General features: G+C 35.6%; 1 protein-coding gene and 2 pseudogenes across 5 annotated transcripts; all 3 read right to left on the bottom strand.

The window, feature by feature from the left end:
- Positions 1 to 54,910: 54,910 nt before the first annotated feature.
- Positions 54,911 to 177,841, bottom strand: LOC306658695 (tudor domain-containing protein 3). Of its 3 annotated transcripts, none has more exons than XM_079135884.1 (14): positions 177,715 to 177,840; positions 134,556 to 134,640; positions 129,905 to 129,970; positions 115,818 to 115,978; positions 113,516 to 113,657; positions 106,740 to 106,811; positions 102,555 to 102,704; positions 97,784 to 97,924; positions 97,179 to 97,335; positions 95,728 to 95,853; positions 86,628 to 87,478; positions 81,743 to 81,868; positions 57,810 to 57,935; positions 54,911 to 55,163 (listed from the first exon to the last, which is right to left on the bottom strand). In XM_079135884.1, exons 1-13 carry the CDS (start codon positions 177,753 to 177,755, stop codon positions 57,819 to 57,821), a joined length of 2,235 nt encoding a protein of 744 aa, XP_078992010.1. In that variant the 5' UTR covers positions 177,756 to 177,840; the 3' UTR covers positions 54,911 to 55,163; positions 57,810 to 57,818. The 3 variants fall into 3 exon arrangements, with proteins under 3 accessions (XP_078992010.1, XP_078992012.1, XP_078992011.1); XM_079135885.1 differs by lacking the exon at positions 54,911 to 55,163 and adding an exon at positions 71,534 to 71,620 and having other exon boundaries at positions 57,817 to 57,935; positions 177,715 to 177,841; XM_079135886.1 differs by lacking the exon at positions 177,715 to 177,840 and having other exon boundaries at positions 129,905 to 129,966.
- Positions 177,842 to 218,664: 40,823 nt separating this feature from the next.
- LOC306660287 (ras-related protein Rab-6A-like) lies at positions 218,665 to 219,266 on the bottom strand (annotated as a pseudogene). The gene has a single exon. The product of its transcript is annotated as a ras-related protein Rab-6A-like (transcript).
- A 9,985-nt stretch (positions 219,267 to 229,251) lies between these two features.
- LOC306660286 (NTF2-related export protein 2-like) lies at positions 229,252 to 229,796 on the bottom strand (annotated as a pseudogene). Its single transcript has 2 exons — positions 229,789 to 229,796; positions 229,252 to 229,698 (listed from the first exon to the last, which is right to left on the bottom strand). The product of its transcript is annotated as an NTF2-related export protein 2-like (transcript).
- Positions 229,797 to 288,358: the final 58,562 nt, after the last annotated feature.

Here is a 288,358-nt window from a genome sequence, read left to right as displayed (position 1 = left end):
AAGGAACAGGCCCCAAATCTAATTGTGATATAAATCATAATGCCTGTTTAATGTACAAACTCATTGAATCAGTTATTATCTGAATGAGTCCTGGTTGGGTAGAGGTGACTGTCTTAGACTTGAGAACAATTGTGGGCACACAAAAAAATAAGAATCTTAAACCCTTTCCTTTAGACCCCCTTGATTGCAGGAGCAGCAGCAGCATATCCTCTTTGGAGGAAATTAACCTACTCTTGCAGTAGAGGAATGGCTCTGTCGTCTTTTGTAGGTTAATATGAGGAATCCTAGCATCTGCAATGACATTTTCGGGCATATATCAGAGCAAGAAACAGAAGTACTAGTGTCTATGGGAATGATATAATTAATCTATTGTGGCAAATCTGCTTGACCATAATTAGTTGGGTCGTCTGGAGGCTTCTTCAACCATTCAGGAATTCACTGACAAGGAGACTAGTAGTATTCTTTGAAATCTCTGTGGTCAGTAAACTTCAACTCTGATGACATAATTGAATTGAGCTATTTGATATCAAATGACAAAGTGGAGACTTATGTCATTGTAAACAGTACTACCACATTTTCATGTAAATGAAATTTTAATGCTTTTTTAATCATTACACATTGTATACATGTACCAAATTGTGACACTGTACCCCATCAGCATGTATAATTACTACATCAAATTAAATTAAAAATAAAAACGAAGTTTATTGGAGCATATTCATTCCCATTTCATTTTATATTGTCTGTGTCTGCTTCCTTGTCACAATAACATTGAGTAATTATGACAGAAATCATATTTCCCCAAAAACTTAAATTATCCTCTCTCTCTCCTTACACACAAAAATGAATGGAGTGGCAATCAGTAGATATATATCTTTGGAGGTAATAAGTTGATTATGAGTGACCAGTATGTAAACGACAGACAGTCTTCTTAAAATGTTATTTGGTCTATTGAATTAGAAATGCTTAGATATTTTGTGTAGAAATAAGAGTTGAGTTGCTGTGGGGGGCAGAACCCGGGGCCCAGGGTTACGCCACGTGCATCCAAAGATGGCAACTGGCAGAGAGCAAACGGCGTTCTGAATATGCATGGAGAACGGCAGGAAGCGTTTACAGTTGGCTGCATGATAATCCGTTGAGCTGCCTAGCACGTGGACAGATATACTTTGTATGTATGCTCCAGCGAGTGACTGCTTGACCTTTAACAGGATTGGATGGACATATCTGGTTACAATTGCTTATGCATGAGACTGCTTATATATTGAGGGTGTTATTGGAATAAAGGGGAAGCTGCTTCATGAACTTCTGAAGAGTATGTGTCTTTTGTCCTGCTGGTCCGGCCGAAAGCGCGGGAAGGGCTTTCCGTAAGCAGAGCCGCTTGGAGCCGCTGGGCAAAGAAGCCGCGGTCTTTTGGCCGCTTGAAGCAGTCCGTTGGCAAACTTCCGCAGAATTGCCATGTTTCATTATGCTTACTCCCCCAGTTTCCTTATTTATGAGAGATTCAGAGCAACTTCATTGATTATAAGTCTGGGTTTTCTTAAGGGAGAATTCTGTAAAATGTCTACAATTCTGTACTGTTTTCCCCAGATATTTGATATTAGAAAATGTAGAAGGAAATGGGGAATGAGACAGACATCATTACCCTATGTACATGTATGATTACACAAATGGTATGAATCTACATTGTGTACAACCATAGAAATGAAATGATGTACCCCATTTGTGTACAATGAATCAAAATGCAGTCTGTAAAAATAAACATAAATAAATAAATAATAAAATAGTACCAAAAAATTCCAGGAGTTATTAAACACTATTATGAACTGAAGCAAGTACTTCACTATCCTAAAATGCCACCATATGCACCAGACAGAGAAAACCTTTCAAAAGCCAGGTAATCAATTGCATACTTACCCAAATCTGTAACCTGGTGTTGTCACTGGATCAGGGGACAGTCCCTGTACTAGTTCCACAGTTCAAGAATAGGTAATTACTAAAAATGTATTTAGAAACTGTTGTGTTTTTCACATTGGTTTTCTAAACCAGCCTCACTAAATTGCTGAGGTTAGCTTTGAACTTGTGATCCTCCTGCCTCAGCCTTCTGAGCTGCTGGGATTAGGGGCATGTGCCACCACGCCTGGCACCAGATGGACCTTAAATGATAACTACCTTATTACCAATATAATCAGGCAATGATGATAATTGAAGTTGATATTACAGATGTGTTATTTTTACAGAAGAAAATGAACACAGTATGCAGGTATCAACTTCCCATTACATTTTTTTAAAACTCAACATTTTAAGAATGTGTTTGCATTGCCCCGATATCTTACCATAGGGGAATGACAACTTTCCTCTTTCATGTAATTTGGAAGAGTCTTGGTCACCTTGATAATTCAAAAAACAACACACTTTTCCATAACATTGGTGATATTGTGATAACTGGGTATGATGGGCAAGAAATAGCAAGTATGCTACATGTCTTCCATCTTAAAGAGAACTGGAAAATGTAAAGGCACTGCCACATTGGTGAAAATTCTAGGAGTATTAAAGTTTGAGCATGTTAAGACTTTGCTATTATTTAGAAAAAAATCTTATTTGAATTTATTTTTCTTTTAATTAACCTTTATTTTATTAATCTTTTGGTTAAAACACTTAAGATATGTACCTCTTAACCAAATTTTAGGTGTACAATATAATATTGCTAACTCTAATCACAATGTTGTACAGCAGATGTCTGGAACTTATTAATCTTAAATAATTGAAACTTTCTTCTATTTAACAGCAACTTCCCATTTTCTTCTTTCACACCCCCACTTCCAGCTTCTGGCAGCCAGCATTCATTCTGCTTTTTGATTCTATGGTTTGACTATGTTAGAGTCCAAATGTAAGTGGAGTCATTCAGTATTTGCATTTGGCTTATTTCACTTAATGTCTTCAATGTTGTTGCATTTGCCAGAATTTCTTGTGTTTTTCGTTTGATTGTTTATAGGCTGTGTGTGTGTGTGTGTGTGTGTGTGTGTGTGTGTGTGTGTGTACACAATGAAGGAGGCTGCTCTCCCTATTAGAAGAATGCTGACATGTTCTGATTTTCCTAATAATGTTGATTTTCAAAAAATCTATGGGAAGTTGAAAGCTATATATTAGATTCCAGGAACTATGGTGTATAAAACTATCACATCTGGAATATTAACTTCAATTATCATCATTGTTGATTACAATTGTGATAATATAGTTATTATTCAAGATCCATCACACATTTTTCCCTCCCAAATGAAGAAACTATATACGTAAGCCACACTTACAAGCAGAATGTTCTAGCTAACTCCTTGAGGTTCAAAAACATTACAGCTTCCTTCATTGTAACTATGAATTAGAAGGCAGCACAGGGAAAAACAACTGAGGTTCAGGAGGATTATTACTTGATTTTTCCAAGGTCACAGTGCTACTAAGTGCTACTAAGAGCGATACTGGGGTATTGATGCAGTCTGCATTTTACTGTACCACACTGCCCCCTAGAGCTGCAGGAGCCTATGGCAGATATGGAGCTTAAGAGAATTTGAAATAACCAGTAGGTAACAGGCTTGAAATCTTCCCTGGTGGATCTAACGGTTATGATTGCTCCTTCCTCCCAATACTTATAACTCTTTCGTGGGTACCACTGGCTTGGCACAGAAATCTTGCTGCCTTGTGTTAATTGCCACTACAAGCAAGCTCACGCAGGCCAAGACATTCCCAAATTTTTTTAATCCACCGCAGTGCCCAAAATTGCCTTAGAGCAATATTTCTCAAACTGTAATGTATGTAGAATCACCTGTGGACCCTGTCAAAATGAAGAGCCTAACTGAGAGGATCTGCATGGAATCTAAAACCCTGAATTTTCTAAGAAGCAACCAGCAGATGCCACTCACTGCTGCTGGAAAGAGGGTCAGCCAGTGAATGGCAAGGAGCTCATTATTCTACAAATTGACTAGTTAAACTGTACTTGAAGAACAAGCCGCTGTGGGTATGACTTGAGAAATCACATTTTGCCATATATTTCATTTCTAAAATTTAAAACAAAGTGTCTCCATGTTACAAACAACCGAACTAATAAGACTGTCTAGTCATTCCTTTCCTGCTCAATGAGTCTTTGTAGATTGTTCAGTAGATAGTCATATTACTTTGAAAATAAAGCACCTAAAATAGAGTAGAATTTCTTATTTAATAACACAAAAGAACATTAACAGGTTGCTCGATTTTTTTTTTTTTTTTAAGTATACTACCCCTACTACTACTGCTCCTGTTAGTACTGATCACCCCCTCACCTGTGGCCACTATGTCCTTGGGGCTGCCAGTTGGATGCTTCCAATAAGAAACCTGTGGATCACTTTACCAATGTTCTCTGGACTAAGCACAGTCATTAGGAACATTAGCCTCAAAGACAGCAAACCTGAGTTCAAGCCACTGCTGATATTTTACTTCTCAAAGCTTCATTTCCTGTCTAGAACAACCCTAAAGCAGGACTTGGAACTTTGACACAATCCAAAAATACTTCAAACTGTAATACATTAACAAGAAATATATTCACATACCATAGAGTTGCTTTTCTCATTCACAACAATAAGGTATTTTACTATTGATTTCATGTTGAAACACAAAATAATACTTGACACAATACAACTTCATAAATACGCCTTAAATGTTGTGGTTTGAAGAAGATATCTTTGCCCAGTGTTCACCTTTGGGTCTCCCCACACTTGGCACACATACAACCTGCCATTGGACTTATATAGATGTAACTTTATCCTGCTGGTGGCCTCAGCTTCCTCAGTTACCTAAAGGGATGGAAGATACCTTCCCTGGACGTCTTCATGAAGAGTAAACACACTTCTCTCTCAACAGTCCTGGCAGCCCCCAGCCACCCTGTCTCTTCTACAGACTGTTTCTCTCCAGGCATCCTCCAAACTCTATCTTAACCACTGTCATTGAAACCCCCATCCTCACATATCTCTCTCCTTTCTAGAGAACTTTACTTATCTCTAGGTTTTCCTAATCAAAATCTGCCCTCTCTCAATGACAGCAGAATTATAAATAACAAATAAGCAAGTAAATTTACATAAACCCAGTTTTCTATAAATATTTGTGACATGAATAAACAGTTGGTCCTTCTGTCAACAAGTCAAGGCCAGTGGATCTATATTTGATCCTCTGCAACTGGCAAAATTAGATGGAGAAATATTAAGCTGGATTTTTTTTTTCTAGACCTCCTTCACAAAGAGAAGAAAAAAACAAAAACAAAAAAAAGTACCACCAACATTTAGATGACATTTGAGAAATAGTGCAGCAACCAGAACTCAGAAGTACTGTTTGAGTCTGCCCAAAGCTCACATCTACATACAATAGTTTTGAAATTGTATACAAAAACACACCCTTCAGAAATACCCTTCAGACCCCTCCTAAGTGTATTCATATTACTGCCTCACATAGGGGTTTTTATAAAGAATAAAGGAATGCCATATTTTTTTAAGAAGTTAGTACTTTATAGATATTCAATAAATGTCTCATCCAGTTCATCCAAGTAGCCTTTTCTATCCCTGAATCACAGGGGGGGTGGGGGGCGGCAAGTGTTTAGTTCACATATTCCTTGACTTTATGAAAAAAGAAAACTCTGACCACAGCAAACATTTTATATACTAGATAAACTTAGCTCTTGTAGTCCTCCAAAATCTTAGGAGAGAAGGCATGCACTTCTAAAACATTGTTGAACCACATATGATGAAATTGCATTCACTAACAAAGAAAGAAAGAATAGGAACAAAACCATAATAGAAAGCCCCATCACTGGAAAAAAATATATACAAAAAAGATCAAGGCACACCACCAAATAATAGACACTGGTAAATCAGTGATGGTAAAAAAAAAGCTACAAAAGGAACCTGAAAACCTTACCTAAGGAAAAGTGAAGAAAAAAAGAAAAAGAAAACAATGATTTTTTAAATTCATTTTTATATGTAAATAATGGGATACATCTTGTTTCTCTGTTTGTACATGAAGTAGAGGCATACCATTTGTGTAATCATACATTTACCTAGGGTAATAGTTTTTGATTCATTCTGTTATTTTTTTTCTCCCCCCACCCCTCCCACCCCTCCTACCCCTCTATAGAGTCCCTCCTTCCTCCATTCTTGACCCCTTCCCACCCCCTATGTGTCATCATTCACTTATCAGTGAGATCATTTGTCCTTTGGTTTTTTGAGATTGGCTTATCTCACTTAGCATGATATTCTCCAACTGCATCCATTTGCCTGCAAATGCCATAATTTTATTATTCTTTATGGCTGAGTAACATTCCATGGTGTATATATATATACCACAGTTTCTTTATGCATTCATCAATTGAGGGGCATCTAGGTTGGTTCCACAATCTGGCTATTGTGAATTGAGCAGCTGTGAACATTGATGTGGCTGTATCTCTGTAGTATGCTGATTTTAAGTCCTTTGAGTATAGGCTGAGGAGTGGAATAGCTGGGTCAAATGGTGGGTCCATTCCAGGTTTTCTAAGAAATCTCCACACTGCTTTCCAGAGTGGCTGCACTAATTTGTAGACCCACCATCAATTATGAGTGTACCTTTTTCCCCACATCCTCTCCAACACCTATTGTTGCTTGTATTCTTGATAATAGCCATTCTAATTGGGGTGAGATGGAATCTTAGGGTAGTTTTGATTTGCATTTCTCTTATTATTAAAGATGTTGAACATTTTTTCGTATATTTGTTGACTGCTTGTAGATCTTCTGTGAAGTGTCTGTTCATTTCCTTAACCCATGTGTTGATTGGGTTTTTTGTATTCTTGGTGTGAAGTGTTTTGAGTTCTTCGTATATTCTGGAAATTAGTGCTCTATCTGAAGTATAAGTGGCAAATATTTTCTCCCACTCTGTAGGCTCTCTCTTCGCATTGCTGGTAGTTTCTTTTGCTGAGAGAAAGCTTTTTAGTTTGAATCTGTCCCAGTTTTTGATTCTTGCTTTTATTTCTTGTGCTATGGGAGTCCTGTTAAGGAAGTCTGATCCTAAGCCAACAAGTTGAAGGTTTGGACCTACTTTTTCTTCTATAAGATGCAGGATCTCTGGTCTGATTTCAAGGTCCTTGATCCACTGTGAGTTGATTTTTGTGCAGGGTGAGAGATAGGGGTTTATTTTCATTCTGTTATATATGGATTTCCAGTTTTCCCAGCACCATTTGTTGAAGAGGCTCACTTTTCTCCATTGCATATTTTTGGCACCTTTGTCTAGTATGAGAAAATTGTATTTATTTGGGTTTGTGTCCGTGTCCACTATTCTGTACCATTGATGTACCTGTCTATTTTGGTAACAATACCATGCCATTTTTGTTACTATTGCTTTGTAGTATAGTTGAAGGTCTGGTATTGTGATACTCCCTGCTTCACTGTTCCTGCTAAGGATTGCTTTAGCTATTCTGGGTCTCTTATTCTTCCAAATGAAGTTCATGATTGCTTGCTCTATTTCTGTAAGGTACCTTATTGGGATTTTAATTGGAATTGCATTGAATTTGTATAGCACTTTTAATAGTATGGCCATTTTGACAATATTAGTTCTGCCTATCCAAGAACATGGGAGATCTTTCCATCTTCTAAGGTTTTCATTAATTTCTTTCTTCAGTGTTCTGTAGTTCTCATTGTAGAGGCCTTTCCCCTCTTTTGTTAGACTGATTCTCAAGTATTTTATTTTTTTCAAAGCTATTGTGAATGGGGTAGTTTTCCTAACTTCTCTTTCTGAAGATTCATCACTTATGTATAAAAATGCATTGGATTTATGAGCATTGATTTTATATCCTGCTATTTTACTGAATTCACTTATGAGTTCTAAAAGCTTTCTGGTGGAATTTCCCGGTTCCTCTAAATATATAATCATTTCATCAGCGAACAGGGATAGTTTGAGTTCTTCTTTTCCCATTCATATCCCTTTAATATCCTTGGTCTGTCTAATTGCTCTGGCTAGAGTTTCGAGGACAATGTTGAATAGAAGTGGTGAAAGCAGGTATCCCTGCCTTGTTCCAGTTTTTAGGGGGAATGCTTTCAGTTTTTCACCATTTAGAATGATATTGGCCATGGGCTTAGCATAGATAGCCTTTACAATGTTAAGGAATGTTCCCACTATCACTATTTTTTCCAGTGTTTTGAGCATGAAAGGATGCTGTATTTTATCAAATGCTTTTTCTGCATCTATTGAAATAATCATGTGATTTTTGACTTTAAGTCTGTTGATATGGTGAATTACATTTATTGATTTCTGGATGTTGAACCAATCTTGCATCCCTGGGATAATACCCACTTGATTATGGTGCACTATCTTTTTAATATATTTTTGTATGTGATTTGCTAAGATTTTTTTTGAGAATTTTTGCATCAATGTTCATTAAGGATATTGTTCTGAAATTTTCTTTCCTCAATGTGTCTGTCTGGTTTAGGTTTCAGGGTGATATTGGCTTCATAGAATGAGTTTGGAAGGGTTCCCTCCTCTTCTGTTTCATGGAATACTTTGAGAAGTATTGGAATGAGCTCTTCTTTAATGTTTTGTAGAACTCGGCTGAGAACCCATTGGGTCCCGGACTTTTCTTTGTTGGTAGGCTTTTGATGACTTCTTCTATTTCATTACTTGAAATTGATCTATTTATATTGTGTATGTCCTCCTTGTTCAGTTTAGGCAATTCATCTGTCTCTAGAAACCTGTTGATGTCTTCGAGATTTTCTATTTTGTTGGAATATAGATTTTCAAAATAGCTTCTAATTATGTTTTGTATTTCAGTCATGTCTGTCGTGATAGTTCCTATTCATCCCAAATTTTGGTAATTTGAGTTTTCTCTCTCCTCTTTGTTAGTGTGGCTAAGGGTTTATCAATTTTGTTTATTTTTTCAAAGAACCAACTATTTATTTTGTCAATTTTTTTGATTGTTTGTTTCAATTTCATTGATTTCAAGCTCTGATTTTAACTATTTCCTGTTTTCTACTACTTTTGGTGTTGCTCTGTTCTTCTTTTTCTAGGGCTTTGAGCCACAGTGTTAGATTGTTGATTTTTTTTCTTCTTTTATTGCATGTGCTCCATGGAATAAATTTTCCTCTAAGAAATGCTTTCATAGTGTCCCAGAGATTTTGATATGTTGTTTCTTTGTTCTCATTTACCTCTAAGAATTTTTTTAATTTCCTTCCTGATGTCTTCTGTTATCTATTCATCATACAATAGTGTATTACTTAATTTCTAGGTGGAAGTAGTTTCTGTTTTTTACTCTGTCATTTATTTCTAATTTCAATCCATTATGATCTGATTGAATACAAGGTACTATCTCTATCTTCTTGTATTTGCTAACAGTAGTTTTGTGCCATAAAATATAGTCTATTTTAGAAAAGGATCCATGTGCTGCTGAGAAGAAAGTGTATTCACTCTTTGTTGGATGGTATATTCTATAAATGTCTGTTAAGTCTAATTTATTGATGTGTTTTTGAGACTATGGTTTCTTTGTTCAATTTTTGTTTGGAGGATTTGTCCAGTGGTGAGAGAGGTGTGTTTAAATCACATAGTATTATTGTGTTGTGGTCTATTTGATTTCTGGCATTGAGAAGGATTTGTTTGATGTATATGGATGAGCCACTGTTTGGGGCATAGATATTTATGATTGTTATGCCTTGCTGATTTATGCTCCCTTAAGCAGTATGAAATATCCTTCTTTATCCCTTCTGACTAACTTTGGCTTGAAGTCCACATTATCTGATATGAGGATGGATACTCTGGCTTTTTTGCTGGGTCCGTGTGCATGGTATGTTTTTCCCCATCCTTTCACCTTTAGTCTATGGGTATCTCTTTCTATGAGATGAGTCTCTTGCAGGCAGCTAATTGTTGGATCTTTCTTTTTAATCCAATCTGCCAGGTTATGTCTTTTAATTGATGAGTTCAGGCCATTAACATTCAGGGTTATTATTGAGATATGATTTGTATTCCTGGTCATTTGGCTCATTTTTTTTTTTTTTTACACGACTTGATTTCTCATTTATTTGGTTTTCCTTTAGGGTAATTCCTCCCTTTGTTGATTTACATCATTGTTTTTCATCTCTTCCTCATGGAATATTTTGCTGAGAATGTTCTCTAATGCCAGCTTTCTTTTTGTAAATTCTTTTAGCTTTTGTTTATCATGGAAGGATTTTATTTCGTCGTCAAATCTGAAGGTAAGTTTTTCTGGATATAAGATTCTTGGTTGGCATCCATTTTCTTTCAGAGCTTGAAAAATATTGTTCCAGGCCCTTCTATCTTTTAGGGTCTAAATTGAAAAATCTGCTGATATTCTTATTGGTTTCCCCCTGAATGTAATTTGATTCTTTTCTCTCACAGTCTTCAAAATTCTGTCTTTACTTTGTATGTTAGGTATTTTCATAATAATGTGCCTTTGTGTGGGTCTATTGCAATTTTGTGTATTTGGAGTCCTATAAGCCTCTTGTACTTGATTTTCCATTTCATTCTTCAGATTTGGGAAATTTTCTGATATTATTTCATTGAATAGATTGTTCATTCCTTTGATTTGTTTCTCTAAGCCTTCCTCAATCCCGATAATTCTTAAATTTGACCTTTTCATGATATCCCATAGTTCTTGTAGATTCTGTTCATTATTTCTTACCATCCTCTCTGTTTGGTCAAGTTTGTTTTCAAGATTAAATATTTTGTCTTCGATATCTGAGGTTCTGTCTTCCAGGAGTTCTATCCTATTGGTTAGGCTTTCTATGGAGTTTTTAATTTGGTTTATTGTTTCCTTCATTTCAAGAATTTCTGTTTGGTCTTTTTTCAATATCTCTAACTCTTTATTGAAATGATCTTTTGCTTCCTATATTTGCTCTTTTAACTGTCGATTGGTGCCATCATTCGGTGTCTGCATTTGACCTTTCATCTCCTCCTTCAATGCCTGCCTTTGCTCTTTCATCTCCTCATTTTCTTCCCTGATCATTTTGATTATGTACATTCTGAATTCCCTGACATTTCTTCTGCCATGCCATCATTGGATTTTATTGCTATACCATCTAGGTTTGTTTGGGAAATTTTCTTCCCTTGTGTTCTCATATTGTTCAGGTATCTACCCCTCTAATAGTGAAACTCTGGGATATTGCAATTTCCTCTATTGACTAATATTATCTCTGTAGATTTCCAATAACTCACCTCTTAGCCTTCAGTAGCCTGAAGTCTTGGAGGAACTTGATAATGCGGTGCTCCACTAGGAAGCTGGCCTTCTAGGGGTGGTGGCCTTCAGGTGGGTATATTCCCCCAAGCTCTGAGTTGGTCCCGAGTTTCTCAATACCTCTTCTTCTTGGCTCCTGAGTCTTGTCAAAAGTCCTCTAACCTCCTATAGTTGTCTCAGGAAGGGAGCTGCCCTTCCAATGATGATGACGTGCCCTCAAGAGTAATTCAAAATGCCTGTACCAGCCTATAAAGAAGCCTCTGGCTAACTCTGTGATGGCGACAAACCTCGGCTTGGTGGTTGGACGGGGTTGTTCAGTGATGGTGTCTGTCTTTGGCCTGGTGGTTGGGTGGGTTGGCTACCCACAGCCCAGCTCCCAAGGCAGGTGGTTTGGGTGCCTACCTGCTACCTCCACTGTGCAAGTGGCCTGACTCGCCCACCAGCTTGCTCCAGGACTGCGACCAACCAGTGATGGCACCGACCTAGGTGCAGGGGTCAGGCGGGGTCACTCAGTTATGACCGAAAATCATGATTTTTTAATCGAGCAAAGTTTAGCTTACAATTTAAATTTTAGATAGGCAAAGAAGATAACTTTATCTGAAGGAAAATTTTACTAAAACAATTCATATGTAAACTGTCCAACTGAGTAAGAGTGATTACCAGCAGACAGAATCCACAGAAAGATGTCAGAGCTAATTGAATCTGTGGCAAACTAAAAACAAAAGACAGAAGAAGAAAAGAAAAGGTGGAAGACACTATATTACATGCTTACTTATCGATGAAATCACTTTTTCTCTTTTCCAAAAAACTTAGGAATTCAACTAGCAATTGCCCTTAATATACTCACTGAAAATCTAGTCAATATCCCTTTAATTAGGTTACAAACAGTAACACATAGAGGTAACAGTGAACATATTCAAAATGAAAATGCTCATTACAAAATTCTATAGCATGTGATTATATTGCTAAGGCCAGTAAGAAAGCCCAGGGGAATCAAGGTAATTTCCACATTCTATACATACATGGGAAATGCCTCGCTTGACCCTGTCCAGGAGGCTTCTGAGGAATGTATTTTATACCATGTGCAACCTAAGTTCTATGAGAACTCCTTGGCCGGTGTGCTCAGTACAGCTCCCTCCACACGAGGCACAGGACTTCAAATTTATATAAATGACAAGGCTCAGGAATGTCCTGCAGTTTTGTTTTGAGTTTTTTCCCAAAAATTCACATGACCACCTTCCCACTGAGTAACTCCTAGAGTTGTGACTTTGACATGTCACTTCCCTTTGGAGATCTTGAGGTCTTTTGGAAAACTTTCTCAAATTTTGAGCCAAGAAAGCACTGGCTAAGCACCATTAAGAAATGTTTTGTCAAAAAGGCAATCAGAAACATAACCATAGCCCAGGACATTCATTCATAAAAACAAAACAAAAGCAAATGTTATTACTAGTAATGCAGGTACTTGGTTAATGTGAATTGAAAGAAAAAACTGAAGATATCAGTCTATCTGAACCCAGTTCCTCAGTAAGGAGAAGGAATCATGCCTTTGACCTCAGAAAGGATCCCTTGACCCCAGAAGAGTTAATCAACTGCATGGTAAATTTCAAAGTTCCAGAAAATCATTCATAAGTCCATGTGAAGAAAATGACCACTATACCAACTCCTGTGTACATCTTCTCTGTTCATGAAACCAGTCAAACCAATTACAAATCCAAGTTTTCTAAGCACAGCTTGATTCTAGGGTCCACTACCCCATCAGCATAATCCAGCTGACAACTATGCAATAGGTAGGGCAAATTTCAGAAAAGGAGATCCAGATGTTGGACCAACTAACAACTGTTGTCCAGCACCCTTTGTATGTTTATATGTTTAAGAAAGACAAGCATTTCTTCTGATCAAGTACATCATATCTCTGATTCCACACAAAGCATCTGTTCACTATATTCAATATAAAGCTAAATATGTTAGAAGGATCTTGAAAATTGTCCACATTCATGGCAAAAATTTAAAAAAAAAAGCAGATAGATCTAACATCAGGTGTAAAGAAATGGTAGAAAGCAATTGCTGGTATAAAGTAGAACTCAAATGATTGAGAAAGGATGAAGAAAAGAAAAGAAGTGAGAAAGAGGGGAGGAGGTACAGGGACAAGAGGGAGGGAGGGCAGAAAACATAATGACAAATAATGAGATATCAGCCAAAGGAGAAAACCCTCCACTGGGTAATAAACAAAAAATGTATTAAATACCAAATACAAAAGCATTTGTTCATTCAACGATTGTACCAGGTGTTGAAAATATTGCAGAAGGTAGGCATAAAACAGTTAATAAGGCTTGAGCCCTGCCTCAAGCACCATGCAGTTTAATGGAGGACAGAGTATTAGTAAATGCTATGATTAGTTAACTGCCGAGTGCTAAGGGAGACTATAGAAAGCTTCTGCCCAAGCTTTGGGGTCCCAATGGTAACATTTACAAGGAAAACTGGAGCAGAAGAACAAACAAAAACTCCTCAAGTGAATAATGTGAGGCAAAAAGCATTTCAGATGGAGGAAAAATGGGTAAGAAAGTTATAGTGGTAAATGGAAATAAGCAATCATGGGTTGAAAGAAGGTCAGATCAGGTCAGTAATGTCTATGACAGGAAGCTGGAGATTTATGTCAAGTGAAGTCATGCAGGCCCTGCACAGTGCATTTGGAAGTGGGACTTTGAAGACAAAGGGGAGTCATCAGGGGGTTTAAAGAAGACATCACTTGAGGAAAATCACCATGTCCTATTCATTTTACCTTCTGAATAGCTCTCAAACTGGTCTACCTCTCTTCTTCACCACCACCAATTTTCCCTCTCATTGGGATTAACACCACAACCTCCAGCTGGCCTCTTGGCCTCCACAATGTCCCATCTCTAAACTATTTACCACAGAGAACACAGGAAACTAGCTGGAGGTTGTAGCAACAACATTGTTGAGAGATGGTTGTGGTGAAGAAGAGAAATGAACCAATTTGAGAGCTGTTCAGGAGATAAAATAAGCAGGACTAGTAGTGTGAAGGAGACAGGAATTAGGAGGTCCCAGGTTCCTGGCTTGGGCAGTTATTAAGTGGATGGTGGTGCTATTTAACTATGAGAAAAATAGCATTTGTGGAATAAGTCAAGAGTTTAATTTTGAGCTCAAGTTGCTGTAGGACATCTGGAAAGAGATGTATAGTCAGCAGTTCATTAGAAAAAATGAGAGATTACCAAGATTTCCAATTTTTTACATGTTAGGTCTTAAGAGAGCCAACAAGTAACATTGTCCTTCTTCATCCACTTCTTTATCCACTAGCAATCAAATGCAACGAGAGTATAAGTGGATTGAATCAAAAGATTATTTTTGGTTACCATTACATATCATGTTTGGGAAACGTAGGTTGCCAGTTATTACTGATTTAGGAGAACTTGAGTCTCCAAAATGGTCCCTAATGATCCTTGCAACTTGATATTCATGTCCTTGTATGTCCTCCCCTACATTGTATAGGTTGACTTACATGACTATATTAGCATTCTCCAGAGGAACAGAACCAGCAGGATATATCTTATATGTGGTTATAAAAGGGCTTTATTAGAATGGCTTACAGAATCAGAAGTTGAATAGTTCCACAATGATCCTCTGCATACTGGAAAGTCAAAGGAATCAGTAGCTGCTCAGATCAAGAAGCTGGAGCCACAGAACAAGAAGGGCCAATGATTCAGTTCCAGTTCAAGACATAACTTCCTGGGGAATTGCTGGTGAGACATCACATTGGAAGAGTGAAGGACCTGGAGTAAAATGTCCTCAGGTGATGGCAGCAGAAATTATAGCACCCACTCAAAAAAATTGAACTGGCATCTACACTACTTATTATGATTTGGATGTGAGGTGTCCCCCAAAAGCTCATGTGTGAGACAATGCAAGAGGGTTTAGGGGACAAATGATTGGGTTTTGAGAGTCTTAACCCAATCAGTGGATTAATCTCTTAATGGGATTAACTGAGTAGTAACTGAAGGTTGGTGGACTGTGTCTGGAGGAGGTGGTTTCCTGGGGACATGCCTTTGGGATACATATTTTTTCTCTGGCAAGTGGAGTCTCTCTCTTTCTGATCATCATGTGAACCTCTTCCTTCTGCCACACTCTTCCACCATGATGTTCTGCCTCACATTGAGCCCCAGAGCTGGCCTCCATCCTTGAGGAATGGAGCTTCCCTTCTATGAACTCAGACCTCTGAAACCGTGAGCCCTCAAATAAACTTTTCCTCTTCTAAAATTGTTCTTGTCAGGTCTTTTAGTCACAGCAGAAAAAAAAAAAACGATTAAAATACTATTTCCTCCTTTTTTGCCATTGGTTCCATCCAGGCCCCTAGCCCACTAGACAGTGCCACCCAAATTCAGAGGCATCTCTTCCCTCAGTTTGCTGTTCCACATGCCAGTCATCTCTGGAAAGACCCTCATCAACACATTCAGAAGTCTCTTAATCTTAGGCATTTCTTAATCCAATCAAGTTGACAATCCAAATTAACTATCACCATGACCAATGAGATACTGCAAAAATGACAAATGTGACTTTGAAGACTAATTTAGAAAAGACATTGTAACTTCTGTCTTGTCCTGTCATGGATCCCTCCCTCTGGGGGAAGCTGACAACTGGGTCCTGAAGTCATCCAAGGAGCCCTCTGGAGACCTCATATCATCAAGAGCTGAGGCCTCTTGCCAACAACCATGCAAGTAAATCATCTTGGAAGCAGCTACTCCAGCCCCTATCAGACCTCCAAATGACTGAAGTTTCAACCAATATCTCAAATGTAACCACATGAGACACCCTGAGCAGAGTCGTTCAGTCACACTGCTTCTCAATTCTCAGAGAAACTGAGGGTTAGTAAATATGTACTATTTTAAGCCACTGAATTTGAGGGGAGCAATTTGTTACACAACAATAGATAAATAATAGAGAAACATATCTACCAGGTCATAGCACATATGCTAGAGAACTGTAGGCCTCCGCAGTGGCATCCTGCCCCTATAAAACATAAGGTGGTTGTTCTCAAACTTCTGCATGCAACAGAATCATCTGAAAATACAGATTATGGACCCCACATAGGAGTTTCTGATTCAGTAGGCCTGAGAGGAACTTAAAAAAAGTGGCAGTTCTCTAGTGACTTCCAGGGATTTGGGGACTGACAAAAGAAGATGTGACCGTGAGATGGCAGTAACTTAGCAGGCTTTTCTGGGGCTACACCTAGACAAGTTTGCACATGGTATTGTCTCTCAGCATGAGACTATGCAGAGGCCATCATCTGAAATGGGAGTAGGACAAGAGATTATGTTTCTCAGCACCTCAATGGGAAGTCTCCGGGTCAGTGAGCTCCCAAGAGCAGCAACAGCTTGGAGTCTAATTTATTGTGACAGGATTTCTCTTTTCTATTGCTAACAGATGTTGGGTGCAGTTTCAGTGTATGCAAAGCAAACAACCCCTAAATGACTAAGAATGTACTTATCTGGACTATGTTGGAAACAACTGGATGTGTAGAAATTGAGCTTGGCACTACTGGACTTCCAACCTCACTGGTCCCAGCCTCTTGTGAGGAAATAACAATACAAGGCCAATATACATCAGCCATCTTTGTCTCATTTATATAACAGGTCTCCAGGAGCCGAGGGTACTGCTGGCCCAAGAACAGAGTTAGACAACCGCTGACATGGAAGGACAAGTAACATGGGCTTCTTGGGAGCACGATTATGCTGGGAGAGCGTGGACTCCAAGCCCTCTCCCAAACTGACATAGCAAAGGAAGTCTCCTCTCCTGGAGAGAAGTAAAAAGAGAGGAAGAGACTAACAGAAGTTCTGACCACATGGAAGGAAGCATTAAGAGTGAGGAATAACTGTTCTTTCCCTTAAAACTGCCCTCCAAGATGAAGACTTCATCCTAAGTAAACATATTTTTTACATTTCATTTCTGAAAAGAAGGAACTCCAAGGAGGAATCTCTGGTTTTCTATAAACAGAAATCAGTTTCATTCCTGTGACAAACAACATACTCTGGCTGTGGGTGTTTAAAGCTGTCTATATATCCTAACTTTGATTAAGAAATCTCTGACTAAAATGATTATCTTTACAAATGTTCTTAACAGATTTCACTTAGAAATTCCAAGAAATACATCTATTTTCAATGTTTCAAAAGATATGTAAATTGAGTTCTAATATTGACGTTCTTTCCCTACAATCCAGTTTTTAGTTGCTTTTATTTCTCCTTTACAGCATTCATGTCCCCGTAATCATCTGGTTCTTTCAACCATTATTTCATTCATCTAGTATTAATGACCATGTTCTATGCATTAAGAATAGCCCTGGCATCTAGGTTGGTTCCACAATCTAGCTATTGTGAACTGAGCTGCTATAAACATTGATGTGGCTGTGTTACTGTAGTTTGCTGATTTTAGGTCCTTGGGGTATAAACCGAGGGGTGGGATAACTGGGTCAAAAGGTGAGTCCTTTCCAAGTTTTCTTAGGATTCTCCATACTGCTTTCCAGAGTGGCTGTACCAATTTGCAACTCCACCAGCAATGTAAAAGTGTGCCTTTTTCCCCCACATCCACGCCAACATCTATTATTGTTTGTGTTCTTGATAAAAGCCATTCTAATTGGAGTAAGATGAAATCTTAGAGTTGTCTTAATTTGCATTTCTCTAATTACTAGAGATGTTGAACACTTTTTCATATCTAGAAGCCCTTCAACAAATGAATGGATAAAGAAACTCTGGTATATCTACACAATGGAATACTATTCAGCCATAAAGAAGAATAATATTATGGCATTTGCAAATAAATGGATGAAATTGGAAAATATCATGCTAAGTGAAATAAGCCAACCCCAAAAAACCAAAGGCCGAATATGTTCTCTGATGAGTGGAGGATGATATATAATGGGGGTGGGGTGGGGAATAAGAGAATAATGGGGGAACTTTAGAATATGTAGAAGAAAATGAGAGGAAGGGGGTTATGAAAAATGGTGGAAAAGACAGACATCATTGCCCTATGTACATGTATGATTACACGAATGGTATGAATCTGCATTGTGTACAACCATAGAAATGAAATGATGTACCCCATTTGTGTACAATGAATCAAAATGCAGTCTGTAAAAAATTAAAAGCTAAATTAAAATAATTTTTAAAAAATAGGCCTGGGTGTTTTGAGATGACAGAAATTGAAGCCACAAGAACAACAAATTTTATATATTTTTTTCTTTTTTTTTTTTTTTAACTAGAGAGAACTTACATTAAAAAAACTTGGTTACCAAGAACATTTGATCTATTCGTCTCAGCTATTTTATTTTTCTTTTCCCCTCCATTCACATTTAGAGAAATCCACTAAATTAGCATGAAAATATCTGAAGAGGAAAAGACCACAGCTCTATTTTTCCAACAGAGAAAAACACTAGCTTGAGAATTACTGACTAGAAATGTGTCACTTTACAGGGTAGTTTGAATGATAGATACTGAACTTTTAGCAGGTCTTAAACCTTTCCCTCCTGGCTGAAGTCTCCAACTGTCCCAAAGAAGCTTCAGCCTCTTCATTCTGTCAGTGTTGACAGTATTTGCACAAGTACCTACCAAGTGCCTCCTTTCCAACCTTGAACATTTCTTCTGGATTCATTATAATCAAAGAACTAACATAACCATTCAAGTTCACATTGTCACTGACCTAGTGGACAGAATTCCTTTCTCTTTATGAAGTTATAATTAAAATCTTTACAGCCATAAAGTCAAAAGAATCTGGAACAGTTAACTTTCCCAGTGACCAATTTCACACCTGTGACTCTGACATATAAAATAAGACCTCTTAAATGGAAAGTGTCAAATTAAAAAATATATGCATTTGATTATACCTCAACTGAAGTCAATTATATGTAAAAATTAAAGATTGTGGATTCTTTCCCTGTTACTGGAAGTGATCCTTGACACTCTACTTATCAATTTAAGACAAATTTGTGTTCCTTAGAAATGTTAAAATAATTTGTAAGTTAGAAGATAATTAAAATAGCCCAAAGCCTGGGAGACTACTATACAGGAGATTAAGATAACATGTTTATGTCTATTTCTTACAATAACTTGCCTTTTATTTTTCTTTTCCCTTCCCAAGATTTAAATTCTTCTAAAATGGATTTTATTATTTTTCTGCTACTGAGGCTTTTCATATTTTGTAAAGAATGCTAATGATTTGCTCACTATCCATGGCTAAGTTCCACAAGCAGATTTGGCCTCTGGCTTCCAAGATGTATCACTGTTCAATAAAACCTTTCTTTCTTTCAACCTGAAATCAATATGGATGTTCCTCTCCACCTACAATGATTCTCAATTGCAGTCTCCACACACCACCACCACTGCTAGCTCCCTATGCCTTTAACTCTCCTTTCTCCAAGACAAGAGTTGCCTTCTGCAGTGAGTCTACCTACTAGAAGTTTTGCAATCACTGTCAAGTCCCTGTCAATTGATCCCAAGGGGGTTCCCAAAGAGAAGACTATCTCTGGAAGCCACTGCTCAAGAGGCTCCTGCAAGGGTGAGGAGTGTGACCCACAGGACTCGTAACCCCAAGATTCCAGGAAGTCAAAATGAGCTGCTCCAGCAAGTCAAAATGAACTGCTCACCAGGGGCAGATGATCTCTTCTCAAAAACATGCAAGCAAGGACTCCAGGCCCCTAATAGCAAACAAAATCCAATTCCTGTCCCTTTTGAAGTTGTTGTTGGTAACCTTTGGACTCATAAAAGAAAGAACTGTCACTGCTTTTTATGGCTGATATCTCTTGCTACTGTCACCTAGTGTCCCTTAATAACTGCACTTGATTTCTTTCCAGGTAACCATGCTTTGCCCACTCTCAGTTCATATGCTTTCAAGCATATTTTGCACCCTTTGGGGTACACACAGTCAATTATGAAGACAATGGACTGAGCAATATGTGTGAAACCACGCTGGACATGGGAAATCACATAAGGGAATTTATTAAGCAAACAGAGTGTCTCCCTGCAGGGTAAGAGAGAAAATGAGAGGAAAAGAGAAAAGAAAGAGAAAGGGTGCACACTAGAGAGAGTGGAAAGTGAGGAGGAGGAAAAGCAAGTGTGTAGGAGAGAGAAGCAAGAGAGGAAAGATGGCAGTAGAATTCCGCCGGGCTAACGGGACCAATATGGAGAAGGATACTTGCAAGCTGACTGATGAACCAATAGCTAGCTAGGATGTTCACAGATTGACAAGTGGTTGGGAGGCGGGGAAAATGACTGCAACGGAATGGGCGGGGGAGCAGCTTTATACATTATAATGTGTTCTGGCTCCATTTGTACAGATAAAAAGAGAAATGACAAAGAACAGGGTCAAACCAAAAAAGTAGTGTCCAGAAACAGATAGGAAAAAAACAGCTTCCTTCATCAAGCTACACCTGAAACTAAGATTACATGCAATAGCTGTATTCATTCATTTGTTGATCAAGCACTTCTATGAACTGCCCCACCCGACCCCGCTAGAGCCAGAGGCACATGGCAGTCCTTGCTCTCAAAGCCTTCTCTGTCATGTAAAGAAGCAAAGAGCATTCAGTGGGATAAGTGTTGTCACAGTGCGTGCTCCTGAAACAGCAACCTAACGCAAAGAAAGTATCTGAGATATTTGGTTGAAGTTTTCCTGTAAACTCTCTAATTATTCTAAGTACCATCAGTACTACTAGCATGAAATGTCTGGGCAGGATGGAAACCTCACAAATCATCTCAGCTGTTCATTCAAGAAAGGACTTAAAAGCAGAACACTACAAAGATGCAGCCACATCAATGTTCATAGCTGCTCAATTCACAATAGCCAGATTGTGGAACCAACCTAGATGCCCTTCAATTTATGAATGCATAAAGAAACTGTGGTATATTTATACAATGGAATATTACTTAGCCATAAAGAATAATAAAATTATGGCATTTGCAAGCAAATGGATGAAATTGGAGAATATCATGCTAAGTGAGATAAGCCAATCTCAAAAAACCAAAGGAAGAATAATCTCGCTGATAAGCGGATGATGACACATAATTGGGGGGTGGGCAAGAATGGAGGAAAGAGGGACTGTATAGAGGGAAAAGAGGGGTGGGAGGGGTGGAGGGAAGGGAAAACATAACAGAATGAATCAAACAACATTACTCTATGTAAATGTATGATTACACAAATGGTATGCCTCTACTCCATGTACAGAGAATCAACATGTATCCCATTTGTTTACAATAAAAAAAATAAGTAGTGTTAATAATATAGACACTTCATTTTGGGATAGTGATATTACCTTTTGTATTAAATAAATGTTTATGTTTTGCTTGGGAAAAAAGAAAAGAATGAAGTTTCACACAGGAACAGGGGATACAGGTATGAAATGGCATTGGTGGACACACTTTCCTGGTGGAAAATGAACCACTGAACAAAGAAAGGGACTGGGTTTATATAAGTCATTGTAAGGAGTGGTCTAGTGAGCTTAACAGCTTTTCTTGAGCACTCAGGACTTTGGGGTCTGTTCTATCAATCAGTGAGAGCGTCAGTTTGAGGGCTTGAGAATTTAACCTTCTGGGTCAAGGGTCTGCAGACAGCATCTGGAGAGGATCTGTTTTTGAAAGGGATTAATGCCTTTTAAAGACTGTCACTGTAGGGGTGATAAAACACTTCCTCCCTATCTGCAGTTGGCATCTGGATAACCTTTTTCTGAGGAGATGAAGGCTTTCAGTGCATGACCTCCTTTTTAACTCCCTTTTCCCAGGCCACATTATCTTGGGGATTTTTCATTTTCCATATCTAATAAGTAACATGTTGGATGAGCCATCCCAACCACTGGCATCTCAATCCTTTGAACTGTATCAGGATGGTGACTTTCTCCTCTGGGTCATCCTTTTCTACGTTTTACTATAAGCTTAGATTTTACCTGGAACTTCTGTGCCTTATAAACAAATAACCAAGTATCCCACTCTCTGACCACCATTTCAATTTTCCCAGTCCTTTCATTCAGTATTTCTCCTGGGTTATAGACCTCTCTACTCTCCATCACTCCCACCTGCTTATCACTTATTATATTTTATTCTAATAGTGTATAAATAATTTATCTTCCTTGCAAAACTATAAGAGGGCACAGACTTCTTTTTTTTAACTGACACATAATAATTGGACAAATTTATGGGATAGAGTATGATTATTTCATACATGTTTAAAGGTTAGTGATCAAATTGGGGTAATTAATATTTATCACCTTAGAAATGTATCTTAAATTTTGTTTGAAACCTACAAATTCCTCTATTCTAAAATCATAATAAATTGTCAACTATTATCACACTATTTTGCTGTAGAACACAAGACTTCTCTAACAGTATTTTGCTATCTGTTACTCAACCTCCTCTCTCCCCATTCCTCCCTACCCTTACTAGCCTCTAGTGACCACCATTCTGCTTCCTTATTCTATGAGATCAACTTTTTTTTAGCTTCCACATATATAATACAGGGACTTCTTACTAATCATTGAATTCCCAGGAGCTCCCTATCATTGTGCTTGACAAATAGAAAACAATTAGATCCATTCACCAAAATCACATCTTTTATGAATCTACTGTGAACAGACACTGTGCTGAGTGCCTGGAATCTGAAGATCAGAAAATAAGAATTTGGCCCCACTGTCCTAGAGCTGACAATCTATTGGTCATGACAGAATGTACAGTTAAAGGAGGTTAAAAAAAAAAAAAAATCAAAATGTAAGTGGAAAAAAAAAAAATGTAAGTGGATTTGTATGCAAGAACTAAAAAAAGCAACTATAAGGAAAAGATCAGAGGTTCTCAGGGCTTCTGAGGAAAACCAAAACTCCCAGTACCAACAGGTAGCTAAACGTGGAGGAAAGTGGGCCAAGTCACAACCAGAAAATAAAAACAAGAGAAGGAATTAGATAAACATGAAAGAATTAAAGGAAATGAACCATGATCTGGCCAGGATTCTTATCAAGTTGGAAAGCTTGACTTTGAATAATACAGTAAAAGACTAGGACACCAGATGGGGAGGTGGATATAGACTGATTTAAGAAATGAGCAAGAGCGGAAAGGATGGGATTTCATCTTCTTATAATTTTCCTCTTGCTTTCTCTCATATTTCTGTTTCAGGAGGAACATTTCCTCCTCACATGCCACGTACTAGGGCTGTGCAAAAAGACGAATGGGAGAAAGGTGCCACCTCTCAGTATGTCATAGCTGAACGACTGAACTTTAGATCCAGCCCCAGGGAGGTAGAAGCAATGTGCTTCTATTACTAGGTGTGTGGTCTTAAGGGAATCACTCAACTGTTCATACAAGATTAGGATGTGAATTCCAATATTACTAGGAAATTATGTTGTTTAGTGTGAATTATTTAGCACAGTGCTTGATATGTTTTAAGTACTAATAAACATTTGTTCAGTTTCCCCCTTTTAACCATAAAACAGATCAAATAATGGAAAATGAATTAATTACAGTAATATAGGCAGTGTCTAGGGTTTACCTCTATATAGGTGATTTTTAATGTTCTGTTTGATACTATCACACTTTGGGATAATAAATAATGATACATTATTTTTGGTTATCATTCTATTTGGATATCATTATATTTTAGTTATCATGATTTGGATTGTTACAATAAACAGGAAAGCATTAATATGAGCTGGTCATAAGAATTTTTAATTCTTAGGCATTTCCTCCAAGTAAGATGGAGTGATTGAACCGATAGTAATTAATTCCCTGTCTCTGAGTGAGTTTTAGGAGAAACTGATTAAATAAGAACAAAACCATGCCAGGCCCAATGGCATACACCTATAATCTCAGTGTCTGAGGAGGTTGATGCAGGAGGATGGAGATTTCAAAGGCAACAGCAAAGCACTGAGCAGCTCAGTGAGACCCTATCTCTAAATAAAATACAAAATAGGACTGGAGATGTGACTCGGTGGTTGAGTGCTCCTAAGTCCAATCCCCAGTACAAAAAAAAAAAACAGAAAAAGAAAAAGAAAAACCTCACTGTATCAGAAGTGACACCCTGCTCTGATGGACAGAAGTAAAGTTCACATGGTACATAGCCTTATCCCCAAGTAGGAAATGCTAGAAAGTGTTGGAAGTCATATATAAATTATGGGGTTGTTCAGGTCATTAAGACAGGGAAGTCTTTTGAAAATTCCCGAGTGAAATTCCCCGGTTCGAGAAAGCTGGTGCCCTGTCTTGGCTCATGGCCTTAGGATCAAATAACCCCCCAGAGAGGGGCGTAACCTATCAAACACCAAACAACCTGTTTGCTGCAAGACCCCTGTCACACCAAGAAGCAAGTACTGAAACAAGACTCCTCCCACACTGAAGCCTTTGATTACTTCCCCTTAAATAAAGAATGGGGGCATTTTGTCATTCGTCCAGTTCCAGTTCCTATCAGTACTGAAAAACCCATCAGGAGCCCCACTTTTTAAATCTAATCTTTGTCTTTGTCTTTATTTCTTACTGTTTATTTCAGAACTTTTAATTTCCCAGGTAGCTCACATCTCCTAGAGCAGGAACTACTCTCCTGGGGACAAGAAAGTGCTTTGAGACCTAAGTGTCTTTGACTTCTCCTGAGCTAGAATAAGCTCCTGGAAATATAGAGCCCTCAGTTGTCAATTAGAAAGCACTGGTAGTTTGATCCATGCTATTTATTTCTTTGCTTTTTTATTTTTCTTTCTCAATAAGTTTCTTGTTCTCAGAATAATCAAATATATAAAAAATATGAATGAGAATTCATAATAAACTGTCCAATTATTTGCTCTTCCTCCTAATTTTGGTGCTATGGCTTTTTGTATAAAAGATAACTGCAGCCATCCACCATATCCTGTAAACAAATAGTGAGTAAACTGTGTTAAACCAAAATGAGTGAGAGCTATTGGGGTGCAGAGTTCTCTAAGGATGAAGAACTGCTGGAGTTATCCAGAAATTTTGGGTTTCCCAGATGCCCAGTGTAGATGGAGAGTAGTGGCCAGCCTGGTCCTCAGTTTTGCTATGCCAGTCTCTCACTTGGTGATCATAATTTTGCTATCTCATTTGGAGGAAGCTCAGATAAGTCTAAAGCCTATGAGGTTTCATATGATCCTTGGCTCATTCAAATAAGGTAACTAACTGCACATTTGCCTAAATTTTTTCTAGTTTAAGCACTAAAGGTCTTGCATCCTGTGAAATCCCTCAGTCCCAGGCAAACAGGGATGGTCGTTCATACTACACAACACAGAATGCTCAAGGACCTGTCCTTAAACAGAATCCTGATGAAGTGAAATGCCAATGGCCTAAACAGTGGGGCATGAGAGCAGATTAGACTCCTTTAACCACTAAAAAGTCACTGTACACATTCTTGCTTCTGTTAATGCAGCAGATCCTGAGGTGGAAGCAGCATTGCCTCATAAGAGGTTTGCTGAGCTGACGAGGACATGGTGGTTTTTCTCCTGGAATTTGGTTTTGAGTTGCTTTATGGAATAAAAAGAGAAGATGGGGAAAGAATTTTTGCAGATACTCACAATTAATTAGACAACCATACCAATTTAATTTTGCAATTAAGCATATCTTCTGCAAGTGAAAGACAATCAGTGAGGCAAAGCATCTGCTTAGCAGTAAGCATAGCTCTAAATCTGACTTTAGTGTTAAGACTGAAGCAGCCACTAGTCACAGAGAGGAGTTCATTAGCATCAAACCAGTCAGATTCCATTACTGTGAACTTCCACTGGCGTAAGAACAAGATGGGCATTAGCTAGTTCTTTCTAATCACTTGGATGTTTGGCAATTTTCAACATGAAAGCACCCATTGCTATAGGATCTGTTGGTCTCAATTACACCAGACAGGCAAGTGATGCTGGAACATTATTGATTTTTTTCTGAATGCCAAAAACATTAACTTCATGGTTAAGGATTATTTACCTGATAGATGTATTTGTACAAGACTTTAAAATAAAGTTGGGAGGGAGAACAGGCAAACAACCCATATAAATATACAAATAAATATTCCAAGAATATTGAAATCTCTGGATTCCTTTTTGTATTGCTTGCCTGGGATGATGTTTATCAGTGCTAAAATTCAGGGGGTAAAAAGCTTAATTTGACCTGACAACAAAAACTGGCAGCCCACAAGATAAAGAAGTCCAGGTAGTGCTTGGTAGTGGTAGTGGTCGTTTGTCTCATTTTGTTTTTTATTACAATTAGGATTATACGTGGCAGGGAGAACACATGTGTTTATCTTCACTTCCTCGTGAAATGTCACTAAACTAATTGTAAAGTAATAAAAATAGTACAGTAGTCTCATTTTGTCTGCAATTTCTCTTTCTGAGGTCTCAGATACCCTCAGAAAACCATGGTCCAAAAAAATTTTTAAAGGAAAATTCAACAAATAAATAAATGGTAAGTTTTAAAGTACATGCTATTCTGTGTAATGTGATGAAATCTTATGCCATTGTGGTCTCCTCCACCTTGGACATTAATCATCTATCTATCCGGTGTATCTACACCGTATACTCTACCCACCAGTTGTTTGTTTGATAGCCATCTCAATTATCAGATCAAGAATCACAGTTTTGCAATGCTTGTGTTCAAATAACTTATTTTACCTAATTATGACCTCAAAGCTCAAAAGTAGTAATGCAAAGGAAGGAAGCAGCAGGGTTTAATACATGGAAGGACAGATTAACTCTGGTACTGTGTGGTGATGCTGCAGGGCATATACAAAAAAAGAGCAATATAAACAGGGTTTGGTACTTTCTGAGGTTTTAGGCATCCAATTGGTGTCTTAGAACATGTCCCCCATAGATAAGGGAGGACTACTATATGCATTTTCAATGAAAATGAATACAGGAAGAGAAGTGGCAAAGAGTACAAGAGAGAAATTAAATTATGGAAGACAAAGTGAATTAAGGAGTAGTAACTAACATAGCAAAGAAAAAGGTAAAATCAAACAACTTCAAGGCAGTAATAATGAGAGCTGTGTAATCCATCCTTTGGAACAGAGCTCCTCAGTGTGGGTAGAAAGTCTCTTTCCAGAGCAAGTGAACCCCCATATTCCCTTTGGCAGTCTGTGTGGTTAGGAATCCTTCCCTTGTGCTCACCTGCAAAGAGATAAGATGTTTACTCTCTTGAATTGAATCTCACACAGCAGAGGGCTAAGGTAGGGGGATTAACTGAAAGTCTACATACAGGACCACTGAGAAACCCAAGCCCCCTTCTCCCCAGACCCTAGAAGACCAGCTGCCAGATCCCTATAGCTAAGTATTTTCTAAAAACCTAAATGTCAAACCTAAGGGTATTGAAATTTATAATTCCATAGAAAGCACAATTGCTGCCTAATGACCCCTTGGCAAAACCACCAGTCTTGCCTTTGCACATAGCGCTTACAAGCAGTCTTTGATGGTTTCCTGTATATTAATAGAAAGCCAGGAGAACATAGGGCATTTGAAAATTTTTCCAACATGCAAGAGGCAAAACAAAATGTACATACACATGCTAGGAACCAGAAATATTTCAGCTTTCAGAATTTTTTGGACTTTGTTATATTTGCAAATGCAAAATGAGATTTCTAAGTGATGGGACCTAAGTCTAAACATGAAATTAATTTATGTTTTACATATGTTTATACATATAACCTGAAGACAGTTTTATACAATATTTTTAATGTACTTGCAATTTGACTGTGACCTGTCAGGTATGGATTTTTTCTGCTTGTGATGTCACACTAGCACTCAAGAAGTTACAGATATTGGAGCATTACATATTTTCGATTTTCAGATTAGGGAATGCTTAAACTGTGTGAAATAAATAACTCTAAAAAACAAATTAATAGAAGGAGCAAAAGAAAATGAAGAAATATGAGATAGTGCTATAAAAAGTAAAAATTCAAAGACCAAGAAAGAGAACAGAAAATTTAATATATGATATATACAATTTTTTGAGTCTATAAAAGAAATAGAAAATAAAGCCATGAACTCTTCCAGAAAGAAAAGTAGAAATATACAAAGATAGGCAACAGGTGAGAAATAATAAGAAAATCTGTCAGAAAATCTATCCTAAAATATGTTCTCATGATTTGAAAGGAAGGATAAAAGAAAATGCAGAATTATGCATTGTTTCCTAAATCTTCTGCCCAGAAGTGATATATATTACATGCCTGAGTTCAACAGAGTAGGATTATGTACTTCATTTTCAGGATAGAACAGGGCCCACATTTATTTTTAGCAGAACTGTGCAGGAACTGAGTAGTGATTATTCCTTTAAATACATATGCATAATTCACTTTGCTAAAGTCTCTATGCACTAACAACTCCCTAATGCCAAGTGTTAGTTGCCATTCATAATTGCATTTGGAATTTTTATAGTACAGTATTTTAGGTTTAGTAAAACATAAATAAAATGAATTTTTTTCTATATCCATGGAAGAAAAAGGAAAATAGAATAAGAAATGAGTGTTTCAAAAAAATGAAATAAATCTTTTATCATCTTAGAAGTGATGAATACTCCTATGCATCCTTTGTATTCTCCATTTCTTCTTCATTAAGTATTTTCCTGAGTATGTTTTGTAGTGCAGGTTTATAGCTATAAATTCTTTTAGTTTTTGTTTATCTTGAAAGATTTTTATTTCATTTTCAACTTTGAAGTTTAATTTTGCTGGGTATAGTATTCTTGGTTGGCATCCATTATCTTTTAGAGATTGGTATTTATTATTCCAAGCCAGCCTCGCTTTTAGGGTCTAGGTTGAGAAATCAGTCAAAATCCATATTGGCTTACCTCTATACATTACCAGTTGTTTTTCCTCTTGCAGCTTTTAAAATTTTATCCTTATTCTGTATGTTAGGCATTTTCATAATAATGTGTTTTGGAATCGATCTGTTGTGATTTTGTATATTTGGAGTCCTATATGCCTCTTGTATTTGAATTTTCATTTCTTTTCTTAAGGTTTGGAAATTTTTCTGATATTATTTCATTGAAAAGATTATGCTTTCCTTTATTTTGTATTTCAGAATCTTTAGCAATCCCAATGAATCTTTTTTTTTCCCCCTTTGGTGGGTGGTCCCAGGGATTGAACCAGGGGTACTTAACCACTGAGTAACATCCCCAGTCCTTTTTATATTTTATTTTGAGCCACGGTCTCTCTAAGTTGCTGAGGGCCTTGCTAAGTTGCTGAGACTGGCTTTGAACTTATAATTCTCCTGTCTCGGCCTCCCATCTCTTAACATCTTTTCTCTAAGGTCAACTTTATTTTCAATATTATTTACTTTGTCTCTAAGGCCTGAAAATCTGTCTTCAAAGTGGTCTAATCTATTGGTGATCCTTTCCCTTGAATTTTAAATTTGATTTATTGATTCCTTCATTTCAAGGATTTTTATTTGATTCTTTTTTCAGAACCTCTTTTTATTGATCTTTCACTTCCTGTCTTTTCTCTCTGATTTCACTCCTTACATCATCTTTTAGCTCATAGAACAGATTAACTATGAATTTTCTAAATTCCTTCTCTGACACTTCTTCCACTGTGGTATCAGCAAAGTCTGTCATTGAAGCATTATGGGTTCTTTGGGATGGTTTGTTTCCTTGCTTTTTTATACTGTTTGTATGTATACCCATATATCAGTATAGTTCTAACTTATTCTTTTAAGTGAAGGACTACTATGTGAAGTTCCTTTCCTTAAGAGCCCTGGGTTGGGTGGATAGCTAGATAATGATATTTCAATTCAGTGTGTGACCTCTGCTGATCTCAATATCAGCTCCACTTTAAGAGATACCACTGAGCCCTATTTACTGTAATCACTTCTGAGCCAAGCATTGTACTACTCAACCTTGTAAGAACAAAAACTTGTTACAATTGTTCTCTGCAGTTCCCCAAATTCATGTATAAACCTTTAATAAAGTTCTGGAACAGGTAAAAAAATCAGTAGTTAAATTTAGTAAACTTACTAAAACTTAAGTGAGTGCTAAAAGGAGGGAGTAAGAAAGTTTGGGCAAATAGGAGAGGGAAAAAAAGACAATTAAATAAAAGAGATTAAGGGAGAGAGAGAGAGAAAAAAAGAGTCACCATAAAAGGGTAATTTACACCAAGTAAGGAGAAATAGATGAATGGATGTTATTTGAAGTAGTAGCAGATAGTATAAGAGGATGAGTAGCGGGTAAGAGACACTAGAGCTAGGAAACAAAGATAGGAAGATTGATTTCAATGAATGCTTGAAACCATTAGATAATATACATTCAAGTGGATTGGAGGTACAATGCTGACTACTGGGTTAACAATTATCATTCAAGCTAAGTAGTTATTTATATGATCAAAGTTGACACGAGGGTGCAGTGTTATAAATTGACTGATGTGATGTTGCACAAGTTCAGGCTGCAGGATCTGAAGTGCCCCTGTACCTGTTTCCCTCTGCTAGTTCCTGCTAGATCCTGGTAGTTGTCCTTGTGTGCAGGAACACTGGGTGTGGGTTTTCTGCCATGTTCTGGGTTGCAGGAGTATTCCACCTGCTGCCTCCACTCTCTGAGGTATTGTAGTGAAGGGTCTCTGGTAGTTTACCTGAAGTAGTTTGCCCTGCCCCAGGTTGTGAATGATGGGCATTGATTCCCTCTGCTTAATAAATCTGATGCAAGGTTCCACAAATATCCAAACAATGCCCTGTCACTTGCCAGTTGCCATCATGGTTTAAACCCTGCAGTTATTAAGGCTGGTATCTGCCCCTTTCTGTTACATAGCCTCTGGCAATTTTCTGCTGGGTCTCTGCACTGGATAGTCAGGCAGCCTCCCGACAGTAATGGTGCTGTAATCCTGGGGATTCTCCCTAGGCTTTTCACAGTGCCTCCCCCTGGTGCCATTGGTTGGGGCTTAGTAAATCAAATTTCCTTTGTTTGGGTCCAGAGCTGCTTGGTTGTTGCTTTTGTCTGAGTTGAGCAAGATTTTGTAGAGCTCTTTGCCCTTGCCTGGGTCACAGAGTCTAAGCAGGACTAGACATGCACTCTCCCAGTGGGTCCTGACCAACCCACTCCATTCCCCTTGTTCCCAGTGAGGGGGAAAAGGGAGGGTATTTCAGAGATTTACAGCTAGTAGTGGTCATTTTAGAATTTTCTTTCTGGCTGGATTATTAAGAGAATCTGGGGCCTTGATTCTTAAGAGAAACCAGGGGCCTTCCCTCTGGTTTAATTTGTAGCTGTTTGGGCATTGGAATATATCCTGCTGATTTAAGAGGGTGACTGGTTGGCTGCAGGCTCCTCAAGATCTCTGTGGGGGTCATTCAGCTTTCTTTTTATGATTTGGTTTTAAATGGTTTGTGCTGTTTTAAGGAGGCTTCTGTATTTTAAATTTTGACTGTCTTTCCAACTGTTTTCCAACAGTTTTTAAGTGGTTGAGCTTAAGAGAATGTCTGCTCCCCAATCTCTTTCAATCTCTCTCTGATGCTCCCTTTCCCCCATCCTCAGGTTTGAGTTAGGTCACACAGAGTTTTGATTTCTACTCTGGTAATCTATCTACCAGTCTCTCCAGGTCTCAGACTATGTAGTATCAAGTCTTAGTGCATTTATTTTGTCACCACCTCTCAATTCTGCTTTTATTAACTGCCTCCTTTCCATGTTATGAGGAGATCTAGACTTGCTGCCCAGCTTGCTTCAGCCATCTTCCTAAGTCCTGTTGTTGTTTCAAATTTTTAATTGACATAATATTGGTACATATTTGTGTAGGGAACATTCCTCAAGCTTATTTGACAGCAGTTGCTGACACAGTGGTTTAAATAAATCTAACAGTCTGGATGGAGAAACTGAGGAAATGGTAAAGACTTGCCATAGATTGTAGGCCTTTGCAGTTACTGAGGCTGAGCTACAAGCTGAGGGAAAGCCTCGCTCAACAGGCATTGCAGCAAGCTGTGATGTGAGCTCCACCATGCTGCCTCGCCTCATGCTGTGTGCTGGAGCTTTGCCCTTCCCCCAGTCCTTTGTCTCAGACTTGTTGCTGGACAGAATCACTTAGGGATACTTGGCTTGTTTACATTAGTAAAACATATAGGTTTCCTATATGTTGGTTCTGTTATGTTTTAACAAATGTCTTAACCTGATTAGATAATGTGCCTATATATGTCTTGTACAATCATAAGTAAAATTAGATCTGTGCCTTCCAAGCCTGGTCTCTGATGTCTGTGTTCTTTGGGTGACATCGTCATCCTCACCCTCAGTGCAACCTCCATTCAAAATCACTACATATTTGTGAGGTACAGTATGATAATTTAATACAGGTATACAGTATTGTTGTACTCAGTTTTTGTGTTGCTGTGACCAATATGCCTGACAACCATAACATAGAAGAGGAATAGTTTATTTTGAATGACAGTTTCAAAAGTTCAGTCTATGATCAGCCAACTCCCTAGCTCTGGGCCCAAGACGAGCAAGAACCTCATGGCAGAAGGGCCTGGCAGAGGAAAGCATCTCAGGATGTGATAGCCCCAAAAGAAGAAAGAGAGCTCTTCTCACCAGAGAAAAAATATAAACCCCAAAGTTACACCCCTAATGACCTTTTTCCTCCTGTCACATACTACCTGATTGGAGTTAGCATGCAGTTAATCAATATCATATTTATATAATTCACTTATATAACATTTTTTTCTCATCCCCACATACACTTTGCATATGCTCCATTAAGAGAAGGATATTTGTTTTATTTTGTATCTCTAGTCCCAAGAGCAGTGTCTGGCACAGCTATGTTAATGATTGAATGAATTTTATGCCACTGCCCAATTAGGAATTTCTACACCCCTCAAAGTCTTACCCAGTATTTTAGTCGGGGTTCTCTAGAGGAACAGAACTAACAAGATATGTATATGTGTGATTAAAAAAGGAATTTTATAAATAGGTTTAGATGATCAGAAGTTGGATAGTTCACAATGTCTGTCTGCATCACAGGGAGCAGGAGGAACCAGGAGTGACTCAGTCCAAGAAACTGGAGTCTCAAAACAATAAGGACCCATGCATTTCCCAGTCCAGGACTGAAGACCTGAGAAATCCCCAGAGAATTGCGAGTCCATGTTGGGAAAAAAAAAGGAGGTGGAGTCCAATGTCCTCAGACAGCAGCAAAAGATGCAACTGCTCCAGAAGAATCCAGCTTGCATTCTCAGGACTTTTTTCCTTCTTTTGTCTTTTGTTCCATTTGGGTCCCTTGCCTATTGAACAGTGCCACCCACATTCAAGGCAGTTCTCCTCACTCAATTTGATGTCCCACATACCAATCATCTCTGGAAACACCTTCACTGACATACCAGAAGTCTCTTAATCTTAGGTATCTCTCAATCCAATCGAGTTGAAAATCCAGATTAACCACCACACCTAGTAATTTGTGGGAATCTCTTGGAGTGTCTCCTATGAGTTCATGAATAGCCTGCTCAGATCTTTGCCCTATGGAGGCCTGCTGTTCATGATGATTCTTGAAGACAACTCCCACCCGCCTATGCTGTCAGACCCAGGCCACTCTAATCATTCCTTGCCTGTGCAAAAGACAAAGTCTCCTAAGACCCCTAAGTAGCAAAGCTGTGCAATGTTTCCTGTATCCCTCACCAAGTGGAACATTGTACTCTGGAAGCAGAAGAGCAAGAATTCACCCTTACACTCTGCGACTATGCTTGTCTGGAGGACACCATGAAGCCTATGGACTCTGGGTCCTACACACTCCTCTGAAACCTGGAAATGTCAGAATTCCCTGAATACATGCAACTTAGGGTAGAACAAGGATCCCTCCCCAACAAGTTCACTATTCCTCCTTTTTCATACAGTGCTTTTGAGTTATGTCAACGTATGGGTAGACAATGTAAATTTGTTACATTGTGAAGATAATTCCCTGGTTATTGAGTGCTGGCCTCTAATCAGTACTGAGTATCCAAACTGTTAAGGTTAAGTGAACAAGTCACAGATGCAACAAGTCACAGCTAACCTAAGTGCATGAAACACTTGTAGTTCCTTGAAAGAGACAAAATAAATGAATAAAAAAAATCTTTCTGGTTATACATTATTCAAAGGCAATTTGCATACATATGTGGTTATACATTATTCAAATGCAATTTTTTTGCAAAAACAGGTAAATACTCCAAACTACCCCAAAGCCAGAGGATACATAAATATTGGATGAAGCTCATTCACAATATTTTATTTAGAAATAATGTTAAGAACCAGACTTTTTCTATTTATTTCTATAAATGTATATTTGGTGTTTTTTTTCCTTTGTTGAATTACATTTAAATTCCTTTTTCTTCAAACTACTCTGACTGCAGAACTTCTGTTTTCATGAGAGGCAGAATGAGTGCATCAGACTGATTCTAGTAGCAGTGGCTGCATGACAGTGTGTTGTTGCTTCCTATCTGTATAAGAAAGTGGTCAGCAAAGAAATGATCAATGCATGAAGTGACAGATAAGCCAATTGCCCCATTCTGATCATAACACAATCATATGCATCTATTGAAATATCATACTGTACTCAATGAAAATGTACAATTAGTGTGATAATTTAAAACATTTACATACATTGAACTATTTAATGAAAGGAAAAAAAAGAAAGTGATTGAATAGGTCACCTGCATTCTATAGGGCATATGCATTCTTTTCCAGGAATACATTTTCATGTTTCATGTTTTAAGAAGAAAACATCCAATTTAAAGGGCTGGATATGACTCACTCTGAGTGTACAAACTCAAGATCAAGTAATAAATTGCCATTTCAGTTTACCTTTACAAGTTCTAAAACAACTATATAAATATAGATAATTTAAAATTCCCACATATATTATCTGTCAATACATTGTTTTGTTATGCTACACAAACATAATTGTGCTAATTTCAGACTTCATTCATTTGATCAGTTGATTGATCATCATTTTTTTCAGCACCTATTATATGCCAGGTATTGTGTTAGACCCTGAGCATGCAAACACAATATAGTCTCTGCCTTTAAACATTAGATGAATAAACCATAAAATCAAGGTGTTTTAGTCAGGTTTTTTGCTGCTATAACTAAAAGTTCTGACCAGAATGATTATAGAGGAGGAAAAGTTTATTTGGGGGCTCATGGTTTCAGAGGTCTCAGTCCATAGACAGCTGGCTTCATTCTTGGGGCTTGCCGAGATGGTAGAACAACATGGCAGAAGAGTATGGTGGAGAGAAGTGGCTCACATGATGATCAGAGAGCAGAGAGAGAGACTCCACTTGCCAAATACAAACATGTACTCCAAGGTCACGCCCTAAATGACCCACCTCCTCCAGCCACACGCTACCTCTGTCCAGTTACCACTAGTTAATCCCATCAGGGATTCACTGATTAGGTTAAGAGTCTTGCAACCCAATTAGGTCTCCTCTGAACCCTCTCACATTGTGAGCTTTTGGGGAACACCCCACATCCAAACCATAACAAATGACGATAAAAATGCTGCAAATACATAGTAGAATTCTGTATAGGTACGAAGTGAACACAAAGAAGTCAATGCTCTCTGGAAAATGGGCTAAGAACGGTTTTCCAAAGGAAATGGGGCTTGCCTAACCTGACACTTGAAAAGAGGTAGAAGTTCCACAGGGGATGGGATAATGGAGGGAAGAAGGCATTCTGGGCAAGGAAGAACCACCTCTGAAGATAGTAAAGCTTGAACAAGGGTGGCACATTGGCAAATGCAAGAAATTCACTATGCCTGCCACTTAGGTTTCAGGAGAGTCTGATGAGAGAACATAAGAGAGGGACTTGATTGTTCACAGTAAAGTTTTACTCAACAGCAAAGGGGAGTCACTTAAGGATTTTATGGAGAGGTATAATTCGATTACATGTACCTTTTAATAAGTCTTCCTTAATGCTATTTTGGAAGGCAAATTAGATCAAGACAAGGAAGGCAGGTATATAGTATATTGACTTGTTATGGTTGCCATAACAAAGTATCATAAACTTGAGTGGCTCAAACTACTAGAGGCTGGAAGTCTGAGGTGAAGAAGTTGGCAGGGGTGTTTTTTCTGAGGCCTCTCTCCTTGGCTTGCAGGTGGCCATCCTCTCTGCCTTCATATCATCTTCCCTCTGGTGCATATCTGTATCATTGCCTCTTCTTTGAAAGACACCTGTCATTGGATTAGGGTTCAACCTATGACCTCATTTTACCTTAATTCCTTCCTTAAAGCCCTATTTCCAAATGCTGTCATACTCGTAGGTAGAGGGGATTAGGAATTCAACATTGGAATTTAGGGACACAATACAGCCCATTATGACAGGTCATGATCCAGGTGAGAGACGATGAAGGACAGGAAACAGTCAAGGAGCAATGGGGATGCAGGGTGGTGATGTGCATGGGACATGTTGCCAAGGACCTGTCCCCTGGATCTGTGAGGGAAGGGCAAGAAGAATGGAGCAGGACCCCTAGGTGTCTGGTGGAATGGGGCACTCCTGAGCAGCATGCAACAGGTTGCAGGGGTGACTTTGGGTTAAGTGTAGTGTGTTTTGATACAATATATTTGATATGATCAAGTTTTTTTATCAACATATAATATGTATATATTTTAAAGTCATATAACATTTAAAGGCTTAAATCAAAGAGAAAACCATTGCTTCTTTTCTCTACCCGCTAAGCTTTCTCCCCACCCAGAAGCAATCCCTTTCACCTCTTCAGCTCATTAATCTGGCATTTTCCTCTGTGTTCCTAAATAATATTTATATTCTGCTGATGGGGCTGAGCATCACTATTCCTCTCAAGTTCAGAACTGATTGGGAGGCAGGCAAGGGTGTCAAACACCTAAAGATAAAAGTCAGTTTGATTATTGGCCAAAGTAAAAGGGTTTCCTAAGAATTTAGCTTACCCATCCAGGAAGTCACTCATCCCAACTCCCATTAAACAAAGGGTCAAAAATAAAAAGTAGAAATGAATTTGGTGATATTCTGGAATTATTATTAATTTTTATGTCTAATGATGGTATTATGTTTATGCTTTTTTTAAAAGAAAATTTTATTTTCTTTTTAGCAATACAAATAAAATACATGTGGATGAAATGATATTCTGGTGCCTGTAATAGCTTCAAATTAGCACAAGCAGGGACTGAGTGAATGTTCCGATGAAATAAATTTGGCTATCAGTTTCACCAGTAACTGGGCCCTGCACTGTTATCATTATGTTTTCCAATTTTCATATGTTAATAATTCTTCATAGTAAAATGTTCAAAAGAGAATAAAACATGATTATATTACAAAAAAAAACAAAAGATGAGTGAGTTTCAAGATAGAAGTTATCAAAAATTACAAAGCCATTGAAAAGTCAAGTAAGATAAGTTTTTAAGAAGGCATTGATGTACTTCTTGAGCAGAAACTATGTGCTGAGCACCACTGAGGGGACTGGGCACACAGTGGTGAACAAAGTGGTCAAAATTCCTGCCCTGATAGAATCAGGGATTGCTATGGCTTCTACTGCTCCAGGGACCTTAATGGAGTAACTGTCAAACAGCCAGAATTGATAGACTTATTGGGAGATGAAGTAAATACCAAAAGGCAGAGTTCAGGTTTTTAAGGGAGAACTGAAAACAATGCAGCTGCTGGAGGAGGATTTTTTTCTTTTCAGTAAGAAAGGAACTTCAGATTGAAAGTAGACTGTGGGTGTGTATAGATAAAGAAATGAAAAAACAGAAGAATAATCCATTGATTCCTGGAATAGCTGGAAAGGAATTCTATCAGCCCATATTGAAGGGATTTTCTTTGGAAAAAAAAAATAATAATAATAATAAAACGTTTTTTCCCTGAGTTTAAAGGACATGAATGCTCAGAAATTTTAGCCTGACCCAGTTCACATGCATCTTGAAGGAAATTGGGACAGATATTCTGGAATGATTGTCCTTTCCTCCAAACCCCACATGCCATTTAGATGATTCCTATTTATACTTCATTTGCTTCTTCAGAGTCCATCCCAGACTCCATGGTTTAAGTAAGTTTCTCCATATATCAGCTAGAAATTCATTCAGCTACAAATAGCTAAAAAACTCACTAACAGTAGCTTTCAAAAAACAAGGATGCTCTTTAGTGATAATATGAAGGCCCTAGGCTAGCTCGTGCCTTCTCCTCCATTATTTTTAATTGCTGTTTCATTCCCTAGTTACAACATGGCTAGTGTACCTCCGGACATCATGCCTCAAGCTGAAGAAAGGGGAAAGTACAATGCCAGGTATATCTGTCCCTTTTATCAAAGAAAGCAAAAGTTATTTTCCTGAACTCTCTGGCAGACTTCTACTTTTACATATTGGCCAAAAATATGTTGCTTGGCCATTCCTAGCTGCAAGGGAGTGTGGAAAATAAATATTTCAGTTTTCTAAACTGTGGAATAAAAGTGGTCAAGGAAAAATTAGATTAAAAATGGGTGTAAGTCGCCAGCTGAAGTATCTGCCATACCCTGGTTTCTGTTGTGGTGGATGTTGTATTTTGGTTTTTTCATTTTCTTAATTAACCACTTAAGATACTATTCACATTCCATAAAGTTTACCCTCCTAACATGTACAATTTAGTAATTTTAGTGTATCCACAAATTTATTAACTGATTACTACTAATTCTATAATATTTTCAACACCCTCCAAGGGAACCTCAGACCACTGGCAGTCACTCCTCATTCCACCCTCCCACCCGCAGTCCTGGTATATATACCCTGCTACACTTTCTCATGAGACTGTGTACTCCCTGAGAGCAGGGGCATATCTGTACCTGTCACCAATACATAGTCATCCACCTGGTATGAAGGAGGGATGGGAGGCATCTGAAAGTTTTGATGCTTCAACCCAAAAAGTGGCTAAACTTTTTAAAATAAGCAAATAGTCATGCACACGGCTTTTGTGCAGGTTGCATATGGTTTATGTAAGTTTACCTTTAGAGTTAACCATAATTTGGGAGCATGGTATCAGTCACTGTGCCCAGTGGCAGGGGAGTGAAAAAAAAGTGAATAAATTTAAGCTCAAAAGTACGAATATTGTAGGGGATCCTGAGGAATTATTGTGTTTACTATGTCAAAATGATTAAGCTTTGAATGGAAACACAATTGTCTTCTTCAGAGAGACACTTCCATAGAGATACCACAACTGCTTTAAATCATCCCTGACTATGACCAATGTCCTCACCCTGTAGAAGCAATAGCTGTCAGGAGACACGTGCCACAGCATGAGTGACAGGATGAGAGAGAAAACAACCTTGACCATTGGTTTCTCTCACTGCTGTAAATGTGCACCTTCCTAAAAAGGAGCATGATAGACAAGAGGGAATCTTAGTAAAGTAACACAGTGCTGTATCACATGACCCCCTCAAGTGCTATCTGGAGAAGCATTCATAGTCAGACATTAAAGTTTCCCCCAAGAAATATGAATACTCACACTAACTGGGCATAATTTCTATATCAAATTTTACATCCATTTGAGGTTTTGCTGCTAAATGACTTTGTCATAAATTCATCAACAAACTTTGAATTTTTGGAGATTATTTTAAATTTCAGAATTGCAAATAAAACTTTGGACTGGTATTTTCTTGAAAACCTCTCTTTCACATGCATCATTAAAGCAAAACTTGGCCAAAAAAAATGTTCGCATTTCAAACTGCATCCTAAGACAAGTATACATTCATTCCTTCTTTCCTCCATCTTTATTCTTAATTCAATAAATGTGACAACCTATAGAAAACAAGTCACTTTGACCTCTTTTTTTAAAAACATTTTTTAATTCTTTTTAGTTATATATGAGAGTAGAATCTATTTTGCATATCATACATACAAGGAGTATAACTTTCCATTCTTGTGGTTGTACATAATGTGGAGTTACACTGGTCGTGTATTAATATATGAACATGGGAAAAGAATGTTCAATCCATTCTACTACCTTTACCATTTCCATCTGACCTCCCTTCACCTCAATCCCCGTGTCCAATCAGGTGAACCTCCATCCCACCCCCGCCACTGTAAGTCAGCATCTGAGTATCAGAGAAAACCTATGGCCTTTGGTTTATTGGGATTGGCTTATTTCACTTAGCATGATAGTCTCCAGTTCCATCCATTCACTGGCAAATGCCATATTTCATTTTTCTTTATGGCTGAGTAATATTTCATTGTGTATATGTACCACATTTTCTTTATCCATTCATCTGTTGAAGAACACCAAGATTGGTTTTGTACCTTGAATTGAGTTGCTGTAAATATTGATGTGGCCATGTCACTATAGTATGCTGATTTTCAGTCCTTTGGGTATATGCCAACGATGGGATTTCCATTCCAAGTTTTCTGAGGAATCTCCATAGTGCTTTCCATAATGGTTGCACCAATTTGCAGTCCCACCAGCGATTTATGATTGTGCCCTTTTCCCCACATCCTTGCCAACATTTATTGTTACTTGTATTCTTAATAATTGCCATTCTTCTTGGAACGGGATAAAATTTCAGTGAACCTTTAATTTGCATTTCTCTAATTGCTAGTGATTATGAACATTTTTTCATATATTTGTTGACCAATAGTATTTCTTCTTCTGTAAAGTGTCTGTTCAGTTCCTTTGCCCATTTATTGGTTGGGTTATTTGGAGTGGGGTGGTGTTAAGTTTTTTGAATTCTTTAAATATCCTGGAGATTAATTCTCTATCTGAGGTGCAGGTGGCAAAGATTTTTCTCCCATTCTGTAGGCTGTCTCTTCATTCATTCTTTATTGTTCCTTTGCTTTGAAGAAGATTTTTGGTTTGATACCATCCTATTTATTGATTCCTGATTTTACTTCTTGCACTTTAGGAGTCTTGCTGAGGAATTCGGTTCCTAAGCTGGCATGGAGGTTTGGGCCTACTTTTTCTTCTACTTAAGTGCAGGGTCTCTGGTCTAATGCCAGTGTCCTTGATTCACTTTGAGTTGAGTTTCGTGCAGGGTGAGAGATAGGAGTCTAATTTCATTTTATTACATGTGGATTTCCAGTTTCCCCAGCACCATTTGTTGAGTAGGCTATCTTTTCTCCAAGATTATGTTTATGGTGCCTTTCTCACTTAGATTTCTTGATAACATATTTGTGATTTGGAGCTGGCAAAATTATGAAATGGGGGAAGTTGTGTTTCTGTAAGTCTCTCTAACTCCTTCGTTGGAGACATATTTCCCCTTCAGGTTGACCCCAGGCTTCCCTGTTGGTGATGTCTTAGCTCTCACAGAGTTGCCAGTCTCCCTCATATCATTTAGCACCATCAGGGGTGCACTATTTGCCTAAAAAGAGGATAATTCTTATCATCTGATCTAGGCTTCACATATCCTAGATACTCTAAAAGTACCAAATAGAACTTCCCTATAAGGAAGATGGGTAACTTTTCTCCATTTTAGGAATGAAGGAGCTAGGACTTTTTTAAGATGGTGGAATAATGAGGTCACTTTCCTGGCTGCTCCCTGGAGTGAAACCAAGACAGCAGATAGGCAGCTTCTCAGCTGAACAAAAAAAAAAAAAAAAAAAAAAAGTCAGGGAACTTCACTGAATTTTAAAACTGGACATTCAAAGCAGATCAGGGACTCAGGAGGTTGAATACAATAAAATGAGGAAGGAATCCCCAGTGACACAGCCACTGCTGTGGCCGGGCAAGAAGCACCAGCGATAGCAGTCCCCTTGTGAGCATAGTGGAGGGATAAGGGACTTAAAGGAACCTGCAGTTTTGGGAGGCCCAAGGTGTGACTGGGTATGGAGCCTTTAGAGGTCAAGGACATTACCCAGCAAATCTGAAAGACACACTGCACAATATCTGTGTGTGGGGAAAGAAGTTGCCATTTCTCCAGGCAGCGTGTGGAGGGCAAAAGAAGGAACCATTTTGCAACTGCCACACCAGGACTGGCAGCTGAGAAGGCCAATTCCTGGCCCCAAATATAGGCCCAGTAAATACACACAGCATGACATAGAGTTGGCCTAAGTGACCAGGAGAAAATCAAACTTGGAGAGAGGTTTACATAGGGGACAACTGGTCATGGAAACCCACCTGGCTCTAGCCCTCTCCCTCCAATTGGACTGCTTGCAAGACCTGCTGGAAGAGACACATCTGGCTGGGAATTCGGAAGGGCAGTGCAGGAGAGATTGGAGACTGAACCCAAGACCAGGTAATGTAGGGTCCAAAGGTGACGCAGAGGACTAAGAACTGGGTCCACCAACATGTAAGTGGGACCCAGGGGAAAATCCCTAGAGTACAGTCTTCCAACATGGACCAGCAAGTACTGGGACCTGGAGGTGTGCTGACTTAAAATCTCCAGACCACCTGGCATTCAGTGAAGAGCCTGGAGCCCACCTAAGCCTAAACCCTGCCTCCAGGAATTCTTCCTATGGGATTACCTCTCTCACTCCAGCAATCCAGAGAGTGGAACATCATGCTCCAAACATTCCCACCTAAAACTGCTGAGAAAATAAATTGGAGAATCTTTTTTACTCCAATGGAAAAAACTAACTTTTCATCAAGATCATTTTAAAAATTTTTTCTGATTATACATATTATTCTCTGTGACCTTAATGGGACATGGACACTTAAACATATTCATATATTTTTTTTTTTCTCATCTAACATTTTGAACCCAGTTACTTTTCATGGATTAGTTTTTTGTGAACTAGGATGTTTGATTAGAATACTTTAGTTTTGTTTTGTATTTCTTTATTTTTATTTTTAATTTACTAAATTTTTACTTCATATATATATTCATACCTATTTCCTTTGCTTCTCTTTTCTTCTGCTAACAGACAGTATCTACTGTTCTTTCACTCTTAATTTTTCACTTCTTTTCTCCTCTTCCTTCATAATCATCACATCATATATCACTTCTGTTCTCTCCCTGTCCACCATTTGAAATTACACACTTGCTGCTTTTTTTTTACAGGCAATAACTTCATATCATTTCTGTTTATTGTGATAACATTGTAGACATCATAGTAGGAACTCTTTGGTTTAATGCTGTATATTGTTTGCATTGGTTGTTACTATTTGTCTTCCCTTAAACAGTGAGATACTGGAAACCTTCAGGGACACTTTTTAAGTCCACAAGGTAGAAACTCTACTGCCTCAGATCCAAATTGTTAGATGGGTAGACACAGAAACAACATGAAAAAGCAAGGGAACAAATTGCCTCAAACAAATCAAGATACTCCAATAACAGAATCCATTGACACCACAGTGGAAGAAACATCAGAGAAGGAGTTTAGAATTAGATTAGTTAAACTGATCTGTGAAGTAAAGGATGGTATAAGAAATAAAATCAGAGAGAAAATACAGAAAGTGAAAGATCAATAAAGAGGCAGAAATTCTGAAGAAAAACAAAAGAAGATATCCTCAAAATGGAGAAAACAATAAGCCAAATTAAAATTCAATAGAAAGCATCATGAACAGACTAGATCACTTGGAAGACAGAACCTCAGGCAATGAAGATAAAATATATAATCTTGAAAGTAGAGTTGACACAGAGAGAAGATGTTAAGAAACCATGAACAGAACTTCCAAGAACTATGGGATAACATGAAAAGACCAAATATTAATATCTATCACAATAGATGAAGGTGCAGAAATACAAAACAAAGGAATGCACAATATTTTCGATGAAATAACATCAGAAAATCTTCCAAACCTAAAGAATGAAATGGAAAATTCAATACAAGAGTCTTATAGGACCTCCAAATGTACAAAATTACAGCAGACCCACACCAAGACACATTATAATGAGAATGACTAAAATACAGAGTAAGGATAAAATCTTAAAGGCCATGAGAGAAAAAAAGCAAATTACATATGGGGGGGAACCAATTCATTTCTCAACTGATTTCTTAACCCAGACCCTCAAAGCTAGGATGGTCATGGAACATCATATTTCAAGATCTGAGAGAAAATGGATGCCAACCAAGAATTTTATATCCGGCAAAATTAAGTTTTATATTTGATGATAAAATAAAATCCTTTCATGATAAACAAAAGTTAAAAGAATTTACAAATAGAAAGCCTGCACTACAGAACATTCTCAGCAAAATATTCCATGAAGATGGAATGAAAAAAAAAAAAAGTGAAAAACAGCAAAGGTAGGAACTACCCTAAAGGAAAAGCCAATCAAAGAAGAAACCAAGTCAAATTAAAAATTAGAAATAAACCCAAATGCCTGGGAACACAAATCATATCTCAATAATAGCCTTGAACATTAATGGCCTAAACTCAATAATCAAAAGACATAGATTTGCAGATTAGATTAAAAACAAGACCCAAAAATATGCTCCAAAAGAATCACCTCATAGGCAATGACATCCATGGACTGAAGGTGAAAAGATGGGAAAACACATATAATTCACATGGATTGTGTAAATTTTTGGTAACTGTGGGAAAAAAAGATGCTGTGGAAACGTACATTCCTTGTGCATTTATCAGCATAAATTTTCATTACAAAATGTACAGCTATTGTTTGCCATGGAGAGGTTATTCTTAGAAAAATTGAAAGTACACAGCACTTAAAGGGAATACATGATTTTTTTTTTTAAGTTTTATTTTTTATTGCTAGTGTATTATCTAAAACATGTTGGCGGATTTTTTTTATTTTAAAATATCAAATCTTGAAATGAAATGTATACATTTTGTGCTAAAGACAAAAAAAAAAATGAAGGAAGTTTAAAAAAAAAAAACCTTTTCATAACTGGTGGCAAGTAGTGAGGCCCATATTGGAGTCCCCTTCTCTTCCTCCCTTCCTCACACTCTATTTTCCATCCAAGCCCCTCCTTCTGCTAAAAGGCAAATGGCTTAGTGTGCCATACTGACAGTAATGTATGGAGATAGACAAGGTATCTTTCAGCACCCCTCAAATCACACTGTTTGCACCCCCACCTTCCAACACCCAGGCTCCACCCTACTTAACAGGAAAACAGAATAAAAGTACAGTTCACAGGCAAGGAGCCAGGCAAGGAGCCAGGCAGGGAGCAGGACACAAAAGAGGAAAAGGAAGTTTACAATGCAGGGAGTTTTTTTTCTAGTATTACTGCCTTTTTATGGTTTGGATCTGGAACGCTCCCCTAAGGCCCTTGTTTTGAAAACTTTGTCTATAGTGCCACAATGTTGAGAGCTAGGGCTTTGGGAAAATGATGAGCTCATGAGGACTCTCACCTCATTGGTGGACTAATCCATGAATGGATTCATAATTAAAAGGACTATTGGATGTGGTGCAAACTGCAGGCAGGGAGGACCTAGTTGAACGCATTTGGTCCTTGGGGGCATAACCTTGGGGACTATATCTGGTCCCTGGTCCCTTCCCTTTCTCTTTCCCTCTTTCTTCTCCTCTCCTCTCCTCCCCTCCCCCCCCCTCCCTTTTTCCTGACTGCCACAAAGTGAGCAGCTTTGTTTCTCTACTCCTTTCCTGCCATGATGTCCTGCCTCACTACAAGCCGACAGAGATAGGATGAGCTACTGTGGACTGAAACCCCTAACACCATGAGCCAAAATATCTTTCCTCCTTTAAGTTCTTTTTCTCAAGTATTTTGGCACAGTGATGAAACGCTGACTAACACAATGCCCATTGAGATAAGATTTGAAACCATGTCAACTAATAAGGCAAAGGCAAGTTCTAATGAGGAAAATCATTTCTACTCGACCAAGAATGGATCTGCCTGAGAGTACTACTAGTGGTCCTCTCTGCCACTTCTTTCTCTTCCTTCCTCTTGATAAAAAGGAAAGGCATAAAAAGGAGGGTTGTCTCATCCTCGCCCCAATCGAATAAGCTCATTAAGAATATGGACATTTTTAAAAAGAAAGACAAAGGCATACCTCTTCATTACCACAAATCTTAAAACAATGCTTCCTTCCAGGTTGTTGTGGAGGCAATGTGTAAAGTACAGATGATTCAAAAAGAAAGAACTATTAAGGGAGAGTCCTGGAGAAGCTAGCAGAGAGAACATGGCCAAGGAGTCCCAAAGGCATCCTCCTTCACCATGACAGCAAACACATGACAAGGTCCCATCTATCTCAGAGTATAGGAGTGAAATGTTTGTTCAAGAGACAAGTTTACAGTGTTTGTTTGACTTGGAGGGGGAAAAATAAATGTAGGATGTTTCCTGATATAAACATCCATACTTTTTTTGACTGACTGCTCTGACAAAGAAGACTTTCTAGCCTACAAAAAATGGCCAATGTTGCTAATAAATAAATAAATAAATAAATAAATAAATAAATAAATAGATAGATAGATAAATAAATAAATAAATAAATATAAGTTAAATCTACAGCTCCTAGGCTTTGAAAAAAAATACATAATTAAAAGCACAAATTCAGCATGACAGGAATTATATTCTTTGCAACTTATAAACCTCTGATAAAATTATTCTATGCCAAATTAAACACATGCTAAGAGTTGTTTTATTTTAGTGTTTAGAGAGTATGTATTATTTTATTTATTCAGGTATGGGTGATTGAACCCAGGGGTGTTTAACCACTCAGCTACATTCCTAGCCCTTTTAAGTTTTTAAATTCTGAGACTGGATCTTGCTAAGTTGCTGAGGGCCTTGCTAAGAAGCTGAGGTTGGCCTCCAACTTGTGATCCTCCTGCCTCGGCTTACCAAGTTGCTAGGATTACAGGCGTGCACTACCATGCCTGGCATTAAACAAAAATGTTTTAAAAGCATAGCCACAAAGGACTTAGAGGTAACGGGTTAAGACAAAATGAATATTAGTGCAGTGTAGAACACAGAAATTTGAGTAGAGTACACAGAAGTTCCAATGGTATGTAAATATTTATATATAATGTTTACTTTAATAGTTTTATGTTATATAGATCTAATGTGAAATAGGTGATGAAGAAATTACTTCATATTTGAAAAAATGCTAGGGGAAATTTAGAAGAACTCAGCATTTATTAAAAATGCCAAAGTTATTAATCTATGAGCTATATTATCCCAAGATCAAAAAGAAATTAAACAGAGTTTCTATTAAGTAGCAAGTTAGGTATCAGAGTTATTTCTGTCAGTACTAAAAACTGAACAGTAAATACAAAGATACAAATGGAACAGGTTCAGATGGGCAACTCTTTCCTATAAAAAGCCCTAGTCCTTTTTAGTACATGCTTGGGACTACTGATAAATTTAACAATAGGAAATTTAGGTGCATACACATACATATTCAACTCCAAACCACCAGAAGGGTTATTGTAAATGTCTAAGTTTTAGTAACACAACTGTAATGGCTAATTTGAATTGTCAACTTGATTGAATTAGATATGCCAATGATTAAGAGGCTTCTGGGTGTGTCCATGAGGGCGTGCCTAGGAATACTTCAAATGTGGGATAGTGAACTGAAGTGGAGACCCTCCCTAAGCATGGGTAGCACTGCCCAATAGGATGGTGGCTTGGATGGAATAAAAGCTAGAACAAGGAAGCAGATGCAGATGCAAGCTCAACTCTTCTTGAACAGGTTCTTGATTGCTGCTTTGATCATCTGAGGATATCAGACTCTCGTTCTTTAGTCTTCCAAAGAGGATACTGGCAGTGATTCTCCAGATAGTTTCCAGAAGGCTTGGTCTCAGACTAGGGTTGAACTGTTGATTCTTCTTGTTCTGGGGCTCCCGCCTCTTGGTCTGCACAGCTGCTGTTCTTCCAGCTCTCCAGCCTGCAGACGGCCATTGTGGACTATCCAGCTTCTGGTCGTATAAGCCAATCTAATAAATCCCCTTTTTATAATCATACTTCCTGTTGATTCTGTCCCTCCAGAGAACCCTAATAGAACAAACAAGATGAAAATAATTATAACAATATATCTGTCCTCTAAGAATCAAGTGCTTTATAAACAACGGTAATAATTTAAAGGTTACATACCTCTAAAGTGATCATACAGCTATCAATGTTTTTGATGTTTAATACAGTCTAAAAAAGATAGTTGTAATCAGCACTATATTGTTACCTCAGCCTAGAGAAGAGGGAAAAGTTGTAATGCGACTTTTTCACTGAATGCAGTAGTAATGTCTGACATTATTTCAAGAAGTTCAGTGAAGAGCAAGAAAATGCCTACATGGGATTCACAATTTTTGTAAAAACAGGGTTATTGAGGTATAATTGATATACAGAAAAGTGAACATTTAAAATGTATCATTTGATAGATTTGGACTTGTATGTGCTAATGAAAGCACCACCACAATCAAGACAATAAACACACACATGCTCCATAAAGTTCCCATCCATGATGTTGCATGTATCAATAATTCACTCCTTTTCATTGCTAAGCAACATTTCATTTAGGGAATTCCACAATGTGTTTATGCATTCACATGGGATGGACATTGGGTTGTTAGTAGTTTGAGACTATTACAAATAAAAATACTATGATTATTCATGTAGAAATATAAGTAAGAACATCTGCTTTCATTTATCATAGGGATGGGATGACTGAGTCATAAGACAGACATGTGTAACTTTTAAGGAACCATCTTACATTTCACTGGAGTGCGAGTTCCAGTTCCTCCACATCCTTGCCAAATCTTGATACATGGATCTTTTCAATTATGATCATGTTAATAATTGGGTAGTATTTACCTCTTTATAGTGCTAGTTTGTATTTCCTTAGTGATGGATGATATTAAGATAATTTCATGTGTTATCTGCCATCCTTATATAATCTTGGCTTAACTATTTGAATTTTTGTCCATTTTTAATTTCTCATTGAGTTTTTAGGATTCTTTGTTTATTCCTATTAAGTCACCAGATATGCAAATATTTGAAAATTTTTCCATTTTATTTTCATTCTCTTAAGTGTCTCCAAGAAGTTCTTAATTTTGACGAATTTGTCAATTTGTTCTTCTATGGATCATGTGTTTGGTATTATACCTAAGAGTTCTGCCTAAGGATCACAGAAAATTCCTGTTCCCAAACATCAGATATTACATTTAAGTCTACAAACCATTCTGCTGATATTCTGCCTTGCAAATTCATTTACCTTGTCTTGCCAAAACTCCCACCTCCACTCTCAATTCCAAGACTGTCAGGCACTGGCTGTGTTCCTCTTTCCTTTCCTCAGCCCCCAAAATTTCTCCAGGTAGTAATTTTGGCCCATTTTAGGGCTTGCCATCTCCCATGAGTCACTGTATATTACCTGGTGTTTGCTACCATGAATTCCAACATCTCATATTTTGTCCAGTTTTTCAACTGTTTCAAGCAGGAAGGTAAATCTACACCCTGTTGTTCTATCCTAACCATAAGCAAAAGTCTTGTGAACTCTTGGACTTAAGCAGAATTGTCTGTCTACCTTTAGTGGACCTCTAGTCATTCCATTTCTCTAAATATTGTTCCTTTCTTATAGACCCCAATGCATTTAAACCTGTGATAATTATGAATATTTCTGTACTGTTGAAACCAGCTGACACAAAAACAGGTATTAAAAATACATATATTTCTGGGCTAGGAGCGTAGCTCAGTGGTAGAGTATGGCATGTGCAAATCCCTGGGTTTGATCCCAAATAGCACCAAAGGAAAAAAAAAAATCTGCTTGCCTTTTCATGAGGGTGCCTTTCTTTATTACAGCTCTTTAAAGTTAATCATTTAAAATGCACACATACCACTTAGACCTTGTGAGGTGGGCAGTGAGTCTCACACAGCCTTTTATAAGTTTCTCACGAGGGTTGAGCCCTAGCAGTCTCTGAATTGACGTGATATATTACTTAATTTAAGGTCATTGCAACATGAAACTAAATGTAATGTCATCATAACTTTATGAAGTTCTAGTGTTCTCTACCTTGAATTATATATAATGTGTACTTGACAATATAAGCAATATCAATGTAAATCAAAATTTCAATTACATTGTTGGTCTAACCATGGTAATAAAAGAGACCATGGTATTTGAAAGAGGGAAGATGAAAGAGAGAGAGAGAGAGAGAGAGAGAGAGAGAACAATCACCATAGTGTCAGAAAATCTGTGCTACTGTGCTACCGTCTAGACACCATCACTGGTGATTAGAGATCTCGATAGGATCAGGCAGATTTCCAATTCTGGGTGGTGGAAGGCTCCCTCATGCAGATGCAGCATCCTTTGTTTTGGGTATTACCTGAGGGCTCTTTCCTTATTTGATGTTCCTTAGTTTAACTTTCCATTTTCCTTTTGGCTACTGGGTTCCTGGCACCCACTAGGCTCTGTCAGAGACATAGTTTCACCCTCTAGTGAGAGAAATCCCTAATATTTATGATAAACACCTCTTTAAGATCCACACTGTCCACCTAACAACCCCAGCTTCTCTTGGTTTCTCTAGCCCTGGAGGATCCTGAGTCTCTTGTAGAAGACACTGTGCCACCAGCATGTTTCACACTTGCATTCTCCAACGTCGAGAGGAAAATAAGTATCTGTCAAATGCATCTTTTATCAACTTGTCATTCCTCAGATTTTGAAACACTTAAGCATGAACTAGCTTTGCTTCCCAGAGGAGGACCCAAACATACATTTTATAGGCCTCTTTGACGAAAGCAGTTGATTGTGACTCTATTTTCTTTGAAGTAACATGTGAGGCCCTCCCTCCACACTGGAGGCAAAGGAAAAGGAATCAAAGGGCTGAAGCTGTACCCCCCTTAAGGGGAAGCTGCCTTGGCTCCAGGCAAGCCTGCATTTCTCATGTTGGATTCTGCCTGGGCAGGGGACTGCCTGTGCTCTCTCCCAGAGCCAGGGCTCAACTGGTGCTGCCGCCCACTGTTGTCTGTCAGTCACTGGCACTGAGCACAGAGGATCCTGAGGCATGTTGACTTTCTGCCTCTGGCTGACACCTACTTCCCTTGCTGCACTTTCTCCTCCCCACTGTAAGTAAAAACTATGACACAAAACTAAGGTTTTCTTTCTGCATTTAGCAAAAATTGAGCTAGTCCTGTATCTTTTCTATTTCTATAAAAACGTATTTAGTATCAGTGACCTTCACATTTTATTTATGCAAACATATTATCTTAATGGATATTTTTATCTTCAGTATTTTACCACAAGACATTACTAGAATGGGAGATAAGGAAGAATGATAAATACCCCAGCACATTTCTTATTCTTAATAAACAGTAAATAAACTGAACATATATTTATAGTATCCACCCTCCCCAGAAGGGACAACAGACAGGCTAGTTTCCCCAATTCCTGCACCAATATCATAATTACAGGTTATACACACAGAGGACTACGTATGTGTCAGGTTCCTGCATGTGCAAGTCACTCTAGAACATGACTATCAGTCATGTTTTCCTTCTTGTTCCTTCCATGTTTATTCCTTGCAGTCAGTCAAACTAGGTATAGGGTTAGCCATGATGTCTTAGGTGAAGAGTCACCAAGAAAGGCCCATGAGAGATGTAACTATATAGGACCTGGAGACTGGCATGATGAGGCTGGGGTGTTGTCATTGTGGCCTAAACCTGAGAGTCAAGTAAACTACAAATTCTTCATTTAATAGGACACAGGCACCTTCATTTAGTCTTAATCCTATGGAGTGAGAGTTAGCAATTAAAAAAAGGGAGGGTGAGAGGAAAAAAGAGAGGGAAAAGGGGAAAGGAGAAGGAGATGGAAAGGAGAAAGAAGAGAGAAGGGCGAGGGGGAGAGACGAGGAGGTAGGGAAAGAGGAGATGAGAATCCTCTGGCCAAAAGGATAGACAAAATTTGGTACTTTGTATGGAAGCAGAGGGCTTCAGGCATCTCTTAGAACTTATTAACTTTTAGTTTTATTTATGAATGTATACTTGTTTCTATAGTGACTCCATAAGTGGTAAATAAATAGTAATCCTAACCATCCTTCAACTTGGGTTCTATTCTGGGAAAGTGAGAAACTTTTAGAGACATCCTCAGGGGCTCCTCCATACAAATATTCAGGGTACATAGGTGAAAAACATTTTAAGATTAAAAGCGTATTTTAAAAATTGAGAACAGAAGAAAAAATAATACAATTAATTATAATAGTTTAGCAAAAATAAAAGTCAATGAAACTACATTAAATTTTCTAATAAAGATATAAAAAGAATAGGGAAAGAATACCAGGCAGATTACTAAATCAAATTGATAAAGGAAGCTTGATCAATAGCCCTTTGAAGTTGAGCATAGTAGTGCCTGCCTGTAATCCCAGTGACTTGGGAGGCTGAGGCAGGAGGATCACAAGTTTGAGTGTAGCCTCAGAAACTTAATGAGGCCCTAAGCAACTTAATGAGACCCTGTCTCAAAATAAAACTTAAAAAAAAAGAAAAGAGCCCTTTGAAAGCTGAGATTGATCTTATTTATAGCCTAGTGCCTAAAAAGTTATTACTCAGTATTTATTGAATAGATTTTTAACCATAATAAAATTATTTTTCCTTTAAAAGGAAAAAAAAATAGAACTTGAGCTTAGAATATAAGAATGGGGGGAAAATCAGAGGTTTAAAAACGGAGGGATGAAAGAAATGAAGGGTGAGAGGGAGAAAGGAAGAGGCCAGGAGGCGAAGAGGTGCATCTGCCATGGAGTTAGGAGGAATAAAGATGAGCATCATACCTCATGACAAAAACAAGTCTAAAGAAAACCTAAGGTGCTAATCAACATGACAGAATATATTCCTAGCCAAACCAAAGCTAAAACAGGAGGGAACGAAGAGGAAGAGAAAAGGACCCCAGTTGGCTCTCCAGACATCGGGGTTGTCTTCCTTTGGGGTACATCCTGCTGCATATCTGCTTTGGATCCTGGCTCTAAATCTTCCACTCTTGTGACCTAGGGTAAGTGACTTAACATTTCCAAAAGACTTCAGCTACTTTAGCTGTAGAACAGAGATTGTAATGCATATTATACAGAGCTGTGGTGAGGATTAGAAAAAATAATGAATGAAAAATGTTTACACAGTCCTGACCATATGTGGAAATCTTGGCAAATACTAGTGGTTATTTTATTATTAGACACCCCATCCACATATCCAGGCCTGTAGCTCCATTCATAATAAAAAGTTGTACTAGAACTTAGTTTTTGATATATTTAGCCAGATATATCTTGCTGTGTCAGAAATGAATTCTACCCTTTAGTGACCCAGGCAACTACCAGCAATCAGTAAGACAGATAGGCTGGCCTCACTTCTATCCAATGTAAACTTTTTTTGATTTCTTCAGGTCAAATCATATGTCACATATTACCCTACAGAACTATTTTTAGGTACTGCTGAAGAATAATAACTACTAGCCAACATTGGTGCCATCAACTGAGAGACTATTAAAGATATTGTCCCCCTGGGCTGGGGCTGTGGCTCAGTGGTAGAGTGCCTGACTGGTGCATGTGAGGCCCTGGGTTGATCCTCAGCACCACATAAAAGAATAAATAATATAAAGGGATTATGCCCATCTGAAGGAAAAAAAAAAAAAAAAAAAAAGATCCCCATCTAACAACTGCAAAGAACCAGTATTTTAAACTACCCTCAGCCCTCATTTTAAGTTCTTCTGCCTCTTACCTTGTTGACTTAGCTGTTAAATGTGTCAAAAGGGCCATGGACAACCTAGGATGCAAATTACAATCAATTGAAGATCTTTTTAAAAAATGATGCTCATACCCACCCCACTCCTGATTATGATGGGTAAAAACAAAAATACTGCTAGTGCTTTCTATTATCAACTGTGAGTTAAACAACAGAACTAAGAGTTTGTAGGTCTTGAGAGAATGCCCAAGGCCCTCTAAAATCTTAAAGACAAAGCACTACACTTTAAAATTATTTAGGCCAGAGTATTCTCTTTCCTTCCCCTTTATCCCTCCCTTCTTTTCTTCCTCTTCCTCTCCCTCCCGTTTTCCCTTCCTTCTCATTAAGTTGTTCATTTTTAGCTTTATAAAACAGACAATAGGAAGACTGTCTTTGTCCAGTGAGTGAAGAATTTTATAGCTCAGACAATGACTAACTGCAATGGACATTCTGATTCCTCTTAGCAAGTATCCTGACTTTCAGATGCATATTCTCCACCTCCAGTCTACCCCCACTGACCATCCCCATGTCTAAGACTGGAGCAATTGGATCAGACATAAAATAATCCACAGACCCTGCTGGAGTTACTGGTTCAAAGGAAGACAAGCAGACCAGTATAGGTAAATGTAGCCCAAGGAGAAAAGTTTTTTCACTTCTGAGCACCCTTCTAGAAGCAGCCCTCACTCCACCATGAGAATAGCTTTGGGAGTTGCTGGAAGCACCCCTGGCTACATGAGGAAGACTGCTATAGAAGGAATGATCCCAGAGAAAGAGAAATGAAAGATGCAAAGAATCAGTCTTTCATGACCTCTTTGAAAGATGGGTCACAAAATTAAGTCAATCTAGAAATCTACTGCATTTCTGGAAATGAAGTGAATCAGTAAATCCCCTTAATGTTTAATGAGTTTGAAATGGGTTTTCTATTACTTGCAACCAGATGCATCTACAGAGTCACTGAACATTTTATAAGGGAAGGAATAACTATATTTTAAATTGAATTACATATGAAAAATCTATTGGAATGTTATAAATGACACATTCAATTTTCAATACTTCTTTTAATATTTCTTTTTGTCATATTTAGTACTATTACAGTACTAAGGACTGCTATTGTCCTTCAGTTGTTTTTGTAAGACATGTGACAAGCTATATAAGTCAGTTATTATACTGTAATTATAGGAAAAGGCTTTGTATTCTGTAGCTGCTATTCTAAAGAAGGCAATTAGTGTGGCATTAACACCAGATAAATAAGGAAGAAAACATCAAACAAATAAAACACATAGTAAAACAATATATATAATAGCACAATGGTTTTATTGATGGCAGAAGAAAAAAATTTCTTCTTTCACTTGTAAAAGTTATTTGCTTCATTTATTTTAGTATTTTTCCTCATTCTTTATATGTTGAAGTTTCTCCCCCTATGCTTCTTCTTTCTTCGAATAAAAATATCCACCATGGCTGTATCTTACTCTGAAGGGAAAGTAGATGGTTTACCAACAGGTTTTGACCAGAATGTTTCAGTCAAGGGCTCCTTTCTTCACAAAGACTCTATTTAAAAGAGAAATGAAGAAAATGAAATTGGATCCTTAAATAAACTTTTCCATATTTTGTCAAGACACACTTCTGGTGAAACTTATTTGTAGATGTGAAGTATCTGTATAATACATCTCAAGTAGAATAAGATGGGTACCACTGTTTAATTTGTAAACTTCATCTCTATAAACCAATATATAGAGAAAATAGCAGAAGTTTTAAAACTGATTTTTTCTTTTATAAACTATTGAAGGATATCTTGGCACTGTTATTCTTTATTGCTAGTATGTTGTTTTCAGGAATTTGATTAACTAAATAGTTTTTAACAAAGGAAGACCTGAAAATTGCAGTCTACCAATGAGAAGCTATTCAATCCTACCCGCTTTCACTTTTTCTTTAAACACCTCTGAACTGCTTTTGATGTGTCACTTCCCATTGCCTACTCAATACCTTTGTTAGGTAATACTGTATATGAAACCACAAAAATAGGTGTTGACAACATAAATACATGGTGACAGACTTGTTTGCTATAGTCCTGTCTATTCAACTTCATGCATGGAAGAGTGCTTGGGCAGGGACTGGCATGGCTGCACAAAAGCAGCTCCAAAGCCTTCTGAAAAAAATAGTCCCTGGACTAGAAAACACAGCTTTGAGCATTATTATCTTCACATGATGCCACTCCAGTTGAGATGGCAGGTTTCTGTAACAGCTGTCTTCAAAGAGATCATTTCCCTGACCTGATTTGAAAAATTTGGCAAAGGGAGATGGAACAGATCATCAAACAAACATTTTAAAAATACTTCTATTACAAGATAAAATGGTATTAAAAACTGGTATCAGAACCTTGACTTGAGATCCTTAGTTTTTTGGTAGGCACACATTTTGGTACTGCAAGGAGGTCATGGAACCAAACCCTCTTGGATACTGAGGATAACTGTATTATGTATATACAATAATAATTTTCAAAGCATTGTGGATAAAAGGCACTGAAAACAATGTACAACCCCATAATGACTAGTCCACAGGGGCCTTGGTGAAATAAATTGCAACACTAGGCATCTGTTAAAAGGAATACGAAAGACTACAATGTACCAATATGTAGGAGAAACAAAACCAAATACAAGGTTTGTACTGTGTATGTAATAGTCCAAGTGTGTAAAAAAAAAAAAAAAAAAAAAAAAAAAAAACAGCAAAACAAACAAACACACCCACACAGATATCACCATAATCCTGTATATACGATCTTTCTATATGTTTGCAAAAACATCTCAATTCAGACTAACTGCATCTGAAGGGCTAAAAAACCACCAATGGGTTGAAAAACGGAGTTAACTGGGGAAAACAGAATAAGGATTACAATTTTAGCTGTGGAGAACAGTGACTTGGACCATGGTCTCTGACTGCATCAGAGCTGTGGCTGTGCTTTGCCCTGAGAATGTTCTGTGCAAAGGTCCAGGACAAGAATTCCCAGGAGCCATGGCAGTGAGCGGATGGAGGAAGTTCACTGCAAAGATGCAGAATGTTTCATGCAAAGGAATGGAACAGTCTTGACCTTGAGCTCAGACACCAGCTGCCAGGGATAGAAAATACTGAGCATAAAAGATAAGCACAATATCTTCCAAGTACTGCCACCTTCAAGCCTGCCTGCTTTGGAGAAAGTTTCCCACAAATAACCTTTTGATGATAAAACCTATATAATAAATGTGCTGTGGTAGCTCTGGGTCACTGTTCCTCCATCAGAGGTCAGTGCCCCACCTGGTCCCAGCTTTCCTTTTGTAAATGTTTGTGTGTCTTTATTAATCCCCCATTGCCCCTCGCCGGTCTTCAGGGTTCAGCTGTGCGGATCGCAGCACTCAGCAAAATGAAAAGTTTAAATGAGGAATTGAGAAAAATTTGTTTTTTATAGAACAAAAAGTTCTATAGTCTTGCAATTGAGAAGACTGAATAAAAAGAGATAGTTAAATTCAAAATAGTCCAAAAGCTGTCATGGGAAAACCGATTGCTTTTAAAAAGTTCCAAAGTATAGCATAATTAAAAAAAAAAAAAAAGGAAAAAAGGAAATGTTACCAATGATGGCATAAGTATTTCCTCCCAAAAGCATAGCAAAAAATATGGTCTTTGTTCATCGTATGCTATGCCTTGGATTGGTACCATAATTTCCTGTTTTTTTTTTTTTTTCCCTGTTGTTATTTATCTTTCTCTCCATTCTTACTGAGATGACTTTCAGATAGCACCGATTTTTGACACACTACTATGAGGGTTTCTAAGTCAACAGCATAAGACCCCAAAATTACATTTCAATAAGTAATCATGCTTTCTTCATCAACTTCCTGATTATATACAATGATATATTTTGTCTTTGATTATCTAGTCTTCTGTGTTTTCAAAATTAATAGTCATTTCACAGATTGTCATCGCTTTCAACTGAAAAAGAGAGGAGGTACAGAGAAAAAAGGGAATTAAGAATAGCACATGTGGGGAAGTTTGTGGAAAAGGAGTATATAACTATGGCATAATCTCAAATACTTTTTAATAATTATTTTAAGTAATTGTTTTTTTCTATGCATATTATTACAAAATATTAGTAATTAGACTTACATATTCAACATCGATTACACCTTTCTTTATATGGAAACCACTTCACAATGTCAACTGCTTTACCTTCTCTTATTAGTTCCGAGCCCGTGGAGGTTGGTAAAACTGCTGGGTTGGCCGAGTGGATCGTCTTGGCTGGCCATCACCTCCTCTCCGGAACTCGAGAGTTTGGTCATAGATGCCTTCTTCTTCCTATTTGCAAAAAGTAATGATTCAATGTGTTCAAAATAGCTCCAACTCTCCTAAGTTAAATACATTTTATGGCCCCCCATTTTAATGTACCCTCTTAAACTGCCCTGGGATTTGCATCTGTCAACAGAGGGAAGCATGGGGAAGAAAAACAAAAGGTAGGGATATTGTTAAAACTTGTTTGGTGCTTGGTTAAAAAAGAATGTAATTGGTAAGAGTAGAGTCAAATTTAATTTCAGAAAAGGTAACTATTTCCAAATAATTGCATGATTGTCTTACCAAATGATTGGAACCAATGTGGTAAAAACAAGATCTAATATAATAACAATTTTCTTGAATATTTGGACTTCTAACTATTTCACATATTTATCATGGAAAGGAATATTGGTAAGATATGGAAAAAGGGTTGAAGAGCTAAAGAACATTCACCAACTGTCTGTCCTCATCTGATGCAATCTCCAACATCATTAAGAACCTTACATCTAGAGATAGAGAAAAATAATGAATAGGAATATGGGGAGGTATACAATGTATATATAATGAAAGTTTCATGCAAGATAGATCACTACAGTAAAATTCAAACTATTCTCACTTTCTTTTTTACTGATCTATTAAAGCAAAAGCATGGAGAAATTAGGATAAGCAGATTAAACAGCAGAGAGAATACAGTTAATTATAATATTTGAAAAATACTTAGAAGCAACAAAATATAGCCAAGACACATTGGTTTCTTACTGAGTGCTGCCACCTTGTAATTTTAGTGTTTTTGAATGAATCCAGCTAGAAATATGTAGCCTATTGGAGATAGAAAAAATTGGCTCTCAATTTTGTTTATGGAAGAAAGAACATTTATTAAGTAGAGTTTAAATTCCAACTGAATTGTCAGAGCACAAAAATTTATATGATTTTGGAAATTTATTCTTTCTTCCACCTCCTCACTATATCTCTACATCTTCTTTCCCAAAAGACTGTTTTTCCTTTGTTTTTCTTAATGATATAAGAAATTACTGGAAATACTGAGTTCTACTCTTTAAATTGTTACAGATCCAACTATCATAATTGTACAGTCTTTTGTTGGGAACCAAAAGACGATAATTTGATCAAATATCATTATTTAGCAATTATATTTAATATTCAGCATGAACAAAACTCTCATTGTTAGGCATCCTCCACAGGATTCTTTACACAGAACCATTATGTTCACTTTATATAAAGGATATTTAAGTCCAGGAATGCTTTCTAACTTTGCCCTAACACTTCTAAGACAAATTTTGGTTTTGAATTTGAACACTGCTACTTATTTCTTTAAGTCTCGGTTTGGATATAAAAGAAATAAACCAATAGCCAAAAATCCTTGAAGACCTATCATCCAAGAAATAAGAGAATCTGGCAATGAATCAGTTCAATCTAATTCAACTGCCACCTTTTAGCGACAAAATTCCAGATGAGTTCTCTTTTTTCTATACCCCTTTCATTAACAGTCTAAAAGTGGTTAGAGTGTCAGATATTTTACTTGTAAATTAGCAAAGCAATTAAAATGCAGGAAGAAAACATGAAAGTAGGGAACAAACAGAGTAATTATTATTATTATTATTATTTTTGTCACTGTTCTGAATGATTGTCAAATATAGTTAAATTTGAAAAGGAACTATTTAATTTTATGACAAATGACAACATTTAAAGCTTTGCATATTAACTGAAAAGGATAATAATGTATTTGGTACTACAGAAAATAAAGAAATTATTTCAGGAATTGGAATGGAATATTACTTTTCTCCACACCCAGCTGCAGAACCAGCTGAAGACACCTAAAAATCTGTATTTTACCAATAAAATACACTGCTAGAGGTAGGATATTGCATTTGCTGAGTGAGCTGAGTTTATAAAATAAAAATGATATTTACTATTTGAAAAGATAAAAAATACAAAAATCTCTGTGAGGTGGTATTTTGAAACAAAACAGAAATGAGTACAAAAATGAGGCACACAACTTTCATCAATAAAACACATGACAGATAATTGCATCCTTCCTGCATATCAGCTTCTTTCTCTCAATAGTGCACATAGTGTCTGGAATGGAGACACAGACAAACTACATGTTTCCCATTAATAAATGAGGTGTGTACAGAAGTTCATTGTAAATTGGTCATTTGGAACCTGGAATGTATTTCAGTAGAAGGTATGAAACACACATAATAGTCAGGTTTTCTGTACCACAAATATTCAGGTGAAGTGCAGCTAAGTATCCAAATAAGTATTCCACTCTGGGCTGGGGGTGTAGTTCAACAGTAGAAAGTTTCCTAGCACATACATGGCATGGGTTTGATACCCAGCCCCACTAGAAAACAAACAACAACAAAATCAAACAAATATTCTTGGAGCAGTGGTACTTTGTCATTCAGGGGACATTAAACCTAAATGGAGTTGTCACTCCATCTAAAAACAGAGGACAGGGATACTGTTAAACATCATTTAGAATGCATAGGATGGCCTACATCACAAAGAATTACCCAGTCCTAATATCAAGATTTCTGAGGCTGACAAACCCTGGGCTAGGCAAATAAAGCTTCCTATTCCTAGGCAAGTGCCAGGGTAGCTTAAAAAAAGAACTCTAAAATTCAGAAAGTTTAGGTTTTCATCTCCACTCCCACCATATGCATTTTTTTTTTTTTTGGAACATTTCATTTTCTGCCTTTGCCTCTAAGTCCTAAATGACTACCCAACTCTCTATGGAATGTTTTAGGGGTAGGGAGAGTATTTGCTAATACTGTTTTCCTTTGCTCTAACTACATGTTCTTATTTACTTGACCTAATGAATCAACTTATCTTAGATTACAATTTCTTTAACACTTTGCCACAATCAAAACTGGGAAGAGACAATGATAGATTACCTGGCAGGAGCAGGGATTGGGGATGGCAATTCTCTTCATTAAAATAAACTTAGAAAATCAATGGCAATTTATTTATGTGTATGAGGGCCTCATACATGCTGGGCAAGAACTGTAACACTGTGCTTCATCCCAGCCCTTTTTATTTTTTATTTTGAGGCAGGATTTCACCAAGTTGCCAAGGCTGGCCCTGAATTAGTGATCCTCTTGCCTCCACTTCCCCCATTGCTGAGATTACAGGCATGTGCCTCTGAGCCTGGAAATACCTGTCCTTTAATAGCTATTTCATTTAGAGTTTAATAAAATATCTTCTGTTTTTTTTTAACAAATTGTGTAGTAACGATAAAACATAAGTCAGTGAATGAACTTCGATGTACTCTCAATAACCATCCTAAAAATTTAGGATGTTTTGAACAATTAACTGTTAATGAGAAAATGTCTCCTTCAGCAATTCACATATGAACTACTTACTCTATGAATTTCTAGGCTACATTTTGCCAGATTAGCTGTAGTTTATGGAACTTATAACTACTTGTAATATATAACCTAAGCAAACAATCACCACAAAGACAAATCTTTCCCCAAACATTACTCAATGTACTCCAGAGGATTTAAATATTTTTAAACGAACTATTCTTAAATTATATTAATATTCATTCATATTGCAGTAGCTGAAATTGAAAATCAAACTTGGATCTGCTCTTATTTTCTGTGAAGATCATGCATAACTTCTGTGCCTGTGAGAGCTATTATCAACACTGAACTTTAATTTACCAATTGCCTTTAAGAAGTATCTTCCACTTCAATATTTACTGTTCTACCACAAAATAATCCAAGCACATGGTAGTCTAGAACCACAGATTATAAGACAAAAGTTTTTGTAAAGAACAGCTGGTTTGACTAAGAAGTTATATGTTCAAGTAATTAGTGCCATACATGAGCTAGAATGCAGGTCTGATTGATTTACAGTCTGGTTGCTGGTGGCTATGCTCCTGAATAATCAAAGTGAGGAACACAGATATTAATTTAGGACTGGAAGGGGAATTGGTGAAAATTTAATGGAGCAGATTTATATCATTATTATTATTGTTGTTATTAATTTTGAGGTAAATGCAGCATGTTTTTCAAATTAAATATTATGCAGAATACAAATGTAAGAGACATGGGCTCAGATTAAAGTAGGCATCTTTACGAGTATGAGCAAAGTATCCTTGGCTTTCTTTTCCTCAGTGTTCCAAGTTTTGTAATTCTCAAGGCACAAATACTAAAAACTCAACCTAGTCCAACCTTTGCTATACACTGGAAACCAACTGGGTGGAGTACTTAATTGACATAAAAAAGTGAGCTAGTGAAATAGGAATTGGGATGCAGGACTCCAATTCTGAGTTTAGAGCCCTTTCTCTGTTGCCTTTGATCACAGAGAAAATCAATATCCTACCTCTGACTTCCATAAATTGATAATAAAAGCTCAACTAAATGGGAAAAAAATCTTAGACTTCATTAACATGAAAAAAACTATTATATAAGCAAATATAGTAAAATTTATATGACTAATTTTCTTAGTTTTTGAAGCTTTGAGTAAAACAAAATTCTACTTTAGAAGAAAATATAATGGGGAACTATAGTCTCCCTTTTCCTTAGAGCAACTCTAAGATCACCTTTTTTTATGTACTACATCTGGCAATATTTTATTTAAACCAAAACATTTTATGGCAGAAATGAAAAAAAAAAAAAAACACTAATTTAAAACAAAAGAAAAATCAGATTCAAAATCTAATTAGCAAACAACTCTTCCAAACTGCATGGCTAATATAATAATTTCATTCCTGTGCCAGAGGACTGAGGGACATTTCATTAAGTGTCTGATCTTTTTAAAATTCATATTTTCAAAAAGTTATACTGAAATTATGATAAAATCATATGAATACCTAGATCAAGTATTTTATTCTGTGCTTACTAAAGCACAATCTGAATAGACAACTAAACTTTAACATGAAAGAAAAGGTTAGATTTTTAAATGAACAAATATAGTAATGTTTTTCCTAAACATAAGATTAAAAAAAAAAAAAAAAACCCTTTGATACAAAGCAAACAAGCTACTTTTGAGAGTTTAGGCACTTATGGAAATTCAGCCAAGTTTCAAAAGGTTGCATCCATATTTTAATTGAAAGAATAAAGTATACATTTCAGAGTTATGTTAAGTGGCCATGCTTCAATAAGACCCCTAGGCTGTACAACCTAAAGTTCTTTGCACTGCATCACATAGTATAAACTTACATTTCTTGACTCAAAGACTTTTTCTTATTTTTAGTAGCCAAATTTTCTATGATCAATTTTATTTTTTTACTTTAAAGTTTTTTCATCTTTATCGACAAATATAATGGGCAAATAACAGTCATCAAGTCATAACTTGTTTTGATACTGTGAAATGATCACAATCAAACTAACATATCCATCATCTCACATGGTTACCATTTTCTATTTTTTGTTTTATCCTCTTTTTTTTGAGGTGAAAACACTTAAGTTCTATCCTTTAAGTAAATTTCAAGTATACAATACAGTACTGTCAATTGTAGTCACTGAGCTCTTGAACTCATTCATCCTGCATATGAAACTTTGTACCCTTTGAACAACATCTCCCTATTTCTCCCCACTCTTGTTACCACAATTCTATTCCGTTTCTGTGGATTTGACTTTTTAGATTCTGTGTATATGAGATCATGCAGTATTTGTCTTATTTTACTTAGCATAATGTCCTTAAGGTTCTATGATCAATTCTGAATAAACGGATTGCTTTAGCATTGAAGGTAGTGTAAATATCATTTAATGGTCATCTCTTGTTGAGATCCTATAGTGCAGTCCAAAGAATGAATGTATCACGTGTAAAACTGTGTACCTCTCTAAAACACACTGCCTGTCTTAGCGAAGGTTAAACAGATTACTGACATTCCCGAAGTTAGCATATTCCTGCTCTAAAAGACATTAATTTGCTTGGACTTTTCCTGGCACTGGCATTGAAGAGCTCTGTCTTTTAAATAAGGTCCAAGCCTGGGTTTATGAGTCTATCACAACCTAAGCATTTAACTACACTTCCCTATGTCTCAAATTTTTTTTCACATAGGAAATAGTCATGACTTCAGAGATTTACTAGAATTATATGATAAAAAGTTTAGCAAATAAGCCCCTTATGTTGGTTATTATTCTAAAATAAATAACTTGAGGTTAATAAAATATAAATGCCTCCTTCACTTAAACTATGCGGATTCACACATTTTGCTGAAAATCAGGAACTTAGTTCCCTGTTAACAGTATTCCTCAAATTACTTTGTACAGATATATATCACTTCTGGGCAGAAGATTTAGGAAACAATTCTGCATTTTCTTTTATCTTTCCTTTCAAATCATGAGAACATATTTTAGGATAGAGTTTCTGACAGATTTTCTTATTATTTCTCACCTATTGCCTATCTTTGTATATTTCTACTTTTCTTTCTGGAAGAGTTCATGGCTTTATTTTCCATTTCTTTTATAGACTCAAAAAATTGTATATATCATATATTAAATTTTCTGTTCTCTTTCTTGGTCTTTGAATTTTTACTTTTTATAGCACTATCTCATATTTCTTCATTTTCTTTTGCTCCTTCTATTAATTTGTTTTTTAGAGTTATTTATTTTGCACAGTTTAAGCATTCCCTAATCTGAAAATCGAAAATATGTAATGCTCCAATAAAGTGAAGAGGTCTTTGGAGAAAATCAAGAGCCAATGCAAGGAAAAAGGTTCTTACCACCTGTCATTTTTTTTGAAAATTTCTCCAGGGATTCAATAACTGCACACAAAAACTAATAATTTCACTTTACAATTCAGTCTGTTGTTACCATTTTTGTTTTGGGGGAAAGGCAATCTTTTTTTCTTTTTTCTTTTTAAATAGAGCAAAAAGGGCAAACGGAACAAAAAAGAGAGAAAACTATCAGAGGAACAAAAGTGAAAATGACCAATAAAAAGTTACACACTACTTGCATAAAATCTGAATATTTAAAGATGAAGTTAAAAATAAATTAACATGATTAATCTCTTTTAACATCTCACCTTCAGTCTGTACAATTGAAATTTTAGTAAATGCCATAAAAAGAAGCAAGCTAAAAAAGATATAAAAAGTAGAAGTATAGCAATAATGATTAATAATGGAAAATACATATATACCTATCTATGTCTACTGATGGTTTCAAGTTAACGTCCATAACTTATGTACGCAAAAGCAATGGCATCCTCAAGTATGCTAGTTGAGCAAATATATATTAAAATATTTATGGTTAAGACAGATGAGCACTTATTACAGGTATTTAACTGTTTCACTTGTAATTTATATCATTTTTACATCTTAAATTGGCTAATATAACTTAAGATGCATTGACTAAATTCTTTAACTGAAAGTAATAATTACTATAACATAATACTAGTCTGACTTTTACTCCAGAGTCAACTGGATGCATTTTATCTCACTGACAAACTGAGACAGATAGATGTGATATGTTATTGTGGCCTGTAATACAGACATAAGAAACTGAATTAGAAGAAAAATCTTTGTGTCAAATTGATAAAATACAAACCAGATCTTTGCTCTTAAAAAGCACTAAGGGTTGGAATGCAGAGGAAAAATTTGAGACAAAATGCTTCATATACTTATTAAAATAAACTGCAATACCAAATGATACAGAATAAAATTATTTGTGGTATTTTTCATCCTTCATTGAGGACTAAGAAAATAAGACAGGAGAAGAATGCAAAATTCAAACCTTTAAAAAGAGCCCTAACATAATAAACACCATTATCACATTCCATTTCCAATTTATGTCCAACTACCCATACCAATAATGTTATGCTTGCATAACAAACTATAATTAGTTCTCTTTAGTGAAGCATAAAGAAAACATATGTTTCAAGCCCCTTTATTAATTATTAAGCCAGCTAATAAAGTTTTCATTTTAGGTATGCCTAGGAGTCACTGATGTGATGTTCTCTGGAGTATAAGATTCCTCTGCTGCCCCTTGAAATAACTCTGGTGAAGTTAGCTCAAGTTTCTGTGGGCAGCCAATTCCACTGCTCTGTATTCTTCACTGTAAAGTATAAACCTGCATTTCTGAAACTTCTATTTACATTTTCCAGTTGAGTCTGTTTCCTCTACCATATAAAAGATTTTAAGTTATTTATGGGCAAATATAATCACTTTCCTTAATCTATTAATAAGAAACATTTGTCAAATACCATTATTTTCAGAATATACATCATTGTGATCATCTTTTATACAGTTTAGTATTTACTATTCCACATAATCTAGAACTCAGAATAATATTTAAAGTATGGCCTGCCTAGAACATAATATTAGTCTATTAGGCAACAAGTTTAATGTTTTTATCAGTTGCTCATCAGTATTCATTCATACTATGCTTGCCATTAAGCGAAATTCCTATAACCTACAACTCCCAGGTCCATTGTACAGAACTATTTTTTCAACCTACACACAAAGTTCTAAATTTAAGTGTTGTTGAAGTCTGTGCACTAAGGAAAGATATTTGATACAGTATCATCACTGACATAGTCTGAATAACTGTAACATTATGTCAGATATTTCTCATAAGTTATTTTGATGACTTATTAGTCTTTATTTTTGTGTAGCGAATAGAGGACTATCACCTAAAAGGGCACCATCCAGATGGGTAGTTAAAAGTACCTTAATCTTGGAACGATTTTCTAGTGAAATTTAGAAGGTGGTAAGATTGTCACAGTATAATATTAAACTATAATAGCAAGGGAATAGTAGATTAAAAGGCCTAAGTTGGTTTATTTTTTACCCTTGTAAAATAGTTTTTAGCCCCTAGAGAAATATCAGCTGATACTTCTACTCATATTTATCTTCAATTGTGAGAACTAAGAATGATTAAAATAAATGACTGAAAGGTACCTTATCAAAACAACCTATCATATATCAAGTAAGAAGTTACTGTTACACTGAACATTCTTAGGTATATCATTTCATTAAACTCATACAAAAATTCTCAGGTAAGCTGTTTCATTTACTTCCATTTATAGGTAAAGTGAAGGATCTTGCTCTATGGTGTCAGCCAGTACTAAGACTAAACATTATTTCTCAAACCTAGCTCAAAGATTTTAGGCAAGGTACTTAATATCTCTGAACCTATATGTAGTTTTCCTGGTGTATAAAATGAGGTTTCCATAGGAATCCTGTAGATATTAAGTCAGTTAATGTGTAACAAGGGATAAGCCTGGGGCCAGGCACACAAATATTCCAAATGGTAACCATGCTTAACAGAAGGAACTTCAGTCTTCACATTCTCAGCCATTTGTACTATTTTACCTCAATAAGTTCAGAAAAGTAATACCATCTCATTACTATCAAAATATACAGATTTCATTCAGTATGTTTAAATGTATGGATTTCCCCCTCTATTTCATAGTGTTCAGCTTGTGAAAAGTTAAATTCCTTTTTTTTTTAAATATTTTTTCAAAGTTTAGGAATCCTTCACAATCATTTTAGATGACTGAAGGAAGAAAAAAGGTATCACAAAGATTTTTCTCCAAGAATAATAAAGGATATGAACTTATTTCCATCAAATGTTAGTTCTCTATTTTAAAAATACATAAAACAAATCCTCTGAACTAGAAGAAAGGGAGAGTGAGCTACCAGAGATGAAGTCTACATTGTATTGCAGTTTTTTAGAGTGAGGCTTATTAAGCCTCAACCAGAAGTAAAAAGGACAGAAATTCATGATTTTCTAACACTTTATAAACTTCTTTCTTCGGAGTATAAAATGTATACTATAGTCAAATTTCACTTTCATTGTTTCTCAAGAAAGGCATGACAGTATTTTTTTTTTCAACATAGGTTTATTAAGTGTCTGTCATGTACCAGTGTGCATACATACATGTAGGAAAAAGTTCTTTTCTCAAAGAATTTGCATTTCAGTTGACTGATGAGAGACAAGATTATTATACTACAACATATGCCTGTAATATGTATAACAGAGTTCTGTGAATGCAATGACAAGGGAAATACCAGGCATCATAAGATCCTAGAGGAAGAGCATCCAACTTATCGTCTGAGTATATGAGGGGTGGGAGAGATAAAGATACATACTGGGGGATTTAATTTGGAAAGGCTGTGTCGAAGAGGAGGATGGTGATAAGAAACAGTCTTTTAAAAACTCAAGTAAGGAGGAAAAGTTTGTATAGGGTTAAACACCAATTTATGCAAAGCCCAGGTTTTGACAAGACTTGTTAATGTCAAACAGCAGGTACACTGATGTAGGACTGGCAGAAAAGCCTTGTGTCAGAGCTAAAACTGAAGTTGCTGATTTATGAAGGTTGTTATAAGCCATAGGATTTCAAAAGTGTGGAATAAAATAGTTTCCATAAGGAAAAAAAATTGGAAATCTTTATAATTTTGCAGTCAATACCATTAGCTTAAAGGAGCATGGTTCCACCATTTTGTGAAAAAAAAAAAATTAGAAGAATCAAAATGAAATTTCATTTTATTACTAACATTCAAGCAGAAAAGCAAATTTTAACAGAAAAAAATAAAGGAAAAGAAATTAGCTTGAAGAAAAGGAGGGTATGAGGAAGCAGCTAGGGTTTCCTTCCAAGGTAAGTTATTTTAGGATGGATATACAAGTCCTAATTTCAAATAGTAACTGCTTCTACAATTCAGGGTCAAAAACCATCACTTTTGGAGGTGAACAATAAGGTAGGTTGCTCTTTCCGAAGTCTTAAAGGAAAACTAAAGAAATGGAACTAACATTGATTCAGAACCCATGTGCCCAGCATTTCAATCATACAGTGATCTAACGCAACATTTATTGAGCAGTTTCTGTGTTCTTCACAATTACCATGTTTCTACAGTTATTTTTCAAAAGACAAAATGTACCTGAGGTTAAAAAAGATTACATATGCCTAGGTTATGCCACACTTATGCTCTCTCCACATATCACAGTGGATGCAGAGACTAAAGGATGAAATTAGATTGATTATGTAAAACTCTTATAAAGTTTATATAAATAAATATCAAGTACTTTCTATTTAACATTTTAAATACATAATGAAACTAATGAATTAAGGTAAATATAAAGCTCGGAGCTAATTTCTGGTACAAAAACTTAAGTGTTTAATATAGTGAGGTATTAGTATCAGTTCCCAAATGTAAATTTCTATTCTCTATAATGCCAGATGCAACATAAAATAGTTTTTCTTCTACTGGTTTGAGTCAAGCTATTTGACCATTTTATCCTAGTGAGTTATAAAGGCAAAGAACCTAGCACACAATGCCAAATCTAGCTCTCATGTGGCACTTTACACTTACAAAATGATTTTACGATCTATTGGTATTCATTCATGCTTATTTTTCTTTCAGTGGAGAAAGGAAGCTAAAGGCACTTTTTTTTTTTTACTGAGACAGATCCTACCAGCTTATCAAATACAGTAATCATCTTTATAAAACTCATCCTAGTTAAAATTTTTCCTTCCCTTGCTATCTACAGACATAAAGCACTATTTTTCCAAGAACATGACTACTTAAGAAGTATAATAAAGAAGTAAAATTCACTAAATATTGTCAAACAAATTCTTGACATTAACTGTTGTTCATTCCAATACATTTATCCTCAGAAGCTTGGATGAATACAAATTAATTGTTTTGTACACTCAGCAAGTTCCTATACTTACCTGACAATTTGTCACTAAAAACCTTTAAAAATAAGGGGTGTTCATCAATTTCATAAATCCCCTAGTAACATTTCTCTGTTTAAAGAGTGTTCATTCATGGCATGAACTGTGAGACAGGTTATTTTTCTAAACTCTTTCTCGTTTTATAGATTGTAAGTTGTCTGGGTTCTTTTTAGAAACTTTACCAATATTTTGGGATGGTAGCAATTAGAGATTAAGTGTCTATGATAGAGCCATGTCCTCCAATGACACAAGATTACTCTAAGGAAGTTTACAAATTTACTTTCTGGGTACAAAATTGTTTTTAATAAGATTATGTAGTTTCCTATTTGGATTCTGTTTTATAATTCCATGGCTAGTGGTGGACAACACTTTATAGTTGTCATACAAAAATTGTAATGACCACTAAAAAATTTTTCTCATTTAAAAGTGTTCCATGATAGGAAAATCTTTCTCCATGAATGTTGATAATAGATGGATAGGTCAGTAGATTGGATTAAACCTCATGAAATTAAACAGTAGCTTAAAAAAATAATTCCCTACCTTATTTTCTTGCTCTTTTTACTGAGATAAATCCCCCAAAGGTCCAATTTAGTAAATATCATAAATTTGTAAACACTGGCATCTTTCACATGTGTGTGCATGCACACGTACCCACACAGTGTGTCTTGCATTGCTCAGGTATCTGAATAACATTTTCAACTACTGAATATATTCATATGTGGCATAAAGATAAGCTCATGATGGCCTGAAACTTTGTTAACATTCCTGGGATTATATTAACTTTATTATCAAGTTGTAGTTTATTACTTCCAGAAATCAGTATTTCTCTTTAATTTTTAGTCAAAAAAGATGACACTGCTACTTCAGCAAGAAACCATATTGAGCATAAGTCAATGGTTTAAGGCTAAAAAAAATAAAACTCTTAATAAAATTAATCATGACATGAGTAATTGTTATTGTGCCACACAGTAATTAGGCATTAATATGGCAAGCAGTTCCTATAAGTGGCTGTTATCACTACTATTTATAGATAGCTAGGCTAAGCATTCTTAGATGGGTGTAGGGGGAAGGAAAGGCATAGACCAAGAAGAGCTACAGGCTCTTCTTAAGTCCTCATAAGGAATCCCTGATTTGAAGTCAGCTATGATCCAGAAGGCAAGTTCTACTGCTACCTCAGAAACATGCACCCTCCGTAAACTGAACATTTTCTAAAGACAGCATTGTAAATTAAGTTTGGCCGAAGGTGCGCCAGCACTTTACTGAGATGAGAGCATGTCAGATATTACTCAAAGAGTTGACCAAAGAAATAGCCATCAAGCTTCTTATCTCTTCTACAATTATTCCTCAAATTAAGAATCTAGATTTTCAGTGATACCTTGGAAGAACTTTAAATTTTGAACTATTTCCATCTCCTTTCCCACAGAGAAAATGAAAAGAATGAGAGGCACATTTATATTCTAGTTTCCCAGTCAACCTCACTAATAAATAATAGGAATAAGCTAGGAAACAGGACTTTACGAACTTCCCTCTGCCAAAATCTTTCTTCCCAACATTGACTGAATTTTCATGCACTAGAAATGCATTCTTTGAAGCACAAAATTCTGGGAAGATTAGAAAAGGGTGACAGAGTAGGAAGGTAAGAAGGGGTAACAATAATCCACATAGTATAGTGAAGATTAATCAACCTGGTTTTAAATTCTTAAGAATACTTAACTCTGAAGCATGCAGAGGATAGGAATAACTTAAGTTCTCATATGCAGAGGAAATAAGGAGTTAAATCAGCCTGGACTGCTTTACAAATGCAAAGCTGAAAACACTAGGCTACAGAAGAAAAGGGGAGGAGGCCAAGCCTATAATAAAAATTTATGTTTCTATAGATGTTGAGAGGTTACAAATCATATTTACCTAGATCATATTACTTAATCCTCACAATAACCTGTACTGAAACTGAGACCCAGAGATGTTAAGTAACTTACCCAAAGTCACACAAGTAGTAAGTGGCAGAGCCGGGACTCGAACCCAGGTCTTCTGATTCCTCCTGTGCATCTCCAGCTCCCCTGGAGCTGAAGCAGGGGCAAAAAGGGAGGTGGAAGTAATTTGCCCAAGACCAGCCTTGCCCTCTCCCCTTCTTTCAAAGGCCAAGCAGAGCAAACATTTAACTCTCTCAGTGACCCTTTGCACCAAATTCTTTCAGGATAAAGCACACAAGAATTTGAAAATGTTTCTCAGCCTTGGGTTCATGAATGGCAACAAGTGGTAAATGACATTAGAAGTTATGTTTGGCTATGCTTTGCCATTTATGTGCAATTCACTGGGATATCAAAGTATAGAAATTCTCATTTCAGAAAGTAAAATTTTAAAATTATTATTTAAAGAAGTTGGCTTACAATTTTTGTTTGGCAGCTTCAGTTAAACTTTTTAATTACCCTATTATAAAAATTATTTTGAAAAGTGCTGAAGAACCAGACATTTATCGACCTATAATCTACTGTGTGGCTACTTGTTTACCTGTCTTAATCATCTGCCCTCAAAGATTATTGTCAGTAAAACATCAAAACCATTAGAAAGGAAAAAAGTTCACATAGTTTTTTCATAACCAACTTGGGGTATTTTCAACAAGTAGCAATGTGTATGCATCATTTTTATAAGATATAAATTTTATGTTCTGTTCTAAATTATGACCACAATACTTTTAACGTAGACTTTCTTAATTTTCTTACAAGAAAATTTATAGTTTCCAAACTTTAGTCTTTAGACCAATTCCTTAATTTTTCATAAAGGAATTTCATATTTTAATTTCTCATCCTATTATACTTTAACAGGTTTTAAACACATTCAGTGAAAAAATTCATTTCTTTCACTAATTTTCTAAGAATACAAGGATACAATTCAAATGAACTATGTCCAACTTATCACTTATAGTAATAAGCCTCAATATACTTCAGCCTCTAACAGTTTTTCCATTTCTGAGAACAACTACCAGTAGGGACAAGTACAAAGTAAGCAGTTATACAAGCCAAGGCATACAAATCAACCAGGGATATCAAGGTATTTGAGAGATTTAAAGGATACTCTATTCTTCACTTAGTACCAGTCCTATCTGGATTGCAGTACATCCAAACCAATAGTTGAAAGTAATTTGACACCTTTAAGATGAATAAGGTGGCAAACATTCACAAAATAAAGAACATGAGAAGGAAGAGTGTGGATAAGGAGTGAGAGGTAGAGATGCGGAATTTTAAAAGAAAAAAAAGGAAATAAAGACTTTTAAAAAAAGGAAATAAAGGGTCATTTAAAATTATAGAAATTTAAAGTAAGAATTATCTATCTATCTATCTTTGGTACAAAAAGAAATCAAATACTTGATAAAAATATATGTATATATTTTCAGGCTTGACATTTTTAAATATAATCAAGGTGATCACCAGGACTACATCCAGTATCCAATAAATAAATACTGTCCTTCTTCCACTGTTTCAGCTACCAATGTAGTTCATAGACCAACTTAAAATTCAGATGCCTTCAACCTCTAAAAAAAAAGGTACTTAGAGTACCCATCTACTTATTATTCATATAATTCCTTGGTATTCCTACCAGTTAATATTCAACAGGAAATTCTGCCCTTGTTTATAATTATAAGTGCCTAAAAGAGGATGTTTCTTGAAATAAGAATATTTTTCCTCCACACATCTCAAGTGAACTCTGGCATTAGATCCAAGATTATCAGGTCATCTGATTTAACAAATGATATCAGGAAAATAAAAACAGGAGATATAGAGCAGTTAAAAGAATTTTGTTTTCCAGGAGGCTTTGAATAACAAGCTTTTAAATATATTAAACAATAATATACACAGGCCTCAGACATTGGTGCATTATTAAAAGAATAATACAAATGTCAATACAAAGCAAAAATTTTGGTCTTTTAGGAATCCTCTTCTCCATTTAAGAATGGAATTAACACACCAAATGGAATTAACTTACTTTGACACTTTTTTGGATTTAGTAGTCAATGTCAGCTTAATGCAAAACAGGAGTTTGGGGGACAGGGTTTTAGATTTTACCTTAGACTAGGTTACTGGAGAATAAAAATACAAAAATCCAAAGAAATGATGAAATACCTTACTGATTGATGGAACATATAAGCATCATGTGTGTTATTAGGCGAGAATTACAGGAAAAGACAACAATATTATGAAAGCTACAAAAGGCATTTTCACCAATGGCAATTTCTTAATGTTATACAAAAAAATTCCAGAATTAGATAAAATAAAATTAAAAGATCAGTGAATTGTGTATAATTACATGTATAATAAAATATTTTATGAAACTAAACCCATTGAAACAGCAGAAAGACTCCTTAAAAGGGGCATAAAATTTCAGAAATATATTTTGACCTCTATTCACAGAAAGTAAAAAGTCGTGAAATGTTGTTTGAGGAGAAGTTGCTCTGTATAGTCTTCATTTATAACAAAAATACATTATATGAGGTTTGGAAAATGTTTAACAATATATCTGAGAGATAAATCTTTACCCATTTTTTAGATGGGGAACTTGACACTAGCAAGTTAAGAAAAGAGTTAACATGTTTTCCAGATACTCACATAGAGTTTCTATAATAGGTTCTATGTGAGGCATGGGATGGGGTTGCACGAGCAAATAAGGGTTTGAAGCACTATAAAATACCTGTCCCATAGAGATTTAAAATGTTTATTGATTTGTTAGTGACTCAATTAAGTCCTATAAACAAAAAATATATTTAATTTTTAACACAGCATTTTCCAAATTTGTTTAACTATAAAACAGAATTCATGTTCTCAGAATATACTTTAGTCAACTAAATGGATGAGGTATGAAGAAATACATACCCCACAAAAAATGACTTAAGTATTCTTATTCTTAAAAATCTCTTCATTATGTTTACTCTTAATAATTATTATGAGGTTTTTTTTTAAAGCAAAAGAAATGTACTCACTGTTGCAGTACTTCCTTTCCCTTCTGAATGGAGCTCTTAGCCAATGACAGGCCACTAAGGGACTTATTTCAAGCCAAGGTGTAAAACTCTCGCCAGTAGTTCCCAAGCTTAATGGAACTGGAAGCTCTATAATACCAAAGTATTTCTCACAAGGAGATAGATCAACTCTGCTATTTTCACTAGAAGTTTAACAGTAAAAACTAATGTACATGATTCTAGAATAAACGCCATAGATCCACTAAAGTTCAGGAAATTAGGATCAGTAGGAGGAGTACTTCATTTGTACAAAAAGATATCAGAAGTGAAAAAAAAAAAAAAGACAAAAAAAAAAAAAACCCAAAACAACCAAAAAAAGGATATAATGTTTAAGAAACAAAATGAAAATGGAGAGAAGTGACTAATAAAACAAGATGATAAAAATATACAGAGAAAGAATATTAAGTAGAGATACACAGATGATTGTACAAGATTAAAAAGAGAATGAGTAACTGATAACTCATTACGGTATGCAATCAAATATGCATCTTAAGTTCACTTTTAGTCCATCATTGTGGAGGTGCACCATCACTGACTACAAGAGAAAGAACCACACTGAGGGAGATCCCATTAAAAGGTAATGGTCTATGGTTCAATAAGCAACATTGTTTTACTGGTATTCTAGATGCAGATGAAAAAGGCTCAGAAATTCACCAGAAACTAAAAGAGAATTGTATTTTTTTTTTCATTTAAGAAGTATGCCTTTTAATATTTATAAAAATCTGTAAAATATACTAACATTTACCCTGTCAAGACACATGCCCAATGTAAGACTGACATATTTGGGAACACAGAAATAAAACAAAATATCCTTCAGATTCATTTATTTTGTTACTTTTCCCTGTGTAATGAGTATATTAGCAAGTCCTGCATATAGCTGCAAAGAAAGGGTAAAGTTCAATGGAGTTGGAAAGTATAGGTTTAAAAGTCCCTTTAAGTTAAATAAATGAAAAGACAAAATTTATATTCATAAGTGTACAAACCTGGGTCTACTGAATCAAAAATGTGTAAGGAGAAAATAACTGCACCTGACAATTCCAACCCCTTTCAGCTATGACTCTCACCCATGAAAGTCCCTTATGATTACTTTAAAGGAAAAAAATCAAAATTATATAATATTCAGTATAAAGGTAAAGCATCATGAATTTACTTCTTAATTAACCAACACAACATATTCACAAGTCCATGACATTAATAAAAGGGAGACTTAGATGTTAAAAGATTAATGTATTATCTCATAGTATTGTAATTCATATGTATAATAAAAGAATGCTATAGATTTTTCAAATAATTACATTAACCTGACAGATATTACTAACATTAAGTAATTTAAGGCTTATTTTATAAACTCTAAAGTTAGAAACCCAAAGAATATCATTAAAATAACTTTAAAAAGAAAAATATCATGTCTTAGGTAATATCCTGCCATGTTATTTTATTTTGGGATTCACTTTGCTTCAGGACGGAAAAAAGAAAAAAAAATATATATATGTACATATACATATATGAAATCTGTACATGTATATATATATATATAAATAAAATTTGTACTTTTATTTGCCAATGAAGAAAAATCAGATTACCCAGAAACCATTTAAAGAAGTTTTTACATACAATTTGAAAAGATTACAATATATCAAAATTTAATCATACTTTTGTACAGGTTCTTAAAATAGTATATTATTTTCAGTATTAATTTAAATGATGAAATAAAGTATCTCTTTTGAATAGTATGGCTACATTGAAACTAAATTCCAAGATTTTCATAATATTCCATTAAAAATCTGAATTTAATTTTCAAGGGTTAGAAATGAATAATTTTAAAGTGACACACTTAAGCAAATGGAGTATATTTATGAATACATCATTCCCTCTCTATGCCAGCAGCTTTTGTGTCTCCAGTGCTTTTAGATAACTGACAATCTACTGTAGTCATTGAAAAAGGCTGAGTAATACAAGAAGAAATAATGCACATTTAATACAAACAAAGGTTATTAAAAGGAAGCCTAACAATACTACACTGTGAACTGGGGCATAGCTCAGTGGTAGAGAATGTGCTTACTAGCATGTGCAAGGCCCTGGTGTCAATACCCAACACCATAAATAAATAAATACTGACATGAAGTTGTCAGCCTATAATTTGAAAATTACCTTCTTAAATGTGTTAAACTAACCATGTACTTTTTGATTTACTCAGTGTTTACCTTGCAAAAGAAAATGGGTATCGCCCATTTCCAAAACTGTATAGTAGAAGAAAACATACTGCAGTATTTCAGTGACCTTAACCAAATTATGTGTTTAGTGCAAAAATATAATTACGATAGATTATTTGAACTAATGTTAAGAATTTATCAGCAAGAATAACACTTTCTGAACTGGATCAACTGGGTATTTGCACTTTTTATTAAACACTAATTGGCAGAAACTCACTGTTACAGAATTCTGATCTTCCTTTGAAATTAGTATTTTATATAATAACTGTCTTTAATATCTACTATAATCTTCGATATCAAAACCAAACTACTTATAGCCCAATTTTATCATTAAGTCACTGAAATTGGTAACAGGACCTATTTAAATATATTTAGGCTTTGTCTTAAAATTTTTAAGTTATATAAATTTAAAATTCTTCATCTTTTTTCACCCAATTCTTCATCTTCCATCTCATTTAAATAGGTTAGGTTTTTTTTCTGTTTTCTTTTTAATATTTTTATTAGTATAAGAATAATTCATGGTCTTTTATGAATGTTATTTGAATTTAAAAAGGCGACTTTCAAATGTGCTTTCCAAGAATATTATTATTAAAACAACAACAAAAACTGTGTGCAGTTACTTCAAAACTAAAACTTTCTTAAGTATGCTAAGTTGTAAAATATATACATTGTAATTACTAAAAAAACAATTTAATTCTTCCAAAAACAAATTTTATCTTTTAAATAGGTAATATATAGCTGGGAACAGTGCCATGTGCCTGTAGTTCTAGCTACTTGGGAGGCTTAGGCAGGAGGACCACTTGAGCCCAGGAGTTCAAGGCCAGCCTACCAATAGCCACATCTATCTTTAAAAAAAAAAAAAGTAAAAGAAAATATATAAGATTCATTGCTATACTTTCTTCCACAATAATGCCATCTTCAAACTAGGGTAGAATATATATCACTTAAACTTTCAGTAAATAAGAGAATTTTCTCTACTAGTATTTTGTTTTAAAGTTTCAAAACATAAGATCATAATGAGACATTGAAGTGGTTCATATAGTAAAAATGATAACTTTCTTACTTTTATGCAGAGACCAGATACTTTGGTGTATTTTGTGGATTTATATATACCTCTCACTTAAATAATGCCTGGCACCTAAAAGATGTACATGGAACATCTGTTGAATAAATAAATATTTTACAGAAAAATACTTAGGAAAATCACCTAAAAGACAATAATAATCTCCCTATCAACCATTACCTACACAATCATAATTTTTCTAGTTAAAACAACAGTTGAACAGTGATCATTTTCTGATAGTAATAAGCAGACACTATAAACTTCTAAAAGTTTAGACACCAGCATGTTTTAAAACACTTCTCGGGACATAAAACTCTCAATAGAATCCAGGTTCTCAATGTGCATGGAAAATTAGGACTCAATAGCATTATCCCAGGTTTAGAAGAACAATTCAGTAGCAACAGCACCCGAAACACACAAAAGGATTGTCAAAGCAGCAGTGCCAAGGAATGTTACAGTGCTTCCAAACTGCCGGGGGCATCTGTTTATTGGTTTTATAGTAATAGTTTTAGAGTTAAAAGGAGCCAGTTGAGAAAGGGTCATAGTATTTTTCTCACACAGTAGATAGATATATAAAATAATACTATGTTTCTCCATTTATGATTTTATAAGATATACATGAGACTCTATAATGCTTCATTTAAGGAAAACGCTACAATGTTAAAACACTCAATCTTTAAAAAAACAAAAGCCAGAAAAAAAATTAGAGCATCTACCCAATTCACAAAGAGCTGTAAATTTCACATTACATGGATAATTAAAAACTTTACTACAATAAAGGCAGTAAGAAAGAATGTTTTATGGTAGTTAAAAGAACCAGGTGAAATCTAGCTAGAATGATAACAACAAAAACAAAATTGAGCATGACTTACCAAAAAGTTCAGTCAATCATTTTGGAGGAAATAAAGTCTTTAATAATATTTAAAGCATGTATTTTGGCCATCTAAAATATCATCCCTGAATATGTTCTGGAAATAAAAAGTGTCTCCAGGGAAATAAATATTTGGCCTATAGACATACGTAAGGTGAAAAATTCCTAAATCTCACGAGAAAAACATTAGCATTTTGATTTAAAATATTTACTTGATTTTTATTTTAATTTTCCATACAATAGACTATTAACTTAGTCACTAAGTCTCTTAATATTCATGCTTTTTATTTAATGCTTGATCCTTATACCTCTAAGAAACAATACAAGCAACTGACTTCTATAATGGCTTTTGGTTTAAATGCAGGTTTTTTTCCTTTTCTTCCTTTTTTTTTTTTTTTTTTTTTTTTGGAAACTACTTAAAAGATCTTCACTAAATGAACACTGGTACATTAGGGAAAACTGAAAACTTAAGAGTTTATCCAAAAATCTTGTGCCAATAACAAACATAAATCTTGATAAAAGACACAGTATCATTTCACAATAAAAATACTAATGCATATATGTAGTGCAAGAGTTAAAAAATAAAAAAATTCCACAATCCACAGTGTAAATCAATAATTGTGCTAAGGACTTTAACAACTTCTTTGCACCTTTGCAGCCCTTTAATTTTACTAGTATGATTTATCAATTACAGTTATCTTCTTACTGGTACAGTGAAAGCTATTTTTTGATAATTTTGTACATCTTTGATTAATTTAAACCATGTTATAGTCTCTAGTCACAAAAATAAAAGTGCTCACAGACCACAATAACACTGTCAGCAGCTAAGAGAATACACACTAACTTTACATTACATGTATTGACATTCACATACATTGTATTTCTGCAGGGGCTTTTAATGTATATATGCACACATACACACACATATATTTTTTTTAATGGAGACTGATGAAGAAATGTTAAATTGGTGGCCTCTATATTTCAAGAAGGAGATGTTTCTCTCGACCAAGTGAATTAATTATTCATGCACATAAAGAAATATTCATTTATGCAAAATTATAAACCATTAAGAATCACTTGATTATGTATAAGCAGAATTAAAGATACAGTAACATTTCCAAAAGATTTAATGATTTATCCTGCTTCTATCTGAAAAAAATATTTAAAACATCTTATAAAAGACTTTTTAAATAAAATATAGGAAAAGAAAATGAGTTTAAAAATAGCAAAATAAATCATACATGAGTATTCACAAATGGATAGGCAAAAAATAAATGAAATATCATTGTTCAGCATAAAATCACTACATGGGCTATAATATCTGATAAATTTATTTTCCAGCTAAGTTTGCATAGACCTAAAATCAAGGATAAAGCAATGAGGGCTATTAAGGGGAGAAAAGGAAAAGTCCCTGACTATAGAGAGCTCTGAACAGAAGAGCTACAGAGAGGAATAACAAATATGCTCCTTACTTATGCCATACTGGAACATCAAAAGGAAGGTGAGAAGAAGCAAGGTAAGAAAACTAAATTTTTCTTTAAGGAGAAAAGAATTAAATTCTTACTAAGTTTATAAAATTTAAAAAAGCTAAAAAAATAATAATTCTATTTCTGATTCTTAATTATGGCTAACATCTATTAAGAGTATATAGTGAATAGCAAACCAGAACTAAATGTCAAGAAATATAGATTCAATGAATAATTACTTTCATCATCAAAACTGGACTAAAATATATTAATGGGAAAAAAATAGAATGAAAATAGTCATCATATGAGAACAACTAGAGTAAAAATATGGTTAAATCAAATATTTCGAAGAAAGGCATAAATTTTACATTGATGGTATTTCAGTTTTTTTAGAAAAAAAAGCAGTTAAACTTTATAAAATGAGAGCAAGAAAAAGTATCTCTTAAACATGTAAACCATTAGTAATCTTACACTGTAAAATATAAAACAATATTTTTTAATATTTTTCTAGATGATTATCTAGATGATTATCTAGATGATTATCTAGAAAATGATAGTTTTTCTAGGGAAAAAAAAAAAGGCAGAAAATAAAGATCCATGGCTCCTACCATGATTATTGCTATTAGGTTCCATGTTGTTGTTTTATTTACATTTGAGGGTGGGGGCACCAGTGAAAACACAAAAGACAAAAACTAAAAGGAGCTCATGAGAGAGCAATGTATTTTCAATGATAAAGGCTATTTTCTGAATATAATTTTCTGGCATATTTTGGTATTTTAGGGAAATAGGAACAAAACAGGCTTACAATAATAAATTTATTAACAACTACCCACAAAGAGACATAAGAAAAATAAGAAAAATTTATGCAACTAACTCTAACATGTCTTATACCCAGGTTTTTGCCTAAGTGTGGCTGAAAATCTATATAAAAATCATGTAAGTTCTAAATAAAATGGACTCTAAATGAGGCCAATAAGCTCTAAATTATACCATCAACATTATCACACAGCTTTGACAAATATTTGGCAATAAAACTAATCAAATAATTATTAAACAGATATTTATTTTTGATCTATACATATATTTGTGTGTATGTGTGTGTAGGGGGGTAAATGCAGTGTGAATTCATTTAAAATTTAAAGTTTTTTTTCTTAATTTTACATGTAACTAAAAGAATAAGCAACATACATGTATCCAACAGAGATTCAACTATGACAACTGCTGGACATAATTTAGTCAGTTTTAAAATAACAATTTGGGAAAGAAGAAAATATGCATAAAAACCCATTTTACAAATACAAATTTTTGGCAAACATGTAAATAAGGGTACCTATTTCCAAAGTAATACAACAGCACATTATACAAGAAAAGAATTCCAATGCATTCATTTTTATTTTAATTCGGAGTAATAATTAAATTAAAATATTATTTTGGGGTAGTCAGTTTAAAACAACGTCAAAATATTTTTCCATTTGCAAATTTTGTGTGACTATGACTAATATTTTAGAGCTATATGTTTTCTTCAAAATGGATTATGCCTTTGTACAGAATTTGGATCACGTACCCATGCCTCTGTTTGAATGGGCTTGATATTGCTTAGTAGAACCTCTTCATAGTTTCCATAATCAATAAATTTAACAACTGCTGTCATACCAGAAGAATGGAGAGCTTCAACTTCTGCTCGGTAAAACTGAGAAGGGAAAAAGGAATTTTAAATATGACAATCAATGCTGCCCTCCAAGGCAATGTTTAATAGAAATACAAATTTCCAAGGTGTATCACTGTATTTTTCAGAAAAAAAAACAAAACAAAACTGAAAAACCTACCATTAGTTTGTCCTCTGACTAACACTGAAAGGTAATACACATATACTAATGAGAATATATTAACAAGCAATTTATTTTAAAAACAAATATATAACAAAAATAAATCACATAGAAGAATAATCATTGATTCAGTCATCACAAATGGCTGGAGTAAGATAAGGATACCGACTAAGGAGTAAGGACTTAACTCAAATCTGGAAATTGTTGGGTTTGAGAGAATCTACCCCAGTGTAATCTGCCTCTGAGAACCTGATGCATATTAACAAACTTATAAGGAACTGATTTATATAATAATTACAATTAAAAACTTATTTGTTACAATACTCATGATAATTGAGAGTAGGTCATACAATAGAGCACTTCTTCGACATAGGTCAATCCATTCAGGATCCAAATTGTACATCTGAATGTTTAGTGAATGTGAAATAAATATGAAAAATACTTTGCTTTTAGAGAACATTTTCTTCAAGCTAAGACAGTTGGATGCTTGACTGTAAAATATCTACTAACAATATCTCTTGAAAAGCTTACCAGAATAAAGGCAATAAAAATCACATTATTCATGTCCTTCTTAAAAAAAATGTTACCTTAAGAATATCAGGAAAGAATTGGCTTTTAGCTAGTATATTTAACTAGTATATTTCATATTACAAAAGTGTTAAGTGAATCCTTGGTATTTTCTTCCCAGGTCTGGATATTAGCAGGTTAGTCACTGTTGGCACTCTCTTAAAAGTCTTTGGTATACATAACACTCTCTCATTTCCTCCTTTTTCAGCCTCACATTCTTGTGTTCTGTGAAATATGTTGCACATATGCTTCAATTATGAATTTCTGAAGTTATATGTCAGTTCAAGTTAGTTCAACAAACACTCATAGGAAGACAAATAAGCCCATATGAACTTACAATGTAGTATTCTACTTATTTGTTTTGTATCTTCAGCTCCCCAAAACTGAGCCGTAACATGGAGGTGAGTTTTAAAAGGTCTCACTTATGAAAGCCTACCCCAAATATAGCCAAATATTTAATATAAAAAATACCTATACTTTAAGAAAAATGATCCATACAAAAAAATAACTTTTATATACATATTATAATAAAGGGGTAGAGATGTGGCACTTAAAGCTGAGGAGCTCAGGAAGAATTTCCTGAAGTAGATGGAATGGACTGAAGGTTGAAGAGCATTTAACCAAATAAAGAACTGAGACAGGTACACCAGGGGAAGCTACAGAGACATAAAACATGAAGCTGAGAGTAGAAAATTAAAAATAGTTTCAAATTAATTTTGATGTAAGAAGATGGTTCAACCATCTTCTGATAAGAAATGTGAGGAAAATACGTAAGGATCAGATAATGGAGGGTCTGTATGCATGCGCAAGTCTGTAACCAACAGGGGAAAGAGTTTAAGGTAAAAGAATGCTATAAAGAAGAGGATCATAGTGGTGGCAATATTGATGCCAAATTTAAGATAATAGGGTTTAAGGCAAGGAAACTAATTTGAAAGCTGTTAAAATATTCCAGGTCAGAGAGGAGAAAGAGCTGAACTAGTTTGGCAGTCTCAATGAAGAACTGCCCACCAATTCTCAGATCCTTCTTTGGAAACAACGCTAGAGAGAAGGAAAGATATTATAAGGAATTTTTAAACAACAGATCACACTGACTGATTATCTCTAAAATATCATTACAATGCAATTACAAAGATTATAGTTTCTTACTGACAGTTATGATCAACTCCTTTTCTCAAATTTCCACCCATCTCTGGTTAGAAATTGCAAAGTTTTCTATTCTTTACAACACATTTAAAAGCTACCTCTTAAGTTATACGGTTTCAGAGGGTAACTAATTCTCTCTTTCAAGGGCGACTATTGTTTATCTTATTTGCAATATTTGAATATCATCTAGTAAGAGTCTACAGTCCTTATCCTAAACTGAAAGTAATTCTTAAAAAAAATTTTTTTTAAATTTTAAAAAGTAGTCACCTTAAAAGAATACTCTAAGAATATTCTCATAGCTTGAAACATTTTGGGTATTGTTAGGTTCTATGTTCTAAAAGGTTCTTTTTAAATTTTTTATTTATATTTTTGGTACTAGGGATTGAACCCGCAGTGCTTAACCACTGAACCACATTCCCAGTCCTTTTTTATTTTTATTTTAAGACAGGGTCTCTCAAAGTTGTTGAGGTTGGCTTTTAACTTTCGATCCTCCTGCCTCAGCCTTCTGAGCTGCTGGGATTATAGGTGTGAACTACCAAGCTCAGCTCTAGAAGGTTTTGGTATTAATTTAAACCTATTCAGCTGAGGTGATGGATGAATTCATTATTATTATTATTATTAATTTTTATAGATAATTAAAATTAAGATTAAAACTTTATTAATAATCCTATCAGGTATTTGGAGGCATTTGGGTGATAGCACACACAGTCAGAAGTATCTTAAAGCACCTGGCACTTAGCAACTACTCACAGTGTTTTTGTTCCATACTCAGTTAATATTTGTTGAAGGAATTTGTCTACTAAGTCCAATTATCTGAATAGACACAGACCTGTTACTCCTGTTGCTTCATATGTGTGTGGTCAATCATATATATTAATTTTTTCTCTTTCTTTTAGCAGGCACACAGAGTAACAAGGAGATATCTGTATCCCTGTGGAGTGTTGGTTTGAAGCTTTGCTTTTACTCCCACAATCTTTGCGAGCTTTCAGTGGAAAGTCTGAACATTCACCAGCCAGGTCATCAAAAACTTCACATTGTCCCTATAGGAAACATGCTTCTATTCTCACTTTAGCCTTTCACAAAAGCATCTGTCACAGTGGGCATTCCCTTCCAAGAAGTCAATGTTGGTTTGATAAAGACTAAAAACTTTTTCTTGCCTCTACAATGAAGGAGAAATAACTAAAGGTAAGGAACACCACCCCCACTACCCAATTCAAACAGTTCCTTAATTTTAGAAAGTATGTGGTCTGAATTGGTGGAATCAGATTCTGGATAGTGCAGATATTCTACATCTGCTTTCTAAGCCTCCCTGACAGCCAGAGAGTGGCCATTTGGAATAGTTCCAAACAATGAGATTTAAGTCAAGTCTTGCTGATATTCCTGGGAAAGCTTTTTACTTTTCTAGAAAAAAAGGAGACACACACAGTCTCTTCCTTCTACTCTTGAACAAAGACTGGACATCTAGAGAGCTACTTCTAAACAAATACTATCCCACATTCATATAAAAGCTTTAAAAGCTAATGTCATCTAGATTTCCCACCCTGTCCCACTCCTTGTTGTCATTATCAGGTAAGGATTAGCACCGTGCTTATACATTATAATCATTGAATATAACAGGACTTGGTTCCAGATCCCAAGTCTTAAAGCATCCTTGTAAAGGATCCATCCAGATTCCCTTATCTGAATTTCAGTTCCTTGACAACTTCAGTTACCTTTACCTCCACTCCCTTCAGTCACACACTTTCATGGACATACACTTAGTTTATCAATTAATACTACTCTAACTATGAAATACTTATTTCAAATATTTCAAATACTTTCTTTTGACATGAGCCTCTTATTCACCCTGTTTCCCCATTCTATAACTCCCTTACACCTGTTTTTGCTAGTATATGCAGACCCTTCACCACTCTTATTTTTTTCTATTTTAAGTGTCCCCACCTAAGTTAAGTAATCAACAGTCAATAATTAAGAAAACCCTATGCTGTGGGGAGGAGTAAACTAGGTATAATCCTGCCTTTAAAGAACTTAATATTCAGGCAGTTGGGAGAGATACCAATTGAGGAATCAAAACCAAAAATATTTACAAATTGTGGTAAGTTTTAAAAAGTGAACAAAGCATTGAGAAGGAGAATCACTTTCCAGGGAAGATCACAGATGATTCTTCTAGGAGCTGATGTTTAGGTCAAGCCCTCAAGGATGAGAAGAGAATTTGGTTGAAAACATGTTGGGCAAAAGGGAGAACACACAAAATACTTCTCTCTGAGGGGCCTTCTGTTCATGCCTTTCCTGTTTTAGTGTGTTGGTCTTCTTGCTCTGGTTAAGCTCTTCCTTGATCTGTGAGATTCCTGCTTGTTCTGATCTTATCTTTTCCTTTTCTCACAACTTCCTTCTTTCCCTTTCAGCTACCATATAATGTAAAACTAAAAAATCTAAATTACTGGTCTAATAAATATTAAATTACTTATTATAAAGTAAATAATTAATCATACGCTCTTAAGTTTTGTTTAAAGTAGCTTGAATGTGTAAGTTCTTTAAATGAAAATCTGCAGAATTTTATACCACACTACAGACTTGTTCCTTATGAATCAGAACAATTTTACTAGCAAGAAAAACATTTATAAGTCAGCAAATGACAAGTAAAATAAAGTTGGACTGTACTTAATCACTTTCTGATATGAAAGCTAAAATCAAACCTAACTTAACCAAGTCTTATGGAAAAGATGCCTTAGCATCCACAAAAAATATTAAATATTTTTCTTCTATTTTATAAATTATCAATCTGTTTAAAGGCTTTCAACAGGCACAAATACAGAACGAAATGCATAGTTCCAAGTGATGACTTTCTATAAATTCCCATCAGAATGTTACATTTGAGAATATTAGTACTTAACATGTTTACATTATTCATACCTTGTTGTCTTCCCAATAAAGTGCAAAACATTCATCTCCAGGTTTCCACATTTTTGTATATTCCATAGGGATAGATGATTCTAGCACTTTTTCAGGCTTAATTGGGCCTGATCTTCTTTTGGGCCCACTATTATAAAATATTTTCTCATCATAGTGTGTAGATGTGACAGGTCCTCCTGGCTTAATTGGTCCTACTCGTCTTCCTTTCAGTGGCATTTCTGTCTCTCCATTTGGAACACCAATGAAACTATTAGCTCGGACAGAATTCTGGTAATCAGTATTTACATTAAAATGTTTTTCAACTTTCACACCACTGAAAGTTTCATTGTTTATTGTTCGTGATTTCCTGTCATAAAAATGATCAGGATTACCTGCTTGGTTTTCTCTTTTCCCACGTTTTTGGTTATTATAATCTATGGATTCTTGAGGAAGTGGATTTTCTTTTGCCTCTGCATAAGATGGACCTTTTCCTGATCTGCTTGGCATAGAGTTTTCTCTTTTTTTAAAAGCACCATCATTGTGCTGAGAGCTTAGAGGATATGAAGCATCTTTAGTTCTATCATATCTAGAATACGGTCGATCACACTTGATTCTCTCTTCAGCCCATCCTTCAGATCCTGAAGAAGTACTTGGTCTTTCAGAAGCTCTATTTCTAGGTAATCCACTACCTTCTAAAAGTGACTTTGAATTTGGGGTGTCTCTTTGAAAACGAGGAGGTTTTTCATTTCGTGGCTGCCTGGTATCACTTCGAGGAAGATGTCTTGGTTGATTATTATCTTTTACTCCATTTTGTTCAGTATTTGACATTCTATATTGTCCCTGATGAAATTGCTGCAACTGTGACTTAGGTTCTGAAAGATAAAACACCAAAAATTATATTCATGCAAAATTATTGAACTATAATTGTAATATCTTCCTCCATCTTTCCACTTCATTATTTTAATTCTTCACTTCCTTAGAGTTCTGTATTGCTAACATATGATTGTCCTAGTTAGCCATACTGGAGAAGTAAAGTGATGATATGAGCTAAGAAAAAGTGGTAGATAATCAAAGTCACTTATCTTTGTTGCTGAATGTTTCCATTTTTATAATAAAGTTATCTATATAAGCTATTGTGGTAATTCATGTCCCAAAATGTTAAAGAAATAGAACTGCAAATTGCTAACTCAGGAACGACTACTGAAACTGCATAACACTTGTTCATTTTTCTGAATCCTGCTGTAATTTAGAAATTACAGCTGTCATTATCAATCATAGTAGAACATTTGCAAATATGTTCCTTTTTAAATCTTTCAAGATCTGAACTGCTGTTTATAGTTAAAACAGATATGGTATTATAGAAAAATAATTTCTTCATCTATCAAAGTAATTAAGAGCAGGTACTACTTAAAAATACAGAAAAAAAGCATCAAAAACATTACTAAGCATAATAATACAGATAATGTCTAACATGAAACCAAAAGTAGTAGAAACATGGTAAATACATACTAATAGATAATATGTTAATGGCTATATTTCATGTAGTCATTTTAATTTTATTTCAATCTGTTCCATGTCTTATACTTTCTTCCTCTTTTGTTTCACATACCATGGATATAACATTACTATCAAACACACTGATTTGTCTTTGGTGAACAATGCTTCTTTTGTCCTACACCATAAAAAATGCAGATAATTCTTTTTCTTATGTTTTGGCCCTGAGTACTGAACCCAGGGGTACTTTAACACTGAGCTACATTCCCATCATTTTATTTTTTTAATTTTGAGACAGGATCTCATTAAGAAATATTTATCATATTGACCTGAGAATTTTCAGTTTTTTCTGTTTTCTAATATTTTTCTAAATTAAACATCTTCTGCTTACTTTATTTCATTTACTCCTTAGAACCACCCTAAAAGGGCATTATTATTATCATTATTTTACAAGTGAAAGAACAAAGTAAGGTGTCTCAATTAAAGAAGTCCATTAGAAGATGATGAAACATGAATTAAAGTGAAATCTAACTGGAGCTAAAGGCCAAGATTTTTCCTCTATGTCAAGCTGTCTATTCAGGGGGGAAAAAAAAAGGAAAAACAAAAATAAAATGTAACCAACAACATATTAGCTACAATTTTTCCTATATTTGTTCATTTTGGTAAGATATAGAAATCACAATGTTAACAATTCTTGATGGACTGAAAAATAAATTTGGATACTAGGACTGCCAAAATTCTGACCTAAAATTAATAATCTCTTTTCAATAACTGCAGTAAAACTAAAACCTATGACAACTGGCCTAGTATTTAGAAGCTCACAAAGTGGCACTTAAAGATAGTATAGCATCTACCATAGGTGTGCAATTTAGTAGACACTATAACTGTAGACAAGAAAATTACCTTTTCTGAACCTCATCTTTAAGATGGGGATTAACAACAAAGTATATATTTTAAAGGCTTGACTAAGTTAATATATATACAAAGTTCTTAGAATTATATTTGCCTTTAATCAAAGTAACTTTCAATAAAAATGAGCTATTATTTGTATGACTATTATCATTATAACTACAATTAAGCAAATAAACTTAATGGCAACCAGAAAAAAAAGAAAAAAAAAAAAAAGGTAACTGGGTCATAAGGTACTTCCTTATTCATAGTTTCATTACCACAACCTTCTCCTTTACTTAAGATTCTAACCTTGCTTTAGTTTTTGTTTTTTTTTTTTTCTTGTTCAAAGTAAAGCAGGAAGAATACTTTAATGAAACTCCTTTACTGCCATGTTATAAAAGTCCTAGTATAGAGAAAATTTAGATACATTAGAAAATCAAGAGGAGTTGGGGAAAAAAAGGAGTTGAGACAAACAAAAAAGAAAATCAAATACTGTTATTCACTTAAAATATATTAGAAACATTCTCCAGATTAAAAAAAATATATAGACAACCTTTAAAATTTTTCTAGATAAAAAATGCTAAGAAATTTTGGGAAATTTAAAAATTAAATAGTCCTATCCTAAGAAAAATGTCTTTCTAATTTCACTTTTTAACAAGTGCATGTAGATGTGAGTGGTTATTAATGTTTTCCATGTATTACAAAATTAAAATAAAAACTTTAAAAAATACTGTGGGGAAGGCAAGAAGAGCAATAACCCATCTCCCCCACCCATACAATCAAACTGTCATACTATGCATATATATTTTAATATTTTAATTTTTTGGTAGACACACTACCTTTATTTTATTTATTTTTTTGTAGTGCTGAGGATTGAGCTAAGTGCCTCACATATACTAGGCAAATGCTCTACCACTGAGCTACAATTTAATATAGTCCTGTTGTGCTATATTAAATATTATTCTTTATTACTCTTTTCAAAACAATCATCTCAATGTTTACATTATATTTCATCTACTGGTATTCTCCACCTTGTCCTCTAACCATGCTATTTTTCTAAGTCTATAATCAGTGGTGTGCTATTGCCAGACTGAATATCTTATATAAGAAAATGTGTGAACTGGTTGTTAAACTGCAGATATCCTGAAATCGGCCATGGTGGAAGTATTTATACCACAGAAATGAGCAAAAGCTGAAAGTCAGACATCCCTTGCTTTTCACTTCTATGCCTTCTCTAAAAGTCAGCTGTGACACATACACCAGCACACTGTTGATGCCTAGGAACCCAGTGAATACTTTCCATCCTTATTTCTTAGCATTTTCTTCATATTCCTCCTCTCATCAGCTGCTTTCTGATCTCCTTTGTTGACTCTTCCACCTTTACTTGATTTCTAAATTCAACTGCCTGCTTGAAAACACTTCTTTTCTTTTGGGGAGGGGGGTGCTGGGGACCGAACCCAGGGCCTTGTGCTTACAAGGCAAGCACTCTACCGACTGAGCTATCTCCCCAGCTTGATAACACTTCTTGATCTTTGAAACATCATGTTTTAAAACTGAACTCCCAAAATAAATAGGTAGATATGCAGCATGGTAGAAAGAGTTCTGAGTTGGGAAAAAAACAGATAAGGGTCCAAGTCCCAATTCTTGGGCTCTATGGGTAATATATTTTCTTTCTTCAAGTCTGCTTGTTTATATGTCAAATGGAAATAACAATATATATTTTGCATTTTCATGTGATTAAATGAATTAATAGTATATAAAGCATCGACCACATTTCCTGCCAGAGTAGATGCTCAATAAATTGTAACTATTATTTTAATTTGTTTAGTAAATGTGTAAAGGAATGGATAATAAATTGAGGAAAAGAGAAGAATGGCAAAAATGAAAAGTAGGCTCATGTACTCTAGTATTTGAAGAAAAGCAACATGCTATCTTTCACAGAACTAAATATCAAAGAAAATTAATTATATATCATATGCTATGAAAGAAAACAATTTAAAATGCAGATTTAATATGCAATTCCTATAATAGTAAGCTTCTTCAGGTTACTAATGTTCAATTATATCAGCTATGGCATCTATCCAGAAAATTTCAAAACTTCTAATCAAAGTATATTAGGATCATTTTGAATTCAAGAGTGTCTCTAATAATATGCCAATAAAACCGTGAGCTGAAAGGAACACAAAGAACCTAACAAGCTAGGAAGGGTGGTGCACACTTATAATCCTAACAACTTGGGAGGCTGAGGCAGGAGGATTGTTAGGTTCAAGGCCAGCCTGTGCAAGTTAGCAAGACTCTGTCTCAAAAACAAAACAAAACAAAAAACTATGGGGGGAATTCCACATCCTGTGTGGATGAGGAGAAGAGTGTTTGTCAGAGGAGGACAGTGTCCGTGATCAATTATACTAATAAACTTATCTAATCAATAAACACAAGGGCCAATTCTTTTCTCAAATGGAAGGGGGTGTGACGGATTGGGCCATACCAGATTTGGCCTCCAAAATGAGTCCCACAGGTAAAGGGGAAATTTCTGGAGGGGCTGCTTCTGTGAGGAACACGACAGGGTAGAGTCAGGGAAACCATTTGCTTAGAGAATTAGCATATCCTTGGGGTGAGCCATTCTGTACAGGGCCACTTACTCCTTGGCTATCTGAAAACAGTCTCCCATGATGTCAGTTCCTGGGAGCCAGACCTCAGTATTCCATGGCTCAGCCAAGCCTGATTCTGCTAAACATGGATGGTTCCCCACACCAAGCCAGAACAAAACAAAACAACAACAACAACAATACCAAAAAACAGCTGTAGCTCAGAGATAAAGTGCTCCTTGGTTTGATCCCAGGTAGTGCCAGAGAGAGAGAGAGAGAGAGAGAGAGAGAGAGAGAGAGAGAGAGAGAGAGAGAACATATATAATATATTCTCATGACACATGATAGAGACTAATTCTGTAAAACTAAGTCCTTTGGGGGTAGACCCTAGTAAAGGCTGAAGATGTTTATAGATTAGTGCTGGATGCTAGATACATTACTAGTCTAACAAAACATCAACATTTATAATATATTTGGAATAATTAAGATTTCTAAAATCAGCATCTTATAAATCACAAATTCCTAGGCAATTAAGTATAGCATTTAAATTATTAAGTACATTTTAAAATATTTACAAAGCTGAAATATACTATGATAAATCTTAAAGCAAAATACCAATGGCAGGACACAGCTTTTCATTCATATGCTCCCCCCCACCAAAGACGACTCTAGATGAGGCCAATTTTCAGAGATTATTCCCGATATGACCATTATTTAATATAATGTTAACCAAACTTAGTGACATCTCCTAACAGGAAGCTGGCATCCTATTAGTCCACTGTCTTGGAACTGAAACCAACTAACTAATGTAGCTAATGCTTTAGAAAACCTGGTATGAAAATGATGAAAATGTCAGGACAATGGAAAGTGTTGGTTATTTCTTACAGACTTCAATTACAAGAAAAAAAAGAGTTGGCAAATTTGAAACCAGAGAAGGAAAAGAAACTTATAGCTCAGAAATGTTCTTTTCTACTACAGTGGTGCCCCTTATCCACATGAGATATACTCCAAGATCCCCAGTGGATGCATGAAACCATAGATAAAACTAAACCCTATACCCTATATATATACCATGTTCTTTCCTACACAATTTAAATTAATAAATTAGTCACAGTAAGATATTAACAGCAATCACTAATAATAATAATAAGCTATACTGAAATTGCCAGTATCACTACTCTTGCACTTTGGGGCAATTATTAAGTAAAGCAAGTGTTGCTTGAACTCGGGCCCTATGGTCCTACAACAGCAGATCTGACAACTGAGATAGCTTCTAAGGGACTAGCACATATAGTGTGCACACAGTGGACAAAGGGATGATTTTGTTTCCTAGGTAGGATAGAAAGGGATGGTGTGATGTTTCATCATGCTACTCAGAACCTTACTCAGTTTAAAAATTCTTATATTTCATATACACCTTATATATACAGGTCAAAGTTATATATTTATTGCAATACTGAAAACTGATCCCGGGGTACTTCATCACTGAGCTACATCTCCAACCCTTTTTATTTCAACCTTCCTGAAGTAGCTGGGATTAAAGCAGTGTACCATTCTTAGAAGTGATTTTATGCAATATTTTTATCGCACCTACATTTTAAAGGTGACCTGTTACATGAAGTCAGAGCAGAATTTTCCATTTGTGGCATTATGTAGCACTCAAAAGATTCAGATTTTGCAGCAGTTAAGATTTCAGACTTCTGAATAAAAGATGCTCAATCTATGAGACAACCACCCAGGTCAAGACTTATGAAGCTAAATCGTGACTTCTAGGGGAACCAAATTAAACAAAATCCTTTGAGAGCTTGGACTGACACGAAATACAGAAGAAAAGTTTGATTTTCAATTTTATTAGAGAAATAACTTTCAATCCCCACATATACACATCACTGAATCACAATTACTTCTTTATAATATCAATTTCTATAACAGACCCAAATGATGATGCTGATATGAACTATATATCAATTACAAGATAACTCTTCATTATCTGTTTATGAGGCATTTAACCATTTAAAATTATGAAGATTGCCCTGAAAAGCTTCCTAGATTTTCCTGAGAAAATCTCCAACATTTTCTACTATCAATGAAGATTTAACTTTAGAATACAAAATTTATGGAACAATGACCAAATTCTGAGGAAAAAAAAAACAAAGTGGAGATTCAATTTTTACAAAACTAACATATATTTCAGGATTCTATTCCATGAAATCTTAAAATGGGTTAAAAAATCAATTCAGTATCTGTGTCAACTTTTTTTTTTTTAACCAAAACCCAAGCTTACCTAAGAATGTGGTGACTTAGTATGAGTGGGTTAGCAAAAGAAAGAGTAACAGAATTAAATCTGGCAAAGACACTTTAAGGTTGACAACATGCAAAGTTTTTCCATCAATCTTGTTACCTTTATTGTACCCATGAAGACAGGACAGAGAATATAAAAATCATCTACAAGCACAACCACCTTCTACCTATATACTTATAAATTTATTATATAGCTGTTTGTACTTCTGCTAGTTGTCATGAATCTCTTCCATGTGATGTCATCATAAAAATTAAAAGGGGCAGAAAAGCAGCTACTGATAGAATTAGTTCCAGGTCATACAAATATTTTGCAATAATCAAATAGCAAACCAAACAGTAGTCAATTGTGCTTGATTAACATATTAAAAAAATAAAAACTACATGGTCTTATTTTGTCAAGTAAACTTTTAAAATAAAGGACTAAATATCAATATAGGTTATAAATATACCTGAAAACTTACTGTTTAGTTTGCATGATAATACAAATCGCAAACTAAATGCACAAAAGGGATGTTTATTTAAAAGGATTTTATACTTAAACTAAAAAAAAAAAGAAAACCAAAAATACAAGGGCTTAGTGGAAGGGACAGGAAGAGGGGAGCAGAGGGGAGAGGGGAGGAGAGGAGAGGAGATCCGAGTAGGATACTATAAAAAGAGGTTGGGACAAGAATATCAAGAAGTCCCAGTCAGGAAGAAGTGAGAGAGACATGAAAAAGCAGAAAAGATTCTCCTGCTAGCTCTTCAGAAGCAAATACCAAGACTATTGCCTAAGTATAATCCATGTGGCAACAATTTGAGGGACAGCTTGTAAGAACTGAAAGCAGTCTTCTGAAAACTGACTTTGGGGTATTCATTATGTAGCAACAGAAAGAAACCAAGAAAATACTGCTCTTCCATGTTACTGCTTATAATTCTCCTGTACATTAAACATCTGCTTTCTCAAACAGTATGTGCCTTTTCTATATAATGTAGCAAAAAAAAAGCTTCCATTTTCATGAAACCTGAATAGTTCAAATCTGAAAAGAAAAACAAAACAAACAAAAAAATCCCATATTACCTCCAAGCTTAATTGGTTGGATTTTAAGTCAAAGAGAGAAACTGGATTTAAAAGCATATTTCCTTAATATTTTGAAGTCATATTTTTTAAACTTACTCTTTGGAAAATATTTATCATATTCCATTCTTAGGAAAAAATACATATTTAACATACTTTCATGAGTATGTTATTCACTGAAGTATATCATATTAAAAAATATATTACAATGTGAAAGCATATTCTCTCAGTCTGAACATTTTTATACAACATATAATGTGTAGAGAAAGAAGACCCAGACCAATTTCCCAATCAAAATAAAATGTGGGCTGGGGTTGTAGCTCAGTGGTAGAGCACTTGCCCAACACGTATGAGGCACTGGGTTCGATCCTCAGCCCCACATAAAAATACATAAATAAAATAAAGGTATCGTGTCCACTTACAACTAAAAAAGTATTAAAAAAATAAAAATAAATAAAAGGCATAAGAACATATAACCATAGTTTTCCAAAATAATAATCTGTCTACATACCTAAATCTACTATCAATTAGGAGTAAAGTTGGAAAAAGTTGTTGCTATAATTAATTATCATACAATCAGGGGCAAAATAAGTGCCATTTATGTTTTCAGAATGTAACAATTCAAATTTTCTTCTGTGCTTTTGTCAACCAGAAAATGCATTAAATAAGTTTCTAAATATGCAGAAGTTCATATCATCAGTTGCTTTATTAAGTCTTTTTGTATAATTCCAAATAAATTATGGTCTTTGAAAAGAAATCTATTTTTAAAAAAGGAATCTACTTTAAGTTGGCCTACCTTCCACATTCAAAGTCCCCATTTTAGATTCCAGGAAATCAAATAACGTGCTTGGTGCCGATGGCCTTGAATTTCCTAGGTCTTCTTCATCTTCAGATCTTACTCGACCCCTTCCTTTTCCTCTACCTAAGATTTAAAAGTAAGACATACAAACATATGTATGTGTGTGTGTGTGTGTGTGTGAGAGTGTGTGTGCATTTATTTATTTATATATATTGTATATGGAAAAACAGAAGGAGAAAAGAGCACTGAAATAAAATCAGCAATCATTTCAAGCAGGATATTACATATATTTCTTTTCATATTTTCTTTATACTCTATTTTTAGTAATAAAAAAGCTTTTAAATGGTTATATTAAACAGTACCTTCAACCAATTTTGTCCCATTGTCCCAGATGTGTTAACATCTATAAAAACTACTAAGCAACAAATAAATCACTTATGGCAACTTTAAAATAATTATTATGTTCACAGAATTGAAAACTTGTGACTTAATGGATTAATCCCTGAAATGAGCTATCTAGAAACCTGAATTTCTTATAAGAATTATTTTTTAAAGAAAAAAATTATATATAATAATGATTCATTATTATATTCATACATGCATATAATTTGGTCAATCTCATTTCCCAGTAATTTCTTTTTCTCTCCTCCTCCCTCCCCAGATCTGCCTGCTCTGCCATACTGATCTCCATTCTATTATTAACATTTTAATATATGGGATTAATTTTGATAAATTTGTACATGGACACAGCAAAGTTTGGTAGATTTCATTCCCAGAAATTCCAGATTCCCTTCCTTCCTCTACTCTACTGGTTCTCTATTTTCATGAGATTCCCTTCTTCTCCCCCACTTTTAAAAATTATTCTTCCTCTCTCTAGCTTTCGCACATAAGATAAAACATTTAACCCTTGCTTTTCTGAGAGTGGCTTATTTTATTTAGCATAATGTTCTCTAGCTCCATCCATTTATCAGCAAATGACAATTTCATTCTTTATACCTGAATAAAATTCCATTGTAACCACAGATTTTTTTTTTATATGAAGGAATGAGATTTGAAAAACCATAATACCTTTGACCATGTAATAATTAAAGAATAACATTAAATAAAATTTATTTTCCTCTTAATTTTAAAGTGTACAAACTGTTAAGTTATTTATATAAGTGGAACAGATTTAGAAATAATTAATAGAATGAGTCACTTTATGTCATATTTTCCCTGCTACTCATAATAATCTTGTTTAAATAAGGCACCATTAGACATACTTTGTAAAAACAGAGAGACTCAAAGTAACCTGCAAACATCTCTATGGTTCCGAACTCATGATCCTTCCATTTACCATGCTATGTAAAGTTAGAGCCCTCACAGTGATAAAAGTCAGCCTCTTTTATAACATATATTACTCTGAAAAGCAAGTAATATTAACAGGCACACTGCCTGTTAAGTTATACCTCTTGGAGGTGGACCCATAACAGGTTTCTGTTTATTGCCATTAAGAAGTACATTCAATGCTGCCTCTAAGTTGTTGCTATTATCCATAAGAGCTTGCCTTGATGCTTCCTTACTGAAGCCCATTTCCGTTATGTGCTTCAGTGCCTTCTCATCAACCTGTAAGGAATAAAGATAAAGCTATGCTGATAGTCTGTAAATAGAGTGAGGTATGCATTTTTAACTATTTACTGTTTTTTAACTCAAAATTACATCTCATATTTATGGGAAAACTATACTAATACAACATTCACTTGCTATTTGTTCATGCTAATAGTCAAGAAGAATCTGTATGAAAATGTATTGTGCCTTGAGTACTCTCTAACTTAACAAGTCCTATTGCAAAAGTAAAGAAGAAAATTTTACATTAAAATAAGACCTTTGAAAATAATATAATGAAGAGAAAACTACCCAGTGAATATTTTTCATGGTAAAAAATGAAAAATTTTTGATATTTCTCCATCAAAAAGAAGAATTATAATTTATATAGCACTTTTCCAAAAACTAAAAGACAGATCAAGGTTATTTTTCAAAAAGTTTTAATTTTGTAGTTGATTCTTTATCTTACCAGTTCTCTATAGACACCTTCATGCTTCCCCTCTGATTTGGCTGACTTTTCTTTTTGTACAACTTCCCTGTTTCGATTACCAACGGTACTCATATTGAGATTACTTCTGGCACTACCACCACCTCCTCCAAATGTCTTGGTCTTCAGAATAAGAAAAACACAAAAGAGATGGAAGTAAGCCACATTTAAAAATAGCCTTAAAAACCAAGTTACTATTAAAAAATCTGACAAAATTAAGTATAAAAATTTCTTAATTATGTTTTACATGGAAAAGTGAAACAGCATGTTCTTTTCAAACGGCACAGATCCTAGACAAGTGTTAGCCATCCTTTCTTCTCACAAGTCCAGGTCAGGCAACACAACATTTACAGATTAAAATCTTTCAGTTTCTCCGAGGAAATCAACTTAACTATACAACAATATAGAAGAAATAAAATAAGCATTATAAAGATTTGACGTCAAATGAATCCAGTATAAAATTTATGACTGGTAAAATTGGAACTGTGTTCTAAATTCATCTACAAGTCAAGGTAGCAAGGTAGTCAAGGTAGCAAGGTTCTAAACCTGTATAAGAATCAGTTAAGGGCTGGGGATATAGCTCAGTTGGTAGAGTGCTTGCTTTGCAAGCACAAGGCCCTGGGTTCAATCCCCAGCACCGCAAAAAAATAAATAAGAATCAGTTAAGTTATGTCCATGGTCTACTAATATGATCTATAATCTTAGAAAGTAAACAAAAATATAAATTTGAACACTGGATTGAAACTACTAATTTATTATTTACATTAATCTTATGTCATTTCTTATCAAATACATGTAAAAATCTTTTAGGTCTATATTCCTTATTCTATCTCACTTATTTGAAAAACTATGTATAACAAAATTCAAAAATTTAATTTAATCTAAGTTTTGTCTTTTCAAAACTTATGAAAAGATGACCATAAAGAACTTTGTTTTGGGAAGATACAAATTCATGTATAACATTTATAGCACTACCTAAACAACAGCAAACTATATATATAGTTAAATAATACTTTAAAGCTCTGACAGTTTTAATAAAAAATGGAGGTTAAAACTTTTTATTAGATATTTTATTAGCAATAATGACCAATATTTTAAACTTTTAAAATTACAGTAAGAAAACATCAGATATAAATGTATGCAACACTAGGAAATTATATTGAATCATAAAAAATAGAACCTGAAAAAGAGAAAAATCAAATTAGATGAACATTAAAAGATAACGCTAAATATTTCCATTGAGTAGCTGCTACTCCACAATATTTAAATTTAATTCAAATCAAAATTAATTTTTATCTCAAAAGACTAAAGTCATTACTACATTTATTTAATTTCAGGGTTGTGGAATTCCAGCAAAAAAGAGATCTGAAGCCAGTTATGGTGGCACACACCTATAATCCCAGCTACGTGGGAGGCTGAGGGAGATGGACTACTTTAAAAAAAATAATAATAAAGAAAGAAAAAAAGAAATGCTTTGATAGTATTATTTGTTTAATTATGGGATTATATTAATGTGATACAAAGTTCAGCAGACAGGAGACAATTTAGCATACTTAAGTACACAGGTTTGGAACCAGTTAGATAAGGTTTATACTAATCTTTGCTCAACCCCTTACTAGCTCCTGTCCTCAGGCAAATCACTTAACTTTCACCTTTCACTGAGCCTCAGGTTTTCCAAACTTAAAAGACGAATGAGAAAAACTACCTTGAGAGGATTAAGACATACCATCAAGGAATTTTATCTCTATAACTGGTGCAGGGAAAACACTCAATAATAGACAGTAATTACTATTTTGGTTCATATACAAGAATATAGTTACGTGAAAAGTCTGGAGTCTGACCTGTTCCAAATTAAATGTTTCTGGAATTTATATTCTGTAACTCCAAAAGTGCTTGTTCTTTTGGTGACAATGAAATAGTCCCATCTTCTAAATACATTTCCTTATTTTTTTTTTCCATTTTATGAATTAAGGAATAGGATAAATAGCACTTTTGGAATTGTTTTTTGGTGCTTTAAAATAGTTTTTAATAAAAAAAACATAAAAATATCTAGAACCGTCACAACTTAAACATTGTTGCCTTTCATGAACTGTATCATCTTGTTTCCAATATATCAGTGAGGTATATGTGGTATCATTATGACTGTGAAATTCAAGGGAGCTCTTAATGCTACCTAGAAATCTTATATATTTCCCTAACCCATCTGCTCTCCTGTTTTAAACCACTGTCTTAGACATTTTCCTCATTTCTTTTTCCTCCAACAACTTCTCCCCTCATTGCTACTGTTGTCTTGCTTTGCTTTTTACTTAAAAACTGAAATAATAATTGAAGAACTCACAGGTTTTCATTGTATCAAGAGAAATGCAGAGGGGATGGATAATCTCACTGATTCTCCACCATCGGTCACAAGACTTTTCACCTGTCCTTGATAGGTTCCTCACTTTTCTCCATAATACATTTTCTGCAGTCTCTTGTTTCTATCCCATATTACTGATCACAGCTTTGCTGGTTCAACTTCTCCCATCCAAACTCTAAGGGTGAAATGCTACCAAGCTCTTTCCTCATGCTCTCCTCTATAAACACTCATTCCCTTGGTGATCTCATTTGGCCTGATGACTTTAAATATCATCTGTATGCCTAAAGGAACTCTCAAATGCATATAACTATTCCAAAGCTGTTTTCAACCATACTCCTCTGTCTCACTGCCTATTAAACATTACTACATGCATGTCTATAACAGGCATCTCAATATTCACATATTCTTCATGTAAGCTGTCATTCCCCCATTATTTCAATATCTAACTCAATTAATTCCAATCCTCCTCCTCTACAACCTAGTCTGAACACAGCAGCCAGAATTCACCTTTTAAAATGTAGATCAGTTGATGCTATTGTTCTCAATCCCTCAAAAAGCTCCAATTTCTCTCTGAATGAAGGCCAAAGTCTTTACAATGGTTTTAAGGGTCCCATGTAAGTTGACCTCCTTTTTTCTTGACTCTTCTACTTCTCATACCTTCACTGTTTCCATGGTCTCCCTTGCTTTCCTTGAACACGAGTTCCTGCTTTGCAGTCTTTGCAATGATTTTTCCTCTCTTAGAACCACTCTTCTCCAGCAACTACACAGCTAATTCTCCTACCTCCTCCACATCTCCTACCCCACTTCCTTGAGGTCTAATCAGACGACTATATTCAAAATTGCAGCTGTCATTTTCTTATTTTGTATGTTTATATAATTTATGATATAGATTTTCTATATTATGCATGTATTAGTCCTAGAATTGTTACTGGGTAATCTTGGGCAACTCGCTGGTTGGCTAGTTCTAACCACTAACTTTCTCATATACAAATTGAGAAGATCTAAAAAAAATATGATTAATTATCAAACATTTGTGGAGAAAATGTTATCAATTATGACTTAAAAAATGAAGCACATTACAACATGTAAACTCTACTACAATAAAGAGCCAGGTGTAGAACAAGTTTCCCATAATCATTAAGAAATATCTATTTATCTTCCAGTTTCTTCTTGTGAAACTCCATGATTTTAACAGCTTTTGGGAAAAACAAATATATTTCATAAATATTAAGTGAAATGTATTAATTTAAGAAATGTTAATTTTTTAAAAAAGGTACTTCAGAACAGTGGACATAAGGAAGAATAGCAATAGCCATGTTTGTTTAGAGCTTTGAGCAAAGAAGTGTCAGGATGGGTTCTAGGCAGTAGTAGTAGTTGTAAACATCTTAAAAATTGTCAGTTTAAAGTCTCATAGTAACCATATGAAGTAGGTAATACTACTGTTCCTGATTTTCACAGATGATGAGAGTTGGGGTACAAAAACCTTAGTATTCCATTTAAGATTATCAGCAAGATATGCTTCCAGGATGTCCAATTCCAGAGATTATGTTTTTGGCTCTATTCTTTCTGATGATTAGAAAGACAATGCAGGAAGAACAACTACATTTCAACAAGTCTTCTACTTAAACTTTAAAATTAAATAGGAAAGCAGTTGTTAGCTAAGTTTCAGTATGGTTTTGAAATAAGGAAACTCTTTTAATCTCAGGTAAGAAAAGTTTGAGCAACTAACTCAGGAGCTTAAATTTCTTACCAAAGTCTAAAAATCATACAACTAGAGAAAACACCCATTCCAAATAAGCAACAAATTACAAATAATTAAAAGAGAACCTCTGGCTAACAAATGTGTAAAATGGTGTGTGTGTGTGTGTGTGTGTGTGTGTGTGTGTGTGTGTATAAATCTATACATAATCCAAAGATAAAAATTATTTTTACTACAAATTGATTAAAATTAAGAAAGAAAACTGACAAAAATGTTGATGCTGATCCACTGATTTATCTTCAGAAATTACTATTCCTTAGAAGCTGCTATTATATGAGCAAATTATCCTGAGAATGATAACTAACCCAACCAATAACAGGAAACCCTCTGCTACATAAAAAAGTGTTTTGTTCAGTTGTTACACTGTTAAGAAGAAAAAGGAGAATAAAAAGGTGATTTACTAGCAAGAAGAATTTACTGTAATTATCAAGGAGATCTGGAAAAAGAACATAAGAATAATGTGTGTTAGTTTAAGACACCTTGAGGTGGCAGAGCATTTTTCTACTCATGGAATATGCAAGAATATTGTCAAAGATTTGCTGAATAGTTATCTTATGTGAAAAGATAATAACAACCATGAGTAATCTAAATAGAAAATAATGATAAGAAATAAGAGATTTATGACTTTAATTTCTTACTTCTTTACTCTTTGCAACTTCTGCAATAGCGGCAGTCCTTTGCTTTTCAAATTCGTCATTATCATTTGTAGGTTTAACAGGCATTGTAACTTGCAATGTCTTTCTTCGATCAAGTTCTCTGCTATCCACTTGGACATGAGATATACACTTCTGGAAAAATAAGTAAGAATAATTCAGTAATTTCAAAAGAGATTAAAAGGTTTTTGTTAGAAGGTAATACTACTTGAAAAGAAATGTTTGTATCTGTTACAATAGCTAAGAGTCCATAAAAATAAAATTCCATCCCACAAATTTACAAAAAAAAAATAAGAAAATGGTAGTAAATTGATTAAAGTAAGTTTTAAATAATTTAATTAGTAAATGAAATTAAAAGATACACAAAAATCTTAAGTTTCACTTGGGTAATTGCTTAAACAATTTGAGATTGCACATGGTCTATACTAGTTAAAAGGGAAGTTTGATTTTGCAAGTAAGAGCTCAATTTCCATATTATACCATAATATCCATATATGAATTATGCAGTATAGTTATTTTAACATGTAAGATGTTTCTCGACTTTTAAACCAAAAGCTAGAAAACATACCCTGTTATGATTTAGATGTGGTATCTGCCAAAAGCTCATGTGTGAGACAATGCAAGAAGGATCAGAGAAGAAATGATTGGGTTACCAGAACCTTAATCCAGTAGTGAGTTAATCCCCTGACAGGAATTAACTGAGGGGTAACTGAACTGGTAGGATGTGGCTTGAAGAAGTGCAAATTGGGGTGTGGCTTTGGGTTATGTATCTGTATCTGACATAGGGACATCTCTCTCTCTCTCTCTCCTTTCTAATCATGATGTGAGCTGGTTCCCTCTGCCACACTCTTTTGCCATAATGCCCTGCCTCACCTTGAGCCCCAAAGAATAAAGTCTACTGTCTATGGATTAAGACCACTGAAACCATAAGCCTCCAGATACCGTAAGCCTCTTCTACAGTTGTTCTGGTTGGGTCTTTTTAATCACAGCAGCAAAAATAACTGACTAAAACATACCCCTTGCCCCCATCAGGCTGCAAACCCTTAGTATTTGTAATTTATGAAAAAAGAAATATTATCACCAAATTGCTCATGGGTAAATTGCCTTTTTTTTCTTTTTTAAAAATTTTGATTCATTGTACACAAATGGGGTACAACTTTCATTTCTCTGGTTGTACACAAAGTCGAGTCACACCATTTGTATAATCATACATGTACATAGGGTAAAGTAGTTTGTCTCATTCTATTATCTTTCCTTCCTCCAGCCCCCTTCCTACCCTTCATTTCCCTCTACACAATCTATCCTTTCTCCATTCTTCCCTTACAACCTCTACACCCCTGTTATGTATCATCATCCACTTATCAGCAAACTCATTCGGCCTTTGGTTTTTTGGAACTGGCTTATCTCAGGATGATATTTTCCAACTCCATTCATTTATCTGCCAATGTCATAATTTTATTTTCTTTATGGCTGAATGATATTCCATTATGTATATATACCACAGTTTCTTTATCCATTCATCTATTAAAGGGCATCTAGGTTGGTTCCACAATCTGGCTATTGTGAACTGAGCAGCTATGAACATTGATGTGGCTGCAACTCTGTAGTATGCTGATTTTAAGTCCTTTGGGTATAGGCCAATGAGTGGGATAGCTGGGTCAAATGGTGATTTCTTCCCAAGTTTTCTAAGGAATCTCCACACCGCTTTCCAAAGTGTCTGCACCAATTTACAACCCCACCAGCAATGTATGTGTACCTTTTCCCCCACATCCTTGCAACACCTATTTTTGCTTATATTCATGATAACAGACATGCTAATTGGGGTTAGACAAACCAAAGAAATTAAAGGAATACAAACAGGAAAAGAAGAACTCAAACTATCACTATTTGCTGATAACATGATTCTATATTTAGAGGAGCTGAAAAATTCCACCAGAAAACATCTAGAACTCATAAATGAATTCAGTAAAGTAGCAGGATATAAAATCAACACACATATATCTAATGTATTTTTATTCATAAGTGATGAATCCTCTGAAAGAGAAATTAGGAAAATTACCCCATTCACAATAGTCACAAAAAAAAAATAAACTACTTGGGAATCAATCTAATAAAAGAGGTGAAAGATCTCTACAACAAGAACTACAGAACACTAACGAAAGAAATTCAAGTAAACCTTAGAAGATGGAAAGAGCTTCCATGTTCTTGGATAGGCAGAATTAATATTATCAAAATGGCCATACTACCAAAAGTGCTATACAAATTCGATGCAATTCCAATTAAAATTCCAATGATTACCTCATAGAAATAGAGAAAGCAATCATGAAATTCATTTTAAAGAATAAGAGATACAGAACAGCTAAAGCAATCCTTAGCAGGAAGAAAGTAGCAGGTGGTATCACAATACCAGATCTTCAACTATATTACAGAGCAATATTAACAAAAATGGCATGGTATTGGAACCAAAATAGACAGGTAGATCAATGGTACAGAATAGAGGACATAGAGACAAACCCACATAAAAACATACAATGGAGAAAAGATAGCCTCTTCAACAAATAGTGCTGGGAAAACTGGAAATCCATATGCAGCAAAATGAAACTAAACTCTATCTCTCACCCTGCACAAAAATCAACTCAAAATGGATCAAGGACCTCAGATTCAGACCAGAGACCCTGCACCTCATAGAAGAAAAAGTAGGTCCAAATCTTCATTGTGTCAGCTTAGGACCAGACTTCCTTAACATGACTCCTGAAGTACAAGAAATAAAAGAAGGAATCAATAATTGGGATAGGTTCAAACTAAAAAGCTTTTTCTCAGCAAAGGAAACAACAATGTGGAAAGCCTACAGAATGGGAGAAAATCTTTGCCACACACACTTCAGATAGAATACTAATCTCCAGAATCTAAAAAGAACTCAAAACACTTTACACCAAGAATACAAATAACCCAATCAATAAATGGGCTAAGAAAATGAGCAGACACTTCACAGAAGAAGATATATAAGCAATCAACAGATATATGAAAAATGCCCAACATCTCTAGTAATAAGAGAAATGCAAATCAAAACTACCCTAAGATTTCATTAGTAAATTCTTACAAATATGTCATTTATTATTTTCAAATATAAGTTATTAAAAAGTTTGCCCTTTGTTTTTATTCTGGGGATTTTTATTACACTGGGTGAATATCATAAACATGGACCACATACTAGGACTTCACACTTCCTTTTATCTTGGTTGTCTGTTGTTCCAAAACACAGAAAAGATCAAAATATTTTTTTAAATACTTTCAAAACAGTCACAATGCAAGAAGGACTCTAAGAGTCCTTATAAAGAGTTTTTAAAGAGGATGACAGTCAACTGAGTCTACCCATCTGATAAACTAGATCTTTTTACAGCCAATTAAACACATACACACACAAAATAAACCTTGTTTTGGAAATGCAGGTCTCTGCTTCCTAACTTTATGTCCTCAACTCACATTTACTCTCAGCCAGCACTTGTGAAGAACAAACACAGGCAGATTTACCAAGAGTTAAATGTTGATGATGTAATGAGAAGAGCTAGCTGACACAGGGATTATCCTTAGATTTGCCAGGGATAAAGCAAGGAAAGGCTGGAGGACACTGACGTGAATGCAATTTGGTACTGAGCATAATGAGGAAGACAAAAGACATTAGCCAGCAGAGGAGCTACCTCAAGGTAGCACTTTGTAGCAAAAGAGATTGAAAAATAGGAAGTAGACAGAAAAATTTCTAGTTGTGTAGAAAAATAAGGGCTGCTGTGGGTGAAAAGGAAAATACCAACTTGCAGTAAAATTAAGTCTAATTGAAATGGGTATTTAGAGTAAGTCAGAAGATTAGAATCCTAAAGAAATTTGGCATATTTTAAGTCTTCCTACTTTTGAATATCCCACTGAAAAACAAAAAACAAAACCTTTCTCTTCATCCTATTTAGTTGTTAGCTACTCTTCAGCTATGACTCTTAATTGCTTCAATCTTCAGATTAACAGCAAATTATTGAATTCCTGAAAATCTCAAACTTTGTATTTCCACAAAACTCCATGACCTCTGAATAAAGAGTTCACAGAAAAACTAGCACAGCTTACATATAAATAAAAATAAATTTTTCCTGATTTAAATTCATTTGCCAACATGAAAGTCATTACCTGTCCAAAAGGCACAAAAGGTGGTGGTCCACCTTCAGTTCCAATATTGCTTCTATTGTGTTTTGATAAGCTCTGTAGAAAAAAAAAAATCAGTCATAAACACAAACCACATAAATATGTTTAAAACATTTAAAATGTATAAGGAATTCACTGTTTTGAGTAGATTTTCATAAGAAAAAGGACAAAAGCCTTCTCTTAAACTATTTCAAACCACAGTAAATAAAATATTATATTCCTCACTTCAGTAACTAGCAAAGGTTCTTCCTTCATTTCCGCTGACCAAAATACATGTTCATGTATAATTTTCCGAAACATTTTATCAAAGTATTATCCTAAGGACAAAACAGTTTCCTCAACATGTAGCAAAGTCAAAGATAACAAACTAGCTATAAGAATTTCACTTTAAATTCTATAATCTAACACAAATATTAATTGCAAATTATCTTCAAAATGAAGTTCTTAGACAAAATTAGCAAACACACTGATAAAAGTGGTTTTGAATCATTTAAAGAAATCAGATCATTATAGTTTATAATATGAAGGTTTTTTTCAGTTAAAGTAAGATTTTCTTAATAATGTCTTAAAAACAATTCATATTTTGAAGAAATATTCAACCAACAGATTATCCTCTAGTAAAAATAAGCTTCAAAGCTTCAAAAATAAGCTTCAAAATTTCAATTTCCTTTTTTTCCAAGTTCTCATAGAGTTAGAGAAGTAACAATGCATGATGAAAATGGAAAGAAAATATTCTAGAAAAAGCAGTATCTCAGATTGCAAAATCCTTCCCAAAAACCAAAGAATTTTCAGAAAGACTCCTAGCTATTCCTCCTATTCATTTTGTTTTTGAGACATTAACATGTATCTTAAGCACTAGTTGTTATTCAACACATCTCAACTGTAAACATCTTAAAATGTCATTTTAAAATGTCATTACAGAAAATGCTATGATTAAAATACATTACAAAAGAGTGATAAAATTTAAAAATACACCATGTCACTTTCAAACATATTCCAGAGTTCCTGAATTAAACAATACTATACGTTTTGGGTAAATCATATAGAATACTAAGAAAAATGACACCACAACACTGAGTTTACTGAACAAAGAAATATTTAAACTGTACATGAATGCCACATTTTTTACAACCTACATTTAAGATATTACCTTGATTTAAAAAGAAAAGCACAACAAATTCATAAAATTATCTAGGGCCATTTCCTCAGTTTTAATTTAGAGGTAAGAAAACAATTCAAACAGCTTTAAGTCACTACAATGTTTATAAAACTTCGTTTAAAAGCTCATGTAAGTTACTCGTAATATACCATCTCTCAATGACATTATATATTTAATATAATTAAATTATATAACTCTATAATTATGAGATTTTGCCTGATGAAGGTACAAGAGCCAAACTTAATCTCCCTGTATAAACATCTAGCAGTCTGGATAACTACTTTAAGACATAATACATAAGAAAACAGGTAGTGTAAGACTATTATCTCTGAGAGAAAAAGAAAAAACAAACAGATGAGTTCTGGTTAGAGATAGAAAGTAGAATGGTGGTTGTCAAAGAACTCTACGTTTAAAATCAGTAAACTGTTCAATTTTATGTTATCATAAAATTTTTTTTTTAAATTCCTGTAATTCAGGGCATTAAAATATTATAGAACTACATTACTTTGTAATACATCTGGTACTGGACTCCTAGAACCATAGAAATGTACAATACCTAGGGCTTGAGGGGTTTTCTTTGTTTTCTTTTTTTCACCTTTCTATAACAATAGGTACCACACCTACATGTAGTTTACTATCCAAAGCTCTCTTTCTCTATTTTACACAAATGTTGGAGAACTCTTTCTTTTTCCAGGGTATTTGAGAATTAATCCCTCAATAACTGGCCTCTGAATGAAGACAACTAGAGAAAATAGAGGGCTAAAAAAGACTTCAATTAAAAAAAAAAAAAAACACAAAACTAAATTGGAACAAAAAGATATATTAATTTAGGACCAAAGCTGAATTCACCAGAAAAACTATGAAAAAGATAGGATTTTTTGGGAGGAGAGGGGGTGAAATGACATGGCCTAATTACTCATATGACCAGAGCATACTTTTGAATCAGATTAGTCATTCCAGATATGTACCTGTCCATAGAGAAGATACAATCTCATGGCAACTGGGGTATCCTCTTGACATTCCCATGCCTGTCAAGTCTGCTTCCTGTAAGCTAAGGCCCTGCAATTTGGGGCAATATCTGTTATACTGTCCCCAAGCACAAGAAATACCTTTTAATATCCTCAAAAGGTCTGGGACCAGGTGTAGTTGGCCTCTCCTGATACCCTGACCTCCTGTCTCTCTCTTTCTCTACCATTTAGGAAGGAAGTTACTGAAAGAACAGAATTGCCAGAATACAAGGAGAAAAAAAAATCACAATTATTTATGTCCCACAGTAACTTGGATTTTGAAGTAATGCTTTTTTCTCTGGTCTCAAACTGGTTTGGGTCCTTGCTTAAGCAGCCTACATTCCAGATGGATATCAGGCAGGCAGCTAAGGTACGAGGAAAGCTGCTGTTTTGAGCATGAGAGGCAAAAATCTTGAAAGCACTTCTAACCATTTTTCCTTCTTTTTTTAAAAAACAAGTCTCGTTTGTAAACTGGTGTTATAATGTATGTTTCCCTCAGGAGACCATTTTCCCTTGTCCTCCAGCTTATATTTGGGCTAGGGTGGGGTGAAAAAAAACATTGGTAGTTTCTTTTTTAGAGTTTGTGGGTCAAACTGATCCCAACTACTTAAGATACATTCTAAAGATGTATAGACAGCAAAGGGAGTATTTTCCAGTTTAAAACAAAAAGGAGAAAAAGGCATTCCCTGTTTTTCCCTTTGCCTCCTGACCATGGCGTTCCCTTTTTCTTTCCCTTTTTCATAAGCAGCCATGATAAAGGGTTGAGAACTATCAGAGTAGTTACTCTTACAACTCTTACAACATAGTCTTATCCTGTGGATTCCCTTAGATCCCCTTCCCTTTTCTTCATAGCAATTATGGTAAAGGGTTCTGTTCTATCAGAGTAGTTGCCCTTACCAATGTGGTCATATATCATGTGATTCCCTGTCTGTCATGATAAACCCTAGTCCGCCTGTTAAGCTTACCACCAGTTGAAAAACTTGGAGGAAGAACTGGGCCTCACTCTCTATGGAGGAAGTTATTCAAGGGTTTCTCTAAGGTCAAACTTCAGTGCACTGACATAAATCAGAATCCAACCCTCTGTGTGTCAATCGACAAGGTCCTCCCAAAACACCAATCTGCTCCCATCAATACAACCTCCTGTGTGCACTAGGCTTCCATCATTTGGGCAAACCAAATCCCAAAGAATCAGATCCCATACCTGCTCCAAAGTCCCCTACATGACCAAACTGGCCAAATAACTGTCATTCTATACCAACACAATACAGGTGACACCCCAAATACATGTGACCAGAGACATGCACACATCTGAGAATCAAAACACATCCACTCAAGAGCCCTGTCAAATACCAAAACAAAAATCTGCAAATGAAAGCCCATGTAGGCTTAATACAGACAAGGAAACCATTCTGCCTATACCAAGCCCATACAAGCCCCCACTTCACAAACCCCCACATCAACACCCAGACAAAGCCCCTGGACAAACACACTCAGCTCCCAGATATATAACACACCTCCAGCCATACACACATAGGGTTTCAACACATACTACAACATCCCAAAATAGCCATCCATTCAATGATGAAACAACCAATCAAAAGACCACAAAACAGGTATGAAACAAAACCCTCCAAGATCCAGCCTCCCAAGCAACAAAAACCAACAGACAATAAGAAATCATTCCAAGAATTAAGGACAGACTCTGGACTGCACTAGCACAGTAAAATTCGAACCAGAAAACAAAACAACTAACAAACAAACAAACAAAAACCCTTAGGCCACCTTACCTTAACAGATTGTGCTATTTTAAGCACATACACAAACCTACCATCTGTATTCTATAGCCTATTCTTAGTTTGGTCCTCTTACTTCACAAAATACTTTCTCTTCCTTTAAACTGTTTCTACCAAAGAACGTTTTCACACCTATAACTTTCTTATGTCTCTTTCCTTGTTGCTGACCCTCTCTCAAATCCAATCCTAAAATAATCGCTGTATAATTTCAGAATGTCACTCCTTTCCACAAGACAAAGCACTTCAATCAAAACAAAACACAGCCAAAACTCCTACCACTTCCTGCCCCCTTCATAGCCTGGACAAGGATGCAGACCTCTGAGGGATGTCCCTAATTAAGGACAGCAAACAATCAGGTCTCTTATACAAGAAGAGGCAATATACTATCATTAGCTTGGATTGTACCTTGGGTCCTGAGGTCCAGCCTCGGTGCTGTTAGAGAATTTAGGCTAGAAATCTGTGAAATTAGTCCCTATCTCAGAGGGGATCACCAAGGATATGGCTGGGATTTGGGTCTCAAAAGGCGCTCAAGGATTTGAAGATTCCCAATAATCTTATCTATGGGTACTAGTGAAATGAGTGGGGTTCAGAGGGGCATACCATGAAAACTGGGTCTACATGGATTCTGTGGCATACCTGAGAGAAAGGCATTTTTAGTAGAGCAGTAGAGAAAGAAACCTCTTGGCTTACAATTTCAGGTTGTCTCTTTCCCATAGACCTTGGAGACGCTTGAGCCAACCATGTTGACCTCGTTCATGTTGCAAGGCAAAGCTAAAGCAGAACTTGACCAGTATTCCTCTGTCAGAGACAAAGGACGTTGATCAAGTCTCCTCTAGTAAGCCTATCACCTGTGTCTTTAGACCAGCAGCTATGCTTAATCACTTTTAACTGGCCAACAGATGCCCAGTATTTCCTTTATCTGGACAGAGATTTTTCTAAAAGGAGTACAGAATGTCAGGAAGGAAAAAAAAGTAATAGTGCCATTGGTCCATTTTATTCACCCTTCTAAGAACAAGCACCCAAATCTGAGATGCATCAAGATATAGATTCTTTGTCTGGTGGATCTGATCATTGTGTAGTCTGGCCTATCAGATACGTTGTACACAGAATTGGTGCAATCAAGGTTCCCACCCTACCATATTTCTGGCTCCTACTCTCACTAGGCTCTTTGCTGGCTTTAGACAATAGGCAACACTTGAAGGTGGCATGACAACATCAATTTTAGTTTAGAGTAATTAGCTTTACATGCTTTCCAATTCATTCACCCAACAGATATTTTCTATATTTATTACACGTAAGTTTCAGGACTACCACTTTGGAGAAAGAAGAAGATGGGTCTGACATAATGGAGAAAAAAAAAAAGTGGTCATGAATTCTGCTTAGATGTATCATTAAACCCATTAGCCATCTACTCAAAAAGAAAGTTATTTAACATTTTTTAAAAGTAAATATTCTGATTTATGTGAACATAAAGCTGCCTTACAAAACTAACAGGAGGATCATAAGAGATACAGATGCAAGAGCACAGCACTGTATCGAACACTGTTCAACAAATATTTGTAGAATTGAACAAAATGATACAAAGAAGAAATTTGACCTCAAGAAGGTTATTATCTATTAGAGGATATAAAAAATAAGATAATTTGAGTATATCCTATAAAGTAACATACTATTAATACAGATAACATGTTTCAAAAATTGAATAAAGGAACAACTACTTCACTCTGAAAAAACAAGCATTTGTTTGAGGTGTAAAACCAAAGAGATCATTTGGACATGTGGGAACTGGGAGAGAAAAATCAAGAAGAATGGCATAGAAGTGGGGAAATCATTTTTGCCCAAAAGTGCAACTGAAAAAAAGCATAGATAATCAAAGAAAGAGTAAACAGTTTCATCTGGCTGGAAAAAAAATCTATATAAAAGAATTCAGGAAACTGAACAGGAAAATGGAACTAGGACTAGATTTTAGATGCCCCCTGAAACCCAAATTCAGTCATTTGAAATAGAAGCAGAGTGTGACATGTTCTGACCTATGCTATTGGAAAATAATCTGGCAAAAGTGCATAAAATAAATTAGAAAATGGAGAAGGGATATGTAGAGAGACAGTTAAATGACTATGAAGCAGTCCAAGCAAGAAACGCTAAAGATCTAAAGCAAGAAGGGCAATGGAATGGGATAGTGAGGAATTAATATGCGATTCGACTATAGTGGACCAACAAAATTAGTTGCTGGAAGCAAAGTAGAGGAACAATTACAAGATAATCAACATGACTAGCCGGATAAAAATGTGCAGACACAAATGGGGGAAAGTATCAACTAAAGCAACTAGGAAGTGAAGTTCCTAGTCCAACAAGGACTTTATTATAGTAAAATTCTAACTAGCGTTCACTTGCACGCGTCTGTGTATGCACATAAAACATATATATAAACATATATATGATATATATATAATATCCATACACCAGTATAAGCGCAGTTTTTTTTTCAGAAAGAATTATACAGATACAGTATAAATAGCTCATGATGTAAAACTTGGAAATTTAAAAACTTGTCAGTAAAGAAGAATTTTTTAAAATGTAATAAAATATAATGAATTCTTAAAAATTACATCTGCTCTAGAGGAAGACTATGCTCAGACAGAGGCAGATAGTTACTCTAAAGATCATCATATTCCATTCTACTCACTCTAACACAAAGGACTAATTTTACTACTCATTATGGGAAGAACTCCTAAAGTAAGAGAACGTAATGAAAAAAGTGTAGTGTTTTAAAAGTTCAAGCTATTCTTAGTTTATACTTACTCTCTGTAACTCCCATTTCTCAATAAGGTGTTCCACTTCACCGCCAAGAATTGTGGTATTGGAGTCATTCAAGAGCAGGAATCCGTTTTTTACATCAACAATGCCTGAGAGCTTAACCTTAGTTCCAGGTGGTGTGTTCAAGCTAAAGCAAAGGAAAAAAGTGTTTAAAACCACACACAAACACACACACACACACACATTGAAGCTCCTCTCCTAAACTGGAATTCAGTCTTATATTATGACTCAGCCAAGTTCTTCAAAATGCACCAACACCAAAAATATTTTTCAGATTAGCTATCAAGTATAAAAAGATCAATAGAGAGAAATCAGAAGACCAGGTACAAGACTCTCATTTTCTAGCTTAATGACAAGAGAAATGTGCTTCAGTTTCCACACGTTAAAACAATTATAGACAATAGTAATCACATCCACAAAGTTATAGCAAAGACAAACAGAATGAAAGATTACTTGCTCAACTCTACCATGCTACATAAATGTCATATTGTCTTTTTTTTTTCTACTGAGCTTTGGCTATGTATTGCAAAAATGTTTTATGTTACAAAATTAAATTTTAATATAAAAAAGATACTGACCAGTGATAATCCTAGAAATTTAACATCTATATGAATTATTGTAATCTATAAAAACTAATGCTCTTTTTTTAAAAAAACCATCATGTTAAAAGATCAAATAATAATTATGTACACAGGAACTTTAAAAGGCCTTTTAAAATGAAAGAAAGAAAAACTACTAAGAAAGCAGCCTAATGGCAGGAAACATAAAAAAAATTATTTATCTTTAAATTATGTATAGCTTTAAAGCAGAGGGGCAATATGGTATGGTAAAAAGAAAAAAAGTTTTAGAGTCTTTGAATCTGAAATCTGCTATTTAAATTGTTTGATTTCTTGGGACCTTATTTTCCTAATCTTTAAAATGTCAACAATGGTTACCTGTCCTGGTAGTTGTGAGGATTACATGAGTGAATATTTGGAAAGTGACTGGTTTGAACACTGGCTCTGCTACTCACCATGCTCAACAATGGTTGTTAGTATTACTACTATAAGGAAATGACATGTTCTATTTAAACTGCTTCCTCTTTCAACCTGGCAAAAGTAAGAAATGCTACATTCTTCAGAGTTTACAGGTTAATAATTTCTTAACCTATGCCGTGTGTCTAAATTCGGTCTAAAATCTGAAAACCTTTCAAACATTTAATAATATGCTAAAATTATACTTTATATATTTTATACTTATAAATTAATGTTTTGAATATATAAAATAAAAATAAGCACAATTTTTTTAAAAGGGCCTTTTAACACACTAAGCTATTTAAAAACTAATTTTAAACCATTTGTACACTAATTTTAAAAGGATTTTTCTATAATAGGTCGGCATTATTAGATTTGGAGCAAATATTATACCATACAAAAACCAGAGATAAAATGTTTACTCTTTTATCAATCTTTTGGTAAAGGAAACAAGATAAGAAATCCAGACCGTCACCTAAGTTTGCTCTAAAACAAACAAACATAAAAAAAGCACATATAGAGCCCTATCCCATCTTCTGCCATATATAACAAGCGATAAAATACTCCAAATAGTACCCATAAAGTAGTCTGCCCTAAAAGACAGGCTGAATTAGAAAATCACTCAGAAATAGTTTCACATCATTCACTTTAGAAAAGCACATGAAAATTCACCACATGCTGACAGGAGCAATACCAAATTAATCAGTTAGGTGTTAATATCATTTTTTTTTAAGACAGATGGTTTATAAGATAGTTACTAATAAGAATAAAGAGAGTATACCTGTTTTTAAAAGCTTCAAAAAGTCCATACAGCATATGTCAGATTAAAAATTATTCTGTACATGTTACATGCATGCAATTTTTAGATATCAATGATCTTTCAATAAAGCCATTAAAAATTCTGAGGATCCTAAGCTTACTCATTCTTAGTCTTAACTCCCAACTATTATATACATAGTACCAAGCTATCAGAAAGAAACCATATTACATTTAAGGAAATTCTGTTTGTTCTGATCAATGAATGACCTAAAAGTCTCTGAAAAAATTAAAAAATTAACCTTCATGCAAAAACATCTTAAATTTATTTTTATAATTAACATCAAATCAAGGAATAACTAACAATTTTCTCTACAGAAAAAGCTTATGCAAAGCTCTATAATTTATTCTGAAAAATTATACACTTCAAGAGTTCATTCCTTTTTTTCCAGGTTCTTAAAATCTATTTTGAATAGTACCTTCAAAAACTCTTTAACAAGTTATAAAGTGCCAATCACCTTATTTTTGGCATATAACTAAATTCTACTGCTGTGCAACTTGTATGACCATCAGTCATCTGCAAACGCAGCATCCTTGGTGCAGCCTGAGATTCCTCATTATCCTTTGGTGCAGCAACATTGCGAATTTTTTGAATTTGCAAAACACATGGACCTTCAAGCTGTCAAAACACAAAATTTAAAAAATCATTTTCTAGTTATGGTTGTGTTTTTATTTATAGTATTTCTCTTTTCAATGGTTACATGTTATGATTTATAAAGATAATTTCAATTAAGGTAAAAACTGAAATTATATTACATATATAAATCATATGTATCACACATCTATGTGTGTGTGTGTATATATATATATTTAAGAATTGTTCATCAGGGGATCCTTTTGAACTTATTAAATACTTATTAAATAAAATTTCAAAAGTGTCCCCTGAAGACAATTTTAAAAATTCTGAATTGATTTATTATTCAGCTAGTAACAAGAAAAGAAAACCCTCAGAAAATAAAGCTGTTATTTCTGGATAAAAGATGTACTAATTGATGCTTTTAGTCTTAAGTGCTCTAAATGGTTCATATGCATCATGCTTCTCCCTACCATGTACTTAGGGGACATTCTGGAGATAAAGAACTGGTAGGGTTTTTTTTAGTTACAGATGGATATGATAACTTTATTTATTTATTTATTTACTTATTTACTTATTTATGTGGTGCTGAGGACTGAACCCAGTGCCTCACAGGGGAGCTAAGCAAGTGCTCTACCACTGAGCCACAACCCTAGAACCTGTCAGTTCTTTAAGGGCCATAAACTTTATGGCAGCAGTTCGAAGGAACGATTTCTGTCCAAAGACATCAAGTTTAAAATGTACCCTCTCCTGGTATAAATTAAAAATACAATACCCCAAAGTTTAAACTAAATGAAATTCAAGAGATATGCGCTAACTGGCACAGTGGTGCCTGCCTGTATTCCCATGACTGTGAATTCAAATCCAGCCTCAGCAACTTAGCGAGGTCCTAAGCAACTTAGCAGAACTCTGTCACAAAAAAAAAAAAAAGAAAGAAAAGAAATGAAAAAAGTGTCTCAGTGGTTAAGCACCTCTGGGTTCAATCCCCAGTACCAAAAAAAATAAGTGAGAGTTACAATTATTTCCACGTTTCATTTTTCAAATGGTATTAAATCAAATGTTATATGTGTTGACAATATTGAGAAAAAATGTTCTCTCTCACCAAAGTTCAAAGATAAAAATAAATCAATGGACTAACTAGCTATAAAGTTTTATATAATAAAACGCTTAAGGCAAAGTTGGAAAATGACAGTAAAATCTGCCGTCTGAAAAATAAATTCAACACAAGTTATCATTTCCATATAATAAAATATATCTTTAAATAGTATGACACTTAGTGGAAAGGAGGCTACTGTTTAAAGTCTTTTAAGGAAAATTTATATTTTCAGCAAGAAGAAATTTAAAATGAGTGGCAAACATTTACACTAAATTTCTTGAGCAAATATATCTCCACATTGAAATTTTTCTATTCCATATTTACCAGTATTTTGATTGAAAAGAAACAGTTTTCTTATCAATTTAGAACTAGAGAACATAATTTTAAAGGAGTCTAAATTTTCATCTAATTATTTTGTTACGAAAAAATAATATCTTGCCTTAGATATTTAGAATGGTCCACCAGTCACATGTGGCCATTTACACTTGCATTTAAATTAATTAAAAATAATGGAGTTAAAAATTTATTTACTCAGTTGCACTCACTATATTTCAAGGGTTCTAAAACTAGAGAGCACACAGACTGCGGACATCAATGCAAAATATGCACAACACAATCAGTGATGATCTAGTCTTAGGTGTTTCAAAGCAAGATTCATGCATCGTGGAGGACAGCACTTTCACTCATGTGTTGGAGGGAAACTTTTGCTTCTATTTAATACTTAATAAGAAAGATATTAACCTTTACTAATTTAATATTCAGAGTGAAAAGGTCATCCTCACTCTTAGCACATATGACATGCAGTCAGAGGCATCTTCATGGAATTTTGAGAGTTCTATATCCCATGGGGGTTGACACATTTTCACACTCGTTGGTTTGTGTAATGACAAAAATACCCTTTATTTATGCTCAGTTAAATGGATGTGTGTATATAGTTACTGTTTTACCTTGCTTTAACATTAATGCTTAGATCATGGGTAAGATGCTACAAGAGATTCTGCCAAAGAAATACAAACTGAAGATAACATCAATGGTGCAAATACTTGCTAGGAACAAGACTATTTTGCTGATCTCTTACATCCTGTTGGCCACAAAACCAAACAGCTGGGGAATGACAGGGAGGAATACCTGCCCCCCAATTCATGATGTTTCTAGCAAGCAGTCAGATTACTTGTTTAGTTAATCCAACTCCTGGCCTCTCCATTTTTTTTTATAAACTGAATAGTGGTCCCTCCAAGACAGGTTCACCTGGAACCTGGAAATATACCCTCATTTGGGAAAAGGGTCCTTTCAGGCATAATTAAAGTAATGATCCAGAAATGACAATACACTGGATCTGGATGGGCTCTAAATTCAATGAGAAGTGTCTTTAGAAAATGAAGGGAAACAGTCTACAGCCATACCCCCTGAACGTGCCCGATCTCGTCTGATCTCAGAAAATGAGGGGAAACAAAAAGAGACTCAGAGTATAAAAACCATATGAATATGGAGGTAGAAATTGAAGTTATGCATCTACAAGTCAAGAAGGAAAAAGTGCCTAGAGTTACCAAAAGCTAGGATCATGAAACAGAGTCTCCCTCAGGGTCTTCTAAAAAAAAAAAAAAAAAAACAACCGTGCTGACACTTTGATTTTAGACATCAGACCTCAAAGAAAAGTAAGAGAATAGATTTCCATGATCTTAGGTCACCAAGGTTTGTGGTATTATGTTACAGCAACCTCAGCTAAGGCATCCACTTATGCAACGACTTGTCTGGGAAGAATAAACTGTATAGACTGGGCTCAGTCTCATCCTTCTTCCTCTCTTGGGATCTAGCCAGGGACCCTAAAGAAGTAGGTAATTACTTGACAATATCAACGGGTTGGCAAATTCCAAGTGAGGATATGAGCCTGTAAGTTTTGTGGTTCATTTAATTAGCTCATATTTTCCAAATAAATTTTTGTTAATAACAAAATGGGCATTTTGGTCAACAACTGCCAATCTATTCAAAGGCAAAGTAGAAAAGTAGATATTATTTATTAGATATTCTTGAGAAATCCTCAAATTATGCATAAGCTCTTGATAGTCACTTCTCAATCAGAATCACCAGGCCTTACTATTAGTAGGTTCCACAATTCAAAAATATTAAATGAGTAAACCCATGTGATAAAATAAAAATTTTCATTATTCTTCTTACAATATTCAGTTTACTATACTCTGCAGAAGCACTAGATCTAAATAAAACATAAAGAGCAGAATACAACACTATGAGTTCAAGATCCTAAATCCAAAATCATCTAAAAGCAGTCAAAAAATAGATGAGAATTTAAAAATCTTTGTCCAACTACTATTTAGGGCACCGTCAAAAAAAAGTTATAAATTATAAGTAAAAATAATAATTAAAAAAAGACTAACCAGGGCTGAGGATATAGCTCAGTTGGTAGAGTGCTTGCCTTGCAAGCCCAAGGCCCTGGGTTCAATCCCTAGCACTGCAAAAAAAAAAAAAAAAAAAAAAAAAAAAAAAGACTAACCATTAACAACCCAACATTTTGTTAATGTCTGATTTTCTTTTTTTACACAAATAATAAGAACAAGTACATGAAATTATTCTAAAAAATGTTTAAGGTTAGAGAACTTTATCATTGTATCTCCAGGTAAAAACCTCTAATAAACATATCAAGCATCTGCCAAAAATATTCTCTGAGGCCATTATCTAGGCTTCATTCCTTGTTCTCAGGAGACAAATGAAGCCCTCTGACATCTGAACTTCAAGTGAATACGGAGTATCAAATTTAAATGAATATATTATTAATTTATTAATCATATTAAATAACATTCTTGTGAACCAATCAAACTTTCCAAAGTTTTTATGACACAGAAATAGTTCTTTATAGTTTGATCACACCTACATAGATATTAAAATATATTTATTTCTACGACTCTAGAAACCATTTAAATTTATGTGTTCTATGACATTATGAAAAATCTGTCAGCCATTTCTTTTTGTAATCTTATAAATTCCTTGAGAAACAAATTTCTAACAACAGAAGCATCACATTCTCCGTCAAACTTAGATGATACTGGCACCAAAACAGACATAAAGACCAATACAGAACAGAAGACACAGACAAATCCACATAAATACAGCTATTTCATACCAGACAAGAAACCATAAACATATATTGGAGAAAAGATAACCTCTTCAAAAAATAATGCTGGGAAAACTGGAAATCCATTATGTAATAAAATGAAATTAGACCTCTTTCTCTCAACATGCACAAAACTCAACTCAAAGTAGATCAAAGACCTAGGCATTAGACTAGAGACCCTGTGTTTACTAGAAGAAAAAGTAGGTCTAAATCTCCAACATATTGGTTTGAGAATTGAATTTCTCAACAAGACTCCTAAAGTGCAAGAAGTATAGTCAAGAATCAATAAATGGAACTTTATCAAACTAAAAAGCTTCTTCATAGCAGAGGAAACAATCAGGAACATGTAGAGAGAGTCTACAGAATGAGAGGAAATCTTTGCCACCTGCACCTCAGACAGAGCATTAATCTCCAGGATATATAAAGAACTCAAAAAACTTAACACCAAAACAACAAATAACCTAATCAAGAAATGGGCTAAGGAACTAAACAGATACTTCACAGAAGAAGACATATGATTGGTCAACAAATACATAAAAAAATGTTCAAACCATTAGCAAGTAGAGAAACGAAAGTTAAAAGTACACTGAGATTTCATTTCACTCTAGTCAGAATGGCTATTATCGAGAATACAGTAACAATAAATGTTGGCAAGAATGTGGGGAAAAAGGTACACTCACACATAGCTGGTGAGACTGCAAACTGGTGCAACTAGTCTGGAAAGCAATGGAGATTCCTCAGAAAATCTGGAATGGAACCACCATTTGACTCAGTTATCCCATTCCTTAGTATATACACAAAGGACTTTAAATCAGCATACTATAGTGATGTGGCCACATCAATGTTTATAGCAGCTGAATTCACAATAGCTAAGCTATGGAACCAACCTAGCTGCCCTTCAAAAGATGAATGGATAAAGAAAATGTACTACATATACACAATGGAATATTACTCAGACATAAAGAAGAATGAAATTATGGCATTTGTTGTTAAATAGATGGAACTGGAGACTATCATGCCAAGTAAAATAAGTCAATCCCACAAAACCAAAGGCTGAATGTCCTCTCTGATATGCAAATGCTGACTCACAAAAGGCAGTGGCGGGGGAGGAATGGAGGTTCACTAGATTGCAGGGGCAGGGGATAGGGAAAAGGGAAGGGGGATGGGAATGGAAAAGACAGTAGAATGAACTGGACAAAACTTTCCTATATTCATATATGAATATATGACAAGTGTAACTCCACACCACGCACAAGAAGTATGTGAAGTTATACTCCATGTATGTATATGTCAAAATACATTCTACTGTTACGTACAACTAAAAGGAACAAAATTAAAAAAAAAAAAAATTTAAGGATTGATAATAAAACAACACAAATAAACATTTAGCAATAGAAATGCAGAACTGAGGATAGCAATCTAAATGTCCATAAACTAGTGAACAGAAAGACAACATGTAGTATATTCAGACAACAGAATATTTCTCAGCAATACTTAGGAACCTATTGACATATACTATGTCATAGATTATTCTAAAAAATACTACAGTAAGTGAAAGAAGCCAGATACAACCACTTATTATGTAATTCCATTCACACCAAATGTCAAAAAAGAAAAATTTACAGAGAAAACATGAAAATTGTGTATACATATTAAGAATATAAGATCAATATAGACATAAATTGCCTCTCTATGCACAACTGAAGTATTTTTTTAAAATTAATCATCATTTACAGTAACAAAGATAAAAAGTTACAAGGGAAAAAAAGCTTACATTAAGATGCACATCCTATGTAGGTTCAAAAATTATAAAGCTTTATAGAAAAATTAAATGAAGAGATTATACCCAGGGTTGTGCTGGAGCCATCTCATACTAACTGAGAAAACCTTATGTGCATTTCTTTCCAATTCCAGGTATGATTACAATTTAATTACAATTAAAGTTCCAATAATTTAGGAGATTTGATCATTTGATTCTAAAATTTATATGGGAGGGAATAAAAGAATAGTCTAAGTAATAATAGTGTATTTTATTTTCAACCACAAGGTTAGGGAAAAAAAGATTATTTCAAGCACCATAAAAGATGATTCAAGTGGATCTTATATACACTGCTTAAGGTGATATAAGTTCATGCCCCTGCTTTGCAAAATAATTTGGCATTATTTCATCCATAAAGTTGAATGCTGACTTAACTCTATCATACAGTAATTCAAGTTCTGGTTATATTCCCTAGGGAAAATCTTTTAAATGTGCATCAGGAAACATATAAGTCCAGTCCTAAAAGGCAGTGTCTATTATCAAAAAAAATTAATAATCCAGATAGCCATCAACATAATTAATAAATATGTACTTATTACTTTGCAGTTATATTTACACAGTTTAATATTATAAAGGAGAAAATGAATAAATATATGCAACATAGACATATATTACAGTGATAATATTGAATGACAAACCCAAGTTATAGCAGATAATAACAGGCTATCATTTTTAAAAGCTCCAAAACAAAACAATTTGGTTTTTCAGGAATAATCACATATGCAACCAAAATATTTATAAAAGTCAAAGAGAATCAAACTCAAAATTCACAGCAGTTGTTCCCTGGTGTAGTGTTGTGCTGGGCATGACTAGGATCCTAAGTAGAGTGATTGCAATGTTCCAGTTTTTACATCTGATTTAGGTTTCACAGGTGCTCACTTCATTATCATGCTTCAAGATATAGCTACTTGTATATATTAAACATTTAAAATAATTTACACAATGTTTTAAAATTAAAACACTGAGTTCACTGAAATGTCAGGAAAATTAGAGATCTAGGTCTACAACACATGCAATAGGATACCTCAAAAATAAAAGCATAGTACTGCCACGTGTGGTGGTTTAAGTCTGTAATCCCAATGGCTGGAGAGACTGAGGCAGGAGGATAGCACGTTCAAAGCCAGCCTCAGCAAAAGTGAGGCACTAAGCAACTCAGTGAGACCCTATCTTTAAATAAAATACAAAATAGAGCTGGGGATGTGGCTCAGTGATTGATTGCCCCTGAGTTCGATCTCTGGTACCCCCCCACGAAGAAAAGCACTGAACTGGTTTGATGACAAGGGTAAGCTTAATAAAAACAGTTCTTAGAGGGAGACAAGGGAGTGACTCTCATTTGTAGCATTTGACAATTTCCATGACTAATTTCAATTACCTTGTAGGTATTATTGCACTCTAAACTGGAAAGAGATGCTGACAATCAACATTCATGAACTACAGCAAGCTGGATCCAGCACACTGCAAGCATCTACCACTATGCTTTATATCAGTGATCTCACTGGTCCTGCACACTTACCCTAGCACTGCTGCAACAGATTGAATGCAATTTCAGTCAAAACCCCAAGGTGATATTTTAAGCAACTTATCTAAATGCAGAAAATCTCACTGCAGTTCTACTACGAGACAATCATTCTGCAGTTCCATTTTTTCTGCATTAACTAACCCAAGTCCAGGGCAGTTATACCTGACTGTGCATGGTATACTGCCAAAAGAAGCTAGGGAAAATATCTGCCATTTATCTTCTTCTCTACTACTATCATCACTAAGTTTCTTAAGATGGGAAACTCCTGAAAATACAGGAAAAGGGGCTGGGGATATAGCTCAGTTGGCAGAGTGCTTGCCTAGCATGCACAAGGCACTTGAGTTAATCCCCAGTACCAAAAACAAACAAACAAACAAACCAAAAAAACCCATAGGAAAAGAATTTAAGTGCTAGCAATCAAAATACACTCTACAATGATTTTTCATGTATTATTAAGAGTCCGATTGGTTAAGCCCTATTTTTTATAGTTTATACAATAAAAAGAGCTTTTTGTATCTGCCATTTAATAATACTGGATGAGATTTTTGTGTTTATAGTATATGTGTTTGCACACTATATACATTACAAAAAGTCTTAAGATAGGATGATGTTTGTGTATACAACATATGTATAGGCTAAAATTTTAAATATGCCCCTATAGAGATCTGCCCATATTCCCTGGTTGAAAAAATCATATCTTTATAAACTAATGGTCTAGCAAGGAAAGCAACCTTGTCCCACCACTCACTAAGCTGAAATGGCCGTCCCTTTGTTATGTCCACTTTTAACACAACATTTGTTTCACTTTATTAACATTTTAGATTTTTCAATTTCTCATAAGTTATGTGCTCTAAGAAGACACAGGTTGTCTTCCTGGTCTCTGTATCCCTTTCACTTAGCACAAATGCACATTCAAAAAGTGCTTGACGAATATATATACACGCACACATGTATTTATGTGTAATTTAAAAAGAAGAACATATATATGTGCATATATGCATTTTTAAATTGTAATTTATTTAGCACTTATTATATATATCAGAAAATGTAGTAGGATCTTTACACAAATTAATTTACGTGCAGAAGTATAAAGTACATTAGGATCTTTCAGGTATTTTAAATGAGAACACTGAGGGCAGAGGGTAAATAAATACTTTTCCAGACAGAGGTCACTTAGCTAGGGTGAGCCAGAATCAGAATTCAAATTTGAATCTGGGGTCAGGTACAGTTGTGCACACCTACAATTCCAACATTTCGGGTGGCTGAGGCAGGAGGATCTTAAGTTCAAAGCCAGCCTCAACTATGAGGATGATGCGACTCAGTGGAAAAGCGCACCATTACCAAAAAAAAAAAAAAACAACAACAAACAAACTGGATCTGTCTCACACCAAAGTCTGCTTTCTGTTACACATTCTAAAACTATGATAAAATTTGATATATACTAAAAACAAATATAAATATATAGAGCAACAAGAATATTAATCTTTAAAAATTGATTCTGCTCAAGAAAGGTAAAGAAAATTAAAAGAGAAGGAGGGGCACCTGAATTGGAAACAGAAGAATAACAGTTTGGCTGTAGCAACAAAAGATGATGACTGCATTTTCCACATCTCTAAAGTAAAAGGAAAAGTTTCAATAATTTGCTTTCAGTGTTCTTCTGAAGATTGTATAAAAAATGCATGCAATGATTTAACATGGAACCTAGCACAGAGTAGAATCTTAACAACTGGAAGAGGAAGAAATGGAGGAGAGGGAAGAGGTAGAGGGGGAGTAGATGATTATTTTACTAAAACCAGGGTTCTCCTAGGTAAATTAGGAGCTGGTTTTATCAAAAAAGATCAAGGGAAAAGCAGATCAAAAACAATAGGGATACTGAAAGACCAAGCTTTGTGTAGGTAGTCCCTAAACTTGCTATCAAATATTTTTAAGTGGTATTCACACACAGTAAGAGTGTAACTAGAAAAAATAAAAATAATAAGAGGAAAACTTGGCCAGGTGCAATGGCACAGGCCTATAATCCCAGTGGCTCAGGTGGCTGAGGCAGGAGGATTTTGAGTTCAAAGTCAGCCTCAGCAACACCAAGGTACTAAGTAACTCAGTGAAACCCTGTCTCTAAATAAAATACAAAAAAGGGCTGGGCATGTGGCTCAGTGGTTGAAGTCCCCTGACTTCAATCGCCAGTACCTAACCCCCACCCCAAAAGAGGAAAACTTTCTGAATCATAAACATGATTTGAAAGATTTTATCTGTTAGGAATATTAAAAACATTTAATAAGTGTCTGGTAATTGAGATGGACAACAAAATCTTGAACAGGTTTTTCCAAACTCAGATTCCATTAAAGTAAAAAGTAATAATTTTTACATCAAAATAACATAGCAAATAATTGGGTCTTCTTCACCATTCAAGAGTAATCACCACAAATGAAATACAAGGCAAGTATTGTGACTCTTTCAGCAAAAAATAACACGTCCCAATGTGTCATTTGTCAATTTCAACATCTCTATCATCCCAATGTGTCATTTGTCAATTTCAACATCTCTATCTTTGACCTTTGCTTTTTGCTCAGACAGAATTTTTTAAAAGACACATAGTTTATTTTTCAATTAGTAGAATATCTGCTTAATATAAAATGTTTTATGTAATTTTTATCTCACAGAAATCCCATTAATAATCACTAATAAGCATGTGTAAATAAGCATAAATCAGAATTTTAGTCGTTTTGCTGAAAATAAAAGTACATGTTTCATTTTAATAACTTACCAAAAGTAACACTGATAAAATGTATTATTTAGCACAGACTAAATTAACATATGGGAAACATGAAACAATGTTATTTAAATTAAAACTTGTACTTTCTTCCAATTATTTTTCTGTTTATGTTGGTTATTTATAGTTCTATATAACATCAGAATTCATTTTGGCATAATTATAAAAACATGGAGTACACTTGCTCTAATTCAGTGCCCCCATAATTTTATTCTTCTTTATAACTAATACTCCATTGTGTATATATACATATATAACACATTTTCTTTATTCACTCATCTGTTGAAGAGCACCTAGGTTGGTTGCATAGCTAAGCTATTGTGAATTGTGCTCTTAAAAACACTGATATGGCTATATCCCTACAGTATGGTAATTTCAGATCTTTTGGATATATACTGAGGAGTGGGATAGCTAAGACATATGGTGATTCCACTTCGTTTTGCTGTGCTATTTTTTCCTAAAATATTTAGTGATAACAGCTCTTAAGACTTTATTTTCAAAACCCAGATGACAATGCTGCTCTGAAGGTTCCAGATGTATCTTAGAATAAGAACTGTAAATTCAATATATTCACTGATATGTTAACTGTCTTCTAATTACAGATCTATAATTTTTCTTACCTGATCACAAACCTTTTGGCTCTCCATTCTATTCTCAAATCCCCAAGTGCTAAAAAGTGTCTCCTAAGTCTTATTAATTATAAGAATAACAACACAAAAAGGAAGTAAAATTCTTTAATATTTTTCTCATTCTCTAATTTTAATATTTTGTTGTAATTATTTTCATAGCATTTTAAACCAAGATCTAAATGTTAATTATAAAATATAGGTTAATGTAAAAGAATTTTGTTACCAATCCAAGCATTTGAGTACCTTTGTATATTGCTGTGGAGCCCTACAAGAAAAGGCTGCCAGATCTGTGTTTATTTTTTCTACCTAAATTCTATGACTGACAGGTAAACTCTCCCTGCAACATACTTTTCTTTCATTAAAAATAAATAAATACTTTATATACATATATGAAATAAATAATGGGTGTGTGTGTGTGTGTGTGTGTGTGTGTGTGTGTGTGTGTGTGTGTGTATTACCAAAATTTGGCAGGGTCAAGAGAGAGGCAGATTACTTATTCAACTATTTTATTCACTAAATGTTGAGGTATAGCTTATGCACAGACTCAAAGTTTATTTTAAACTAGAACTGTATGTAACACATGCAATTTAGTGACTGATGATTCTGTATTCAAGTATTTATACCAATGTAGTTACTATCAACAAGGTAAAACACTGGTTACTAAAGCATTTCAATAAAGGCACAAATAAAGCTTTAGTCTTATTTTAGAGACAAATAAGCCAAAGTAATTCAATTCACATAAAAATACATTTCTTTAACATTTACTTTAGCCTAAAAAGGTTTATTTTTATATAATGCATGGAATTTTAACTAATAGCAAACCAAATGAGTAATATCATGTGTAAACTACTTAAAATTTTTATGAAAATTGTTTTTCAAATTATCTTCATTAATACTTTAAGAATTGTATTTGGTGTCAGAAGCAAGTATTGAAAAGAATAGTATAATTACAGAGGAAGAACTCAAAAAGGTACCTAATAATTTTTTTCATGTGAAAAGGGCTTATTTCTTATCTATTCATTCAAGAACAAAATCTGGCAAAGAATATTTTAGATCAGAATGTTTGGTTTTCATTGTTGTTAGCTACATTCAAAGAAAATCTTTAAAGTACTACTATGCAAAACTTTTAGAAGTAAAAACACTCAGAGTAGAGGGAGCAAAGAAGTGTCACCACCAATACCTAGGAAATCACAGCAGAGATGGAGTCTTAGGTTCTCTAGGGACAAGGGGGAAATGGAAAACCAATAATTCAGAAAGCTCCAAAATTTTCTTAAGGAAACTAGTGTAAGGATTTGCAGACATTGCTTTGATGTTACTTGCTGTTTCTACAGAGAATCACTGCACTCATCAGACCTATCTAAGATTATTATCCATCCCAGGGTTCTATAATCCAGTATCTTTCTAAGTATTCTTCCTGGATGAGCAAAACCAACATCTTCTGGAAACTTTATCAAATTCCAATATTCTATTCTATTTCAATGGAAACAGAAATTCAGGCAGGGATAGGGGTGATATGGGGTTCAGGGATCTCTGTTACAGTCAGATCTCAAGGCAATTCTGGTGTAAATGCAGTCTGAGAACTACCACTGTAACCCAAAAAGAAATGTAAAGAAACTGGAAAAGGCTCAAAAAGTACAATGAAGTTGACAAATAGCTTGAAATAAGAATCAACAAAGGATGGTTTTAGCAAAAAAAAACTTGCATCAATCACATATATGAGTCTCCAAGTCTCTGAAGAATTATTCACAAAAGATGGTAACCAGATAATCACAATTTCCTCTGAGGGAATACAAAGATTACGGAATTCAAGTTGCAGTATAAGAAACTTGGGTTTAATATAAATAAAGCTTTCTCCGAGAGTGTTATTAAATATTAAAATGAATTTCTGAAGGAAGATGTAGAATCCTCTTCTCTGAGGGTTGTTAACAGGTTAGTGATCTGTCAATCTGTTAAATTGTTAACAGATTAGTGATCTTCTCTAACAGTCCTTACCATGTACTACAAAAATGGATTAATATTTAGGAAACACAAAAATATTGTTATAATAGAGAACTTTTATCCAAAATTTAAAATATCAAAAATACATAGTTACTTTAAATATCTGAGTGCTAAGAAATAAGAATATGCATCCAAAAACACAATATAGTCTATTAAAATATTTAAGTCATAGGCAATAATGTTCCTTTAATAGCTCAAAAGGTGACAAGCACACATCAAATTCTTGATTAACGAAATTTACATATATTTACCAATAAAGAGAAAAAACCCAAGATGCGTGAATAGGAAATAAAAGACTACTGACACATCTCTCAGAGACATATTCTCATATTTAAAAAAGAGATCACTGAGCCAGACATGGTGGTACATGCCTATAATCCCAGTTACTTGGAAGACTAAGGCGATAGGGTTGCAAGTTCAAGGCCAGCCTCAGCAACTTAGCAAGAGCCTGTCTCAAAAGAATAAGGATTGGAGTGGTAAAGTGCTTGCCTAACATGCGTGAGGCCCTGGATTCAATTCCCAGTGCAATCAAAAAAAAAAAAAAAAAAAAAAAAAATCACAGAAAAAGTTCATAATATGAATGTATGTAATACAAAACTATAGCAAAAACCAAAAGCATATCTTTGCCAAATTGCTACTAATATTCTCTCATAATCTTATACTTTTATTAAGGTAAATAAAATTAAAAGGTAACTAAAATAAGAAGGTAGAAAAAGGTCTTTGTTCTGAGTTCCAATAACCTGTGGTAAGTCTCATATGAGTAAGCATGCCATATTTATAATTCCTGAAACAAAAGAGTATTTAAAAAAATTTTTTGAACGATTTTTAGTCACTAAAATTTAAGTTTTAATCACTTTCATAGTGTACAGGAAGTCACTATAATGATGATTTTGTGACCTGTTTCATTTCCAAAACATTTTGCAATTGGAGTTTTTTGAAAAAATAGTCTATTAATTTAGTAGATGTTCTTATTCATTGTATTTAGCAAAATTCAGGAAGTTAACAATTTGCTTTACCTTTTCTACCTTTCCACCATTGATGTCACCTGGAAGGAATTTCTTGCCAATTGTTCTCAGATCTGTCTAAAATAAAAATATTATTATTAAAACAGAATTATATAAAAAGTAAATCTAAATCTAATTGTATGAACAAAATATGAAATTACTTAAGGTTTGTGGAACAAAGAATTTTTAAATTTCTTTATATTCATGAAATATGATAACTTGTACATTACTATTTACTGCACTGACATACATTAAACCACTTATGTATGGGACTTTGGTATCTGAAAAAGATTGATTTTATGTGTGAATCTCATAATAAGTTAATCAGTCTTTTCAGATAATACAGCCTCATATGTAAGTTATTTAACATGTGTCTGTACAATGAATAGTAACATATCCTTATATTTCCATAGGTAATCTTTTAACTTACTATCCTCTATTAAAATATCAAATTTGATTTTATGTAAATTACAGTCTTACTAAAAACAATGCCTCGATTCAAAATCAGATGACAGCTTTCAAATACATGAATATTATATTTCAAACAAATGAAGCCCACATAACCTTGATATGCAGAGACATGAAAACATGGCTACAATCCATATCCTAACAAAGCAACATAACATTCAAATATACCATGGAACAATACCACTGGAATAGCAAAGAAGTAAGACCTCTCTGAAATAAGAAATTATTTCATCTACTTACACAAATTACAGAAATAAGTGAGAAACAAACAACTGACTACATGAAAATGCAGATGTATAACTCCACAAATCACAGCAAAACAAAAAGGCATATATAAGGACTAACACAGCATGACTTATAGCATTTCTAACAAAAAAGAAAAACTCCAACTATATAGTCTATATAAAGAAAAGAATTCTTAAGGCTCATGTCCTCTTGAATAAGTGAAAACTGAAAGGGCAGGCAAAATATTTGTTCAGAGCAAAACTATCCATACTTATGAGAAAGGTCCAATTATTTAAGCTGAGAAACTACCTTGATGTCTGAAATGGTGCAATTAGAGTAATATCTAAAATTGTATTATTTTGTTATTCCTTAAAATGATACATAGTAGCTTTTCATCACCTTATGAATAAAATAAAATACACAAATACATTTAATCACATAAATTATAAGGGAAAATTTTTATTACACTTAAGAAAACAAAATTATTACAATTACTGTGATATGATATGAATATATATATGGAGGTAGGAGTCTTCTTTTTGTTCCCACAATAATATCACCCTTTTACAAATGTTTGCAAGTAGTCAATCAGCTTAAGAAATAAGCATGTAAATTATACAACTCCACAGATTTTTTCCAGTCTTTTACTAACAGGACTCATAATTTATTTCACAATATAATGCATGGGTCACCCCTATACTAAAACTCACCAAAGGGAACTGCCAGGCAAACCAACTCCCAAATACAAACACTTATGCAACAACGTTTTAGGTTTGATTCTTTTTGTAGACTCAGTTCAGTAATAGCTGAACTGAGTTCAAGTGGACCTCAAATTGCATGCCTTTTCATTTCCCAAATACTTGAGTAAAAATACTTTCTTATCCTAGTGTTCCCTTCATTAAGACAATTTTGAAGATTAAATGTTAACAAACATGAATGACTTGCAGAGAGAAAGTACCTGAACATTCTATAACCATTAAGTCAATAAAACAGTCCCAAAATCTTACACATTATTTTAAATTGAAAGATAGAAATGTTCAAAACTGAATATCAAACAAATTTTATTAACAGAAATATAAAAATTTTATGATATACTACAGTTTCTCATTTCTGGTTTTTACCAAAATTAAGAAATTTAATTCAAACTAAAGTGAAGAATAAAGTAAAAGTTAGTGGACACTAGACAAAAATCCTGAACTTTGATTCATCACAACTATAATTAACTAATCAGATGACCTTGGACACTGTCACTAATTTTGTAAACCCAGTTAATTTGTTCATAAAATGGAAAAAATACCACCAACTCTATTTCACAAAGCAAAAACAAAACAATACATTCAAAGTTCATATAACTCTTAAGGTACTACACACACATATATATATGGCATGTTATTTCAGAATGCTTTTAGCAATATGAAAATGACATTCTAAACCTATAAAGAACATAAGTTCAAAGTCAATTTAGAAGTACAATAAAAGCAATTTTTTTATTGAACACTTCATTATATCAGAATTGCTAAAATAATGGTTGTGTCCCAGAATACTTTTATCATCATACATAAAAAATAATGCAACGATACTTACTTGAAAAAAAATTTTGTTGAAAAACTTAATTAAAAAGAAAAAAAATAAGTAAAAATTTTTTGAGATTTCAAAGTATCTACCCACATATACCCACATATTGCTGCTGTCTATCCAAGTAAATTTAAGATATGTGCAAATGACATAACTTTACTATGTACAAACATGAATACACCACAGTGAAACTCCACATCATGTACAACCACAAGAATGGGATCTTAATTAGAAGAAGTTATACTCCATGTATGTCAAAATATACCCTATTATGTTTGTATATCTAAAAAGAGCATATTTTTTAAAAATCTCAAGAGGAATACAACTATAACTGACTTCAATTTTTACTAATAGTGCTTAGTAATTTAAGACTGCTATCACATTATTTTTCTGAATAATTCACACAATTTGAGTCAAAACCATATGTGGGACTTCAATGTCATTTGTTAATATTCTCTAGTTTACAGAGGAAAAACAAACAAACCTAAGAACCCTCCTTTCCAATACCTCCTTTTCAAAGAGTCATACAACAGATTTGAGGGATCTATCTTTAGAAAGGCCTGCTTAACCCACCTTAGGCTGGCATCTGGGAATTTTGCACTTGAATCATTTCCTCAGATATGGTGCACAGCCTAGCCTACTGGTGTAAAACAATGTGAACTGCTGTTTTGCAGGGTGGGACAGAAGACCAGAGTCTAGAATTGGGGTGCATGCTGGGCAGAGGGTATCTTTGCAAGCACCCAATAAAAGCTTTGGGGCACCAACCTTTAATGGACCTCCCTGGGCAGAAACATTGTATACATATTATTCTACTGTTCACTGCTAGATAAAGCAACACATTTACTGAGTCCTCCACAGGAACAAGACACAACAGGAAAGAGACTACACATCTATGAAATATATATAAAATAATAATCAATAAGACAAGTTTTTCTCAACCAGTGGTTAATATTCGATAATCTTTTGAAAGTTAAAAAATATATTCAACAGGATATTGTAAATGCCTGAAATTTATTAAAAGGTGAAAAAACTTAAAAAGATGATTTGTCTGGTATAGGCTTCATTCCAATTAAAAGATTTTTATTGTTTGTCTATTACTATGTTGTGTAACAGCTTTGGACTGAAGTATCTGACTACATGTTTCAAAGAAAATGATGAAGATAAATTAATTCTATCAGATAATGATAATTATTAACTTCTATGTATATAACAAACACTTGATATTAATTTAAATTCATACCAATTATAGACAGTTCACTGCTATTTACCCAAGTATATAAATAAGACAAAGAACAGCAGAATGTCATAAAATCACTTTCCTAGCATCTTTAGAAAGCTATTTTTAAATAAGAAATAAAGCTCTTCACAACATCTTTAAAAGTAGAATTCACTAGTTTGAGTGCAAGTCAAAGAAAGTTAAAGCATCTAGGGAATATTATCATTTTAATCACAGATATGTATAATTCCTAATTAATGATTACTATTTAAAAAGTCACTTGTTTATTAAAAATCCAAATACTCCGTTTAAAAACAAAAAGAATTAACCTTACTAAATAAAATTCAAAGAAACTATTAAAAAATGACAGAGTTCAGAACATGACTTTTATGTTTAAGCCCAAATTTAATTCCACAATTTAAATTTAAGTGATTTCAAAACAAAAAGTTGCAGTTATACATTTATTTAGATTTCAAGTGTTCTTAGTATTCACTGTTTTTGCTCTCCATTATCAACTGTGCTGTGATACCCATAGATCTATACGAATTTCACTCATCATATGTTAACAAAATGAAATTGTGATTGTTAATAGATTGTTTATTGTAAGGCAACATGAAGAAACTACCAGAAGGGTAACTGAAGATTTGAAAAAGAACATTCATTTACTATTAAAATCAAACAATATTTAAAATTCTCAGAGAAAAAGCCAATCTAATTATGGAAAAGGTATACCTACATAGGTAAATGGGAAAAGAGAGCTGGAAAGAAAAATACACTGACACACTAAAACACTAACAGTAATTACAATAGGTTTAGTTTTTTTGTTTTGCTTTTCAGTATTTTCTATAATGTTCCACAAATATTTTAAATCAGTAAAAGTTATTTTAAAACAATAAACACAACTGTCAAAATGCCATGCAAACTAATATGAAAATGTATTTTAATGAGTGATAAGTTTTTATACAGCTACTGAAAATGTTATGGAATTCTATAAATAATACCATGTTTAAAAAAAAAAAAAGGAAGAACCTTTTTTTTTTCTTTTCATTGGATTCTATATAATAGATGTAAAAGGAAATGAAAGGTATTCTCCCTATTATTTATCATAAAATCTAGTTCACTTTTTCATAATATAACTTTCAGATTTAAAATGTTTATAAGTTAATAAACATAACCTACATTGAGAGCAATCAGGATGATGTCATTTATATTGACTTTGTCAGGAGAACTTGTGCAAGCTTCAATGCCTTCATCTGAAAGATACCTGTTAAAATAAAATAAATAGCTTAATATTATCTAAAATCAAAATTAACCAAAATTATTTTAAGATTACATGTAATTTTATTCTCTACTATAAAATACTTTTATTACAAATACTAAAAACATTCTGCTTACAGATCTTTTTGCCCTCAAAGGAATATTATATCATTAAAAATACCTTCCCCTACAAACTTTAAAAAGGGAAAGTCTAGCTAATAATAATTCTGAAAGCAGAAGCTGTACTGGGGTAGAAATTTGAGTAAATTTAAGAAAAATATCATATGATTTCTTTCAAGTAATGGCTATGTAAAGTTTCTTGAATATAACAACTTATAAAATGTGACTCAATCTCAATTTCAAGTTTCACAAGTTCTTCCTAGTTTACCCTTCATATTTTGAAACCTTATAGATTTATTCTAAAATTATCAAAAAACCAGATAACTACTCCACAGATTTCTCTAACATATTAGTGATCTGTTAGTAAATACTGAACTATTTTCACAAAAGGACAGAACCTAAATTAACCAGAATTTGGGATTTACAAATTAATGTTTTTGTTTTATAAACATTTAAAACTTCAGTATTAACAATGAATTAAAAAAGCGACAAAAGTAAATATCAAAATCTGCTTCAAGGTACACCAAGAATGTGGTAAATGAAAATATAAAACAAGAATCACTGTGATCTTTAATTGTGGTTATCAGGAAGGAAAGGAACTGAAAATTGCATCAGGCAGAAAAGACTTGGTCCCTGTGCACACCTACCAGATGGAATTCAAGGGAAGAAAATTATAATCAGTTTCTATGAAACAACTTAGAGTAAGTAAAACCCAAGGGTATGAACCTTAAAGAAGAAACAGACCCCAGGGGAGCTCTTGTCCAATAAAACATCCTGCAAAACCACACATTTCTCCCTTTAGCAAATATTTTGTGTAACAGTAACATTATAAAACCCCTCATTACTATTTTGAACTATAAAAGTACACCTAAGTACATTTTATTGATAAGGATGGCACTAAAGAACTTAATTTTCACACTAATTATACCTTCAAGTAATGCAATTTTAAATTTCCAGTGTTTATAGATCCTGAAAAATTTTTTATAAAGGTACCTTTAGAAAATACTCCCTTTTTCACAAATAGCAGATGTTAAAATTCTGTCTTAAGAGTCACTTAAATGGCAATCATGATCAACTTCTTTAACGTCAGAAAAAAGAGTTGAGGAGTGAGTAAACCTTTTTCCTATTACAGAGAATGAATTCAGCAAGAAGGATTTCAGAGCCCAAGTGCCACTAACTACAACTGTCTTTACTTCATCTTCAAAAGTCACTAGGCATACAAAACAAACTTGTGCAAATCACAGTTCAAGAATCTCAATCAAGTTGGGCTATATGGGCTAAGGAAATGAACAGACACTTCACAGAAGAAGATCTACAAACAACCAACAGATATATGAAAAAATTTTCAACATCTCTAGTAATAAGAGAAATGCAAATCAAAACTACCCTAAGATTTCATCTCACCCCAATTAGAATGGTGATTATCAAGAACATAAGCAACAATAGGTGTTGGCGAGGATGTGGGGAAAAAGGTACACTCATACATTGCTGGTGGGGTTGCAAATTAGTGCAGCCACTCTGGAAAGCAGTATGGAGATTCCTCAGAAAGCTTGGAATGGAACCACCTTTTGACCCAGTTATCCCACTCCTTGGCCTATACCCAAAGGACTTAAAATCAGCATACTACAGAGATGCAGCCACATCAATGTTCATAGCTGCTCAGTTCACTATAGCCAGATTGTGGAACCAACCTAGATGCCCTTCAGTTGATGAATGGATAAAGAAACTGTGGCATATATATACGATGGAATATTACTCTGCCATGAAGAATGACAAAATTATGGCATTTGCAGGCAAATGGATGAAATTGGAGGATATCATGCTAAGTGAGATAAGCCAATCTCAAAAAACTAAAGGACAAATGATCTCACTGATAAGCAGATGAGGACATATAAGGGGGGGGTAGGAGGAGTTAGTGTTAGGGTTAGGGTTAGGTTTAGGGTTAGGGATAAGGAGGGTGGTAAGAATGGAGGAAGAAAGGACTGTATAGAGGGAAAAGAGGGGTGCGAGGGGAGGGGGGGAGGGAAAAAAATAACAGAATGAATCAAACAACACTGTCCTATGTAAATTTATGATTTTTAATTTAAATTAAAAAAAAGAAAGAAAATGCAAATTTACAATATAACAACAACAAAAATCTCAATCAGCATAAAACAAATACTATAAGCTCATTTATTAATTCCAGAAAATGGATCTCCATTACCACAAGGGGGAAAAGAAAAAACCCAACCAATTTTCCTTTGATCCATTCATCTGAATAGCAGGTAAAAATTCTTGAATCTTATTCACTGGACCTGCCATATACAAAACAAAAAGACCAAGCTGGTCACAGTGGTGCTGTGGCTGAGGTTCGCAAGTTTAAGGCCAGCCTTAGCAACTTAGTAAGGCCCTTAGCAACCTGGTGAGACCTTATATCAATATAAAAAATAAAAGGGCTGGGGATGTGGCTTGGTGGTAAAGCATATATGGGCTCAATCACTAGTACCACAAAATAAAAATAAAAATAAATGAAAGCAGTTCACTGAAGAGAAAACTTTCATATTAAAGAAAAAAAGAAAACAAAGAGGCCAAGAAAATTACAAATACAGGCCCTAGTTGAAATAAGCAGCCACAGTACAGTTTCAGTTGAAAGTCTCTATAAGAACAGGTAAGGGAGTTATTGTCAGATCTGATTTTCAGCTTTACGTTTTTGTAAAGGCAATATACAGGCCAAACAAAACAGGTTTCAGCCTGCATGTGGCACACACACTCTGCTTACTAAACCTGTTTATCAACTAATTTGCTCTTTTCACTTCTAAATTGTTTCTGACATAGTGTTCTCAAGTGTCTCTCAATAATGTCACTCATAGTTAGCTTCCTTTACAGGTAAAAGAGAAATAAGGCATCTTTTATATCATTTTGTATGGCACTCGGAAAGCAAAGAACACAATTAACCCTGTAACAAATTTCTTAGTAGAAATCAGACAAAAGGTGTGAAAATCATATGTCAGTCTTACAAAAATATTTTACAAATTAGACATATATAGAAAAGCCACCTTCGGACTTCCAGATTATGGGGGGGGGCACTTAACCACTGAGTTACAACACAACCGTAGTGCATGCGTGTGCGTGTGTGTGTGTGTATGTGTGTAACAGGGTTTTGCTAAATTGTTGCAGGTTTTTGAGGCTGGTCTTGATCTGAGATCTTCCTGCCTCAGCCTCCAGAGTCGCTGAGCCTTACAGGCTTGCTTACAAGTGTGCACTACTGTGCCTGGTTTCAGATTACCAAAAATTTTAAGGTAAAAGACAGAAACTGAGTTATAAAAGCAAACAATAAGCTCTTTTTCTCTGACCACCTCTACCCATTAAAATAATGAATACTCATTTAAACCTGAACTCAGACCTGGATTTCCAAAATAAAAAGACAGAATCTATTAGTACACACTGAAATAAACTAGGCTGATTACACAAGAAAACTTTAGAATATCAATGAAAAAAAAAAAAAAATCAAAACATTCTTCCCAAATGGATTGGACTTTATCAAGTAAGATAAAGCAGGTATCTGGTCAGTGGTTTTAATTATTTTAAACCAAATGGCTGCATTGTCTGCTGGGATGGGGAGGATGGGTTTCCTGAACTATATGTGCTACCATGTTAGTAAATACTAGCTCCTTGTGATATTAAAATACCAAAATAAGAATATAAATTCCTGCTTAGCCACAAAGAAAGTAATGAACTCACAATTACCCAAGTTAATGTGGGGAGAGGAGACTAAAATACAACATAATCAAAAACCACTTACATTAAAAAGTATTTTTGATTTTAGCAAATATGGAAGCTCTGATATGCAAATTGACAAAATATTAAATAAAATATTTCAAAAATTATATATAATATTCACTCTACCTATATAATAATGAATATATAATACTCATTCTACCTAGATTGTTTCTATCTTCACTATTTAAGTGGATTATACTATACCTGCCAAACTTCTGGTTATCCTATTCTTCTCATAAGCTATTACTATACCAACCTAGAGATATTGAAATAATGTGATTCCCTTCTCCAGGGCAAAAGGAAATGCTTATAATTTCCTATTTTGAATGTAACTTGGGAAAATACACTATTTAGCCATATTGAGTAGCAAGATTAGAAAGGTAACAAGACCAATAAGAATTTGGGCACAAAGTATGTTTTAGATAACCTGGTATAGATGAAATCCATATATTCAATACAGCTTACAGATGTATTGTAGAATGATCACAGATAAGAATATTAATTGGAACACCAGCAGTAAATTAGAATGAATCCATGCTCAAATCTTTATTAAACCCAGCAAATAGGAGGATCAGAATTCCACTAAAGGTAATTCAGGGGTGGAGCCACTGTACAAATAGTGGAAAAAGGAAAAAAAAAAAGTCTTTTATTTCATTTCTGTTAACAACCAAGTATGTCTTACATCACTGCCATTTTCTTCTTGTCCTCTTCATTTACAGTAGCTGCCTACTATTACAAAATGAATGCTACAATCTATCCCAACATCTTCATCCTTACAAAAAGGATCTGAATCAATGCTAGCTTAAAATTTAATTTTCTCCATGGCTTATATATAAATGGATCAGACAAATAAAATTATGTACTATTTAAAGTATGTCTGAGTATGCGTATTTGCTATTGATTTTAATCTAGTAAACCATGTAATACTAGATTTATTTTATTCAATAATAAACAATCTTTAAAAATTTATTTTTACTTTAGGCAAAAATGTATATCATTTTTATCATTAACTAACCTATGATACTAATTTTTCTGCACATACATAAATACATTCATCGGAAAATTTAATTTCTTCTCTATCAACTCTTCAGATTGTTATACTACAAAACTAGAAACAACAAAAGCAAAGACAAAAAAAATCAGGAAAATCCTAACATATGCAAATGTTTCGTGAAACATTTCATGAAACTAAACTGCACCAAACTGAAAGCATGAATATGCAATGCTTCTTTAAGAAATTACGTAGTAGATCAGAAGAATCATTTTTCCTAAGTAAGCAATTTCTGGAGACGTGAAACAATACAAAATGCCTTGATATACATAACAATTAATATTCATACTAGTCAACTTTCAATTTCAGTGGCCAGACCCATAAAAAATATTTTTTAAAGATTAAGAGACAGAAATTAGGAAAAGTTCTAGGAAAAATACTTTGTAAAACTATATCTAATTCAGTAACATTCAAAAGTGTTTAGATTCTGAAAATATTAAAACCAACAGCACTTGCTTGGAAAAGCTAAAGATTATTAGGAAGCTAATTCAAAATTATGCACTATTTGACAACACCACTAGATGATAACCTTGTTTGACAAGTAAAATATTATCATATTCTACTGTTGGAAGCTAAGACCTCAAAGATGAACTAAACTAGTTTAAAGGTTTCAGACGTGTTTTCTTGTGGTGGTTGGGAATAAGAATAATTATAGTAATAATAATAATTATATTTGTTGGATTTGTGTTTCACACAAAAATAAATGAGTTAAAAAAAATTCATTTAGTAACATTCAACAGATACTGCCCTAAAAGGGTAAAAAGAAAAAAGGAAGAAAATCAAAATACAATTTTCTCTCCTATTCTTTCCTGCATTCATCCTTTGGGAACATAGGGATAATAAAACAAGGGACACAAATTATATTATTTTAATCATTGCTTTTCTCTGACACCTAATAAGCATGACAGTTTTAAGATAAAAAATATAAAGATGACATAACAATAAATCACAAACTTCTACTTTTTCTGACATATATTCAAAGTACAAAAGTATTCATCTCAGACATATATTAACTCATGAAAATATTAACTCGAAATGCTTACTTGCTATAAAATTTCTAATAGCTGAACAAATAAACTGTAAATCATTTCTTTGATATTCCATAATCGATCTTTTATAAAATATAATAACAGTAGTAACATAACTTACTCATTTTTGAAAACCAAGCTTCTGTGTGAATTTAAAAGTATAAATGAAGGCCTGGGTATTTTTTACTTTCATTGGGGTTAATATCTATGCTCTTCCTCAAATTCATTATTTTCATACCTTTAATTCAGAATCAGAGCTGATTATTTTTTAATAAATTAGATAGTAAGATGTAAAATTACTTGATATTTTTGACTCCTCTCCCTCAGCAAATAAATAATAGCTATAAAACTACACTTCAGGTCAAAAGTCTCACTTGAAACCTCATGCACACTACATGGCACACTGCAAAATATATATAAGTAAAATGTTATCATACTATTGTTGAAAGTTAAGACCCCAAAGATGTACCAAACTGGTTGAATGATTTCTAACATTTGTTCTGTTGTGGAGGTGGTTAGGAAGTAGATAATGAAGAAACAGACTATTATAATTTTGAATGTATAGTGCACATTGCACAATGTACACTGCACATGGCACGCTGAGTACATTACAGCATTAGGGACTACGGAGTTCATGCCCACAACACCCCGTTAAGGCCTTCCAGGATTAACTCCAAGGAAACTGCACACTGAGTTATGACTACATAAGAAATGCTACTTAGATATCATTCTCTACTTACAAGGGAAAACATTTGGCCTTTGGTTTTTGGGGATTGGCTTATTTCACTTAGTATGATATTCTCCAAAGGAAATGAGAGGGAGGGGGGTATGAAAAATGGTGGAATGAGACAGACATCATTACCCTAGGTACATGTATGATTACACGAATGGTATGAGTCTACATCGTGTACAACCATAGAAATGAATTGATATACCCATTTGTCTATGACGCATCAAAATGTAGTCTGTAAAAAATTAAAATATAAATTAAAAAAATAATAATAAAAAAGAAAGAAATGCTACTTAGAAATGTTAAGATATCATAAAAATTGGAAAGCATTTTTATGAATAGCTTCAAGTGTCTTTCATCTAATCTATATAAACTGTGAGAGAAAGAGATGAAAATCTCAGCCATAACCTTTGATACAAGTTGGGATCTTAGTCAATTAATTTCATCTTTCTGCACCTCAGTTTTCCCCCTATAAAAAGAAAATGGCAGTGATACTGAAAATATTGATCCATGGAATTGCTCTAAAAATAAATAAAACAGTGTGAAATAACTAGCATATATTTGGTTGAGCAAATGTTAAATAAATATTAACTTCTTCCTTCTAAACAGTATTCTTTTTATTCTAGAAAGTATTCAAAATATAGTTGTACCCCCAAATCCTGCATTCTGAAAAAAGGAAAAATAAAGTCTGCCTAACAATGAAGAGAATGTCTTAATATGCTACAAAAAATAGTCAAAAGTGTATATGCTTCCTTATGAGTAAGCCTGAAATACATATTTCTAATGGGCTACTCACATGGAGTTCACTGTGCACTCAAGAAAACCATCAGCTAGATGGAAAAAATAGTTTTATTTAATTTATTCAAATCTTTTAATTGTACATGTGTGGACAGAAATTATATGGTTTTTAATAAAAATAATAATAAATTATTCCATTATATTGTGAACTGCTTCTGCCCTGAACAAAATTTCCAAAGAAAAGTAAACTGCCATCATTTTAACCTGCTATTTTTCCAAGATTTAAAACAAGGTAGGGACAAAGATGGTGAAGTAGAAGTCTGCACTTTTCTAGTTCTCCACAGTTAAGAATTGAAGCAGCAGGAAAACTATCTCAGCAAGGTGGGTTACAGGGAATTCAGTTAAATTCAATAATGAACAGTCAAATACACCCAGAAATTCTGGTTTTTCAAAGAAAGGACAAGAAAGAGGACACTGGAACCAAAACAGTGGTGGTGGCAGTGGAGCTGGGTCACCAGAGAGAGACAACACAAAGGGAAAGAGAGAAACACAACAGACCAACTTGGCACAGAAACACCTGCAGAATAGAAAGGCAATCTGAACTGATTCTGAGGCTGCACAGTGTTTAGTGTTTCTCAACTTGTAAGAGCTGAGGTGTTGAGCCATCTTGGGGAGGTCACTCCAGGATTTGCAGCTATAAGAACCCTGGAGATTTCAGTAAATACACCACACTGTTCCAGCAGGTACCTACCACTTAGAATAGGGTGCAACTGGTGGAATGCAATTTAAACAGGCACAAAGAAAATTATATCAGGGGAATTCAGCTCAGATATATGGAGGAGAGTGCAACTTGCTTTCCCTTTGATTTTGGAGGTTTTTGGACCAGCTGAAGAGGGTGGGGAAGCCAAACAGTAAGTTTGATTACACTGGAGGACTGAGTCTTGGAAGGCTGTAGTGGTGACTGGTGGATTATATGAAACTAGCAGTGCCCTTTGTAGCCAACATAGCTGGTTACCCTGCCCTAGAACAGAGGCATTTCAGAAGGTTCCTGGGATCCAGATTCCCAGCAAAGATAGGCATTCACCCAGTTCTAGGCTTGTGTTGATCTAATCTCTCCAAAGTAGATACTGAACCAACGTGAAGAAGAGTTAGATTCCAGTTTGGGGAACTTCCCATTTAGAACTCTGCACCAACTCTGTCCTAGGAGTGAAACAATCTAGTTTTGTCTGAACAACACTACAATAAACAGTACTTCTCATTCCACCAACTTGGTGAGCAACACAAAAGGAGGAAGGGCTTACTAACCCAAAACCTTGCTCTTTCTCATTGGTGCACAGCCCAAGAGGAAACAGAAAGAAGGGCAATTTGGCATAAGTAGTGAATATTCATCCACCCTTGTCCAGTTTTGACCACCTCAGCAGAAGAAAGTCTTTCATTTTTAAGAATGTTTTTGTTATATATTTGCTGACTGAGCTCACATATATACATACATATACAATATTTTTTTTTCTTTTTCTCATTTCTTTTCCTTTTATTATCCCCACCTTTTTTTGAGAGTCAGTGACATATTATGCCTGTACCCCACTTTGGGTTACTCTTTCCTTTTTTCCTCTAGAAGATAAATTCTTCTATGTTCTCTCCCTCTTTCCCTCTCTCTCCTTCCTCCTCTCTGCCTTTGTTTCTTTTTTTATTAGTTTATTCTCCTTGATGGCCTTCATTTTTATACCACTCTTCCACTTTCTCTCCTTTACCCTTCTGAATATTCTAACCTTTTTTTGCCTCCCTTTCCTTTTTTTCCTTAATGAACAATACTTTTTACCACCTCTTAAAACTATGTAACTTATATAATTTCTGCCCCACCACTCATGTTGGGGTAATTAGTAATGTGGATGTTGCAGCTGATACCTGGTGTTTAATGAAACAGCTAGTTCACAGGTATTTCTTGATGCTGTTGTTAATTTCTGACCCCAGCACATTGTGATTATTAGTGTCACAGATGTCACAGTTGGCAGCTGGTGTTTATTTTAATGCAGTATATTGTTCACTAGTGTTACTGTTTATTTCCCCCTTTTCTGTGACATGCTAAGATCTAGTGTGACAATTAAAAGTTCATGAGGATGGGCAGAGGCACAAGCCTGTAATCACAGCGGCTTAGGAAGGCACGAAGATCTGAGTTCAATGCCAGCCTCATCAACTTAGCGAGGCCCAAAGCAACTTAGTAAGATCCTGTCTCTAAATAAAAAATACATAAATCAAAAGGACTGGGGATATGGCTCAGTGGTTAAGCATTCCTGGGTTCAATTACTGATACCAAAAAAAAAAAAAGCCACACTCAAAAACTCAGTGGTCACATGTTTTCTCTAATATGTGAAGCTAAAGGGAAAGACAAGATATCATAAATACACGGGAGAAATCAATACTATAGAAGAAGGATATTAAGAGGCAGAGTAGAAGAATGGAAAAAGGAGGCAATGCAGAATGAGTTTTTAAAAACTCATGTTAATTTCACTTTGATGTATAAGTAAAAAGAACCAATTCAAAATAAATAATGAACAAAAGGAAGCGTGGTAGAATAAAGGAAGGAGAATTTGGGGGGCGGGGAATGGTGAAAATCAAATTCCACGCATGAATGATTCTGTAAGGATAAACCCAACTACCATGTATAACCATAATGCTCTAATTAAAAAAAAAAAAAAAGTCAGATGAAAAATACAAAAGAATGATTATTTAAAATACTGATCAACCTTAGCAGGAAGAGTGAAGCAAAGGTATCACAATATCAGACCTTCAACTTTACTACAGAGCAATAACAAAAACGGCATGGTACTGAAGCCAGAATTGAGGACAGGTAGTTAGTGTAGAAATAGGGAATCAGGTCAAATCCAGGAAATAAAGCCATGAAAGCCACCTGCCTCTGGAAGTTGGAGACTGCCCTTGAAGAATGGAATGTCAAGGATCTCCAGAGCCCATTGATTACCAAATTTACCTGCCTTTATCAAGGACTGCAAGCAAGGACTGCTAATTAATGCCCCCTGGGCCCTTACCTGCCTGAATCACCTTGGCCCTTCCCCTGCTCATGGCTTCTCACTTTATGCAAAACCAGGCCTAGTCACTTAGGCAGGAAGGAGAGATAAGGGGGGAGAGAACTGGAGAACAAAAGAGACCTTAACCTATAAAAGATGTAGGGTGCTCACTTCTGGGGACTTTAGAACATCAGCCATGGCCCCCTTCTTCCTCCCCGGAGAAGTCTGTATTATTACCTTTAAATAAAACCTGCTTAATATGCTTGCCTTGGCGTGCTTCTCTAGTATTCAAACTTCAACATTAGAAAGAGCAGAACTCAACACCGTTAAACGGCGATATCAGTATTGGAACCAAAACAGACAGGTAGATCAATGGTACAGAATAGAGGACACAGAGACAAACCCAAATAAATACAGTTTTCTCATACTAGACAAAGATGCTAAATACATACAATGGAGAAAAGATAGCCTCTTCAACAAATGGTGCTGGGAAAACTGGAAATCCGTATGTAGCAAAAAGAAACTAAACCCCTATCTCTCACCCTGCACAAAAATCAACTCAAAATGGATCAAGGACCTCACAATCAGACCAGAGATCCTGCACCTTATAGAAGAAAAAGTAGGTCTAAATCTTCATTGTGTCAGCTTAGGACCAGACTTCCTTAACATGACTCCCAAAGTATAAGAAATAAAAGCAGGAATCAATAATTGGGATAGGTTCAAACTAAAAAGCTTTATCTCAGCAAAGGAAACTGAACAATGAGAAGAGAGAACCTACAGAGTGGGAGAAAAATCTTTGCCACACATACTTCAGAAAAAGCACTAATCTCCAGAATCTATAAAGAACTCAAAAAACTCTACACCAAGAATACAAAAAAACCCAATCAATAAATGGGCAAGGAAACGAGCAGACATTTCACAGAAGAAGATCTACAAACAATCAACAGATAATGAAAAAAATGTTCAACTTTCTAGTAATAAGAGAAATGCAAATCAAAACTACCATAAGATTCCATTTCACCCCAATTAGAATGGCTATTATCAAGAATACAAGCAACAACAGGTGTTGGTGAGGATGTGGGGAAAAAGGTACACTCATACATTGCTGGTGGGGTTGCAAATTAGTGCAGCCACTCTGGAAAGCAGCATACTACAGAGATGCAGCCACATCAATGTTCATAGCTCCTCAATTCACAATAGCCAGATTGTGGAACCAACCTAGATGATGCCCTTCGACTGTTGAATAGATAAAGAAACTGTGGTATATACACACAATGGAATATTACTCAACCATAAAGAATAAAATTATGGCATTTGCACATAAATGGATGCAGTTGGAGAATATCATGCTAAGTGAGATAAGCCAATCCCAAAAAACCAAAGGCCGAATGATTTCTCTGTTAAGTGGATGATGATACATAATGGGGGTGGGAGGGAGGCAAGAATGGAGGAAGGATGGATTGTATAGAGGAAAAAAAGGGTGGGAGGGGGTCAGGGGAAGGAAAAATAACAGAATGAAACAAACATCATTATCCTATGTACGTGTATGATTATACAAATGTTGCGACTCTGTGTACAACCAGAGAAACAATAGTCGTACCCCATTTGTGTACAATGAATCAAAATTTTTAAAAACTAATAAAAAAAAGACTGATCAATTCCAAGAGAACACAGAAAAACAACTGAAAGAATTAAGGAGGTCAGAACAGGATATGAATGAGAAATTCAGAGCTTAATGATAAAATATACAACCTTGAATGCTCAATAGTAGCCAAAAAACAAATATATATTGACTCACAGGCATTGAGGAAGAAAGCTAATGAATTGATACCCTATTCTGTGAAATGATAGCAGTAAAACTTCCAACTTTGGGAACAAGATGGACATCCAGATACTAAAACCATTTAGGACCTCAGATAGAAAATAGAACCACTACATCAACATATTAAAATTAAAACACAAAAAAAACAGATCAAATAAAGAATTTTAAAAGTTACAAGAGAGAAATACCAGGTCACATTTAGAGGAAACTAAAACAGAATAATATCAGATTTCTTGGCAGAAATTCTAAAGTTCAGGAGAGCCAGGAATGTTATATTTAAGCCCTGAAAGAAAATAACTATCAAGTTTGCAATATCTGACAAAGGTATTCTTGAGAACAAAATAGGAAATAAAACCCTTTAAAGATAAGCACAAATTAATGGATTTAAGACAGCATTTCAGTAGATTCTTAAAGGAACCCCACACACAAAAGAAAAAGATAAAAACAGAAAAGAATTCAGGTAGGAATAAGTTTCATGAGAAGAGCAAATCAGCAAATTAGAATTAGGATCAAAGCAAACACTAGAAATAATCAAAATGACAAGAATTTATACATACTTCTCTATAATAGCACGAAATGTTTATGATCTCAATTCTCCAAATAAGATATTGAATGGCAGACTAGTTTTACAAACAAGACGATTATTTGTTGCCTTCAAGAAATGCACATCATAGGTGAAGATATCCACATGCTGAAAAATGATATTCCAAGCAACTGGAACCCAAAAGCAAGCAGGAGTAGCTACTCCCATATCTGACAAAGCAGACTTGAAGTCAAAAGTAGAAGAGACAGGGCTGGGGATATAGCTCAGTTGGTAGCTTACTTGCCTCGTAAGTAAGGCCCTGGGTTCAATTCCCAGCACCGCAAAAAAAAAAAAAAAAAAAAAAAAAAAAAAAAACAGTAGAAGAGACAGAAAAGCTCACTAAATATTGATAAAGGGAACAATCTAACAAGACATAACAAAAATAAATATTTATGCCCCCAATATCAGTATGCCTAAAACAAACAAAACAAACATTCTTGACATAAAGGCTCAGATAGGTCTCAATACAATAATACTAGAAAATTCCAATACATCTCTTTCACTAACAGGTCTTTCTGACATAAAATCACCAAAAACACCACAGAATTAAATATACTATAAAGCAAATGAACTTAACAGATATATCTCACTCAACAACAGTCGAATACACATTTTTTTAAAGCTGCTTATGGAAATGTCCCCAAAATAGAACATATTCCCCAAATAGACTAAATTTTAGACCACAAAGTTTTAGTCAATATGAAAAAAGTTAAAACAATACTGTGTATCCAGCAGAAATCAACAGCAAGAAAAACAATGTTAACTATACGGATAAATGGCAATTGAACAATATACTTCTGAATAAGTTCATCATCAAAAAGATTCAAGGAGAAATTAAAAATTCTTCATTCAAGAACAGAATTACAATATACCAAAATCTTTAGGACAAAGTGAAGGTAGATTTAAGAGGAAAATTTATAGTTATAAGTGCCTACATTACAAAAATAAAAAGAAATCAGAAAGATCACGAACAAATAATCTAATGGTACACCTGAAGGTCTTAGAAAAACAAGAACAAACCATCCCCAAAACCAGAAGGAGGGAAGAAATAAAAAAGAATAAACAAATGGAGAACAAAAGAACAATAAAAAGATCAATGAAACAAAAAACTTACTCTTTAAGATAGAACCTTATCCAAACTAACCAAAAGAGATAAGATCAAATTGGTAAAATCAGAGAAGAAAATAGAGATATTGCAACAGACATTACTGAAATCCAGAGAATCATTAAGAACTATTTTGAAAACTTACACTCCAATGAATTTGACAATCTATAAGACATGAATAAATTTTTAGAATCATATGCTCTACCAAAATTGAACCAAGAGAATATAGACAACTAGAGCAATTAAATTTAAGAGAGAATGAAAAGGATTCCAACAAAGAAATGCCCAGGACCATTATGGATTCACAGGTGAACTATAACAGATCATTAAAGAAGAATTAGTGCCACTCATATTTCATTCCCATGAAAATGAAAGGAAGAACGTTCCCAAACTTGTTCTACAAAACCTATATAGCCCTGAGACCAAAACCAGGCAAGGATACTTCAAGGAATGAAAACTCAGACCAATATATGATGAAAATAAATACAAATCCTTAATAAAATATTACCAAATAAAATTCAACAACCCATTCAGAAGACTGTAATTCATGATTAAATAGGTTTCAATCTAGAGATGCAAGGATGGGTCAATATACACAAATCAATCACTGTAATGCATCATATACATAGAATCAAGGAAAAAAAACACAATAGATGCAGAAAAAGCCTCTGACATGAAAAAAACCCTAAAGAAAATAGGGATAGAAGGAACTTACCTTAACATTATAAAGTCTATATGTGACAATGTCAACATCAAACCAAATGAAGAAAAACTGAAAGCCTTTCCCCCAAAATCAGGAATAAGACAAAGATGTCCTTTTTCACCAATCCAATTCAATACAGTTGGTCAGGGCTGGATATCAGGTGGACCCCAGAAGTTCTTGTGTCCATGCAGTAATATTCTGACATAAAATGGTTAGATTATGAGCTATAACCTATGCCAGTCCATCCTGGTCTGAATGGATTAACTGGGTGGTTAACTGTAGGTAGGTGGAGCATAGCTGGAGAAGGTAGGTCATGTGGACATGTCTTAGAAGGGTTCATCTTCCCTGTGGCCCCTTTCCTTTATTCTTTCTGCTTCCTCGTCCCCACGTGGATATACTGCTCCTATGCCACCTCCTTTCACCATCACATTTGTCTCATGTTGGCCCCAGATCAATGGAGTCATCTGACCATGAACTGAACCTTTAAAACCATCAGCCAAAATAATCTTTTCCCTCTCCTAAATTATTCTCATTAGGTATTTTGTCCACAGTAACAAAAAGTTAACACAGAATTTTGTACTAAGAAGCAGGTAGTAACTGTTACTAACAAGTCAATGTGGCTCAGAAGCCTTTGGGAGTGATGTACAGGAGTAGTTTAAGTTTAGAAAAGTTTAGAGATGCAGAGAACAAAGACTGGGAACTAAATTTAGAGGCCATTCATATTATATACCAGTAAAGAATTTGTCCATATTTTCCCATGTCCTGAGATCTTGCGTGAAGCCAAATTTAAAAGTGATGTACTACTTAAATCTGGCAGAGCACAGCATTCAAGCACCGCATGGGTATTTCAGGCAGCTTTTAGCTGGGTTTATTGTAAGAATTGGGAGCATAAAACAGAGAAGGAAGAATTTTAAAAACTTGAAATCTGCCTGTAAAAGTGTGTATAAAACTGGAGCTAAGAAAGGTATGGATGTTAAGGAGATTAAAACCATTAAAGAGATGCTAGATACGTCGTAGAGAGACAACATGAGAGATCCATGAGGGCATCTAAGTAATCGAAAAGAAAACACCCACTGAAGGCTCAAGGGTGTAGAAGTGAAAATTTGTTTAAGAGAATTTGGGGGTTCCCTGCTCACACAGGGGTGCCTAGGCTCAGATACCAATTACAAAGCTATTACATCAATGCAAATCAAAAATAAGGATGGCCTATATGAGGGCAGTGACATCGAGGGCAAACATAAAACAGAAAGAGGCAAGAGGCATTCAGGTATAAAAAATTATTCAGAGATAAAAATCCATAATACCTGAGGCTTCAGAGGAGGCAAGACAGAGTGAGAAGAGACGGTAAAAGTTATTAAGGGGGAGGATTTGAGGGGGAAAGATGATAAATTTAGTTTGAAGTGGGTCTAACTAGATATACCTGCAAGACAGTCACATGGAAATGTTCTGCAGACAGCTAACAGTCAGGAGATTTGCCTGAGATAAACCAAGGAGAGCATCAACATGCAGCCAGCAATTGAGGCAGTGAGAGATTATGTGACCCAGAGTAAACAGGAAGTGAAAAGGAAGAAACCTCTAAGGCAGGGGGCAAAGATCAGCAGTCAGTGTACATAATGGTGGGGTCCAGAGCGTGACAACTGGTTATCAAAAAGAGAACAATGGCGAATAGGAAAAGAAGAACTCAAACTATCCCTATTTGCCTATGATATGATTATATACTTAGAGGAACCAGGAAATTCCACCAGAAAACTTTTAGAACTCATAAGTGAATTCAGTAAAGTAGCAGGATATAAGATCAATGCACATAAATCTAATGCATTTTTATACATAAGTGATGAATCTTTGGAAAGAATAATCAGGAAAACTACCCCATTCACAATAGCCTCGAAAAAAAATAAAATACTTGGGAATCAATCTCACAAAAGAGGTGAAAGACCTCTACAATGAGAACTACAGAACACTAAAGAAAGAAATTAAAGAAAACCTTAGAAGATGGAAAGATCTCCCATGTTCTTGGATAAGAAGAATTAATATTGTCAAAATGGCCATACTATCTAAAGTGCTATACAGATTCAATGCAATTCCAATTAAAATCCCAATGATGTACCTTATAGAAATAGAGCAAGCAATTATGAAATTCATCTGGAAGAATAAGAGACCCAGAATAGCTAAAGCAATCCTTAGCAGGAACAGTGAAACAGGGGGTATCGCAATACCAGATCTTCAACTCTACTACAAAGCAATAGTAACAAAAACGGCATGGTATTGGTACCAAAATAGACAGGTAGATCAATGGTACAGAATAGAGGACACGGACACAAACCCAAATAAATACAATTTTCTCATAGTAGACAAAGGTGCCAAAAATATGCAATGGAGAAAAGATAGCCTCTTCAACAAATGGTGCTGGGAGAATTGGAAATCCATATGCAACAGAATGAAACTAAACCCATATCTCTCACCATGCACGAAACTAAACTCAAAATGGATTAAGGACCTCGGAATCAGACCAGAGACCCTGCAAATTATAGAACAAAAAGTAGGTCCAGATCTTCAACATGTCGGCTTAGGACCAGACTTCCTCAACAGGACTCCCATAGCACAAGAAATAAAAGCAAGAATCAATAAGTGGGATAGATTCAAACTAAAAAGCTTTCTCTCAGCAAAGGAAACTATCAGCAATGCAAAGAAAGAGCCTACAGAGTGGGAGAAAATCTTTGCCACTCATACTTCAGATAGAGCACTAAATCTCCAGAATCTATAAAGAACTCAAAAAACTCTACACCAAGAATGCAAATAATCCAATCGACAAATGGGCAAAGGAAATGAATAGACACTTCACAGAAGAAAATCTACAAGCAATCAACAAACAAATGGAAAAATGTTCAACATTTCCAGTAATAAGAGAAATGCAAATCAAAACCACCCTAAGATTCCATCTCACCCCAATTAGAATGGCGATTATCAAGAATACAAGCAACAACAGGTGTTGGCGAGGATTTGGGGAGAAAGGTACACTCATACATTGTTGGTGGGGCTGCAAATTAGTGCAGCCACTCTGGAAAGCAGTGTGGAGATTCCTTAGAAAACTTGGAATGGACCCACCATTTGACCCAGCTATCCCACTCCTTGGCCTATACCCAAAGGATTTAAAATCAGCATACTACAGAGATACAGCCACATCAATGTTCATAGCTGCTCAATTCACAATAGCCAGATTGTGGAACCAACCTAGATGCCCTTCAACTGATGAATGGATAAAGAAACTGTGGTATATATATATAATGGAATATTACTCAGCCATAAAGAATAATAAAATTATGGCATTTGCAGGCAAATGGATGAAACTGGAGAATATCATGCTAAGTGAGATAAACCAATCTCAAAAAACCAAAGGTCGAATGATATCGCTAATAAGTGGATGAGGACACATAATGGGGGGAGGGAGGGGTTAGGGTTAGGGTTAGAGTTAGGGTTAGGGAGGGGGGCAATAATGGAGGAAGGAAGGACTGTATAGAGGGAAAAGAGGGGTGGGAGGGGTGGGGGGAAGGGAAAAAATAACAGAATGAATCGAACAACATTACCCTATGTAAATTTATGATTACACAAATGGTATGCCTTTACGCCATGTACAAACAGAGAAACAACATGTATCCCATTTGTTAGAAATAAAAAAAAAAAAAAAAGAACACAAACAAAAAAAAACAAAAAAAAAAAGAGAACAATGGGTTGCTAATGTTTAACCTCCACAATTGTGCTCCTCAGGCACTCTAGGTTACTAACAATTAAACCTCCATGCTCCTAGTCATACATACTGGGAAGAAAGAAAAGACAATGATTAAAGGGCAGGGGGTAGGGAGTGTTCTGGGATCTATAAGACCATTCCCACCCACAGACACCCAGCTCTGGGGCTTCTTCTCATCAGAGAAGTTTATCTCTATCCCTTTCCTAAATAAAACTTGCTTGCCTCAGCATTTTTCGTATGTTCATTCTTCTAGCCCAGGGGAACAAAAATTCATTCTAAATCTCCAATCAACTGGTATCACCTATAGAACAGAAATTTCTAGCATGCTTTCAAGTCTTCAACAAATATCTGATGAGACTGAAGAAAGACAAAGAGGAGCCAGCAAAGGTACCTTCAAGGCACAAAGCAAGGAGACAGCATATAACTTGGCCCTAGACACCTAGTCCAATCTCATTCCCAGAAACATGATCACCATGCCCCCACAAGAAGTTACTGTAATAACTTCAAGTCACCAAACACTCAAAATCATGTCATTCACCGTTACATTTTCTTTTAACTTTTCCCTCCTTTGCTCTAGCTGAAATGCTTTCTACACTGTCTCTAACAAATCCCTATTCAACCCTCGAGACCCAGTTCAAAAATATTCTCTATAGTCTTCTACCAATTAAGACTGAACTTCAAAGGAATTTTTTTCTCATCACCATCACAATGCATTACATTGCCTTAAGGCTATACTTTCCACATCATGGTTCTTCAGAGGAAGGCATCCTGAGCATTATGACTGCCTCACCAGAGGTAGCCATTAAATCCTTAATAAATTGAACACATTTTGTAAAAGAGTATAAGAAAAGAAATCATAAGAAATTAACAGCTGATTTCTCTGAGCCTCTAGTTTTTTATGTTAAAATGACTAGCACCTTCTTCAACAAGTTATGTTGAAGAGTAAATGGCATAATATACTGAAACTGTGTACTCCAGTGTCTGGCACACAGAACTTAATAAATTAAGTGTCATAAACTGTATTTAAATTATGTTAAAAAAATTAAATATAATTAAGTAAAATTAGGCCTGCAAGAAAATTTGGGACCAAATTATAAAAGACCTAAGGATCCTTCCTTCAGCTGAATTTCCAAAATTTTCCCAGCTAAATTCCAAAATGTTAAGGTCTAACCTGGTCCAGATATCTGAGAAATATCCTAATTTAATTTCTTTGTTCAGAGTCAACCCCAGATGTCCTCGACACTTTATTGTATTTAATTCATTTGGCAGTCTCCCTATCTTATTACATTTCAATTTGGGTCTTAGGCAAATCACTGGAATGAAACATTTTCAAATTTTTTAAATGTGTAATTTTAGTGGAGTGAAGATAATCGAGAGTGAGATTATATACAAAACAGAAGAGGTGAGAGGAACAAAAGGTAGGAGGCAATGGACTAGGTAGCAAGTTCAGGTACCAGGAACCCCAAAACAAACAAGTCCTTTCATTTGAGCATTTTCAAGTCCAAACATGAGTTATTTAGTAGCCCACCTGGTCACTCCAAAGCAGAGCCTTCTAGTCTAAAAGTTCCTCCCAAGGATATAGAGTTTTTTTCCAGACACATTCTAAAATATGAACTAAAATCCAAACGCTATGGGTTGAGAAAAGTCTTTGAGATAGAACAGAGATCAAGAATAACAAAAAGTGGCGGGGAAGGGGGGAGTGTCATTAAAGGAAAAGGAAAAAATTTAGAAGGTGTGTAGATCTCTGATTACTTTTCTCAGAGATTCAAGAAGATAAAAGAAAAATAGTATCATCAAAAATTACAAAGAAGAGGGTTCCCAGAAATTGAAAAATTTGGAAAAAGTCAAGGAAATCTTTTAGGAAGTTCAGAGAAAGTATGAGAAAAAAAAATAAGAGAATCAATGAATTGTTCATTTTAAAATGGTTCTTTTTATGTTATATAAATTTTACCTCAACAAATTAGAATCTAAGTGTTTATAATCAGCTAATATAACTTAAAAATCACAGACTGGCTCTCTCACAGATTAGGCAAGAATGAATCCTAGAGCTACAGATTATAAAATTGTAAAAACTTGAGAATCTAAAAGAATAAAATTGCCTCCAAGGTATAGAGCACTCAAAGGAAAGAAAAAAAATTATGGAGATAAATTCCTGAACATATTTTAAAACCAGAAAAATTTGAAGAGTAATTTGGTCATAGCTATATAAATTTTAATTGAAGTTAATTTCCTCTAACCCAGCAATTAGAACTCCAGGTAAGCAAGCACTAAATAAAATTTCAAACACAGGAACAAGAAGACATGAGTAAAGATACTACACAACATTGTTTCATATAAGCACAATAATAAGAATAACCTTAATTTTTAAACTGTAGGAGAGCAAATAAATAAAATGTGATAGGTGGTATGTTTATATACAGACGTGTCACAGAATAACAGGGACATGTCTTGAGAAAGACATGTATTTGTCAGGCAATTTTGTCACTCTGCAAACATCATAAGTATATTTACACAGGTCTAGATATAGCCTACTACACCACTAGGCTATATGGGGCATGTGGATGTTAGCGAGTGCGCATGTGTCTGTGTACATATATATTGTACAGTCAACTGCTATAGACTGAATTCCAAAATGTTAAGGCCTTCCCTACACAGATCCCTGTGAAATCCCAATATCAAGAAATCCTATGGCCATGATAAACAAAATACAAGATTAATTCAATCATAAGAGCAAAGGATACATCAGTCAATAGACACAGTAAACACATGATGCATGAGGCTGCTGCCTAAGTGACACAGCATACTGTTTTACAGTCGTCTTTTTTTTAATAAGTAAAAAGAATGTATTCTTAATGAAAAACGTACAGTAAATACATAAACTAGCAACATAGTCATTTATTGTCATTATCAAATATCAGGTACTAGATATAATTGTATGCTATACTTTAATAAACTAACAACAGGTTTGTTTATACCAGCATCACCACTAACAGATGAGTAATGTACTGTCCTATGTTTACAATCACTATGACATCACTAGTTAACAGAATTTTTTTAACTCTATTATATTTTTATGAAACCACCATCCTATATGTGGTCTCTTATTAATCAAAATATGTGGTACATGACTGTACTTGACTATTACAGAGCAGTTAACTATAAACTACATTAATTCACTTAAGAAATACAAATTCAGTGGTTAATATACACCAAATACTATTCTAGGTATTGGCCTGCAAGGAGATTACAAATGGATCTACCTATAACAATATAGATAGAAGGCAGGATACATATTAGAAGGAAAAAGTAAGCTATGAAATATTAAATATGCTTAAATTATCCATTAAATAGTCATACATAGTATATAAACATGTATACATGTATGTATATTTTATTCAGGGTTCTGGGAACTGAACCCAGGGGCATTTTACCACTGAGCTATATCCTCAGTTCTTTTTATTTTGTGAGACAGGTTCTAGCTGAATGTTAAATGTCTCACTAAAATACTGAGATTGGCCCTGAACTTGCAGTCCTCCTGCCTCAGGTTCCCTAGTCACTGGTAAAATAGGTAAAAGTATTTTTTAAACAGCAAATAACAAAACTGTAATATGAATACCTCTGGGAAAGGAACAATGGGATAGGCCTGAAGATGTGGGTCAAGAATAACTTTTACTTGTTAAGTTCTTTAGTTTATTAGAAAAAAATATGACAAGTACCATAATAATAATCAATTGTGGGTATCTGAAATACTTAAATCTCTGTTCTTTTATTTATTACCAAAAATAAATAAATAATACAACTTAAAGGAATAATCTAGATGGTCCTGCATTCATTTAATAAAGATTCTAAAAACAGAAAAAGAGGATAGAAAATTATCAAAAAAAAAAAAAAAGAGAGAATTTCCCATAGTTAAAAATAGGAAATTATTAATGGTATTTAAAGAACCCATCAAGCAGGGAAAATGTCCAATAAAATAAATGGGAAGGGGAGAAATACCAGACATGTATATCTGTAAATTTTCAGAATACCAATAACATGGAGAGAAGAGTTTACACAGAGAAAAACAACTCCTAAATAAGAAGGAAAAAGAATGAGGTTGGCACCAGTCTCTCTTGTTATTATGATTAATGCCCTCAAGATTATGAAAGAAAATTATTTCCTCTTGTATTTCCACAGTTATCCAAAATATCACTCAGATGTGAGGGCAAAATAATCACATTTTCAGCTATGGAAAAGCTAAGACGTTTACTTTTATCCACTTTTATTCAGAGGAAATTAAATTATATGAGGACATGATTTAACAAGGAAATGAAATAAAGTAAGAAAGAGAATGGAAAAGAAAGGGATCTAACTGAAAAGAGTAATAAATTGAAATTCCAAAAGAGAAACACAGCAGGACTCAAGAACAAACACTTTAAAATGGAAAAAGAAGGGGGCACTTCAAAGAAGTATCCAGCAGGGGAAAGGCCAAGGGGATAGTAGAATTCCATACATTTGATTTGTTTTTGTTTCTTTCCTCAACCTTGCTACATTGACATTTTGGGTTAGGTAATTTTTTGTTGTAGGATGCTGTGTTGAGCATTCTTTGATGTTCAGCAGCATTTGGGGGCTCTACACATTATATGCCAATTGCTCTTTCCAAATTAAGACAACCAAAAATGTCTCCAGACAAGACCAAATTTTTCCTGGGGGCATATGCTACCAATTGAGAATGTGTACCTTACAAGAACTGAAGGATATGATAAAGCAATTATTTTCTATAATTTTGTAAATGCTATAAAAGAGACATGGATTCAACCTATTCAACATATATTTAGAAAAAAAAAAAAAACACTACAAATTTTGAATAGGCAAAATGAGTTGTTTAAACATCAAAGCGAAGTTTGACCCTATTAGCAATGGAGAAATAGTCTCTTGAACTAGGCGGTGTCCTGATTTAAAGTTCTATTTTTGGTAAGTTAGTCTGGACAGTGTAAATAAACTAGAAATTGTAGGTACGACCATCAGGAGACTACTGCTCAAGTTTAAAAGCAAAATAACAAGAATTTATAGATAGACTATCATGGTGATGTCAGAATGAACAGAAGAGGATGATGTCAGGGTAGGGATGATAGTGATGATAATTAGGATGGAACAATGACATTAGCAAATGTTTACAGGGCCTTTAAATATCATTCTAGGCATTTGATAGTATTATTTCATTTATTCCTTATAATAACACTATGAAGTAGCACTTTATTTTCATTTTATACATGAGAAAACTCAGATTATTAACCTGCCCAAAGTTATACAGTTAGTAATCAATACCTGAGAAAGATGGCCAAAAAGAGTTGCTATAGGAAGTACGGAATGATAATATACTAACCTAGCTTGGCCAATATAGAGGCCCATATACTGAACCACTAATTATATCCCTCTCCATATCATTAAGGAATGGAGGGTTGGGGTTATAGCTCAGTTGGCAGAGTGCTTGTCTTGCATGTACAGGGCCCTGTGCTCAATCCCCAGCACCACCAAAAAAAAAAAAGGAATGGAGGCAGAAAGAAGGAAATTTTAAATTCCATAATTATATTTATGCCAGATAAAAAAAAAAAAAAAAAACATGCAGTATTTCAAAGTTCTCTGTAAAAGACATAGGAGAGCACAGTTACCTGAGGCTACTGAAAGCTAGATCATGATTTCTTACAAAATAGTAGAGGCTAAAAAAAAAGGCTCAGGGGTCTGTATTTTTAGTATTAAGGAATAAAGAAAGCAAGCAGGCTTAGTTTATGTTTCATTTAATAAAATTTAGCACTTAACTGTAAAAATGTGCTAATAGAATAGATTAAAGCCTCTTAGGCTTTAATCCCCTGAATTTAGCATTTACCAGTTAGAAAAACTGATACCTCCTGGCAATTTACAATTTTTTCTGCGCTCCTCTACTTTCTAATTACTTATCAAAATAGTAAACAAAACATGCTGGCACCTATTTCTGGGAGACTACACTTTATATTTTTATGTTTCTCCAACTAAACAAATGGCCATTAATTTCTAACTACTTGTTACTTATCTGAAATAAGCATTAGCTTCTTTGAAATTTTTGCAATTAAAAGAAATTGAAATTATGTGCATTGGGAGTTCATACTTCAAAAATTAATATCAAAACAAAAAATGTGGTTCACACTTGTAATCCCAGCAGCTTCGGAGGCTGAGGCAGGAGAACCACAAGTCAAAGCAAGCCTAAGCAACTTAACGATATCCTGAATCAAAATAAAAAATAAAAAGGAGCTGGGAAATGGCTCAGTGGTTAAATGCCCCTGGGTTCAATCCCTAATACAAAAATAAATAAATAAATTTTATAAAGCACAAAATGAAAAAAATATATTCTACTACATAAAACAATTTTAAACAAATATTATTCATAACTACTAATCTATATTTTAAATAAACACTACATTCACAATATTAAGTTTTACTGTTAATGTAAAACTTGAATCCAACTTACTGTACAAAAGAAAAAATGCAAATAATTAGCACCTCAGAGAAATATCTCTTTCTAAACATTTTAAAATTAAAATTAAAGTCTGCAAAATAAAACCACCACATACTAAAAAGTATGAAGTGAAAATCTAAAGCATAAAAATGTTTCGCTAAAAAGACAAATGAAAATGTAATTTACCAATTACAAATACAAATAACAAAATGAAAACACAAATAACTAAGAAGTGTTCTGAACCTCACTCATTATGGTCATCTAAAACACTACAGTATTTTCCTGTTGGTAAAATAAAAAGGATTGAACTTCATGAACACATTTTTCCCATGCAATAGTTTCATGTCACAATGATCAGGAGATATATTCAAAAGAACCTTTGCTCATTGATACTCTGGGACACTAAACTAACTCTAATTATTTCAGATTAAGTATAGACAGTCCAATACTATAACTCGAATGTACAAAAGTTACAGGATTTAAGGAAATTTTAAGGACCAACTGAAAGAAATCTTTCAAGAGAAAGGTAATTCATTGGTTATTAATTTCATGTATTTAAGAGTGAAATAAAATCAGTAATATTAAGAAGAAAAGCTGGGCACATGGTGCTCTCCTATAATCCCACGTAGTGGGGAGGCTGAGACAAAAGGATATCAAGTTCGAGACCCACCTCATCACTTAGCAGAACAGTCTCAAAAGAAAAAAAAAAAAAAAAAAAAAATCAAAAAGGGCTGGAGTTGTTTATCAATGATAAAGCACCCCTAGTTTCAATTCCCAATGCTGGAAAGGGCTAAGATACATACAGATTTACGAAGCAGCAAAAGACCATCACTCTCAATTGAACAACTAAAACAAACTAGGTAAGGTGTAAAATCAGATTATTCAAGCATATCAGAGAGTTGAGAACAAAAAAGAAACATATGAACTAAACTCTAGAAAATGATGGATCCCTTACAGGAGAAAAGAGACAGCTGTTCCATTGCAGCCAAAGGAAGAGTAATGTATCACAAAGTAAATAAGCAAAAAAATCAGTTCAACTTAGAACATTTTTCACAGCCATATGTAGTCTGGTTTGTCAGATTAGAATCCTGTGGATTTACAGCAACAAGCAAATGGCTGCAACTACTTGCCAATTCCCACAGAGGTCTACCAAGTACTCAGGTGCTGTATGACAAAAGCTGACAATAAGACATAAACAAAGAGAGACAAAGACAGACAAAAATTCCTTAGAAGTACTCTGGTCTTTCAGCTACACAAAGCCAAGTTCCGGGCAAGAGGATCAAAGAAGTATACTTTGGGCATGTCAAGCTTTCAGTTACATATGACTATGACAGAACTTGTCTCTCTCCATTCTCCACATTTCTGCATTTCCAGCACTCCAACCTTACAACTGCCAAAAAATTGGTAGAAGACTGAAAAACCCTTCCACGCACTGTAGTATTTCAGCAACCAAGAGCTGATCTCACAGAAGGAATAGACAGTAAACACAAAAAAAGATGGAGAATTTCAAAAGATAGAAAAGTTTAAAAAATAGAAATGACAAAAATGAAAAATACAATAGTAGAATTAAAGAGTTCAATAGATAGGCTTTAAGTATAGCAGATAAGATAAAAAAGAGTGAACTTGAATATATGTGAAAAAGAAAGTGGAGAATTAACAGAAAATCCAAGATAACAAAGCTAAAAATAGTTTCATTAGATCCAAAGGAAAAGTAGAGAAAATGGGGGACAAGAAACAAAAAGATAACGCCTGCATAATTTCCAATACTGATGAAAGACACCAACCCAAAGATGAACTCAACAAACATATTGAATAAACACAGATAAAAACTATAGTAAGGCACATCATCATCACACCTGTTGAGAAAAATTAATAAAACACAAATCTTACAGCAATGAAAGAATAAAGACACATTGTATACTGAGGAAAAACAAAAAATTCCACTAACTTCTCATCAGAAATAATTCATCTTTAAAGAAAGTAAAACCCTGTCTACAAAGTAAAGAAGTAGAAAATAATCAACCTACAAATATATAACCAGAGAAAATATCCTTCAAAAAACAAAAATGAAGTAAAGAGATTCTTAGATAAAAGCCGGGTTTACCACTAGCAGATTCACAGTACAAGAAGCATTGAAAAAAATTATTCAGTTGTAACAAAATGATATAAGATAAAACCAGAACTGGGGGAAAGAATTAAAAGCATCTGAAAGAAGAAATATGTAAGTAAACATAGAAAATCTTGTTAAAAAAAAGTAAAAGCCAGAGTGACCTTTGTAAACATAGCAAATCTGATCACGGCACTGATGGCACTGATTAAGAACTATCAGTGAAGAATGAACCTGAATGGTTCCCAACAAATCCCATCCATTTGATGACTTGGCCATTTGAGTAAAGAAAGCAATTTTTACAATATGCCTCTCAATTTGATATGTAAATTTTATATATATATGCAAATTTCTTTAAAAGACTATAGTTTATTTAAAGCAAAATAAAAATACTATTGACTTATTATATAAGTATATATACTATATTAGAAAAATATTTTTAAAAAAGAATAGCAGGACAATGGGAAAACAAAAATAAATTATAATGCTATAAAATTAGTACACTGTTCCATGAAGTATCATTATTTGAAGGTACACCATGATAACAAAAATTTATGATATACTCCCTAGAAGAACCATTAAAAAAAATAAGGAGGTGCACCCTAAAAGTCAGAGTACATAAAATGGAATACTAAAAAACAAAAGCTTCATCAAAAATATAGAAAAGGAGGCAAAAAGAATAGGATAAATTTAAAAATACTGAAATCAGAAATGAAAACCAGTCGCACTAATAATCATATTTAATAGTGAATTAAACATTCCAGGCTTTCATCTACTAAAAATAGGAAATGGGGGAAAAGAATTGAGAGAAGTACTCTGAGATACTCAAGCCAGTTACCAAAGGCTTAAGGTTCTCTCAGAAGAACTGGGAAAATTCCAGGTCTTCCAAGCATGCTGGAGAGAAGCAGCAGGGTCAAATTTCCCTCTAGAATAATGTTATGAACAAGATGTTTATGTTTTCCCAAAATTCATATGTTGAAACTTTAATCCCCAATGTGATTGCATTTGTAGATAGGGCCTTTGGGAGGTAATTAAGTCATGATAGTGGAGCCCTCATGAAGGGATCAGTGCCCTTAAACACACAGGACTTGCTTCCTTTTCTCTCTGATCTCTGTCATATGGGGATAGAGGAAGGTGTCCATTTACAACCCAGGAAGAGGGACATCACCAGGTACTAAATCTGCAATCACCTTGTTCTTTTATGTCCCAGCCTGCAGTACCATGAGAAATTCCTGTTGTTTAAATAACCTATGGAATTTTTGTTACAGAGTATGAATTAGGACAAATAGTTATTCCAATTTGCCTTCACATCAGCAATGTATGAGTGTCTGTCTTATCACAACCTTGCTAAATGAATGTGCTATTTTATATATATATATATATATATATATATATATATATATATATATATTTTCTAAATAGTAACACCCTTGTAGGTGAAAGAAAATTTCAGTGTCATTTTAAATTGCATTTCTCTGAGTGTGAACAAATTCTTATATGTTTGAGGGTCGTTTTTCATCTCTTTACAAATGAATTACCCTTGTATATTTTCCCTATTTTCTAATCCAGATTTTGGCCTTCTGCCTGATTTTTTTGTTGTTGTTGTTTTTTTAGGTTTCTTTTAATATTAGAAATCAATAAAATAAATAAAAAAATCACAGACTAAAAACCCATTCACAACCTATGTATTTATATGTCAAGACTCATATAACAACTCTTTAATGAAACATTAAAAAAATCCAACAATTCAGTTTCTTTAAATAGCAAATGAGGCAGATAAGATACATCATAAAAGAAGGAAAACAAATGTCAATAAACACATGAAAAGATGCTTAACACCTTTAGTCATCAAGTATACCTTAAAATAATAACCAGATACCATTTTGCATCAGTCTGAACAACTAAAATCAAAAGGATGGAAAAAAAATGAATATTGGTAAGGGAGTAGATACACTAAATCTCACATACATTGTTGGTTGGTATATAAAGTGTCAATTTGGAAATTAAAATTTGGCTATTTCTTACAAAGTTAAATAAAAATAAGCCCTATAATCTAGCAATTATATTCCCAAATATTATCCAGGCTAAAAGAAAACTTGCACACAAAAACACAATACTGTAAACAAAAAATGTCTTCCAAATCAAAGAAAAAAAAAAAAAAAAACTTACCAGAGAAGCACTCACAAAATGCTTTCTAAAACATAGAGCTCAGACTTTGGAGAAAAAATGTCTTGTTTAATACATAACTACTTGTTGAATCAATGCTTTAATCAAAGCTTCATTCACAAACCAGTTTGGAAATAGCATTTTAGAGTGTAGTAGTTGATTGTATCAGCTCAATCATGTGAAAGGTGAGAGCAAGTATTCCCAGCTGTCAGCACTCACTGATTTTTGTTGTTGTTGTTGTTGTTAATCTGTTCTTCAAACTTCCTTAGTTTAAAAAAAAAAAAAAATCCCTGCAGCTCTTTAGAAATCTAGACCTAAGAAGGAAACTCCTCAAGTTCCTTTAAAAATCTTTACGCTTAAGAGATATCTTATTTATTGAAGGGAGCCAATAGTGGCTCCTTTGTGCTATGACTCAATATGATACTACATTAAATCTTATTTTATCAACTTACAAAGCACACATTTTGAGGCATTTTATGCAAATTACATTAAGAAATAACTAGCTCTAGCACTAATAGAGCACCAACCTCAACTAATTTTTTTAAAAAGCGAGTAGAGGAACTTAGAACACTGAAAGCCAACCAGAGTTCTTTCTTCAATTTCCCTTAAGAAAAATTCAATGATGAAGTGAATCTCTCAAGATAATTTTTCTTTAAATCATACTACCTGAGTCTTGATCTCTTAACTCACCATCCATTGGTTTCTTTGGTTTGGTTTTGTGGTGGTGGTGGTGATGAAAACTGAGCTTCTGCACGTGCCAGTAGGCAGGCTCTATAACACTGAGCTACATTCCCAGCCCTTCTTAACTCATACTTAAAGCAAAGTATGACATGGAGGCACATGCCTGTAATCCCAGCAATTTGGGAGGCTGAGGCAAGAGGATTTCAAGTTCAAGGTCAGCCTGAGCAACTCAGCAAGGCCCTAAGCAACTTAGTGATACCCTGTATCAAAATTTAAAAATTTTAAAAAGGGCTAGGTATGGGGTTCAGTGGTAAACCATGCCTGGATTCAATCCAAAAAAAAAAAAAAAAAAGGAAAAGTGAGAATGATCTTTGTAAATATAATAAATCTGATCTTTTCATGGTACTGATAGCACTGATTAAAAACTTCCAGTGAACACTGGACCTGAATGGTTCTCAAAGGATCCCATCAAGTCATCCATAAAAAGTTTGGCCATTTGAGAAAAGGAAACTATTTTTACATATGTCTCTCAATTTTACAGAAAACCTAATGTGTTCTTCAAACTTCTCATACTCATTGCACTGGTCTGATTAAGCAAAATTGAGGACCTAGGTTTCCCAATAATGGGATTTGCCTATTATTGGTTACATTTGTTAAATGTAAGCATGTTTGCTTGTTGTCACTGTTAACTGTAGACCCAATACACCAAAGTGATTAGATGATGTATAAAAGTTCTGATAATAGTAATGCAATTTCTGTAACTGATATATTAAGAACAGAAGTTGTGTACTGGATCCCAGTGAATATGACTCTCTACATGATGAAACTGGTAATTCTACAAATTTGAGGACACACACCCAAAAAAAAAAAAAAATATATATATATATATATATATAAAAGAGTGCAGCAACAAATATTGAAAACTGCATTTTATCAGTCCCTTGTGGTAGGACCCTGAACATTGTTACACAACTATCAAATACAGACAGACTTATTTTTTGTAAGTTAAATTTCTAATAAAAATAATCAGACTGATGCTATTAATTTAAATATGACTATCAAATATGTTTACTTATTTAAAACAAACTCCTATATTTTTATTCAGGATAGATATATTTTACCAAGCTTTTCGATCATTCATTCATTCATTTTTTTCCTCTCCTTAAGAAGTACTGGTTTAAGTTTAAATTGGCAAAACAAAACAAAATTGCCTATGATCTAGGTTTTGTATAGAATCCAAAAGTTGTCCAGATATGACAGAAATGTTTCACTGAAGCCAATAAGGGATCTCTATATGCTCACAGGCCTTATGGAAAAGTTCTATTAAAATCAGTAGACCATTTCAAAAACACCTGATCACGCTGTATTTAAAAGAAAGCCCCTGTTACCAAGTACTGGCACATTTCCTATCAAATAGTGAGGATTTACTAATTGGTGAAGCAGCCCATTTCATATTAGTCACTTCAAAGAGTGATAAGAACAAAGACTGGTCGTTTTGGCAAGCTATTTTTGACAAATACTAGAATAAGCAGCATGTACTTACTCTATTTTTTCTAAATAAAAATGGACTAATATATTGGTCACTAATTACTTAAGGCAGAGACCAGCAAGCTTTTTCTCTAAAAAGTCCTATAATTTCTGTCAGAACTACTCCACTCTACCCCTACAGCACAAAAAGAGTCACAGATAGTAGGTGTATGAATAGTTCTATGTTCCAATAAAACTTTATCTACAAAAAAAGCCACAGGCCATATTTGGCCCAATGGTCATATTTTGCCAACCAACTCCTTACTTAGGGTAAGCTACATAAGCTATTTGTCCTCAAAACCAAGGCTTTCAAAAGATATGTCCTTCGTCCTCAACAATGAATTTAGTCTTAAAAAATAAAACTAATATCGCACACATTTAATTTTTGAGGAGGGCATCCCATTATTCCTTAAATCCTTATTTACAAAAATGAAAGACAAATACAAACTAACAATGTAATAACATTTAAACAATATAATAACATTTAAACAATATGAAATTACCTGCCTTCAGCTTCTGAGACTTGTTAAACTCATGTCCACAGTAAGAGACTGAATACTGACAGTTTCCTCTATCAATTTTCTATTCTTCCTACGTGAGTGAAATAATGAATATGCTATGAAATATTCTATCTTCCTATATCATTTATTTCATCTTTAACTTAAGATATTACAAAATGCACAGTGGAAAAATATGCTTTATTAGGAGATTCAAAATCCAAAAGATAACCAACCCTCTCAACAGAGCAGTTTTTTTTTCTCTTTTTGAGACAGGGTTGCACTAAGTTGCTTAGGACCTCACCAAGCTGCTGAGGCTACCCTTGAACTTGCGATCCTTCTGTTCAGCCTCCCAAGCTGCTGAGATTGCAAGTGTGTAATATGGCACCTGGCTAATACAGGGTTTTGTAAAATAAAGGGTATCAACTTTTTCCAAAAGTGACACATGATCAGAAATCTATTATCCGCCCAAGTTATAATAATTTATTTAACGGCAACAATAACCAGGCTTGAATTTCAATAGCAAGAACAGTTAGTGTCTAACCAGGTATTCAACAAATGACAAATAGCATTCTAAGAACTCTGAATTTAGCCATTGAGTCTCATAACCATACATGAGGTGTACAACTGACACCATTTTACAAATAAGTCAATTTAGGCAGGGAGCTATTAAGAAGCATGTCCATGGTTATGGCTAATTAGTGGCAGAATCGGGACTGACCTTGGCTCAGGAGAACTGGACTTCAGAACCCATCCTCTTAACCACCAACCATTCTGCTCCTTATGAAGTAGTTTCAACCTAACTGAAGATCAGCAATGCAGAGGTGCTTTTGTAACTATTCCCTTAGTTTCTAAGTTATCCTTCATGATAATCCAGTTTTGTCATGGAATCTAATTCTAATATCAATGTTTATTCAAAATAATCTATTTTTTAATCTCAATCGCAAACAGACTAATTCAAGCTCTTAAGCCCATCCCTCTTTCACAATGCTGAATTTTTTTCTTTTTTTCCTAGTGGTGGGATGGGACCTAGACCCTCACACATGCTAGAAAAGTGCTCTTCCACTGAGCTTCACCCCCAGCCCACAATGCTGACTTCTTGTTGCCCACTGGTACATAACATGTTGGGTACTCAGGCAAAAGAGGAAAAAAAAAAGTCAGAGGAGGAAGGTACTGCTAAGCAAGCCACAACAGCAACAAACAAGTTGAGGATAACAAAACACTATTAAACACTATCTTATTTTTTCACTTTGAAAGTGCTTGTCTTAGATACATAGATATCTATAATCATACATTTTCCCATGTACTTTTGCTTAAAGAATTAAAGCATTACCAAGAACTATAATTTAATTTACACGTGAAGTTACTGTGATAAAGTGAAACACTTTAAAGGACCACCAACAGTCTAATTCAATTTTATTTTCCAGGAGAACACAGTGAGACAAGAATAACTCAAATTATGTCAACAGGTTAACCAATAAAACGACAAAGATAAGTTTAATAACAATTTTAACTAATATTAATTCGTAATGTTAATAACACTGTTCATAAAAAGGCATTATCTCATAACAAACATGACTATTCTTCAGTGTGACACAGTAGATATGAGCAATATAATTAAACCAGTAAGAAGTGCAATCCCCTTTTATAAGCAAATATACACCACTTATTATGGAATGCCATATAATGCAAAGGAATAGGATTTACAAAGTTAAAAGTCCTTTATAAACATAAGATTATCACTGAAAATAATATTTTTAAAGAATGTTAAATAAATCAAAAAGTATAAATGGTCAAAAAACAGGGCCTCATTTGTTAATCCTAATTTACTCAGATTCATCATAATTCTAATAATATCACTGAGTAAAAATTTCAAAATGTATTCAGCAAAAACAGAACTATTTCAAGTGTGAAGCACAGGTCAATACCAACCCACAAACTATGTTACTGCATCATGATGGGATGAGTGCAGACACTGAAGAAAGCATTTAGAAACTTTTAGAGCAATCTGACATTGCCACAGGCCTCATAGTTTACCAAAGTATTAAATTCAATCTCATTATCCTATACTTGTTAAATGAAGTATGTGTGACATTGTACTTTTTCATGTCAAATAAAACACACAAACTCTCATTTTGTTATAAACAAACCTTTCAATTGTGAAATATCGATGTAAATAAAGTCTACAATTGACAGAAAATTTAATGAACACAACAGCAGGTGTTTTTATGCAGTAAAGAGCAGCTAAAATATGCTTATCAAGAAAGTTAAATGTTATTTTGGGTGGATACTTTGTACCAACAAGGATATAAACACAGACATGAAAATGGTCACTGAAATTTCACAGTACTGGTATAGCCATCATGCTTTTAATATGTGTACATGAAAACTTGCTTTATCGATTTTTAATTACAAAAGAACCATTTAACTTATACATGCTTAAAAAGACTCCTAATGAATGTACGACTGACTTAATTAAATGAAGTCCATTTTCTGTTACTAATACCACAATACCACAGACTGTGTAAGTTCTAAATTAAAGATTTATTTTGACTCATGGTTCTGAATGTTTGCATAAGTGATGGACTTCTTACTGGCAGAATCCCAAGGTGGTGGTGAGCATCATATGCCAAGACAAGGAAGACATGTGTCTACGTATATGCATGTCTTCTGGTCTCTTTTTATAAAGCTACCAATATTCAATCATATATTAGAATTCTGCCTAATCCTAATCACTTTCTAAAGGTCCCATCCCTGAATACCACAATAGGATTAAGGTTTCGCCCTCTTTAATACTTAACAATGAGGATTACACCCCAGTGTAAGTTTCAGAGGGGACCAACTCTATATTCAAACCACAGCAAATGAGATTTCTCCAGGATTGTGTTGATTTGAATTCTTTTCTCCATTTCGCTTCTTGCAGATGGATAGGATAGGATTTAGTACCTAGATTCCATCTGAATCTTCTTTGGTTGCTACATTTTAAAATTGAGCAAGATCAGGATGTGCCTTTTCCCTTATTTTGGTTGCTGCTAATAATTTTCTTTTTAATTGTTTTACCTGGCTGCGTTTTGCTTTATTTACTATTGATTTCCTTCTTCATTTAATTAAATTAGCCATACATTCATCAGGAGTCTTTTTAAGCATTATTATCAATTTAAAGTGAAACTTTCTATGGGAATCAGCAGGTAGCATGGAGAAAAATTCATGGCAAACCCCCAGAAGGAGTAGCTCTCCATATCAACTTGGGCTCTCAGAACAGGCAAAAAGGGTCACCAGTATTTGTCATTACATGTATGGTGAACTGAACTGAGTTACTGAGAAGAAATCTGTCTCAAGGGTTTTGTGTCCTAACCAGAGCCCGGGGTTCTTTCTGGTGTTCATAACTTAAAGCTAACAAAAGAGCAACCTATGCTTAGCAGTGTCCTTAGGCAAAATCCTTGTGGACTGAAACCCTAAATGAACCTACCAGACTGCAAAGTGCCTACCTGCCTACTTCTGTGCCTCATCAAAGGTCCTAGCATGAATTACAATCTCACCATCCCAACTCCTTTCTAATCAGGGACCACAACTACAAGCAATTCTGAAATATAAAGTTTTAAAAGAACAAAGAAGAAATATAAGGCTTTGTGGTATATCTTAGAAAACATGAAATGTGTAAGGAAATAATTAGGATGCAGGACAAACTGTGCTAACTTAAACTTCTGAAAATAGTTTCTATTAAAACTGCTCTGAAAGAGAATATTTCAAAAGCAACGGTTGTCTCAAGCAAAGAAATTTTATCAATATATTTCAAAATTTACTTCTAATTAAACATAAATACATACTTTTTAAGAGTGATCGTTATTCATATTATCATTAGCTATTTCTCTTAGCAGGTTGATATAAAAAGACAATCCTTTCCTTACAGAAGCTTACGAAATTATAAAGCATCAAACTATTTTAAACAATTAGAAAGTCCATTTTTTTTTTTTTAATTTCTCTGGATTGAAAAGTGGCATGAACATATTTACAAAAAAAAATCATCTCATTAACTTTATCACAAAAATCTATCAACTTTCTGCACACTTTAACTTTTCTCTATTAAATCAAATCCAAACTCATTATAAAATGTTGACTTAATTTCTTTGGCAAATTCTTCCATCAATACTCATATTTAATGTTTCACATTAAGTATTTTACAAAATTCATCTTAACTTTCAAACTCTTCATGGTCCCACCTAAGAACTTTTGTAAAGTAAAAATGCTTTTTAATTAAAATCTTCACCTAGTATTTATGATAGACTGCTTTCTGAAAAGCTGCAGCTGATATTTTAAATTTAGATTTTATTTTTAGAGACATTAATGGGGGAATATGGGGGAAATTTTTTTAGAAAACCTTCAGATACTTTAATTTATGAAGAGTGTTTCTAAAACTACTCTCCATCTCTAATATCAAGTCAATAAACTCATACTAACCTAATCACATAATCTTATTGAAGAACCCTTAAAGATACATCCACTTTTCTTTAGAAAAGTCAAAAGCTCTATAATGTATTCTAAAGCTTTTCCCTTATCTGCCAGCTCCTTATAAGCCTAATTCTTCCCTGAAAATGCTGAAATTTCTCAATACTTTCTCAGTAAACTTCAATTTTCTAGTAGCCACATTAAAAAGAGAAGCAGATTAAATTAATAAATTTTAACACACTATTTCAATACATAATCAATATAAAACTTGAGATCTTTACATTCTTTCTCTTTTTTCCCTAAGTCTTCCAAACCCAGGGTATATTTTATACTTGCAGCACATCTGAACTAGGTTTAAAAATATTTTAGGTGTTCAATAGTCAAATGCAGCTAACATCTACCATACTGGACAGTGTAGACTTAGATTATCTCATCTTTATGTTCTTTCAAACACCAGATACACTCAAATTACTTCAAACTTGTATTTTTAGCTTCATCTTCATTCATACAAAATTAGTATTTCTTAATGCCTAGCTAACATCTTATTTTAGATGACTCACAGTCACCTTGTAATCAAATATCCTACTTCAATTCATGACCTACTCTCAAAAATGTAGTCATCTTCTAAAAGTCTCTAACTGAATTGTAATGGATTCCCATAAACAAACACAACAGAAGTCAACCCCTGATACTACCTTTGTCACTCCCATACCCAAACCATCAAAAAATTCTGTCCATTTAACTTCATGTCTCTCAAATCAATCACTGTTCTCTATCAACCATCACCATCTACTCTTACTCAGTTCCATTTTCTTCAGTGCAAGCAAACCTCAAAACTTAACTGTGATGTCATCCCTGCCGACTTCTATTGAACCACAAATAAAAACTGCATATGGCCTACAAGGTCCAAGCTACATGATCTAGCCCCTAAATATCTCCCCATCTCCTTCTTGATCTATAGCATCCTGGTCCTTAAAATATTTGTACTCACCTTGCTCCCTACCATTATGTGACCTTTACAGATGCTGCTCTACCCTTATCTAGTCTTTCTCTGGGACGCATTCTTGGACCACAAAGAAGAGGCCAAATTCCCTTTCCTAAGGCCATTTGGAACAATGTCTCTTCTCCTCTCTAGTATTTTGTACAGATGCAATATTTTTGAATATGCAATTAATGACTTTCCCTCTACAGATTACATCTGATTATACTAAATAATGTGTTGCCTACACAACACAATGTCCAATAATTACTTGCTGAATAGGTGCAATGAGGAATCTGCCCTGCTTTTCCCCCAAAGACCTAATATTAAGAGAAGAAATACAACAAAGCTTGCTCATACATCATTAGTACTAGAAAGCTTTCAAGACTTCCCATGTCTGGATTTATTGCTCTCAGATGTGTTACCACAACACCCAACAAGTAAAATACCAGCGTCTAACATGTTTAAATTTTGCCTGCCATTCATCACTACGTTCTAGCAAAACACAGTGCCTTGAGTAGAGGAGGTAAAATTACTAAATGTATTTCAGTACACCATTATTGTATTTGGTTACATACTTCTTCTCATTGACTTACTTTTGTTAAGATACTATATCTTCAATAGAACTATACTGAGATGAGGGGAGCTATTTGTCTCTACTTCAAAGGCCATAAAACTGCAACACATTACACACACACACACACACACACACACACACACACACACAAACCCACAGACTCACAACCATTAAGTACAGGTGAGAAACCTATAGGAGCTACAGTACTGAGGTACATGTAAGGCTCTCTGTCTAACCTTGGAGCGTGATACAGTTCTTTCTTCTCTCTCTACCACTAATGTGTTTCTTTTCTGCTATCAGTATCATTGATTTGACACCCTTATAAATACTTTACATTATTACCACACATTTTTTGCCCCTGCTTCTTTGTTTTTCTTTGTTGTTCTATGGCTTCACAAGTTTCCCCCCAAAATTTTTTTAACGTTAAAATCTTTGCATTGTTAGGAGCATAAACTACTCTTCCAAAAAATTATCTGGAAGTAAAGTGTTCTTCAGCTACTTCCAGATCACAGACCTTTCAAAAAGAAAGAATTTTTAGACAGATGGGATATAATTGTAAGTCAAAATGCCAACAATCTTTTGTCAAAGGGGGAAAACAAGAGCTAAAATAAGTTGATACAGTCATTATTTTTATGGTTCTTGAAATGTGGCCATGAAATTTTTGGTTGAGTTAGCAAATGTTGCTGTATAAAATCAGAAAATTATTTTCAATCTGCTGAGGTAGGCAGGGTTTTTTATACCTTCTTTATGCTTAAAGCAATCAAATCTAGAAGCAGTTAAATCCAGATTTATAAGTCAGTCACAAAAAAAAAAAAAAAAAAAAAAACCTCTGAAAGTAGGGCCTTAAAATCTGAACAGTTTAATAAAATATCTAGTTATTTTTGACACTTTACCATATCAATACAAGCAAGGCAGTATGTGACAGTTTGAGACAGAAGGTCAACTAGGCAGATTATCTTTGAGCATTTTAATTTTGCAAACTTAGAAACACAAGAGATAGATGCAATGAGTCATTAAGAAAAGAAAATATTTCAAAATAGAAGAATGCTGCCAATAATCTTTCCTGAAAACAAAATAAAAAGCAACTGGTGTCTTCTAGTGTTCTTCAGCATCTAAAAGGTGTTATAATGGTTCTGATCCTTTCCAAATAAGTATATAAGGAGTATATATATCTCAAAGTGGTAATGAAAAGCTATTTCATAATTTCAGATTACCAAAAAAACTACATTTAACATATAACCTTATTTTAAAAATATATTTGTAACTGTCTTTACAAATATACCTTAAGGCAAACTTTGGGAAAGGGAAAGCCCTTTAAGATAGCAGTATTTCCTTCATAATCCATTGTGTTGCTTATTTCTTGATCCCATGGTTAGTCTTCTTCAGTACTACATTTTATTTTACTTTATTTATTTGTAGATGGACACAATACCTTTATTTTATTTACTTACTTTTATGCAATACTGAGGATCCAAACCAGTGTCTCACACATGCTAGAAATGCCCTATCACTGGAGCTACAACCCCAGCCTAGTACTGCATTTGTATAAGCACTTTTACAAACTATAACCTTTCTTGGTTTTCAAAGGTGAAACAAAGGGAAGCAGATATGCACTTGGGATAGAAGATATCAGCATGGCAGTACACCAGTAATCGAGGGAAAACCCTAAAAGACCTCTATCTTCTCCATCCCTTCCACCTCTACACTCCTCACAAAAACCAAAAACAACAAAGTCAAAAACCTGGAGCACTTTGTGATTAAACCTTGAATATTAGTAAATTGACAGCTTATTTTTAACCAAAAAAAAAATTTGTTCAGAATAAAATGAAAGCACTATTCCTAATGCTACCTTATAGTCTTCAACTCAGAACAGCTAAATAAAGCAAAAACATACAATATTGTGTCTTTACTTTTTCAGATATTCTTAGACTTCAAAAAATAAACCTAAACAGCAATTAGGTGATCCACTGCCAGGCAAAGGGTTTTTTTAATTCTAATACAGTTACCCAAACCAAAAAAAAAAAAAAAAAAAAAGTTAATTTACATTCCACAAAATGCTTTAATTCAATTTTCCGTTTTAAAAAGCGTTATTTTTGATCAACTTAAATGAGAAGTGGTCATCACAGCTCTGTGGAAATGAGTACTGAATATTTATTAAAGCTATTTGGGCTCTATTCTTGGTACTGCCAATTACAACTGAGTAAATTACCTATCTGTAATTCTCTATGCTTCAGTTTTCTCATCTGTACACTGAGGGAATTAAACTATACAATACCTTTCAAAAACATGAATACACTGATTAAATCCCTGACATATTTCTAGAAAGGAAGAAAAAAAATAATTCGAAATAGCCCTGATTGCTGTTTGTAGAAATACACAATAGCCCCTAGAGAGGAAAAATAATACTACGAGACAAATATTAAGTTATTCTATGCATGTAATTAAGCATTATAAAGGACCAAGCTACCACGTAATGCATTATTTAAACATAAGCAACACACTGAAAGAGTACCTGAAACTTAAATTCAAGTAAGCAAAATTTAATACTTTTGTGCTACCAGTCATAAAGGAAAAACAAAACAAAAAATTACTCCAAAGCCTGCCAGAGTGACTACTTTTGAAGTTATATTTTAAAATAATAATTTTTGTAGAGGTTCTACTGAACATTAGAGACCCAAGAGAAAAATAAATACTTAGAAACTAAAAATAAAAAGTAACAGTAAACTGGAATATATTAGTCATCTACCTTCCTCTAAAGATCACATTTTGAGAAGCATAAGCTTTTCAACACTAAATATTTCCCTAATCTATTATTTTAAGTGTGCTGATAAGCTAAATTTAGTAACAGTGGAGCTGTTTTAGCATTTTTTAGGTCCTACAAACTAAACATGTACAAGATTCAAGTAGTTTAAAAAATGTTTTGTTTTGTTTTGTTTTGTTTTAAATAACAATAACAGAGAACCCTAAAGGAAACTCAGCATATCCGAATTGGAATGAACTGGTCAAAGCTGTTCTCCTGTCCAAAATTTCCCTTCCAGTATTCTCCTCTGCCTAAACCTTTGAGATTCTGTATTTTAACATAGTAAATCTCTAAATAAAGACCTAGTATAAGCCACCTTAAAGCCTAAGAGATCTTCATGTCTTTTTCCACACATACCTTGACTGTTCAACATCCATCAGTAATTACACAAAACTCACAAACTCCTGGATACAATAGTCCCTACAGACTACTATTACCTTTATGGATCACTGCCATACAGAAGTAGCCCAAACTGGTGGAAGAAAAAATTTTATAGTTAACTTGCAATATTGTGTGGCAAATGCTACAATATAACATTGCTGGAGAATTATTAGATATAATACAACAAGGAAAAACTCTTTTAAGAGTGGACAAGAGGCCCAACCCTGGAATTCTGACAGCCAGGGGCATTCCAAGGTCAACTCTTTCAGACTTTACTGAGAACTTAAAATGCAATGCACTTCTGTCACCGCAGCTAAACAGAAAAATAAAACAGTCCTATATGCCCTAAAGGAGCTCAGGAGTCCAAAGAAAAGAAAATTTTAGCATGTGTTTGGGATCAAATAACGAGACTAACCTTTCTAGAGGAGGTGGGATTAAGATAGAAAGCAGCAAAAGACTGAATTTGTAAATAAAATCCTACTAGTAGTTTGAAAAACTAAGGCTTGATCTAATGAGGAAAGGGGAAAAACTCAAATAGTGATCCAAGATTACTCAGTACTACCTTACGCAGTAAAGAAACTGGGAGAGATTCCGGTTAAAAGAACAAAAATAAAACTGGATGAGTTTTTTAACTTTACACTTTCGTGTGCCAATGGTGTTCTACAGAAAAGGAAAAAAAAAGAAAAGAAAAGAAAAGAAAGAAAGCTGTAGCAAAAAATAATGTTTAAGGGTTAAAGCACCAGTTCTGGAACCAGACTCCATAGCTCGTCTTTGAATCGCACCATTTTCTAGACGTGTCATTAGGGAGTTCCTTAAGGACTCTGCCTCAGTCACTGCACCAGTGAAAGGGGCTAAAAAACAACTATGCCTGTAAAGCCACGGGCAGCGTCTCCAAAACACAAGTGTGATTCTCACTCTACTAATCAAAAACTTTATTTCAAAATCAAACACATCTTTTAGGAACTAGCAGCCTCTGGGGGAGCGGCTACCTTCCTTTTTGGTCTTAATCCTAACTGAACACCACCCTGTTTCCATGAACCATAGGATCACTATTCGTTTTACAAAACAATAAGCACTTTTCTGTGTCTAGAAAGTCTTTTAACATGTTTCAAAGTCCACTTCTCTAGGAAATTAATTTCCTTCAATTCCACAGCACACTTTGCCTCTTTACAGTTTACCACACTATACGTGTTTGGTCTTTTAATACCTCCCTCTCCCTTCCCACTCAGGTAGTCCTTTCTGAGAGCCCAGGCAAATTCTTTTCATCCTCATAGTACCATCAGTCCAGGCTGCGCCCATGCAAAGCTGGGGAAAGCGTTTCTGAAGTAAAGTGGATGTTTACAACGGTAATGGCCGCAGATTCAGAAAATGCTTCATTTCGCATAATTTTTAATTTCCTTCAGATCCTAAAATCTTGACCCGAAACATGTCCGAAAATCAGAACAACGCCATCCTTTCAAGAAAAGTTCTGCGGAGTACCCCCCGAGAATTGACTATGCGGTCATCCTCAGCTTCCGAAGTTGTGTGTATGCCGCGGAGGGCGGCCTCACAATGGCCCGGGCTCTGCTTTCAAATAAGAGGTGGCCGGCAGCAGAGCGGGCTGTGCGCCGGTCCCCGCCAACTTCCCGCGGCCCGCAGGCTCCGGCCCGGTTCGCCCACTTCGCCGTGCTCGGCTCTCCAGCCTTCACCTCCCCGCGTCCAGCTACGACAACCACGAGAGGCAGCGTGGAGGGCGCTGCAAGTCCTCCTGGGCCGCATAGCTCAGGCCTGAGCGGCCGCCGCCGCCCGCCTGGCCCGTTCTGCCCCTGGTCCCCGGCCTTTCTCAGGGCCTGCCCGGGGCCCAGGCCGCTGCCCGAGGGGAGCAGGGGAACTCGCTCGGCTCCGCGTGGCGCCGGGGGCGGAGCCGGTCCGGAGGGCCCCGGGAGAGGCCAGGGGCGGGCGGCGGCCTCCGCCTACCCCGACACGCACCCCGCCGCCCCTAACCCCAACCCTCGTTAAGGCCCCGGCCCGCGCCCGCGGCCCGGAGGGACTCACCACTTACCAACCAGCCTGGGACAACGCCGCGCTGGGGACCTCGGCCATGGTAGCTGCTTAGAGCCGGGGCGGTGGGGGGCGGAGGTGGGGTGGGGGGAGGCTTCCTACTTGAGACCAAAAAAAAAAAAAAAAAAGAAAGAAAGAAAAAGAAAAAAAAGAAAAAAGAAAGAAAAAGAAAAAAAAAAAAGGAAAAAAAAAAACTCCTCTGGTCGGCTGTACAACTGAGCATGCTCAGTGAGGCCGGCGCTTCCGCGTGCGAGTTCCGCTCGCCGCGTTTTCCAAGCGGCCACAGGGGCAGGCCTTGGTGTGGACTGGTAGGCTGCGGGTACTGGGGCGGTGACGGGCCAAACACGTCTGGGGATTGGGAATCGGGAGGACACTCAAAAAGCTTTGCCTCTGCACTGAAAGCTTTGTTTTGTCTTGGGTCACTTTTCTGAGTTGCACACCTTGATGCTAGGTTCCTGGATGAAAAGGTTCTTTGTGTAGAGTAAGAAACAGTTTCGCTATTTCAGTGTTGACTGTTGGGCAACTCAGGGCAAGAGAGCTGTAGAGGCTCAGTTGTGGGGCAGAGCTTTCAGAACGACGCTAATGCCACATTTGGGGCAATAAAACTCAAAGGTGTCCCCAGCACCAAAGTTTTCTTTCTTGCCAATACTAGCACCATTCACCTTGCCTTCCTCTCTGCGGGGACTCAAAAGAATGCAGCTCTGGTGTTTCTGAGTCCCTACAGGCCTACTCAAGTCTAATACCATAATGAAAGTAACTGGTCCACCAAAAAGGAAAAAAAAAAAAAAAAAACACCGCTTTTAGGAAACAGGAAAAGCAGGCAGTCGTGTGTCAATGCTTGGTTTTCCTGTCCCCCTCCCTCAGGGCTCCTTTACATCCCGGCGAGGCCCTGCAACCTTAGCAACTAACATCACAAGGCCCAGCTCCCACCGCCGAATCGTCTGTGTCCTTCAGCAGGTATCTGGCAAGCTGAAACCCACATTGGATTCCTGAGTGGGCATGCGCGCGACGCCGCCGAGCGGCGCTAAGACGTGCCGGTGCGATTGGGCCGTGGGTTCTCACGAAGGCCAATCAGGGAAGAGCAGCTGGTCTAGGAGTCGCTTTGTAGAAGTTTGTCCCGCCTTCTAGGTTTTTCCTCGCTTGGGCTTCCCGAGGGTAAAAATGACAGTTGTGAGTGGCACCCTTGCCACTAGCTGCCGAGTCCGGGGGACGGTGTTGAGAACTTAAACTCCAGCACTAGGGTTCGCCGTGGTTCAATCCAATTATCACAGACTTGGAGCAGAGGCTTTGGAACTAGGCAGAACTGCTCTTGGGACTGCAAATTGGTACTTACCGAAGGAAGGGAGATAATTACTCTTGAGTAGAGCTAAAATGTCTCAGTACACATTTTTCTCATTTTAACAGAGGTGTCTGTTTGACTTTTCCGAAAGTCATAGTTCTAAAACTGCGATGCTTTTTTAAGTCAAATACTGTGAAATTTGTTTCCCAGTAATTTTTTTTTTTTTTTTTTTTTTTTTTTTTGCGGTACTGGGGATTAGAACCCAGGGCCTTGTGCTTGCGAGGCAAACACTCTACCAACTGAGCTATATCCTCAGCCCTGCTTTTGATAATTTTAATGAAACAGGTTTTCAAGGAGTTTCAGAAGTAACTGCATTTTATTCCCTAAAATTTGCAGTAGTATACAGTGTATAGGTCGTTCATATGCTACAAGTATATTTCGGTTTACAGACACTATATCCAAGGGGCAGGAAAAAATAGCATTTTAAAGATAAATGGGATGACTCAAAATTAATTTCCCAATTTTTTGTTTTGTTTTGCTTAGCTTTTGAGACCAGTCTAAATTGCAGAGGCTGACCTTGAACTTGGGATCGTCCTGCTTTAGCCTCCTGATTACAGGCCTGGACAATCAGGCATATATTGATTTTTTAAATAGAATATTCTCTTCCTAATTATTTACATTTTGTAGTTAGTGTAAATTCTTAACCGTGGAAATGATATGTTGTCCCAATCATCAGAATTCTTTACTGGGTAAATGAGAATCCTTTACACATTTGTTATCACAGTCTCTGTAATACAATGAGAATTTGCTATTGCATAGTGCTTTTAACTACATAAAATGTGCCGTGAAACACTGAATTCCCTTAAGAACTGAATTCCTATTGGAGAAACTTGGGACAACATGTGCATCAAAAAGGATAATAACAATAATTGATGACATACATAGAATTTTTTTAAATGCCTGAGTTCTGAGTGCACTAAAAATAAAGGAGAGGGAGAATGAAATTTTTTCTTTGAGAGCAATAGGAGATTATAAATGTAAAAGCAAATGATAAAAAAATCATAATTTTCCAAATGAACTACAGTTGGTTCCAGCAAATTTCATCAAAGGATATTAAAAATTATGTGTTTATGGGTAAAGAGTATACAACTACAGGAACCCAACATGATCTCAAAAGTACCAAGACATAATGTGTTACAAAAAGAAAAATATTACTTTACCTTTAAAAAAAATCATTGCCTTGAACAAATGATCAAAGTTAGAATCACAAATAATAAGGCAATCTGATGTCATGTGCTTTTTGATATAATGCAATTAGGCATAGTCATCATTTAAGAAATTTTCTTGCCAAAATTAGTTAACCTAATTTCAAGCACCAGTAGTTTTCACCCAGGGCTCGGACCCTTACCCTGAGGGCACGTTTAGCCATGTACAGAAACATTTTTGGTTGTCACTACCTGAGGGAGATGGATGTTATATTATTAACTGCATCTGATGGGTAGAGGGCAAACTGCAATATATAGGACAATTCTGCATTCCCAACATGTAATTATCTGGCACAAAATTCAATAGTGCCAAGGTAGAAAAACCCAGATTAGATGGAAACATTTAAAAGACATAGGGGATATCAGAACAAATTAGACTTGAAGACATAGGATGAAACATCCAGACTCTGGCATATTTTACAAGAAATGTAGCCTGGACTACTAAAATGTCATATAAATTTCTTTGAGATTAAAAAGGTACAGAAGACATGAAAATAATCCTAGATATAAAAAACAGATGAATGAAAACAATTTTATGACCGATTACAGAAATTTGAATATGGGCTGAAAACTGGATAGTATAATGGAATTATGGAGTGATGCTGGTATGACTTAAATTTAATAATAGGATTGTTCTTAATCTTGGGAATTTTATACCAAAGCAAATTTAAATAAGTATAGATTTATATGTACATACAGATGTGTATAGATATGAATGAGGGAAAGAAATATGTGACAAAATACTTAAAGTGAATCAATCAGTTGGAGAGTTCTGGTGCTTGTTAATATATTTTAAACTTTTTTCTTTTTCTTTCTTTTTTTTTTTTTTTGTACTGGGGATTGAATCTGTGGCATTTGACCATTGAGCCGCACACCCAGCCCTTTTTTACATTTTATTTTGAGATAGAGTCTCACCAAGTTACCTAGGAACTCTCTAAGTTGCTGAGGCTTTGAACTTGCTGTCCTCCTGCCTTAGCCTCCTAAGTCACTGGAATTACAGGTATGCACCACTGTGCCCAACAGCTTGTTAAATTTTTTTAACTTTTCACTGGGGTTTGAAATACTTCAAAATAAAAAGGAAAAATATGAATTATGCTAATCTTTTCACATAAAAATTTTTAAGTTGAAATGTTCTGTATAAATAAGTTAATGCCATGGAAAATGATAATAGCAGACTAGATGAAAAAGTGGATTCTCATCTTGAGTTAGATAAATCATTGATTTACAGAAAATATAAAATCTGCAATGAATTGAAGCTGAAGGAACTCCTAAGGATAGTAAAAAATAGAAATTGTAGGTACAAGAAAACAAAAAGGAGGAATGAATTCTTTGGCTAGTCAGTCAATGCCATAAATTTATAGGAGAGAGAAACTCAGTATCTCCCCTTACCTGCTTCTGCTCCCTTCCTTTTACCCCTTTCCCCTTCCCAACAAGCTATTTGTGTATGTGTGTCTGTGTATGTGGGTCTAAATCCCCATTTTACAGATGAGGAAAGTAAGGCTTACTTTTATATATCTGATTAATAGCAGAGCTGGAATTTGTACTTAAAACTGCTGATATCACATTATCCACCCTCCACCACTTATTCAACTCCACTGCACTTGCATGCACTTTTCCAACCATGCTTTTATGATTTTTGTAAACTTTCAAAGCTGCCATGTATTTTGGGTGGCATAAGGAGACTTGGAAGTTATGAGAGGTTAAAATTCTGGAAATAGCAAAGAATAAGACATTATACAGGGCATCCAGATTGAAAAATCTAAGGATCTCTGACTTTTAACAACAACAAAACCCTATAAGGATGTTTTCAAATAGGTGCTTTAGTAAATGTTTTTGTAAAGGATGAAAATCGGAACAATTTTATCATGCTTTCGTTTGACTCAGAATGAAGGGAAGAAAAGGTAACAGTTTAGTTTTAGTAGACAGAAGCTACTTAAATAATATCCAAATCCCTTTGAAACCATTAACTCTATTAAATTAGAATCTTAAACCAATAAATATAATCATTGCTTATCAAATGTTAATTATAGATAATTTGTTAGTTGTTCCAAATTTTCACAAGCCTTATCTGACTACGGGTTCAAATAAGGCTTCATTAACACATATACTCAAATTTTATTGACACTGTTCACAACATCACTACAGGATTTAAGCATCATCTTTCCCAACACCTACCTCCTCCTAGGCAATAATTCATTTCAGTTTTGCAAAGATTCCTCAGGAGTTGTGAGCATACTGGCAGCAACAATTCACTCTTCTGTTCTGGCCTCTTGTTTCTATCCACTGCTCACAACTTACTGGAGGAAAGTATCAGATATAATTGCTACAGTCATTTCTTTGAAGATGCTGTTTCTCTTCTTAAGGAATTGTCTGTTACTGCCCCCAAACTTTCATGACCTCAAAATATCAATATATGAAGCCCCTCTACAAATTGTGGTTGTGCCTGGTTGACCTGGGAACCAAAAGAGCTATACTCACTCAGTGGTGGGTCTTATAGATTCCTTTTGAAATAGTTTTTGCTTCAGTTCTCTGGTTTCCTACAACTCAAACAAGAAATTGCATGAAATAGGGTTAAGGAACAGGCACCACATTGTCTTGCTGAAAACTGCCCCATACATCCAGCTCATATAAAAACAGATGTTAAGGAGGTCACAAAATCAGCCTGTTTTTCAGACAGACCTACATTTTTAAAATCCCAGCTGGGAACCATCCTCCTCCAATATTAACTTTGTGGGGGTTTGTGTGTTTGTTTCCAGTTCTTTGGTATTGAACCCAGAGGTACTCTGCCACTGAACTACAACCCCAGCCCTTTTTAATTTTTATTTTGAGACAGGGTCTTGATAAATTTCCCAGGCTGACCTAAAACTTGTAATCCTCTTGTCTCAACTTCTGTAGTCACTGGATTACAAGTGTGTGTCACTGCACTCAGCTTCCAGTATTAGTATTAAAAATTCAAATTTTTCATATGTAATAATTATTTTTTATGTAGATTAATAGTTTTAAATACCTTGTCTCTTTTCTAATCAATGAACAAATGGATAATTTTAAAGGATACTGATAAGGTAAGTTACTGTAAATTGAGAATCAGAAAATTTGTGTTCAACTCTTGACACTGTATTAACAGTTGAATGGCCCCCCCTCTGATAATTTACTTCTCTGGCACTCCTTTAGACTAGAATTTCTTAAATACTTTGGATTATAAAATTCTTATGCCCTCTTACTTTATACAGTTTCAAATGTAAAATTACTTCAAATTATGGGTAGGTTAACAAATTGTATTTTCTCAAGATGGCAGCACAAATGTAATTTTCATCTTATGATCTTACAGTGTGAATGCCACATGCCTCCCATGAGAAGTGAAGTTTATGTGTTTTTATTTCCTTCTTTTGGATCTTTGTGAATTTTTTTTTTTTTTTACCATTAGTATGTAATAGAAATAAGATTGCTAAATTTCTGAGCCTAGATCACAAAAGTAAAACAGTTTTCATGTAATCTCCCTCTCTTTCTCATCTATCCATTTATCATCTGCCTTGCTTTCTGACTGCTTACTCACCCACCTCAGCACTATGTTTTGAGGTAGCCCAGCAGGCAGAGACACCAGGTGTCAGTGTTACACTCAACAATCTTAACATAGTTAGGGCCCCAACCAAAAATCACCCTCTACTGCCAGACATGTGAGTGAATGAATTTTCAGATGAGTCAGCCTTCAGCCTTTGAATCCTCCAGCTAAGACTTTAGATACTGTGGAGTGGAGAAAAGCTGAGCCTGCAGTGTCCTGATTTCCTAACTCACAGGAAACATCTAACAGAATAAGTGATGTATTATTAATTTAACTACTAGGTTTGGGGGCAATTTGTTAGGTATCCAAAGTAACCTGAAACTAACATGTATGGATTGTCTACTCTAAGCCAGAAACTTCCTGGATTCTTATTTATATTGTTTCCCTTACTCTGCACTGTGCCTCAATATTTGCTTTTATACTTTAACATTGGATATATGTGTGATTTATTTTATGCCAAGTTTTTGGTTGGTAATGCAACTCCCAGATATATCATTGTCCCTTGAGAAAAATAGTTATTTCTTTAAGATGCTGCATCTCCTAGTGCGGTTCTCAGAAATGCCCTGTACTGTCTGATTAGTACAAAGGAAAGCTACCATGAGGTAATGAAGACTGATTTCAGGGTTAATGCTCAGAAAGGTTTTGATAATGACTATTTTTTTCAATCTGTTTTTAAATTATTATAAAGTCTAACCTGCCTTCTAACTCCAAGGTTTAATTCTATAAAGTCAATATAATTCTTTTTCAGAATCCTTTCAAAGGAAAGAATTTTGTCACTATTCTGAAAGATTTCTTCTATCACCTCTTCTCTCATAATAACTAATATACATTTTTCTTAGACATGGCAGAAATTAACAAGTATAAGGAAAACATGGCCAAATGAGATAGAGTTAACCACTCTTTCAATTTAAAAAATATATATATTTTTTATACCAGACTTTAATTTGTTACAGAAATGCAACTGGAGCTTATAGTTAGCATTTAAGTAATATGCCTATTTCCCCCAATCAGCCTCTATTATGCAAAAATAAGAAGAGTTAATATAGAAGTATATTTAAATTATATATAAACATAGATATTAATATGTTTAATTTTATGTGTTAGTTACAATTGGTGCTATTAGTATCTGACAAATATTCCTATTATAAATATTGCAAATATTATTACTATTAGTAGTAGAAGTAGTAGTATTGAAATACTTGGGGTAGAAATTCAATTTGAATTCAAGGCAGCAATTTAAACTCCTTTTTTTTTTTTTTTTTTTTGCGGTACTGGGGATCAAACTCAGGGCCTTGTGCTTGCAAGGCAAGCACTCTACCAGCTGAGCTACCTCCCCAGTCCTTAAACTCCTTTTTTAATTGGTCATCAATAAATGGAACAGATGTCAACAGTATTTGGAACAAGTGTTAACAGTATTTTGTTGACAGAAAATATTCCGTGGTATATTGGATCTCGAACTGGAAACAGTGGTGAATATTAAAGTCATAAATAATTCAATCCTTTGTAGCATCAGTATATGACCTCAAAATAACCCAGTTCAATCTGAAGCAACTGTAATGGCCCAAAGTTCAGCAAGGCCAAATCATATCCTACCATATTTAGTAACACACTATAATATAGAGAGTTTCAACAAAGAAAATAGTTAGCATAATAATGATATGTTAGCTGCAATGCAGCTAAAAATCCACAGAAAGAATATGTTCTGAAGAATACTGACAAAGTAATTAAAATAACTAGAGAAATAAACCCAGTTAGCAACTCATAAGGCCTTTCTTAGTCACTTAATCTAAGGCCAAATGTTTTCTCTGATAAGTGGATGCTGATACATAAGGGTGGTGCAAGGGAAGAATGGAGGAACTTTGGATTGTGCAGAGAGGAATGAGAGGAGGGGAGTCAGCAGGGGTTGGGAAAGATGGTAGAGTGAGACAGACATCATTGCCCTATATACATGTATGATTGCACAAATGGTGTGACTCTACATTATGTACAACCAGAGAAATGAAAAGTTGTACTCCATTTGTGTACAGTGAATCAAAATGCATTTTGCTGTCATGTGTAACTAAATAGAATAAATAATTAAAAGAAGAAAAATAATGATTTACTAAAAAAAATAAAAGAGAGAGAGAAAATTTTCTTTTCAGAAGAATCAGATTTGTAACCTCTGCCAATTTCCCAGGTAGTGAAACATTTGTTTGAAGTTTCAACCCCACTAAATTAAAGAAAGTTTTAAATTACTCTGGTTATCATGGAAAATCATTTCTGGCTCTTTACTTCCTTGTCATATGTTTCTTCTCATCTAAATGTAGCATTTACATTTTTATTCAGTATCTTTTGGCTAAGCCTAAAAGATACCACTATCAATTTCTCACCAGTTCTGAATATCCCTAAATTGAAATTGTTTGAGAGTAGTTATTAATGAAAAAACACTGAAAATCAATTTCATTACAAGCTCTGAAGTAAAAGGATATTGGCGTCAAAAAACTCAACTGGTTGGTAGGTGGTATTAACTTATATTGTTCTGCAATGCTACAGCACAGCAGCTTTTAAAACACTGAAAAACCCAGCCAGTAGTTTTCTGAAAGCATTCCCTGTATATAATCAAGGAAGTTTTAGCTTGACTGAGTGCACAGAATTCACTGAGAAAGAATAAATCTGTATTATTTCATGGCAGTGACTTCATTTATAATCGTTTGTGCTTCTGTTCTCACAGTGGTTGCTTCTGTTAATTATCCTGTTCCATCAAGGGTTCGATATTTTATCTGGTTAGTATCAAAACAGTGTAACTATAAAACAGTTCTCAAAACCTTGAGAACAGTTAAAAAAGGTTACAGTATTTAATGGGTCAAAAGCCTAAGATTTTAAAACCATGAATATACAAGTAAAGCCATGTGAAGAACAGCAGTTGATGACTCAGAAATATTAATACACAGAAGGGTCAATGGCATAACTTCTGTAAGAACCATAGCTCTCCCCTAGTGCTATTCACTTCAACTAGTGAAAAGAGTCAAGAACAAAATGAAGTTCTAAGTATGCCAAACCTAGGTCTTGGTATTAGGAGGAAAACATTTTAGTGGAAACTGCAAAGCCACAATCAATAGAATTCTAATGAGACCAGCTGCCTCCTTTCCTAAGGTTGGGGCTGATGTTGTTCACTCTGTTACACTCACTGTGACTAGTGTATCAAGGCTGAGCCTGAAGGTATTTCCTGATAGGAACCCCACCTACCCCAAGTTAAACAGTGTAGTCCTTTGGAATGCTGGGATATCCAAGAGCTAACAGGGCTGTCTACCAGCAGAATTCTTTTGGGGGATGCCTAAACTTTGGAAGGTTTAACAGATGATAGGCTAGGAAAAGGGAAAGAAGAAACACAAGGCTCTCTCCAGTTCCTAAAAATAAGGCTTTCTTTTTCTCTACCAAGTTCTTAGGTTTTTATGGTTTGGATGTGAGGTGTCCCCCAAAAACTCATGCATGAGACTGTGCAAGAAGGTCAGAGGAGAATAGGATAGTGAGAGTCTTAACCTAATCAGTGAATTAATCTCTGATGGGATTAACCCTGTGGTAACTGGAGGTGGTGGGGTTTGACTGGAGGAAGTGGTTAATGGCGTGGCTATGAGGTCTATATTTGTATCTGGCAAGTGGAGTCTCTCTCTCTCCTTCCCAATCAACATGTGAGCTGCTTCCCTCTGTCACACTCTTCTGCCATGATGTTCTGCCTCACCTGGAGCCCTGAGGAATGGTGCCAGCCTTCTATGAACTAAGACCTCTGAACCATGAGCCCTCAAATCAACTTTTCCTCCTTTAAAATTGTTCTGGTCAGATCCTTTGGTCACAGCAGTGAAAAAACTAACTAAAAAATAGGTACCAGTGGGTAAGCAGAGTGCTTTTAGCCTACTAAAGAAGACCAAGGAATAGAACCCCAAGGAATTCTCTGAAATCTCATATCCAACTGTAGCACTTCACAGGTAACCAGATAGAAGTTTTGACCAAGTCAGCTGGAGGATTCAGAGATCTGGGGTTCCTATCTCTGTATCAGATGGTGAAAACTATATCTAATGGGATATAGTGTTGGGACTAATGTCACGTTAACTAACTCAGGCTGACTCCTTACTCCCTGGCGAGTGAGCAAGATCAAGCCCTCAAAGGTGGTTTCAAAAGTTAATGACAATAAATCAGACCACGGTCAGGGATTGGTTAACAATAGTTCCACAAACGTGATCAGCTCGTGCTTGCCATATACTCCTATGGGACTCTCACCTGAGTGAACCACACCCCCTATCCCCCCCCACCTCTGGGCCTTGCTGACCTTTAAGCTGATTGGTTCCTGCCTAGCCTCCACCCTACATAAAAGCTGTGTGACTTCCTCAATAAACAAGTTCCTGCTGTGACTGGTCTCCCTGATGTGTCTGATTGTCCTCCGCCTGGAGGGCTGGGTGCAGATGGTCAGTTGGCCCTACCTTTCCCTGTCTGACCTTGTTGGGGAGTGCTCCCTTCCCATGTCACTGGTCGAGAAGAGCAAGGGGGCTAAAGACCTGGACAATATAGGTCAAGGTGCAAACTACCTTGAACTCAGGAAGAGAATAGTGTTATAAAACACTTACGTTGACAATACCGAATGCAGACAAATTTTAAGAACAAATTTATATTAGAATAAATTACTTAATTATCTGATTTTTAAAATTGGTATTGTTAGAACCCAGTTATTTTCTTTAGTCAGAGAAAGATGTGAGGGAACTTATATTCATATTGCCTTTTAAAAGAGAAAGTTGATACTATTTCAGATGTTAGAAACTTCATGCCCGAACATTGAGTTAGTAGTCCTTAAGTTAATAGGGCTATTCCTTAGACTCTATCTTGCTGATGCTGGCCTGGGTCAGCCTCTGGGTAGGAACAGTGACTGCCTTATCAGTATCTTTGTACACTTACTGCCTACGAAACGACTTGGTACATCACAAGTTTACCTTTTTTGATTAAAAAAATGTGAATGAGAGAGGGAAGATCTAAAGATTAATGAAATGGTAGAGCAAGTACTGTCATTTAGGGTATGGACAATGGTCTTAGATTGCCTGAGTTCAGATCTTGACTCTGTCCCTAAGTGGCTGGGGAAGTTTTCCAACCTCTCTCCTCCTTAGGTTTCCACCCTTGAAATGAAGATGATGACAATAACACCACCTGCTTCAAAGGTTTTCATGAAACTCGAAAGTCATATTGAGACAAGAGCACTTTAGCACAGAGCTTAGGAAACAATAAATGCTCAATGAATGTTAGCTATTACAAGCCATAACAAATAATAAATATTATAAAATAACCCAGTGGCTATTTTGAGAATTATAAGTCAGTATTCCTTTTCCCATATTGAGTAAACTTGTTAAATGTAGAAAAAAAATCACTAGCAACTAAGACATAGAGCAAGAGGATAATCCCAAAACATGTCCTGGAGTTCTTCATAAATATAATTTATTTACTTTGTAAATATGAGAGTCTTCATGGAACATTTAATTCCAGGTAGGCACTATTACCATGCCCATTTTGCTCGTGAAGGAAAAAAAAAATCAACTAATTTACTCAAAGTCAACCAAATTAAATTTGGAAAAATCAAATTTTAAGTCAATGTGCTGCCTTGAGATCCCATGCTTTGACATCCAAAATGACAGTTGCTTTCTTTGGAGGAAAGATAAAATTAAAGTATGATAAAGGACCTAACTACCAAAAGCTATATATAAATTATCAAGCCATATATACTTTATTAGGTAGTAAACGCCAAAAAAGTGTGAAAAGGTGTTCTCAAGTATTGATAGAAATTATTTCTAAAAGCATCTAATGGGTATAGAGATAGTTTTATAAATTAGAAAGAATGCAAGGGTTAACATTCAATTGCCTTGGTGATTCTGGAGGGGACCTTCCAAAATAAAGTAATTCCAGAAGATTAAATAAGAAACCACTGGAAACCAGTGACTTGTGGCATCAGAAAGAACTGGCATAACTAGAAAACAGAGAAGACTAGAAACTTGTCAGTGTATACTCTTTCAACTTTTCTAACTTTTTAAATCATGTATGTATTTACAAAAAGAAATAATTAAAAATTAAATGATTAAGACTTTTAGAGTGTGTGAGTATCTAGTCTGATACTGTAGGAAGTTAAAATCTCAAGCAAATTAACCTAGGTGGTATCTGGATTAGATAAACCTTGACTTTCAAACAAAATAGCATTTATGATTTCTCCTTAATTGAATGTTAATAACTTTTGACTGCCCATAATCTTATTACTAAGTACTTTAATAACTTTTCTTTTGATGCAACTTTAGTCCTTCAATTTTACATATATTTAAATTATATATTTAAATTGTATTTATATTTCCTTGTTTATCTGATATAACAATAATAAATGTTGTGTGAGGCTAAATATTGGTGCCCTCCAAAAATGTCCATGTGCTGATTCCCAGAACCTGTAAATATGTTACCTTACAGGGTAAAAGAGACTTTGCAGATGTGATTAAATTAAGGATTTGGAGATGAAAGTGTCTCCTAGATTATTGATTGGTGCAAGGATTCTCATGATTTTTATATCTTTGCTGTCAATTGTTCCCTTTGGCATTATAGAGGACATTAGTTATAAAATGCTTTTTATTCTGAATTCTACTTTATCTGATATTGATATCCCAAGAACTATTGTAATTTCTCCTTAAAGTTTTAGATGTGTCTCCCACATGCAGAATCAAGTTACATTTTCCTTTGGTCTGGAATCTGAAAATGGTTTTTCTTTTTGTAGGTGAGTCAAACTCATTTACATTTATTGATATGATAGATATGTCTGGCCTTAGGTTTTTTGTAGTTAAAAGGTTACGGAAAATAGTATTCCTACAAGACAGCTCCCCAAGAAAAATGGAGGAACAGTGTGGCTTGTGAGGAGGGAGGAGAAATTGACCAAACATTAAACATCTCCCAGTGCACCCAATGGGCCCTAAACTCTGACCTTCCCCCATGGCAAATTAGTCCTAAATGGAGGACTAATGGATCCCAGAGAAAGAAAAGCAATGGGCAAGATTTGAGTATTCATTCCTCAGGACCTGGACTCTTATCTCCCCAGAAACAATGAGTTTCAACCTTTTTACAACTACCCTCCTAAATTAAAGTTTTAACCTATACAGCTAGACTCTGATGGTCAAAACTGCATGTACACGGCTTTCAATGATTACATGATTGTACCCTATAAACAAAAACCTTCACATCCAGAAAATGGTCTGACAGTGCCAAGTCCGAGAATGAATAAAGGCTTCTCTGAATCCATTAAGTTCTGCTTCCTGTCCTTTTGCACTTAGAGTAGTGATCTAGGTTATGTTACCCGATGATAGCTATTTTTAATCTTTCCACAGTTACTTTTTGTGTGTATGTGATTTTTTTTAATATTTAAGAAGACCTGAACTTTTATTTTTCTGTTTATCTTTACTTATTTAGATACTGTTAGTCCATATGAAGACCAATGATAATATTGGAATATTTCCTCTCCTCTTTATTTCACTTTTTCCCTTTGGCCCCTTATGAGTCAATAAAATTACATTTCTTAGGGTTTGTTAATTTTCTTTTATTCCCAGTATTATCAACTTGAAATTATACCTTCTTTTAGATACTATAGATGAGATGACGCTCCTCTTTATCTCCCAACTCTCCAAATGCATTAGCTAATTTTTACACCTGACCTTAGAAAAAAGACTGAGATGCAAATAATTAATGTCTAAACTGTGAGCACACACAAGGTTGACTTTCTGTCACCCTTAATCTCTTTATTTGTTGGCGTCTTTGTTCTACTGTTAAATGTACTTAATTCTTATTGAAAATTCTCTTGCTATTGTTTCCCTAATCATTCTTGGCTAATGAAATTTATCTTTCAATAACCCCTCACTAAGGTCACAAGGACATCCTTTTGCTTGAGTTCTATTGTGCCGAAATGTTTCCAAAATGTCCTTCAAGGCCTTTCCCTCAAAAATAATTTCAATTCCTTAATTTTTTTTATTTTTCCAATTTCTATTTCCTTTATCCCAATATCCCCATAAATTTCCACAGTATGCTTTTTTTCCCCTTATTCTCTTATCAGTTCAGCTTTTTCAGTAATGCCTCTACCTTTTTTATTCTAGTTTCTTCTTCCTCTCCCTCCCCGTTCTCCTCCTCCTCCTCCTCCTCCTCCTCACAGTACTAGGAATCAAACCCAAGACCTGGTACCTGTCAGTCAGGTGCTCTACCACTGAGTCACTCCCTCAGTCATCTTTATTTTTTCAATCAAGTCTGCCAGCTCATATTTGATTTTGTTTTGTTTCATATTTACAATACTCATATATAGTTCTGTTTTGTGGTCTTCTTTTTTACAGAAACAATTGTTTCATGTGTCATTTAAAATCTGTCCATTTCAATGGACTAAATGTGTCCCGCTGCCCAAATTGAAATATTGAAACCCTATTTGTAGGTGGGGCCTTTTAAAAGTAATTATTAGGCCAAGAAGGTAGAGGCTTAATGATGAGATTAGATTAGTGCCCTAATATAAAAATTATATCATATGTAGATTATATTAGAACCCTAATATAAGAATATATATTATAAGGGAGCCAGCTATCTCCCTTTCCACACAGCAAGAAGATGGCTGTCTAAACTAGGAAGAGTTCTGCGCTAGGAATTGTATCTTGCAGTCACCCTGACCTTGAATTTCCAACTACTGGATCTGTGAGAAATACAAATTTGTCGTTTAAGCCACCCAATACTTGTTAGCAACATCCCACACTAAGATTTTCATGCTTTGTACAAATACCAACTATTCTTTAGCATCACTTTGTGGAATGGGGATGCTCATGTCTGTCTTTTCTATGTAGAATCATTTTGTTAAAGCTGTGCCACTTTCTTTTTTTGGTCAGTGGGGTTTAGTTAGTGAGATTTTCCTATCTGGCTATTTGCATTCCTTTCCTATGAAAGGGTTCAGAGCCCTGCTACTAAAACCATCACAACTGCACTGCCAAGGACACTTAACTTTAAACACATTGTAACTAACATAGCACTTTGTATACTTGCTCTTACTTTTCTGTTCTTTTGTTTACTTTTTTTTTTGGTACCAGGGATTGAACTCAGGGGCATTCATCCACTGAACCGCATCCCCAACCCTATTTTGAATTTAATTTAGAGGCAGGGTCTCACTGAGTTGCTTAGCACCTCGATGTTGCTGAGGCTGGCTTTGAACTCGTGATCCTCCTGTCTCAACCTCTGGAGGTGCTAGGAATATAGGCATGTGCCACCGTGCCCTAGCTATATTTCATCTCCTTTTAATTTGATTTTTTAATTAGGTAGAATTTGGAGAGATTTTAAGGAAATATTGTGCCTATTTCCTGTTCTATTGGTAATTAGCTGACTTGCTAGTATTTAATGTTCTGGGTCTCAGTTTCTTTACCTTTTTAAAATTTTATTAATTTATTATTTATTTTTATTTATTTTCATATATGTATATATATGTGTGCATGAATATATATTTTTCTTTTTTTTTTTTTCTTTTGTACTGGGGATTGAACCCAGGGATGCTTTACTACTAAGCCACACTCCCAGCCTTTTTATTTTGAGATAGGGTCTTGCTAATTTGGTGTGGGTAACTTTGATTTCAGTGATTGTCCTGCCTCAACCTCCAGAGCTGCTGGGATTACAGCATGCACTATACTGCCCAGCTATGTTCTTTACCTTTAAGGGCCCTACGTTTAAAATCAAATATCTAAAAGTAATATTCACAACAGTTAATTCTCATTATCTACTGAACTAATATAAAGCCATGACATCTGAAATCAAATACCAGACTGAATCACAAGATGAGAATCTCATACAGTAGCATTCTGCAGGAAAGGTAGAATTTTCTTGTAAGTAAAGACTGCATGGGAAAGACAACAGAACCTTTTCAGACCTCCTCCTATGTCATTGTCAGCCTTCCAGCTCCTCCAGTTCAGTTTTACCCAGTCCCTCAAAGCATGACTACAAATACTAATGACTGAGATGATCCTATGGGACAGGGAGCTGAAAAGTTTTCTTTTTTCTCCCAGCACTCTGTCTCATTCAACATTTCCTCCCTTTGAAGTAACATCAACTAAGGTTGTACTTGACTCAAACACAGATCTCACCTATTACATATTGATAAGGTGTTAAGCACTGAAGTTGTGGCTTGAGAAACAGTTCTTATAAAAGCTATTTTAAAATTTTAATTTATTTAGGGGAAAAATTCTGTGGAAATTCAATCAACAAAAGTAGGGAGACTTTCATGCAATAGTTTATTGTTATCTCCAATCTGGAAAGGTAGCAAACAAATATACCTTGTGGTTTGCACAGTTTTTGTTTATTATACATCATTTTCTCCTTTAGCCAGATATGTGGCTTATAAAAATAACCAAATATTTACTTAAAAATTGTTATAATGGAAGTTTCATTACTATATGACTGTTATACTGTAGATTTTCTTTTTTCTCCTTATTGAAAAAATTTAAGTTTTTATTTCTTTACTTTTATTGCTCTCTTTTCCTTTTGTTTACCTGTTCCCTCAGAGTCTCTTTCTCCCTTTTTTGCATGCTAACATCCAATTTCTTTTGATTACACTCTCACATTTTCTATTATCTAGAACTTCTGTATCCTTTTCTTATCCCATTAACAGCCACATTCTACATCCCTCTGCATCCTCTTTGTCCTCCATTTGAAACTGCAGACCTTATTGCAAATCTGTTTGTTTTACTGAAGATAATATTTGAATTCATTCTGTTTATTATGACAATTTTGTTATTGTCCTCATAGGGGCTATTTGGTCTAGGATTGCATAGTGTCTGAATTGGGCACTGCTAATATTGATCTCCCCTTAAAGAAAGGGTTTTGGAAACCTATAGGGCCACTATAAGCCTGTAGGGGGAATTCTGCAATACCCCAGATCTGCACTGTTAGAGGGTAAGATACATGAACAACCAGAAAAAACAAGGGAAGAAAATGATCCAAACAAATCTAGATTCTATATTAATAGAATCCAATGACAGTATGTTAGAAGAAATGTCAGAAAAGGACTTCAGGTTATACATGATTAAGATGATTTGTGAAGCAAAGGGTGAGATAAGAGAGCAAATGCAGGCAATGAATGATAATATCAATAAGCTGAAAGAACACCTGCAGGAAGCAAAAGATCATTTCAACAAAGAGATAGAGATTCTCAAAAAAAAAAAAAAAAAAAAACCAAATGGAAATCCTTGAAATGAAGGAAACAATAAACCAAATAAAAAAAAAATAAAAAACTCAATGGAAAGCATCACCAAAAGACTAGACCATTTGGAAGACAGAACCTCAGACAATGAAGACAAAATATTTAAACTTGAAAATAAAGTTGCCCAAACAGAGAAGATAGTAAGAAATCATGAACAGAATCTCCAAGAACTATGGGACATCATGAAAAGACCAAATTTAAGAATTATTGGGATTGAGGAAGGCACAGAGATACAAACCAAAGGAATGAACAACCTATTCAATGAAATAATATCAGAAAATTTCCCAAACCTGAAGAATGAAATGGAAAATCAAATACAAGAGGCTTACAGAACAACAAATGCACAAAAACCAATAGATCCACACCAAGGCACATTATAATGAAAATGCCTAACATTCAAAATAAAGATAGGATTTTGAAGGCCACGAGAGAAAAGCATCAGATTACATATAGGGGGAGACCAATATGGATAGCAGCCGACTTCTCAACCCAAACTCTAAAAGCTAAAAGGGCCTAGAACAACATATTTCAAGCTCTGAAAAAACATGGTTGCCAACCAAGAATCCTATACCCAGCCAAACTAACCTTCAGATTTGAAGATGAAATAAAATCCTTCCATGATAAACAAAAGTTAAAAGAATTTACAAATAGAAAGCCTGCACTACAGAATGTTCTCAACAAAATATTCCATGAGGAGGAAATGAAAAACAACAATGGAGGTCAGCAAAGGGAGGAACTACCTTAGAGAAAAACCACTCAAAGGAGAAAACAAGCCAACTTAAAACCAAAAATAAAGCCAAATGACTGGGAATACAAATCATATCTCAATCATAACCCTGAACGTTAATGACCTAAACTCATCAATTAAAAGACATAGATTGGCAGAATGGATTAAAAAGAAAGACCGAACAATATGCTGCCTGCAAGAGACTCATCTCATAGAAAAAGACATCCACAGACTAAATGTGAAAGGATGGGAAAAAACCTACCACGCGCATGGACTCTGTAATAAAGTGGGGGTTTCCATCCTTATATCAGATAAAGTGGACTTCAAGCCAAAGTTATTCAGAAGAGATAAAGAAGGACATTTCAGACTGCTTAAAGGAAGCATAAATCAGGAAGACATAATGATAGTAAATATTTATGCCCCAAACAATGGTGCATCCCTGTACATCAAACAAATCCTTCTCAATTTCAGGAATCACATAGACCACAACACAATGATTCTGGGTGACTTTAATGCACCGCTGCCACCACTAGATAGATCTTCCAAACAAAAACCAACCGAAGAAACCATAGAACTCAATAACACAATCAATAACCTAGATTTAATAGACATATAGAATATTCCATCCATCAACGAGTGGATTCACTTTCTTCTTAGCAGCACATGGAACCTTCTCGAAAATAGACCATATGTTATGCCACAAAGCAGCCCTTAGGAAATGCAAAAAAATAGAGATACTGCCTTGTGTTCTATCAGATCATAATAGACTGAGAGTAGAAATCAATGACAAAATAAAAAACAGAAATTACTCCAACACCTGGAGACTAAGTAATATGCTATTGAATGAAACATGGATAACAGAAAACATCAGGGAGGAGATAAAAAAATTCTTAGAGGTCAATGAGAACAACGATACAACATATCAAAATCTCTGGGACACTATGAAAGTGGTGCTAAGAGGAAAATTCATTGCATGGTGTGCATTCCAGAAAAGAATGAAAAGTCAGCAACTAAATGACCTAACATTACAGCTCAAAGCCCTAGAAAAAGAAGAACAGAATAACAGCAAAAGTAGTAGAAGACAGGAAATAATTAAAATCAGAGCTGAAATCAATGAAATTGAAACAAAAGAAACAATTCAAAAAATTGACAAAACATAAAGTTGGTTCTTTGAAAAAGTAAACAAAATAGACAAACCCTTAGCCACACTAACAAAGAGAAGGCGAGAGAAAACTCAAATTACTAAAATTCATGATGCAAAAGGAAATATCACAACAGACACCACTGAGATACAGAACATAATGAGAAGCTACTTTGAAAATCTGTATTCCAACAAAATAGAAACTACCGAAGACATTGACAAGTTTCTAGAGACATATGTTCCTCCCAAACTGAACCAGGAGGACATACACAATTTAAACAGATCAATAGCAAGCAATGAAATAGAAGAAGCCATTAAAAACCTACCATCCAAGAAAAGCCCAGGACCAGACGGATTCTCAGCCGAGTTCTACAAGACCTTCAAAGAAGAATTCATTCCAAAACTTCTCAAAGTATTCCAGGAAATAGAAAAGGAGTATAACCTACCAAACTCATTCTATGAAGCTAACATCACCTTCATACCCAAACCAGGCAAAGACACATCAAGGACAGAAAATTTTACACCAATATCCTTGATGAATATAGATGCAAAGATCCTTAACAAAATATTGGCAAACCGTATCCAAAAACGTATTAAGAAAATCATGCACCACGATCAAGTGGGGTTCATCCCTAGAATGCGAGGATGGTTTAACATCTGGAAAACAATAAACGTAATCCATCATGTCAATAGACTAAAGGATAAGAATCATATGGTTATTTCAATTGACGCAGAAAAAGTGTTCAACAAAATACAACACCCCTTCATGCTCAAAACACTAGAAAAAATAGGGATAGTAGGAACATACCTCAACATTGTAAAGGCTATTTATGCTAAGCCCATGGCCAACATCATTCTTAATGGAGAAAAACTGAAATCATTCCCTTTAAAAATGGGAACCAGACAGGGATGTCCTTTTTCACCACTTCTTTTCAACATTGTCCTCGAAACTCTAGCCAGAGTAATTAGGCAGACTACAGAAATTAAAGGGATACGAATAGGAAAAGAGGAACTTAAGTTGTCACTATTTGCTGATGACATGATTCTATATTTAGAGGATCCAAATACCTCCTCCAGAAAACTTCTAGACCTCATCAATGAATTCAGCTAAATAGCAGGCTATAAAATCAACACACATAAATCTAAAGCATTTTTATATGCAAGCGACGAAACAGCTGAACCGGAAATGAGGAAAACAACTCCATTTGCAGTAGCCTCAAAAAAAAAAATAAATAAATAAATAAAGTATTTGGGAATCAATCTAACCAAAGAGGTAAAAGATCTCTACAATTAAAACTTCAAAACATTGAAGAAAGAAATTGAGGAAGACCTTAGAAGATGGAAAGATCTCCCATGTTCTTGGATAGGCAGAATTAATATTGTCAAAATGGCCATACTACCAAAAGTGCTATACAGATTCAATGCAATTCCAATTAAAATCCCAAAGATGTACCTTACAGAAATAGAGCAAGCATCATGAAATTCATCTGGAAGAATAAGAAACCCAGAATAGCTAAAGCAATCCTTAGCAGGAAGAATGAAAGAGCGGGTAACGCAATACCAGAGCTTCAACTATACTACAGAGCAATAGTAACAAAAACGGCATGGTATTGGCACCAAAATAGACAGGAAGATCAATTGTACAGAATAGAGGACACGGACACAAACCCAAAGAAATACAATTTTCTAATACTAGACAAAGGGGCCAAAAATATGCAATGGAGAAAAGATAGCCTCTTCAACAAATGGTGCTAGGAAAACTGGAAATCCATATGCAACAGAATGAAACTATACCCCTATCTCTCACCCTGCACAAAAATCAACTCAAAATGGATCAAGGACCTTGAAATCAGACCAGAGACCCTGCATCTTATGGAAGAAAAAGTAGGTCCAAATCTTCTACTTGTTGGCTTAGGATCAGACTTCCTTAACAGGACTCCCATAGCACAAGAAATAAAAGCAAGAATCAATAACTGGGATAGATTCAAACAAAAAGCTTTCTCTCAGCAAAGGAAACTATCAGCAATGGAAGAGAGAGCCTACAGAGTGGGAGAATATCTTTGCTACTCATACTTCAGATAGAGCACTAATTTCCAGAATATATAAAGAACTGAAAAAACTCTACTCAAAGAATACTAATAACCCAATCAACAAATGGGCTAAGGAAATGAAGAGATGCTTCAAAGAAGAAGATCTACAAGCAATCAACAAACATATGAAAAAATGTTCACCATCTTTAGTAATAAGAGAAATGCAAATCAAAACTACCCTAAGATTCCATCTCACCCCAATTAGAATGGTGATTATCAAGAATACAAGCAACAATAGGTGTTGGTGAGGATGTGGGGAAAAAAGGTACCCTCATACATTGCTGGTGGGATTGCAAATTAGTGCAGCCACTCTGGAAAGCAGTGTGGAGATTCCTTAGAAAACTTGGAATGGAACCACTTTTTGACCCAGCTATTCCAGTCCTTGGCCTATACCCAAAGGACTTAAAATCAGCATACTACAGAGATACAGCCACATCAATGTTTATAGCTGCTCAGTTCACAATAGCTAGATTGTGGAACCAACCTAGATGCCCTTCAATTGATGAATGGATAAAGAAACTGTGGTATATATATATACAATGGAATATTACTCAGGTATAAAGAATAATAAAATTATGGCATTTGCAGGCAAATGGATGAAATTGGAGAATATTATGCTAAGTGAGATAAGCCAATCTCAAAAAATCAAAGGATGAATGATCTTGCTGATAAGCGGATGATGACACATAAAGGGGGGGTGATGACACATAATGGGTGGGAAGGGGGCAAGAATGGAGGAAGGAGGGACTGTACAGGGGGAAAAACGGGGTGGGAGGGGTGGGGCAAAGGAAAAAATAACAGAATGAATCAAACATCATTACCCTATGTATATGTATGATTACGCAAATGGTATGCTGTTACTCCATGTACAAACAGAAACAACATGTATCCTATTTGTTTACAATAAAAATAAAATTTAAAAAAAATGTTATAATGAAAACCTGTACCCTGCTGCAGTAAGATTCATGGTCATAATAGCATGGAAAGTTTTTGTTTGCATTTGGAGTGTGGGAGAACAATTTAAATTTACAATTTTTGCATAAATTATTTATATGTTAAATCCATGACACCATTGCTATAACATTTTTTAGAAGTGAGGCAGAAGTTTAAAATTTATAAATACCTTTTTACATTTGGTGGCACTAGATATAGTTTTCTAGAAAACTGTATTTTTCATTGTTTGAATAGCAGTTAGCTGTTTCCACTCTGACAGATGGAACCAAAGTGTTGTGGACATTTTATTAAAACAGCAAGTGAAGCTATGAAAAGAAGTGTCACGTTGCCAAGTATTCATCTTGCAAATTAAATTCTACAACTTAGCAGGTGGTTTAAGTCTCCTTCAGAAATTTAAAATCAGCTTATTTCATTTCTCTGTGGTTTAACAGGCACAGGTTCACTGCTGCATGCACTTATAAGGATTCTACTTGCACATTTCTTAGAATTGGCAATTGGGAAAATATTTGCTAACTTTCACTCAGAACAGCTTATAATGCCACATTCTTCAATATCCTTCACTATTAATTTCTACCATTTTTCTCTGGAGTCTGTTTGTAAGACTGAAGAATCCAAAAATTTAAAGCCTACATTCAGTATGTTTTTTGACCTTTTTAACACCATACATCATTGAACATACTGCCATTATACTACCAACAGATAAAACTTTAGTATTCACTTAGTCTGCTTCTAGTTTACAAAATGACAGTAACAGAATCATTTGTTGGTTCTGTAAAGAATTGATTCCTGGTCACCCCACAGATTCCAAAATCCATGGATTCATATAAAATGGTATAGTATTTGCATACAACCTAGGCATCTCTTCCCATATACTTGAAATCATCTCTACATTACTTGAAATATCTTATATATTGTACATGCTATGTAAATAGTTGCTATATTATATCATTTAGGGGAAAATGACAAGGAAAATATCTGTACATGTTAGGTTTGGCAATATTTTAAAAATATTTTTGATCAAAGTTGGTTGAATCCACAAATGTGGGACCTGCAGATAGAGAGGGCCTAATACAATTGGCCCTGTTAGGTCTCTAAGATTGTAGTGGTGAGCTAAGGCAAATCAGATACACAAAAGAGCTATCTTTAGTGAACATTTCATATGTGAGGAATGGGAACTGCCTTACTGCCTTTCTTGCTTCCGATGTCACTGCCTTAAGATTAATTTCACAAAAACATCATTTTCCCTGCACAAAGTTTTCAATATTTCTTTACTTCTTGTAAAATTGTAGTTAAGACTCATCACTCACAGACTTCAATCTAGCCCTAAACTCTTAAATTACTTCTCAAAACATTTTCTTCTTTTCCAGATCAAGTAGTCTATTTATTTATTGTCTCCCAAGCAAGGTGGTACTTCTCTAACCACCTCTCTGTTCATATGTACTGATGCATCTTCCTTTGCCTCTTTTGATTATCTAAGTCCTTATTTTCTCCTGAGATATAACCTAAATCACAGTATGGTGTAGTTCTCCTTAGCTATCCTACTTGCAGTCATTTCTTCTCCTTTAAACCTTTTTAGCACCTCTTATTAATAACATGGTAGCTTGTACTGTTATTTTTTTTTTCCATGTATACATTGTGTCTCTCCAATTAAAGTGTGAGATCCTGAAGGTAAATGCTATTTTATACACCGAATTACTAGCACCCCAGTATCCAGGACATAGTAGTCCAGAGTGTTAATATTGGAAGTTAATCAATTTTCCTAGGCTACATCTAGGAATAGAACACACAATAATGTCTAGCTCAAAGCCCTGAGAATTTAAAATTATAGCTAAATTTTTGCTTGTCCAACATGCTTTCTCTTCTCCCTCTTCCTGACTTTTTGTAGACTCCTTGCCTATTCTTTCTGGAATTGTTAATTATGATGCTGTATTTGACAGGATGGGCCAGTACACAACCTTTGGATGATAGAAAATTCCAGCAAAAATCTAACCTCATTCAAACTGCATGCCCAGCGCACTTTGGCTTAAAACTTCACACTGGAGCCCATACTAAGATTGTAACCTCTTTTCAGAGAATTGCCAATGAGGAGGTAAAGGAATGAAGTATGGAAAATCATTCATTGACTTTTGAAACTCTTATTTTTTTTCTTTTCTTGCTCTCTTTCTTCTTTTGTGTTCTGTGAACCCAAGGCCCAATGTATGTTAGGCAAGTACTCTAATGCTGAGCTATATCCCCAGTCCTAGCTCTTAAATCCTTCCCATAGAAGAAGCACACATGTACTGGCAGAAAGTCCATCAATAAAATACAATTGTGAGCCCAGAAGTAAACCTTTTCCTCGCTGTTCAGTTGACTTTTGAAAAGGGGGCTAAGGTAGTTCAGTGAGGAAAGAAGTCTTTCCATCAATTGGTGTTGAAATAACTAGATATTTATGTTAAAAAAAAAAAGGAATGAAGTTAAACCACTACTTCACATCATATACAAAAATTAACTCAAAATGGATCACAGGCCTAATTATAAAAGTTAAATGTAAAAACTAACATTATAAAACTCTTGAAACAGGAATAAATCTTTATGATCCCAGGTTTCTTACATGTGACATGAACAACAAAGAAAAAATAAATTGAACTTCATCAAAATTTTTAAAAAAAACTGTTAGCTTCAAAGGATACTATCAAAAAATAAGGCAATTAGTGGTAGAGCACTTGGCTAGGATGTGCAAGGCCCTGTGTTCAATCCTCAGCACCTGAAAAAAATAAATAAGAAATAATATTATCTGACGAGAGTCAAATCCAGAATATATAAAGGATGCTTACAAATCAATAAAAGATACAAATGGCCAATAAGGAGGTAAAAAGATGCTCAACATCAGTCATCATTAGGGAAATGCAAATCAATAACACAATAAGATACCACAAAAAATAGATAAATTTAAAAAAACAGAAAAAAAGTAGTGTTAGTGTAGAAGAGGAACCCCTTGAACATTTCTGTGGGAACAAAAAATGATGTAAATGCATTAGAAAATACTCCATTGCTTCATTGGCAGTTGTCTCAAAAGAGCCTAGAATCTTATCAATTTCTTAAGATAAACAGCTATCACATGACCCAGCAACTATATTCCCAGGATATAAACAAGAGAATTGAAACTGTGTGTCCATACAAAAACCTTCTTACAAATGTTTATAGCAGTATTCATCAGAACAAACTCAAAAGTAGAAACAGTCCAAATGTCAATGCATGATTAACCCAATGTGGTGCATCCATAGGATGGAATGTAGTTTAATCATAGAAAGCATGAAATACTGATACATGATAGACCATGGATGAACCTTGAAACATATGAAAGAAGTCAATAACAAAAAATCCACATATCATAAAAATTGTCAAGAATAGGTAAACCCATAGAGACAGAAAATAGATTAGTAATGGCCAGGGAATGATAGGAAAGATATATGGGTAGTGACTGTCATAGGTCTGGGTTTTCTTTGGGGGAATAAAAATGTTCTGCAATTAGCAATGATAGCTGCATAACTGTGTAAATATACTAAAAAGCTTTACTGAATCATATGATTTAAGAGGGTAGAATTTTATGGTATGCAAGTTATAGCTCAAGATAGCCTTTTTAAAAAAAGTGACACCCATAATTTCTGTTCATTTTCATTGGTCAAAGAAAGTCACATGGTCACAAATTATTGTGATAGGACAGGGAAGTAGGATTTTTCCATGTGCCTGGAAGGAAAGTGGAAATATTTGGTGAACAACACTAATTACTACTATAGGAATTTTCAGTTTTAGTCACACAGAAGGGCATGAGTCTCAGGGTAGGCTAATGGTAGTACTACACCCTCCTGCATGCAATTATTGGTTTAGTAAGAAGGCATATAACGTAACTAGGCCAACCAACCCTTCTATAGGACTAATGTATGTTACAGGCAGAAAGTTGTTGTAATTTAGTAATAGGAAGATGAGAGTCTGAAATTATTGGAAAACATCTTGTTGGCCTTATGGAGAAAGCTTGCATCCAACTGTGACTATTCAACCCTAAGATGTAAAATAAATTCTGATTAATAAGCCATTAGCAGCAAAATGGAATTCTAACCTTGTAATTCTTGACCCAGCAGATGTTGCACTTATTTCCAGAGAAATCTACAGTAATTTGTTGGGAGTGGCAACTGAATTATGGGTCTTGAACTATCCTGTGACATAGGTGATGCCTCTCTTGGGAACTCTCTCTGAGAAGGTGATGATTTGAGACTACCCAGTTGCTGTGGTAATGTCTCCCTGTTCAATAGGAGGTTCAGTGCCAGCACCAGAACTAATCAATTCTTGACCTTGAGGTTCAGACATCTGCTGCTCAAGGGGTAAAAAGTTATGGGTGCGAGCTAATAATCATAATCAGGCTGCTCATACTCATGACCTTGGTTCTGCTTACTTTGAAGAAACTTTCTCATAATAAATTCCTTTAATATTTATACCTGTATAATAAATGGGCCGAGCTCGTTGTGTGCCATTACCTTCCTATCAGAGTTGTAGTCAACCACCGGGACCCAGCTTTTTCTGTATTCATGTGTCAGTGTGTTTTTCCTCCATCACCTCATCACCCCGTCTGGAACTTGAATTAACGACCCTGCAGGTCACAGCAGTATTTCTTCTTTGCTGCCTTGTAGAATCTCTTCTCTTCTCCACATTGTTTCCCATGCCTAAGTAGAAGGATTCCACTTCTCAGGCTTTTATGTCCCCCCCTTTCTATAACTGCACACTCCAACTCTAATGTTGCCCCCTGAGTGAGTGATTTATAATGAGGTTTATTCTTTTACTGCTAGTGCAAATATCTTCTCATATGGCTCCTGATGATTCTTACTTATTTGCATGTATGTGTGATCCTCTCCCTTTGAAAGTGGTCTGGATCTAGTGACTGGCTGCTTGCAATCAGAACAGGCAGAGTGATGGGACATCATTTCCAAAAATAAGTTATAATATGGTTCTTATTTCTGATTGATTTGCCCTCTGTGGCCACTAGCTCCCCTATTGAGAGGTGCCCTAATGGAAAGGCCCGTCTTGTAAGGAACTGAGGGGAACCCCAGCTAACAATCTACAAGAAAACAAAATCCTGCCAACAACCATGTGAGAGAACATGGAAGTATACTCGCCTGGGGTGAGCCTCAATATTTCTGCAACCCAGCTGACACCTCAGTTGCAACCTGTAAGAGACCCTGAAGTAGGAGACCCAACTAAGCTGGGCCCAATGAGATAAATATTGTGTTAAATCACTAATTTTTTTTTGTTGTTGAGTAATTTGCTATGCAGCAGTAGATAATCAGTACAGTACCCCTTCCTCAAAATCTTGGCACTCTTTCTCTTTAGATCTGGGTTGGGAGTTGTTCTGTTTATCTTTTTTCTAAACAACTCTTAAAAATGACACATCCTGGGGCTGGGGTTGTGGCTCAGTGTCAGAGCACTTGCCTAGTATGCATGAGGCACTGGGTTTCATTCTCAGCATCACATATAAATAAATAAAATGAAGGTCCATTGACAACTAAAAAAATATTCTTTAAAAAATGACATATCCTTCATCCCTATTTCAGGTCCGACACCAAGCAGATTCACTTCAGTTCTTTTCTTTTTAGCATTCTACTTCCTTTCCCCAGTATGCTGCCTGGGGAGGTCACAACACAGCCCATGCTCTCCCAGAGTTTCAGTCCAATGTGCACAATATTTTCCCCTCCTGATTATAATGCTGCTTTCACACTTGATAGAACCCCATTCCTATTGGACACCCTCCAACAGGTTCTAAATTTCAGGAAGTGTGTAGTTGATCACCCACTATAGGAACCTCAGCTAATGGGTTCTGGACTGGATTAGAACTAGGACAGTAGTAAACTGCATAAATGGCTTGAGTGGGCTTTTAATATGAAGAAGTGATGATTCTCTAGTACGTATCTATTCCTGTCAATGCTACTTTCCATCATCTGATGACCCATTCAGCTACTTTGCACTCCTTCTCTCTGCTCTCCCCCACAGTGCTGGCTCATACATGGGTCTAGCCATGGAGCATTCCCTTGCATTCCCTCCATCTGCAGGGATCTCCTGCCTAGTACCTTTGGTATATACTTCCCTTTCTTAGAAACACAAATTTATAGCTTCCTTTATGCATCAAAGTAAGTGTTCCTTTCTATCCTGTCCCTCCTCCATAAACTCCCCCAAAGAATAGTGATATTGTTAAATTTGGTCATTCTAAAGGCATTTTATCAATCACTGTAAGAGGAAGGATCAGGGCTGAGAAAAGAAGTCCAAGTGTGAGTCTGTGTGCATGCAGTGCTGGTGGTTTCCTCCTCTGTTGCTGAACAGGTGCCGTGGGGCTCAGAGAACTGCCCCTGCAGTCTTGACCTGACAGGGCCTGAGGTAGGTGGTCTGTTTCAAGTGGGAGTCAGGGTGATGGACACAGCAGAAGATGGAAAAGAAGGATTTTGGAGCAAGGCATTTGTTGGCACAATCTTCATGGCCTATCATAATTCAACCATTTCAACTGATTTAAGGCCAAGCTGATCATTCATTCTATGCGTACATTTATCTGAAGGACTTTGAATAGATGGACCACAGGTTTTAAAAGAATTTGGAAATAATTTGGTAACCCAAGACTCACAGGACCAGGTATCTCTCTCTTTCTATATAAATGCATATTAACATCCCATTTGACTGACTTTCTTCCTCTGGGAGGTTGCCCTTAGACCCCAAGCTGAATTGGGCATCTTTCTCTGTGCTCCCATAATAAGACTTGGTATGTGTATCTGATAGAACACATAAGATTTAGTTTTCTTTTACTCATGAGTTTCTCCATTATCCTAGGAACTTCTTTAGAACTTTCTTCATCTTTCTGTCCTCAATGCCCAAGATGGTTCTTTTCCATCACACTTTAAATTTTATCTGCTACATGAATCAGTGCTCTACAATGTCCTGGTTTTTATCCAATCTTTGTTACATAAAGATGCTTGATCATCACATATTGTCTTGACTTGTTCTGTAATATGTTGTCATTCATGACTCACCACCCCCTACAGAAATTGAACTCTGTTATTTGATATCAGTTCCTTTCCCTGTTCTAGCCTCTTTCCAGAAGGTCCAGATGGCCCCGGTATATACACGTTTCTCTGCTCTGCCTCAAAAGTGAATGAGAAGATGGTAAATCTGCATATCAGCTTTCTCATTCAAGGAATCGATAGAGTGAGAAATGTTCAAACCTACTAGAGAGTTTTAATAGGTGAGCACATGAATTCACCTAGGAAAACCCCATAAGTACCCCCCCACACACACCCCATCCCCAAGCTATGCTGCCTAACTGGCTTCTTCTGTCTGGATCTTTAGGATTCCTCTACTCTTGTCAACACCTTCTGCACAGACCCAATTCGCAATACTCCTCACACATACAATCTTAAATACATGACCCCATGGGACTTCAGCAATATGTCTCCCCTCAGCAACTGGAATCTACCCATTGCTCTATTCCTACCAGCCCTGCTCCCAGGGTACCAGGCCTAGCTTCTTCCTCCCCCTTGATCTGGGACACTTGTGATATAAAAGACTTAAGGTTAAAAAAAAAACCAAAAGCAAAAACAAAATAAAAACCTTAGGTAGCTAGCACCTAAAATGCAATAGTGACCAGTTCATTCTCCTTGTGTATTCCATGATCAGTTGGGGCTCCCCTCCCCCACAGGTCTGATACACATTTCCATCCCATCCTGTGCCTTTCCCGTGATTTCCCCCACAGCTGCCTCAGAACGCATTCTTTTTTTGCTTCATCATCTCCTGAATATCCATCTCTACCTTTGCACCAGTTTTTAGAAGAAATCTAACCACATTTTGCATTCGTAATTTTTTTGTAGATTTTTATTCAAGTTGTGATGCTGGAGAGGAGCAAGGGTGTGTGTGTGTGTGTGTGTGTGTGTGTGTGTGTGTGTGTGTGTGTGTGCGCGCGCATGCCTCCTAAACAGCCTTCAGCCTCTCCCACCCCTAGTATCTTCCCAGGAGACTTGTCTTGCTGAGCACAACACGGCCATGTGTCTTGCCTTCAGAGGTGGTAGTTTAGAAAGTTTTCTCCTCATTGTTTTGTTATGGATGCACTTTTCTAATACAATCTGATTCTATATCTGTTAACAGTTTCCTTGTCTGTAAATTTCTCTACTTCTACCCAACTACCCTCCCATCTACAAGGAAGTGCCCCTTTTGCCTCCAAGGATTGCTCTGGAACTGGGTTACACTGTGGAACCTCGGATGTATTGACCTGTGCCTCAGAGTTTGTCCCCCACCTCCACCATTGATAGTGAATTATTTGCCACTTAATCTCCCTTTTTGGGGGGAAAACCTTAACAATTGCCTGAAAGAGCAAAACTTTTGTTTCTTTTCATGGATATATGTGCTGAACCTTAGGCAGCGTTTCCACCCAAATCTTCAGGCAAAGAAGCAGATTTATCAGAGATCTTAAGCAGACACTGTTTGTTTTGCAGGAATAAACAGCAATTGCTCTTTGTTTAAGTTTGATAGTTAAAAATAAACAGTTCTAGTGATAATTGCTACATATTTATCTTGGCATTTAAGTTCTAGAATAGCAGTTTATCTCATCAATTCATATTTATCAAGTCAAAGGTTAAGTGCTACTGCATTTTAAAATTAGAGGAGACAATTGTAAGAACCCAGAAACCACTCCGACAGGGGAATTCACATAAGGGAGTTTATTAAGCACACAGAGTGTCTCCCTGCAGGGTAAGAGAGAAAATGAGAGGAAAAGAGAAAGGGCACGCATGCAGGAGAGTGAAATGGAAGAGACAGCATGAAAGCGAGGAGAAGAGAGAGAGAGAAAGTGAGGAGAGGAGAGAGAAAGCATGAATGTGAGGAGAAGAAGAGAGAAAATGGCAGCGAGCTATCCTTAAGCAGTCAAATTCCGCAGGTTAACGGGACCAATAAGGAGAAGGATACTTGCAAGCTGACTGATGAACCAATAGCTAGCTAGGATGGTCACAGACTGACAAGAAGTTGGGAGGCGGGGAAGCAGCTTTATATTATAACAATGAGTTAAAGAAAACGCTGGAATTAATAGTCATGTAAATATATACATCTTTTGTTGTGGGGTGGTGAGGGTGGTGAAAAGAGAAACAAGAGGAACAGTACTTCAAAGGAAGTATAACATTTACTTACTAATGCTAAGGAAGGTACATAGAAAACCAACATTCATTAATGCTGTTCATATTTGCACAAGCTAACTTTGGTCACTGGCCCAAAGTCGTAGAAGATACTGCAACACAGACTAAATTCTGCAAATTTCTCACCACAGGACTAATCCATTGATATGATCTGTAACACTAGGTGGTAATACCAACAGTAGCATTTTAATAAGCATGTTGTTAATAATAATCTCATGGTTTATGAAATACATTGCTGGTTGAAGAACTGTGCTTACTTGTAATCCTGTTTTTAACCACCACCAAAAAGAATTTTCCTTTCTCTTTGTGACAATCTATTTGCACTTCTCCTTACAATGTGTCTTGCCAGTGCATGGTAGGCAGGTATTTTAATTAAAACTCATCCATATGGAAGATCCCTACCTGGTCCCAGTAAATAATTTTGAAGAGAAATTCTGAAGAGTTTTAAATGAGACCAAGCTGTGAAATGGAAGCAATTACCAATTTAGAATTGGAAATAGAACAGTTTATATATGTTTATAACGATCTGTCTTTAGTTATTTTTACTTTAGAAATTAGATATAATTCAAATTATAGAATTATAGAACTGGGAGAACTTTCCAGGGTACCAACCTCTTCTCATTTGGCAGATAAAGTAACAAAAAGTTAATTTTGCACCCAAGACAACATAACTGGTGGTAGGAAGGGACTAATGCATAAAGTTCCTGATTTCCAGATTAATATTTTTTTCTACAACCTCAGTGCTCCAGCAATAAATAAAATAAAATTAATTTGAAACATTAAGCTTCATTATATTTTAATAGATCAATGAAATTAAGATATCAATATTTCAACCAGTCAAATCATTGACTTTGTGTGGCTATATTTTTATGTTTATAGTATTTTGCCTATTTAACATTCAAGATGTTCTTTCCATAGACCTAATTTTCAATCCCTCCAATTACTCAAGGTTGAAGGAAGAATAAAACATAGACTTTCAATATTCACATCTTTTATGCCAAATGAGAATTCAAAAAATTGCTTTCAGTGAGGTTTTAAAATTAAATTATGACTTGAATTGTGGAATACATTAATGAGAAATATATATTCATTGTTAGATAAGTAAAATGCTTATTCCTAAAATGATTAGGTTGCTGATTCCATTTTATTAGAAAAGTGTTTTACAACCCTAGATGAACAAAACTTCATACAAATAATCTTTCTTAAGAATTGAAGTAAGTTGGTGACTTTCTGACAATTAAAAACTGAAACAACCCTTGTATATCACTGTATCAGATAAGCTGCTTCCTGGTACAGAAATCCTAAATTAAACTGACTAGACAACAAAGAAATGTATTAACACATAACAGCAACTTTGGTTTGATACATTTGGCATCTCAACCAGGTCCTCAAAGAGACTGGTTCCTTAAATCTCTTTGTATTGATGTCCAAAGTGGCAGCACCATCTTTCATGAGGTAGATACTAACATTATCTCCATTTTACAAGTGAGGAAATTTATGATCTTAAAATGGTGCCTGCTCATTCATGGAAGACTGCCAGTAGTACAATAGCATTCCTTATCTGTACTTTTGTTTTCCCCAGTTTCAGTCACCCAAAGTCAACTGCAATCTAAAAATATTAAATGAAAAAATTCCAGAAATAAACATTCATAAGTTTTAAATTGTGCACCATTTTGTGTAGTGTGATATAATAACCATCTTGGTTATGAGATCAACTGTCCTACTGCAGTACTTAAGTTCAAGTAACCCTTATGGTAGTGACCTAATGCTACATCACAATGCCTACATCATTTACCTCATTTTGTCTCATCACATAGGTATTGCATTATTGTACTTCATCACAAGAAGGGTGAATGCAATATAGAAAGATATTTTGAGAGGGAGCACCTTCACCTAAATTTATTATAGTTATTGTTATAATTGTTTTATTTTAGTATTGCTATTAATCTCTTACTATGCCTAATTTATGAATTAAACTTTATCACAGGTATGCACATATAGAAAAAAAAAAAAAAACAGTGTGTGTGTGGGGGGAGAGGGGCTCAGTACTATCTGTAGTTTCACAGATTCACTGGGGATCTTGGATATATGCCCACAGAGAAGAAGGGACTATTATATTCAGTGCTGCATTATTTACATCCGATGGGATAGATAGGCACTGGCTTCTTATTGCTCTCTATTTTTTTAAAAATAATTTTCATAAAAGCCTTTAATACACTGCCCTTTACATCTAATTGGCTGAAACGGGGCCTCATGCTCATTCTTGTACCAACCATTGGCAAGGAAGGGACTATTTTTTATTCCATGGAAACCACTCAAAAATGCACTGGTGTTACTCAATGAGAAAGGGAGAATTTCTGCATTCAGCAGAAGGGGGTCCAACTTCCTCCCTGAAACTACACTCTTGACACTTTTTGCCTTAAACTCCTTTAGCTACTACCACTCAGACTCCTTTGCAGGCTGCTCTTCTTTTTCCCTTCCTCTCAAGGATGGAGTTCTCTATGTCTCTATCCTAGGTCCTCTTTCCCTTTCTTTCTCTATTCCTCCTGCTAGTTACCTTACCCATTCCTATAGCTTAAATATCACAACAAATTGATCATCTTCCACCCAAAACGTTCTCCTAAGCTCCATAATCATATATCCAGCTTTGTTCCACATGGACATTCAGGCACTTAGGTTTCTTTCTTCTAGTACAGTGGTTCTCAAACTTAAGCATGCATCAAAATCACTTGGATGGCTTGTTAAAACACACATTGCTTGTGCTACACCCCATTCTCAGAGCTTCCAATTCAGCAGGTCTGGGTAGGAGCTCCAGAGTAGAGTTCTAACAGTTCTTTCTGGGTGTCACTCACTGCTGCTGTGGCAACACTGAACAAGTATCTGAGAGTACCGTCCTTCCTCAAATGAGTGGTCAAAGCTGTGTGATGACTACAAAGGGAGAGCAGTCAGTGGGAAGGGGGACAAGAGAGCGTAAGGTACATCCACTCTCTGAGGCATCAGCCCCAAAATGTACCCATCACTGACACTGATCATTTGTTTGCCCTTCTGAAAGGAAGGGAACCCAGAAAACATAATATAGTTGGACCTCCATTGATCTGGCCACATTCTGGAGCTATAAAAGAAGAGAATGGGATTTCGTGGCCAGCAAGAAGTCTCAACCCCTCTCCAATCCTGTCCTACCAACTAAGTAGTCACACTTGCTTTCTCTTATCTTCTGCAGCATTCACCAAGGGCCTCACACTTGCTTCTGTGCACTCCTCTCTGCCCTGTGCATGGCCAACTCATTCTCATTCTGTGGTATCAGTTAAAGTGTCACCTTCACAGAGAAACTGCTCCAGAAGCACCCTACCTTGAGCAGACATCAGTCTACTTCACAGATCCTTGTTTACTTCTTGTTTCATTGCTCATCACGATGTGTAGATTTTTAAAAATTTAATAGCTGTCTCCTTTGCTAGGAGGGAGCTTCATCTGGGAAGGAATTACATCCTTTTTTCTCCCAAGTGAGTACAAGACCATGTGGAAAACCATTTTGTAGTTGATTTGCTTCTTCCTTACTAGCAGAAGCCCAATTTAGTTGAAATATCAGAATTTTTTTTTTTATCTGAGGGAAGATGGGGCTACTGGACCAGGGGCAAGCATGTGATCCAATTCTGGCTATTGAGATGCATCCAGAAATCTGGGAAATCTTCTGGGAGAGTTTTTATTGCCTGATAATAAAGAGATGGTGAGAAGAAAATCTGCCCTGCATTTCCCCGTTTTCCACCTCTGAACATGTTTCTTTAAGGGTAAATTGTGTGGAGTTGCAACAGCCAGATTGTAGCCATGAGGGAAAGTTCCCAAAGAATTGCAGAGAAGTCAGTCCTGAGACCTGACCTCCCTAAGCCACTATACCCACTTATCAATGACCTATCAATTGTCAAGGGAATAATAAAAAACACTGTAATTTTAAACCACTTTCTGTGGAAATGGTTGGATGCAGCCCAGTGTTGTGACTTAGCATATAGCTTGACACATGCTGGCAGTATGTGTTAATTCTGATATTGGTCATTTTTTTTTTTTATAACAGAAGAATACATAGCTAAGATAAAATGGGAGAGGTTAAGTCAAATATCCAGGCAATTTAATAAACATAAAAACAATTTTGTTTTTGTTAAATTTGGGGGATGGAAAAGAGAGAAATAGGAGAAAAGAAGTGGATGCAGGGCACATATTAAACATACTGGTTGTCTTTATTAGTCACATTATGTGAATGTGCTCATTCTTTTAAACTAAAATCTAATGAACTGGTTGTGGTGATGCATGCCTGTAATCCTAAGCTACTTGGGAGGATGAGGCAGGAGGATCACCAGTTTGAGGCTAGTTTTGCAACTTAGTGAAAACTTGTCTTCAAATAAAATATAAAGGGCTGGGTATGTAGCTCAGGGGTAGGAAACTTGCCTAGCATGTATTTGTGCCAGCCCTGGGTTCCAACCCAGTATCACACATGTACACACACACAAAGTAGGGAAGACTTAGTATTTTTCAAAGTATTACATAAAAGAAACATATACTGTTTGAAAATATGGGATTTGAATTTTAATTCAAGGAAAATCACTAATCTACCCTTGGTTTAAGTCTTTTTAAAATAGGAGATATAATCAACTTTATGGTTAAGTGTGATACAAAAATGAGATAATGCATGTAAAACGTTCAATATAAATATGCCTATCAATAATAGACAATAAATAGTTTAGAATTATTATTAAGCATAGGATAAGATAAATGGGATGTAAATATGAAAAATATATAACCTCTTTCTGTAACTAAAATACTAAAGAACATTTAAGTAATACAAAAGACTTTAGGAATGAGAAGGGGACCAGACAATGTTTTGGGAGAAGAGAAGACATTTGCTATGGACCCTGTCAAGGGGAGGCTCAGGCCCAGGAAAAAGGTTTGAGATCCCAGCAGGTAGAAGAAGATTCCAGATGCAATTGTGAAAGTAGACATGCTTTATTCAGATCAAAAATAGTCCCTAGCCAGCTCCCAGCATGAACATTAGCCAGCCCCCAACCAGTTCCATTTAGCCCCCTGAGTCATTTCCATAGGTCTTATATGCAGGCTACAAAAAGAAGGCACGCTGCCAACAAGTTACATCAGTTGGTGCCTGGCCACAAGCTAATGCTTATGACCTTGAGTACATACACTGACTCAGTGTTTATGACCTTGACTACACACTGAAAATGTAGCCCACAGAAAGCCTCAATGAGGGAGCCTAACTACGGTCATTTTGGGCTGCCCTATGGACCCTTGAGGAAAGGTTGAATTTGACATGTAGAGATGAGCAGGAAGCATCTGTGCTGTGGTGGCTGGAAGGGGGAGAGATGAGAACTGGATCATAGACTTCAAAACATGGGGTAAGGAGGGCATGTGTTTTAGTCTGTTCCTACTACCATGACAAAATACCACAGACCGGGTAATTTACAAATAATAGAAATTTAGTTCTCATTATTCTGGAGGCTGGGAAGTCCAAAATCAAAGTACTGGCAATTTTAGGATCTGCTCAGCATTCAGTCTCTCTTCAAAGATGGCCCTTGAATGCTGCCTCCCCCAGAGGGAAGGAACACTGTTTCCTAATGTTGCAGAAAGGGCAGAAGGCCAAAAAGGGACTAGGGTGTGCCTTTCAACCTCTTTTATACATTCACTAACTCCAATTATATGAGGACTGTACCCTCATGATTCAATCACTTTCCAAAGGCCTCATCTTTTAATATTATCCCATTGGCAATTAATTTTCAACCTATGAATTTGGGGGACACATCAGATCATAGGAGCAGGAAAGTATAAGGCGTGTTTGGGTCATGCCTAATAGCATGGTTTGGCACCACTATGGATTTACTGAGGAGGCTCATGGAGATGATGAGACAGGGAAAGTGGAAGAGCTACCTCATGAAGAGCCTCAGTGAGGAAGGCTACAGCATTTGGAGCAGGCAATGAGGTACAGTGAAAGGGTTTTGAGGCAGGGCAAGAAAGTGAGATGATGAAAGTAGAGTAGGCGTTGTTAACTATCTCAACTATCTCCCCAACAGCTATTTCTTCTTTTAGTTTCATAACTTTAATAGATGATGACCATCAATTCTGATATTGTAACACAAGTCTTAGCAATGAGCTGAAAGAGAAGTCTATTGTGTGCTTGGGTGGGGGTGTTCAAAAGAGAAATATACAAGTTGAAAATCATCTTGTTACTTCCTTCTCCATCTGTTTTGCCTTGCTGAACTCATTTGTGAATTTTATTACGTACAGATGTGGTATATATGAATTTTTGTAGCAATCCTGGCTCCATGAAGAAAGGTCTCATTCACACACCAAGAATGACTAACTAGGAAGACTCAGGAAGACTGGGTCTTTGATAACTGAATTGTTCAAACAATTCAAGGTCCAGGATAATTGAACTATTTAATCAATTCTGGGCCCACCTACTCTTGGATGGATAAATAAAAAGCAGACACATTATAATATAAGCCTTCATTGGTCACGTTTTCTGTTACTTGTGAATGGAACCTTCTAACTAATGCTGAGAAAGATGATTCAGGAAGGGTTGTAAAGGGTCAATATTACTGTGTTAAAGAAATTAAAGGCAGGTGGTTAAAAAAAATTATTGGGTTCCCTGCAGCCTTCACTGCTTCTCTCAGCTGTGATCCCTTGGCTGCACTCAAGGAATACTCCCTGGACCAAGGGGGCAACATGCCAGTATTTTAGTGATGTCCCTGCCTCCGGCAAAGGAGACATGGAGAAGAAAAGTTAGCCTCTCAATCAGATGGGGAAGCACAGTTCAATGGATACAAAATACAAGGATGACTTATTTGCATGAGAGCAAAGTGGATGCCAGTCTGCTCACGAGCAGATGCCTGTCAGTGATGAGCATGTATTAGATGATTCCTTTTATTGATTCTTGCTAATCCAGGTCACTCAACTCCTCCAGCCTGGAGGCTTTGCACTGCACATGCAGCCTGCTGGAGAGGGTGGCCATCAACCTCTTCCTCTACCTATGGAAGAAGTTCTGAAGCATCTAGACCTATACAGTTCCTTTTGTTTATTACCTCAAGTCAATTACTGCAAGAAGACATTGGAGCCTTCCTGAATTACCTGGGCTAAATGCTTGAGTTGGGGGTTGTGCACAAGCTCAAGGAGCTGATGGAGACCCCCCAGGAGAAGGTGCCCTCCTTTGAGCTCTTTCTGGTCAAGGTTGAGTGTAAGCAGATGCAGGAGATCCACTCTCGAGTCAAGAACAAGGGCTACTTGGAGCTGGAAGTTGAGTTGAGCACTAGAGCAGCACAGAGGATGGAGCATGGCTGTTCAAATGGGCTGTGGTGGTCTAGGGCAGGGAACTCCTGATTAGGTTAATGGCCCGTGTTGTACTCCAGAGGTCCACCAGTGAGTGGGCAGCTCAGGACTACTACAAACCTCGTGTCACCAAGCTCTCCAGGTCAGTTGATGACTATGACAGCTACTGGGAGAACAGAGAACAGGGAGCCACCCCTAAAAGCCTCATTGAGCTTATGAAAGGAGCCAGTGGCCACAGACTTGGGGGAATGCCTGAAAGACGAGATCATTTGCTCTTTTTCCTCACTCCTGACCTTGTCCACTTCACCAGATGACCTTGAAGTGACTTGCCCCAACAATGGCCCCAGCTGGCTGCACAGCATGTACTTTTCTGCTCAGGATGATGTGGCTCTGTAGATGATTCAGAACCTAGGGCCAGTCCCACAGACAGGATGCTCTGCAGCCAGATGTGTGTCTGACCAGAAATGATGCCTACTGCCCTCCACTCAGAGCCCAAGTCCTTCACTTATGGCCACCTCCTGCTTTGGCTTCTGTGATTACCCAGGTGCCACCAATACATGCACCCTGTGATGCCTATCTCAGTACCTATCATTATAAACCCTGCTCTGCTGCAAAAAGAGTGAACTGCACAAATTCACGCCCAACAAGCAGTTGAACTACAAGGCCAGCCAGTTCTCCCATCTCACATATAGACAGATTCCTCTTTGCACCTTATTGCTACACTACTGACCTTTCTATTTTCCTGATAAAGTAGTATTGATGCATAGATCAGAGCTGCACTTGACCATGTGGTGGTCAGGACCTTAGCTAACTTCACCCACCTGAGAGTTCTCTTAAGGACTTAATTTCAAGTGATGGCTGATTTGTCATCTATCAGAGGAGAGGGTGGCACATTTCATTCCATTCCGTTTTCAATTTGACCTCAAATGTCCAGAGTCGAGTATTTGCTATTCTGAGAGGGATCTTTTGTTGGTAAGCTTTAGATATCATTATTTTGACCATGCCATCAAATTTAAATTCTTCCACTGTTTCTTCTTAAAGCATATTGACCTTCACAATGCCTTGCCTGAATAGCATTTTTAAAAAGAAAACCCAAGCAAAACTGATTGCTTAAAAGGGTGTGTTGTTTTTTAAAACAAACAATAACTCCTAAAAATTTTAAAAACCTTGGGAGAAAGAGTTAATTGGAACGGTCTGATTTTACCAAGAAAAACTTAATGTTAAAAGTCTATTCTTAAGGGGAATGAAGGTAAAGGAGGAGGTTAGGAATGGCAAAGACAGTAGAATGAATACACAGTGTAACTCCACATCATGTACAACCACAAAAATGGGAAGTCATACTCCATGTATGTATGATATGTCAAAATATATTAGTCTGTCATGTAAAACTAAAAAGAACAAATAAAATAAAATTAAATTAAAAAAACTACCCTGTAGCACTTGGTTACTTTTTTTCCCCTGGAGTCTAATAAAGCACACGTTGAAAGGGTAATTTTGCTTAGGTCAGAAATAAATTTTATGTTCCTCTACTTGTAAGTACTCAATATGTTCATTAGGACTCATTTTGAAGATACACCAGAACACTTCACTCATTCAAGCACAGTCTACCATGATAACTTGAGTTCTGATCTCAAAGGTCTAAGTAATTTTTATCAATGTTCAAGAATAATTTTGGACACATTGGCCCATAATCTAGAGCAAGTGACTATCTGTAAAACTGAAGAATAATTCCAATGGGGTTGGTTGGATGGTTGCTTTGCCATCTCTTGTTTGTTTTGTGGGAGAAAAAGAATAGTGAATGCAGATAAGAGAGAGGTGAGAAGAGAGGGCGACATCAAGTAGTTAGATAAACACTACTGTGAACATACTGCTTCTTAATCAAGCCATGCTCATACTGTTGAGATTTCCATCATTTTAAAGTACATTATCATAACACTAAAAAGTCTTTGAAGATCACATGTATTTTCTTAACATTTAACACTTGAACATCCTGTAATCCTTTGGCTTTTTATAAAATATAAATAATGAAGACATTGATTTTTCTTTGTGTTTGTGAGGCTAAATGATCCTCTCCACCAGATACGCAACAATGCTAAATTGCAATGCGTTATTACTGAAAGGAACAGGTTTCAAGCCAATATCCACAAAAGGGTTGAAGATGCCATGAGGGATTAGCAAAAACAGCCTCCTTCGTTGACTGGCTGTTCCCAAGGCTTTGTCAGTTTTATGTCAACCATGTCTTGTCTGCTTCTGTCCTGCGTGCTTTCCATTCTAAGCAAAGCTGCTGCTTTACACTGTATCCCGCTTTTGCACTGGTTGTAATAAACCTAACATTCAGTTCTTTGACTTTCTTCTCTGCCTCCTCAAAGGACTGTTGGCTCTTGTCAGCAAGATCTGTTCTATTTTTTAGTAGCATGACGATAACATCACTTCCTATTACGGTTCTAACGTCAATCCATTTTGCAGTTTGCTGGAATGAGTCAACATCTGTGATATCTACTACAGCTGCAGCAGTCACATCTGTAACTGGGAACGAGGCTACCCAAGCGTTCCTGATCCCGAGTATCCCACAGCTGCAGCCTGGTTGCTCTATCCTCCAAAGAACATTGTTTTTGATAAAAAGTCAATGCTGACTGTTGCCTGATATGTGCTGTCAAAACTGTTATATATGACTGGTGATTAAGGATGTTTTCCCAATGTTCCGCTCCCCCAGGAACACCACCTTGAACTTCCTCCCGGGACCCCTGAAGCCGCCGCTGGCGCAGACGCGATGGGGTGGGAGGAGCTGCCGGCGGCAGAGGCCCGAGACCCACGTGACCTGCGCAATTCCAACGTGCGCGCTCCCGGTCAGCTGGCTCGGGGCCGGGCCCGCCCCGCGCGCTCGGGGGGCTCGCGCTCTCCGCGGGTCTGGCCTTTGCGGCGGCAGCCGGAGCCGCGTTGGGGGCGGGGGCAAGGCTTTGCGGGTGAAAGGTCCCAGACGTGGCTGCGGCTCCGGCCCCGCCACCCTCCGCCTCTCCCTCCCTGCTTCCGTGCGGGGTGCTTAGATAAGGGACCGTGCTCGCCTCGGGACCCCTAAGCACACCGACCCCGCCCTCCCGGCCTGACTCGGTGCTGGGCGACAGCGGGGAGGCCGGGCCGCCTGCGATGGGCTGTCCAGTGGCCCTCCAGCCTGGCTCCTTTGCCCCGCTCTGCAGGGGCCGAGAGAGCGCAACCGGGAAAGACCAACTTGGATCGGGAAAAGATCACCTCCAAATGTCCACCTGAAGCAGTGAGCTGGAGGTCCGCTGGTTTGTGAAATGAGCCCTCCTGCCACACTGGGCCTCTTCCCGAAGGTTCACCCCTTAGGCCTTCTTGTTTTCAAGTACAGGAGTCCCCATTCAGAAACCGCTCTCCTCCCCTGCCTCTGCAGGTGTCAAAGGTGAACCAAGCCCAGTATTAGCCGAAGGTCCTCTTGTTGCCACCACAGCTCAGTCTGCCAGTGGAGTCTGTGAACGTCACCCCACGACGTTGAAAGGCGGATCTCCCACAGCAGGACTGACTTCTCCCCTTTCTGTTTGCACATGTCCCTCTTACTATACTGTGAATTGACATTTCTGAGATTTAGTTTTGAAATTTATTTTTTAGTTGTCGATGGATTTTTATTTATTTGTGGTGCTGAGAATCGGACCCAGTGCCTCACACATGCTAGGCAAGCGCTCTTCCACTGAACCACAACCAGCCCTCTGAGATTTATGTTAAAATATTCAACTTGCGGTGTGTTAAAAAAAAAAAAAAAATTGTTAGATTAAGACAAATACATAGCCCTTTGAAAAATGTTGCTCATCTTATTTCTCATAAAACTTGTATGAGGTAAATACCATCTGAAGGGTTATGGAAAATAATATTCCTGTAAGACAACTTCCCCAAAAAAGGGATGGTATGACTCAGGAAGTGGAAGGGGAAATTGGCCAAACATTAATCCTCTCCTAGTGCCTTCCTGATAACTATGGACCCTAAAGGAAAGGGGCGGATATGAAATGCCAGGCCCTACAGCTTGGCCTTCCCTATGTCAACTTAGTCCTGTATGACAATGGGCAAGATTTGAGTACTCATCCTTTGGGGTCTGGTTTTAACCTGTACAACTTAGCTCCTGATGGTCAAAACCGCTCGCCCACGATTTCCAATGATTACATCATCCTCATTGTACCCTGTAAAACCAAAATCTCCTCTGTAACTGATGGCCATTTTCCCATCCAGAAAGTGGAACCGAAAGGTGCCCAAGTCCTCGAAGGAATAAAGGCTTCTCTGAATCTGTCTGAATCTGTGGAGGTCTGCATGCTGGTATTTTTTTTTTTTTTTTTTTTTTTTTTGCGCTTACACCGTCAATATTCTCCTTTTCCAAATGAAACTGAGTCATGGATAGGGGATACAATTTTCCCAAGAACACAGAGCTAGTAGATAACATAATATTTAACCAAGCAGTCTGACTCTGGAGCTTGTGCTCTTAATCATTGGTATATATTTACACACAAGCATTATCTTACTTCTGTGTAAGAATTCTATGAGAGTTTTAACCTAATTAGTTCATTTATCCCCTGATAGGGCTGGAGGTGGTGTGTCCCTGGGGGGCATATCTTTGGAGTATATATTTTGTCCCTGTTGAGTAGAGCTAGTGCCCTCTCTTCTCTTCCCCTCCCTTTCCCCCTCTTTCTCCCTTTCCATAGGCTTCTTGTGGCCCTGTCCTGACCTGCTTTCCTCTGCCAGGTTATTCTGCAATGATGTTCTGCCTCCACAATGAGCCTAAAAAATGTTTCTTATATCTTCTTATAAGCAAGATAAAAATATAGGAATCACTTTCATTAATAGGGATGTCTTTTCTGTAAGTTACAGTAACATCTGCCAGCTCTCCAAATTCTCTTTATTTGGCAACTAGAGAGTATCCCTGCCTAGTGTGGCTCTGATGAGTTCATAGTACAGGTGTTTACCCAGTGTTGGGAATAGTTTACTCTTCTCTCAGTTATTTTTAGCAACGTCTTTGGTTCAACCAGGTACACAGTCAGCAATTCAGAACATCAGGGTTAATTTTTTTCCTCCTTTCCTTCTTGTTTTTGGAATCCAAAAGTCCTGAAATTTGATAATTTCCCTTGCAGTTTCAACAAAATATATTAATCTTTCCTGTCTAGTAGAAATAGGAGGTGCCACAAGAAAGCAAACACATGCTCAAAAGTGGGTGGCCAAGGCATTTACTTCTGACAGAAGGGCAAACTACAGAACCTGCTTAGCAAGCACACCTGGGCAGGCAGTCACCCACTTAAATGCCTAGTGTTACTCTGCCTTTTGTCTTGACAGAACTCAGGGGTCCAATGTAGCAATTGGCTAATTGTAAAATTAGGGCAGGAGAAAGGAAAGGGCTACAATTAAAATGACTACATTTGTATCCAGTTAAAGCTGAATACCATATTCTGAAAATGATCCACCAGACTTTCTATTTCTTACATATCCATGCTACAGAAATATCTGGGAGGGTGGGAAACCCATATATTCAACATACCATGCAGTTCTACAGTATGTTCACAAGATGGCACTATAAGTTCCTGTATTTATTATCAAGCAGGGACATTCAGTAGAATTCTAAAATTTATAGTTGTCATGTAAATTGTAGTTGAATATTAAAGGAGATATATTAGCACACAATGATACGATGATCTGGGTTTTTTTTTTTTAAATCTAACTTCCTTTAAAAAAGGAATAAGTGAGAAATCAGAATGAACTGAGGAAAGTTATGTTTTTATGTCTTTGTTTTTAATGTACACCAAATCAGGGAAACCTACTTTCCTTTAGAAAAATAGACTGGATATTTCTGCTGTTTCAAAGATTCCAGACCTCTATTTAGCTTCTGTTTTCCTGATTTTCTAATACTATAATAAATACTTACATGGAGAAAAAACATTCTATTGTTACTAATATATACAAAGTGTCAGAACTTTTTTCCCCCAGAAACTTAGTCTGGAGATAAGTCACAGAAGTATGAGTTCAAATTGAGTTCTTGCAGCTATCAGTAAGACTATACAAAGAGCAGACATTTTTCAAAAGAAGATCTAAATAATGGAAGTAATGGGGGAAAAAAAGGGAATGTATAATTATTTGAAGACTATTAGATATGCATTTCAAGTTACTCTATGTAATAATAATAGTAATACTTAACATTGAGTGTTTATGCTAGACATGATGCTGGATTTTTTTTTTTTTTAAACAGGGATGAGTTCACTTACTTCTCAAAGACCTGTGAGAAGGTGGCGGTGATTATGCACATTTTACATGGGAGGAACTGATACTTGGTAAGTTCATTCACTCATTCAGCATTACTGAGTGACCACTATGTGACTTGAATATTTGAATGTGTCTGGGTTGGGATTGAGACCCAGAATCTGCTGAGATTGAAGTTCAAGACCCCTTTACTTAATTGCAGAGATATACATAATCAATTTCTTAGATAACCCTAACTGACAATTACGTAGTGAAAAAGAGGGAAACAAAGCCACTATAAAAAGTGTAAGCATATAGACACACCACCAAAAATAGCATTACTCTAACTCTATGTATTTCATGAGGTTTATTTCAAGCTTCTTATACCAGGTTCAATTTTGTCAAAATGTAATGTATACTTATATTATATAACAATTCCACAGCCATTTCTAATCTGTACCAGAGTAACAAATACTTGAGGTATAAAAGGCCTGGAATGACTTCCATTTAAGATGGTAGTCAGAGCAGAAGAAAACCTCTTTATTCCTCCAACAAAAAACATAGAAACCTTGGTAGAATATTTTAAATTATATTAATGGTATGTAGTCAAGCTTAAGGAATCTCAGAGTAAAAATGAATTAAAGCTTCAGTGCCCACAAAGTATCAGGGTACCCTAATTGGAGCTTTCACACTTTCTAGGGATAAAACTCAAAGTACAGAATTTGTACACAGCAAGAACTTAATTCTCTGACTAAAGTGAAAAGTCAAGAATTTCCCACTGTAAGGACAATAAATTTAAACAGTCAGAGATGATGATCTGTCTGTGGATGTGGAGGAATGATCTACATGGAAGGGTCGAATCTGTCCTGAGGTGACTGTACCTAGTTTATACTACCCCCAGGATGCAGAAATCTCAAACTAAAACAACACAAAGTTAACTCAGAACCTTAGTAAAGGCTTTGGAAAACCACTTCTAACAGCAGCCTTCATAGCTCAGGTGATACCGTTAGGAAAGATAACTCTTAGAGAAGAGGAATTTACAAGCATCCTTCTGATTGTGATAAACAAGAACTAAACTATTCTTAGACACATAGTAAAGTTTCAGGATAAAATAATCAACTGAAGAATCACGAGAAAACCCAAACATGGTGTCCTATTCCTGTAATCTCAGTGGCTCAGGAGTCTGAGGCAGAAAGATCAAAATTTCAAGGCTCAGCAAATCAGTAAGGCCCTGTCTCAAAATTAAATAGTGGCTCAGTGGCAAAGCACCCCTGTGTTCAATTTCCAGTATAAAATAAAATAAATAAAATAAAAATCACAAGAAAATCTTGGAAGTATCCAAAGACAGCTTTACTTCCAAAATATACAATCAACGTAAACATTGACTTTTATTCAGCAAAGTGCTAAGAGACAATATGTATTCTTAACTAAATTTATTCTAAATTAAAGGATACTTTCTAAATTAAAGGATACTTTACTTCCAGATAAAGATAGCTCCAGATTTTTAAATAACATCTAAAAGAAGCATAAGTTGGCCAACAGTTCCCTCTTGCACAGCATGGTTTTCTTTTGAATAGAAAAGTTACCCAAAGTGGAGGTGAAAACTGATGAGCACAGCAAAGCCCACTTCCAGTTAGGGAAATCTTTAGCAGGTCATGTAGTGAGAAGTACTTTCTCTCTTACTATCTTCCCCACTAAAAGAGAATGTTAGTTTCCTGAGAATACTCCTGTTATGTAAAAGAAAAATAGATTTAAACAACTATTTTTGTTCCAGTCAGAAATAATTGGGGGGGGGGCTGTACAATTTCAGAGATCAAAATGTTGACAATAAAAATTGTCCTGTAATAGTTTTATGTACAGCTAATAAATCCCAACCCCCAGTTGCCATGTGTGTCCTCTGAATGGAAACAGATTAGGGAAGTGAAACTTTTGGCACTGTAGCCTTGGGGTAAGCCAATTCTTCCTTGTGTAGGTCTATCCTGTGTGAGTTTAGCACTTCTGATCCCCACGCACTAACTGCCAGTAAATCTCCTACCCACACTATTTTGACAGCTAAAAAACTCCGCCATATTTTTGAAGAAGCAATTGCACCTCACTAGGGACTAATTGCTCTTCATTTCCAGTGATTACCAGAACCACCACTAGCACAACACTTATCTAAAGACAGTTCTTATCACTTTTATCACTCATCCTTTTATCATCTAGACATTTAAGCAAAGCTGGGTGAACCAGAGCAGCAGTTTTGTTCTGATGCTAATTCTCACTCCCTATCCAATTATAGCTACTGCAATCTACCAAATATATATAATATTCCCTAATCAATCAATCATAGGAAAGTCAGCTCAAGTTATGCAGAGAGGCCTGCACTCCTGAGACCCCACACTCTTTCTGTTCCCCTATCCATTGACAAATCCTTCAACTTGTTCTTAATTCTGAGCTCTGGCCTAGTGATACAGAAGACTGTTGGATGCTGTGAGAACTTAAAGATGACATTTCCTGGGGCCGTAAAGTCTGGAATGCTTCATGGACTGTCTTTAAATGGTGAATGAAAAACCTAAGACAGAGGCATAGGGCAGCCAACCTGTAGGAGCTGCAATAGTTCACAATGGTAAGTACCTTGCTTGCTTACAGGAGAGGATAGGGCCTGAGGCTGTAGAGGTGGGTAAAGGCCTCTTCACAAATCTGCAATCTGAGAAGTCTTAGTTTTATGTGGTAAGAAATTTAGAGAAAGTAAAAAAACAAATTATTAGGAAAAGGGGGACAGGTATGTTAAATTGCCTCTCTTATCACTTGGGCTCACCACAGCTGGTGAGGATGCAGAAAAAGGAGGACCCTCATATACTGTTAGTAGGAATTCAATTTAGCACAGTCACAGTGGAAAACGTTATGAAAAACCAGAAATTAAACTACCATATGCTCTAGCAATCCTGCTACTCGGTGAATATCCAAAGGAACTGAAATAAGTATGTAGAAAGACCTATGCACTCACATATTTATTGCAGCCCTATTCAAAATAGCCAAGAGATGGAATCAACCTTGGTTTCCAACTACTGATGGATGGGTAAAGAAAATATGGTAAACATATACATTATCCAGTCATAGAACAGAATGGAATTCTGTCATTTGCAGAAACATGGGTGGAATTGGAAGTCATTATATTAAGTGAAATAGGTTATATGCAGAAAGAAAAATACCACATGTTTTCACATGCAGAAACTAAAAAGTTGAATGCAAAACAGTTGAGAGTAGAATAGTGGGTTCTAAAGCCTGGGAAGGAAGTTGGGGAAATGGAAAGAGGATGGTGGACAGATACAAGAGTGCACTTGGATAGGAGAAATAAATTGTAACATTCTGTAGTACAGTAGGAGAATTATGGTTGACAGCAGTTAACTGAACATTTCAAAATAACTAGTAGGGAGGATTTTGATGTTCCCAACACAAAGAAATGATAAATGTCTAAGATGATAGATATACTAATATCCTGACCTAATCATCACAGACCCTCAGAGAAGAACTAACACCAATCCTCAAATTATTTCATGAAATAGAAAAGGAGGGAACCATTCTAAACCCAGTCTATGAAGCTAACATAACACTGATATTAAAACAAAGACAAATCAAGGAAAGAAAACTTCAAACCAATATCCCCAATGAACATAGATGCAAAAAAACTAAATAAAATACCAGCAAATAGCATACAAAAACATATTAAAAAGAGAGTGCACCATGATCAAGTGGGTTTTATTTCAGGGATGCGCGGTTGGTTCAACAAACAGAAATAAATGAACATAATTCATCACATCAATAAACTTAAAAGATAAGAATCACACAATTATCTCAATAGATCCAGAAATAGCATTTGACAAAATAGAGCATCCATTCATATTCAAAACACTAGAAAAACTTGGGAGAGTAGCAACATACCTCAACCTTGTAAAAGCTACATATTTTAAATCCAAGGCCAACATCATTCTACATGGAGAAAAATTGAAAGCACTCCCTCTAAAAACTGGAACAAGGCAGTGTATTTCACCACTTCTATTCAACATAGTCCTTGAAACTATAACCAGAGCAATTAGGCAAAAGAAAGAAATTGAAGGGATACAAATAGGAAAACAAGATCTCTATCTATCCCTTTTGCAGATGACATGGTCCTATACAAAAAAGATTGAAAAAACTCTACCGGCAAATTTGTAGAACTGAAAGGAATTCATCAAAGTAGTAAATAAACACCCATAACTCAATTGTAGTTCTTACACACCAATGATGAATCGGCTGAAAGGGAAATTAGGAAACTATCCCATGTACAATAGCATCAAAAGGAGTAAAAGACCTGGGAATCAATCTAACAAAAGAGATCAAAGACCTTTACACCCACAGGTATTGATATCAGTACTGTATAGTGTCTTAAGGATCAGAGTATTTTGTTACAGTATGAGCATGTGAATGAGGTGCTATCATCCTTTTGACACCAGTTTTCAAAGCTGGAAGAAAAAGAAATTGAATACCTTGAGTGTGGACACATTGTGATCTTCCAAAGCATAAAGTTATTATAGAATTTTAGACCAAGAAGGAAAAGTATGTTGAAGTTCCATACAAATTTTATTTTTTTTGAGAAAACTTTTCACAAGGCAAATTTTATTTTTCAAGTTATAAAAATATGAGCATGTCAAAAATAGTCTAATTCATATAAGAGCAGTTCCAGTCATTTAAAAGTTATACAGATTTTGTAGAAAGCAATTGACAACCATTCAGTTCAGTTATTGCTAGTTATATGCAGCTTTTATTTGCGACTGTTCTCCATAAGGGAAAGGGCAGTATTTGGGCATTTTGCGCTGCTAGGCTTTGGTTCAAAAAAAAAAAAAAAATTCTAAATAAGAATAAGCTCACTTTGAGTATGAAATAATGTGTAAATTCTGATCAGTACTAAAAGAAGGTGTGGTTTAAATGTCGGTTCCACCCCCTTCTCCTCTTCTCTATTTTGATAGTATATCAGGAATACAGTGTGTAGCTTTGGGCAAGAGTAAATGAATTGCTGGTTTTAAAATTAAGTGATAAGAAACATTAATTTCAGTTGCAATGTAGAAACAAATCTGGCACATCTAGCTTTAAAACATTATAAATTGCAAATATTTTAAAATGTTAACCAAGAACCAGAGCTAGGTTATTTTTTTTCCCTCCTTGGTAGTCAAGACATAAAATTAATCAATTTGTTCTTTTGAAGTTTATAATGAAGATCTATTGTTCTCTATTTTTCTCTCAAAAAAGATGAGATTGTCACATAACAGGAGCATGTTTTAAAATAAATGTGCCCAATACCATATGGAAGAACGAAAAATAAACCACATGATTTTAACTTTAAATAATAGATAATACAGTTGACAGTACAAAACATGGGGATGGGGAATCACTCATTTTGGGGTGGGTAATACATAGGAATTTTGAGGCTAAAGTTCACTGGAAGACTCAAGGGTCACAAAGAGATAGCAATGGCTTTATTTCCAATTTTCCTGTTAGACCCTGTTACAAGATGAGGCTTATTGCTGACATTCTACCCCCATAAGTTCTTGAATAAATAGATATAAAATGGTGACAAGTATAAGGTGAAGTGTAAAGACCTTAAAATATCATTCTTAGAACAAAAGTGACACTCATGACATTTGGCAAGCATACATATTAAATTAGTGCTTTCAATCCTAAAAATAGGTTACATTTTTAGGAGGTGGTAAATGAGTACAAAAATTTTACTATTTGGTCACTCCCCTCACTTTTGGTTTTAACCTTGGATTTTTCTATATTTCTCATTCCCCATTTTCCCATTAAAGCTATTAGTTCTTCTACCACTCATTACCAAAATTTTTAGACCTGGAGTTGCCAAGATACAAGTTTTTAGGAAGTTTTAATTCACCAAATGCACCCAATAATCAGGTATCAATTGAGAACTTTTTTAACCTATCTAGTTATTAATTCACTTATTAAGTAACAACTCAAAATAAGAAAACACAAAAAAGTCTTAAATATTCCACATGCAATCCTAATATGTCATAGTAGTTATGAACTGATAAACTATACTATATATTGAAACTGCATTATCAGCATTAACTGAAAACAGGACTGTGGTTTACTAAAAAAAAAAGTTACCTATTAACAACAACAACAACAACAAATCCCACTTACTCCCAGAGAGTTATGCTGTGCTGATACCCCACGGATAGTATTACAAAAGGATTCCATTTTTGTCATAGGCTGGGTTCACAGTGAGTATGTTAGTACCAAGATCATATGCTTAACATTACTTTGAGAATGTCACTAGTGGAATGCATATAAGGCATGTGAAAAACTAGTATTAAAGTGCTGAAGGGCAACAATCCAAATTGGCAGCTGCTAGAAAAGGTGCTGATAAGGAATTTAAAAAAGTATCGAAGAAAGTTTCAGTACAAACTGGTTTACAGCGTTTTTCTAATTAAATGGATTAATTCACACAGACCTCTGCTTCAGGAACTAACAGAACAAAGAATAGACTTTCTGCCCCTTTAACTACTAGCCCAATCTCGAAAATGGAAGCAATCACTAGCAATCTTCCACACGGTGCTATTGGAAGTGGATGGAGCAGTCCGCAGAAAGTTTTGGTTTCAGTAAAGTTGTTTGTTCCACTGTTAACAAGAACTGCAGTCTGGGACTGGGTAGCTTGCTCATAGACTGGTTGGCAATTTAACATATTGACCTGGAACTCACTAGAAGGCAACATCTCCAAAAAATTACTTAGGGCATCTAGCCCTGCAACAACATTTCCATTCCATATTAAAGTGGCCTTGTCCAAAAACAGCCTGGTAAGTGCTCTTCTTCTTTTGTCCTTTGTCTCGTAGTAAATATTGACAAATTCCTCAGCAGCTCTACATGCCTGATCTACGAAAGTTTTAAAATCCACGACATGGTCGTAAGGGAGCCCAAATAAGTATGTTCTGACAGTGGTGATGACCCTATGTCCTCACATGTCTGCCTCACTTACTGCAGAATGAGCAAATATTTAGGGAAGGAGTGAAACCTGACAAATGCCCAGAATTTTCTACCTGCCCATTCTCTCCTGGAAGTCACAAATTTTAATTTCTAAACAAGTAAATATCAGTCTCCATAACTCACTAAAGCTAAAGCAAAAAAAAAAAAAAAAAAAAAAAAAGTCTGGAGTCCTTCCTTATTTCTATTCTGAAAATGGACAAAGTTGTGGAGGTCCAAAAGGGAGATGACCACTGGGGATTATGGCCAGCTGTGACTTGGCGATTACTTGCTCTAATGCTACAAGGAGCCACTTGTGCGGAAGTTTGAAAGAGCAGTATATAAGAGGGTGACTGCAGCTGGATTTGTGTCCAGAAGTATAAGAAGCTTTTGGTGGTAACCTGTTGGACTCCCAGATAGAACACTTGGTGGTCGGCAGTTGGTGACTGTGGTCTTTGGATATTGCGTCTTTGATTTGGGTTTTTTGTTTTGTTTTGTTTTTGTTTTTGATTTGTTGTTTGGTTCTGTTATTTATTTTTTTTAGCTAATGTCCTTCGTTGGTGTTCGTGCTTAGGATGCATAGCCAGAGCAGTCTGTAGTGATGCAGGGGCCTAGCTCCTGCAAGAAGGCAGTCTTCAGGGACCATTATGAGTTCCTGAGGGTCATTGAGCGTGGGGGATTTGGCCAGGTAAAACTCACCCACCATCGCTTCACTGGGACAGAAGTGGTAGTGAGAGTCGTGCGGAAGGTGGTGCACAACCTCCCAGTCCTCTCTGAACCAGATATGAGGAGGAGCCTGGAGTATCCCAATGTGATTCAATTATTTCAGGTTGTTGAGACTCAGAGAAACATTTACATGATGAAGCACCCAGGAGGGGGACAGCTACTTAACCATGTTCCAACCGGTGGCATGCAGGAGTTAGGCTGGCAGACTTCTAGCAGGTAGTGTGTGCCATGGGCTACTGCCATGACAAGGGCATCATGCACCGAGACCTGAAGCCAGAGAACTTCGTGGTGGATGCCAGAGGCAACATCAAAAACTCATGGACTTTGGCCTCAGTATCAGTTCACATCTGGGCACAATCTGAATGACTTCTAGGGCACTCTCTCACACCTAGCTCCCAAACTGGTCCTGAGAGCCCCCTAGTGGAGCCTGGGTGTCATTCTGTATTTTATGTTGACAGGGAGTTAGTTGCCCATTTATGGGGCCAACTGTTCAGGAATTACTGAGGCAGATTGTGCTGGCAATGTACCGTGTCCCTCACCATGTTCCTGTGGAAGCACGAAGGCTCATCCACCAAATACTGACCCTGGACCCCAGGAAGTGGCCCGCAGCCAAGCAAATCCTTCAGCACCCATGGCTGACGCAGGGTGAGCGGTATTTACCCCATCGTTGCACTAAGGCACTCCCCAAACATTCAGATCCCGAAATAATGGTAATCCTGTTTGATATGGGTTATGATTCACACAAGACTTGGGTGTCTCTGGCCAAGAAGAAATTTTATATGGCCATGGCTATGTACCTGATTTTCTGGCACCAGAAAAGCCAGGGGGCAGGCTGCATGTTCCAGTGGAAGCCTGTGCCTCCAAGGGTTTAGTGTCGCCCACACCCTGTGGATCTTTCCAATTTCCCTGTCCTCCCAAAGAGGAGTCACAGTGATTTTGCCTTTCTTACCTTCCCCTTGCTCTGTGGACATCAGCTGCCTGAGGAGGCCAAACAGGGCAGAAGGCCATCAGAAGGGCCAGCCTGCTTGCTATTCATTTCAGCTTCCTGATTACAAGGACCCCGACACCTGATTTAGCCTCCCAGCCTGATTCTGGGCAACCATGTGCCAACAGAAAGTGTTGGAAGCAGCTGACCTGTGTCCGACAACTGAACTGTCGCATGCCATGTGTCAGCAGTCAGGTGATTCCTGTGAAAGAGGCAAGGATGTGCCACATTCATGAATAGTGTGGCTCCAATGAAGGGCAGAGCTGAAACAGACAAACAAGTGGACAGACCCTGTGCTCTGTGAAGCCTGGCATCTTGGCATGGGCATGGGCCGTGTGGTCTCTGAACAGCTGCAGGAGAAAGATGTGCAAACTACCTCAGGTTTCTCTGCACTGGTTCCTGCCTGGAGCTCTTCTGGATCTACCAGGACATCAGGGGTCTCCTCTGCCTGCACCTGCAAAAGACATCAAAGACTGTTCTCTCTAGGACACTTCCCTCTACCCTGCTCCTCTGTTCTTTCCCCCATTTTTCTGAGATGTTTCTTAATTAGTTTCAAACAAATTGTATAAAAAAATTATTGTTCCAAATATTCAAAAATAGTCTGATTCAAAAAGGAGGGGCCTCAGAGTGAAGGCAGGAGCCTACTAGCCATCCTCGCCAATGCCTGAACCACTGTTCCTCCTTCTCCATTGCAGATAGAGACTCACTCACAGAATAGGTGGGGACTCACTAGCCTTGAGCTAGTGAAGATGGTCACTTGTCTTGAGCCAGTGAAGAGCGTTCACTTACTTTGTTTTGTGCTGACAAACTTGCTTCCCTTGACCTGGTGTGGATGGAGACTCTCCATCTGAGCCAGTGTAGACATGACACTTTTAGTTAGTGACCTTGGCCAGAAGGAATTCCTTCCATTGGTGTGTGGACAAAGGGGTGGGTATGTGTGGCAACTGTTGCAGAAATGACATCTGAGGTTATTGTGAATGGGAGAATATTCCAAAAATTATGTATAGATTTAATGTAAAACCTATTAAAATTCCAGTGATGTTCTTCATAGAAGTAGAAAAAGCAGTCATGAAATTTATTTGGAAAAATAAGAGGCTCAGAATAGCTAAAGCAATCCTTAGCAAGAACAGTGAAGCAGGAGGCATCACAATACCAGATTTTAAATTATACTACAGAGCCATTGTAACAAAAATGGCATGGTATTGGCTCCAAAACAGACATGGAAACCAATGGAACAGAATAGAAGACACAGAGATAAGCACACATAAATACATTTATTTCATACCAGACAAAGGCTCCATAGATATACATTGGAGACGAGATAGCCTTTCCAACAAAAGGTACTGGGCAAACTCAAAATCCATATATAGAAGAATAAAATTGAATATCTCTCACCCTGCACACAACTCAACTCAAAGTGGGTCAAGGACCTAGGCATTAGACCAGAGATCCTGCACCTACTGGAAGAAAATGTAGACCCAAATCTTCATCATGTCAGCTTAGGAACTGACTTCCTCAACAAGACTCCTAAAGCACAAGAAGTAAAATCAAGAATCAATAAATGGGGTGGTAGCAAACTTAAAAGCTTCTTCACAGCAAAGGAAATAATCAAGAATGTGAAGAGTGAATCTAAGAATGGGAAAAAAATGTTTGGCGACTCTGCCTCAGATAGAGCATTAATCTTCAGTATATATAAAGAACTAAAAAAACTTAACACCAAAGAAACAACCCAATCAATAAATGGGCAAAGAAACTAAACAGGTACTTAACAAAAGAAGAAATATGAATGGTCAACATATATATGAACAAATGTTCAATACCTCTAGCAGTTAGAGAAATGCAAATTAAAACTATATTGAGATTCCATCTCAAGTCAGAATGACAATTATCAAGAATACAAATAATAATAAATTTGGTGAGGATGTGGAGGAAAAGTACACTTATACATTGGTGGTAGGACACAAATTGGTGCAACCACTCTGGAAAGTAGTATGGAGATTCCTCAGAAAACTTGCTGTGGAACCACAATTTGACCCAGTTATCTCACTCCTTGGTATGTACCTAAAGCAGTTTAAACTAGCATTCTACAGGGTCACAACCACATCAATGTTTATAGCAGCTCAATTCACAATAGCTAAGCTTTGGAACCAACTTAGGTGCCTTTCAACAGATGAGTAGATAAAGAAAATGTGGTATGTATATACATACACAATGGAATATTATTCAGTCACAAAGAAGAATGAATTATGGCATTTGCTGGTAAATGAATGGAACTGTGGACTATTATGCTAAGTGAAATAAACCAATCCCAAAATGGAAAGGCTGAATATTTTCTCTGACATGTGGATACTGAAACACTATTAGAGGGGTGGGAAAGTAGAAGTTTATGGATTAGACAAAGGGAAATGAAGGGAAGGGAGAGGAATGGGAATAGAAAAGATAGTAGAATGAATTGGACATAAGTTTCCTATGTTCATATGTGAATACACAACCAGTGTAATTCCACATCATATACGACCACAAGAATGGGATCCTAATTAGAATTACTTATACTCCATGCATGTATTATATGTCAAAATACCCTGTGTCACGTACATCTAAAAGAGCAACAATATAAAGCAACCTGGTTCTTTAGTCTTCTGGATTAGCTCTATTTTCCCAGTTATTTTGCCTTTTGTATGCAAATAGAGGATACCTGCTGATACTTTCTGTATGCTATCTCAGCAGCACCTAAAAATTTCTCTTTCAGTTGACAGATATTGGCCTATACTTATGTTTAAAAGGACTTCCTGTGGCACTTAGTGTCAGGTGTTAATTATAGACTGCTTTCCAATGACTTAAGGATTTATTCCTGCAGGGTAATATGGATATCTTAGTTTGGCAAAGATCACCACCTTCACAGCCTTGGAACTACACTCAATGGTAGGTCTATGAGAAAAAACATGATTAACAGTGCTAAAATTAGGCATAGGAGAATTATTTTCATATTCTTGGAAGATCTGCAGTCCTTATAATTTGCCCTAGGTACTGGGATCATTGTATGCCTACCCATGCCTGTGGATGTAAGCTACTGACTCCCCCTAAACCCTTAATTCGTTGTATTACTGATTGAATAGTGCAGCAATCAATGTGAAACTATTGTACTTTTAAAGTCTGATGCAGTTATACTCTGATTATGTTAGAAAGTTATTGCTGAAGTTTTCTTTGGCATTGTTTGAAGATTGCCAAAGGCAGGTAGGCTGTAGTAACTTGAACTTGCAATTTGATCACAGAAATTGGTTGTTCATAACCAAACATGATAAAACATGCTGTGTGCTGTGCTGAAATTTCAGTCTGTCATTTTATGACACAGCACAAGTTTGGTACAGCATCATGTTGCTCTGTATCTAGTCACTCAGGTATTGATCTCAAGTTCCTTCACTTGACAACAGCAAAGGAAAGTATGAAGGTGAGGAATCCATGTATTTTCTCTATGTTTAACCCTACCAGGACAGTCACTGATGTATTATTATTATTGTTGTTGTTATTATTGGCCTTATTTTTTTGTTTTTTGAATCACCAAGAAAGAGATAATAAGTGACCTAGTGACCTACATTACTTATACTCTGCTAGAACCTATTGAATGGCATACTTCTTTCAAGGCAGGTGCTGTGTTTTATAGGTGTTCACATTTCAGGCCTAGTATGGTGGCTTCCTAGCTTATTTGTTTGGCAAGTATATTCTACCTGACAAATCTAAAAGAAAAATAAAATTTAACACACATTTTATGTATAGGGCTGGAACCACACGTGAGAGTAGTATTATGTTCTTTTTCTCATTTTTTCAGGTGTTAACTTTGTAACACTCATTTTCACTCATTTTAAGTGATAAAGCAATTTATAGGATAGTAATAGAAAGTACTTATCAAATTATGTGAGAAAACTTAGGAATAATTTAGTTTTCAAAAAAATTAAAACTTTATCAATACTTTAATATTTAAATTTACTTAGCTATTGCCCTATCTTAATTTCTGACTTCAGTAGTTTTCCTTTTGATGATATGTTAGAATGTGGATATTTTTGTGACATGTTATATAGTTTTTAGCATGTACTAAAGCTTTAAACAAGTATAAATGAGAAATTTATCCCTGTTCTATTTCTATTATGTACTTAAGGAAACAACTTTAAGGAACAAAGGGGGACACTAATATTAGTCAGTTAACAGAACTCACAAGATCTACGGCCGTATTCCTGCCAGGTCCTTTTACTCTTTCATCTAAAATTTTACAGTTTTAAGGTATGGTTTTGTAGTCAATATTGACGTTACCACTTAAAAACCATTCACTTGGAATTAAGCTCATTAAAATTTCATTTTCAAATTCATTTGCTCCATAACTAACTCAGAAATTAACTCTGTAGGTTTGACGACAATGGATGTCCTATTTTAGAGGTAAAGACTGAGAGAATGGAAGTGGAATGGGCCTGAGTTTTGGAGTCATGTGATCAATGTCCATTCTCAGCCTGACCACTTATCAGATTTAGCAAGTCACTTCTGTACTACTCAATTTCCTGGTCTCTAAAATAGGGATAATATAGCTAATTCATAGGTTTGTCAGGTATATTGGTAATCAGGATTGGTGCCCACCTAAGTGATCGTTAGTGATGATTATAAGACTGACTATGTATGTGGGCACTTAGGGACCCATCTTGGGTTCTGTTTCATCAAGGCCTATTTTGCTTAAAGGAACAGATTCCCATGCAATATCTCCTTTGAACTTGAGAAGGGGGATGGAAAAGTTACATTGGTGTAGCCCCAAGAATCAAGCAGAGTAAGTGCAGTCTGCTCTCATGTAGGACTAGAACCAAGAGCTGAAAGCTGGCAGCTTCTCATGTGCTTTCTCTACTGTCTCATTTTGCTTCCTATAGGCATTTGATCCATTCTTGTATTTTTGCACAATATAGTTTCTAGTGCTTATAATTCACCCCACAAAATTTTAAGCCTCAGAATTCCAGATGTACATATATGCCCTCAGGCTGTGCAAAAACAGCGTCTGTTTTTCATCTTTGAGTCTCAATTCAAGGTTTCCAAGAGAGTAAGGATTTGAGTGGTTCTTTTGGGGTTTCTATTCTTTCTGCTGAGTTGTGATCTTGACTGGCTCACAAAGAACAGTCAGAATTGTTGGGCCTACCCTACAACACAGGCCCATGAGGGATGGTATGCATGAGTCAGATAAACCAATAGGTATCTAAGTGTGTTCATTTTTGAATATTCCTTGATAATAGTCTTAGAAGACTCCCCTTAAAATAGTCTGCCTAATTCAGTGATCCCTAAGACTTGTGGTTCTGTTACTTAGAGTCACCTGGGAGAGCTTTAGAATTGGCCGTGGCAAGCTCTACCTTTGATATTCTGTTTAGCTTTTGTTAGATATACCAAGGTACTACAAGAAATCAACACATGTTCAAAAGTGGATGGGTGAGGCAGAGTGGCAGAACCTGACCAGAACCTGACTAGTAAGCTTGCTGGGCAGCCTTCTACCTGCTTATATGCCTAATTCAGCACTGCCCTTCACCCTAAATGGAGGAGCTTAGGGTTACCCTCTACCAGATTGGCTATTTTTAAAATTGGGGCAGGCAAAGGAAGGGCTATAACTAAAATGGCGGCAATTGGATCCAATTTAGGTTTTATTCTGAAAATGGACCATCGGACTTTGTATTTCTTACAGTTGGTCTGGCAGATTAGTCAGGCATCTGTATAGTCAGGCATCACTCTTAGGTGATTCTCATGTAAAGTCATGTTGAAAATCACCTGCTGGACTAAAATGTCCATGTGCTGTGGTAGGTGCAGAAATTAAAAAAAAAAGAGAGAGAGAGAGAGAGAGAGAGATAAACATTAAGTTGTAAACATGTTGATCCATGAACCTAGGGAATTTTAAACAAAAGGGCCATGGGAAGACAAAGGTGGGATCTTTATTTTCTGACGGTAATGAAGATTGACTCACACTTACTATAAACAGTGGGCAACACCTACATCTGTCACCTACCTGACTGTTAGGCTCCTGCAGTCCAGAGAGCATCCTGGCTCTGGGGATGGCACTGGAAAACTGCCACTTCTTTTAAAGTTCTTAGTCCCCAGATCTGAGCTCCAAAGAAATTTGATTAAACATGAGAGGCCCGGCAGCTGAAAAGAGAACAGTTCAACATAATTGACAGCCCGCTGCTGCATCTATTTCCTGCCACTCTGACACTTGCCACGGTTCTGTTGGAATGGAGGACTTAACACTTGACAGGATTCTGTTGATCATCCTCCCTCTTGGGGGCCATAGGTGTGGCATGTCTCCATGTGTAGTTTGCTTTTTAATATTAATAATCAATATATCATTAGAAACTTATTGGAAAAACATTGGGAAGGTTTTACTGTATTGGGCCACAAAATAGTACACAATAAAAATTTAACAGTAATACATAGACAAAATATATGAAAATAAACAATTGTAGCTATGCTCAAATTAAAAGGAGACTGTGGTTTCTTTGGTATAATAATTTCTAAATATTGATGCATAAAGAGGCATTCCTCTGAGCTCGGATGTGGTGTTTAGCCTTTGTTGCTTTCCTAGTTTTAGTTTAGTTTTAGTTTCCTAGTTTTAAAGTATCTAGAGATACTTTACATAATAAAAATATTTAGATTAGTCATAAATATAATTTTAAATTTGTGTTTTTCCTATGTTTAGTCTAATTCTTTGAGAATCAGAATAAGATTGTAGTTCGCCATTATATAAAATAGACTAAATATTAACTATAAGTTGATTTCTTTGCCCTTTAATAATAGTAAAAACTTTTCACTGTTAAAACGCTGGAGTTCATGGTGGGGGTGGTTTCTCAGAAAATCTAGTGATGTGTTTGTTCTGAAGGTTGAAGGCTGGCAGATTTTGGTGCCCTCAGTTTAGCTGGGAGACAAGGTTGTTTTAATCTAGATGGGAAATAAGATTGTTTTGGTCTGGGCTGCATACAGAGAGAATATGTTCTTTGAGAAGAAACAGATTGTACTTTTGCAGGTTTTTCTTATTTTAAACTAACCATAAAATGATATAATCATTACTAAAGAAAAGTATCTATAAAAAGGCTGGCAGAAAAAATAAAGACAGATTCAGCCTCAGAACACGTGGTGTCTCTGTCTGCTGTTTCTCCATCCACCTAGGACCCCCGATCCCTGCTAGGGCTAGACCCTAGCAGCCAGCAAAATAGAGCAGCTGGCAAAGTGACCATCACAAAAATCACTGTCCTCAAGTAGCACAAGCCCAGTGGGAAAGTTGGCACACACTTACCAATTACAAATGGATGTAAACATATTAGAAAATGATTACAGGGCCCTGGGTGGAAGGAGACTGTTAGAGGAGATTGATTGCCTGAACCGGGTGATGGCTGTGGGGATCAGAGTGGGAAGGAAGGGGGAAGGAGCACATGAGAGCCTCCTCCACCCAAGTGTAGTAGGCATGTACTCTGTTGGCACCAGATCTGCTATTTTGCTGCTGCCATTATTCTCCCTTCCCTACACCTTTTTACAACCCAAATTGTCAGTCTGTGAACATCCCAGTCAGTTATTGGTCCGCTCGTCAGCTGGTGAACATTCTCTGCAGTCATCGGTCTGTTATTAGCCTTCAAACTACTTAAGAATAGCTCCCCCGCCATTTTCTCTCTCCTCCCAGCTTTCATGCTCTCTCCTCCTGGCTTCACTCTCTCTCTCTCTTGTGCACACGCGCACTCTCTCTTTTCCTCTCATTTTCTTTCTCACCCTGCAGGGAGATACTCTGCCTGTTGGCTTAATAAAATCTCTTGCGTGAGTTCCAGCGTCCGAAGTGGTTTCTGGGTGCTTTCATACTCTGCATGCCTTCTCAGTTGTCGCCTACCAGGCCTTCCCCTCCTGTGTGTGTGTGTGTGTGTGTGTGTGTGTGTGTGTGTGTGTGTGTGTGGTGTGTGTGTGTGTGCCTGTGTGTGTGTCAGCTTGCTAACTTTATGGTATTGATAAGAAACTGACTGAGAGTCTAAGTGCCCAATCTCTCACAGAGCCATCAGAGCCACATTCCAATTCAGTTGAGTTTGATTCTAGAACCCTACTGGCTGTTTCTGACCAGTAACTGCTTTTACCACAGCTCTACTCCCAGTAGGGGCACATTTGACACTGGGGAGTTAGAGAAACTCCCTGAATCAGGCAGTATTTATAGGGTGAGCAGGAGGACATGTAGGGTAACAGAAATAGCCTGAGACTCTTCAGGATAGGCATTGGATTGGGTCAGTGTCTCAGTAGTGGCTCAGACAAGAAATAGGAACCACAGTAGGTTGATTCATGTGGGGTCTTGTACAGAACTATTGAAAGGGGAAGGAGATACTCAGGTATCACAGATATTAACAACTGCAGGAGAGAGAGGCGTCCTTCATCATAGGAGACTGGAGGAGGAGCAGCCAAGGCTGGTGCTGGGCTGTCTGAGAGCACCTCTATGGCCCAGCTCAAATATGGCTTGAAGAACTATGCTGTGTGGAGCCCTCTGAAGAGGGACTTCTTATGGATGAAGCTCAAAGTTCTGAGGGGTCCTCAGGTTATGTTTAAGTGGTTGTGAGCCAGTTTTTCTCCTCCTTTCTCTAAATAAACTCAGGAGTTCCCTCTACCCCTCAGACTAGTTCTATGTTTAAAAGAAACAAACAAAAAAAAAAACAAACAAAAAAAACCAGAATTAACTGAGTTTGTCCAAAAATTGCATACCAGCTGGAAGCAAACCAAACCAGCCACTTAAAGGGCCCTGAAGTAAATGATTATTATTCTATAATTAAAATTGCAACCTGAAAACCCTTCCATGCTGAATTCTGGGTGTCCTTTAGTTTACACCACTTTTCATTTTTATCAGAGTGCTTATCACCTTCTGGTATCCTCTGTACAATTTACTTGTGCTATTTGTGTTTATTATCTGTTTCTCCAATGAAAAGTTACTTCCTCTAGGACAAAAATATGTTTATTGATTTATGCCTTGTTAAGAATATAGTAATGTTTAATATTTGCATTAATGGATATTTTAGGATTCTCTTAGTCTGTAATAAGAATAGATTCTGTATTACAAGTTTTAATCTTGGCTAAAATATTGACCTCGGTCTTAGATCATTGCTATAATGTTTGCATGCTAATTAGCAGGTATTTCAGCATACATAATTAGTAGGTAGAGACTCGGTCACCACAGTATACCTTGTTATGGTGCTTTTCCCATTTTCTTGCATTTTATTTGCTTGCTTATCTTCCATTCTTTGGTTGTGAGCAACCAAGTGTTACAGACTGGGTACTCTTCATATTTAATATAATGTCTTACAGATCTTGGCAGCCTAATTATATTGTATATTAGGAAAAATTAATATTATGATATCTCCTCCATTAACAGGTATCATAAAATAGAAAAATAAAGCTAAGTCAATATATGATTGTTGCCACAGAAATTGAATTTAGTCAAAAGTATTTGTGCTTGTGATATAGTAATATGTATGTTTTTCTTGGAATAAGTCATTAGCAGGTGACAGCATCAGTGATTCATAGAACCAAATAGCTTTTTGAGACTGGTTAATTTATTTATATATATGAATAGAAAACAAATGAATAATGTGCTTAATATATTCCAACATATTTGAAAATATGCACTAAAAATTTTAAAGTCTGTGCTTACAGTATTAGATTCTTTTTCAGTTTCTCATTTTTTATTAATGCATTTTTATTTGGAAAGGAACTAATTTATATTTTCTGTTCAGTGTGTAAAGTATCATCCATAGTAACTTTAAAAAAGCATTTTTTATAAAAAAATGTGTATTGGGTAAAACTGGAACACATGAAATTATGGACAAAGTTCCAAATCCCACAATCTGCATATGTAAATTTAGCAACTATTCCTGTCTTATTTTTCTATAAATGTGTGTACTAATCTATAGTTGGAATTATATTACATATGCTATTTTAAATGCAACATTTTTTTCATGTAATATTATAAACATTTTGCAATTTCATTATAATCTATGCAGGATTATTGAAGCTGAGCATTGAGACCGCATCTCCATCCCAACACTCTACTTAACCTCACCTGACCCTCATCTTTCAAAGTAATCAGGTGAAGTATGGTTTCTTCCATTACTGTGAGTCTGGTGATGAGCAAGAGGGCCTCAGGCAGCTACCCGCTCTAGTCTGTCCATTGTGTAGTGTGTCAGGAATTGCTCTTGGGCAAACTAATCAGTAACAAGAACAGTCCAAGGAAGTAATGATCTTTGTCTTTGAGATGTGTAGAACCAAAAAAATCTCATGACTAGGCAATTAAGATTGAATGGGTGTCATTTGACCACAAACCTGTACCTGTCAGACGGTGCCTACCTTTCTGGGGTCACCTATCCCCTATCAGCTTCCTGAGAAGATAGCTCTTAAGGGATGAGAATCCCTGCCACCTTCTTCTCAGTTAGCTCATTGTAATGAAGTTCCTTTTCACTCACTGCCTCACCTCATGACTTCTGTTACGTGGTAATCAGAGTAAGCCTTTTGTGCAATCACATCAGGATTTATTTAATCTATTCCATCTTTAGGGAAATTTGAGATTCATTACAATTCTAGCTCCATAAATTAATGCCACAGTGATACCTCTTTGTATATGAACCTTAGATTATATATATATATATATATATATATATATATATATATATATATATATATATATTATATCCTAAGTGTGGATTCTAGAAGTAGAATTCCTGGAAGAGTGTGAAATGGGATTTATTTTCACAAAATTCTTCATTAAAAAGATCTAACTAAATTTCCTTTGCTTATGGTGTTGTTGGAATGTAAAGAAAATTGTTTATCTGAGATAATACATGGTACTGTTTTACCCTAAGTAGTAGCCAGTTAAATTCCTGTCTTGGAAAATATTTTAGGTGGTAAAAATGCTCTTAAATTTATATGTAATCTAGTAGTTTGGATAAGCTTCAGGGTGATTCTGGGAGCTATGGAACCAGCATAACTCATTACAGCAAATACTTACTTTTTGGCCTTCTCCAGATGAAAAAGTTCTTGGATTCTTTTACCCTAGAACTGGAACCACTGATAAAGTAATTGAAAGATTTGAATTGCTTTTACCTGGATACATCGTAGAAGATTTTTTGATCTGATTGTATAGATTCAAAGAAATGGAATAGCTGAATGTAAAATTGGTTTTAAAACAGTTCTAGAATTAGTCATTGTATTTTAATTCATTTTATCTCAACTTTTTACGAATTCATTGAAGGAAAAAGAATGCTGGAATTACTTTAAAGTAAAAGATGACTTGTTAGGTGCCCACGACTGTGATTGCATAAGCTAGTGGAGAGGTCCAAGAAAAATTTGTTAATTGGCATTTTAGAGAGGTGGTTTTTTTCCTAGAAGGTATGATGCAGTATTTTGTTCCTTTGAAAACCTTGTTGTGTTCTCATTAAAATACACGTTTCTCACCTGTGGACACTTGAATGATGCCTGCTTCTGAAAGCTAATCTTTTTCCTGCTGTTCTTTCTGTACCTTGATCAGACTGTAGTTTGTGTGATTTCAGTCCTTTCCAATATAAGTCTTGCTATATGTCCCAGAATATGGCCTAGCTTGGTGAATGTTCCATGTGTTTCTGTTGTTTTTTCTGTCTTTTTTTTTTTTTTTGTAATTAGTCTACAGATAGTGGAGAGGTCATGACAGTTGGTAGTATTCACATTTTCTAAGTGCTTGTTGATTTTGTGTTCCTCTTTGTTCCAATTATTATTGAGGGAGAAATGTTGAAGTATCCAACTATAATTTTGCATTATATTTCTCCTTTCAGTTCAATCAGTTTTTGCTTCAAGTATTTTGAAGATTTGCAGTAAAGAGCAAAGTTTTTTGTCTCCATGGGGCATTGGTTCCAGGACCTCCTGAAAATACCAAGATCCATGGATGCTCAAATCCCATATATAAAATGATGCACTATTTGCATGTAATCTTCACACATCCTCCCTTAACTTTAAGTCATCCCTAGATGACATGTATTCAATGTAAATTCTATATAAACAGCTGTCATATATTATATATACAGCTGTTATATATATTGTGTAGGGAATAATGATAAGAAAAAATATCTATACATGTTCAGTAAAGACCCAGTTGTAAGATAAAACCATTGTAGGACTAACTACACTTTCCACATAAAGTTGCTTGATGTGTGCGTGCTGACTACATGCATTGAGGATTGTTGGGTAATCCTTTTTTGTCCCTAGTAGTAATCACTAGTTTTTAGTCCTTAGAAATTCATTGGATTTATCCACTCTACTTGAATCAGTTGTTTCCTCTTTGAAGAACAAATATATTTTGGCTTTTGGGATATCAGATTTTCTCATTTCATAACACTCTGATGTTCCTTTATAATCTCTCTTTGTGTGTGTGTGTGTGTGTGTGTGTGTGTGTTTCCTTTGCCTATCTTACATTATTGTTATCTTCTTTTTTTTTTTTCTTTTTTTTCTGAAGCTACTGCTCTTCCCTGTACATGGTGCTTTACTTGGATAAGGACTTCTGAAGATTGCAACTGCTACTTGTGCTTCTGTCTGTGACCATTTTCTCCAATGAAACATATTAATCATTGAACTAATGGTTGCATTCATGTGGATGTATTATTTTTTACTAGAAACTGTACATGCCCCAGCTAAACCCTTGACTTTTCCTCCTAAACTTTTTATTCCTGTATTTTCTTAGAAGGTATCTTTACACTTATGTGGTTTTTTGTGATTATTTCTTGACTCTGTCTCCTCTAAACTTCTTCTATCAGAATCCTAATGCAATCATTTTATCTTCTCTGGAAACTTTATAGCTTTGTGTTGCTCCCTAAAAAGCCTGCAATCAGAGTGACCTCCCTGAATTGTGTATCTGGTCATAATTTCCCCTGATTATTTGTATCTGTTATCCATAAGTTGAGATTGTGCTCTTTAATGTGGCATGTGAGGCCTCCATGGTAGGTCATTTTCTCTCTAACCTGATGTACAAACCTCAGTCAATATGCAGGGAGCTTTCTGGGAATAGAAATATTACTTAGGAATTGTAAAAATATAACTGGGGGTGAGCCTGGAGGAGGCTGAGCATCCAGACTTACACTAGGGAGATTAGAGCCTATTCCTTGGAACATGTGTGGCCAGTGAGCTTCTGGTGCAGAGGCCGCCTTGGCTTTCTTGCACCTGAAAAATATTTAAAATAAATAAATATAAAGAAAAAACATAACTGGGGAATTATGACTGTGATTAAAAGTTATATAAGTACGGTGTAATCGTTAACTATGTGCTAAATAGTATTCCAAATGTTAGCTCTATCAGTACATTTATAAGTCCCTGAGTAAGTACTATTATTCTTGTTTTAAAGATGGGGAAACTGAGGCAAGGCGCATAGGTAAGTTTTTCAAAGACTTGGGTAGCCAGGAAAACTGGCAGGCTGGCTCCAGAAAACATCTTTATTAAGAACATTATGCTGCCACTTAAACATTATCCCCTTCTCCACTGAGATCCAAGTGTCAAATATACGAGTGTACTTCATTTTCTGCTTTTATTGTCAAGCCATCCGTATGAGAATTCTCACTTGTAAAATGATAGTGTATCATAGCCATTAATCTTAGTACTGAGTAAATGTTTATAATCATGAAGACATACTATATCTAAATTTTCTATTACAAGAAATGAACTATTTTGAATATCTTAAGTAAACAAAATGGCATAAAGAACATTGGGAAAACTTCTGTGTGGGGATGTTGCTTCACAAAACTAGGAACAGTTGTGACCTGCTCCCAGATACAGGTATAGGCTTTCCTGGGTTCCGGTAAGGCTCCCCATGGAATCACTGTGGATGTTGCTTGGTCTGGGGTAGGTTTTAATGAGTGCTTTGAGAAGCTCTTCCCTTCCTGTTCTCATGCCTGCTGACTGTTCTCTATGGGCCTCTTAACAAACAACTTCTGTAAATTCCACATGTGTTCTATGGGACTAACTCATTCCATTCAGGGAATGTGGCCTAAAAGGATGGGCTTTGTCTACATGTAACTACTGAGATGTGATAAGACCTGTGGGGCATGTTCTGAAATAGATATCACACTTAAGGAAGGAGAAAAAAATGATTTTAATTTTCTGAATTTATGCCTGACTTTTCAATCAGGCAATGGGACATTCATTATTAGCTTTATGAAAATAAGAACTCAACTTAATTAAAATTATTTTGCTGATCTAGTAGGATAGAAGGATTTCTGTACAGTAAGCTCATTTTGGGTTTCTATTATCTTTATATATTTTTCTTTGATAAGTTAAAACAAGTGATAAATCGAAAAGTATGAATATTTTTGTGATCTTTTTGTAAAACTATACCTGCAAAATAAACTTTTCTGCATAAAGTAGAAATACCAGCATAGACTGTAATAACTCAATGTGTGTAGTTAAACAAAAAATCAAAACAAGTTCTGTAAGTCAAGTGGGCCTTTCAAATCCCATTAATATGAGTTAATTGGGACTTCTGGTACTGAGATTTTTGGTAGTAACATTTAAGTCTGTCTCATAATCTTTAAATATTTTTGGAATAGTTTAGAGAATACCTCCTCACATGGAAAGATATGAGGTAATGATATCAAATGTTCTCAGAGTGGACTATACTAAGATGTAGTGTGTGCAGGCTTGTTTATTCATTCTTTTGTCTACTTACTCATCAAACATTTCTTGAGTGCCTAATATTGTTACAGAAATGCAAAGATTGATAAGAATGTGTCTGCCTCCTGGGAATATAGGGAATATAGTGAAACAGATGTATCAGTAGTTGTAGTTGGTATGCTGGGGTCACAACAGGGTATATAACTCAGTGATCTTGGGGAAAATTGTAGAGAAGATGACTTATGCCAGACAAGTTGCAATCCAGTCTGGCAGGACTTCTAATTTTTTACCCTGTAATAAGTTTACTTTTGAGATGTCAATGGAATGCATTCCTAGTGGAAGAACGTCAGTTGAAAGAAAACACTTGATGATGTCGTCAGATGATTTTCATGTAAGGATAAAATAGAGCTAGGCCTTTAAAAAATAGTGATATTTATGTAGAGGACTAATTTATACTTAATTATCTATATTTGAACATACATAGTTAGAATATAGTACTTTGAGTAGTTGTGGCTAGATACAACTTTGCATTACTTTTTTAGTGGTTTTTGTGTTCCTTCCTCTTGCATATTTTCCTTACTGCCTGTGCTAGCTAGTTTTCTGTTACTATGTCAAAGTACCTGAGATAATCAACTTAAAAGGAGGAAGGATTTAATTTGGATTATGGTTTCAAAGGTTTTAATCCATTGTAGCCTGACCCTGTTGCTTGGGCCTGTGGTGGCACGGTTTACCAAGGCAAGAGCATGTGGCCTATTTTCCTGTGGTGGTAGGAGGAGTGGGGGAGAGTAAGAGAGGCTGGAATCCCACTATCCCCTTCAAGGGCACAATCTCAATGGTGTAACTTCTTTCTACTAGGCCCGACCTCCTAAAAGTTCCCCCATCTCCCAGTAGTGCCACAGACTGGTGACATAGCCTTTAACTCAGGGAACTTGGGAGACATTCAAGATCCAAAGTATGTGACTACCTGAATTCATGGCATTAAATTAGAGAAATTCATTTTTGTTGTTAGCATAGAGGTATTGTTCTGTGAATTTTAACTGCTGGGAAAAGTCTGGGCTGTTATTGACATATGCAAAAGACATAAATGTTTGGTATTCTCCCTTACATGCTGTTATTAAAAATATCATTGAGAATAATTTAGCAAAACAAGAAGCAATGCCCGAAAGATTGGAAGGCAATTGTTAATTTATTAAATAAATATGGATAGCACATTCACTCTGTGCTTAAAGCCATGCCAAGTTCCAGGGGTGGATTTTGAGTAGAATGAAAATCTCTATTCTGAAGGATTTAAAGCCTCATACAGTAAATGTAGGTGTTGAAGGGCAGGTTCAGAATAGTATGCAGCATATATAATGGAAAGCACCATGTTTGTGGCATCTAACCTATGTTTATGGAGTCATGAGAAGGGCTCCTACATGTCAGTTTGTAGCTCAAACTGACAGATGGAGATTGAGTTGACTTTCGCCTGATGAGGAAGTCAAGATCAGATCAAGGTGCACATTGAAATCATGGTAAGATATTTGTATGTCATCTTCTGCACAGTGGGGAGTCATTAAAAGATTTAAAAGAGAAGTGAGGGCATGATTGGATTTGCATTTTCAATAAGATCAAAATGTTGGTGGCATAGAGAATTGCTTGGAGTGGTGGGGATAGAGGGGCAGTTTCCTAACCTGGAAACTGGTTAGGAGGCTGTGGCAGTTAGCTAGTATCCTATGCAAGGTTAATGGCTTAAAGGATGGAGAGAAGATGAATTAATAATATATAATCCACAGGGTTTGCCTAAAGTTTTACTAGTTTTCTTTACTTATCACAAGTCAGATCACCTTTCAGGTAGCATAGGGAGTCTTAATTCATACAATCAGAAAGCAGCCTTTTCTTCACTCCCCATTCAGATCCATTCAGCCTCTTAAGCTGACATTATCACAACTCCTCCAGGCTTCCCAGACCCCCTTTGGAACTCAAAGTCTGTTATCTTATTTTAGCATTTTCTTCCCTTCTTGCTTTAATTGAAACCTGGGTGTTGTTGATGGGTTTATTTTCCTGGTGGCATCTTTGAAAGTTTCTAGCTCTTTTAGAAGCAAAATGCATCAGAGTATGTAGCTTGTTGTATTCTTATTGGCCTCAAGTGTAGGTCTTCTGTTCCCTCCCACTAATGGGCTGAGGGCATTAGAACTTGAGGTACTTCTTTTCATTCACTCAGTCCTTATCCACCTACCAGGTTTCCTAACCTGGAACCTGTGGATCAGCAAGGGATCTGTGGTAGAACTCATGGTGCCAGAAAGAGTTAAATCTATTTTCATTCATCTTTAAGTGAAATTCAGTATTTTTCTCAATTATGAATATAGGTAGAGAACAACAATCAGTGTACCAAAATAAAAGAACAAGCCATAATAGTATTTGACCTGCCACTTTACCACCAGCAGAAATAAGATGTTTTCAAATCACGTTAGTTATCAAAGGTATTTCAAAATATTAGTACATTAAGCTTTATTAATAATTCGACAACTTCATTTTACTTTGGATTTTTTTTGAAACTATGTATTTTTTTAAATTTATTTTTATTATAAACAAACTGTGGTATGTATATACAATGGAATATTACTCAGCCATAAAGAATAATAAAATTATGGCATTTGCAGGCAAATGGATGAAATTGGAGAATATCATGCTAAGTGATATAAGCCAATCTCAAAAAACCAAAGGACGAAACTGTATGTATTTTTATTTTGGGGAATCAAAAGTCTTACTCTGTGAGGTGGTCCATGTTATCTATTGCTATATGACAGATTTTCTTAAGCTTAATGATTTCAAATGATGAAATCCTTGGGTCAGAAAAACAAAAACAACAAGATGGTGACATTTTGAGTTTTTTTTTTTTAATAAGGTAATGATCAAGATGTGGCTGAGGCTGCAGCCCTCTGAAGCCCTGATGGGACTGAGGATCCATTTTCAATGTGGCTCACTCATGGCTGGCAAGGTGTGGTTGATGTTGGAAAGAGCCCCCAGTTCTTCCCTATGTAGGAACCTCCACAGGCAGCTCTACCATGTGGTTGCTATCTATAGAATACATGTTGCACATTATAACTTATTTTCAATTTTAAAGGCATAATTAAGTAATTATTCTCCCCTGCCCTCTAAAAGTCATGCACTTCTCTTTTAGGTTGCTAGAGTGGCAGCTGGGGGTGGGGAGGAGGACTGATTCAGTTGAATATCTAGTTGAGCTAGGGCTGGGCTTCCTTGTTTCTGTAGTTTTAATTCAGCTCACCCCTGGCTTTGTATTTTGAGGTCTTATAATCTGAGTGTATTGAGACTCTGTCAATCTCTTCTTTGTGCGACTGTGCTACTAGCTTTCAAAATGGTGCGATTTAACGTTTTGATGTGCATTTTTAGGGTTAATGTAGAGTTCTCTTTCAGTTTTCAATTCTACTACTTGAATGATTAATCAACAATGTGACCTACTGTCCTTTTAAATTGAGATTTTTAGGGGTCAGCTTTCTTTACTGGTTATACTGGCTGTCCGATTGAACTTTCTGTGATACATAAAGTGTTGTATGTATGCTTTGACCAATGTGATAGCCACTAGATACATATGAAAATAAGGAGATGAATTTTGTTTTACAGTTTTTAAAAATCTATTGATTTTGATTGATTGTACACGAATGGGGTACAACTGTTGTTTCTCTGGTTGTACATGAAGCAGAGTCGCACCATTTGTGTAATCATGTGTACATAGGGTAATGATGTTTGTCTCATTCTGTTATGGAGCTGAATTTTTAATATGAATTTAATTCAATTAGTATGTGAAACTACAGGTCATCATAATAAGTGACCCAGGTCTGTATCCTGTATATATTGTGAAAGCAATAGCTTAAGGTATGTAGTCACGATAAACATTTCACAGACTCATCGATCATGCTTTTTAAATATACTCCTTTTGATAGTTAAGACATTTGTCCTTTTGATTGTTGGGTTCTTTGTAAGAAACAGAACTTGTGAAATTCAAACAATTTTGAAGGAGCAGTTAGCTTTGTAGACTAATATCTATGCATTTTCAAGTATCAGTAAACTAGTTGATCTAGTTACAGAAGAAACCCCATTACAAGAAAAATTAGGTTTAACTTCCTCAGGGTTTAACACATTCTGCCCTGTAGATGTTCTAGAAGTTCAAAGACCATTCACCCTGAGCATCCTGATTGATTTTAGCTTGGCCTGCCCTGTGTCAGTAATACTGTCTGAAGAGACTTTATGGTGATATCAAGGCATCTGGCATCAAGAATGAGCACAGGTTTTGGCAACCTGTGTTCAGTCGCATAGTATTAGCCCTCCAGGAAACTGGGATTTAATGATAATGGAGACAAAAAATATGAAGTAAGAATGGGGAGAATAGATTGATCAGAGTTGAAATCTAAGCTACAGGACCATGGTTAACTTAAAAACTTCCCCTGAAGTTTCTCTCATTAATAGAGAAGGGGATACCTCAGTTGGTTATTGGTAAGGATTAAATAATGCTTATAAATTTAGCACATTGCTGGGTTCAACCATTTAACCATTATTTAAGATCATAAAATACTAGTGGTCTTTGGAAAAGGGTTTTGGGAGAATAGGGGAGGACAGTCCACGAGGGTAGGATTGGATGAGGATGGGATGAAATGGAAACAATCAAAGACCTTGTGTTTAGGAAATTTTCAAGGATGCCTGACCTGTAAGTTTGAAATGAAATTCTGTTACCCATGTTTGAACCCTTGGTCTCATTTGCCTTGAATTTGTCTTCATAGGTTTTTTTTTTCCCTTTTCCCTCCCCTTAATCCAGTCAACCAGTGTAGTTTACTGTAGCAAACACTCTAAAAACTGTTGTTTTATGAATTTTGAGGGCTTGATAATTTTTTATGAGAGGATATTCCATTTTTATTATCTTTCAAATTATTTGTAAAATTGTTCAAAATATTTTAATTTCAACTTTTTAAACAACTTTTATTTTGAAATTATTTTAGACTTACAAAAGTTGCAAAAATAGTTCTTCTACACCCTTCACTTGGCTTTCCCTAATGTCAACATCTTATATAACATGACAATTATAAAACTGAGAAAGGAACATAGATACAATATTACTAATAAATCATAATTATTTCCAGTCACGTCATTTTATATTCCAGAGTCCAGTTCAGACCACACTTTGTATTTAGTTATCATGACTCCTTTGTCACCTCCAGTCAAGGACAATACTTTTATGACCTTGGCCCTTGACACTCCTGGTTATTTTGTACAGGAACCTCAGTTTGGGTTTGTCCTTTTCCTTTTTTTTTTTTTTTTTTAAATTTCTCCCTCCTCATGTTTAGATTGAGATATATTTTTTGGGGAATACTATAGAGACCCTTCTCAGCATATCATCATCAGGGGTAAGTAACGTGTTACTGGTTCCAGAGGGAGGGCTTTCCTGCTCATCCCTACTAAAACTCTGGAGGCCGGTTGGCAGCAAAGTAGGGTCATTCAAAGCTAGCTTCGAGGAAGGAGAGAGAACTTTCTGTCATCTCCAAAGGGGAATCAGGGGCAAGGAAAGCTTTTATAAGAGAAGGCAGAATCGACAAAAGGCAGGAAATATCCATGTGTAGATTTAGCTAGGTCAACCAGAAATAAGTCAGTCTCAGTTTTCCCAGTGCCTGTCAGGCCAGGGAAAAAATATATATCCTGTTATCAGGATGTTGCGCTTATTTCTCAACACCATCCCCTTTCATGAATTACCTCAGCCTGTCCTTGTCTGAGTTTCTGATTCTACGGAACCTGAACAAAGACAATGGAGACACAACATGATAATTTTGGGCAAAGAAAAATTAATAAATGTAAAAATCATTGACTTTCTTACCGCATCTCTCCACTGAACTTCTGCAACTCAGTTTGTCATATAGCCTTGGTGGCTACTTAATTCCTCTGAACTTGTAACAACATATGGACACAGTTTCTAGGGAAAAGCTCCCAGTACATTACCCAAGGTCTTTAGGACTCCCAGAAGTTAGGTCCCAATGAAATTTTTTTCATTTACTTCTCCATAGATTGAAAACAAAAATCTATTCTAAAAATCTTGAACCTTTATTTATTTTTATTTTTCATTTTATCTTTTGGCTAAATTTTATTTTATTATTTGTTGTATATAACAATAGACTGCATTTATACATTTTGATAGATCATACATAAATGGAGTATAATCTCCCATTTTTCTGATGATACATATTGTAGGATCACATCGATCATGCAGTCATATATATACACGAGATAATGTCTGATTCACTCTACTATCATTCCTTTCCAGATACCCCTTCTCTGCTCTTTTCTTCCCTCTACCTAATATAAAGTAACTCTATTCTTCCCTACCCCACCCACTTATTGTGAATTAGCATCTGCATATCAAGAGAAAACATTTGGCCTTTAGTTATTTGGGTTTGACTTATTTCACTTAGCATGATATTCCTAACTCCATCATATACCAACAAATGTCATAATTTCATTCTTCTTGAAAGCTGAGTAATATACCTTTATATTTTGATACATGTTTTTTTCACTCTCTCTCTCTTTTGCTCCCTTGTTCCTTTAGTAAAGGGTGAAGTTTACTCTTTGCAATGCCAATACCTCAAAGACATGCAGAGAGTGATGACCTATTAGATGCACTTCCATGCAAGTGGATGCTCCTTGACCATTTGTGGCATTAAGTAGTTGATTCCTCACTTTTTTGTGGCCTCATTTATTCTTTTTGTTTTACATTGAGGCTATCATCACAGTTTTGTCAGAAAAATTGGTACAATATGTCAACAAGAGAGGTGGCATTTGCTAGAGGAAAACAGAGAATTCTGTATCTCTTCCTTGACTCCAAATAAAACACTCAATGTTCAAGGTTCCCTAGAGAGACATGAAGCAGTAGGATATAGACAGACTGATTGATTCATGAGAGGAGGTTCATAAAAGGAATTGACTTGGGAGAATATGGAGATTGTCTCATAATAGGCTGCCTATCTACCATACTATCACTGAATTCTATTAACATAGAATCTAGATTTGTTTGGATCATTTTCTTCCTTGTTTTTTCATGTTGTTCATGTATCTTCCCCTCTAGCAGTGCAGATCTGGGGTATTGCAGTTTCCCCCCATAGGCTTATAGTGACCCTATAGGTTTCCAAAAACTTTTCTTTAAGGGGGAGGTCAGTATTAGCAGTGCCCAGTTCAGACAGTATGCAACCCTAGACCAAATAGCCCCTATTTTTATTTATTATTGTCATAATAGACAAAATGAGTTCAATTATTATCTTCAGTATAACAAACAGATTTGCAATAAGGTCTGCAGTTTCTAATGGAGAACAAAGAGGATGTGGAGGGGTATAGGATGTAGCTGTTAATGGGATAATAAAAGAATATATAGAAGTTCTAGATAGTAGAAAGAGTGAGAGTGTAATCAAAAGAAGTTGGTTGTTAGCATGTGAAAAGGGAGAAAAAGAATCTGAGGAAACAGGTAAACAAAAGGAAAAGAGCGAGAAAAGCAAAGAAATAAAAACTTAAAATTTTTCAATAAGGAGAAAAAAGAAAATCTACACTATAACAGTCATATAGTATTCAAACCTCCCAGTCTTCAGTAGCCTGATGTATGAGAGGTACCTGACAATGAGCTTCCAGTCTCCAGCAGGCATCTCAGGATGGGATTTGCCTCACGTAAAGATTGGAGCTACAGACGGCTTCCAGGCTTATCCAAGATGGCCCCTCTGGCTTCCAAATGTGTTAACAAATGGGGAGCTGCAGCTTGGGGTGTGGGCATGGTCGGCTGGAGGTCCTGGAGGTGGATGTGGTCAGTCTGGTTGTAGGATCTTGGAGGCAAGGTGCAATCAGTTGATCTGGGGGTTCTGGTGTAGGGCTCAGTCAGTCAGTCGGGGAGTCCTGGTGGCGGGGAGCAGTCAGTGAGGGCCCTGGAGGCAGGGGGTGATCAATTGGGCTGAGGGATCCTGGAGACGGGGCTCAGTCAGTCCGGCCAGGGTTCGTACGGGGCCTGGCTGTTGTCTCAAAATGGCAGCAATCACATGTAACCAAACCTGCAGGTACTGTGACAGTGAACTTCCAGGCAACAGCAGGCAGTTGGTGCTCCACTTGTGGTCCATGGTCAGTTTGCTGACTGGTGTGGGATGATCAGGAGGTGAACCTTGGGTGGTGGGTGATGGGTAGGTGAAATGAAGATAATAGGCCATCTATATGTAAGACAATGAGGGAAGCCATAGTGTGGCTCAATTCAAGGTAAAGGTCTGAGAACTTGTGGTGGGGGAAAGGTGAAGTAGATATTGGTGCAGCTCCCAGAGTCTGACAGAAGGGTCCCAGCTAGAGGAGAGAAATGAATTCATCTTATCTCTGCCTTTTTGTACTATTTTGGTCCTTAGCTGATTGGATAGTGCTTTGCCCACCATTGGTAAGGGTAAATCTTCTTAATCAGTTCATTGATTCAAATGCTGATCTCTCTGGAAACATCCTAGAGACACCATTCAGAAATACTGCTTCACTGGCTACCTGGACATTTGCAATCCCAAGGATGAATCTCAAATTAACTATCAGGACACTTCTGTGTGTGACCACATGTCTTCTGGAAATGGCTTTCTAAAAAGAAAGTGTCAGCTTTTCTTTTTTTTTCAACTACCCATCTTGAAATCTTTTTTTTTTTTTTTTTTTTTTCTTTCCTTTTTTGTGGTCTTGGGGATTGAACCCAGGGCCTTGTGCTTGCGAGGTGAGCACTCTACCACCTGAGCTATCCCCCCCAGCCCTCTATCTTGAAATCTTAATTCAGTTTTAACAACAGGTAATGGGCCGGCCTTCTGTCGGTTACTGTTCTGTATCTATTAAGTATTTTAATTTGATGGTTAAAGAGGTTGACATGTTTAACAAGTAGAAATTAATAGTGAATAATTTATAACAGATTCTCAGAACTCTTAAGTCCTCCCACCTTTTATAAAAATTATACCTTAATTTCCCCATCACTTGCTTCCAGTAAATTTTTAAAAAAATTTTAATTGTCACATAATTGTACATACTGTTGGAGTACAGTGTGGTAGTATTCCAACACATATATAATGTGTAATGATTAAATCAGGGTAATTAGGATATCTGTTACCTCAAATATTATTTCTTTTGGTTTGAAACTCAAACTTCTTTCAGTTATTGTGATATCAAATGTTATTAACTGTAGTCACCCTATCATGCTATAGAACATTAGAACTTAATCCTATCTCTACTTTATACCTGCTAACAACCCTTTTGTTTCCCCTCTCTGCCTTCCACTTCCCAGTCTGTGGTGACCACTGCTCTGTACCTCCTGTGAGATCTGTGTTCTTAGCTTCCACATGTGAGGGAAAATGTGCAGTGTTTGTCTTCTTCATGCCTGGTGTATTTTCAGTGAAATGATTTATAGATAATATAAGCTACCTACATTCATAGTTTAAAAAATCAATATACCACCTTATTGTACTGTATAATAGTCTGCATTTCAATATAAACAACTGCCCTGACTATTCAAGAAAGTAAAGAAATGTCTTGAATGTCTGGTTCACACTGCTGCAACTATAACAGCTATGGTATACACTTACATAGGCATGCTGTTTTGAGGATTCACATGCCACAGACAGCATTGGCCTAGGATACCTGTGTTTTAGAAATACAACTGTTGGCAAAGCTTAAAAAAAAAAATTGTCATTATAATTTACAGAATACAGAATTGTATTATAATTTACAGAAGAAATAATATTTGAGATTCTTGAGAAATTTAGTGTGTTAAACTCATATAATACAAAATAATTTACAATTTACAATTTGGTCCCATTCTGCAGTTTATATCTCTACTTCCACAGAATCAGAGTCTAGGCTTTGCTAATTTTCTTTCTTTCTCCCATTTTGAAGGGTGCATGAATCTCTTAAGGGTACACTACAATTTTTTGTCCTGTAGGATTAATGGGGAAAGTCTAGCTAAGCTTGTCCCTGTAAATGCTCAAAGCATCACCTCAGTCATTGGCATCCAGAATGCCTCTAGAAATTTCCAACACTGCTTGCTCGGTGGCAGTCAGGCCTATGGAGAATTACTAGTTTACAGACAAAAATGAAACAAAACAAGCCATTATTCACCTAATTTCAAGGATATTTCTAACTGGAGGAATGAGTGGAATTACTTAGGTACTACCTTTTATTGGGGTGTCAAAAGGAACAACTTCTAAGATCTCAAATATTTCAAGGTGAAGTGAAGGAAATTTTGGTTTTGAAATGCTTGAGGGTTTGGTAGCCAAACACTGAGTTGGCTAAAGGCATAAACTACAGTATCTGTTGAATATAGCTCACGTACAAAGCTGGTAGAAACTTACCTTATTGTTAAGTTTAAGTTTGGATTTCCTGGCCCATAGGTCCAAGTCCTGATTTTAATGTCATCTGGTCCTGAATTGTTTATCTAATATGACCCAGGACTGAAACTAGGAGGGAATTCATTTTGGCTGCCCTTCTTTTCAGTCATTTTTTTTTTCATTTTGGTACTATGGATTGAACACAGGGATGCTACATTCCCAATCCTTTTTATTTTATTTTTAAAATTTTGAGTTAGGATCTCTCTAAATTATTCAGAGCCTTACTAAGTTGCTGAGTGTGAGTTTGAACCTGTGATCCTCCTGCCTCAGCCTCCCAAGCTGCTGGGATTACAGGCATGAGCTACCGCATTTTTTTTCACCATTTCTATCTTAGCTCTGTCTCCTTTTCCTCTGCCAGACAGACTCTTGAGCAACTTAATTGATAGCAATTCATATGTTTGCATGGATATGGTTGACTTGTTTTTTTTTAGTCAAAATTAAATCTATAGGAAGTTTAGGATGCTTAAGCCCTCATTTTGGTTGGTGCTGTTGAAAAATGTTAGATTTTTAGGTGGTACCTGTTTATCTGAGTGTAACTTTTATGTGATTTAGATGTTTAGATTTAACTAGTTAATAAACTAGTTAATGTTTTAGATGGGGTTGGGGGAAAGACAAAATCATAGGATGCTTTGCCATTTGCTGGAATCAGTATTAGATATTTAATTGTGTGGTGTTACTGTAGCTTTCAGAATCTGAAAGTGGTAGTTTTCACAACAGTTCTTTCAAGACATACAGGATAGCTTCAAGTGCATTTGTCGTAAAATAAATAAATACATTGAAATTGTGAATGCTGATAGCCTTAGGAAAAACAGAAATCTGTAAGTAAATTATCTCTAGTGCTGTGAGTATAACTTTAATAGCCTGTTTTGAATTTAAAGTTTTTCTGGCAAGCATCTTACCTATTAAAATGATCTAGAATACTTTTTTCTCTGTCACTCTCCAGTTTTCCTCTCTCTTCCTTCTGGTAGGCAGGACTACACATAAGTCATTACAAAGCAACTAATGCTGCTTTTGTTACGAATTTTGGTTTTCCAATTTATAGTGTATATAGAATTGCTGCACTATTCAGATTCTAAAACCAGGCATTTTAATTGTGTTTTCCAGGAAGATATGAATTTAAATCAAGATAGAGAGGTACCATTGTGGGAAAAAGACTTCAGTATCTGAAAGGAAATGGTGATGCTGTATATTAATACTGCTTTGGAGACAGTAAGTAAAACTGCCAAGTTGAAAAATACTGCTGAAACATGATGGGTGGAAAATAATGTCTTTGTTTAATGAAGAGCTGAAATGATTATGCAGCTGTAATCAGAGGGCTTTTGAGTATTTGATTAAAGGTACATGTAAAACAATAAATTTGTTTAAAACTATTGCCCATCTTATAATTTTAAACTGTTTTGGTCCAGTTACATTGGTGAGAAACACTGTGATCTACTCTAAGAGATCTTTCCTTGTTGATGAATTAAGATGATTATTGATTTCCAGTATCATAAGCAAGGATAATGTTTGTATTATAGGTAAATGAGACTATTTTACCTAAGTCAGGATACAAAATAGGCTTATTTTTAATGTAAGTTTCTCAAACTATAAAATTATCTTGTAATAAATTATAAATGAAGGTATCAGAAGTGTTGAACCTCTACATGGCTGCCAATTTTCCAGGGAAAAATAATATATGTGGATGGAAGTAAAGAGTAAATATCTAAGAAACCATGACTGGCACACAGAATCAATTGCATTTTTTTTTTTTTTTCTTGGTACTGGGGTTTGAACTCAGGGGTGCTTAACCATTGAGCCCTTTTTTGTATTTTATTTAGAGACAGTGTCTCACTAAGTTGCTTAGAGCCTCCCTAAGTTTCTGAGGTGACTTTGAACTTAGAATCCTCCTGCCTCAGCATCGTGTGCTGGGATTACAAAATTGTGCCACTATGCCTGGCAATTGCATTTATTTCATAGAGTAACAAATGAGCTTGACTAGTCTCATACAAATTGTAAATAAATGGATTGAATAAAAAGTACAAAATGGACACCAACAAAGAAGTGAAAAACAGTAGAAAATGATTGTGGCTGAATTTAAAGTAGAATTGGATTAGAAAAGAATAGTTAACACATTAGTTTTCTTCGATACTTTAACCTAAGGCCAGGTTACAAGAACATAAGTTATTTATACTTTAACTCCATTTTCTACTAGAGTTATCTGTGACTCTGAGGTACTTCTTTCATAAATAATTTCAGAGTTTACTTGGGTTTGATAACCTACCTAGCTGGAGAGTGAGACTCATATGCAATTTGTGGTAAGGATCTTGAAAGTGGATGTGAAGAGATAGGCAAAATAGAAGAGGATTCACAATTGCCCGACTATATAAGAGGAAACTCTGGAGCAAAGCAGGGCATGGTCTTTTAAACCACAACTGCATACGATTTTCACTGTTTTCTAAATCGAAGGAACCTAGAGATGCTTAACTGAACTATAGGTATAGTTCTTTTTTTTTTTTTTTTTTTTTAACCCACTAAGCAAAACACCAGATTTATTAAAGACTAAAATAATACATCTCTGATAAAAAATGACCAAGGGAAAAAGACCACAATAATGTGATAAAAGGAAAACTAAAATCACATAAAATGCAGAAATCATAAGGATAAGAGAACTGTATAAACATATTTATGCCAATTAATTTGAAAACAGTTGAAGTAGAAAAATTCCAAAATATTAAAGTTCATAAATCTGAACTAGAAAGTTAGAATAGACCCAGGACCATTCAAGAACTTAAATATGTTGTTATTTTCTCAAAGAAAAATTCACACTGAAAGAGTTTGCCAGTGATTTCTACCAAACATTCCAGTAATAACTTATCCCAAGCTCATAGAAGTTATTTTAAAGTATGGAAAAAGATTCTTTCTTGAATAATTTTATAAGGCTTTCACGACCTTGTGTCAAAATCTGAACAGGAGAATGTGAGAAAGAAAAATTTCAACCCAATTTCAAAGTATAAATGTAAAAAACCTGAAAAAAATTTCAGCAATTTGAATCTAGCAAGATAATACATCATAACCAAATTGGTTTTATCCAAGAACGTAAGGTTAGATGAAGATGAGAAAAATCAATTAATGTAATTGGCCACATTAGAAGATTAAAGGAGAAAAATCATATGAGGATCTCAGCAGATGTATAAAGCCTTTGATAAAATTCAATATCCACTCAGATAAAATTGTAACATTCCTAGATGAGAAGAAATATTTTTTTAAAATTTATTTTTATTATAAACAAATGGGATACATGTTGTTTCTGTTTGTACATGGAGTAACAGCATACCATTTGCATATTCATAAATTTACATAGAGTAATGACGTTTGATTCATTCCATTATTTTTTACTTCCCCCCACCCCTCCCACCTCTCTTTTCCCTCTATACAGTCCCTCCTTCCTCCATTCTTGTCCCACTCCCACCCCCCATTAAGTGTCATCATCTACTTATCAGTGAGATCATTCCTCTTTTGGATTTTTGGGATTGGCTTATCTCACTTAACATGATATTCTCCAGTTTCATCCATTTGCCTGCAAATGCCATAATTTTATTATTCTTTATAGCTGAGTAATATTCCATTGTATATATATACCACAGTTTCTTTATCCATTCATCAATTGAAGGGCATCTAGGTTGGTTCCATAGTCTGGCTATTGTGAATTGAGCAGCTATGAACATTGATGTGGCTGTATCTCTGTAGTGTGCTGATTTTAAGTCCTTTGGGTATAGGCCAAGGAGTGGGATAGCTGGGTCAAATGGTAGGTCCATTCCAAGTTTTCTAAGGAATCTCCACACTGCTTTCCAGAGTGGCTGCACTAATTTGCAGTCCCACCAGCAATGTATGAGTGTACCTTTTTCCCCACATCCTCGCCAACACCTATTGTTGCTTGTAATCTTGATAATCGCCATTCTAATTGGGGTGAGATGGAATCTTAGGGTAGTTTTGATTTGCATTTCTCTTATTACTAGAGATGTTGAACATTTTTTCATATATCTGTTGATTGCTTGTACATCTTCTTCTGTGAAGTGTCTGTTCATTTCCTTAGCCCATTTGTTGATTGGGTTATTTGTATTGTTAGAGTTTTTTGAGTACTTTATATATTCTGGAAATTAGTGCTCTATCCGAAGTATGAGAGACAAAGATATTCTCCCACTCTGTAGGCTCTGTCTTCGCATTGCTGATAGTTTCCTTTGCTGAGAGAAAGCTATTTAGTTTGAATCTATCCCAGTTATTGATTCTTGCTTTTATTTCTTGTGCTATGGGAGTCCTATTAAGGAAGTCTGATCCTAAGCCAACAAGGTGAAGATTTGGACCTACTTTTTCTTCCATAAGATGCAGGGTCTCTGGTCTGATTTCAAGGTCCTTGATCCATTGTGAGTTGATTTTTGTGCAGGGTGAGAGATAGGGGTATAGTTTCATTCTGTTGCATATGGATTTCCAGTTTTCCTAGCACCATTTGTTGAAGAGGCTATCTTTTCTCCATTGCATATTTTTGGCACCTTTGTCTAGTATGAGAAAATTGTATTTATTTGGGTTTGTGTCCGTGTCCTCTATTCTGTACAATTGATCTACCTGTCTATTTTGGTGCCAATACCATGCTGTTTTTGTTACTATTGCTTTGTAGTGTAGTTGAAGTTCTGGTATTGCGATAACCCCTGTTTCACTCTTCCTGCTAAGGATTGCTTTAGTTATTCTGGGTTTCTTATTCTTCCAGATGAATTTCATGATTGCTTGCTCTATTTCTGTGAGGTATGTCATTGGGATTTTAATTGGAATTGCATTGAATCTGTATAGCACTTTTGGTAGTATGGCCATTTTGACAATATTAATTCTGCCTATCCAAGAACATGGGAGATCTTTCCATCTTCTAAGGTCTTCCTTAATTTCTTTCTTCAGTGTTCTGAAGTTTTAATTGTAGAGATCTTTTACCTCTTTGGTTAGATTGATACCCAAGTATTTTATTTTATTTTTTGGGGGCTATTGCAAATGGAGTTGTTTTCCTCATTTCCCTTTCAGCTGTTTCTTTGCTTGCGTATAAAAATGCTTTAGATTTATGTGTGTTGATTTTATAGCCTGCTATTTAGCTGAATTCATTGATGAGGTCTAGAAGTTTTCTGGAGGAGGTTTTTGGATCCTCTAAATATAGAATCATGTCATCTGCAAATAGTGACAGCTTAAGTTCCTCTTTTCCTATTCGTATCCCTTTAATTTCTTTAGTCTGTCTAATTGCTCTGGCTAGAGTTTTGAGGACAATGTTGAATAGAAGTGGTGAAAGAGGACATCCCTGTCTTGTTCCCATTTTTAAAGGGAATGGTTTCAGTTTTTCTCCATTAAGAATGATGTTGGCCATGGGCTTAGCATAAATAGCCTTTAAATGTTGAGGTGCGTTCCTACTATCCCTATTTTTTCTAGTGTTTTCAGCATGAAGGGGTGTTGTATATTGTCAAATGCTTTTTCTGTGTCAATTGAAATAACCATATGATTCTTATCTTTAAGTCTATTGACATGATGGATTATGTTTATTGATTTATGGATTTTAAACCATCCTTGCATTCCAGGAATGAACCCCACTTGATCGTGGTGCACAATTTTCTTAATATGTTTTTGGATACGGTTTGCCAATATTTTGTTAAGGATCTTAGCATCTATATTCATCAAGGATATTGGTCTAAAATTTTCTTTACTTGATGTGTCTTTTCCTGGTTTGGGTATGAGGGTGATATTAGCTTCATAGAATGAGTTCGGTAGGGTACCCTCCTTTTCTATTTCCTGGAATACTTTGAGAAGTTTTGGAATGAGTTCTTCTTTGAAGGTCTTGTAGAACTCGGCTGAGAATTCGTCTGGTCCTGGGCTTTTCTTGGATGGTAGGTTTTTAATGGCTTCTTCTATTTCATTGTTTGATATTCATCTGTTTAAATCGTGTATGTCCTCCTGGTTCAGTTTGGGAGGAGCATATGTCTCTAGAAACTTGTCAATGTCTTCGGTAGTTTCTATTTTGTTGGAATACAGATTTTCAAAGTAGCTTCCCGTTATGTTCTGTATCTCAGTGGTGTCTGTTGTGATATGTCCTCTTGCATCATGTATTTTAGTAATTATTTAGTTCTTATTTTTTTTTGTGGCTTATTCTCATTCTTCCCTTGAAATGCTTTTAACAGTCCTCCAGTTATTGTTAAAATATATTTACACTCAAGATTTTGTGCTTGAAGTGAACAGACAAGACATAGGTGATGTATCCTTGTAGTTTCTGCCTCCCCATGGTTTTCTTTTTCCTTTTTTTTTTCTTTTGTACTGGATGCATCAAATCATGTGAATGTGACACCAATGTTTCTGTTCGTACTTATTTTCCTGTTGGTGTTTGAGTTGTGCTCAGGGTGAGCTGGTTTCAGGTACATTATGTCTGAGTAATGTAATTAAGACTGCTATGACAGGTTTCATGGGAGACCATGGATGAATTTATTCACAATGAAGGAATGTGTTAAAAAGGGCTACTGTTGAACATAAAATTTAGAACAATGAGATACTTTTTATCACAAAGGATTACTATAAATAAAATATACACTGTGTTTTCCTCTCTGTTGAGAGGGAAGAGTCTTCTGTTTGTTGTTTCAATCTGAGGTCTTTCAGGCTGATCTGTGGCAATGCAAAAGTGCAACAGGCCTGAGAGGTGAAACCCTTTATGCCAGAAGAGTGCAAGTGACACCCTGGAAGCAGTGGGAGATCCTCTGCAAAGGAAGAGGATCAGATGGGGTAGGAGTCAGGAGGAATGAGAGGGGTCAAGTCTGAGGACTAGGAAAGGAAAACCTGAAAGATACCTAGTCCTTTGTGTGGAAGTAGGGTTTCTGGGAGACAGTGAGAAATATAAAGGGATTTTGAGGGAAAGTGGTTTTCTGCTATCTCGTGTAATGTGTTGTGTCTCCAGGGCCCTTCAGTAGAGATGAGCCCTTGCTCACAGGTGATTTAAGGATTAACTTTCCCCCCAATTTATTTTTGTACATCGATATGAAACTGTCCAGCCAGATAGCCATTGTACTGCTTTCTGTTATCATATAGCCTCCTCTTCCTTCCCCTCCTCTTCTCCTCCCCCTCCTCCTCCTCCTTCATCTTCTTTTTTCTTCTTCTTCTTGGCTGTGGACATTCTCTTCAAAATGCACACTTGTAGTAAAAGCCCTTCCGAACAGACTCTCATGGAGCCAAAGACTGCTATAGTCTCCCCCTCCTTCCATTCGTTTGTTACTGGCTTGTTTCACAGCTGCAATGACTGGGCCACTTAGGTGTGTGGCTACCTCCTATAGCTGTCTAACACGACACTCAGATTCTTACAGAGAACATCCTTTACATGCTATCTGTTTAGGTTTTTTTTTTTTCTTTTCCATTTTTAATTCTTTTCTATGAGTTGCTACAGAGTTTATCTGTTATTTGTTGGTTCTTTTTAGTTATACATGACAGAAGAATCCACTTTGATATAATTATACAAGCATGGAATATATCTTTTTCTAATTAGAATCTGATTCTTAAAGCTCCTTTTTTTGTAAATGTGCCTAGAAGTTTGCTGGCTTTCTCTGCTTTTGTTTTACACTTTTTTCTTTCCTAGTAAAGCTAGTGTCTATGTGACTGGCATTTATTGGAAAAATTTGTACAGTGTAACTTTAGTCCTTTAACCTGTTACTTCAATGTTACCAAAATTCTGGCCTGGATTTTTAAAGTAAGAAATAAAATTAAATATCAGGTGCTATAGAATATAACTAAAAGGGATATAAAAAGACCATAACATATTCTTTTTAAATAGATGATGAGATGACTGAGTCCACATTGAATTCCTAAGTGTGGGACTACATGTGTAGGCATGTGTATGTATGTATGTATAACACATGTATATACGTTTCATTGTTTAAAAGTATTTTGATAGGTCTTATCATGTACTACTTTTTCTAACCTGAGTGGCTAGCATCATGTTCTCAAATATGATGATCCTTCTAGGTATCTCTTACCAAAAAAGTTAGATTTTGAGAAAATATTAGTCACATATTCATATTTGTCATATTTTTTTCTAGATAGAAAAATGTGGCATTGATTTGTTTTAGCATTGATTTGTTACTCTTGTAATACTAGTAAAAGCATTTTCTTTTGTTGTCTACTTTTCTTGCCAGAGTGCAGTTTGAAATGTTAATTTTAGAAAAACACGTTGTCTGAAACAATTAAGTTCTTGATTTTAGATGTTGGTAGACCTTTATTTTATTCATTTGTTTATATGTGGTGCTGAGAATTGAACTCAGTGCCTCACACATGCCAGACAAGTGCTCTACCACTGAGCCACAACCTCAGCTTTTCTCACATTTTTGTTAAGGAGATTTATATTTTAATCTCTAGAAACTTAGATGAACCGAAGTTCTACATATTCTTAGTTTTAAGTTAACATGGATTATTTTAGGCTTATACATTGGGTTAGGATTTGATAAACACATCCTTACAACATGGAAGTTTAGTAAAAAATGATGATGCTAGTAGAAACCTGTAACAACAATACCCCTGCCCTTGATACTTTGTCTGTTTGTCTCTAGGTCTTACTTGCTGGGTAGGAGAAAATTTCAGAGACTCAGGACAATAAACCCATTTCTTTTCAAGAGTACTTTCTAATAACCTGGTACTTTAATTTCTATTTTTGCCTATATTGGCTAAATTTTATTTATGTACAGTTAAAATGTTCTTCCAACAGTTCAAATTCTTCCTGCTTCTTTATGGGTTGTTTCTGGGCAGCTCTAGTGATGTTTTAAGTTCTTTGCTATCATTGCATTGTGCTGTTCTTTAGGTAGCAAATGATAATGAAGAGAAACCATGAAGAAACCAATCCTCTTATATATAGGAAGAAAGTGGGTTTGGAGACTGAATTGGTTTAATGTTTATACCAGTTGTTGGCATCAGAGGTCATCTGAGGTTGTTTTCATCTTGGTCATTGAATTGTTTTTTTGGTTTGAAACATGTTGCTATGCTCATACTTACTTTTTAGATTTTTATGAACATAATTAAATTTACATCTGATAACCATGAGAGTAATGATAACTTTGAAAGTGCCAGCAAGAAGAGACATGAAATCATGGTGGGGATAAAAGTGATGACAAAATGCTCATATGAAATGAACATTTTGGAAGAAGAAACATTTCTGAAGAAAAAAGTAACAAAGTAAAGAAAGTTCTGTGTATGTACAATTAACTTTTTCAGTGAACAAGGAGGAAAGTAATTGATGAAGTGGCACAGGGAGGGAAAGTGACTAAGAACAATAGAGCTTAACCTTGATATCCATTAGAGTAATTTGGGGAACTTTAAATATTTGAATATCCAGGTTGTGCTATTTAACAATTATACCAGAATTTCTGTGGATAGGGCCCAGGCATTAGTATTCAGTAAATCTTTCCTTGGGTTCCAGTGCATAGACAAGAGTGAGAACTACTAGGCTATAAAGGAGAGCCTCATCATCAGATGTCTTTTAGTCCAACATTATTCAACAAAAGACTAGGAGTTGATAAAATCTTAAGGCTGAGGATGGTGGAACATTTGCAGTGCAAGATTGGTTTGTCTGTGCATGACATCAAAATGTATGCATTAGTTAAAGTGGCATACATACTGAAGCTACTATGAATTTTGCTATGACACTTGTTAACTTGGAGAAATCATCAAAGAGAAGAACCTGCTCTGTTTTGGAAAAAGATGTCCCAACGAATAGGTATCTGCAAAGAAAAGAGTATGCTTAGTATTAAAACTTCATTGAACTGATTCATCTTCCTGGCTGGTGGCATTAAACTTTTGTGACTAAATTAGTTTAGCTTTGAGGAACTCTTTCAACCCTTAGTTATTCATTTTTTAAGATTTTGATAGACCTTTCTTTTATTCCTTTATTTATATGTGGTGCTGAGAATCGAACCCAGTGCTTCGCACATGCTAGGCAAGTGCTGTACCACTGAGCCACAACTCCAGCCTCTTGGTTATTCTTAAATGGAATAAATTATGTACATACTTAAATTCTTAATGGATTAATTGTCTTGATGTGCAAAAGGCATTTGTTCCTTATTTTAGGGTTCCCTGATTTATTGCCAATTCCTAATATGTGCAGTATGGTGGTACCCCCCCATAAACTCCAAGAATGTAAATGTGGTTGGTAAAGTTTCTCATTTTCAGTGAAATACAAAATTTTCAAATCCTTTCATTATCAGAAACTTTCCAGGGTAGATTAAATAAATTAGGGATTTGGCCATGAGATTCATTGAGGTACAAAAACAAAGTAATCTAAAAGCAAATTCAGGCATTCTTAAACTGTTTCTTATATGTTACTGTTGTATTAGACTTCATTTGTAAGCTTTTTCTTGGGGATCTTGTACTATTTTGGTAAGTTTAAAACCATTTCTGGGCATTATATAAAGATGGTTTTAAAGATGGTTTTGTTATACTCTTATTTAATAGGCATATTTAGTCATGATTAGTTTTTATTTCCTTCTTTTTGTATTGAACCCAGGGACACTCTACCACTAAGTTAGAACCCCAGACCTTTTTTATTTTTTATTTTTGTTTTGAGACAGGGTGTCCCTAAAAGACTGGTCTTGAACCTGTCATCCTCTTGCCTTAGTCTCCCAAGTAGCTGGGATTATAGGCTTTGCACCTCTGCACCTGGTAGTAATTATTAGTAATTTTTAAATTTTACTTTAGATCTGGAATATATCTTAGAGCATCTCCACATTTTGTAAGTGAGAGAAAGGGCCAAGGAGTATGTGATAGTCTCAAGTTAGTGCTGCAGACAGGACTAGAAACCAGTATGTTTTTCTTTCTTTGCTTTTTTGTGGTGTTAGGGATCAAACCCAGGGACTTGTGCATGCTCTACCACTGAGCTACATCCTCAGTCCCATTCCCCTTTTAAACCTTTTTGTGAAATAGAACAGATACAGAAAATATCAAAAACCAAATATGTGTCTTGGTGAATTACCTAAATAACACCCTGCATATTAATAAATGGAATGTTGCAGCCACCCCAGGAGACCCTCCATCTTCCCTGCCCCAATCTAAAACCCCCTTCAGATATGTATAGGTCTTCTCATAGAAGCACTCACTCTTATAGGACTCATTTCCTTGAGTTTCTTCATGGTTTTAATACTCCAAAGTGTTATCTCCAGACACTGCAGTTTGTTCTTTTATTTTACAATTTGAAGTATCTTTAAATCTCTCTAAATCTCCAGGTGCCCCTCCATCCCTATATTTTGTCCAGTACATCACGGGCTTTGCTGATTTGCTTCCATACTGATTGGTGGAATTAACATGTTTCTCTTTCCTTTATATTTCCTGCAAAATGGCAACTAGATCAGAGGCTGGATCAGATTCAGTAAATACAATATTATGTTATATTATCATCTTATCTGCTGGAAGCTGTGTATAAATTATGGGTTTATTTGAGCCAACATAAGACAGGGAGGTTACTTTTCTGAGAACTCCTGGGTGAAATTCCCCAGTTAAAGCCCAGATCATGCTGGGGCCCTGCCTTAGCTCACAGCCCTAGGTTCAAACACAGCTGCCAGCAGATGGGCACAACCTGCCAAGCCCCAGACAACCTGTTTTCCTCACTCTTAACCTGTTTTCCTCAAGAAACCTGCCACACTGAAACCTTTTGATGTATTTCCTTTTAAATAGAGGATTGGAACCTTTTTCAGTTGTTCAGTTCCAGTTCCTATCAGGGCTGGAAGACCCACCAGGCATCCCCCTTTTAAATCTAATTTCTGTCTATTGTCTTTTATTCCTTACTGATTATTTTCAGACTTTTTATTTTCCCAGTCAGTTCACACTTTTGAGCAGGAATCTGCTCTACTGGGGTGCTGGTAACCCCCAGCACTTTTTATTTTCATTTATCAGTTGATATACTTTTATAAAGATATTTCCTCTCATACTGTTTGATTACCTAGTGATATAGGAAATTTAGGATAAGTGCTCAATTCTTTTCTGCCAGTTTTCAAGGTATTTAACTTGTTCCATCCTTTGAATGATTCCCTGTCATAAATTCTTAGTGATATTTAAGATACTAATAATTTATGCACCATAATTATTATTTTTAGTGAAGCTTAGGTTGTCCTGTCTTTGGTCAGTGTGACTTTGTCTAGTTGACTTCAACTCATTTTGGCATGACCCTAGCAGCTTTGAATTGCTTCATTTCCACCTAGTAAGATGATCTGGCTCCTTGTGTATGTTTTTCATATTAGGCCTTTCATCAGTCATTTCCTTTAGGGGGAGTGATATTTTGAGATTGCAATCTGGGGGCCAAGGATGCTTACTACTAATGGGTTAGTTTCTATTTCTAGGTCGTTTCATTGGAGGATAGAAAAAGAGAACGACGTGGTTTGTGTATTTAAGAAGTTTGCCATATGCTATCTCTATCTCCAGTTTCTTTTCCTTCTTGACCAGTACCCACATTCACTAAGCATATAGCCATTACATTTCACACTATCTTCTTCAAGTCCTCATTTAGTCTTCAGTTGTAAGAATGTCTGTCTTGAATGCTCACTACTAGTCCTTTTGTTGATATTTGTCTATACATTTTGTCTGTCTAAAGTTTATTCCTTAGTAGATTCCTCAGAAGGCCTCATAGGAACAATATTTCCTGAGTTTTGCTCATAGATGATCGTATATGCCATTTGTTGCTGAGGGTTAGTTTTACTGGACAAAATGTTTGCCCTGCATGCTTCCTCCCTCTCTGCTTAGGCTGCTAAATTATGCTGCTTCCTTCTAGCATAAAGCATGACATTGCATAAGGTCTGCTGGTAACTAATTTTTATTCCTTATCGTTTACTGTCTTTTATCTGGATGTCTGAGTGGGATGATGACGTATGCAGCACACTATTCATTGTGTACTTTAAAAATTTCATGATAGTTTTGCTTTCTTGTTTTTCTTTTATAGGGATCTGTTATCTGAAGGTTGAGTTATTTTCTGTTTTTTTTTTTTTTTTTTTTTTTGGTACTAGGGATTGAACGCAATGGCACTTGACCACTGAGCCACATCCCCAGCCCTATTTTGCATTTTATTTAGAAAGAGGGTCTCACTGAGTTGCTCAGGCCCTCACTGAGTTGCTGAGGCTTGCTTTGAACTCTCCATCCTCCTGTCTCAGCCTTCTGAACCACTGGTATTACAGGTGGGTACCACTGTCCCTGGCTTTTGTCTATCTTTAATATGCCGCTTTCTCTCCAACGCAATTCACATGATTCTTTTTTATTTTTAAAAACCTCTCTTCATTTCTGAATCTCTTGTGACAGCGTTTACTCTTGTATTCCTTCTACTTTAGTTTTCATTTCTGAAATAATTTTTATATCCTATTCCCCCTGCCCTCCCCCCCGAGTTTCTCACTGTCCTACAATGCTGGAGGTTCACAGGACATAGACCTCCCTGGCCTCCTCCCCTCATCTGCAGTTTCGGTAGTTCACACACCTCTGTTTTAGCTTTTAATCACAAATAGGTCTACCATGATTTCCTGTGAGTACCTGTGGATCAGTTTGGAATTCTCTTTTCCTGTTTGTCAGATGCCTTGTTGGTTTCTCTGCTTTTCCCCACATAGATGTTTATATTGTGCATGTCCTTTGTCTTCTTAGAGATTTTTGTGTTCAACTGCTTGTTTTTTGAGGGTTGTGGAGAGAATACTTTTGCCATTCAATATTGTTGGCTTTTTGATTTTTGTTATTTAGTACTTTTTGTTTCTTTTCGTGAGGATTTAGGAAATTTCCAAAACTCTAATGCTACACCACTTATGCAGGTCCTCCAGTATTCTGATTTTAAGTCTAGTATTCTTTTATTTTATGCCAGTTTATGTCTTTGGTTATGAAAAAAATTCAGAGTTATTAAAATTTTCTTCCACTCCCTCTTCTTTTTCAGGAGCAAAAATGATGTAATCTTAAGGAATGACATTTTTCTGTATAACTTTAAGTGACAGCTGTAGGTGTTGCTGTTTATTTCATCTGTAAACTTTCATCAAAGTGCTTAATTGTTCATGACCTATAAATAGATTTTAAAAATGGTAGTTTTAGCCTTAATGTCAATGCTGTGTTTGTACAGTGCTGTCATCTCCTCATGTAGCCTCAGTAGGTTATGCAGGACACATTTTTGCTGTATTCCATTGATAACTGAAAAACTCAGACTGCCCTTCACTGTTATAACAGTGTGTACTGATCCACAGGTACTCATAGGAAATCATGGTAGGCCAATTTGTGATTAAAAGCTAAAACAGAGGTGTGTGAACTACTGAAACTGCAGATGAGGGGAGAAGGCCAGGGAGGTCTCATCTGCCTGTGTGTGTCTACAAATTAGTCAGTGTATTAAATCTATCCCATAATGAACTCACTTCAAACACTGTCTTAAAGACTATCTTAAAGAATTTAAATTGATTGCATATATTAGTTCAATTAAGCAGGTGTGATGAGCTAAGAATCATGTTTCCCAGATTTGTGTGGCAGGTGAAACCCGGGGCCCAGGGTTACTCCACATGCATCTAAAGATGGCGACTGGCAGAGAGCAAATGGCGTCCTGATTATGCCTGGAGAAAGGCAGGAAGCGTTTACAATTGGCTGCATGATAATCAGTTCAGCCGCCTAGCGCATGAACAGATATACATTACATGTATGCTCGAGCGAGTGATCGCTTGACCCTTAACAGGATTGGATGGACATATCTGGCTACAATTGCTTATGCATGAGCCTGCTTATATATTGAGGGTGTTATTTGAATAAAGGGGAAGCTGCTTCATGAATCTCTGAAGTGTACATGTCTTTCGTCCCACTGGTCGGGCTGTAAGAGAAGTGGCTGCAGAGCTGCTTGCAGCAAGCTGGGCAAAGAAGCCACGGTTTTCAGTAAGTGGTGGCCCGGACCGCGATGAAAAGAGGATTGGACTGGGAATTGGTGAGCGCTCAGATAAATAAAAGACAGTTTCACTAGCGTAATTAACGAGGTTTCCCTATTTGAGGAAACGGTGGCCTTAAGGTTTTAATGGAAGATTCTCCTAGAGAGGGAATATTAACGGAAGATTCTCCTAGAGAGAGAGGACATATTGAAAGGCTGTCCCAAGAGACAGCAAAGGACGTCCCATAAATAATATGTGTAAGTTATTTGTGTTACCTTTCCTTGTTTGGTTTCTGTTTGTTGTTGTTATAGTGATGTGTACATTAGTTTGTTTTTGTCTGACTTCCAAAAACCCAAAATCTCAAAAACAGTTAAGAGAAGGGGAAAAGATATTAGAAACTGTAGAAAAAGAACAATCAAGTCAAGCTTCTGAAAGAGAAAGTAGATGTTTAGATCTCTGTGCCTCCGCCAGAGCAGTATTAACTCCAGAGATGGGAGTACAACCAATGCCAACTTCGGCTGATGGCCCATTACCTAAAGGAACAGTGGGACTAGTTCTGGGGAAGAGTTCTTCTGCTTTAAAAGGATTAAATATTGTCCCTGGAGTTATAGACCCTGATTTTACAGGAGAAATAAAAATCCTTGCTTCTTCACCATGAGGTATAGCAATAATAGCTCAGGGTGATCGCATAGCACAATTGTTGGTCTTACCCAGTTGCTATGATCAATATCCATCAAAAAATATTATTAGGGGAAATAAAGGATTAGGTTCTACTGGCCAAAATATGGTCATGTTAACATGGGGTTTAAAAGATAGGCCTATGACAAAGTTAGTGATAGAAGGCAAAAGTTTTGAGGGCTTATTAGATACTGGGGCTGACAAAAGTAACAAAATTACAGAATGGCCCAAAGCCTTGCCACTTCAACAGCCAGATCAGGCTTTAAGAGGATTAGGTATGGCTTCCAATGCTAACAAAAGTGCAGCCATATTAAAATGGAAGGTGGCTAACCAGGAGTTATGTTCTGATACTGCCCGGCGTAATGCAGTTGCGGGCAATCCTCAATGGAATATAAACATGCTGACAGGCCAAGGACCATATGAAGGGCAAAGTAATCAGATTAATTCCCCCCCCAATGTGTATCAAGAAATTAACCCTCAACTTTTAATCTATCCTTATATGGATGATATTTTGCTAGCTCATAAGGAAAAACCTGTCTTAGGGCAATGTTATAATTCCTTACTAATGTCACTTGAAAGATGGGGCTTACATATTGCTATGGATAAAATACAAATCACAGACACCAAAAACTTCCTGGGATCTATCATAAATCAATCTATGGTTAAACCTGCAAAAATTACCGTTCAGGTGGACGAGCTTAGAACTTTAAATGATTTTCAAAAACTTTTGGGTGATATTAATTGGATTAGACCTTACCTTCATTTACCCACCTCAAGTTTGGGCCCCCTGTTTGATATTCTTAAAGGTGATTCTGACCCTCTTTCTAAGCGAGTGCTTACCCCTAAGGCTCGAACAGCTCTCAAGCTTGTTGAAACAACTATGGAAAAGGCTCATCTTGATCATATTGACCTAACTAAGCCTTTATCATTCATTGTCTTGGCCACAAATAAGTTACCCACAGGAGTGTTTTGGCAAAAGGGTCCTATTCTATGGGTTCACATGAATTATGCCCCTAACAAGATCTTAGCCTTGTTTACTGAATCTGTGGCAGAATTAATCCCTAAGGCGTTAAAAGTATCCCTTTCCACCTTTGGATCACATCCCTCAACTATCACTACTCCATATACTACTGATCAGATACAATATCTTATTAATAATTCAAATTCATGGGCAGTAGTCTTTACTAGTACTTCTGCTGTGTTTGACAATCATTTGCCATCTGATCCTCTTCTCCAATTTTGGAGTCAGCATCTTATAATTTTTCCTAAAGTCACCCGAAAAGAACCTATTACAGGAGCTACCCTTATAATTACTGATGGATCAAAAAATGGTACGGGTGCTATTACTATAGATAATGTTACAGAAACATTGTTGTTTAATACTTTATCTGCACAACAAATGGAACTATTAGTAGCTATAGAAGTATTCAAAACCCACCATGAGCCTTTTAACCTATTCTCTGATAGCAAAAACGTTGTTAATGCTGTTCAAAATTTAGAATTAACTGGTATGATTTCCCTCACCTCCACTATTACTAAATATTTGCAAAGTTTACAAAAACTTATTTGGGACAGAAAAAAATCCTTTTTTTATTGGGCATGTTTGGGCTCATACTGGCCTTCCAGGTCCTTTAAGTTTACACAATGATTTAACAGATATGGCCACCAGAGACCCACGCATCTTTAATACGCTTGAAAATGCAGAAACTTTTCATTCCAAATTTCACATAAAGGCTTCCACTCTACACACATGCTATAAAATTACTAAGGCAACAGCTCAGGACATAGTCAAGTCATGTGCTAAATGTGTTACATTTATTCCTAACCCCTCATTAGGAGTAAATCCAAAAGGGCTTCAGCCCAATCATATTTGGCAAACGGATGTAACTCATTATTCAGAATTTGGAAAACTACAATTCATTCATGTGTCTATTGATACCTTTTCAGGATTTATTATGGCCTCTGCTCTTACTGGAGAAAAAAACCAAAGATGTATTAACACACTGTTTACACTCTTTCTCCATCCTATGAGTTCCCAAACAAATTAAAACAGATAATGGTCCTGGATATACGTCCCAGGCCTTTAAACAATTTTGTTCCACCTTTGGTATTCAACATATTACAGGAATTCCCTATAATCCTACTGGACAAAGCATTGTTGAGCATGCCCATTTAATGCTTAAAAACAAGCTTTATAAACAAAAAGGGGGAATAGGGGCATCATACAGATCCCCAAAAGACAAATTGTCCATTGTCTTGTTCATTTTAAATTTTTTAAATCTTGATTCTGAGGGCCAATTGGCTGTTGACCGTCATTCAGAGCCTAATAAAAAGCATCTACCTCAAGTGCTCTGGAAGGACATTCTATCAGGACAATGGAAAGGCCCGGATCCGGTATTAATCTGGACCGGAGGGTCTGTTTGTGTTTTCCCACAGGACACACAATCACCAATTTGGGTGCCAGAGAGATTGGTCAAGGCCTCAATAAAGACCCAAAAACAGGAAGCAGATGAGGAGGCTTCTCCCACTGATGGTGCTGGCAAATTCTCACCAAATTAATGGAGGAGACTTGCGTGAACTATGGGGGATAGTGAAGATGTGGCCCTATCCTGTACCCCTTACCAACTCCTCTATTCTATATCCTCCTATTTTTACAATTGGCCACATTTCTGCAGTCCGCTGTTCTATGGGGAAAAGAGTGATTTGGGTTTTTGTCCAGGGGAGGTCTCTTGTGTGTTGTGTCTGTCCTGTGCATATACAAAATGCATATACATCCACGCAGAGAAACAGCCATTATTCACCAAGCTCTCGTCGCAATTGATGCTGGCCCATCCCCCCAAGTCTGGTTTAATATGCTGGACCAGTAGCCAATGATGGGTAAGATTCATGGGGAGCTCATACTAACCTACACAGGAAATGAGGGCTAGAGTCTCATTGTCCAATGACGGGTAAGGATGTTGCTCTGCCGTGGACAACCTAAGATAGGCACAGTCCCTTTTATAAACAGAAAGGGGGAGTTGTGGTGGGTGGAACCCGGGGCCCAGGGTTACGCCACGTGTATCTAAAGATGCCGACTGGCAGAGAGCAAACGGTGTCCTGATTATGCCTGGAGAAAGGCAGGAAGCGTTTACAATTGGCTGCATGATAATCCGTTCAGTTGCCTAGCACGTGGACAGATATACTTTGTATGTATGCTTGAGCGAGTGACTGCTTGACCTTTAACAGGATTGGATGGACATATCTGGTTACAATTGCTTATGCATGAGACTGCTTATATATTGAGGGTGTTATTTGAATAATGGGGAAGCTGCTTCATGAACCTCTGAAGTGTACGTGTCTTTCGTCCCACTGGTCGGGCTGTAAGAGAAGCGGCTGCGGAGCCCCTTGCAGCAAGCTGGGCAAAGAAACCACTGCTTTCCATAAGAGAAGGGGCTGTGGAGCCGCTTGGCGCAGCTGGGCAAAGAAGCGGCGGTTTTCTGTAGATTTGAATATGAATGCGTTTTAAAAATTATAGTGTTGTACTTCATGTAAATGGAGTTTGTAGGCATCTGTTTTTATCACCTGCAGTTTTAAAATGGTTCAGAATTATGAAAAATGATATGTGACCCCTTAAGCAGATACTTGCATGACTTAAATGTGTTAGTCTTATGTATGTGATTCTGTGCCATCCTTAACATACTATAATTGATGGGAATGGACTTTTCAATTGCTGTAATGCATTGTAAAATGTTATGGACATTAGGACTTTATTATATAAACAGTGGTAAAATAAAGTAAAAAAAATGGTGAGCAATTTTAACTAGGTACTCTTGAAATACTAAGAAAATTAATGAAATACTTGAAGTATAACAACATTAATAATTTTAAATAGGAAGAACGAACACATTATGTGTTTTTTCTACATGTTTAAAATTAAGTCTGTGTTCTACCACATTTTATAGAAGTTTATTTCATTATGTTATCATTACTTTGTCCTCAGGAATTAAGACTAGAGCTCTATTGCTTCTAACTTTGTGATTTTGGAAAATTCATTCTTACCTAGTGCTTTGTTTACTAAATTATAAGACTTTTTTAGAGTGGGAAAGTTTGGATAGAAGTAGTATTTCAGTGGCTTAATCGTTCTTATTAAAGTTCAAAGTAAAGTATAATATGGGGCTTGGTGAATGTATGTTAACAGTTGAAACCTTCTTAAGTCTGATTCAAACTTGGAATAAAAAGTTGAAAAAAATGTTACTTACCGTGAGCATCATGAAAACACATTTTTTACTTGAAACATACAAATGTATATTCCACATGCCAGTCTTTGGATATAGGGTCAACTCTTTGAGCAGAAGTGGCTTGAAATTTGGTTTTAACTTGAACGAAAGGCATGCTTGTGAAATATCATCTGTGGTCACCATTTGCTTGTATGTTTTAAGTAGACCAAGAATTTATAGTTTTAAAGCAAGGCAAGTTAGGCTCTATAAGAAATTTCTGTTTTTTTTTTCTTCTTTTTACACTATTATCTTTTCAGTTATCTTGCCCATACCTAATTTTTTAAAGTAATTTTTAAAGTAAATTATTGTAACCTATCTTTCATAATTCTGAACAGAATATATCACAGAAAAATCTTTCTTTTAATTTTCAAATGATTGCATTAACAAATTCAGATAATGTACCTCCTCATAAATAGTTCGGGGCTATCAAAAGTCAACTGTTGGTGTCACAGGCTTCAATTCACAGGCCCACACATGTGTAGTCTTATGCTTTGGGCATCTACCTCTGTGTTATGGAATGCCTAGTACTGCATGTCTGTCTCCAGAGTCTTAATTAAGTCACTTTCATTTCTTTCCTTTCTTTCCGGAGTAGAGTCATAGAAATACATTTTTCTGTTACTCCAGAAAAATAATACTTTCTGAAAAATACATTTTCTGAACATATATTTGTGTTTCATGTGAAAAACTGTGTATTTTTTTTTTCTCATCTCACTTAAATTTTTCTGTCCTGTTTCTGTTAGAAATGACTGATTTAGCTGAAATGGAATCAAACCAAATAGAACATTATGACTTGTGCATATGAAAAGCCTAGGGGTTTGTTGGATTTAGACAGGCCTAGATCCAGGTTCTCTATTGACTTACAGATCCATTCATTCTGTCTCTGAGCCCTGCCTTAACTATGTGTTGGACTTCACTCATGCAGATTCTTTAGTGGTCTATCCAGATGGTTAGCAAAAGTTTCCAATTTGATTCCTACATTTTTGGTCAATAGTCCTCAAAAGATTTAGAAAAGATTTTAAAGGTAAAAAAAAGAGGATCATGTATTTACTAAGCCAATATGTTTTTTCCAAGAAAAACATTCATTATACTATTGCCTCATTATATTCATTTTCTATATAACAGATTAATATATTTTATTTAAAGTATATTAATTCAAAATAATGTAAATATTTCAAGTGAAAATTTTTCCTCATTTTCACAAAAGAAATAAGTTCCTTTTTTCTTTAGTTATTTTGTTTTTATTACATTCTAGCTATGCTATGTACATGACTATCCAAAAATGTCTTTTCTTTTCCTCTAAAATATTTTTGCACATTCTACAAATTACTTCATGGCTTATTTTCAAAATCTATAAAACTTCTTGGGATTGGTGCCTTTTTTACTTTTAATTTTTTATTTTCTTCTTGTTTCTACTCTTCCTAATTAGAAGTTTAAATTATCCGTTTTACCTATCCTTTATAATGGAACTTACCATACTCATTCAGAAATGCTCTGGGAGCATGCACGAGCAAGCAGGAATCATTGCACTTGTCCTAAGTTCATGTTAATCTTTATGTTTTCTACATTAGCCATCTCCACTTGGTGGTGATGGGGAAGTGCCTGTACTGGTTTCTCTATTCTTGAGCTGCTGACCTGCCGACCTGCCCACTCCTGTCTTCCAGTTTGAATTTGCTGTTCTGACTTTAAAAGTGCTACCTTTTTTTTTTTTTTTTTTTCTATTGGGTTAGCAATAGAGGATGCTGAGTAAGATATCATGCCCTGATTCTACCTTTATGTGTTGCACTTGAAGATAAAAATATAAAGCCATGATTCAGGTTATGAATCATCCAGGTTAGATAGATTCTTATAAGAATACTACCTTTGTGAATTTGTCATTCTCCACAATGTGATGGAGAAAGATCTTGGAGGCTCACAAACTTGGTTGATCAACTTGCTGAGTCAGTTTGTGTTTCATGAATGGCCATTCAATCTATGCTGATACACACTGATGCTTAAAAATTCAAATGCCACATTTGAAAATTATAATTAGAAATATTGATAAGATTCTTATAATTTCTTCTTGCCTTATGGGTAAGATTATATTGAAAGTGAACTGATAAGAATTCCTTACTTTGTTTATTGAATAATTTATGAAGATAATGGACCATATTTTTAGACTGAAATAAATCTCACTCCAGTGAGTACCAATAGCATAGAATCATGTACTTTGTTTATCTTAATTTTTTCTTTTCATTTCTTTACAGTTGAGCATCTAATGAGGGACTCATACTTGCTAGGAACACTACCAGTAAGCTATATCCCCAGCCCTGCTTTGCTTATCTTAATTGACCTATTACTTCGTACAGTCATTCATTTAATTAGTTGGATAGAATTTAGCTCCAGGAGGGCCAGGAATATGTGTTGTATCTTGTAGTACTAGATATGTGTATGAACAATTGGGGCATCCCCTTTTGTAAGGTTGACTACCGAATCTTCATCAGGGAACACTGAGTAACTCACAAAAACATCTCACAGTAGTGGTAGTAGTCAAAAATTGAATATCAGCTACAAACCTAGAACAGTGGCACCAGAGATTAATAGAGTTAGATTAGGTAAAGTGAAGGGAGGGAAGGAGAATTGGGGGTAGAAAGGATAGTAGAATGAATCAGAAATTATTACCCTATGTACATATATAACTTTACGACCAGTGGGATTCTACATCGTGTACAACCAGAAGAATGAGAAATTATACTCCATCTATATATGATGTATCAAAGTGCATTCTACTGTCATGTGTAGCTAATTAGAACAAATAAAAAACCCAAATAATCTCATTTAAATTTGAAAAAAAAAAGAATGAAACCTGATTATAGCAGTTTTCTGCATATTACCTTTCTCTCTTCCTCATTTTCTTCAGCCCTGATATGCTTTAGAAATCTTGATGAGTCAGGATAGTGGAATCAAAGAACAAGGTGGAAAAATAGTGAAGTTCCACAGCCCTGTTTATCACTGTAGATTTCCTAGTCTGAGTGAGGTCTCCACTGAGGCAGGAGACAAACGTTAGATTAATTAAGGTTTAAGTTTTAATAAATATTAGACCTCTCTCTTCAGAAAGAAATAATTTTTCCTTACTAGGATAGATAATATGAAAGTTAGAATATCATTCTGATAATACTAAAAATAATATTGGGTTGACAGTGTTCTTAAGTTTATATCCATAAACAATAAAGGAAAACACAAGTATGTTTGCTAATAAACAATTAAAAATATTTTTATGGGTAGTGAAAGGGAAAGAGAGTAAACAAGCTAGAAGAAATTTTAAAAACCTGGAAGAAAAGTATGTGCTACAGTATAAAGAACATGTACAACTCATTAAGAAAAAGATGAACAATTCAATAGGAAAGACTTTAGGAATAGGCAATTTACCTAGAAACAAGCTGCCTTTTGAAAAGATGGTCGATCTCAGTATGTAAATTAGAATAGGTATATAGTTCATCTTCCATCTGTCAAAATAGATGAACTAAAAAACAAGATTGCAAACAGGAAATATTTGGTGAGGGTGTAGAAATGTATATGAATGCAGTCTTTTTTGGGCGTATAATTTAGAAGTATCTGTCAGAACCATGTATACCCTAAGAAGTATACAAGTATTTTGTATACAGCATTTTGTATCTATTTTATAGCAATAGCTTATAAGTATAGAGATCTATATATGAGAATATTCCTATGGCAGTGTGTGAAATTTCAAGCTATTTGAAATATCATATTTAAAGTTTTTATAAAAAATATTCATCATTGGAGAAACAACTCAGTAATTCATTCTACATTGATGTAATTAATGGATAATATAATTATTAAAATGAGTGAGTTAGACACAGTTTAGAAAGCTACCCAATCTGTGTTTAAAAAAAAAACATTGCTAAGAAACATATGTATGGTATGAGCAAATTTGTATGTAAGAAGAATTGGTGTGATTCTATACATGTGTTTAAGAATGAGGGGACATTTTCCTTTTAAGGTTTCAGTAGTGGTACCAAATATATCCTTATAGAATAATACTTTCTTAGCAGAAACAAAATCTGATGTTCTTATCAGAGAATGTTATTTTTGTGTTGTTTATCTAGCTGTGTTGTTAGGGTGTAGATTGCCTGAGAACATGGACAGCATTTCACTTAGAAAAAATAAAAACCTATCAGCAGAGCTAACAGTTTGCTGCTCATGAAACTTTTAATTGTGATTTGGAATAGTACACAGATTCATTCTATATTCTTGTAGTAAATTGGTACTAACTTAATAATCATTTATTTATAACACTTAAAAGTTTTGGAATTATCTGGATAAATCTATGAATATGTTAAGTGTTCAGCTTATGATCATTGCCAAAATAGTGTTTATTAAGCATTTATGAATGTGTGACAATGTTGAATGCGTAAATGATAAATAAAGGAAACTTGGAGACTTAGGATAGAGGTGTATTACTATATTAACTATATGTGAAAAATGTCATTTTATATTAGAATTTTCTGTCTTAAAGAATTTAGTAACATGTAAATTTATTTATTTTTACTGAAAATTAAAGGACCAACTTAATAACATCTAATTTACTTTCTATTTCTGAAATTTTTGATTCCTCTATCAGAAAATGCTAAAATCATTGATAGTTTATGCTTCTAAGGCCATTTAGTTGAAAACTTAATGCCATTTTCTTAGGACAAATTTCAACAGTGATATATAAATATTATAGAAAATACGAGTAAGTAAATACAAGCAAGCCATCCATTATTTCTCTACCAGAGGTAACAGTTGTTAACATTTTTGGTTACTTTTATTCAGTGCTGATAAATGAGTGAGATACCAAGGATAGTTGTGGAGCGTAAGTAAAATGAAATACTAGTGTAAGTATGGTGTGTGCCATGTTGGGTAAAGTATCTGGCAGCACATGATACATGTGTTCTTTAATTATTTATGTGTTGTCCTTACTTCTATTTTTGCTTTGTTTCAATAGTGTCCTGATTATGTTTCAATTTATTTTATTCTGAGGTTTGTTACAGACCCTTAGTAACTAAGTAGCATAAAGTGTTCTATAATAAAGATACATTTGTCACCTAAAATTTTTACTACTATCCAATTCTCCATTTTAGGGAAGATGGCAATGTTTATAGATAAAAAATTTAAACCCCATAAGAATAGTTATCTGTAGAGAACAGAAAGAAATATAAATTTTCCCTAAAATTCATGAAATTAATCAAAACCTGCTAGAGAGAGGTTTTCAACCATATCTTTACACAAATGAACATAAGTAACTGATGAAGTTAAGTTAGAGGAGATGAGAGAAGAGATGGAGGAAATATAGTAAAAGCTCACTATGTGTGTATAAGGGAGAAGAAACTCAGTACCATACAGTGACCTGCTCCTGATGGGGTAGTGCAGGGATTTGGTGGGAAAATTTAGCAGTGTCTTGTTGTAATAAGTTAGTTGTGAGTAAAGACAGAAAAAAAAATCTTGAAAGAGGAGAGAAATGCTACTTGTATGAGAATATCAAAGTATACGACATAGGATTTTTCATCTGAAACTATGAAAACCCAAAGGAAGTAGGGATAGTACAGGGAGAGGACAGTTCAAGTAGGAGAGAGGAAGATGAGTATTGAGAGGATTTGTGTGGATTAGGGGGTTCCTAAGGGTCACTTGTTAGAGCAACTCAGGCAGAAGGCAGTGGTGAGGGCATCCAAATCTGTGAAGATGTAAAAAGTGGGTGTCCAGTGAGAAAGCCCAGATGTGAATGTAGACCACAGTGGTTATTTGCATGGTAGTGGTAGAGTAGATGGTTTAGTAGCCTGAGGGAAAGGAGAGTTGAGGGAAGATTTGTGAAAAAGGAAGGGTTGGGGAGAAAATGATGGAAGACAAAAGAGTGAAATAGATGCTGGGATGAAACTGAGGGCTTGCGGTTAGAGAGCACACATGTTTCTGTGGACAGGGAGATTTGAGTATAGAGAAAAGAAAACTGGTTTTCTTGTTAAAGAGGAAGGTTGAGACTGGCTTCATCTCAGTGAAGTAAGGGGTAAAGCCATGTGAATGGTGGATGGAGAGGAAGATGCTTTGTAAAGATCTTACAGGTTTTGAACAAGCAGGGAAGGAAATGGGACATGAGTCAAAATAGCTTATGCTATCTTGAAGGCTCATTCAAGATTGGAAAATAGAAGAAAATACTAAGGTAGGTTTATTGTTCTTAATTCTGTTTAATGGGAGAACCTTTTGTGTAAAATTTGTCCGTCTTACGCAGCTTTTTCTTCTGCCTCATAGCTGAGAGAGCAAAGTGGAAATATTACGTTGGACCTTAGAGGCCATGGTTAACCCTTTTATGGTGAATTCTGTGGAATGTCCTCAGAAGCTGAGGGCTCTGAGGGATGAGATACAGACTGATATATATTGTGGTGATGGGGCAGGGATAGAGTGCACAGAAAAGAAAATGATAATGGGGATGAAAAACCTTGACATCAGCTGTTCCTTAACTACAAATAGGTCAGAACAGTCTTGACTGACAAATAAGTCAAAAGTGACCCTGAGGTTAAGTCCAGAGAGCAAATATAGAAAATGAAAAGTACTTTCTAAAAGTAGGTGTTAGCCATCACATTCATAATGTTCTAGCCTGATATATGGAAGTGAGACTGACCTCATATTGGGTACAAAAGATATAAAGTTCAGAAAAAAATTTTTATGAATATTTGTTAAGGAAAAGATCTATGAAATAGAAATTCTAAAGTCTATCATCATTGTGATACTTAGGAGTAATTTAAATAACTATCATATATAAATTTCAAAAGGTTTTATTCTCATGAATTCAAAAATAGATTTTGTTTTCTTTAAAATAAACTCATGATAGTTTCTTCATATAAACATGTGGTTACTTAATACTCAAATGAGTTGTAAGAATGAAAAATAATATATGATACTAAATTTCTGATATTGGCATGCAAACCACATAATAATTCAGTTGAGTAATTGCATGGCAGTGTTTGTCAAATCTTTCTGCATGTCAGTGATAGAAGTCTGACTTGAAATAATTTGGGTGAAAAGAGAAATTTTATTGGAAGGATAGAAGTAATGCTGAGGATGACTTGAATGAGAATCTGATACCAGGACATTCTCTCTCTTGCTTTGTTGTTTTTCTGAATTCTGGTGTCCTCTTCTCTGACTGAAGTGCAGCTTTCTCTAACATTTATAACCTTGAAACTATAAAGGAAAACAATAAACCATTTTAAAAAGTTCAAACCATCAGAAACATTATTAAAGAAAAAAGACATTGCATCTTGTAGAAAGTATTTCTGATGATCTCAACAGAGGATTAATACTAAGAGAAACAGTTTTGATGAACTGACTAGAAAAAAAAAAGAAAAAAAAATCAAACAATGAGGCAAGTATCTGAAAAGATAATCCAAGAAGAACATATTCACATAAATAAATGCATATGTAAATTATTTTTTAGTCTTGGGTGTTCAGATCAAATTTACGTACATCACCTCTTATTACTGTTCTCTTGATGAGAAAGTGCCTTCCTTCATGGCTGGTGGCACTGTGAGATGATACTCCCATTTTTGAAGTTTTCTGAAATGTCTGTAATAGGAGAGTTCACATACTCTCTGGCCCAAGAGTTCCATTCCTGGAACTATATGACATAGAAATAAAAGTGCTAGTAAAGTCATACAAGGTGTGTTTCTTGCAATAGTATTCACTGGGTTAACATCTTGGAAACAAAATATATTGATTAAATGGTTCATGGCTATGGAATATTATGCCCATAATAAAATGAATCAAAATAAAAGCAGATAATCTGAGAAATTTTGGTGAGGTGTAAATTGAGAAAAACAAGCTACAGAAAAATATAAGATGTTTCCCTTGAGCAAAAGAACCAAACTCCCTGATTGTATATGTGTGTGTGTGTGTCCTCCTCTTGATCACTGCATTAAAAAAAAATTTTTTTGTTGACAAATCAGAAAGACTTTGATGATACCTCTTCCCCTGCATATCCTTGAATTTGTGCAATTCTTTATCATTTTTGTTAGTAAAATCAGTGATTGGCAGCCTTTCCCCTCCTCTTGTGTTAGTAGGTATTGTATTAGCTAATAACTGGGCTTGGCAAGATATAAACTAGGAATTTATGAAGTGTGGTAAGGTCAACTCCGGGATAAAAAATACACAGACTGATAGATACAGGGGAGCTTTCCACGTTGGTCTTTAGTTTGCATCATCTTAGCAGTCTATTTCTTAGATTCATAGGAACCTTTCTTCTTACATTCATCTGTTCATAGGTTTTTCTTTCAACAAATATTTCTGTGTGTCAGGTACTATTGGAGGAAGTAGAGAGATTATGATAAATAAAACTGATCATGTCCCTGCCCTTAGATACCTTATATTCTAGTGGTAGAGATGATCAATGAATATGTAATATAAGGTCAAATCTGAGAACAAAAGGAATTGTATTGTTTTGACTATTAATGCTTTCAAATTCCTTCCCAATACCTTGTGACTTGAATCTGACATTTTCATCTTTTTCTACCAGAATACATATCATTTTAATCCATGTAGTTCATGGGGTGGGAGGTCAATTTAGTGAATCTCTGAAATTAAGGGATTAGGAGGTACTTGAAGTGGCATACATAATTACTGGTCTAAGCAGTAATGAAACTAAAACTAGTCTGAAAAATTATCTTCCAAGTTAGGGAAACTCCTAACAGTGAATTTTTAGAACTTACTGGGAATTTTCCTGATTTTGTCATTCCACTTTAACATATAGAACACTGTTTAAATATAGCAGATGCTGTAGAATGAATTAAGGAGTGCAAATATACATTTTAACAAACAACCATAACATAGTTTTGATCAAGGTATGATTTAAAAGTAGAAGAATTTGTGTTACATATTTTCAAGTTACTATTATAAGGGATGTATTTAAAGATAAATGTAAAATTGATCTTCCAAGAACCTTATATGGTAGTAGTCATAAAATAACATTAATATCACTGAAATAAGGAAGAAGTAAATAAATGTGAGGTATGGGACTTAGAGATTGGGACCATCTCCTATTGAGTGGATTAGTAGATTGCTATAGGCATTGAGAAGGAGTGACAAGTAGGACTTCAATATTTGGTGGTGGGTGTGTAGATATACACTAAACTGTAGGAGTCACTCCAGTATCCATGCGTTCATGTAGGGGTAACCATGGTGTGCACAGGTGGAAAGGGAAGTGATTATTTTATCTGGAGTGAAGCTCACATGAAAGAAAACACTGGGATAAGCTAAGATGTAGGAAAGGATGAGGTTTAAATTAGTTTTTTAATATTTAAAATTTCTGAACTGAATTTTTTTTTTTACAAGAACAATGACAACAAAATCTTCAGAGAATTGCCTCTCCTTCTGTTCTCAGTACTGAATTCACATAGCCTGTATTGAATTTCTTTTTTCAAGTGAGTTACAAAAGCTAAAATTCTCCTACAGATGCAGTTTAGACAGAGGTACATAACATTCTTAACTTTGTGTACAACTAGTTGAACTGAATATTTTTGAGATGAGTGTGATGGTTGGAGAGTGTTCTTTGTATCTACCTATTACCAGGAGAAACAATGATCTACTTTTTGTCTTTTAGTGTCTCGGAAATGGAACATTTTTGGTTTTCTTGTGTAGGGTTAACATGCTTTTGTGACCAACTGTTATCAGTGGGTGTTATAGTTTGGATCATGAATGTTTTCCAAATATCTAAGTATTGATCCCAAGCCTTTAGTGCTATTGGGAGGAGGTGGAATCTTTAGAAGGTGGAGCCCAATGGAAGAAGTTTAGGTCATTGGGGGAGTGCCTTGAAGGGGTATGTGGGGCCCCTTTCTCATTCTACTTTTTCTCTCTCTTTGCTTCCTTGGCATTATAATTCAAGCAGCTTTCTCTTCCACTTGTTCTTACCATGATATACAACTTGACTTGACACAGGCCCAAGGATACCAGTGTCACTCACCAGGGCACTTCTAATCCAAAATAAACTTTCCTCTTTTTAAATGTATTTCTTTCAGTTATTTGTTTTTGACACAGTAACAGAAAGGTATCAAACACAAACAAAAATGGGTTATAGTAGTCTTTCTTTTTCCTTTTTTCTTTTTTTTCTTTTTGGTACTGGGGATTGAATTCAGGGGCACATGACCACTGAGACACATCCCCAGTTCTATTTTGTATTTTCTTTAGAGACAGGGTCTCACTGAGTTGCTTAGTGCCTTGCTTTTGTTGAGGCTGGTTTTGAATTTGCAATCCTCCTGTCTCAGATTCCCAAGCCTCTGGGATTACAGGTGTGTGCCACTGTGCCTAGTGTGCCACTTTCTTAGTGTGAGGTAGATACCTTTTTCATTCTGGTTCCTGTGTGGTCTTTCTGTTAGGGAACGGAGAGATGAGGATGGTAGGAACATGAGACTAAGAGAATAATTCTATAAAATGGGGCCACTGTGCTGACCCTTATATGCTTTCTTTTCCAAGAATCAATTTACCTGCAACCCTGCCTATTCTAAGTGGACAGGATATGTCACATTTCTCAGCAATAACTATAACTGCAGAAAAAAATGCAGGCCAAAATAATGTTGATAAGAGGAACCCAAGTTACCCTGACGAAGGAGACTTTTGTGACCAGATCCTGAAACTCTGGGAGAAAAGAAGTGTTTCTCCTAACCATAAAATCTGTCAGAATGGATGGGTAAGAATCAAATCAGAACCACTCAGCATGGGCCAAGGTGATCTAGAGTTGGAATGACAGTGGGGATTTGAAAGTCTGATGTCACCTTTTTGTCAGTCAAAAGTCAAGATGTGGACTTGGATGGGACTCTCTGGTAACTTCTGAGACTGCCAATAAAACTGGAGAACAGGAGAGGTGTACTGTCTCTTCAATATTCTTATTCCTGGTACTCTGAGAAACATGTCTGAAATCTTTCTGACTTGATAGTAAAAATCAGTTTCTCAGAAAGCCCCAGTGCCTTAACATTTCCATTTTCTATAATGTGGCCATGTTGTTCCTAAAATGCACCTACAATTTCCCCTAACTATGCTTTGGACCATTCCACTTGTCTCACTCTACTTTTAGATTCCTAACTGTCAAGAACTGGTTTTTGCATTCTCTCTACTGGGAGGCAGGCCTTTACCACTCTTCCATATTTTATATCGTTGCATCTCAAATCCATTATATACCATGGCAACAACTGGGACATCTTCCATTCTTTTCACAGAGACCAGGTTCATAACCAGCCTCATCTACCTTGCAACTCTTCAGATGTTCATTCCACCTGATGATGAGCACCTGTGATGGGATAGATCACAGTATAATTCTGTAACCCCTTTTGAGTCTCAGTGTTCTTAATAATGGTACATATGGATATTTGGGTACATGTTTATTGAATAATCTAAAATATGTATAACTGGATATTTTAAATGTTCTAGAAACTATGCATTTATAAAATTGTTGATTCTGCCAAAAATGTTTAAATTTTCCCCTTTAGGAATGTTCTTAGCATGAGCATAGTAGGTTAGAAAATTGAGGTCCATTGTCCTCTCATTTACTTAAGAATTACTTTCTCAATTAATTTTAATTTTTAGCCAAATATACAATGGTTTTCTGTGTAAAATGTTCTCAATCATTTGTCTTAAGACCTGAGGTGAAGATTTAGCAACAATTTGATTGCATGTTCCTAAGCTGAGAAATAGAATAAAGCATAAAAGTTAATAATTTTGAAAGTGGTTTTTAGGAGTTTTAGATCATGTACATATAGTAAAACCTGCAAATCTTAAGCATAGCACCTGATAATGTGTCAGTGAGTAAGTGCACCCATGCAGCTAGTACTCAGCTGGGAAATCAGACTCTGCCTGGATACTCGAATGTCATGATCCTCCCTCCTTCTCAAGGCTGCTCCTATACGGACCTCCAATACTGTCCATTAATCATTTTCTATTTAAAATGTTTTAAAAACTTTTTTATTGTGGTAAAGTTTATATAACAAAATTCATCATTTTAAAGGCAGTTTTCAGTGGCATTTACTATCTTCATAGTGTTATGCAGTCATTACCCAGCATCTAGC

This window comes from Sciurus vulgaris, assembly GCF_902686455.1.
Source record: "Sciurus vulgaris genome assembly, chromosome: 4".
In the NCBI taxonomy this organism is placed as follows: Eukaryota; Metazoa; Chordata; class Mammalia; order Rodentia; family Sciuridae; genus Sciurus; species Sciurus vulgaris.
Note: the sequence above shows the minus strand (reverse complement) of the source record. Positions and strands in the feature narration are given on the sequence as shown.

Bases quoted from the DNA above. Each gene is read 5' to 3' on its own strand.
- LOC306658695 (XM_079135884.1), bottom strand. From the start codon at position 177,755: ATGGCCGAGGTCCCCAGCGCGGCGTTGTCCCAGGCTGGTTG. The intron at 134,641-177,714 runs GTAAGTGGTGAG...TTATTTTAACAG, and splicing joins GCGTTGTCCCAGGCTGGTTG to GTATCTTTCAGATGAAGGCA. The intron at 102,705-106,739 runs GTAATGACTTTC...TTATTTTTCCAG, and splicing joins CTTTTGTGCCTTTTGGACAG to AAGTGTATATCTCATGTCCA.